Raw genomic sequence first — 288358 nt, forward strand, 5'->3', positions numbered from 1 at the left:
GCACTGCGCTACCGATTTGAATGCACGGGGTCCAATGGCGGACGGAGGGGGGCTGTCAATGGGGCTGGGGGTGGGCAGAGGGGGGACTGCGGTGCTGGCGGCCTGGGAACAGGAGAGGGAGGCGACAGTGGTAGCGATTGGGGGTGGCAGTGGGGGCCCTGGGGGCCCCGGGGGCGGCCTTGCCCCGGGCCCGGCTCTGTCTCTCAGCGGCCCTGCTCATTATGGATAACCTTAGGAGCGGGGTCACTATCTGACATTGCCCTTCAGTAGCCACACCCACAGTAGCCACATGCCTGTTTATATGCACCAAGGCTGGTAAAAGGGATAACTGAAAATATTACACCAGTGTAGGAGAAGAAAAATAACTTGCCATTTTTTCCCATTATAAATTTCTGTAAGCTGGTACAGCTCCAGTATACACAAAATGACACAAACCAAATTAGCACACAGACCAGGAATTAGGAGAACCGTCTTGTCAAATCTGAAACACAATATGTTATCAAAATCTCAGAACCTAACAAACAGATCCCTATTCAGACACTTGGCCTTGTAGTCACACATGCAGAACAGAGATAGCCCCTCTTCAAATACAGGCAAAAATATTAGCCTAAAATCCTAAGAAGCTAGACTCTGCATGCAGCACAATACCAGAAAAACAGAAAGAAACACATTGCTATACATTGCAAAATAAGTCAGCAGATGTAAATTCTCAAGTTGGACATATTCCAAACACTAAAATGAAAATAAAATTATTTTTTCTACCTTTGTTGTCTGGTGACTTTGTTTTTCTGATCATGTTGGTCCCAGTCTCTGATTCTGCTGCTCTCTATCTGTTCTCTTAACTCCATTTCCAGGGCTTCCTAGCCATGTATTTTTTTTAGTTTCCTCCTTTCTTCTTCATTTCTTGCCCTATATCCATAAGTAAAAGCTGGGTCCTCCACAGACTTGACTGGAAGAGGTATAGAGTGGATCCAGCAGCTTTTGCATTTTTCTCCATGTGCAGTTTTTCTCCTCTCTTCCTTTTCCCTTATCTCCATCCATGTGCATCATCTTCTTTTCTCTTCCCTCCCCTCCATCTATGTCCAGAATTTCTCCTCTCCCTTGCTCTCTTCTCCATCCATGTCCAGAAATTCACCTCTCCCCTGCTGTCATCTCCATCCATGCTCAGCAATTCTCCTCTCTCCCTTTCCCTCCCCTCCATCCATCCATCCATGTCCAGCAATTCTCCTCTCTCCCCTGCCCTCCCCTCCATCCATCCATGTCCAGCAATTCTCCTCTCTCCCCTGCCCTCTCCTCCACCCATCCATGTCCAGCAATTCTCCTCTCTCCCCTGCCCTCTCCTCCAGCCATCCATGTCCAGCAATTCTCCTCTCTCCCCTGCCCTCTCCTCCACCCATCCATGTCCAGCAATTCTCCTCTCTCCCCTGCCCTCTCCTCCACCCATCCATGTCCAGCAATTCTCCTCTCTCCCTGCCCTCCCCTCCACCCATCCATGTCCAGCAATTCTCTTCTCTCCCCTGCCCTCCCCTCTACCCATCCATGTCCAGCAATTCTCCTCTCTCCTGCTCTTCTCTCCATCCATGTCCAGGTGAAGATGTGATTCCATGTGCCCCAGTGAGTGGATATGTAAATTCCATTCATTGGGGAGAAAAAGTTCATCTTAACTGTTGTTGTAATCTGCCTTGGGGAAGCTTGGTGTTATAAATATTGGAAGTAAAAATACATTTACACACTGTACCACTTGTGCATGCCCCTTCAGAATAGCTGCTGGCGCTTAGGTGCCTAACTGCTGGTATTCTTTACATTTACCTATGAAGTGGCATGCAAAAGCTAGCGCCCAGTTAGGGAATCAAAGTTCATTGGGGTTTGCATCATTTGGGGTTTGCATCATACTAAGTGGTTAATTACTTTCTTTTTTTTTAAATACTTTATTGATTTTATCATAAGAGAGAAAGCAACAAGTGACACCGCTGATCAAATACACCATACAGCAAATTACAGTATTCAGGTACGTTTACAAGAGGTTATGGAAAAGATAAAAGAGATAAGAAGGGAAAAAAGAGAAAAAAAATGTTCTAAAAAAATACCTGAGGAAGAACTTCTACACATACCCTCTGATTCCCTAACTGGGCGCTAGCTTTTGCATGCCACTGCATAGGTAAATGTAAAGAATACCAGCAGTTAGGCATATAAGTGCCAGCAACTATTCTGCAGGGGCATGCATAAGTGGTAAAGTGCGTAAATGTAATTTTACTTCCAATATTTATAACACCAACCTTCCCAAAGCAGATTACAGCAACAGTTAAGATGAACCCATCAAGAAACAGGATATCCTCAGTGACATTTGGCCATCTGTATTGTGTAGAACAATGTAGAAAAATGAGCACAAAATACACAGTTTATAACTGCTGTTTCTCTACCAGGAACAATAATAAACTGATTTAGTGATATTCAATTGTTGTTTCATGATATTTATATCTACATATGGGAAGCTTTCAAATAAATTAAAAAGCTGTCTAATACATTTTTAAAAAATATATCTTTCTCCTCCACCTTTAGTAGAGAGGTGTGGTAGCTGTGTTAGTCCACTTTTAAAGGTAATCAATAGAAATAAAACAAAATAAAACATGAAAAAGAAAATAAGATGATACCTTTTTTATTGGACATAACTTAATACATTTCCTCCACCTTTGAAGGCACTGCCTATCCAACTGGAACAGCTTTAAACCTTTTACAGATGAACCATGCGTAGGCAGTCCCTTATTTCTAATAATCTTTTTGCTATTGTTTTCAATAGCGTTTGCTATTGTTTTGGGTGAACCAGTGTGATAGGCTCACCCTGTCTCCCGTTTTTTTCTAACCTCCACTCCAGCATGTCTCTCTCCTGTGCCCTCACCCCACGTGCCTGGGTCAGGTAAACATTTCCTCCTCCCCATGTCTCTCTCCTGCGCCCACCCCCACCCCCCTTGCCAGCATCAGGTAAACATTTCCCTATGCATCCTCCATGTATCTTTCAAAGCTATTTTTCCCTTTCTGAGCACTAACAGCAACAGCCTTCCACACTCAGCTGCGTGCCCTGCATCCACGGTTGCCAGGTGGAAAATTTTTTTCCCACCCAAACCAGCCTAAATCCAGCCCAAAACCCACCCAAACTCAAACCCCGCCCCTGACACCCCACCCCCGCATCATCAACCCCGCCCCGCCGACATCGGCCCCGCCTCCCCCGTCACCGGCCCCGCCTCCTCGTCATCAGCCCCGCCTCCTCGTCACCTGCCCCACCTCCCCCATCATCGGCCCCGCCCATAACGTCACTAACCCCGCCCCCCGCGGCCGAAAAAAATGCCTGAAAACCGCCCAAAAGACAAAAAAGAAGCCCAAAAAACCGCAACCCGCCGCGGGCAAAAATTTCCCGCGGCAGGTCACAGAAAACCGCCCAATTGGGCGGTAAAACCGCTCACCTGGCAACACTGCCTGCATCAACCCAGAAGTCTTTCTTTCTCTCTGCCGCCCCCCCTTTGCTGTAACTTCCTGTTTCCACAGGGGGCGTGGCAGAGAGAAAGAAGGACTCTTGGGCCAATGCAGGACAGGCAGTTGAATGTGAAACGCTGCCTCTGTTAGTGCTACTAAGGGAAAAATCATGTTGGAACAGGTATGGGGGGGAGGGTCAGGTGGGAGAGAGAAGCTCAGGACAGCTACTGTTAGTGGCAGAGGCAGCAGCAGTGATGAGAGAGAGTGAGCAGCAGCTCAAAGTCAGGACAGCTGCAGGTGAAAAAAAAGTGCTAGTACGCTGTACCGGCGCATACCAGCACAAAAAAAGCCCTGCTTTTTACCCTTAAGAACAGCCCTTTATAAAAAAATCCTTTATAGTCTTTCAGGCCCACAGATGTAATGTGGAAACATGTGAACAAAAGAAATGGGTTATCCAAGCAAGTGCAATTCCATGATCTGGAAATCAGAGTAAGCATTAGGTTCCAAAACCTGCGTATTTTTGGACAGTGCCAGAACATGTGTACCAGCGAAGCTTCCCTTGAAGAGCATTTTAGACTACAAGATGAATTAGAAATTCCCACTCTGTGGGCTCCATTTAGAGCAATATATATAACCTCCAAACCACTTTATAATTGGTTTCCCATAGCAACATATTTTGGATTCACACCTCAGAAGCACTGATGTATTTCTCCAACTTGAGATCCTGTCAGGGGAATGCCCAAGTCCACTACCCAATGGGCTGCTAGTCTGTTATAGTCCATGGCCGCAATACGAGTTTTTAAATAGGCATGATGAAATTGCAAGGGTACTACATGATGGGAGTCCAAGTTAGATCTTCCACTAGAGCATTTTGTGCATTCAACCCCAGTGCTGTGCGAGGTAAGGAACTTATGTAGTGGTGAATTTGTAGGTAGGCAAAAGAAGCTTTTGGTAAATCAAATTCAGTGCATAAGGTTTCCAACAAGGTCAGAGCACCCTCGTCATTAAGTGTATGGAATAAGTAGACAATCCCCTAGAAGCAGAAGTGGACCAGGGGGAAAAATGGCCATTTTCCTAAAGAGGGAGAAATGGAGTCGTTGCTGCAGGAATGTTGAGTAATATGCAGAGTCATTTCCAGGTGTGGTGAGGTGCCTTAGAGATCAAGGCAGCTGGAAGATGCCTACTGAAGTCTACTTGTGTGATAACGGGAAAAGAGTCTTCTCAACCTCTGAGAAAGAAAATTGAGATGTAGTACAGAACCAGTCATTGATATGGCACATCGAACAGGCATGTGCAAACAATTAAATATTTAATAGACCACGTCCACCCTTAGATTTGGGAAGAGCAACTTTGGTATAAGACAAACAAGGTTTTTTTGTCCTGTCACAGAAAGCTATTTACCAACTTTATCAAGTGTTTGAGTGATTGAGGAGAGTCAGAATGGCAACATCTGAAAGACATAGAGCCACTGTGGCAGGACAAACATATTGTACAAAAAAACATTTCCCATTAGAGATACAAGATTTGCCTTCCATATATGAAGTCTCTGAGCTGTGGAAGATAACAAGGGGGACATATTAAGAGAATATAGATCTGTCAGGTCTCTGGGTAGTCTAATTCCCAAGTATTTGATACTAGTATCCTCCCAAAGAAATGGAAAGGGACCCACCCAGTTCCACTTCATAGTTGCAAGGGCATCACCACAGACTTTTGCTTGTTAAGAACAAAACCTGAATAGTAACTGAATTCTTCCACAGCATGTAGTAAGGATTGTAAGGAGTGCTGAGGCTGTGTTAATACCAACAAAACTCATCCACAAATGCCAGCACTTTGACAATGGCAGAACCCAAGTCCACCCCAATGGTTCCAAGTAGAGCAAAAAAAAAAAGGAGAGGGGACAGGGGGAAACCCTGTCTAGTACCCCAACAGATAGGAAAAGAGGCAGTGGGGGTACCATTCACTAAAAGTTTAGCAGTGGAATTAGTATATAGAGTCTTCAGGGCCTGCAAATACCAGCCATCCAACTCCATATGGTTGGAAAAAAGTACAGTCAATAAACGTAGCTTCTGAGTGAGTGTGGGTATGAATGAGAGTAAGGAATATTGTATCAATCATTGAAACAGTTTTGAATTGAAGTTGTGATATTAACAATAATAAAAATTGGAATATATTATAGTGATTACTGTGAAATTTATCTCATATATCAAGAAGACGAGTCTGACCACAGTGATCCATGCCATAATAAGGTTACAACTGGACTACTGTAATGCACTGTACATTGTTCAAACCAGACAGTGTGCACAAGCTCCACCTAATTCAGATTGCTGTGGCATAACCAATGGAGGTCTGAAAGCAGCATCACACCAGCACACCCTCCCTGCCAGAACTACACAAGCTACCAGTACCTTACAGGGCCAAATTTAAAACTTTGCCTTTGATTTTCAAGGCCCTCAGAAAAAAAATGGGCCAGAGTACCTGAAGAATAAGTTGGCCTTCTCTATGCCTTTGAGGTTTCTAAGGTTCTCTCCAGGAGCATCACTATCTGTACCCTTGTCAAAAGAAATCACACAACATCATTATCCACCATCATATCATACTCTCACTCTGGTACTGTCTCTCAGAAAGGCTAAGCTTAGGGTTACCATATTTGGGGACACAAAAGAAAGAGGACACAAAAAATAAAAATGGTAGCTACCTTTGCTAAAGAAGTATTTGCTCATATCAAATGTGTCAATGGATTTTAGTTCATGAACACACATCACAGTCATTGATTTACAGTAGAGCAGTAGACAATAATCTACTTTTCAAAAGCTTCTTGATTTGAGCATGATTGTGTCTGAGTCCATGCATACTTATCAGAAGAGCGGATATCCCTCAATAACACTGGCTGGTTTATGGGACACATGTGAAAGCCTTTGCATGACATATGCTTACAAATGTGCTGTACAAACAAAATTCCTTTGACAGATTCAGCCAGCAGGGAAACAGAGAGGAGATCAGCAATGCCTTTCTCGCTCTCTTTTTAGCACCCCCCTGTGTTCAGACTGACTAATAGGCCAGAGATGGTTTCTCTCATTATGTGGGTAGATGTATTGGTCAAAGGTACATTTTTAAAAAAAAGAGGATATTTTCCTAAAAATTTAAAAAAAAACCAGGAGGACATAACTGAAGAAGTACAAAAGGAGGACGTGGCCTCTTAAAAGAGATTAGAATTAGATTATCTCTAATTCAGGAAGTAGATGAAAGCCTGGGTCTTCTCCCAAGCCTTTAATACATGTGGTGACTGATCTAATGCCTACCAAGTCACTGTTCTCCACCACCACCACCCCTTTCCCCACAATCTGGCATCTCTCCCTTTCTCTCAACCCCCCCCCCCCCCCCCACCCCCAGCATCTACCGTCAAATTTGTCAAGTAAATGTCAACAGCAGCAGCAGCAGAGTTTTGCACCCGCTACCTACGGCCTGCCCCAGGGTCTTTCCTGTGAAGGCACCTAGCTCTCTCTGATGCAACTTCCTGTTTCCACTACCTTGGGAAAGATGGTGTTTCCACTGCCTTGGGACAGAGTGACCCACCTTAATTTTTCTACCTGGGGCCCATTCAATCCCAGCTACACCACTGAGTGGCACTGACTGTATAGAACATATTTAAATGCTGCAGCCAGCATTTTAAAGAACTCTGACTGTGGCATTTGAATAGTGACCTGTTTATTTTTATTTCATACTCCAAGTTTTACCTATGTGGACCTGCTTTTGACCTGTCTGTATTTGTTGATTATTTGTGTAAACTTCTGCTGTTAGACTTTGTTTAGGATTTAATATTATTTATTGCTCAGCCTCAAGCTAATGAATATTCTGGCCATCAGGACCCTTAATATCTTTTCCTCAGCAAACCAAACTAAACTAAATCAAATGAAAATTACAGAGACCACCAGAGAGTATACAAGCAGAGTGAGATAATAATATGCAGTGCAGAATGTAAGATGCAAAAACTCTCTGCTGCGTTTCCTCTGAACAGATATACCCAATCTGAATCTTTTTTGCTGGGACAAAGAAAGAAATCTTTGAATCTGAGCTAGTTCCTACAACTGAGCTAGGTCAGGCAGTGAAAGCAAGGGGGGGGGGGGTCAATATTCAAAGCCAGTGCTGGACGGATTTCTACAGTCCTTGCCCTGATCCTGGCTGAATAGATTTGGATGGGTTGGAGTGGAGCTTTTCAGGGGCATCAATGACAACTTCTACGGTCTATGCCCTAAAAATGGCAAGGACAAATGGAGATATTCAGTAACATAAAAAATATTTTCCTCTGAAAGACTCAGAAAGACAACCCTGTCTGTTAACAGTGCTACTATTTTAGTATAATTGTTAACAGACAGGGTTGCCGGTCTCAATCTTTTTTATATTACTGAATATCTCAATATTTTTAATATTACTGGATATCTACATTCTTGCTCTTCCATTTTCTATTGTTGTGAAGGACAATTGAAGATCAGGTGTATATATATATATATATATGAAATATCACATCATACCTTATGTAATGAGTTTATTTTGTTGGGCAGACTGGATGGACAACACAGGTATTTACCTGCTGTCATCTACTATGTTACTATCAGGCTTATTTTCGAAAGGACACCCATTTTTCGACACATATCGCAAGATGGGCGTCCTTCTCACAGAGTCGCCCAAATCGGCATAATCAAAAGCCGATTTGGGGCATCCTCAACTGCTTTCTGTCGCAGTCTCACCTGCCTGCCTCCACAGCTCCGGGCCCTCTTCATTCAAAGCGGCAGTCGCAGATCGCATCTCTTCTGGCCTTCCCTCCCTGTGTCCCGCCCTCATCTGATGTAACTTCCGGTCTCCGCGAGGGCGGGACACAGGGAGGGAAGGCCAGAAGAGAGGCGATCTGCGACTGCTGCTTTGAATGAAGGAGGCCCGGAGCTGTGGAGGCAGGCAGGTGAGACCGGGGACTGCAGCGCCGGTGGCCTGACCCTGGCGCCAGGCCCTCCTTGGAGGCCCGGGCCCAGGGAATTTTGCCCCCCCGTCCCCCCCCTCTTGGCGGCACTGCAGCTAAAAGGCAGCACCACATAAAATTGCTCCCATAGTGCTGTAAGTATGAATCCACTATCCCCCAGATTCTATATATGGCACCTAACGTTAGGTACTACTTCCGTGCAGTACTCTAACAGATGTAAGGCACCAAAACAGGGCAGAAATGACAGATCTGTGTGAAAACACACTTATGCGCCCATTTATCAAATAGAGAGCCTAAGTGTTTCCGCGCAAATCTGCAAAGTGGGCATAACAATGGGAGGGACATGGGCGGGTCATGGCATTCCGTTAAGATGTGCACAGTGTAATAGAATAGTGCAGATCTGCAGCCAAGTTGCGCACCGGGATTTACACCTGCCCAAAGTTAAACACAGATCCTGGTGTTGCACGCTGTTCTATAAAGGATGCCCATCCCATTATGTATCTATAGTTATATGTATAATTTATACTTACATAATTAACATCACTGACTATACATGTGCAGGGAATTCTATAAATGATGCTTAAAACTGCGTGTGCAAATTCAGGTACGTGCCCAATTTACGTGTGCAATTTAATTAACGAGCCTGTTAGCTCCAATAATTGGATGCTAAAAATTCTTGGTGCTAATTGGCAACAATTTGGATTTACGCACGTATCCTGCTACGCACTATTCTATAAAGATGAATGCGTATGGCCTTTAACGTGCAACTAAAAGGGAGTATGTCCATGAAAGGGGCATGGGCAGGTCAGGGGCGTTCACTTAAGATGCACACCCTATTATAGAATTTGGAGGATCCGTGGCTAATTTAGGCACTTGGATTTAAGCCAGAGTTCAATCGGTCTAAATCCTTGCACCTAAAAGTTAAGCGTGGATCCTGGTGCTATTCTATAAACACTGTCCAACTCGGAGCACTCCTCCTCCACCACTAACTCCAGACTCCGTTCCTTTTATCTTGCTGCACCATATGCCTGGTACGTCAAGCTTCATCTCTGGCCGTCTTGAAATCTAAGCTAAAAGCCCAACTTTTTGATGCTGCTTTTAACTCCTAACCCTTATTCACTTGTTCAGAACCCTTATTTTATCATCCTCACTTTAATATTCCCTCATCTCTTGTTGTCCTGTTTGTCTGTCCTAATTAGATTGTAAGCTCTGTCGAGCAGGGACTGTCTCTTCATGTTCAAGTGTACAGTGCTGAGTAAGTAGCGCTATAGAAATGATAAGTAGCAGTAGTAGTATTTCAATTTAATGTATTCCAATTTATATTCTGTCCTTATCCAGGGCAGATTACAAACACACATATACTATCAGAACCCTCATCCACACTCTTATCACCTCTCGCTTAGACTATTGCAACTTGCTTCTCACAGGTCTCCCACTTAGCCATCTCTCTCCTCTTCAATCTGTTCAAAATTCTGCTGCACGGCTAATATTCCGCCAGTGTCGTTATGCTCATATTAGCCCTCTCCTCAAGTCACTTCACAGGCTTCCTATCTGCTTCCGCATACACTACTGCCAACTCCAGACTTCGCGCCTTCTGTCTCACTGCACCCTACGCCTGGAATAAACTTCCTGAGCCCCTACGTCTTGCCCCATCCTTGGCCACCTTTAAATCTAGACTGAAAGCCCACCTCTTTAACATTGCTTTTGACTCGTAACCACTTGTAACCACTCGCCTCCACCTACCCTCCTCTCTTCCTTCCCGTTCACATTAATTGATTTGATTTGCTTACTTTATTTATTTTTTGTCTATTAGATTGTAAGCTCTTTGAGCAGGGACTGTCTTTCTTCTATGTTTGTGCAGCGCTGCGTATGCCTTGTAGCGCTATAGAAATGCTAAATAGTAGTAGTAGTAGTAGTAGTAGTTCAAACTCCTCTTATTGACCTATAAGTGCATTCACTCTGCAGCTCCTCAGTACCTCTCCACTCTCATCTCTCCCTACATCTCGCCCTACATTCCTCCCCGGGAACTCCGTGCACTGGGTAAATCTCTCTTACCTGCACCCTTCTCCTCCACTGCTAACTTCAGACTCCGTTCCTTTTATCTTGCTGCACCATATGCCTGGAATAGACTTCCTGAGCCGGTACGTCAAGCTCCATCTCTGGCCATCTTCAAATCAAAGCTAAAAGCCCACCTTTTTGATGCTGCTTTTAACTCCTAACCCTTATTCACATGTTCAGAACCCTTATTTTATCATCCTCACTTTAATATTCCCTTATCTCTTGTTTGTCCGTCCTAATTAGATTGTAAGCTCTGTCGAGCAGGGACTGTCTCTTCATGTTCAAGTGTACAGCACTGCGTACGTCTAGTAGCGCTATAGAAATGATAAGTAGTAGTAGCACCATTTGTAGACTAGTGCTTAGTGCACTTTTTTTTTGGTGCCCAAATTTATTTTATTTAGTCCATAGTGCTGCTAACCATAATTCTATTCTATTTTATTGGAGTCATATATACTGCCTGTTTAAAAAAAAAAAGTACATTCCCAATTATTCCCCAAGAAGTTTTACAGATAATTGACCTAATTCCTGTTTACTACCTATGTATACTTGTGTATTCAGTGGCACTTGCTATATTTCTAAACATTTCTGCTAAAAAAAATTACCTCAGTGTGCCTGCTTCAGGCAAAGACTGTCTCTAAATAAAACATGTACTTTTAACTAATAGCTTAAGTACAATTAGCCAAGTCTGGAAATGTGTGTAGAAGGAGTAAGGTGTGCATGGCAATGTTGGATTCTCCTAGTGTGTTGTGATTTCAGAACCACTCCTCTAATCACTTTCCAGCTGCTAAAAATGTACATTCCCAGCTCCCCTCCATAAAAAGGAGGACACATTGATCCAGTCCAAGTTTTGCTTCCATTGAAAGCAATGGAAGTAAAACCCAGACTGGCTCAATCTGTCCTCCTTTTTCTGGAGCCATATGGTAACCCTATCCAAAGACTATCCTACTCCTCTGTCAATCTCCTTCCCTATTTGTGTTCACCCTTTGTAATCAGAAGGTAGCATCTCGAATAGGAAGGTTGACCGCTTTGCTGTGCCCTTGTGCCCAGCTCCCAGCCTTTCTCTCTACTATGGTGCCAACTATGTGTGTGCCCTGGGAGGGATAATTTGTGTTGAAGTTTATTTATTTATTTATTACATTTGTATCCCACGCTTTCCCGCTCATCACAGGCTCAATGCGGCTTACATAGTAACAAGAAAATACAATCTGTAGTATCTGAATCAACAAAGGAGGTATGTGGTAGGACAAATGAACAAGGGTAAATGGGATAAAAGAGGTAGGAGAGAAAGGATAGGGATAGGTAAGGAAGTGGAGCAATGAAGAAGAGGTAGGGGAAGAGCATGGAGGGTAAGAAGATTGGTAGGAGGTTATTTCTGAGCCATTGTTGTTAATGATTAGATGAACCGGTAAATGGATGGGTTGCTTATGTTTGCTTAGGGTAGGTCAAGTCATTTGGGTAAATCTGTTTGAGGGAAGGTATTCAATAGTTGATTGAATGTATCTGGGTAGAGCATTCCAGAGTTGGGATCCCAGGTAGGGGAAGTTAGATGCATGATATGTTTTATACTTTAGTCCTTTGCAATTGGGAAGGTGCAGGTTAAGGTATGTCTGTGAAGATGTTGACCTGTTTCTGGATGGAAGATCTAATAGATTGACCATGTAACTTGGTGATACTCCATGGATGATCTTGTGTATTAGTGTGATGGCCTTAAAGTTGACTCGTTCTCTAATAGGGAGCCAACTAGGGATATGCAACCTGAAAATTGTTTCCTGTTGTTTCTTGTATCACTTCTGGGAATATTCATTTTGATCATTTTTGTTGCCATTTTTTTTGTCTCGAGACAAAGTCATTGAGTGTGCACTGTTTCTGAAGCAGTGCACAGTCCTTTCCCGATAGCATGTGCACATGCAGTTTCCACACGTGCAATGGCTCATGCATGCACAACAGTGCACTATTGGGGAAAAGAGTGTGCACTTTGGCAGAAACAGTGCTCTGTTTTTCCAAAGTGGCGCTGGGAACGGCACTAGGGAGCAGCTCCAGATTATGCAGGTGTTGGCAATATTCAGTGCCGGCACCTGCATAACTAAGCGGCTTCATTTAGGACAGCTCAAGAGCTTTCCTAAATAAGGCTGCTTAGCTCTGTGCCAGCTCTGAATGTCGAGCTAATACCCTCATAACTTTTTGTTTTCTTTAAAAAAAAAAAAAAGCAGCCTCTGAGCCTCGTCTCACCCCCTCATCAATGTTCCCTCCTCCCCTCCCCAGCTCACATCAAGAAGACCCCCCCAGTCCGCAAGACTCCCCACCTCACCCTCTCCCCAGCAACTGTGCAGGTAAACCCCTGGGCTTACCTATATCCCTGGTGGTCCAGTGGGGTCATTGGGGGTAGGAGCACAGTCCTCTTGCTCCTACCCCTTGCATTGCCTCTGTAAAATGGCTGCTGTGACCTCTTGTGGCAGCTCACAGCAGCCATTTTATACAGGCACCACAAGGGGCAGGAGCGAGGGGGCTGCGCTCCTGCCCCCCATGACCCCATTGGATCACCAGGGATGTAGTTAATCCCTATGGCTTACCTTCATGGTTGGAGAGGCAGAGGCTCTTGTGAGGGGGTCTTCTTGATGCGGGCTAAGGGGAGGGTAGGATGGGACATTGATGCAGAGGGGGGGGGGGGGTGAGACAGGACTCTGGAGTTGCTTTTTTATTTAAAAAAAACACAACAAGGTCATGCAGGTTCTGGCCCGACATTCAGCTGGGGCTGCATAAGTCTGTACCCCCGACTGAATATTGGCCAGACCCGCATAAGCTTCAGGTGGCCAGGCCTCCCAAAATTATCCCCCATATTCAATGCCAGTGCCCGGACATGGCTAGCACTGAATATCAGAAGATAATTTAGCCGACAATGATCAGCGTTTTGAAAACCCTGACTGCCACTGGCTGAATATCGGGAGGATTTTTCTTATTTTTGGCTTTTAACAACATGCATTGACATGGGCTATTTTGTTGATGTCAAGGGCTGCCCAAAGCAATCTGTCATCTGAGGCAGGGATGAGATGCCGCTGACCCCCGTGCCCAGTCTAGCATCACCCCCCTTCCTGCGTTTACCTTATTTTTTTTCCAAAAGTGGTAGCAATTCCCATAGGCTGCCCTTCCACCAGCACCAGCCCCTTCGTTACTGTGTCCCATCTCTGAGGAAACAGGAAGTTACGTCAAGGCAGGCCACAGTGGGAGAAGAGGCCAGTGCCGGCAGCAGGGCAGCCTATGGGGATCACTGCCGCTGCTGCCTTTTGGAAAAGAAAGAAATAAGGTAAAGGGTTGAAGAGGGGAGAATGCTGCTCCTGTGGTGTGCCACCTGAGGCCCCCGCCTCAGGTGGCCTAATGGTAGGGCCTCCACTGGTTGACACTTCCCATGTCATAGCCAACTACAGCCCATCCCTAGTTAACACCCCCATTCATTTTGAAAGTTGTCTGCTATGCAGCATCCCTTTTTCCACATCTAGACCATTCTTTACTTCTGTCATCCCTGATTGCTCTTGGCTTTCCTCTGTCCCTAGATTTCCTAATGCAGACCTTGAAATTCAGAGACAGCATGCTTGCCCTACCTTCATTACCAATCCAAGCAGGCAGTGAGTAAATAAAAGATTTGACATCTTTATTTGTAGATTTCAAGGTAACTGAATTACGAATGCTTTGCAAAAGATTATGAATGGTGCTGCTAGTTTTAATATTTCTACATGGGTGTTACTTTGTGTCCAACATGTGTACTCATAATTCTTCTATTGAAGTCTTGAAGGCAATGAGTTGGCAGCCCCTGAACCCCACCCCTGCCCTCTTCATTTTCTTTGTCTCTTCCCCTCGCTCTTTCCTCAACTAGTTCAGAGCACGTATTACTCGAGTGCAGATTGCCAGAATGAATCTAATTGTGTGGCATGGAGTGATATCAGCCCTGAGCTGAATTCATAATTCTTATCAGCCCAATGCAATTAGGAGGAAGCTGGCATCACATTAATCTCGCCTGTAGCAGGGTTCAGCAAATTTCTTGTACTTGGGATACACCCCTAGTTGGCAGCCAGCAATGCACATTACTTGGAAGGTGGGGGAAATGTGTTTGAGGATGTGTGCAGGGAGACTACACCTCTCTCTAAATTCAATCATCAGGCTGCCCATCAACCTGGAAAACATCTGTGTAGGATGGGAGAGGTTGTCCTCAGTGTCACACTTCATGCCCTGCAACATATATGTGCTCAACAACTTATCCCTCATGACCTGGGTTCGCTCTATTGCAGATTTCATGCATACTACTTTCACTGTTGTTTCTTGGCTGGTACTCAGCAGTGATTTCCCAGTACTTGTAAGTTAATGTCAGTAAGAAAGGCCAGGCAAAAGAACATAAGCATTGCAATTCTGGGACACACCGAAGGTCCATCAAGTCCAGTATCCTTTTTCCAACAGTACCTGGCAAGATCCCAAATCCCTGTGATCTGCAATGGCCACAGTTGGAAACAGGATACAGGGCTTAGATGTAACTTCACTCTGTCCCAGTATGGCGATGCTTATGTTCTTATGCCAGGCTTTGGCTATGCTGCAAAATTCAGCAGCATAACTAAGTGATGAAATGGGTAAGCTAGGCCATAGCAGGAGAAGTGTTTCTTTGTGGAATTTAACGAAATTATCTATCATATTTGTCATAGTCGGAAGACTTTTTAAAGAAAATGTTTCCTGTGATGTTTTAGATTATAGATTTTCTTCTTTGTGCTATTGTAGCAAATGGCTTTTTAAGTCTTTGGTGAGCAGTGTGAGGCGTTTTTCACTAAAGTGTGTTAAGCACTTAACAACACCTGGAAACAGGCTACCACACCACCACGATAAGGGGTTTTGCGGTAATTTGCCTGTTCAGAGTGTTACTGATTTTTCAAAAGGTTTCTGTTAGAGAGTGGGGCATGGACAGAGAGTGAGCATGGAAGTGTTAACCTGCTAATGCATTACACTTACCTCACGCAAACTGGCTAACATAGAGTTAACACAGGACCACTTACCATATACTAATGGGAACATTTACACATAACCTGCAATAAAAAAAAATAGCTGAGATGTCTCTTCATGATGCAGCATTAGTTTTGGGTTTGCTGTGTGTTATTATCCTGCATTATAACACATTAAGGGCTAGATTAAATGGCACCGAAAAATCAGCACAAAATAAAATTGGTGCTGAGCGGTATTCTGTAAAGAGCCATCCAGGATCAGCATCCTTTATAGAATAGTGCCCAAATCCACAGTGTAAATCCCAGCATGCAAGTTGGGCATGGAGCCCTGAATTCTATAACACTGCACATATTTTAAGGGAATGCCATTCTCCCTGTCTCCTCAGCTTGAAACCTTGGGGTCATCATCTTTGACTCTTCTCTCTCCTTCTCTGCTCATATCCAGCAGACCGCCAAGACCTGTCGTTTCCTTCTTTACAACATCCGTAAAATCCGCCCCTTTCTTTCCGAGCACTCTACCAAAACCCTCATCCACACCCTTGTCACCTCTCGTTTAGACTACTGCAATCTGCTTCTTGCTGGCCTCCCACTTAGTCACCTCTCCCCTCTCCAGTCGGTTCAAAACTCTGCTGTCTGTCTCATCTTCCGCCAGGGTCGCTTTACTCATACTACCCCTCTCCTCAAGACCCTTCACTGGCTCCCTATCCGTTTTCACATCCTGTTCAAACTTCTTCTACTAACCTATAAATGTATTCACTCTGCTGCTCCCCAGTATCTCTCCACACTCGTCCTTCCCTACACCCCTTCCCGTGCACTCCGCTCCATGGATAAATCCTTCTTATCTGTTCCCTTCTCCACTACTGCCAACTCCAGACTTCGCGCCTTCTGTCTCGCTGCACCCTACGCCTGGAATAAACTTCCTGAGCCCCTACGTCTTGCCCCATCCTTGGCCACCTTTAAATCTAGACTGAAAGCCCACCTCTTTAACATTGCTTTTGACTCGTAACCACTTGTAACCACTCGCCTCCACCTACCCTCCTCTCTTCCTTCCCGTTCACATTAATTGATTTGATTTGCTTACTTTATTTATTTTTTGTCTATTAGATTGTAAGCTCTTTGAGCAGGGACTGTCTTTCTTCTATATTTGTGCAGCACTGCGTATGCCTTGTAGCACTATAGAAATGCTAAATAGTAGTAGTAGTAGTAGTAGTAGTAACCTACCCCTATCCTACTCATCATTACACCCCCTTTTCAGATCTGCACAGAAATACTTAGGTGCTTTTCTATAACTGGGCACGTAAGTGTAGTTCCATGCGGATCTGCTGTTTTGAGGCTGTTTCGGAGCCTTGCACGCAAAAAAAAAATTGGCGTTGAACTGTCTCATAACACTAGGCAGAAGCAACAACAGCAAAGGTGATAAGAGAGTCCCAAAGCAAGCACTGTGGTGCAGAAATGTTATTGGTGGCTAACAAAGACTCGACATGAGCCGTGTTTTGGCCGCAAGGCCTGCATCAGGAGTCTGTACCAACACTCTCTCAGGTATCCTTTTACTAAGCCATGGCAAAAAGTGGCCCGCGGTAGTGCGGGCACCTGTTTTTGGTGCACACTGGGCCAGTTTATACCGTATCTGGGAAAAAGGGCTTTTTTCCCAATGGGCTGGGAAAAGGGCCTGTGGTAAAACTGAAATCAGCGCACGCCTATTTACGGCCTGAGACCTTAACGCCACCCATTGATCTAGTGGTAAGGGCTTATGCACTACACACGCGGTGACTGGTGGGCGTGCGCCAACTACCGATTAATGCCGGAAATGCTGCATGCAGTAGTAAATTTTAAAAAATTGTCCCGGTGGTATGGGCACATGCCAAATCTGAAATTACTGTCAGGGGGCACGCTAGCATGGTGGTAGTCACGTTTTGGCGCATGTCGCACGTGCATACAGCCTACTGCGCCTTTGTAAAAGAGCCCCTGTGATTAAAAGGAATATTGAGATTAAAGTCAATACTGCACATGGTAAACACTCATCCAAATTATGCACTAAACATGCAATTTTCTTCCATTTGTATAGTGCTGTAAGACAGCTTGTTTAGTGCATAATTTGGATAAATGTTTCCCCTTGTGCAGTTTTGACTTTAATCTCACTCTTCCTTTTAATCACTGAGAGATTGTCGGTACAGGCTCCTGATGCAGTCCTTAGGGTCAAAACACAGCTCATGTCGAATCTTTGTTACCCACCAATAACATTTCTGCATCATACCGCTTCCTTTGGGACACTTTTGTCACCTTTGCTGTTGTTGCTTCTTCTTGTTTTGTGCAAAGGTTTAATTCTTCCCTTTACCTGTACATAACACTAGGTGCCATATATAGGTCAGTGTTTCCCAAGTCCAGTTAGGTTTTCAGGATATCCACAACGAATATACATGAACTTGATTTGTATGCACTGCCTCTATTATATGCAGATCTCTTTCATGCATATTCATTGTGGATATCCTGAAAACCTGACTGGGCAAGGGGTACTCCAGGACCAGACTTGGGAAACACTGCCCTAGATAGCCCATAACTTAATGTACTTTACTAAAAGAGCCCCTGTATTAGTATTAGATCTGTGTGGTTGTCTGATGTGCAGCTATACCATTCCAGTCTACAGAAAGGCTGCCAACTGGATCTAGATTCACAGGACAGGGTTGATCCAGTCCTGGGTTTACCTCAGTGCATGCTAGGACTTGTAGTCTTGCTTTTCTTAGGGAATACATTGCGGAAATCAGCAGGGCCACCAAGAGACTGAGCCGGGCCCGGAGCAGGGCTGCCACACCCTAGGATCACCACTACCACCCTCCACCCCACCCCACCGCAACTCTAAATTACCTTGGCTGGCGGGGATCCCCAGGCCCTGCCAGCAGAAGTTTTCCTCCAGCACTGTTCTTCACTCCGTCGCATGGCCTGCCCTGCCCCTGCTTTTTCTCTCACATCGCGCATGCTCGGTTTCAAAACCAAGCATGCGCGACCTGAGGGGAGAAGCAGCCACTTGGCAGACAATGCGGCAGAGTGAAGAACAGCGCTGGAGGAAGACATCTTCTGCTGGTGGCCCTTAGGACCCCCACCAGCCAAACCAGAGGCCCCGGCCCGAAGCCCTGTGTCTGCTCCTCCCCAGCCTCCAATGGTGGCCTGGCACCAGAGTTTTCTCTCTCCTGCTCCTGTCAGGACGCAATCACCCAGGTCCCGTCAGGAGCAGGAAAGAGACCCCGGTGCCAGACCACCTTGGCGGCTGGACCAGGAGGAATTTTGTCCCTTCTGCAGCCCTCCCCCCCCCCCCCCCAGCGGTCCTGGAAATCAGAACTACAAGTCTCTGCATGCAATGGAGTAAACCCAGTACTGGATCAACCCTGTCCTGTGAATCTGAATCCAGTTGGCAGCTTTAGTCTACAGCAGGGGTTCTCACCCCAGGACACACTTAGGCAGTAAGGTTTTCAGGATACTCACAATCTATATGCATGAGAAAGATTTGCATGTCCTACCTCCATGCAAATTTATCTTACGCATATTCATTGTGGCTATCCTGAAAACCTGACTGCCTAGGTGTGTCCCAAGAACTAGGTTGAGAATTCTTGGTCTACAGCAAGGTGCTACAAGGAAGTGCCACTCACTTCTCCAGCAACCCTAGGGCTCCTTTTAGTACTCTTACAAAATGGACAAGAATTAGGGACCTCTCAGGAGCATGGAGGGAAAACACTTGGCAAAGTCCTGCGGAGGTTTGCCTCCAGCATTAAGGTTTTTGCATGCTACATTCTCCTAGTGTGTCTCCCTCACTTTCAGAATAACCTGCTTGTAATTATACTTCCTCCCTTCTCACTCTAACTCAAGGCTCAGTGTGATTCAGCTGTTGCTTTGGAAGGAAGAAGGGATGGCAAAACAGAAGGATTTTGAATGTCATTTCTTCCTATTCCTAAGGCAGTAACAAGAAGTGTCTTGCCAAGAATCCAGTCTTCTCTGTACAAAATTCTTCCAGGTTTATGAGCTACTGAGGGGCCCTGTGCAAAGCAGTAATGATTAGATTTCTGAAAACTGGGACTCATCATTCCATTCTGTTTGCCTCTTTAAAGCATTCATGGACTTATAAACCAATTTGGCCGTGTTGAAATTATTTGACAGTCTACTATGGTTCTGTTGGGAGTATTGGTTGCAGATTTTTAGTTACTGTGCTTTAATTTGTATGTGTAATATTGTTTGGAGATATTTTTACTGTCTGAGAGCAGATCTTACTTCGAGTCACTGTGATGGTGAGACATTTATTTATTGTTTTTTTCTTATTTGTGATTGTATTTAGTATGGATGTGTCATTATAATTATGTAAGTGGTGTGTTTGTATGCTGCTATAAATTTTCAATGCAACAGGATAGAAGCATTACAAATAAATACATAAAACCTCAGAGCATTCTCATTTCCTGCCTCCCAATAGCATCTTGATAAGTTCAGTGATTCCCAAACCTGAACTTGGAGACTCCCCAGCAGGGGCGTAGCCAGACACCCAATTTTGGGTGGGCCTGGGCCCAAGATGGGTGGGCAGAAGAACTCCACCTTGTCCCACAAATGATTTGGTCTCTCCCTCTCTTGCCTGCATGCCATATGGTATCTCAAACATCCCCCCTCCCCCATATACTTTTTAAATAGCAGATTTTCACTTTCAGCAAGCAGCAACTAATACACACTGCTCATGTTGGACCCACAGCCTTCCCTCCGATACAACTTTCTGTTTCCGCATAGGCAGGAATACATCAGAGGGAAGGCTATGGGGCCGGTGCGAGCAGTATGTAACAGTTGCTGCTCGCTGCAGGCAAAGATCTGCTATTTACAATGTATGCAGGAGGAACAGTTGTTGGGAGTTTTCGGCTGATGGAGCTTGGGAATCCCTGCCAGCCACATCATAGGTATGCTGCTACTGGGTGGGCCTGAGCCCAAAGTGGGTGGGCCTGGGCCCACCCAGGCCCACCCTTGGCTACGCCACTGCTCCCCAGCCAGTCAGGTTTTCAGGGTATCCACAATGAATTTTCATGAGATAGACTTGCATGCAATGGAAGCAGTGCATGCAAATCTCTGTCATAAATATTCATTGCGGATATCCTGAAAACCTGACTGGCTGGGGTACCTCCAGTACCAGGTTTGGAACCACTGGATAAGGTGATCAGAGCTGCCAAGATAGAAGGTGCTGGGTGCCTCTAAGCTTAAGATTATGCCCTAGAAGACATATGTAATATAATGATGACAAATGGGAACAGCTAGAAGCTCTCCCTCACCTTGAGATCATCAAGGAACACACCACTCTACAGACCCCAAGGGCAAGGGTCGGACAGAGATATAAAAATCAAGAGTCTGCAGAGAGAGTAATGTATCCTGTAATTTGACTGTATATGACTCAGATCAACAACATCCAGATAACGAGGGTTGAACTATGCTGCATTGTAAGATGTTGGACAGAAGCATATGGCGGAAGGGGCCATGCATAGACTAAGGTTGCCAAATGGGTCCAGATTTGCCCAACAGGGCTGATCCAGTCCTGGGTTTACCCCATTGCACAGAGGGTCTTGTAGTCTTGCTCTTCTTAGGGGATGTGATGGAGAAATCAGAATTTCAAGTCCCTGCATGCAATGGAGTCCATCCAGGACTAGATCAACCCTGTCTGATGAATCTGGATCCAGTTGGAACCGTAGCATTGAATGAGTCATCTCTTCCCAACTGGGGTTACCAACTCTATAAGGAGAGGTTGAAACAGTCCTGAAGAAATTACACAATGCAACAGGTAGAAAACTAGGACTGACTCTGCTTCTCCTTGCTGATATGAAGCTCTAGAAATCCTACCCCCATTTCTCACCAGAAACCCTCTTTCCAAACCTCTTCCAGAATTATTGGTACCCTCTCACAAGAACGAGAGCCCAGGAAGATGGCCTTTCAAAGTCGCAGAGCAGAGCCCTCGACAAGGATCAAAGAGCCACAGGGACTGCAGGGGATCATAGAGGTATAGCGATCACAGAGCCAGGGGGTGACAACACCACAAGAAGCAGGGATCCATGGAGATTCACAAAGTCAAGGGATGACAGAGCTGAGGGGATCAGAAAGCCACAGGAATCGGTGAGCCAGGGGATCATGGCACCGCAGGAATCAAGAAGTCCAAGGAGATTTGCAAAGCCAAGGGATGAGAGCTGAGGGGATCAGAGAGCTGTCAGGGACTCAATTCTCTTTCCTTTTATTAATCCTTCTCTAGAACAGCACGGAGCAGCTTGTGGACAAGGAATCACCATCTCAGGGTATTTCTTCTACTTAGAAACATTATTTAAAAAAAATAAACTTTACAGTAATACATTTTCTTTCTGTTTTGTTAAAAATAGAAATGAAAAAAAAAACCAGACAGTATATGTATGAGTAAACACATGTGCGTGTTTGTGTGTGTGCACATATACACACAGACATGCAAACATGCACACACATGTATAATATCAAAGGAAGCACGGAGAGAGAAAGGGGAAAGGTTCTGAGAGACATATGGAACGAAGGGAAAACAGAGAGAGAAAAAAAGCAGAGTGAGGAGAGAGAAGAGTCAGGGAGAGATGGGTGAAGAGGAAGAGAGACCAAGATGGATGGGTAAGTGTGAAAGGAAGAGAGAAAAATGAAGAGAGATGGGTGAGAGTGAAGGGAAATCAGAGAAAGACAAGGATGGGTGAGTGACGGGGAAGAGACTAGCAGGGAGATGTGAGAGTGAGGGGGAAGAGATAGACAAGGAGAGATAGATGAGCGGGAAGAGACGGCCAGGAAGGAATGACTGAGAACAGAGACAGAGAGATGGAAGTAATGGATGTGTGTGTGAGAGGGGAGAGACTGACATGAAGGGTGGGGTGAGAGTGAGGGGAAAGAGACAGGGAGGGACTTATGAAAGTGAGGGGAAAGAGAGAGACAAGGAGAAGTGAGTGACAGAAAAAGAAGGATGGGTGAGGGCAGAAGAAGATTGAGGGGGAAGAAAATGGCAGGGATGAATGAGAGTGAAGAGAGAAACAGAGATGAATAAGTGAAAGGTGAAAAAGAACAAGGCCAAATGGCTGAAGATAAGGGAGAAGGAGAGACCAGGGCAGATGGGGAAGGGGGAAAGTGAGAATGAGGGTGGAACAGGAAAGGACAGGTGAAAGTGAGAGGATAGGAAGATGAGGTAGTGATAGATGGGAGAGAGATATAGGGATAGATGGAGAGCATGGGTGATGAAATGAAAGGAAAGATGAAGCAGAAAGTGAGAGACAGGGACAGACCAGTGAAAGTGTGACAGGAGGCACAGGAAAGGACTGGGTAACAGACACATGGGGATGGATGGATGTATAGGAGTGAAGAAGCAACAGAAAGAGACGGGGAGAAAAAGAGGAAGGGAAAGACAGGGACAGGTTAGATGAGAGGGAAACAGAATGACTTCTAAGGGAGAGGAAGCAACAGGCGCAGATCCTTCTATGTTAAATTGTACAGCGCTGCGTAACCCTAGTAGCGCTTTAGAAATGTCAAGTAGTAGTAGTAAGTAGTATGGAAGAGACTGAGGGGAAAGTGAGAGAAGAGAGTAGACATAAGAAAAATGGGAAGGAAAATGCAAGGATGGATAGGTGAGAGTAAGAGGCAAGGAAGAAACAGGCAGATGAGTAAGGGGGAAAGGGATGACAGATAGGGACAGACAGGTAAGAGAGGGGTAAGGGTGAGGAAGCGGGTGAGAGAGATAGGAACCAATGGGTGAAGATGTGAAGAGGCAAAGAGAAAATCATAGCTTTTCACAGGAAAGCAGCCGCTCCACAGGAACAAAGGGTGCAGGAAAATAACATGAAATCAGCGTTTCCAAGGACAATCAGAAATGTGGGGACAGTTTTACACTTTATATTTCTTAAACATTGTGAAGGACAAGGAGTTAGTGAGAGAAACAGAGAGTCCCGGGGTGGTGAACTCCCAGCTGGCTCTTTCTCTTTCCTCCCTCATCTCAGACCTAGGGGGAGGGTATTACTGTTCTCCTCAGATCCCCCACTTTCACTTAGTCTCTGCTTTCCAGAGACTGACCCTCACTGAGTCTCGCTGTGGGTCTCAAGATACAACCCAGGGAAAAAAAATATTTTCCAGCCAACATTTTTTGCAAGGATTGTGTTTGTGTTTTGTTTTGTTTTTTTTCTTGGCTGAATGTTGTCCGAGTTTATAAAGCCAGCTTCAGAGGGAAGAGCAGGATGACTGGGAGCAGCCGGGAGCTGCAGTGTCGAATGCTAAAAGACTTCTCATCCACATGATTCCTCAGGTCAGGCATGATATCTGTGCTCAGCTGAGTCTGGAACAGAGAGACAAAGAGACACCTGTCTACTACCAGCTTATCAAACCTGGGACAGATGCACTCACACGCACACATGTTATTAAGCTGTATACTACCAGCTTATCACGGGACAGTCACACTCACACATACGCACACACACGCAAAGTTGTAAATTTAATATGAATTGGAGAAAATGTATCTTCACTCAGCATGTAATTAACCTCTGGAATTCGTTGTCAGAGAATGTGGTAAAGGTGGTTAGTTTAGCAGGGTTTAAAAAGGGTCTGGACGACTTCCTAAAGGAAAAGTCCATAGACCATTATTAAATTGAATTGGAAAAATCCACTGCTTATTTCTGGGATAAGCATCATTAAATGTATTGAGCTTTTCTGGGATCTTGCCAGGTATTTGTGACCTGGATTGGCCACTGTTGGAAACAGGATACTGGGCTTGATGGACCTTTGGTCTGTCCCAGTGTGGCAATACTTATGTACTTATGGTACCAGGGCTGTGCCAACACGGTAAGCGAGGTAAGCATGGCAGGAGGGTGCCATCCTCTGGGGGGGGCGCCCCGCCGCACCATGCTTACCTCACCCTCTTCTCCCCAGATCCTTTTCCTTTTTTTTTTTTTGTTTAAATTTACCTCTGTCCAGCGGCAGCGTAGCGTTAGTGAGGAGGCAGCGCTCCCCCACCCCGACGTGTCAGTCTTCCCTTCGCTCAGTTCCGCCTTCTTCTGACATCAGAAATGACGTCAGAAGAAGGCGGGACACTGAGCGAAGGGAAGACTGACACGTCGGGGCGGGGGAGCGCCGCCTCCTTCTCACTAACGCTACGCTGCCGCCGGACAGAGGTAAATTTAAACAAAAAAAAAAGGAAAAGGATCTGGGGAGAAGAGGATGGGTAGTGTAGCGATCGTTTTCGGGGGGGGGGGGGGGGGTCGCAGCCAACTGCAGGGGGGCGCCGGAGACCCTAGGCACAGCCCTGTATGGTACCAGCTTATCAAGCCTGGAACAAGCACACACACACAGACATGTTGTTAAACTATCTACTCCCAGCTTATCATGGGACAGATACACTCATATGTATACGCACACGTACACACACACACACTGTCTACTCTCAGGTTATCACACCTGGGACAGACACACTCACATGTAGACACACATTATTAAACTGTCTGGTACCATCTTGTCATGCCCAGGACAGGCACACACACAGACATGTTGAAGTGGAGGATTGGCCTAATGGTTAGTGCAGCGGGCTTTGATCCTGGTGATCTGGGTTTTATTCCCACTGCAGCTCCTTTGACCTTGGACAAGTCACTTATTAAATTGAATTGGAAAAATCCACTGCTTATTTCTGGGATAAGCATCATTAAATGTATTGAGCTTTTCTGGGATCTTGCCAGGTATTTGTGACCTGGATTGGCCACTGTTGGAAACAGGATACTGGGCTTGATGGACCTTTGGTCTGTCCCAGTGTGGCAATACTTATGTACTTATGGTACCAGGGCTGTGCCAACACGGTAAGCGAGGTAAGCATGGCAGGAGGGCGCCATCCTCTGGGAGGCGCCCCGCCGCACCATGCTTACCTCGCCCTCTTCTCCCCAGATCCTTTTCCTTTTTTTTTTTTGTTTAAATTTACCTCTGTCCGGCGGCAGCGTAGCGTTAGTGAGGAGGCAGTGCTCCCCCACCCCGACGTGTCAGTCTTCCCTTCACTCAGTTCCGCCTTCTTCTGACATCAGAAATGACGTCAGAAGAAGGCGGCACACTGAGCGAAGGGAAGACTGACACGTCGGGGCGGGGGAGCGCCGCCTCCTTCTCACTAACGCTACGCTGCCGCCGGACAGAGGTAAATTTAAACAAAAAAAAAAGGAAAAGGATCTGGGGAGAAGAGGGCGGGTATTGTAGCGATCGTTTTCGGGGGGGGGGCGGGTCGGAGCCAACTGCAGGGGGGCGCCGGAGACCCTAGGCACGGCCCTGTATGGTACCAGCTTATCAAGCCTGGAACAAGCACACACACACAGACATGTTGTTAAACTATCTACTCCCAGCTTATCATGGGACAGATACACTCATATGTATACGCACACGTACACACACACACACTGTCTACTCTCAGGTTATCACACCTGGGACAGACACACTCACATGTACACACACATTATTAAACTGTCTGGTACCATCTTGTCATGCCCAGGACAGGCATACACACAGACATGTTGAAGTGGAGGATTGGCCTAATGGTTAGTGCAGCGGGCTTTGATCCTGGTGACCTGGGTTTTATTCGCACTGCAGCTCCTTTGACCTTGGACAAGTCACTTAAGCCTTCATTGCCCCAGGTTCAAAATCTTAAGATTGTGAACTCACTAGGGACAGAGAAAGTACCAGCATATAATGTATACAGCCCTGCATAGGTCTAATAGCGCCATAGAAATGATTAGTAGTAGTAGTAAACTGTCTACTCCCAGCTTATCACACCTGGGACAAATACACTTGTGTGTGTGCACACACACTCGGCAATATTCAAAGCCATTTCCATGAATAAAATAGTGTTTCACTAAATGTGATAAATAAATATACAGCCCTGCATATGTCTAATAGCGCCATAGAAATGACTAGTAGTAGTAGTAAACTGTCTACTCCCAGCTTATCACACCTGGGACAAATACACTTGTGTGTGTGCACACACATTCGGTAATATTCAAAGCCATTTCCATGAATAAAATAGTGTTTCACTAAATGTGATAAATAAAGAACTAATTACATTTCTGATTAAACATTTCCTCAGGCAGTACTCGAAGCAAAGCTTCCTACATGGCTTTGTAATCCATGGAGTCTGCATTGGGGGGGGGGGGGGGGGGGGAACAGAGAGTTGTTCCAGGGGTTGTCCCCATTTAATTAACCTCTCTGCATATTCTGAAGGTCTTTGATCTGACAAAAGATTAGAGTTACTTCATTTGCATGCAAATTATTCCAAGAAGTCCATTCTAAAAGGCTAAAGGTCAAGATATCTACCTCTCTAGTTATCAGCCTCCTAATGTCTCCTACACAGTCACACTCACTAGGAGGAGAGTCTCGCTCACACTCAGACATCCACACCAAGACAGGGCATACCTCCAGGTAGCACAGGTTCTGGTTCTGATCTTTGGACTTGTTTAGCTTCGATCCATTTTCCTACAGCACAAAAAAAGAAACATCAGAAATTAGAGTCCATGGGTGACATTTCTCATGAGGCCCTAGGATGGCTTAGAAGACCAGAGTCCCACGTGGAACATAAGAAATGTCACAGATCCATCCTGTATCTGGCAATATCAAACTGCAGGTGTTCAGAGAGTGTGCAAAAGTCACAGGGCGTGCGAATCGTGGCTGGCGATGTCCAGCAGTTGTACCTGGCCAAATGAAAAAAGCACAACAGGCCTCCAGGGATGGGTTGGCATCTGAGGTTTAATAAAGTACCCTACACAGGCCATGTTTCAGCAAAATGCCCCCATCAGGGGTTGTTAATGTCAGTGTTACAATCGTGATGTGATCCTATGTTCTTTCAAAGATCAGTAAGTATTACCAACACATACAGTGGTTAAGACAACATAGCTAATTTGTACAGCTAAAAAACGCTACCAAAACTCTCCAATAGCGAACCGTTCATCTGTCTTGCTGGATAGTGGAAAAAAATGTTGTACCTGAACTGGGAGTGATGCCCCCATAGCTTTGGCAGGGTGACAACTGAGACAGACAAAACTAAACCCCAAACATTGTGTCAGCCCCTCAAGTAGATAGCACTAAATTGCTTAACTACATTCTGTGGGGCATTGTAGGCATGTGTTTGATTCAGCCTGGACCCTTTTTCTGGGGAATGGGAAATTCTACATTTTGTTGTTGTTATTATTATTATTATTAACATTTGAATAGCCCTACCAGACGCACGCAGCGCTGAACATAGAGAGACAGTCCCTGCTCAATAGAGCTTACAATCTAATAAGTCTTTAGTAATCCACTCTAGCAGGGACTCTCACAGGCAGCCTTGTGTGTCATCGGGGGGGGGGGGGGGGGGGGGGGGGGAGAGAGAGGTTCCTCCTCTGAAGCATACACAAGAAGTTATATCAGAGAAGGAAAGGCCTCCAATGATGCCCAAGACAGTCAGTGAGAGTCCCTGCTGGAAGAGATTACTAAAGCATGTCAGGAGGACTGTGGGAAGGGAAAAGAGAGGACAACAGGAAGCCCAACAGCAGCCGAGGGGAGGAGAAGAAGTTAGCAAATAGAGGACTCCAAGGAGGGGGAAGCTCAAAGATAGCAGCTATGTAAAAAACCTTTCATATAGCACGCTTCCGCGTTTATGCACAGCAACTGTTGCAGTCTGTAAAAACAAATATAAAGCACTCTTCTATAAAGAGCGTTCAACCTTGAGTGCCCGTTATACAATAACGTTTAATGTGGATTTTTTCCCGGTGCCTAACTTTGAGCATCATTTATAGAATTTCCCCCAATGCGTGCATAGTTGTAAGTGCCCAGTTACAGAATTGCCTCTCAACTGCAGAGGTCTACGCCATGTGCAGTGACAAAGCTATTTTTCTGTACGGTAATAAGCATCAGATGATTTACATTCTGATTCTCCATGGTGCATCATTATTTTTATGTGGACTGATTGGTTTATTTATTCTTTATATCTGTGCTGCTCTTTGTTGTGTCAAAGAACTCTCGGATGTTCTTAGAGAAAGTTTACCATGTGTTGGACTAACACGGCTACCGCATTACTTTATCTGAGGTTTTCCTTGTAATCTCCTTTCAAAGACCTAATTAGTTTCTCTAATGACACGATTTCTCTAGCTTTGCTTATCCTTTCTATGCATTCTGGTCCTTTCTGTGACTTCCTCTCCTCCTTCTAACTGCTAGAAGTAGACGTCAAATGAGTTGTTTGAAAGTACCTAGTGTTGCTTTATGCTCTATGTAATTTAGTAGGTTAGAGCTCTGGGTCTATGACCATCTGTACTTTCTTGATGTCTCTTAATGAACCTCTTCCCAGTATTTTAATTGGATGCTCTGACCACATGGAGTAAACATTTTCATTATCTCCACAGCCTCTTCAATATGGTGGAGGGTCTATTTTCTCATGTTATACATTTTCTTTCTGGCGTTAAGTAAACTGAAGACTGTTATCTTCTATTGTGACTCTGGCTGCATACAGAGAAAATGAGCATTTGGTGCCAACCCTCTGCAATTCACTGCCAGAAAAGATGAGATTGGAGACCTGCTATATTTCCTTTAGAAAAAATGAAGAGTTACTGTAGTTATTTCTTGCATGTTGAATGATCCGTGCGGCTGCTGGGGGAGAGGGGTGGTGAGGTGGAAGATAGGTTTGTTTGTTGTGTGTGTGTGTGTGGTTTTTTTTTTGTTTGTTTTTTGCAAGACCTCTGTTTTGGGGGCAAGTACATGGGTAATTAATGGAAATGCTGGCCCTTTGTATTTGATTTTTACTGGTGCTGGTGTAGTAATTTTATGACGTATTTGTGGCTTTTGTTTTTTATATATTTATCTTATGGGTAAACTGCTTTGGATGATTTGTATAAGGTCAGGGAAGTGATGTGCAAAAACATAACTAAATAAAGAAGTTTGTAATTAAGCCTGTCAGTAGTTTTCTAATGGAAATATTCTAAGGGTCTGTTTAACTATCGGTTCCAAGCATTCACATTTGGTGGGGTTTTATTGCTCCATTTCTCTAATTGGATTTTGTATTTTGGATAATAATCCTTGGTAGACTGTTTTTTAAATAAACAGCTTTTTCATGCATGTATGTGTGTGAGGAGGTTGTCTTGATATGTTTCCTGCATGGTCTGTTTACATATCAAAAAATTTGGGCTGTTTTTAAGCTGCTATTGTAATGTAAATATTCCTTTCTGAAACAGGCATGCCATTTATACCGTCTCCTTGTGTTTCAGCTTTCCAGTCCCTTTTCTGAACTTGACTGACTGTAATGTTCTATTTGATTGCGTGGGAACATATTCTTTGAATTACTGAGCTTTTTCCATGCTGCCTTCCATGTACTAATCACAGTTTGGATTGGGGGTGACTTTCCTTTCAGCATTTTCCACTAAGCTTAAAAATTGTCTCAGTGTTAGCTGTGGGCCTTATAGGACTTAAAGGACAATATTCATCCAGCAGTGCCTAAATTAGACCTGGAATATTCCATGCTGACCCCTTAACTGGTAAAGGTATTGACTATCTGAGTACTCAGCGGACTGCACCCGGGCTCCTTCAGTACTTAGTGGCAATACGCAAATAGCTTATTCGGTTAATGTAGTCCAGCCTTTTTGAGCCTAATAATTTGTGCCGTGAGCTGAGAACCTGGGGAACTAGATTCAATTCCCACTGCAGCTCCATGTGACCCTGGGCAAGTCACCTAACCTTCCATTTCCTGGGTTCAAAACTTAAGATTGTGAGCCCAGGCCAGAGAAAGTAACTGCACAAAATCATCTATGGAGAAGCCCCCACTTATATGGACACTCTCATTAACCTGCCCCTCAGGAACTCCCTCAAGTCAGCTTGTTCGTACCTCAATCTCCACTACCCAGCTTTTAGTGGCCTCAAATATAAGACCATCTATGCTTCCTCTTTCTCCTATCTCAGCACTCAATTGTGGAACGGCCTGCCTCAAGAGGTCAAATTCACTCCAGATCATCAGACCTTTAAGAGACGACTTAAGACCTTCCTTTTTGGTAGAGCATACGCCGCGAGCCCGCCTGGCGCCACATCCTTCTGAACCACGGCTATCTCAGCGACAAATTATTACCTCTCCTGTCTCCCTTTCCCCCCTCAGTTGTTTCTCTTTCCCTCTTATGACTTTGATTATTGTATTTTGTACTATTGTTTGCTTAATAGACTATTGTACGCCACATTGAGCCTGCCTGTGGGCGGGAATATTGTGGGATATAAATGCCATAAATAAATAAATAAATATGTAAACCGCTTTGGTTGTACCCACAGAAAGGCGGTATATCAAATCCATGACCCTAAGTTAACTGAATAGTTAACTGATACAGACACTGAATATAGGCAACACCTGGATACCTCTTGGTTCTGCCATAACTCCGGGGCCACCGAGAGGGAGGCGGGGGGGGGGGGGGGAATTCCCCAACTCCGGCCTCCAAGGGGTCTGTCTCTCTTCTGCTCCTGTCGGACCTTGGTGATTGTGTTAATGTGATAACCCGGTCCTGGCACAAGGAGCAGGAGAGAGACAGACCCCAGCACTGGGCCCCCCTTGGAGGCTGGGGAGGAGCAGATGCACTGATGCATGAAGATAGGGGGGGGGACGGTGGCAGCCTGAGCAGCAGCTGCATCCCAAGTGCAGGGGCAGTGGCTACGTCCCGAGTCGGGGGGGGGGGGGTGACGGCCCTGCCCTGGGCCCAGCTCCTGTCTCTCAGCGGTCCTGCCTAACTCTACCTTGACTCCACCCCTAGACTGCCCTGGCAGTAACTGGACAGTGCTGTAGCTGTCTGCTCAATTTTGTTTCACTAACCCGGTATGTGCTGCTGAATATCTGGGTTTGGCCCAGTCAACATGATTTAATCGAGCAGGAGCTTCTGCTGCCCAATTAAATCACTTTGAATATTGATCCTTGAGAACCTAAGACCTGACATTTCTCTGGCAACCTGTCAGCATATTTGGTTGCAAGCAGCTTTATAGTAGATTTTAAAATTTGGGCAGGTTAGGTCCTATTTTTATTGGCCATTTGCAGTCTTGCTTTCTACCCTTCCCAGATGTATTGATGTATCAGTTTGTTACGCTTATTAAAGAAGCTATTGAAAATTTTGATTTGTTTCTTTGAAAATAAATCTATTATCTTTGGAAAAATGATCAATTTGATTGTTACTAAGCAGCCTGAGTGATAGACATTGTGCTCCATCTGTTTATTTCTGTCTTGACTTTCTATGATAGAGACATAATTGACATTATATTTTTATTAGGATTTATTTACCACCTTTTTGAAGGAATTCACTCAAGGCGTTATACTGCAAGAATAATTTATACAGGCAATAGATAATTACAGCAGTAAAAATGTTCATATAGCAAGGTATGGCACAGTAAGCTACATTACAATGTCAACACAATACACAATAAAATATTTTAATAGACATTATGGGCTGGATTCAGTAAATGGCATTCAAAATTGAGAGCCAAAAAAGTGACAAGGAATGGTATTCTATAACATGAGGTCTGGGATCAGCACCCTTCATAGAACAGCGCGTAGTGCCGGGATCCGCGCTCATGTTTGGGTGTGAGGAGTTGCACCAACTCAAACCAGGGGTAGATCCCAGCATGCAAGTTGGGCACAGATCCACACTATTCTATAACACTGCATGCATTTTAAGGAAACGCCCCTGACCTGCTCATGTCCCTCCCATGGCCACGCCCCATATGCAGATCCACGCACAAACACATAGATGCTAGTCTATAAATGAGTGTGTAAGTGTGTTTTTGTGTGGATCTGCTGTTTCTGCCCTGTTTTGGCGCACGTTAGAACGCTTTTGTGACCCAAAACTTTGGTGCAGTAGTACCTAATATATTCAACCTCATATATAGAATTCCCCTGTATATAACTGTTTCAGGCCAGTGAGAAGTGGGCAGTCTTCTCGTCAACAATAATTTTATAGAGAAACAGAGAAATATAAAAAGAAAGCTGGTAAAGACTATGCAGTCTATTCAGACTTTTTGGCGTTTCACGTTCTGATTGCAGAATCTTAAGAATCTATTTGTAATCTGTGGATTTTTCAGCCATAGGGACTTTGTGCCACCTTTTTTCTCTCTTGAGAGAACAATGTTTTTGGTTTATACAGAGACTTTGACCCCTGAAACAGTCATATTACTGCCAAAACATGGGATCATGCCAAGTCTATTAAACCTTTTTGTGGCAATAAACAACTTTTACTTTATTAACCTCTGGAGTTCTGTTTGGATTGGTTGCCTAACGTCCCTACCCTACATCTTGAATAGTCTATCAAGACTGCCCATCTATGCCCAACTACACACTACAAAGCTCTACAATCTCTTCCCCTCCCACAGAGTCCTCTGTACTTGTCCCATGCTTTCTCCAATTCAGATATAATCTTCATGTCCACCACCTCCACTAGCACCCACACAGCTGGCTCCTATGCTGAGACTAGCCCCTATTGCCCTCATCTATAACCCCTCATTCCAGAGCTTCCTTTCAACTGAAAAAGCCCTGTCTATTTTTTTAACTTCAATTTTCCTTATCAGGATTTTTTAAATGAGATTTGTAAGAACTTTTTGTTATGTTTCAGTTTGTCTCTGAGTCCAGAGACATGTATAACAATCAGACTGAAGTGATGTTATTTGTATGTATTACCGTTTGGTTATTGGAAATTATTATTTTTATTAAAAGAGCATTTCATGACACTTGTAGTTCTCATTTATTTGTAATACAATGTTGAATATGTTTGGGGAATTTTTCTGAAATGCTACCAATAACACACTTGATGCAGGCTTTCGGTGCTGGAACATGGCCATGCAGGGCTAAAAATTTAGAGCGCTATTTAATAAAGTAAGGTTTATTTATTAGGATTTATTTACTGCCTTTTTGAAGGAATTCACTCAAGGCACCATACAGTAAGAATAAATCAAACATGAGCAATAGACAATTACAGCAGTAAAAATATTCAAATAACAATGCAAAGTATGGCATAGTATACTACTTACAATGTCAACACAACACGTAATAGAACATTTTAACTGACAGTGTAGGGTATAAGCAAAGATGGAACATATAGATAGGTAAGAGAGTAAGAGGAGTTAGAAAATAGGGGGGCCCTTTGTCTTTTCCAGTTGGATTGGACCTGCTTTCTTTTTTCCACTTCCTCTAGTCGATTTTCTCTTAAGTCCTATTCTATGATCTCATCTACATTTTGGTTTTTTTTTTTTCTTGCTTCTTTTCTTCTTCCTATTCTCCCTTACATCTCTGCATTAGTTCATTTGTTTTCTTCATTTCTCTTATCTACTTTTTTATGTTTTGTGAAGATTCCAGGATAATAGGTGAGGAAGTTGACAGGGAAAGGAGCTGGAAGGGACGATTTCCCCCTGAAAACTTAAACTACAAGTCCCAGGTTCCTGGGGGTAGATGGCCCACCCCTTCTCAGAGATACAAGCATCTTATTTCCTCTGAGATGGAGGAAGACTACAGTTCCCAAGAGCCTCTGCATAAAACTCCAGATCCTATTAAGGAGGAGAGTAAGAACTACAGGTCCCAGGCTCCAGGTGAGGAGGGTGTGGACTGGTTCAGAGAGGCTAATCAGGATGATTTGGAACAGCTGGGGAATATACAAGGAGAAGAGCTGATGGACTGGCAGCCAGATGCAGGAGTTGAGGAGTTGTCCCAAGGGGTAGAAGCAGCTGGGATTGAACCCATGTAATTAAACTCTGGAATTCGTTGCCACAGAATGTGGTAAAGGCGGTTAGCTTAGCGGAGTTTTAAAAAGGTTTGGATGGCTTCCTAAAGGAAAAGTCCATAGACCGGTATTAAATCGATTTGGGGAAAATCCACTATTTCTGGGATAAGCAGTATAAAATGTTTTGTACATTTTTGGGATCTTGCTGGGTATTTGTGACCTGGATTGGCCACTGTTGGAAACGGGATGCTGGGCTCGATGGACCTTTGGTTTTTCCCAGTATGGCAATACTTATGTACTTACTCTGCACTGGCCCAGGTACAAGAGGAAAGGCTAAAAGGGGTTATAACAGCCCTATTTTCTAGCCTGGGTGGATGAGTGCTTGATAGCAGAAACTCTGGACATCTGAACAGGGGAGTCTGGGTGAAGCTCACTACAGAAGCGGTGCCTGAAGCTGGTATTTGTGCTGTGCGGCTCAAACCTGACCCAGGTGGGTGGAATCCAGGTGTTAGAGGCTGGTAGAGGGAGGGAGTCCCTTCAACCTCTGTGTGTGTGACAGGTGAAGGAAAAGAGGTTGAGCTTCAAACAGTGAACTGCAATATTAAAAGAACTTAATTGCCAGAAGAACTGTATTCTGGGGGAATTCATGAGCTTTGGGCCTGTGGGTGGGGGAGGTTTACTTCAAGTACTAAAAAACTGAAAAAGCAAGTTAGACACAGGAGACTGTGGGGAAGGGGGGTTTAGTTACTTGCGGGGTGCTGCCCTAGGCAGCGCCTAGAGAGAGTCAGTGTCTTTTGGCTCCAGATCCAGAGAGACTGTACGGAGCTATAAAGGAGAAGCTGTAATTATTTGAAACCCCATTTTAAAGGAACTTGAAGAATTACGGCGCCTATAAACTGTTTGTGTTGGGAAATGGACCATATTTTGGAGCTATTAAAGAAAATCTCACCAAGCCAGGAGTGTTGAATTTGATTGCAAAGTCATACAGGGCAGGAGGCGACCTTGGTTCGGGAGAGAAGCGTGGTGACAGTATGTATAGCTAGATTTTATTTCTCCTTCTGCCCCTCCAGTCCTCAGTCTCCCTCTGTTTCCCCAAGTTTAACTCTCTAGTTCTCCCATCAGGGCCGTGCCGATGCGGTAAGCGAGGTAAGCGCCGCAGGGGGGCGCCCACCTCTGGAGGGCGCCACCACGGTGCTTACCCTCGCCCCGGCGCCCCAGCCCAATCGTGGATGTCGGACGTCCCTGCTGCCCTCACAAGCGTAGCACTTTTGCGAGGCAGCTCGGGCTCTCCCTCCTTCCTTCCTTAGTTCCCGCTCTGGCTCCCCGATCAGCAGCAGGGTTGCCAGGTGGAAAATTTTTTTCCAGCCCGATGGAGCCCAAAAAACAGCCCAAAACCCGCCCAAACACAAACCCCGCCCCTGACACCCCCACCCCCGCGTCATCACCCCCGCCCCCGCCGTCATCAACCCCGCCCCCGCCGTCACCGGCCCCGCCTCCCACGTCACCGGCCCCGCCTCCCCGTCATCGCCCCCGCCTCCCACGTCATCGGCCCCGCCTCCCCGTCATCAGCCCCGCCTCCCCATCATCGGCCCCGCCTCCCACGTCATCGGCCCCGCCTCCCACGTCACTAACCCCGCCCAAAACGTCATTAACCCCACCCAAAAACGTCACTAACCCCGCCCCCCCGCGGCCGAAAAAACCGCCCTGAAGGCCAAAAACAGCCCAAAAAACCGCAACCCGCCGCGGGCAAAAATTTCCCGCGGCGGGTCGCGGAAAACCGCCCAATTGGGCGGTAAAACCGCCCACCTGGCAACACTGATCAGCAGCCCCCCCCCGCGTGTTTTAACCTTTACTCTCCGACGTGGCAGCGATGTCAATCAATGAAGAACGCACAACAGACTCGTTTCCAGCTTCTCTCTTCACACAGTGTCCCGCCTTCAGCGTCAGCGATGATGCATTTCCTGTTCCCGTGAGGGCGGGACACTGTGTGAAGAGAGAAGCTGGAAACGAGTCTGTTGTGCGTTCTTCATTGATTGACATCGCTGCCACGTCGGAGAGTAAAGGTTAAAACACGCGGGCGGGGGGGGGGGGGGCTGCTGATCGGGGAGCCAGAGCGGGAACCAAGGAAGGAAGGAGGGAGAGCCAGAGCTGCCTCGCAAAATGCTGCAGCCTGCCACATATAGGGGGGAGGGCAGGGGAGAGGAGAATTGTTGGCCATGTATGGATGCAGGGCAGGGAGAGAGAAGAAATCACTGGACAGGAGGGGAGAGAGCAGAGCAGGGGAGAGAATTGCTGACAGGCATGGATGGGAGGGCATGGATGGGAGGGCAGAGAGGCATGGATGGGAGGGCAGCAGCAGGGCCCAGGGAGAGGACAAATTGCTGGAAGGGGAGGGGAGAGAGGAGGATTGCTAGCTATGGATGCAGCAGGGAAGGGCAGAGAGGAACAAGGATGGACATGGGGGCCCAGGGAGAGTACAATTTGCTGGAAATGGAGGGGAGGGGAGGGGAGAGAGGAGGATTGCTGGCTATGGATGGAGGAGGGAAGGGCAGAGAGGGACAAGGATGGACATGGGGGCCCAGGGAGAGGACAAATTGCTGGAAATGGAGGGGAGGGGAGAGAGGAGGATTGCTGGCTATGGATGGAGGAGGGAAGGGCAGAGAGGGACAAGAATGGACATGGATGGGAGGGCAGGACCCAGGGAGAGAGAAGAAATTGCTGGAAATGGATATAGAGCAAGAAATGAAGAAGAAAGGAGGAAAGTAAAGAAATAAATGGAAAGGAAGCCCTGGAAATGGAGTTAAGAGGACAGATAGCAGCAGACTCAGATACTGGGCCAGCATGATCGGAAAAAGAAAGTCACCAGACAACAAAGGTAAAAAAAAATCATTTTATTTTCATTTTAGCGTTTGGAATATGTCCACTTTGAGAATTTACATCTGCTATCTTATTTTGCAATGTATAGCAATTTGTTTCTAAGAATATTGCTGACAGTTCCTGTCAGTGTGGCAAGTGGTGAGCGATCATTTTCACGGGGGGGGGGGTGGGGGGGGGGGGGGGGGGGGGGGAGGGGGCGCCAACTGATAGTCTGCAGGGGGGCGCCAGAGACCCTAGGCACGGCCCTGTCTCCCATTTACATCTGTGTCTCTTCCGAAGGCATCCATTGACCCTGCCTCTCCCTATCCTTGGCATCCATTCTCTGCCTCTTCCCCTACACCTCCTTCCCCAGCATCTGCCTGCCTTTCCTCTTCTCCAACATTCATTTACCATGCCTATTCTTCATGCCACCAGCATCCATTCTCCTGATCCTCTATGTCTATCTTCTACTGCATATGCCCTTGCTTCCCCCACCACCACACACACATAGTTATTTTCTTCCTCTTCATTCTCACTCTTCCTGCATCAGCTCCCTTCTTCTACTACCACCTGTTAGCATTTTTCTTCTTTCAGCCCCAGCCCCTGTGTCAGGTCCCAGCCCCCTTCTCCCAGCCACTTCAGACCCTTCTTCCAAAATCATTCCGTTTTCCCCAACTTAAACCCTAGCCCCTGCATCTGCCAGTCAGAGTTATCCCTCTTCTCCCATTCCCCCATCTGCCATCAGCCTCCTCTCACACCTTAGCCCCATGTCAACCTCAGCCTCCTTATTCCAGCTGTAGCATCAGACCCTTCTTTTAACATCATACCCCCTTCTCCCACCCAACCATAGGCCAGTATCAAACCCCTTGTTTCTCTCCCCACCTAATCCAATATCCCCCTGTCTCCCTATTAACTCCTCTCCATGTCCAGCATCTCTCCTCTCTCTTTCCTCTTCCCCACAAGCAAAATGGTTCAGCATCTTTCCTATCCAACACCTCCCTGTCTTTTTCCTCTCCACTACCCCACTCCAACATCTACCCTTCTTGCCTCCCCCCACCAGGCCCATCACCTCCCCCAGTCCCCCTTCTCCCAGTCCACATTCTCCTATCAAACCTCCTTTATTCATGGGGTGGCTCCTTACCATCGTGGAGTGTGTGGAATTAAGTGGACATCTATATCAGGTTGTGAATTGCAAATTGGGAGGCCCAGTCTGCTTCTTAACCTTCTGTGGGATCTCTAGGTGGCTCCTTGCCAGTGTGGAGTGTGTAGGATCAAGTGCAAGCACTGCCGTGGATATCTACATGGTCTGTGAGCTGCAGATTGGGAGGCCCAATCTGCATAAGTGACTGCCCTTTTACAGTACGCTGTCATGGGTACATGGCCATGAACACATGCCCCTTCAGAGCCACTGACGAGTGGGTTACACTGGCCTTTTCATATTTTTAATGGGGAAGTGGAAGACCAAAGGTAGTAGTCCAAGGACTGCTCCTCCACAAGGACCCATGGATCAACGTGTGTGCCTTCTGAATTTGGAAGGCAAAGAAGGTCATGTGAGTATTGCTTCCCCATAGAGGCTTCTGTCACTGGGTGAACAAACCTCACTCCTACAACCTGCTTCTTTATTGGATATGAATAGGTCAGTGGTAGGAACAGCCTTATCTCCTCTGTTGTAGAGAACTCAGCAAGGGATAGCTTTTCTAATCCTTTAATCTCTATGACTGATGGCATTTTGCCTTTGCCTGTTCCTGTGAAGAATTCAGTTGGAGCAGATGCTCGGTGTTTTTATATTAGTGCAGATGTTACTTTAAAATATGTGTTAGCAGATGTGATAAGGATAGAAAATAGTTTTCAAGGTACTATGTCTCAGCTTTGCAAATTTACGAGGTATCCTTAGAGAAGATGGCAGAGCAGAAGAAAAACCCTAAAGCAACAGACCAGTGTCTAGCAAACACTAAATCTCAAATTTCAAAACAGCAGCCAGTACTGGTGTCATCTGCAGTTTGATTATTCATGCAAAATTAGAAGAATTGGAAAATAAGTCCCAAGCCCGAAATTTTGACTTCCTCTTTTACTCGCTACTTAGCACCCTTGGAATTATCAAAAATGTATTTTTAACATATACTACAGTTTCCTCACCCTGATTCTCTGGGTGTGGTAAATTCTTTTTCTATATGCAAGGGAGTTAAAGTCATAAGTGATGAGGGTGCTTTGGACTTCATTCCATCTCCAGACATTTTGGATTTGTCGAAACTCCTGGAATCATCTCATGATCTGATAAATGTGCTACAATGATTGCAGTTTTCCAGACTAAAGCACAAAAACTGGCTGTATTGAAAGCATATTTTCCAAAAAAGTTAATTCCTATTTCGTGGTCAGACTATTACTTTGTTTCCAGATGTGGATAGAGCAACTCAATTAAAAAGAGCTTTTCTGACACTGAAGCCAAAGGTTCTGACTGTGGAAACTTTTTTTTTTTTCTTCCTGTGGATGTCTGATCACATATGGAAATACTAGATATGTTTTCTTTGATTCCAGTCAATTAGAGCATTTTCTCATTAATATAATTAGTTTGAATACAATTTCTTCGGAAAATGTTTCTTAGGTTTTCAAACGGGTGTGGATAGTTAAACATGGGTTCTAATATTATTAATGCACTTAAATTGTAATTATCTGTACTTCAACTGGCATTTTAGCTACTTTGTAACGTGAACTGTATGTTGGAATTTCATATTTTTCCCCCTTACTTACTTTCTTGGACATGTTCCTGATACTTTTACAGCAATGTTACGTGAATGTTCTAATTGTGTGCCTGTTAGACATTCCATCACTATTATGTTTGCATCGTATTATATCTCTGTTATTTGAATTTCAGTGCTGTTAAATGTGTATATGTTTGATCCTGTTTCATGGTAGTCTTATTATCAGGTTTCAATTTTCTGTTTTCAAGTTTTCCTCTTTCATTGTATTTATGTTTATACTTGTACATTTTACTATTGTTATGCTGTTAAAATTGTAAGTTTGATGTTAAACTGTACCTACTGGTACACCACCTTGGGTAAATCTCTTCATAAAGGCAGTTAATAAATCCCAATAAATAAAATATGTATGATTATTTTGAAAACACAATAAAATAAAACATTATTTTGAAAAAAGAAACCCCTCCTTTATTTATATTGTACCCACAAGTGTCAGCAGTAACATGAGAGCGAGAATGAGCCGTAGAGCCTCATGTTCTGCAAGACTCCGCTGATCCTGCCTCTTTGATGTGCACTTTCTGCTGCCGTGAGGACAGGACCAGCATTGTGTTTCAGCACAAGATTCTGTGGTCCTTTCCTTACAATTTTACTGCTGACACTTGTGGCCACAACAAGAACAAAGGAGGTTTGACGTGAGGAGGCAGACTGGGGGAAGAAGGGACTAGGAGGTGGTGGTGGACCATGGGGTGGAGATGCTTGGCAAGGAGCGGCAAGACAGAGGGATGTTGGACCATGCAGGGAGAGAGGGAAGCACTCCTTTCCATGCCTATCTATATCCCCTCATCCACTCCACCTCAAAACCATATCCATGCTGCCACAGTATCATAGTGAATGATGGAAGATAAAGACCAAAATGGTCCGTTCAGTCTGCCTAGTTGTGTACATAAGTATATGAATTCCTACACGCAAACTACCTAATTTCTCCCCACAGCTTTTACCCAACTTTTCAACCTCTAACCTCTCCATATCCTCCCTAGCATGCCAAAAATGTGTTTCCATGATGATCTCTACCACCCTTGCTAATAGATCAGTTCAGGACTGACAGTCTTCAATTTTGCTTCTAACAAGATCAACTTTTAAGTTTAACACCCAGGCCTGCTTCCATGTTAAAACTCACCCTCATCTCATAAGTTTTAGGTTTACCCACGTCCCAGGTTTTCTTGGCGATCCAATGCAACCATGCCACTAATGCCCAACTCTGTGCCAGTGCTGTTTGGGGTTGATTCACGGTCTATGCAGATTACCCCGGTGGCTTCTTTATTTGTAAATGCTGACCACCTTGGGCAAAATTAGCCCCAGATATTCATTTGCTGGGCTATATCCAGACACCGGCATTGATTATCTGCAGCTAACTGAACCTGCACTGGCTACTGGAGCTTATGCGGATATCTAACCAGGTCCCGCCCCCCCCCCCCCCCCCCCCTCAAGTTTCCAATCCCACCCCCCAACATCATGAAAGCCCTCGTTCCATAGAAGTTGTGGCAGCTATCTTGAAGAGGTAGGTGCGAGTAGACATCGTTCCTGCCCGTTCCCCCACTAGACCAGTTGAGCATGAGGATTTACACCAGCTTTTGTCAGGCATTAACCTCCTGATTCTATAAAAGTCACCAAAAATTGCACACACAATTTTTAATTGAATAGTGAGCTAATTAGCAATTATTGTCACTAATTGAAATCAATTAACATGTATGCATGTAAATTTAGGTGTCTGATCTGCACCTAAATTTTACACACATCCTGGAAAAAGGGGTGTAGAAATGGGAGGGTCATGGGCATTTTGGGGTGGAGCATGGGCGTGGATTCAAGTTACACACACAATCATAGAATAAAGCGGTTCCGTGCATAAAGTTAGGCGGGGGGGTATTTGCACCACATTTTCGTTGGTGCAAATGGACACATCTACATTTACGCGTGACCCCTGAGCTTAAGCACTATTCTGTTAACAGCACCTAACAATAGCGCTTAAATGTTTTAGGCACGATTTATACAATTCACCCCTAAGTCCTCATGCCCTAAGTTAGGCTCAGGAAGCGCACTAAGCTAGTATTCTGTACTTTGTGCAAATTATTAGCGTACCGCAGATTTTAACAGCACCTAACTTTGGGTGTCATTTACTGAATCTGACCCTTAGCGCTTATTCTCAGCATTAGACTCATAAATTAGGCTCATAATTCTAGGCAAATGAATGGCAGGTCTAAATTTATCAGCATAACTTTTAAGCTCCTAAATTAAGATGAATTTTCAGCAGAAAACTTAGAATCCTAAGTTGGGTTGAAAATAGCACATAAATTTAGGAACTCAGAGACCAATTTTCAGACCGCGGACTGTGGTGGGAAGAAGGGGACAGGATGCCTGGTCTGTGGGACCCCCTGGAGCTGTGGGACCCAAGGCAGCTGCCCTGTTTACCCCCCCCCCCCCCTCCACCAACGCCGGCCCTGCCCTGCCCATGGACAGCGCTGAAAGCTGATATTCAGTGCCGGGGCATTTCTGCTGACCAGTATTGAATATCTGGTTTAACTTTGGCTGATCAGACTTTAACCAGCCAGGCCAATATTCAGCCAGCCTGTCACGATTGTGGTCGTGACCCCTCTCAGACTCACCTTATTTCCAGTGGTCAGCTTCTGAGCTGGCTTCTGTCGGTTCTTCCTGAGTTAGTTCTGTCTCTGTCCCTGTGTGCTGGCTGCTGCCAGCATGGCTCTGATTACTCCACTATACTGCACCTGTGTGTGTTAAGCCTCTCTGTGCTTCAGTATGCTTTCTGCCTGTGACTTGGTTTGTGAACCTCTTGCCCTCTGGTGGCCAGAACCGGTGGCTGCCATAAACTTTCCAGACTTTCTTTCTGGTCCGGTCCAGTCCAGATATTCCAGCCCTCCAGACTTGGTTTGAAGTTTGGCAGCTAGCCTCACCCGTAGCTGCCTCATGATTCCTGCAGCTGAGTTCAGCTGCTGATGGGTTTATTACCACCTGGAACCTTCTGAGTTTGCCTTTGCATCGTCTAAGGTCCCTGGTTTGTTGGTGCTTTGTTGCACTTCTGCCTAGTCTGGTTTCTTGTTTAGTTCCTTGTCTGTTTCTAGTTATCTGTGTGTGTTTAGCTTAGGTTTATTTGCTTACTTCCCTAGTCTTGTTTCTGGTCTGTATTCCTTGTCTAGTTTCTGTCTGTCTGTCTCTTGCTTAGTGGCTGCTCTGCAGCTTTCAGTCCTGTCTCTTGTCTGTCAGTATTTGTACCCTGTTTCAGTGGCTGCGTGGCAGCTTTCAGTTCCTGTCCTTTAGCTTGACCATTTCCTGCTTTGTGTAGTATTGTCTGTCTGTGAGTCCTAGCCCAGTTTCCTGCCTTGCTGCCTATGTATATTCCTTTCCCCTCTGACCCTCAGTCCCTGTTCAGCCTAGTTGGTATCCAGTGCCTGCCCTGTCCGGTAAGTCCTGCCGGCCGCCTGCACCCAGGGGCTCAACTCCTGGGGAAGGGTGGTCAAGCGCAGGTGAAGTCTAGCTGTTTCTGTAAGAGTTCTGCCTTGTCTCTGGTGTGGGGTGGTTTTGCCTGCCACTGCTGCTCCATGGCAGTGGCCCAAGGGCTCACGAACCTAGTTTCTGCCTTGAAAGCCTGACACAGCCAAAGATAATCCAGGGTTTCACACAGCCACATATGGCCGCAAACTTGGCCAGTCTGACTTTACATATTGGCAGATAACCGGTTATATTGTTCGATATAACCAGCCACCTGCTAGCCAAAAATATACAGCGGTATATGGCCAGCCATGTATCACTGAATATCAGCAGACAGTTGGTTATCCACATTTAACCGGTCTTGTGCTGATTCTGACTGGTCAAATGCGGCTGAATATCGGGGGGGGGGGGGGGGGGGGAGGGGGATCTGCTTTTTTTTAATATCGGGCACTATATTTTTCAAGCTCTATCCTCTGTAAAGAAGAAGCTTTTCACAAGATAAACCCCAGTTTTCATCAGCTTTCTTCAGCAGCAACTCTTTCATCTGTATGCCAACAGATCTTCCAAAGGCCATTGTTGATTCACACTTCAGCTGCTTACTTCAAATAAACCCTTCTCAGCTTTGCAGCTTTATTACCACACTCTTACTCTAAAAATACTTACAGTTAACAGCCTTTTAAGCAAAGCAACAGCAATCAAACAGGAAACAGCTCCAACACAATACAATAGCAAACAATATAAAGTGCCATCACACTACCCTCAACAAGCAAAATAATGTTTTGCAACTTAGATATACCCAAGTTTTTACTCAGTACAAAATCCTCTCTGTATCAGTTACTGCTTCAATAGCCAGGACTAGTGCAAGGGGGTAAGGAATCCTAGGCCCCTGTGCCCCGAGATTTTGATAATTAAGCTCAACAATCATGATTACCCCAGAATGGGGCATAACTGAACATCTTAAATATTAAACTTTGTTTCATATATTACACGGTGTCTGGGAAAAAAGGGACACCCCCCCCCCCCCCCCCCAATTTTTCCAAATAACCCAACGTCCAACTGCAGCAGAAACTTCTGCCTGAAATTCGAGAAATTTCTGAGTACTTTATTTTTCAACAGGATGGAACGCCAGAACATCGAACTCGCAAAAGTGTTGAGTTCTTACCTGATTTATTTGGAAGTGCTTCATATCTATCCAGAACTAAAAATTTTTCAAAAAGCAAGACTCCTGAGGCAGGCCTTGTGGCCGAAACACAGCGTTGTGTTGAGTCTTTTATCATAAATGTATACAACCCAAGATTGTCTCTCTTGTCTCTGGAATCCGTGGTCCATCACCCACTATTTCCTGTTGCCCGAATATTCAATGCCGGGCCATTTCCAGCAACTGGCATCGAATATCCAGTTTCAGTTCTGGCCGCGGCAATTTAACCAAGTAAGTGAACATTCATCGTTAAGACGGCTAATAGCGGTTACAGATAGGCCTGCTATTTAAGTGGCATATCTTAACTGCTCAGTTTACCCAGTTTAGTTCTGAATATCACAACATAGCCAGTTAGCGGCTAGCCGCTAACCCCCAAATTCTATATATGGCGTCTTATGCTGTACGCACTAACTTGGCCATGTGGTCAAATTGTGTGCACAACTTAATTAACAAGCCAATCACCTCCAATAATTGGTACTTAACCATACTCTCCTAGTCTTCCCTTCCCCATCCTTCCTACGCCATACTCATCCCTATCTCTTTATCTTATCTTCATTACTCCTTCCCATGTTAACTCACACATTCTCAAAGCCTTCTATTACTATGTTACATTACAGTTGTAATATTCTCCTGACTCTAACAATTGTAATTCTGTTTATTATGTAACCCACATTGTACCTGCTTTTGTGGGAAAGTGCGGGGTATAAATGTAATAAATAATAATTAGCGGTGCTAATTAGCTTCAATTAGAATTTATGCGCACAACCTTATAGATGTATAACATGGTGTGCATAAATTCTAATGCGTACAGCCAAAAGGGGAGGTGTGACCATGGGCGGGTTGTGGGCGATCCAACAAACTATGCGCACTGTTATGGAATACACCCGATCTGCACCTAAGGGCCCTGTTTACAAAGCCATACTGTAGGCGCGCTAACTTTTTAGCGCGAGCTAAAAATTAGCACTTGTTAACGATAGAGGCACCCATTATATTCCATCAGTCATATGTTTTATCCAGAGTAGCGTTTCTCGAGTCATAATTTTAGAGGTTTGTCCTTTTCCCACCAAAAGACAGTATTTTATATACGAATCTACTATAGCAGTCTGTATACTGACTTTCATCTCTTTCGAGCGATTTTGTCCTTTTCATCAAAGACATCTCTGAGAGATTTTATAGACTCCTGAGGCAGGCCAGTTAGCCGAAACACGGCCGTGTCAAGTCTTTACAGTGACATAATAAACTTGGATTTACCAAGCAGTGTCAAGAGACTTATTCTTGAGTCATCTTCCTCGTTTCCAGTGTGCTTTCAAGTGTGTGAAGATTTGTGTTCTTCTGTGTCTACATCATAAGGCTTATGGTGCCAGATCCTAGCCCTGGTTCTAACTGAATTGGACATATAGAGGAGCATAAAGGAAACTGCTGGGTCAAAAAAAAGGAGCCAAAAGAGGGACATGTGCAGTGCATTGGAATACACACGACAGATGGGATCAACTGATACCAATATTAATGTGAAGGAGAACCTCTCTCCCTCTGCATCTCTTTCTGATCCACCCAGGAAGAAACACCATTGTGGCCTGCAAAGGATTGAGTTTATAGCAAGAACTGTCAAGGACTTACTTTATTGTCCTGAGCTAGGGTTGTCTGGTCAGACATCATCCCACGGAGAATATGGAGAAAGTTAAGAGCTTGAAAGAGATGAATTTCAGAAGAAAATGGGTAACTTGGAAAGTACCTAAACCTGCTTAGGGAAATGAGCAGGGCTTAATCTCTGGGGGAACAGCCTGGAATGCAGTTCTGGAACTCCTTTTCAGACTCCAGAGCAGTAGAGCTGTTCTGGTCCAGCCTCTCTCTCACTCTTCCAGGCAGCCTGCGGAGAAGAGGAGGGGATAGGCAGGGCCACCGAGAGGGGGGGCAAAATTCCCTGGGCAAGGCACCGGCAAGCTTCCTCCTGCCCGCCTGCTTCTGGGTCTGTCCTCTCCCCTGCTCCTACGTGCTGTTCAGGACCCAGATGATTGCATTAGTACAATATTGTGTTATCATCTGCATCCCAACCCAACACGGACAGGAGCAGGAGAAGACAGACCGTGGGAACTGGCAGGCAGAAAGAGGCTTGCTGGGCCCGGGCCTCCCCACCCCCCCACCCCCCCTTGGAGGCAGAGGTAGAAAGGTAAGGGGCAGGTGGGCGGGAGAGAATGGCGGCATGTGGAGGTCCGGTTCTGCCCCGGGCCCGGCTGTATTTCTCTGCAGCCCAGGGGATGGGGTGAGCCTGCAGCAGAGTAAGGAACAGTCACTTTGCTCTATAGGCTGACCAAATTTTGGTTTTGGTGCAGAAATTGGCCTGAAATTCGGATTTGGCCATGTTTCAATTTCAGATAAAACTGTGAGTGCATTTTCAGCAGAAAACAAAAAAGCAGTGACCCCTCTCTGCCCCCACCTAACCAAAAGTGCCGCCTCCCACCACCTGTAGGCCTCCTCAGGCCTAACTTTTAAATGTTGGTAGTCTACTGGCTTAGTTGAGGCAGAAGCGATCCCCAGTCGCTCCTGTCCGTGCCGGCGCTACATTCAAAATGGCTGCCTCATCCTCTTGCGGCAGTCAAATGAGACTGCTGCTGGAATACCCAGCAGCCATTTTGAGATTGCTCTTGTCCCACCTAGGCCACTAGACCATCAGGGCTTCTAAGGTAGGGGGATCAGGGTGGACGTTCAGCTCCCTTTTGGTCGAAGGGCTGTGCCATACTGATTTTGGTTTCGGCTTTGATTTCAGCTGAAACTGTGCAGTGAATTTTAGCCACAGATTGTTTCGTCTGAAAACAGGAAACCCAGTTTTAATCACCCTCCACTCTGCTCCCTAATCTAGTCCCCATTCTGCTATTGCTCCTGCCCCTGGCCTACCCAGCTCTACCCCTGGCTCCATAGTTCCACTTCCTTTTTGCATACAACTTAAAGCCCTGGAAACTAGCATGGGACATAGACATAGGTTGCAACAATCAACATAACGAGGAGCTGGGTCTCTCTGGCAAACTGCATGTATAGTAATAACGAGAAGTTCTGGTGGAAATCCAGGTGCTCACAGAGCTAAATTTGTCTGGCGGGTTATGCAGAGAACCTAAAAGGCCAGATTTCAGCAGCAGCTTTGTGGTTTTGACATGGAAAGGGAGGTGTACTGGGTATAAACTAAACAGGGGATCTTGTGAGCTCCGTTCCCCCAGATGATGGAGTGCTATGGGGGACGATAGCAAAAACTGTCCTGGATACAGAGTGATTTCTTCCAGTGGTCACACTCTGCTGCACCATGTGGATGGGAAAAACTTAGTGAGCAGACTGGATGAGTCAATTGGCCTTTTTCTGTCATCATCTACTATGTTGCTGTGTTATCTATTACTATGTGTAGTGCATGATCGAATGGCACGACGTGACTGTGTACCACGTACCTGGACAGAGGCGCATGTGGTAATGTTGTCATAGACACTGCTGCCGTCATTAACATCATCTGTCGACACGGAGCTCTTCTCTGTTTTGGCTGAGATGGTGGCCAGGGGCAAGGAGGTTTTTGGAATGATGGTGACATCAGTACCATTGCCAAAGGCCTGTATCGCATTTCCTGCAGCGAGAGAAAAATTAAAAAGCATAACTGGGATGAAACCTTACAACAGTTCATTCCATTTCAGCACCTTGGAGTCGCATCCCACTCTCAATCACAAGAGAACATTACAGTATTTGATGGCTTAACCAGGGGCATAGCCAGGCTTCGGCAGGAGGGGGGTCCAGAGCCCGAGGTGAGGGGGCACATTTTAGCCCCCCCCCCCCGCCATTGCCAACGCCAACTTTAACGACCCCTGCCGACAACCCTCTCGACCCCCCCCCTGCCGCCAACCCTCTCGATCCCCCCCTCCCGCCGCCGTGGGCTACCTTTGCTGGCGGGGGACCGCAATCCCCGCCAGCCGAGGTCCTCTTCTTCCCGCGAGGGCTTCGTTCTGTTTCTGGCATCCTGCACGTTGTACGTGCAGGACGTCAGACGTCAGACTCACAGAAACAAAATGAAGCCTTGCAAGATGGCTTCGTTCTGTTTCTGTGAGTCTGACATCCTGCACGTACGTCAGTCTCACAGAAACAGAACGAAGCCTTCGCGGGAAGAAGAGGACCTCGGCTGGCGGGGATTGGAAGCCCCACCAGCAAAGGTAGCCCACGGCAGCGACGGCGGGGGAGGGTTGGCGGCGGGAGGGGGTCGAGAGGGTCATCGGCAGGGGGGGGTCCAGGGCCAAATCTAGGGGGACCGAGGCCCCCGTGTCCCCATATAGCTACACCACTGGGCTTAACAAGTAGGGAAAGCATGCAAAGAATGGCTCATGGAATTCTTTCCAACCCCTCTCCACGTAAATGCATGTGTACATGTGTTGGGGGAGTTAGTGTGCGTGTGTGTGTGTGTGTGCGTGCATGCTTGCACGTGTGTGTGTATACCTATGTGTGCTTGTGTGAGGAGTGTACATGTTTGTGTGTAGCTGTACATGTGTGTTTGTATGTTGGCATACGTGCACGCTTTCTGTGTGCCTGTGATCAGGAGGGGAGATGAGAAGGAAAGGCAGTGAGAAAGGTGCAATTCTTTAATGGCATGTTACAGTGAATTAGTGTATATATACTGCAGCTGTTGAAGCTGCTTCTCCCACAGAAATACATTGTGGCATTTTTGGAGGGGGGTTCATTTATCTGCTTCTCCCACCACTAGATGCAGAACTTCACTAGTATACAATCAAGCCGATATTCAAAGCAATTTAAGTGGCAGGAGAGGCTCCTGTCCACTTAAATCGCCTGTCACGGCCTACACCGATATTCAGCAGTACTGAAACGGGCAGTGCCAATGAATATCACCCTGGACCGCCACCAAAAAAAAGTGGGTAGGCCAGGGGCGGTACAGGGGGTGATGTTAGGATGAGCCTGGGGTTGTACAGATGCCAGCGAATGCTGGCACTGAATATCAGGCTGGCACCTGCATAACTTTTCTTTTTTAAAGTTTTCACCCCTCTCCTTCCTGGCATCATCACCTCTCCCCATCCCACGCCACTAGCACCACCCCTCCAGAACACTCCACACCCAATTCCCAAGGGCTCCATAGGCCTCCCCACCTCCCAGCCTACCTCCTGTCATTGGTGGTCTAGTGGGGGGGGGGGGGGGGGCGATGGAGGCAGGAGTGAATGTTACTCGTTCCATAGCTGCTGCAATCTGTCGGTATACTGCAGGGCCACTGAGAAACGCACCCCGCTGCTGCCCCCGCCATGCCCTGCCACCCCCATTCAGACCACTGCTGCCCCTGCCCCCTTACCTTCTTGTGTTTGCTCCTCCCTTGTTCTGTCACTCTCCGGCTCCTGTGTGCTGAGACCTGGGTTATCGCATTAAGTCAATCACCTGGGTCCCGACATACAGAAGCAGGAAAGAGATGGGAGCAGGAAAGAGGCACTGGGCCTCCCTTGGAGGCTGGGCCCAGGGACTCTTGCCCCCCCCCCCCCCCCCCCCCCCCCCTCAGTAGCCCTGTTGTACTGTGAGCTGCCACGAAAAGGTTACAGCAGCCACATTGAAGAAGCTACCGTTAGGGGCAGGAAAAAGTGGCATTCATTCCTGCCTCCATCACCCTCCCCCCCCCCCCCCCCCCCCCCCACTGGACTACCAATGACAGAAGGTAGACCTGAGGGGCCTATGGAGCTTTTGGGAGCTGGGAGGTGTTCTGGGGGGGGGGGGGGTAGGAGTAATGGTGTGGGATGGTGGGAAGGGGAATGATGCCAGGAAGGAAAGGGGGGAGTGCGAAGGGGTTTGGGGGAGACAAAAATGTTTTAAAGTTATATGAATGCCAGCGAAATATTCAGAGCCAGTACTTGCATAACTGTCTTATGCAGGCCCCAGCTGAATATTGTCCAGGACCCGCATAAGCTTTGGCAGAATGAGCAGTGCAAATTAACCCCAGATATTCAGTGCCTGTGCCCGGACATGGTCTGGTACTGATGATCTGAGGCTAATCTAGCTGGAAACACTCAGTCACCAGCTGAATAATGGCCAGATAGAAACTTTCTCCAGATCACTTCCTCCCTTTCCTGAACTAGAGCTGCCTTCCAGTCCTCAGTCCACACTGCATGTCTGTGGGCTGGATTATATCTATATTCTCTGCTGCTAGTTACAATAGAAGCAGGTAGGGCAGGTTCATTTATATGAGGCAGAAGAGGCGGGGGGGGGGGGGGGGTATATAGAACTGCAAAAAGAGGTTTTAAACTCTGAAAAATGTCCAGATATGTTACCCATCCTTCTATCCTGTGGACATTAATGAACAATCCTGCTGACTTCTGAGAAAAACTAGAATTGACAATCCTAATCTCGTTTTATAGGGACCCCCTTCACATATGGGCACAAAGTATGTGCAAAGTTTGCCAATGACTTAATCTGACCCTGCCCACGTTACCTGAATGTATAAGAAACCTGAAAACCTAAAGGCTATTGAAGCAGTGTTCATTCAGGTGCAGTAGGTATTATTCTGTCTCTGGAGGGATCACAATTTAAAAGATTCAAACTTGGGTCTCCCGGTTCTCAGCCCCCACTGCTCTAACAATTAGGCTACCTCTCTGCTCTGTATTAATGTCTATTTGGCCATTTTATAATATCGATGTTCCTATGCTGCCAAAAAGACATCTATGTCTCTTTATGACAAATTCAAAAATTTGGACATTTCAGTTTGTAAAATGGATGTTCAAACTGGATGTCACCAGCACATAGTCTTCCATCAAACATATAAACGGCGAGTGATCGTACTCACTCGCAAATGCGCAGTAGAGACCTTCTCTGCCCCGCCCCCACGTCAATACGTGATGACGGGGGGCGGAACACAGAGGGTCTGTACTGCGCATTGCTGAGGGAGGGACACCGCCGTCTAACGCTCCCCCCACCCGAGTCGCCGCCGCCACCCACCTTCTACCCGGTCGGGCCCTCGCTCTACTATTGAAACAGCGAGGGTCCGGGAACGCAGCACTGAGCTCTGCTGAGCTGCCGACATCACCCTTCCTTCTTCTTCTCTGCCTCTGTCCCGCCCTCGACGACGTTACGTCACACGAGGGCGGGACAGGCAGAGAAGAAGAACGAAGGCCGACGTCGGCAGCTCAGCAGAGCTCAGTGCTGCGTTCCCGGACCCTCGCTGTTTCAATAGCGGAGCGAGGGCCCGGCCGGGTGGAAGGTGGGTGGTGACGGCTCGGTGGGGGGGCGCGAACTCGGAGGGGGAGGGGCAGCGGCGAACTCGGCGGTGGGGGCGGGCCTTTCAACCCCCCCTTCCTATAATAGCCCGTTTTTACGGGCTCAAAGTCTAGTTTTTCATATATTTGAGAACAGGCTGTATGTTGGCAGATCCTGCTCTAAAATACATAAAAAATGGAGGTCCATATATGACGTATAGACTTGGATGTTGATGCTACAATGCTGCTCATAGCCTGTAAGATAGAGCCAGATGCTGTTCAAGTCTACCACTGCAGCCTGTCAGACAACCTAGCTACATTAATGCAGCGGCATACTGAGGGCAGGGCGGTGGGGACGGGAGCACGCTGCAGGAGGGGTGCTGGGAGCAGATGCGCGGCTGTCGGCTCTGCCGGTTCCCTGCTCCCTCTGATGATACTTCCTGTTCCAGGGCAGAGGGAGCAGGGAACCTGCAGAGCCGACAGCCTCGCAGCTGCTCCCAGGACCCCAGGAGGTAAGAACAATGCACCCGGGCTTGGAGGTGTTGCATGGGGAGGGGCTTGGAGGCATTGCGCAGGGGGGACGATGCTGCACCGGGGGGGGGGGGGTGCAGCAGCGATCCACCTTGGGTGGCAGCTGACCAAGGAACACCACTGCATGAAAGCCTGTGTTATCACTATGATATCTAACATTTCATATTAACCTCTTTGCAATACATGTCAGCATCCCTAACTCCCGTCAACAAATCAGATGAGTACAGTGCTGTTTACACTGAAACACACATTCTCTGCTCTCTTCACTTTCAGCAACTATGAATCTTGTGCTTATGGGATGGGATAGGATTTGATATACCACCTTTCTGTGGTTACAACCAAAGCGGTTTACATATTACATGCAAGTACTTATTTTGTACCTGGGGCAATGAAGGGTTAAGTGACATGCCCAGAGTGACAAGGAGCTGCAGTGGGAACTGAACCCAGTTCCCCTGGTTTGCAGGCCATTACATTAACCATTAGGCTACTCCTCCACTCCTACGCCATCTTAATTAACTATTTTAGCTAGGCAACGTATTAAGGATCATGCCAGTTGCCAATTTGATACAGCGTACATTTTAAATTGCTTTGTTTGACTTTTAAAGGCATATATGGCTTACAGCCAGGATATTTACAGCATAAATTGAAGAGGAATACTCCAGGGTGCTGCCTTTGCTCAAAGGATGAATTCCTATTATGTAGTCCAGCTATTAACGATTGTAAGTTAGCCAGCACCAGAGCTCAGGCCTTTCCTGGTGCAGACCTCACCTACTGGAACTCCCTTCTAAACAGTTAAGGTTGGAGACAAACTTCATTTGGCTTAAATAACTCTGCCCCCACAATCATTGGTGCCATCAAACCACACACATTAAGTTGGGAAAGAGGTTGAAAACCCACTTTTTTAGTCAGGCCTGACTATTTTTTTCAACAGCTATAAGATAGGATCATCGTTGAATATTTATCTAATACAGACCTACCGGGTCTCCCACTTTCAGCGGGAGACTCCCGCAGTCCCGCCGAGAAGCCAGGATGTCCAATTGAGTGGCCTCCCCATACAGCAGCAGCAGGAAATGCCTTCATAAAGCACCATCTCATGCTGCCCTAAATCTCCTGCTGAGTGGGTCGGCCCCCTTGGCAGCTCTGCTGATACGACGCTGTTAAGTAATGACTTCAATTGGATTTTTAGGGTCTAATATTCAGCAGTCCAGTATCTGACTAACTTTTTAATGGATATTCAGCGAGACTTACAGCAAGAATTTGTGACTGTGTTAGTAAGCGCTAATGACGTTAATGCACATTATTTCTAGTAGGTCCCACTACAAAAAATGAGACCCGTTATAAAATAATGACCATTAACTGCATTGACACATGCGAATGGCAAAGTGTCCTGCTGAATACAACCGAATAAAGTTATTCAGGTAAAGCTAACTAGAAAAAGTTAGGCCTGCTCTTCATCTATGACCAAATTCACCCTTGTTTAGCGAAACAGCACTAATAATCCCTCAGAGTCAGTCTTTCATGATAGTCTCCCAAAAGATAGCCCTCATCCACCATTCCCTACATCTCCCTTCACTCAGCAAGCACTCTTCCACCATTTTCCCATGGTCAATGTTCCTCCACCATTCTCTACAACTTCCCCCATAGCTGGTCTTCCCCAGCCATGTCATTCTTAGTGTGGCATATGTACAGCCATTTTTTTTCCTTACTGAGACATGAGTTCTCTGTGAAGTCCCGTAAAAATCTCTCACATTCCTCCTCCATGTTGCCACTGCCTTTGCATGTGCACCAGGGCGATACGGTGATGCTGCTGGTGCTCGAGTCAACGTAGTTTGGAGAGATATCAAATCCTGAGGAATGGAAAAACATTTAACAATCAGGACCCTTAATCAGCGTTCCATCTGTTGTGCTGGGATGGTTATAGGGAGGGAGTAAAGTGATTGATGAGCACATATTGCAAATAATGATTCAGACACAGTGAAAGTTACAGTGTGTTTATTGTTTTATGTCATCTGGATAATGGTGTTATAACAAATTCAATAAAATGAAGCTAAATCTAATAATGTTAAAATAAAGAATCAGGACCCAGGGAAGGAAAGCCAAGGACAGTCAGAGGCAGTGAAAGGAGCCAAAAATGGAGCAACCTGGGATTCACTAAAGAGAACATTTCACTGCATTACCCACCCATCAACCCCTCTCCACTGTAGGACAGTGCCACAACACCTACCAATCAACCCCTCCCCACAGTGGCACAGTGCCACACCACCCACCGTGACCTATCAACCCCTCATCACCGTGGGGCAGTGTCACATCACTCACCCATCAACCCCTCCCCATCTATGGGACAGTGCCACCCCATCCACCCATCAACCCCTCCCTACTGTGGGACAGAGCCACATCACCCACCTGTCAACCCTTTCCCACCATCAGACAGAGCCACATCACCTACCTGTCAACCCCTTTCTACTGTGAGACAGTGCCACATTAACCATCCTTCAACTCCATCCCACCATAGGACAGGGACACATCACCCACCCAAAGACCCTTCCCCACCATGGGACACAGCCACATCACTCACCCATCAACCCCTCACCATCTATGATACAGTTCCACACCACCCACCCATTAACCCTTCTCCATCGTGGGATAGTGCCACACTACCCACCCATTAACCCATCCTCACCATGGGACAAAGCTGCATCACCCACCTATCAACTCCTTCCCTCTGTGGAACTGTGCCACCCCCCCCCCCCCAACCATCAACCCCCTCCCCACCACAAGACACGGCCACATTACTCACCCATCAACTCCTCCCCATCTATGAGACAGTGCCAGACCACCTACCCATCAACCCTTCTCCATCGTGGGCTAGTGCCACACCACCTACCCAGTAACCATCTCCACCATGGAACAGAGCTGCATCACCCACCCATCAAGCCCTCCCCACTGTGGGACAAGGCCATATCACTCACCCATGAACCCCTCCCCCAAATCTATGGGACAGAGGCACATAACCCATCTATCAGCCCCTCTTCACTTAGGGGACAGCACAACATCACCCACCCACCAGCCCCTCCCTGTCCACAGACAGCACCTAATCACTCACCAATCAGCCCGGAATAGGAAGACAGACAGGCCCTGTAGTTATCCAATGGACAGGTGGTAACAGACAGGAAGGACACCTGACAGTTTGTGTGGTAGTCTGCAAGTCTGGCCCTGTAACAAACACAAGAAGAGAATATAGAAGTTGGAATCCCAGGAGGTGGTATCTGAGGGAAGGTCATCTGTCCACCCATCCAGGAGTCTCTCTCTCTGTGGCACAGGACTTTAATTACCTATTGGAGACAATTCTATAAAGGGTGCTAAAAGTAGGGTTACCATATTTTGTCCCCCAAAAAGGAGGACACATGCCCCGCCCCCTTTCACACCCGCCCCCTGTCACATTTCCCCTCCCCCCTGTCACACACCCCATCACTCCCCCTCCCCGTCACCCCCCTCCCCTTACCTTACTACTGCCCTGGTGGTCTAGTGACCTGTTCGGGGCAGGAAAGAGCCCCCTCTTTTCTGCCCGGAGCACTGCCCTGCATGCATCCTTCCTGTTCGTGATCTCCAAGAGTTGAAGTGACCTTGCGAGGTCACTTCAACTCTCAGCGGCCATTTTGAATCAGCGCCGAGATCATGAACAGGAAGGATGCATGCCCCGAAGGTGGAAGAGGTCACTAGACCACCAGGGCACTAGTAAGTAAGTGGAGGGGAGGCTAGCAATCTGCCCGTTTGTCTGGATTTCTGGACAAATGGGCAAGCTGGCAAAACCCGCCCGGTTGCCCAGACATGTCCTCAAAAAGAGGACATGTCCGGGTAAATCCGGACATATGGTAACCCTAGCTATAAATTAAGCACCAAAACTCTGTGCGCCAAGCTAACATCTGGGCATCCAGATTCCATTACAGAATAGAGTGCAAGTCAACATTTGCACGCCAATATCTAGACACTATCAGTTACATCATGTAAAATACAGGTGTGAAGGTAGCACAAACACACAACTTACAGTATTCTATGCTGTACTTTGTAAAATAGTTCCTAAGTGCAGGTAAGCGTGTAACTACCATTTACCATTTTGACGCTTAACTTTTTTTTCAGCGCCAAAAGCTAATCATTGAATTGGCACCTAATTTGTGACAGATTATATAGAATTAGGGGGATTGTGCAGGGCCGCCGAGTGTGAGGGGCAAGATTCCCCAGGCCTGGCCTCCAAGGAGGGCCCGGCGCCGGCAAGGCTTCTGGTGGCAGGGAAGCAGACAGAAGAAGACTGGACTGGTCTCCTGCTCCTGTGTGCCGGGCCTGGGACCCGGCTTCTCAGGATAACATGTTAACTCTGCTGTGCTGCCTCAGGTCCTTCTTCCTGCCTCGTCTCACCTCCTCCTTTGTGAAGTATTTCCTGTTTCTGCATAGGCAGGAGGGGAGAAGGATCTACAGCGGCAGAACAGAGTACACGTTAATGCAATAACCCAGGTCTCGGCACACAGGAGAAAGAGAGAAGACAGATCGAAGGAGCAGACGCAGTAAGTGACGATCAAACTGGGGTTAAGGTTGGGGCATGGGGGGCTGCAGGAAGCATTGGGGGGGGCCCCTTAAGATTGTTTATCCTGGGCCATATTCCTTCTCTTGGCAGCCATGGGATTATGCCCTTGAGGCTCCTATTGTAGATTCCTGAGTCTCCTGTAATGGTAGAGATACCATTGAGCTACTCATGTACTCATGCAGTGTGTCTGAGAAACCACGGCTGTATGAGCAGTCTTCACTCAAGGATCTTATACTCAAGGATCTTAGCACTGAATCCCACTCACACACACACACACTATACCTGCTTTCTCATATGCTCTCACAAGCTCACTCACACTCAGTTACACATACAGTCACACTCACTATAGCCCTATGTTTTCAAAACCTGGCTGGTGCCACAGTCAAGTAGGTGCTATCTGGAAGCAGGCAAATAAAATGCACGAGAAAGAACAGGAAATAAATGGGTTTTCTACTATAAGACAAGGGGACATCTAATATTGTAACATAGTAGATGATGGCAGATAAAGACCTGTATGGTGTATCCAGTCTGCCCAAGAAGACTAACTCATAGCATAAGATATGATGTGATACTTCATATGTATACTTGATCTTGACTTGTCCTTGACATTTTTTGTAGAAGTCTGCCTAGCACTGGCCTTGTTTCCCAACTACTGAAGATGTTATCAAAGCTTCCCACTCCAGCCCATCCAAATCTGTCCAGCCATGATCAGGGCACAGTCCGTAAAAGTCTAGAAGCTACAAGGGAGTCTATGATCAGGACGCAGAAGTCCTGATATAAATATTCCTGGGGCTCAAGATACTCTAGTTCCAACAATTAATTTAATACAGTGGTAAACAGATTTTTTTTTTAAAAGGCAAAATTAATTTGCTTTCCTTTAGTCCCTCCGGACCGGCCCAGAAAGATACTGATGGGTTGTGCACTCATTCCAGCAGGTGGAGACTGAGAATTCTGACTCTCATGAGAGCCAATAAAAGCTCTGGCTAGCTATAGTAAGATCCAGTATTAACATAACAAAACTAGAAAGAAGCAAAGTAACTTTTGTGCTAATAGGCAACAGGTGAAGCCTTACAAACGTGAAACAAAATAAATATATATATATATATATATATATATATATACTGTATATATATATATATATATATATATATATATATATATATATATATATATATACGGCCCTTGTAAAGACCGAGGGTAAGACAAGTATGTAGGTCTCTATTTCTTTTTTAATAACTGACTACAAATGTTTAAAAAAGCTCAATACCTATGAAACTAATATACAATACTAAATTACATCGGTGTTAAGACATCAGACAGAAATTAATGGCCAAGAAATCACAGCACAGGGAAGGTTCTGGGTCGGTCCAGAGGGACTAAAGGAAACCAAATTAGCAGATATGATCTCATTTCTCCTTCCTTAGCGTCCCTCCAGACCAGCCCAGAAAGATACTGATGGGAAGTAACAAAGCAGTACCACTAAGGGAGGGGCACTAGTAATTCCACCATAAGGACTCGCATCCTGAGAACATTGTACATCCAATCTGTAATGCTTAGAAAAAGAATGCAAGGAACCACATTGCTGCCTTACATATGTTCAAAGGCGGCACTAAGAAGCAGCCCACAATGCTGCTTGTCCTGTAGTAGAGTGAGCTTTTACCCTTTCTGGAATAGGTTTTCCAGATAGAAGGTAAGCGGAAGCAATCATTTCTTTTAGCCATCTTGAAATGGTAGGCTTAGATGCTGCTAAACCCTTGTGGGCACCTCCAATGAGCAGGAAAAGATGATCTGATTGTCTGAAATCCTTCGCAAATAATGCTTAAGGATTCTCTTGACATCGAGTTTCCACAAACTCCGCTGTTCTTCTGACCCAGAAGACGAACCTAGTACCGGTAAAACTACTGAATGGTTCAAATGAAACCTGGACAAAACAATAAGAAGAAAAGAAGGAACAGGGCGCAAAATTACTCATTCCTTAGAAAACTCCATAAAAGAGACCTACAGGAAAATGCCTATAACTCTGACACTCGCCTAGCCAATGCAATGGCAACTAAAAACACCACTTTAAGCGTCAAATCTTTCAGAGAGCAGGCTGCCAAACGTTCAAAAGGTGGCCTAGTAAGGGCTGAGAGAACTATATTGAGGTCCCAAGCAGGAAAAATCGCTCTAGACAGAGGACGAAGTAACCCGACACCTCGAAGGAAACAAACAACATCTATTTGATTAGCCAAAGACCAGTGGTGTTCCTTGGTCGGCTGCCACCCGGGGCCACTGTGCACCCAACCCCTGGGTGCAGTGTTATCCATCCCTCCCCCCCCCCCCCCCCCGGGTGTAGCACGACCCCCCCCCCCCCCCCCCCCCGGGCACATCAGGGTCCCCCCGGTGCATAACCTCCAAGCCCCACCCCCCGGGTGCATTCTTCTTGCCTCCTGGGGTGCTGGGAGCAGCCACGCAGCTGTTCCCTGCTCCCTCTTCCCCGGAACAGGAAGTAACAGCAGAGGGAGCAGGGAACCAGCAGAGTCGACAGCCACTGCACCCCTCCTGCAGCATGCACCCGGAGCAGACCGCCCCCTCCGTCCCACCATTGGTATGCCACTGCCACAGACTTTCCTTTAATTCTAACTCGAAAACAAGACAATGCCGCAGTCTGCACCTTAAGGAAAGCAATTGCCAAGCCTTTGCCAAATTCTTCCTGTACAAAATCTAAGATTTGGACCACCGATGCATGAAACAGAGAAGAAGATCGATCGGCACACCAAGCCTCAAAAATACACCAAGTGCGAATATAATTCAGAGAAGTTGACCGACGTCGTAAACAAAGCATTGTAACTATGCCTTTAGAGGAATAACCTCTCTTAGTTAACTGCATCCTTTCAAGAACCAAGCCGAAAGACAAAATCAAGCCAGATATGGATGAACTATCAGCCCTTGAACTGGAAGGTCCAGAGATTGGGAGCTTGAAAGGGGAGTCGACTGTGAGACATACGAGATCGGCATACCAAGGTCTGCAAGGCCAATTGGGCACTATCAGGCTTTTTTTGAAAGAGAGGGGCGCCCATCTTCCGGCACAAATCGGGAGATGGGCGTCCTTCTATCAGGGGCGCCCAAATCGGCATAATCGAAAGCCGATTTGGGGCGCCCTCAACTGCTTTCTGTCGCGGGGATGACCAAAGTTCCCAGGGGCGTGTCGGCAGTGTAGCAAAAGCGGGACTGGGACATGCCTAACACATGGGCATCCTCGGCCGATAATGGAAAAAAGAAGGGTGTCCCTGACAAGCACTTGGCCAACTTTACTTGGTCCATTTTTTCTTGCGACCAAGCCTCAAAAAGGTGCCCGAACTGACCAGATGACCACCAGAGGGAATCAAGGATGACCTCCGCTTATTCCCCCAGTGGTCACCAACCCCCTCCCACCCTAAAAAAAATCTTTAAAAAATTTTTTTTGCCAGCCTCAAATGTTAGACTCAGCTCCATGACAGCAGTATGCAGGTCCCTGGAGCAGTTTTAGTGGGTGCAGTGCACTTCAGGCAGGCGGATCCAGGCCCATCCCCCCCTACCTGTTACACTTGTGGAGGTAAATGTGAGCCCTTCAAAACCCACCAGAAACCCACTGTACCCACATCCAGGTGCCCCCCTTCACCCCTTATGGCTATGGTAGTGGTGTACAGTTGTGTGGAGTGGGGCTTTTTGGGGGGGGTTGGGGAGCTCAGCACACAAGGGAGCTATGCACCTGGGAGCATTTTCTGAAGTCCACTGCAGTGCCCCCTAGGGTGCCCGGTTGGTGTCCTGGCATATGAGGGGGACCAATGCACTACAAATGCTGGTTCCCCCCACGACCAAATGGCTTGGATTTGGTCGTTTCTGAGATGGGCGTCCTCGGTTTCCATTATCACCGAAAATCAGGGACGACTATCTCTAGGGACGCCCATCTCTAAGGTCGACCTAAATGTGGAGATTTGGGCGTCCCCGGCCGTATTATCAAAACGAAAGATGGCCGCCCATCTTGTTTCGATAATACAGGTTTCCCCGCCCCTTTGCAGGGGCGTCCTGCGAGGACGGCCCCAGGAAAACTTGGGTGCCCCATTCAATTATGCCCCTCTATGAGAATTACTAGACCTGCATGCCTCTCAATCCTTTAAATAAGTCACCCTAATAGGGGCCAAGGAGGAAACACATAAAGAAGGTCTGATGGCCACGTCTGAAGAAAAGCATCTATTCCCTCCACTCAGATCTTTCCGACAACTGAAGAATGTGATTGAAGTTGTGTGCTGTAGCCATCAGATCCATGACTGGTAATCTCCATGTGTAACTTACAAGATACGTGCGAATCAATGGCATTTAGGCGCTAATACTTATACGGAGCATGGGAGGCCTGAAATTTTCACATGTAATTTTGTAAGTTACATGCAAATCAGTGGCATTTAGTCGCTAACACTTATACGGAGCATGGGAGACCTGAAATATTCATGTGTAACTTACAAGTTATGTGCGAATCGGTAACATTTAGGTGCTAACAATTATAAGGAGCATGTGAGGGCCTGAAATTTTCATGTCAAATTTATGTCACACGCAAATCAGTAGCATTTAGACACTAACACTTACAGCAGATCTACAGACAATATAACCGCCTATGCCCTATCTTTTAAGCACATGTATATCAGTTAGGCTAGTATTCTACAAAAGAACGTAGGCACCAACGATCCTTTACAGAGTATGTTCCTACCCTCACTATGTATGCAAACTGCAGTTTGCTGTGAAAGCAGCTCCTTGGGGCCATTTTGATTCTGAAAGACCTCTGCAGTTCTTCAGTGCACAGGGCTCTCAGCATTACCCTGCGACTCTAGATCCCTTTTTACCTTGTGCTCAGTCCTGCTAGAGTCAAGCCTGTCTTGTGCTGGCTTTACATGGTGACCACCAGCTGTGAGATGCTTCTTTCGTCAGCTGGTGCTTAGTAACTGCAGGAGCACACACAGCAGGTGGGAGTCTGCCCTTGCCTGCACTTGTGTAATGCTGACACATCACTGGTTCAGCCCCTGGAGCCCTCCCAACCCCTTCTCAGACATCGGAAGAGGAGTCAGGAAAAGGCAGATATGCTGCCAAGACTCTGTTTTAGCTGAGACAGCCTTGAGCAAAGCTGCTGCACCTGTTCCTTTTTGAGGGAAGGTCTAGCCCAGTGGTCTTCACTCGCAGTCCTCAAGGGCTGCCAACAGGTCAGGTTTTCAGGATATCTCTAATGAATCTATTTAAGAGATTTTCATACAATGGTACTAATAGGCAAGCAAATCTGTCTCATGCATATTCATTAAGGATATCCTGAAAAACCTGGCCATTGGCAGCCCTGGAGGACTGGGAGTGAAGATTAGTGTGATAAAGGGGTGTGTCCTGCCCCTGCGGTTTAGAAGGATGCAGGAGAGGAAGTATTATTTCACAGAGAGGATGGTGGAGGCTGGAATGGCCTCCCGGTGGAGGTGGTGGAGTCAAGGACTGTTCCAGAATTTTTAAATTTTGTTATTTATAGAAAATTTCCAAACACATTTCTCAAGAAAAAAGTCTTGACAGAAATCAAGGGCAACAGCCAATAACCCCTATACCAAATATGAAATAAGAAACTACAAATAAGAAACAATCCAAACTCAGATCCTCCACAATGAGGAAGTGGGCATAAGAAAATCAAATAAACCTAAAGAAAAAGGACAGCACAATCAGTATGATAGACTGTTTAACTACGTATAGACAAAATTACAGCCAAAGATTCAATAGTGTATAGCCGGTGTCTCAGTCGGCAGCATATCGCTGATGTTTAACCCGAGTCCCTGAGGAAAGTATTGAAACCCGCGGTGTCGGGCGTCATCAGGGGAAACTTTGTGGACTGTTTATCAAGACTGGGCATTGAGAGAATTATTGGACTATCATAATAAGAGTGAAGAAAAGATAAAAGAAATAACAAGTCACCACAATGGATTCTAGTGGAAACGTTTTAAGATAAGTTTCAGTTTTATTTTGGGCACTTGCAATTTTTTTGAGCACTTTTTTGCAACAATAGCACGTTTACTTACATATATATAAAAAAAGAGATAGCCCTATGAAAGATGTGCTATGCCACCAGGCAAGAAATGATGATATTGCCTTGAAAGTGGTGGTGGTTTCTGAGGGCTCTCTTTCAATTAATTAAACATTAAATACAACGTTTTAGTAAAGGGTGGACATTGAACAGTTTTTTACATATTAATAGCATGCTATGATAAGTCCTCCGATACGATGTTATTTGTTTGCAGTATACAATCTTTGGCTGTGTAATTTTGGATATTTACTTATACTAAGGATTATTGGGGAACGTTGGTGTGTATTAACTACGTATAGACAGCATTTCTCCCTAGGAGTAAAAGGTAGAATAGGAGTAGAATCTCCCAGGCATGGGATAAGCATGTGGGATCACTTAGGAACAGGTAGAATTGGGGGTTACAGAGGATGGGCAGACTGGATGGGTCATATGGCCTTTATCTGCCTTCATGTTTCTATGTTTCTAGGAGAGGACACATATCTATTATCCTACCTTTACTCCAGAGGCCATGGGAGGAGGGGCCAGTAGTTAGTGCAGCGGACCTTGATCCTGGGGAACTGGGATTGATTCCTACTTCAGCTCCTTGTGATTCTGGGCAAGTCACCTAAACCTCCATTACCCCAGGTACAAATAAGTACCTGTATATACTATGTACACCACTTCGAATGTAGTTGCAAAAACTACAGAAAGGTGGTACATCAAGTCCCATTTCCCCTTTCCCTTGATTATAGGAATAAAGAGGGTGCAGAAGGGGATGTTTATTATCCTACCCTTGCTGTGCAGAGATGTAGCGGGAGAGAATAGGCAGAAGACAGTCTGTTATCCTGTCTTTGCTCTAGAGGAATTCTGGGGCGTATGTCCTGCTCCAGAAAGAGATCAGGGGTTCTTATCCCGCCTCTGCTCCACAGGGTTCTTCCATGACACTCATATAGGCAACTCAAGGAATAAAAAGAGAGACAACACAGCCAAGTGCAGGCCCGTATTTCACTTGCTTGTAATATGCTGATCATAAACAGAAAGAAAGAGAGAGACAAGCAAAGAGAGGGAGAAAAGCTTCTCTGTGCATCAAAGCTCATTTCCGCTGCTTTCTCTGAAATTACATAATTTGTTTTCCCTTGGGGTGAAATATGGTATCACAACTTAAAAAGAATATGATTGGTATCAATTTCTGAGCTGAATTTTCATCTCTTTCAGCTTATAGGGCTCTGTGGGAGATTTACTCAGGATCAGTTCCACAAATATACAGGAACTTAGAAAAATTGTATTCACACTTCCACTGCCAATTGGGAGGGGAAAGGCTGAGAGCCCAGGACTGGTAACAGCAGCAGATTGACAAAGAAGGAATTGGAACAAGGCCGATTTCTGTGTATTGTGGCCCCTAAGCTGTAACATTTACGAGCCTCCCTAAATTAAATAGGAAGTATATTTTAGGTTTAATAGATTGTAAATAAAAAATATAAATCAACCAGCAACAGACAATAAATAAAAAATAATTATGAATATTTTATATGGTAATTTTCATTATTTGCAAGCGCATTATTTTTTTCTGAAACTTGCGGCCTCTTGTAATATGAGGGTTTGTCTGGCTTATAAGTACATTTGGCTCCGGATGGCAGCCCTAGGCTGGTGGCACAGGAAGACCCTGAGGGCATCAGCTAAGAGACCAGAGGGCAGATGATCAAAAGCCCTGTGCTGTTCCAAACAGCGCTCTAAAAATAGCACTGGAACAGCGCGGGGCATTATTGGACCTATGATCAGAGATAATTACATGCAAATTTAAGCAAGGGGTAGAAGTGCAGGAGGATTGTGCCTGAGCGCAATCCTCCTGCACTTGTTCGACAGGCCTGTCAAACACAGGGGCTGAAGGTCCATGGGATCACCAGACCCCCAACTACCCCTGCCCCGACCAAGGAAAAACGGGGGCTGGAGGTCCGGCGGACATCCGGTCCCCCCCAACCCCTCCCCGACACAGGTTCAGGGAGGGCTGGAGATCCAGTGGGTCTCCAGCCCCCTTAACCCCCCTCCCCACCAGCATTGTATGAAGTCCCTGGTGGTCCAGTCGGTGACCGATGACCCACCCCCAGTGACAGGGGGCTGGAGGTCCAGCGGACCTCCAGTCCCCCCTCCCCGACACAGGTTTGGAGGGGGGCTGGTGATCCGGCGGGTCTCCAGCCCCCCCCCCCCAGCATTGTAAGAAGTCCCTGGTGGCCCAGTGGGCCACGGTCAATCCCCCCACCCCCTACCTTGAGTTGGAGGAGGGAGGTGGCCTCTTTCCTCATTCTTTGGCGCCACCTGCAAAATGGTGGCGCCCTGCCCAGTGTATCCTGGGATGTGCTGGGCGGGACTTCACACAGCTTAATGATTAGTTCATGTGCTCGCAGTTTTTGCGAGCAGCTCATTTGCATCTGATTTTTAGGGGGCACTGCCTACTATTTCCACCTCGGTAATTTTTACTGAGGTGGAAATAGTGATCGGTGCTTTACAGGGACTTTTGTGCATTGGGCCCTGAGTGTTATAGTTGGTGTGAAGTTGGAAGGTAATTAAGGTGATGGGATTAGTGAGGACATGGTCTTTGGTTGCCTTCACCCCCGCCAGGGCCTATTAGGAGAGGGGGTATCCTAGTCAGGCCCAATAACCTAAGGCTGAATAAAGAGGAAGTTTTGCCAATAAAAGCATTAACTGTGTGGAGTGCTCCGGGTAGGTAGAAAGGGTTAACCTAGCCCAGGAGCGGAGCAAAAAGAACTTATTGGGTACCACAGGTAGCAGCTCATGGAAGTGCCCCTCTGATGGGGAAGGACAGACAGGGTGGTTTGGTCCTGAGTGGGTCCGGAGAAAGCAAGGCAATCATAATCTTGGATTGTTCTGCCAGAACGGATATTGGAGAACTGGTGATGCTGTAAATATGTAAATATCTTAGGATCTATAAAGAGACTATTAAATTAGTATTTGGACCTTTTACACCAGAAGCCTTGGATTGGCACAAGAACCTCTTTCAGCAAACTTTGATATAAAGTGAGCTGTTTTGTTATAAGAAAAGTATGAATTGATATCTGCCTATTGCAGCATTCCAGTAAAGTTCTGTTTTGCATAAATACAAATCCTGGAGTGGAGAGTTTCTTTGCAGTGAGAATGAAGGTATTTTGCTCCCAGACTGAGAAACCTACGGCCTAACGGAACCAAGCTCAGCCCAGGCCTGCGCTTAGCTCAGTGAAATAAAACTTTCAGTTGTGGCCCTGGTTCGGGTACTGACCCGAAAATCTGGCTGGTGCCCAGAATTTTGTGGTGATACCAAGGTTATATAACAGAGAATACACAGAACCCTAGAATGGCACACTTAGAAACACCCATTTTCCATCTGTCACTGACTTGGCATAAATGGTCATACCTATTGTTAGAAATGCCAGTGTGGGTGTATGCAGGGCCAGCTAAAGGGACTGTGGTGGTGCCCTCAGCCAACTTTTGCATCGGCGCCCCTCCCCTCCCCCCCCCCCCCCCCCCATTCCACTCGTGATCTAGTAGCTTCTCCTCTCAAGTACTCTCTCCTAATGCTGGTGAAAAAGGATGCCAAAATCTAAAATCTGACTCTGGCATCTCTTCCTCCCCTCCCCTCTACCTGCAAGGGGAAGGGATGAGATTCTGGTCTATCTCCAGTGCCTTGAGCCAGTGCCTCATCTGGTCCATAGGCTGAACCAGCCCTAGATTTACGCTAGTCTAATATAATAATAATTTGTACCTCAAAGTTCTATGGCTGGCTGGCTGGGTTCATAACATCCTGACGTCAGCAAGCCTCCAGCGTTCCCTCCCCTCTCACTGTCCCACCCTCGCGTAGACGAAATGACGTTAGAGGAGGGCGGAACTGTGAGAGGGAAGGGAACGCTGGAGGCGAGCTGACGTCAGGATGTTACGAGCGCAAACAAGTGAAGGCAACGGAAGGCTGAAGAGGACACGAGCCCAACGGAGGGGAGGCCAGTGCAGAGAACAATCGCTGGACATGGAAGGGAGGCCAGAATCCTGGGATACAGAGGGGAGGGCAGGGCAGAGGAGAATTGCTGGACATGGAGGGGATGGGAGGCGAGGGAAGAATCGCGGCACACGGAGGGGACGGCAGGGCAGAGGAGAATCGCTACACATAGAGGGGCGGTCAGAATTGTGGGACACGGAGGGGATGGGAGGGGAGGGAAGAATCGCGGGACATGGAGGGGAGAGCAGGGGAAAGAGGAGAAATCGCTTAGACGAAAGCCTTCCTAGGGTCTGTTTCATTTTTGATGAAATGGGTTTGGTTGCACTAGAATTCTATAATAGAATCTCAGTGCCCTGATACCATTATTATACAGGCTCTCCCTGCATTTCACTAGGGTACCTAACTGGAGGCACCCTGTTGTACAACTGCCCCTCTAGCAACATATTTTTGGCACTTGACTCCACAAGTGCATCCAAAGGGAAGCAACTTTCAATGTTCTTATTAAACCCTGGCTCTTCTCTAATTCTCCCTGTGCTCCTGAGCAACTCACTTCACTTCCCCTGAGCCTCAGTTCTAATCCCCAGTTCTGTCCCTAATTCTCTCTGGGGCCAATGCAGAAAGCTACGCAGTGGAGCTACGAGCAGATATCTGAGTGCCTGACATAATACCATGCTGCGCAGAAAGCTAAGTATATGCAAATTTTATGCACACAGAACTTGCATGTTAATCAAGGGGAGCCTGCCAGACTCATGCACACAAAGGTTTCACTGCAAACATGGCTTGTTGTGCACGTGGAATGAAAATGGAACATCAGCGCCTGTTTCTTGTTCTTGCACTTAAAAGTTTTGCAAGGCTGATATTTCTGAGCAGAACAAGCGTCCATGCTGATACTTTGATTTTTGTGCCAGCATGTGCACAAGCTCTGTTACCTCCCATCAGTCTTTTATTATTAATGATTCTTTTTATCGGTAATATGCATCAACCAAATACAGAATGCAAAAAGATGAAATCTCATAGTATATACAATAACCAGCGCAACTGTAAGCAAAGCTTCCCTCCTACCCACCCACCCCAAAAAGAGAAACCCATATATAAAAAACCATGTAGAAAACAAGCAAATACAGGTCCGAAGCCTGGACTCTTATGACCTCAAAACTTCCTCCCCTCGGTAGTCCCAAACCTAACCCCCTTCCCACCCACTTAGCTATGAAGGTTGTCAGGGAAGGCCCCTAAATTGTTAAGAACTTGGTCACAAGCAGTTGGTGAAATGGAAGCCAAGTAGGGGTCCCAAACTTGGAGAAAACCTCTCTGCCTCTTAGGGTGGTGACAAGCTGTCCAAGATTCCCAAATCATTAGAGCATGTAATTTGTAGCACCAGTACAAAAACGTAGGAGGCATGTCGTGCAGCCAGTGATTTAGGATACATTTCTTCCCCCATATATAAGCTTTCCCCAAAAATAAACGCTCCCCTTCCCTTGAGAGCCCAAAAGTGAAATCCTATGAAACAAGATACTCTCCATAGATAAAACCAAGGGATGTCCCAAAACACGTTGCAGGTATATGAGGAAAGTCACTCTGAAAGCTTTAATTTTCTGACAGTACCACAGCCCATGCAAAAACCTATTTTCCTGTTCTCCACATTTCAAACAACAGGGGGACTCCGCACATCCTACCTTAAAAGCCCTACTCTGCGAGAAATAAACCCAATGAATCACCCGATAATGAAATTTTTGTATGGATGCAAACAGGGAAAGGGTGATCAACCTCCATAAAGGTCAGCCCAGCTCTCTCTACCAAGCCTCCTGCACGGAGGCATGCAAAAGGCCAGGGAGTCATTGCCTCAGTAGCTTAGAGAACCAAGAAATAGACACCTGACCTAGAACATCCCCTTCCAGAAATTCACAAAGTTGGGAACAGAAACGAAAAGTGTAAGCTAGTAGACGGCAAACTATGAACATAGTTGACCAACTGCACATAAACAAAAGAGTCCATCATGGTGAACGAAATTCTCTGTTGTAGCTCAGCAAAAGCAAGAAGGGCCCCATCCTCTCTGAAAAAGTGTTCCAAATATTCCAGACCCTTTGCTCTACACCTCCAAAATGCCACATGATCATGGCCAGGGAGAAACTCCACATTCCCACTAACGGCAAAAACAGTTGTAGAAAAAAACTGGCACTAAATCCTCTCCGCTAACCCTTCTATGCTGCCCCAGAGCTGGCAAAAGCCACTGCTCCCTTCTCTACATTGCCACATAATGTTTAACAGCCTCGTTACCGTTCAAAGCGTGGCCATGTTTTCCGCAGGAGTTAAAACCTGTGTTCAACCCCTCTCTTCAGTGTTCGAGACTTTTCTTTTTCAACAGGCTTACTTACCAAACATCTTGATACGTTTTAAGATGCTTGATGATTTTAGTTTCAGCTGCATTTTTATTGTTTTATGATTATATGTTGTTATGGTGTGTTTTTATTGTAATGTTGTATTGTTACTGCCATTATGAATGTTTACTTTGTTCTCCACCTAGAATACTGTGGATAGCGCAGAATATACATTTTTGTAAATAAATAAACATGCACTTACAACACTTACAGGCTCATTTTCAAAGCACTTAGCCTCCCAAAGTTCCATAGAAACCTATGGAACTTAGCCTCCCAAAGTGCTTTGAAAATATGCATCTTAGTAACCCTGTGGTTAGACTCGTGGTAATTTTCTGCATCGGACTCGCTCATCTCTTTATTCACTTCCCTTAATTCTGCTGTGTACGCTACATTTGTCTCATTCTCCAGAACCCCAGACACACCAAGGAGCCAATGCAGAAAGCAACCGTGGGCTTAGCTGCTGGGTTCCCATGGGCTGAACATGGGTTGTATATAGTGAGCAATGCACGGAGGAATGGTGAAAGGGTGTTGTTAGCTCATGCGGAAAGACAGCACAGGTTGCATTAAAATCTATGTTAATGAGCAAATTAAAGTATTCTGCGTAATGTAGATTACGCCATCCACTTTTGACGTGTGCAGAACATGGGAATTTTTCCATGAGGATCTGTGGAGCATAGAAGCTTTTGGGGAGAGGATTTCTTGTCAATCCTTCACATTTAAGTGCTGGGTTTGTCAAGCTATGCAAGCGGAAGGAAGCCCATGCAAGTGAAAACACACAGCCTGTTCTGATTGTAGCCAGAGAAAGGCGGTACATCAAATCACATCCCCTTTCCTTTCCTTGCCTAAATAGGAGGCTCTCAAAAATTTCAAGTGCACACAGTTTGTGCAAGACTCATATTTAGGCGCAGAAAAACAAGCACCAATGTGCGCTGACACTTTTGGTTTGGACATGAGCACAAGAAGCCGCACTTACCACAAAAACTTGTATGCATGTGTCTAGGGTTACCATATGTCCGGATTTACCCGGACATGTCCTCTTTTTGAGGACATGTCCGGGCAACCGGGCGGGTTTTGCCAATCTGTCCGTTTGTCCAGATTTCTGGACAAACGAGCAGATTGCTAGCCTCCCCTCCCCTCCCCTTACTTACTACTGCCCTAGTGGTCTAGTGACCTCTTCCGCCTTCGGGGCAGGAAATAGCCCCCTCTTTCCTGCCCGGAGCGCTGCCCTGCATGCATCCTTCCTGTTCATGATCTCGGCGCCAATTCAAAATGGCCGCAGAGAGTTGAAGTGACTTCACGAGACTTCAACTCTCGGTGGCCATTTTGACTCAGCGCCAAGGATCAGCAACAGGAAGGATGCATGCAGGGCAGTGCTCCGGCCAGGAAAGAGGGGGCTCTTTCCTGCCCTGAAGATGTCACTAGACCACCAGGGCAGCAGTAAGGTAAGGGAGGGGGGTGATGGGGTGTGTGACAGGGGGAAGGGAAAATGTGACAGGGGCGGAGCGAGGGCGTGAAAGGGGGCAGGTGAGTGTGAAAGGGGCGGGTGGGCGTGAAAGGGGGCAGGGCATGTGTCCTCCTTTTGGGGGGACAAAATATGGTAACCCTACATGTGTCTAACATACTACCCCTGCCCCTCCCCCTCCCCTCTCCCCCATGTGCCACAGGTTTTCTGCCAAGTGACAAATCAGCGCTAGCCACAGAGGCACCGATCAGGAGGGACCCAGGTTGTGGATTTAAACTGACAATAATCAGGGAGAGTAAGTGCCCCCCTCCACCTGTTTGTAGCATAGCCCAGTGGTTCCCAAACCTGGTCCTGGAGGCACCCCAGCCAGTTGGGTTTTCAGGATATCCGCAATGAATATTCATGAGAGAGATCTGCATGCACTGCCTCCACTGCCTGCAAATCTCTCTCATGAATATTCATTCTGCATATCCTGAAAACCTGACTGGCTGGAGTACCTCCAGGACCAGGTTTGGGAACCACTGGCATAGCCCAAAGGAAAGGAGCTCTTGCAGCTACAATTTGCATTTAATTGGAAGACTGTTCTGTTTCACTGAACTGCTAACTAAGCCGAACAGGAGATTGTGTTTACACAAGCAAACCCTGAGTCACTATAGACTTCCTGTCACACTAAAGTCAATACTTATGAAAGGGATCTATTTAATTATTCAGCAAGAATTGACTTCTTATTGTGTTAAGAGTGTGGTTAGCCTTGAGGGAGAAGGGAAACCAGCTGAGAATTTCTTCCTGCTTTCTCAGAATAATGACTGGATTTCTGGAAAAGACCTTTCTCACACAGGGGTATGCAGTGATTCCAGCTGAGCAGTCCTGGTTTTGGCCCTGCACCTATAACCTTCTACGTTTTTTTCAAACTATGCTACAGGGAAAACCAGAGCTGGCTCAGCCACCCTCAGTGACCTGGATCCCCTGTCACTGCGTGTGCTACCTGCTTTAGAAATTATTCTCTGCTTCAAAGAGGTGATCTTCTTCGGCATCTTATTATACAAGATGAAAGATGGCCACACTGTCACAAGCGGTTTGCAAATATTCTTTGTAAGTGACATCCGTCCTGTCTGTTCCAGCTTAGAAACTGCACCCTGAGCTACTATGGCATATTTTTCAGCTTCAAGAACTAACTGTAAATTAAAAGCTTTTCCACTTCACTGCTTCTCCATCTCTGCTTCTCTCTCTCTCTCTCTCTCTCTCTCTCTCTCTCTCTCTCCCCATGTCCTATTTCTTCTCTTTTGGTTCCTCCATCTTTTCTCTCCATCTCTCCCACTATCCTGCGGTTAGCTACCAGAGACGAAGGCAGCCCCCCCACCCCCACCCCTGACACTAGCACATCTTGAAGGATCCCCTCTCCCTGTCCCTAATAAAGGTGGGCAGGACAAAAGTGTGCACGCTGTTTATAGGATTTGTCATTTTGTTTATTGTTTTTTTTTTAATTTCAGGGCAATGTCATCAAAAGTGCACATCATTTTGAAATAGTGCACTCTTTTTCAAAACAGTGTTCACTATAGTGTGTACCATCGTGAAATAGCGTGCAATACTGCCAACACACCAAAAACCCCAAAATTGTGGGAGTTTTTCCTACTGTTTCAGGTTTAAAATTATATGAAATAACATGGGAAATGCCATTTCAAATGGATACACATCTGGTGCCTAAAACTTTTAATAAGGGAGCCCCTCTCCCTGTGTCTAGTACTAGCACAGAGAATGACACAGCCCCTCTCCCTGTGTCCAGTACTAGCACAGAGACTGACGCAGCCCCTCTCCCTGTACCTGACACTAGAATGGACTGAGGGCGTCCCTCTCTCTATATCTGATAATAAATTGAACTGAGGGAGCACCGCTCCCTGTACCTGATACTAGCATGGACTGAGGGAGCCCCTCTCACTGTATCTGACACGAGTGTAAACCCCCTAGTGGTGAGCAGGTAATTACAATAAGTAAAGAAATAAATATATAGGAATGTCACAGTTTCAAATAGGGTTCCCAAATAAACTCCAAGCAACCAAGGGATTTGACAAGAAAAATATTAAATATTTTATTAAATGGTAAAGTAAATAGAAACGCATGGTTATGTTCCTTAAAGCTGGTACCAATTGTTAAAGTTTGATAGTATTAAATAAAACTAGTGCAAGGTATTAAATCCTTTGCGATTACAAAGGCAATAAAGGCAATAAGATGTTCAAAACTGCAATTACAGTTATCAAGACCCCAACCCCACTTCTGCAATAAAATAAAGCATCCCAAACAGATGTACACAACCCCAATTTGTGTACTCAGATCTTTATATATATATATATATATATATATTTTTTTTTTTTTAAATTTGTGTGACACAATAATGTTACCGGTGTATCAAATCTTCACTAGCATTGCTGCTCTCTTGCGTTGGGTACCTTGGTCTTCTCCACATCTCCTCGGTTGACGAGGTCAGATCACTGGCTCAGGAACTCCAGGATACCTACTTCTCAGACTCAAAGAACTCAAAAAATGAAAATCCTGACTCCCTGTGCTCGATGTGGGTGCTAACCTCAATCAGTATTTCTTTGGCAAGGGTCCTTGTGAGCTAACTAACTTCAAACAAAAAGCTAAGCAAGGGAAATTCCTATCTAGCCCTCCCAAAACATGACCCCTTTTCTTTTCTTTTATTTTGTTCTACACCCACTACTCAAACTGATGGATGGCTAAACTAAACCCCATAAAGTCAGGCCCTTCATTGCTGCCACTCACAAGGCTCGAGGCTTAGGCTGGGGAGCTCCTTCCCCAGGTCAAGCTCGCTTAGGTGCGGACACTTGAACCAGCAGGCTTCTGTGCTGGATCCTCCTAAGGCAGACACTCATGCTGGCAGACACTCTAAAAACAGTTCCTTTGGAGTCTGGGCACTCAGTGTGGGGGGGGGGGGGGGGGGTCTTTCTCTGTGGGGCTTCTTCCCTTTCCGGATAGGCCTCTTCTTTACAGGACAGGCAACCACACAGCTGGCTTTCTCCTCTCTGGACAGGCAAGCAGACACACGGAGGGATGCGCTGGGTGGACTTCTCTGGGATTCAGGGTCCTTGCTATGCTGCTCTCTCTTCAGCTATGTGCTGCTCCCAACGCATCCCAGCTCCCCAGTGCAGTCCCTCTTCCTCCTCTGCTTCTCTCTCTGCCTGAGAAATGGCTTCTGTGGCTACTGATACAGCTTCTCTTCTTGGCCCCAGCTCTCCTGTTCTCCTGCAGCTCGGCTCCTCTTCTGCCCCCGGTTCGCTCTAGACCCCCTTCTCCTCTTCCTCTGTTCCTGTCTGCTTTGGTGCCCTGCCCCTGACAGGACTCACCAGTTCTCTCTCTTCATCTGGGGATCATCAGTGGGTCCTTCTCTTCCTGCCTGCAGCTCACTCCTGCTTGGACTTGATCTTCTTCTCCTCTAACCTGTTGCTGCCTCTCTTGCCTGAGCTTGCCCTTCTCTGCCCCTGCTTGCAGCATACTCCTGCCTGGATCTGATCTTCTCCTTTCAGAGCATGCTTGCAGCCTCCTCTCTTTGCCTGGGCTTACCTTTCTCCTTCCCTGGTTGCCTCTGGGCTTGCTATCTTTTTCTTGCTGTTCCACCCCTCCTGTCCCCTGGATTGACTTGAAATTTGCGCCAATCTATGGGTCAGGCAGCCTCCTGCTACCTCATTGGTCCAAATTCATGCCTTTTACCAGATCCTGGCTCCAATTGGCCATCTTCCAAACTGCCCCTCAGGCTTGCCTCACATGCCCCTCAGGCTCCCAGCTCTCCCTGGGGCCTCAGACAGCCAATCAGGAGCCTTGTAACGGACTTCCTCTTGCACATCCCCCCACAGTTACTACTACTACTACTACTACTACTTATCATTTCTATAGCACTACTAGACGTACAAACTCAAAATTTGAGCACACCTCTCTGGCATCTATGGGCACCTGAGCTCTTAGTTTTATAACAGTGCTGGAGCATTTTAAACACAACATTTTAACTAAAAGGTGTCAGTGCTGTTTCTGGGCTGCCCTGAGCCCTCTGTACCTCCCTGTCCTCTGCAAGATGCCCCCCTCTCAGGAAAAGGGGGGCAAGGTAAAGGCTTCTTTTTCCTATATTTACACTAGCATGAATTGAGGGAGCCTCTCTCCCTGTACCCAGTACTAGAAAAGAGACTGACACAGTCCCTCTCCTTGTATCTGCCAGTAATACTGACTGAGGGAGCCCCTGTACCTGACACTAAGGCAGACTGAGGGAACCCCTCTCCCTGTACCTGATACTAACACGGACTATAGGATAACCTCTCCCTGTACTTGACACTAACACAGACTGAGGAAACCCCTCTCCCTGCATCTGATACTAGCATGGACTGAGGGAGCCCCTCTCCCTGTACCTGACACTAGCGCAGACTGAGGGAGCCCCTCTCTCTCTCTCTCTATGTCTGTGTAACCCGGTGGGTTATATTTATTTCTGACACCATTTCCTCCAAGCTCCTTTTATGGTGAGTAGGATTTTGCAGGGCTGAAGAGGGAGCCTAGCCTGACCCCACACTAATCATTTCTTCACAGCCCTGGAAAATTCATTAAAAAGATATAACATTTTCAAAGGCTGCTTATTTTCATTTTAGTGAACAAATTTGACAATACTGGCCCGCAAAGGGACTGCAATTAATTTTGATACTGTGAGCATAAAGAAAGATGAGAAAAAGAGGGGGGCAGAGAGGGGGAAAGAATGAAAGGGAGAGGGACATACATAGGGAGAGACAGAGGGAAGAGGGAGAGAAAAATGCAGGGGACATGTGAAGGCTACCTGGACCAACAAAAAAAGAATGGAGCTGGCTGGGACGGAGTCGGAATTAATCCTAATTCTTTTCCCCTTACATCTCTTCCAGCGCTGGGATGCAGAGGCTGAGCTGGGAAAATCGAGTTGTGCTGAATCAGAAAGAGGAGCGTTTGCATGTATTGTGAAGCAGAGAGACAGAGGGTAAGTTGCCTCTGTGCCACCTTCAAAGTTTCATTTCCCACTACACTGGCTCTTTAATCGCTGTGTGTATCACTTGCAGTGTGCAGGAATAGGCTGTATGAATTCCCTCAAAACAGCAACTCTATATATATATTTTTGCAGAGTTACATATTTAATCCAGGGGAACATAACAGTGGCATAAATGTGCCAGGTGCAGACTGCCAGGCATGTTTTATTGCTCTCTTAAAATTTCTCTCTGACGGAAAGACACAACTCCGGAAGAAAGGCATCTTTTCTCTCCCTCCAGGGCCTGATGCATAAAATAATTTTTCCCCTTCTATATCTACGGAACATATGCCCAGTACAAGTGGCCTGATAAAAGACTCCTGTACTGGTTCAGTGTTATAGTGAGGTTCAGTCTTCAAAAAGCTGGAGGCGTTGAGTAGAAGATGGATGGTACCCATCCAGCTTCTAACAGACTTAATATCTACTGAGAAAGTGCATGAAATATGCTCAAGCCATCTGATGCACAGGTTCTCCAGGCACACTCTGGCAGCGCAGAACCCTGGGGAACCAGTATGTTGCACTCTAGAGAGGACATGATAGCAGATAGAGAACACCTGGTTTATGTTTTTTTTTTAATATTCTTAATATACTGCCTTTCTGTGGTACAAAAAAACTGGTTGCATATTAGATGCAGGTACTTTTTCTGTCCCTAGTGGGTGTACAATCTGTTTTGTACATTGCTCTAACCTGCCAAGTGGTAGAGGCAGCAGGCAGCTTCATGTCAGTCTGCAACAGACAAGCACAGAGGACCCTGCTGGAGTGGGGAGTAGAGGCAGACTAGATTTCGGTTTCAGTTTCAGTGCCAATAATCCAGATTTGACCATGCTGTGGTTTTGGCTGAAAATGCAAGTGCGTTTTCAGCTGAAACCAAAACTCCACACCCCCACAACTACTTTATGATGTCCTCCCACCAACCATAGGCCCTCCTCGGGCCTACCTTCAAAGCACTAGTATTCTGTTCAGTGGCGTTCCTAGGGCGGCTGACACCAGGAAGTAACCTGTTCCGGGGCAGAGGGAGCAAGGAACGAGCGGCGCCGACAGGCGCGTGGCACCCCCCCCCCCAGCGGCGTGCACCCGGGGCAGACCGCACCCACCGCCCCCCCCCCCCTAGGAACGCCACTGATTCTGTTGGCCTCTTTGAAACAGGAGCGATCCCAAGTCACTCTTTCCCCCACTGGCATTGCAGTCAAAATGGCTACCATGACTTCCCACAGCAACCTTGCATGTCTGCTGTAGGAGGTTGCGGCAGCCATTTTGAGACTGGAACTGGCATGGGCAAGAGTAATCTCCAGTCACTCCTGCCATGCCAGTTCCAATCTCAAAATGGCTGCCATAATCTCTGCAACAATCTCACATTTTACCGTGCAGCCGGAAGGCAGGAGCAACTCAGGATTGTCCTTGCCCTAAAGAGACCACTAGATGACCAGGGCTTTGAAAGGGGAGGAGTTTGTGGGCAGGAGGGTGGGTGGCCCAGAGGGACAGTTTTCTGCCAGAAAGGAGGCTGGCCTGGGGGGATGGGCTTTCTGCAAGAGGGGGAGCAGGTTGACGGTTTTAGTTTTGGCTTCAGTTCCAGACAAAATTGAGCGGCAATTTTCAGACACAGATTCAGTTTCATCTGAAACCAAAAGCCCCAGTTTTTCGCCCTCTAGTGGGGAGGCAAGAATACAAAATTGGTTCTATTGCAGGGGTTCTCAATCCAGTCTTCGGGACATACCTAGCCAGTCAGGTCTTCAGGATACCCACAATGAATATGAATGTGATACCGCAATGAATATGTATAAGATAAGAACATAAGAATAGCCATATTGAGTCAGACCAATGGTCCATCTAGCCCAGTATCTTGTTTCTAATAGTGGCCAAGCCAGGTCATAAGTACCTGGCAGAAACCCAAATAGTGGCAACATTCCATGCTACCAATGCCAGGGCAAGCTGTAGCTTCCCCATGTTTGTCCCAATAGCATACTATGGACTTTGCCTCCAGGAACTTGTCCAAACCTTTTTTAAGCCCAGATATTCTAACCACTGTTACTACATCCTCCAACAAAGAGTTCCAGAGCTTAACTATTCATTGAGTGAAAAAATATTCACACCTATTTGTTTTAAAAGTACTTCAATGTAACTTCATTGCGTGTCCCCTAGTCTTTATACTATAGGAACAAGTAAAAAACTGATTCACTTCTACTCGTTCTAAACCACTCAAGATTTTGTAGATCTCAATCATATCTCCCCTTATCCATCTCTTTTCCAAGCTGAAGAGCCCTAACCTCTTTTAGTCTTTCCTCATATAAAAAGAGCTCCATCTTCTTTATCATGTTGGTTGCTCTTCTGCTATATCTTTTTTGAGATATGGTGACCAGAACTGAACACAATACTGAAGGTGAGGTCACACCGTGGAGCGATACAGAGGCATTACAGTATTTTCGGTCTTATTCAACATCCCTTTCCTAATTCCTAACATCCTGTTTGCTTTTTTGGCCACCACCGCACACTGAACAGTAGATTTCAATGCATTCTCTACAATGACATCTAGATCTTTTTCTTGGGTGCTGACCCCAAGGTGGACCCTAGCATCAGGTAACTATGATTCTGATTATCTTTCCAATGTACATCACTTTGCATTTGGCCACATTAAATTTCATAAACTGGAGAAGAGCTTCCAAGTATGAAGTTCCAGGAGGGAAAGTTTAAGTCAGGTCTGGATTTATGCCAACCTAATCCTGATGCATTATAGGATCTGCAACACTGATTTTAATGGACAGAAAGCAGAGGGTAGGGTTAAATGGCCATTTCTCTCAATGGAGGAGGGTGCTTAGTGGAGTTCCACAGGGATGATTACTGGGACCGGTGAAATTTAACATGTTTATAAATGGTCTGGATATTGGAACAAGTTAGGTGATTAAATATGCAGCTGACACAAAGTTATTCAAGGTTGTTGAAACACATGCGGACTGTGAAAAATTGCAGGAAGACCTTAGGAAATTGGAAGACTGGGATCCAAATAGCTGATGCAATTTAATGTGGAGAAATGCAAAGTGATGCACATTGGGAAGAATAATCTTAATCATAGTTACTTGATGCTAGGATCCACCTTGCGGGTCAGCACCCAAGAAAAAGATCTAGGTGTTGCCGTAGAAAATAGGCTGAAATCTTCTGCCCAATGACACCTAAATGCTTTTCTTGAGTGCTGACTCCTAAGGTAGACCCCAGCATCAGGTAACTATGATTCAAATTATTCTTCCCAATGTGCATTTGTTCACATTAAATATCATCTGCCATTTAGATGCCCAGTCTGCCTTTCTGCAATTTTTCACAATCCGCATGTGTTAGCACATAAGCACCTAAGCACCGCCACGTTGGGAAAAGACCAAAGGTCCATCAAGCCCAGCACTCTGTCTCCAACAGCGGCCAAGCCAGGCCCCAAGAACCTGGCAAAAACCCAAAATTTAATAACAATCAATGGACTTTTCCTTCAGCAATCTATCCAGACCCCCTTTAAACTCAGCAAGGCCAGCTGCCATCACTACCTTCTCCGGCAATGAGTTAGTTCCAGAGTCTAACTACACACTGAGTAAAGAAAAACTTTCTCCGATTTGTTTTAAACCTACCACATTCTAATTTCATATTGTGTCCCCTGGTTCTATTATTGCTAGAAAGCGTAAACAAACGCTTCACATCTGTCCACTCTATCCCACTCATTATTTTGTAGACCTCTATCATATCACCCCTCAGCCGCCTTTTCTCCAGGCTAAAGAGTCCTAGCCGTCTTAACCTCTCCTCATAGGGTAGTCGTCCCATCCCTTTTATCATTTTTGTCGCCCTTCTCTGCACCTTCTCCAATTCCTTTATATCTTTTTTGAGATGTGGCAACCAGAACTGAACACAATACTCCAGGTGCAGTCGCACCATGGAGCGATATAATCGCATTATAACATCCTCATGTTTGTTTTCCATCCCTTTTCTAATAATATTCAACATTCTGTTCACCTTCTTAGCCGCCACAGCACATTGAGCTGAAGATTTCAACGTCCTATCCACAATGACTCCCAGATCCCTTTCTTGGTCCGTAACTCCTAAAGCGGAACCTTGCATAACATAGCTGTAATTCGGGTTCCTCCTTCCCATATGCATCACTTTGCACTTGTCAGCGTTGAACTTCATCTGCCATTTGGCCACCCAATCCTCCAGTCTCACAAGGTCTTCTTGTAATCTTTCACACTCCTCCTGCGATGAGACGACCCTGGATAACTTTGTGTCATCTGCGAATTTAATTACCTCACTAGTTACTCCCATCTCAATGTCATTTATAAATATGTTAAAAAGCAGCGGTCCCAGCACAGACCCCTGAGGGACCCCACTAACTACCCTTCTCCATCAAGAATAATGACCATTCAATCCTACTCTCTGCTTCCTATCCCTTAACCACCTCTTAATCCACAATAATACACTGCCTCCGATCCCATGACTCTCCAGTTTCCTCTGGAGTCTTTCATGAGGCACTTTGTCAAACGCCTTCTGAAAATCCAGATATACAATATCAACCGGCTCCCCTTTGTCCACATGTTTGTTCACCCCATCGAAAAAATGCAGTAGATTTGTGAGGCAAGACTTCCCTTCACTAAATCCGTGTTGACTTTGTCTCAGTAGCCCTTGCTTTTGTATGTGCTCTGTAATTTTATTCTTAATAATAGCCTCCACCATTTTTCCCGGCACCGACGTCAGGCTTACCGGTCTATAATTTTGACAACATTGAACAGTTTTATATCATCTGCAAATGTAATCACCTCACTTTTCAATTTCCAGATCATTTATAAATATGTTAAATAGCACCAATCCCAGTACAGATCCATGCGGCACTTGTAGGAATATTTACCTGAGATCTCACCTTTGCTGGTCTTGGCCTCTACAGTCATTGTTATAACAATATGGATTTTATAGCTTGTGGCCTGTATGCATCAGTAACCATCAGAAACCAGCTTGGTTACAAAGGAAATTACTGCTGAGTATACCATGATGACTTCATCTAAGGACATATTCTTTGTTGCAAACTAGCCCAATTATCTCCTGGGAAGATTGGAGGAGAGAGACACACATGGCTCCAGGAGTATGGGGTCAGACAGGGAGGTTTGCATGCCATCGATAACAGTTTCATGGCTACAGCAAAGGCTCTCTTCATGACCATGAAGCTGGCTGGACATTATTACACCTTCCGTGATTGGTCCACAGGTATCATCTGACCCATTGATGCCAAAAAGTTGGACTGAAGAAGAGGAAAAGAAGAGAGAGGACCAGAAGACTGGCAGGAGGATAGAAGGCTCGGAAAGAGCAAGAGACTAATTTCCTAAACACCAGTGAACTGCATACCTTGTAACAAACTCACAAGGTAAGCTCAGCTACAATACATGGCCTTACCCAATGACTGTGTCATCTGCATCCAGAATACAGATCTCGGACTTATTCCTGGACTGAGAGACTCACTGAGGCTTCAGATTGAGTCTCAGAGGAGGAATCCGCTTTACCATTAGAAGTCTGCCACAGACGGCAAGGTGAGATAACAGGATATACTACCTATGGTCATGGGGATAATTAGTCCTTGGCTTTTGTCTGAGACAGATGGGTTTTATGTCATGACTTAAGGTCTGTGAATTTAGCTGCTAACTGTGTATTTTGCATAAGACGTGTGGTGTAAGTTCTCATAATAATCATTAGGATATCAGTATTGTGATTGGTTGTTTAATCACTCAATTAGTTAGTCCATTAGGATAATCATATTTCATTATCTATATTTTGGTGATAATCTATTTTTATAGCAAGTTATTTTGTATTTTGCTTGCCATTTTGCTTCAGAACTATAATATATATATATATATATATTCCATCTGTGGCATTGTTCCTTTTTCCAGCACAGCTAGCCAGCCATTGGCCCAAAGAGGTACGCTTCCCCTAGACACGAGTCCAGAATAATTGCTATTTAGTAGTGTTCTGTCAGCTAAGTGCCTCAGGATATATATATTAGGAGTTGTCCTCCTGGATATATACCCCATACACACTCCACTATTCACCCTCCTCTATTGAGAAAAATGGCCATCTAACCCTACCTTCTATTTTTTGTCCAATAACCAATTCCTTATCTCCAGAAGGACATTGCCTCTTATCACATGAAAAACTGACATTTTTAAATGAGGTTGCATTATCCCATAACTTAAACCTTGCCATTATTTATTTTATTTTTTGTTACATTTGTACCCCGTGCTTTCCCACTCATGGCAGGCTCAATGCGGCTTACATATTGTATACAGGTACTTATTTGTACCTGGGGCAATGGAGGGTTAAGTGACTTGCCCAGAGTCACAAGGAGCTGCCTGTGCCTGAAGTGGGAATTGAACTCAGTAGATTTGAGTCTGGTCAACCTCTCAACACACATCACAGTATACTGGAAAATAATTACTGCATTGGCACATATCCCACAACTATGCTTTATAACAAATATAAAATGCCTTATTAAGCTGTATTAATAAAATAAGTCTTCATGTCTCTTCCTCTGGTTCTACTGCTTTCTCTCCTTTCTGAAGCTGACATTAACCAGTTCAAGTCCCTGGAGTTCCTGACAGTGTTCCTTCCACCCCTTCTCCTTACAAAAGAGCAGACAAATAAAGGATTGTCTACCAAATTACTTTGTGAAATAACATTAAATCCTGCAAAAAAAGCTTCTTAGAGCCTATCAGGCTTATTTTTGAAAGAGAAGGATGCCCATCTTTCGACACAAATCGCAAGATGGGAGTCCTTCTCACAAGGTTGCCCAAATTGGTATAATGGAAAGCCGATTTTGGGCGTCCCCAACTGCTTTCCGTTGCGGGGACGACCAGAGTTCCCGGGGAAGTGTCGGAGGCATATCGAAGGCGGGACTTGGGCGTGCCTAACACATGGGCATCCTCAACCCATAATGGAAAAAAAAGGGACTTGGGCATGCCTAACACTAGGACGTTCTCGACCCATAATCGAAAGAAACAAGGACGTCCCTGACGAACACTTGGACGACTTTACCTGGTCATGTTTTTCTTACGACCAAGCCACAAAAAGGTGCCCAAACTGACCAGATGACCACCGGAGGGAATCGAGGATGACCTCCCCTTACTCCCCCAGTGGTCACTAGCCCACTCCCAGCCTCAAAAAAAAATTTTATAAATATTTTTTGCCAGCCTCTATGCCAGCCTGAAATATCATACCCAGCTCCATGACAGCAGTATGCAGGTCCCTGGAGCAGTTTTAGTGGGTGCAGTGCACTTCAGGCAGGCGGACCCAGGCCCATCTCCCCCTACCTGTTACACTTGTGGTGGTAAATGTGAGCCCTTCAAAACCCACCAAAAACCCACTGTATCCACATTTAGTTGCCCCCCTTCACCCATAAGGGCTATGGTAGTGTTGTACAGTTGTGGGGAGTGGGTTTTGGGGTTTTTTGGGGGGGCTCAGCACCCAAGGTAAAGGAGCTATGTACCTGGGAGCTTTTTTTGAAGTCCACTGCAGTGCCCCCTAGGGTGCCCAGTTGGTGTCCTGGCATTTCAGGGGGACCAGTGCACTACGAATGCTGGCTCCTCCCATGACCAAAGGGCTTGCATTTGGTCGTTTCTGAGATGGGCGTCCTTAGTTTCCATTATCGCCGAAAATCCAAAACGACCAAGTCTAAGGACGACCATCTCTAGGGACGACCTAAATGTCAAGATTTGGACATCCACGACCATATTATCGAAACGAAAGATGGGCGCCCATCTTGTTTCGATAATACGACTTACCCCTCCCCTTCACCAGGACGTCCTGCGAGGACGTCCTCAGGAAAACTTGGGTGCCCCTTTCGATTATGCCCCTCTATATAACAAGCTTAACAACACCAGTTCTGATCACACAAATATCAGTAACTGTACCTTTAAAAAGGCAGCAGTGAATATACAGAACCACAATATACTTCCTATTGGAAAAGCCAGAAAAGTCAGATACCCATAGATCCACACATTTTCAATATGGTAATAGTAGAGCCCAGTTAGGAACAAGTTATTTTGAGTAAGTCTTCACTGGACCAAACTTGCTTTCCTTGTGCCATCACCATCCAGCTGGATAGGCAGTGTCTTAAAGGGATAGAAGTTTTTTTTTTAACATTTATATACCACATTATCCTACGCAAACTTGGGTTCAATGTGGCTTACATTTGAAAATACAGTGAGACAGAATAATAAAATTCAATTATATCATGGAAGCAAGTAGATGAATATATCTGAAACATTTAACAAAGTTGAGATTAGCTATGTATATATACCCAACTGGGCATTTAAAAGTCTGTCCTTCAATGATGCCGCATGTTCAGAAATCATAGCCATATGTGTAGACATGTACACACCAGAAGAAGCATCCATACACACACTGCAAAAGTAAACAACAACTTCTATAGAGTACATCCAAAACTTAGGGTCTGTTTACTAAGCTGCGCAGCATTGCTGACACAGCCCATTCAAGTGAATGGGCTGTGTAAAGCACACAGCCAGCCGCACTAGCAGCTTAGTAAATCCCAGCGTTAATTTTTATTTTCTCATTTCCATCTTCCAAAATTCTAGGTAGCAGATTTACAGATCAGTAGAACCCAAAGCAGTCTAAAACAAGTAAAGTCAAGAAACAACATAGTTTATACCAAATTGTTCAACCACCCTTAGGAGTCACCTTTGGTTTAAAAAGCAAAAACATGTGCATGTAAATGAATTAAAACAAAGTTTAAAGTGAATGCCCTTAATATGTAATACTTTGTAGCAATAATGAAACAGTGATGGAATATTCACATAGCAAGTAGCCTGAGCCAACAGATTTATTTTCCACTGAACATAATTAATTTTGTATGAACTAAGCGGCTAACAGTATGTTTAACTGGACAATGTTGCCACATTTAGACTGACTTTGGATAGAACTTCTGCATGAAGGAAGCCCTTCCCACATTATTCAATACCTCTCTGTGAAATAGTAGTAATTAAAAAAAAAAGCCAGTGCATTTTTTATAATATACCACTGCATTCCTCAAAACAAAAGGAGCAAGTTTCCACATGCCATCTTTTTCTTTTGATGTAGGAACAGGAAAAAAAAAAAGATGTTAAATGCTCCCAGGTCTCAACCTAATTAATGATTTTTTTTTAATTGTACTTATAAATAGTAAGTCTGATTGTTAAGCACCTGATATTCATAACATTGTGTCTGTTTTGGTGGCCCTTTACTAGGTGAAAACATCTCTACATGAATACATGGAGTCCCTATAACCAGCCCCTCCAAATGACACAATGATTTACAATTTAGAACTAATTACTACTCTAATGGATAAAAACAATGCTTCCTCTTAGTACATCCGTATGCTGCACAAGCCCGCATCCTTGAAAATATAAGATCAAATAAAAATGCTACCAACGATATAGAACAATAACGTGGATAGAACAGCTCAAAGGTTTGCTTACTTTGTTTTGGGTAAACGGGGATGACGGCTGCAGCACACCGAGTAGAGGGAAAGGGAGACTAACCTCATGGGCTTCAGCCATCATGCCGCCTCTTGTTCTCAATCTAACCTTGTACTCGCTCCCTTCCGCCTCCCTGCACCACTGCCCTATTTTCCGGGCCGCCAGCAGCATCAGTGAAGTAAGCACACTGCCTTCAGCAGCCCCAGAAGCTCTCTGTCAGTTGCAGAGTTCTGCCTATGCAGGACAGGAAATTGCAGGGATTTAGGCACTTTAGGGTTCTCCACATATATGACAGAATCCTCCAGCAGGAAAATCTCCAGGAAAGATTTCTCTCTCAGTTACTCTGGTGAGGCGTTTAGCTGTGAAATTGGGATGGTTTAGATCCAGCAACTAGATAAGGGAACCAAGGTACCACTGCAACTTCCAATATGACTTGTCCCACTTGCGTCTTCATTGTTACTTGGGCAAGTTTACCAGAGAACCCCAGGCCTAGCTTCAGCCTGGACACACAGTATAAGAATTGTCAGAGGGATTAAAAGAAAAACTTCCTACCTTAAAACTTCCTACCTTGGCATTCTTTACTCATACATCACAGAGGCATAAGATGGAGGGTGTTTGGGTTTCCCTGACTTTTTTCTAGACTGCTTGAACCCTGCCCCTCTCTACTGTATACTAGGGAATCTGGCTCCTTAAGGTGGCCCAGGTAAGGAGTTTCCTTAAGGAGGATCAGCAGTTTCCTATACACTCCCTAACAGAGATTTAAAAAAAAGAAACCAAGCCTCTCCTCTAGACCAATGGTTCCCAACCCTGTTCTGGATGTTACTAATGAAGGCAATCCCACAAACCTCCCCATGCTGAGTCACTGATAAGAGATCCCTCAACTCTCTCCATGAGTCCCTAATGAATGAAATCTGACACTGTTCCAACTGCTGATTCACTAGTGGAGAAGATTCCACTTCCCCCTGCTGAGTCACTAATGAAAGGAGATGCCACACGTCTCTCCCTACTGTGACATTAAGGAAGTTCCCACACCTTTGCCCAAGCTGAGTTACTGAGAGACCTACACCGCTTCCTATGCTGTCACTATGAGATCTAGTCCTTTTGCCCTGCTGAGTCACTAACAAAAGGGATCTATACCTCTCCCCCATGCTGAATCATTGATGAGAGATCTCATAACTCTCTCCCTGATGAAAGAAATCAAACACCTCTTCACCTGCTGAGCCAAATGTCAACAAATGGAGAATATTCTACCTCACTTGAAGGACACCACATCCTTCTCCCCTTGCTGAGTCACTAGTAAAAGAGGTCTACACCTCTTCCACTGCTGAGTCATTAGTCGAGAAGATTTCACCTCCAGGCTCCAACCCCTGTCAATTTTGCACCCTCCCCTTACTGAGTCATCTCTCCCCCTGTTGAGTTACTGATGAAAGAGATCTAACACCTCTTCCCTGTTGAGTCACTAATGAAAGAGAATTAATACATCTTTCCCTGCTGAGTATGGTGGAGAAAGTCCCACAGCTCTCTCCCTGCTGAGTCACCAATGAGAAAAATCCCACAGCTCTTTCTCTAGTGACTCATTAAGGGAGAGACCCTACACCTGCTTAATCATTAATGAAAAAGATCCAACACCTTTTCTCCTAATGAGTCATTAATGATGGAATTCCCACACCTCTTTCCTTGAACTGCTAGCAGAGAAGCTACTATACCCTCCCCCTGCTGAGTCACTTGGAGATCCCACACCTAACCACCGACTGAATCATCAATAGGGAAAATCTCACTGCTTTCCCCTTGTGAACCTGAGGGAGAGACCCCCACACCTCTCCCTCCTGCTGAGTCACTAATGAAAGAGATCTAACACCTGTTCCCTAGCTGAATCAATAATGGGTTAATCACACATCTCTCCCACTGCTGAGTCACTGAGAGCCCCCACATACTTTACTCTGCTAAATCACTAATGTAGAGGAATGGAATACAATCCTGAACTGTCCTATAGTTAATCTTTGTAGCTCTCTTAAACACTACTACAAGTTTACTGTACCACTCCAAAGAATCCCTGTTAATTGTAGTTTTTTCTTAGAAATGTGAAGAGCCAGGGTGGGGTTTATGGGTTCAGGGATTCACTAAGACATTCCTATCCATATTATCCCCGGGATTCTATATGTGGTGACTAATGTTGAGCGTGGAAATAAGCACACACAGCCGATTTGCATGTGCAACGTAATTCTTTAACAAGCTAATCAGTGCTGATAACTGGCCGCTAACAAGCAATTATTGGCATTAATTGGCACTAATTAGAATTTACGTGCACAACTTTCTAAATACATTCTGTGCGCATAAATTCTAACGTGAGGGTCATAAAAGGGGACATGGCCATGGGTGGAGATGGGTGGGTCATGAGCGTTCATGAAAATTACATGCACTGTTACAGAATATGCCCGATCCACACCTAATACATGGGCATTTACACTAGGTTTTAGTTGGCATAAATGGCTGCGCCCATTGTAACTTGTTTAAAATCAAACGCAATAAAAGTTTCTGAACTAAATTTTAGTTATGGTGACGGCTGCTACGTGTATTCTATAAACCGTGCCTAATGTTAGACGAGGTTTATAGAATAGCACTAAGTGTATTTTTTTCAGCACCATATATAGAATTCCCTCCTATGCACACCAAAATTTCACTGTTAAGTTCAATGCCCTTTTTTCCTAAGCCCTAATTATGAATCTGCTTCACAGAGCTATAGAGATGTCAGTCTGAACCTCAAAGAAATTCTGAACCATTGTGTCAAGAACAGTTTGTGACCAGCCTAGTCAATCCCAGTCAGACCATACCCTTAATATCAACCATACCCAGACAGCAGGAGAGAGAGAAGAATAATGTGACAATATTACACTACGGAGTGAGGTGAAGATACAGAACACATGAAAGAGAGAAAGAAAAGGGAAAGAGAGACATCCTTTGACATCATATATGACAGAGAAAGAGGGAAAGAGGCATTCAAGTGCCACAGTGCAGTTGGAAAGAGATAACCAGGAACTACTAAAACACAGTGGGAAGAAGGAGAAGAAGGGAGCAGAGGAAGAGATCCCTGAAGAATGAGGCAGAGAGAAGAAAGCATGGGAGAGGGAGAGAGTCCCAGAGCATAAGGTGGAAAGACAATCTCACTCTGGTCCCCAGTAATAGGAAGATGAAACAGATGTAGTATTACCGGCACAGTTGGTCCGTCCTGCACATGCTACGCAAGTCCAGGCAGTTGGGTTTCTCCTTGTCCTCATACGAGCAAGCAGGCACAATGGTCTGCCGGCGCCGCTCAGCACATGCCTGGTCCTTGCAGGAGCAGAACAGCAGCCGGTATGTGTACTCGTGCGATACACGGTCGAAGAACTGGCGCAGGGCCTTGTGGCACTTTCTGCGGTTGCAAGGCTCGGAGTTGGTGGGGCCTTTGTTGCAGAGAGAGATGTATCCAGATCTCAGCTTTTTGCAGTTATCATTTAGGTTACAAGCCTTGGCTGCATTCAGGCACTGATTGCTTTTGGAGGACGTGGGTTCCATTCCTGTCCAGGAAACAGAGTAAAATAAGTAAGGGATACAAGAAAAAAGAATAGAGGAACAGTTCTGATGGTTATTCATCACACACATTATGAATTAAGCCTCCTTCTAATCAATTATATTATTTAAGTATCTGAGTTTTTTTTTTTTTTTTTTTTTTTGCAATATTGTTAATTGTTTTATATTGCAGTGATTCTGTGTTTGTATGTTTATGCATGATGTATTTTATAATTATGTATGTTTTTTATACTCCAACTTGGAAAAAAGGAGGAATGTAAATAATAAACCATATATTATGCATATACGTTCTGCTCAACACATCAGATCAAGGAAGATTAAAGAGCCAAAAAAGAGGAGGTATTGCCAATAAACATATAGGGCAACGCACTCTACCTCTAAGTGCAACACACTTTGGAAAACCAGTTGGAGAGAATAGGGGCAGAACATGTTCCCATTTCCAAAGTTAACCTGGCTGCGAAGAGTAGATAATTCTCTAAACACCTTTTATTTTTTTCCAGAATGAGGTTTGCTTTTTTGAAGCTACACCCTGCTCTCTCCAATTTGCTTAATCTCCAATACTTTTGTATTACTTCACAGCTTCACTAAGTTCATAGCTCATCTTTATTTGATATACTGTCCATCAATGATACATTTGAACAGTTTGCAATCAGAAGAAGAGTGGGAAGGAAGTAGAAGAAAACACATCAAGCAGCCTAGGTTACGGCCTAGAATCAATTATAATAAAAGAATAAACAACAGAAGGCTAAAAAGGTAAATATTACAATTAACCTTCAAGAGGTCAAGGCACAAAAAGTGGGGGGGAGGGTGTTAAGGACAAATGAGACACAAAGTCAGAGATAATGGGAGTACAAAGAGGAAACAATCCCAGTTTAAGGAACAAAGCTAGAATGGGGGGAATGCTTTGCTATAGTAATAAGTTTAAAGGGATAATTGGTTTGCAGCGCCATTTTAGAGAGGTCACAGAAGTAGAAATTGAGACGTGCAGGCCAGGATATCTCAAGTTTCACTGGTATTTTCAAACAGAATCTGCTGAAGTAGAGCCTGTTCTAAAATACAGGTTGTTTTTTTTTTTATAACTCTTTATAAGTTTCAATATATGTAATCACAAGACAGGACCGCCAAGAGGGGGACAGCAAGATTTCCTGGGCCCAGCCTCCAAGAGGGGCCCAGTGCTACTGCCACGTCGGCAAGACTTCACGGTAGTGGTGCTGACGAAGGCAGCTGAGAAGACAGAAGAAAGCTGCTGTCATTGGTCTCCTGCTCGCAGGTTATCGTGTTAATGCGTTGTCTTCTCTGCCACTGCAGGTCCTTCTTCCTGCCTCACTCATCCTGCCTCCTCCTCCTGAGTGTGACTACTTCTTGTTTTCACTGGCACCGCAGCAGGAAGGGTCTGCAGCGGCAGGGAAGACTCAGAGTTAACGCATTAACCCGGACCCAGCCTGGCCCACAGCGCAAGCACAGCAGGAGAGAAGACAGACAACTGGTCCAAGGGGGAGCACTGCAAATGCTGAGGTAGGGTCATGTTTGATAGATAAAATTATTTTGGTTGGTGCAGGGTGGGGCCCTTAAGACTCTTTGCCCTGGACCTGGCTTTGTCTCTCGGCGGCCCTGTCACAAGATTAAACTCTTGTTTATTCAACACAGAACAAAAATGTCATGAGGAATACAACAAAAATAACAAGAAACAAAGGAAAGATCTTCCTTAGATCAATATTAAAAGGGAAGTGGACTCAAAAAAGACCAGAGATAGCAGGGAGGATATATATATATATATATATATATATATATATATATATATATATATATATATATATATATATATATATGCCCCGCCCTCGCGGATGTTACATCAGGCAAGGGTGGGACACGGAAGGAAGGAGTGGCCTGCCCTGCTGCTGCTTGCTGCAAAGGTGAAAGGAGGCATTTAAGGTTAGTTCCGGGAGCGACGGAGGGCGGGCAGGCCAACCCCGATGCTTCCCTGAAAAATAAGACAGCCCCTGAAAATAAGACCTAGCGCATTTTGGGGGGCAAAAATTAATATAAGACAGTGTCTTATTTTCGGGGAAACACGGTATATATATATATATATATATATATATATATATATATGTAACAGTCTGAAAAGAAAACAGAAAGAAAGGATTAGTAGGATAAATCCCCTTGTAATTTCTCAATAAGTCCCAATAGCACAAACACTCAAAGAATTTTCTTCACATTTAGAAAAGCCCTTAATTGCTCTGGGGTAAAAAAGACATATTTAGTTCCTCCAAATTTAATCATACATTTACATGGCTATGCTAATAAAAATGTGGCACCAAGGTCTCTACTCTCTTTTCTCATAGTCAAAAACTGTTTCCTTCTCTCCTGAGTAGATTTTGTAACATCAGGATGAATCCAAATATGTTTATTATGAAATACATCCAACGCATGCCTAAAGTACATTCTCAAAATGGTGTTTAAAACTTGCTCAAAAAACAGAGATACTAATAAAGTAGCTCTTTCTGAGGATTCAGACAAAGATTCTTCTAGAATGACAGAGATATTATTCATGTCCAGCTGAATCCCCTGGCCCGCCTATCCTCCAGCTCTCCCTGGGATTTCCATGTAGATACAGGAACATAACATATTTTGTTCACTGGGGGAATAGCTTCTGGGGAAAATTTCAAAATAGTAACATGATAACTCTTGAATAAATCAAGTGGAGGTATTCAAGGGGATCTTGGAAAGTTTAAGAACATTATGTTCAGCCTATGATTATAATTTTCAATATTTTCAAGTTTCCTATGAATCACAAGGATACCCTTCACAGCAGGGTTTTTTAAATCATTAAAAATTTTTAAGTCACCTTGAATCCGATTAATCTGAGTTGAAACATCTTGTTTAACTTGTTCCACTGCCTTAGTTATATCCTTCATCTTCTGCCCCAAAACCTTTACCTCAGTAGATGTATTTCCAGTCAGCAAGTCCAGTTTTTGTAGCATTTTCCAGATATGGTCAAGTGTTACCTCCATGGGAGATGATGAACAAGTACCTTCTCCTAATGTCTTGCTTTCTGGTCTTTCTGCACCTTCACCAACTCCCTCCTTAGCGGCACTTCCCACAGCAACTTTGGCATCAGGTGGCAACATCTGTTGGGCTGATGCAGATGTAGATGCTGGACATAGAGGCACTAAGGACGCTGGGGGCAATAGAGATGTTTCCAGCTCCAGCGAGGTTGATTCTCCTTCCTCGTACCTCACAGCAGAGTACGCCTACCCAGATAACAAGGGGGCCTTGAATACAAAGCAGTCTATGAGATGCTGACCTGGGGTTGGTCCCCGAGACACGGAGGGAGTGGTCTTGACCACTCCTTTCCTCTTAGTGTACAACACAAAGGGAAAAAATGTATAAGCAGCATGAACAGCGATCCACTCACACAAAATACAGGTTTATGCACCAGGTGCATGCAGCATAACCATCCATTTTAGAAAAATAAACATATAAAAAAATCAATGGGTTCAAAGCTAGCACATAATTTGTAATGTTATATAATAAGAGCATAACTGGTTATCTTTGCGACTTTGGAAACAGGACTTTTCTGAGAAGTTCTGAGAGAAGAGGACATTTCTCTGGGTAAGTGACATTATTTTGTTCTGTGCTTGGTAACTGAAAGATTGGGTTTAAAAGAGTAATTGTAGGATATTGATAAACACAGTTAGACTTAAAAAAAAAAAAAAAAAGAAAAAGCAAACTTTCATAGATACTCTCCATAGCCTTTCCCCATAGTTTTAAAACTTGAATTTTCTGCTACAGCATTAACAGATAGACTCTAGAAGGCACAGTACAGCCTAGTTCAGTCTTAGAAAAAATATAAATAAAAGAGAGAGAAGCAAACATTATTAACTAGTTTCCATAGTGTATAACCCTTTTCCCCATAGTTTAAACTGAAACTTTCTCTTGAGGTAGAAACTTAACAGCTATGAGTATTAAAAAGGATAATAGCAAGGTACAAACTGTCCTAAAAGAAAGCTATTTTCTGTTCTTTGCCTGCTGGAGAGATAGCATTGCTACTGACCTGAATTAGGTGTTAATTAAGGTGTGAGGATGTAGAATATTTAGAAAGGTTACTAAGGGCAATCTGATTACTGGGCTAGCTTCAAAGGGTTTGTTTGAAGTAGTCTCCTTAGAATCCAAACTATATAGAGAGGAAAAGTCACACTTAATTTTCTTTCTAAGAAGTTCTGAGAGAAGAGGACATTTCTCTGGGTAAGTGACATTATTTTGTTCTATGCTTCATAACTTAAAGATTGGGTTTAAAAGAGGAATTGGAGGATACTGATAAACATAGTTAGACAAAAAAAAAAAGAAGAAGAAGCAAACTTTATTAGCTATTCTCCATACCCTTTCCCCATAGTTTTAAAACTATTAACAGATAGACTCTAGAAGGCACAGTAGGGCCTAATTCAGTCTTCATTCTCACCTACCCTCTCCAACTTCCACCCACCCCTAGCTCAAGTCTTCATTTATAGTCAATTATTCTAATTAGGACAACAAGAGGAGAGTTTTCATTAGAGTTTTAATTACATTTAATTAGTTTCTGATAAGCAATCACTAAATAAATTACAAATTACACCATAAGGCTCTTTATATTCATCTGATATCCCTAGTACCTTAAGAAGTTTTAATTAAACAACTCTATAATACTAAGATGCAGACAGCAGTCCAGCAGTGAGAGGAGTATTCTCCAGTCTTTTGCTCTGAGTGTCACATGTATGATTATCTCCCAGTTGGTGAGAGGTTATACGTGTGCTTTCAATGCAAAGAACTCCTAGCTCTCAGAGAACGAGTCTGTTCTCCTGAGGCTAGAGTAGCAGACTTGGAGGAGCTGAGGGAGACAGAGAGGAAAATAGAGAAGGCCTATAGGGACGTTGTAGAGAAGTCCCACCTCCAGTCTGGCAGTCCTTCTGCTGCCTTGGAGGAGGGAGGACTTCTAAAAGGACAGCATCACCCTGGTGCATCTGGAAGTAATCCTGTAGCCAGGACCAGCCCACCAGGGAATGCAATATCCTATCACACACAGGATGTGTCTTCAGGAGCTTCTGCCCAGGAGGGAAGGGTTAGGATGGCTGTTGTAGGATGGCTGGTGGACGTGAGGATTGCCTGGTCACTTGCCTGCCTGGTGCAAAGGTGGTGTACCTCACATGTCACCTAGATAGGATTTTAGATAGTGCTGGGGAGGAGCCGGCTGTCTTGGTACATGTGGTTACCAATGACATAGGAAAATGTGGGAGAGAGGTTCTGGAAGCCAAATTTAGGCTCTTTGGTAGAAATCTCAAATCCAGAACCTGTAGGGTAGCATTTTCTGAAGTGCTCCCCATTCCACACGCAGGTCCAAAGAGACAGGCAGAGCTCCAGAGTCTCAATGCATGGATGAGGCGATGGTGCAGGGAGTAGTAGGAGGGTTTTAGATTTGTAAGGAACTGGGCACATTCTGGGGAAAGGGGCGCCTATTCCGGAATAATGGGCTCCACCTTAACCAGGGTGGGACCAGGCTACTGGCATCGGCCCTTGTCCTGCCCAACACATGCCCCGAACACACTCCCTTGCCATTTGTATACACCTGTGTTTGAGATGTGTATATTCCATCTTTGTAAAATGAGGACTTAGATATTTATGCAAAGTAAACTTTTAAGTGCCGGTTTATGTATGTATCAAATGCGAATATGTTTTGTAAAATGAGGGCCTTATCTAAGCATGTTTCTTCGGAAGTGCACTCTGAAAATATTTGTGCAGTTGTGCCATGTGACCTAATGGATAAGGCATCTGACTTTAGATCAGAAGATTATGGGATCAAGTCCCTTCATGGTCAGCATGTTTTAGTCGGTTAGTGAGATAGCCATGGGGGAAGCCACTGCTTGCCCTAGGATCAGTACCATGGAATGTTGCTACTCTTTGGGCTTCTGCCAGGTACTTATGACCTGGATTGGCCACTGTTGGAATCAGGAATGCTGGGCTAGATGGACCACTGGTCTGACCCAGTATGGCTGTTCTTATGGTCTTAAGTTCTAAATAAGGCCTTACTATGTCTTGTTACTGAGACATGATCACAACATGAATGCAAGAATTCTTGTAATGATGACAGGATGTCCGTCCACCAGAAAGAGCTGCCATAATAAAACCAATAAGTCAACCAAAACATTATTACCAAGCTGGCAGACATAGAAGGCTCTGTGGTGATTATGGACACATAAACATACACAGAAGAATGGCACAGGCAGCACTCATATAACTCATTCTACAGGAATACTCTAAAGAACTGAAAGTTTGTATTAACTTATTTCCAAAGCAAGTACTGTCTTGTCTCCAAAACCTTATATCAACCCATCCTTCCATTGGCACCTTTACTTGCTAGCTAAAATCTGGCAAACCAATCATATCTGATACTGGCACACTCAAGGAGGAAACATCTAAACCTATAGAGGGGATTCTTAAATGCCTAGTACACATAACAAACAACTTCCTATCAGAGATGCCAAGTTACCCAGTTCTAGGAGGGAGAATTTTTGACCACTTCAGGTTTTGAAATTATATCTCAAAGCAGTATTGGATTTATAGTCCCTGATTCTACCCACAGAGATCCATGCTGTAGGTCCCATAATGCATCATGACAGGCTTATCAGAAATGAACCCCCCAATATTCAAAAGCATTTAACTGGTCAAGATTGGCACCTGGCCTGTTAAATTCCCCATAACCGGCTATCCAGCAGCATTCAGCATGGGATAGCTGGCTATCTCCTACTGAATACAACCGGTTAGCGGATAACAGATAGCCAGTTATATTGGCTGACATAACTGGTTATTTGCCGATTTATGGCCCCACTTTAGTGGCTATATTTGGCCATGTGAATATGTGGGATATCTTTGACTGGTTAGACAATAACCGGCTAAGTCTGAATATCTTCTAACCGCCCAAAAATAAACTGGATATTCAATGCCAGTCACTGGAAACAGCTAACTCCCCCAGTCTGAATATCGCCCCCAAAGGTTTTTCTGAGGTACCAAAATAGAGACCTGACATGGTCCTGTGTTTCGGCGGACCACCCGCCTGCTTCAGGGGTCTCAGGACTGCACATAAAATATACAAACACTTTGTTAAAAATGTATCTTAAAATCATAAACACATTAAAAAAAACCATAATCATCAATATCCATGTAAAGCATACAAAGAAATAAAATAATGCAAGGAATAAAACGTATTGTACAAAGTACAGTAAACAAATGAACTTTATTGCTGGTAAAGGATCAACATGTGAACTTATAATGCATGACAGACATGGATTAAATATAAAAGGAATATGCTTGAGAGTATGGTAGCCTGATGTGAGGCTCACAATGTCATTGAAAACAGAAGCATAAAGTGTGGAACATGAACTAATAATTTGTATTAAACTAGGTGTACTGATATTGTAGTGGTGTATCACATGACAATTAAAGAAAGAACCCACCTTTATAAAGTCACTTGTCTGCTGTGGTACTTATTGAAGGTATGTATTGCTCAATATGCAACACTGCCAGGCTGGAAAAACAAATCAAGGGATGGAAAAAAGAATTCCTTCAATCCTGTGAACAGTCACTCTAAATTTAAAAACAGAAAACTCTTTAGGCTAAAAAAAACGGGTAAAATTAGACAATAAAAATGGTTAAAATTAGAAACCGGGTATCTGACGACCGGTTAGGATTAACTGGTTAAACAAAGCAAAAGTCAGCTGCATATACTCAGCTATTAATCCACCAGGAAGACCCATTGTTTCTGGCAAGGGATCAGTATTAGAGCCCTTATCCATCTTTGTGGATCAATTTTTACATCTGCTCATTCCAAAAATTCAGTCATATATACATGACGCAGGACACATGATTAACCTCCTGGCCTGAAGGATTTTGATGGGAACTTAGATGATGTCATTATGGTGACTTTAGACATTGATTCCCTCTACACTAACATCCCGCAACTGCAAGCACTCAACATCATTGAAGGAGGTTTCCAAGATTGCACTACCCACCGCAGGATTCCCACCTGGTTCATTCTCACTTTGGCCACTATAGCATTAACCAAAAACTACTTCATGGGGGAAAGAGGTCTTGTCTTCCATGAACCAAGCAAGAGGAGTTTTGGAGGAAGGAGGCTTCAGAGGGAGGTAGGTGGCTTTTTGAAGGTGCAGGAGAGAAAGTGAGACTTATCCGGGGCTGGGGGAGCGGGTGGTGGTGGTAGGGAGAGTAACTATTTAGGCCATGGGCTGGGGGAGTGGAAACTGTGACTGCAGGAGCAGGGGTAGAGAGAGTGATTGTAGAGGTGGGGAAAGTGTCACTGCAGGGAAAGGGGGAAGGATGAGAGAGTGACTGCAGAAGCAGGGGGATTGAAAAGTGTGACAGCAGGGGTGGGGATGGAGTGACTGCAGATGCAGGGGGAGTGGAAAGTGTGAATGCAGGGGCAGGGGGTTGGACTTGGAGAGGGTAACAATCAAATGTATTTAACGCATTGCTCCATTACTATTTAGACCTGGGATGAAGGGAGTGTAAAGTGTGACTGCAGGGGCAGAGAAGGATGATGGAGAGAAGTGAAATACCTAGCATATGTGACACCAAGGACCGATCCATTTTTTAAAAAGAATTTTTATTTATAGATTTTATACTTTTACATTTATGTAATATGACATAAATTCCAATATCAGAAAGCATGTCAAAAGATAAATCAGTCAAACAGGAAATAATTCCAATTATTTAGTCCACTAATAATGGATCCAAGATCTAGGAAATAAAAAGTCGTTATATATAATAAGAAAAACATTTTTAAACTAGAGCAGAAGGATCTGGAGAAATCACAGCCTGGTAATAAGCGCCTTGCAATCCTAGCCTAATTACAGCATTATTCTTTAGAGGAAATAAATGAGGGCCGATCCATTTTTTAACACCCGCCTCCTCTGTATGAAAAGGGTGTACCTAGGAAAAGGCAGCATCTTAAACACTGCAGTGAGCACTAGGGCATCAATATATCCATTGTAAAACTAAACAAGCCAGATTAGTACAGATCAGTCCTGCAGAGTCAATGCCTTTTTCACACACACAGAACACAGATACAGCCTCACCCAGTATAGAATAAGTAACCAGAAACTAAGAACAGAAATATGTAGACAAAAATTAAACTGAACCCCCAAGAAGTCAGACTCTGCATACAATACGGTACCACAGAAACAGTAATGCATGTCCCCTAGTACCATGCAAAATATAAATATAAAGATTGCAGCAGTGACGATCCTAGGTCGGCTGCTACCCGGGGCAGATCGCCGATGCACGCCCCCCCCCCCCCCCCCCACCGTGTGCAGCACGACCGACACATGCACACACACACCCCGCGCGGCTCTCGGCTCCCTGCTCCCTCTGCCCCGGAACAGGAAGTAACCTGTTCCGGGGCAGAGGGAGCAGGGAACCAGCGAAGCAGACAGGTGCACGGCTGCTCTCTGCACCCCTCCAGCGGCCTGCACCCGGGGTGGACCGCCCACACCGCCCTGCCCTTGGTACGCCGCTGGACAGCAGATGTAAAATTGAAAAAACTGAAAAATACCAATCACCACTTTACAAATTAAAAATAGAAATAGAACAAAAAATGGAAAATAAGATAATACCCATTTTATTGGACTAATACATTTTCAATTAGCTTTCAGAGGCCAAAACCTCCTTCCTCAGTGCTGTTCAGTATCCTGCCCTGACCTGAGGAAGGGAGTTTTGGTCTCCAAAAGTTAGTCAAAAATGTATTAAAATTAGTCCAAAGAAAATCACCTTATTTCCTTTTTCTATTTATAGAAATGAAAAAAAAGCACCAAGGGCCCTTCAAGTATGGGAAAGTCAAGTCCTTTATTGCTAGACCCAACACGGGCTATGTTTCGGCGTCAATTGCCTCAGTCAGGGGACAGTAGGAATCAGTTTATCTAAAATAATGAGCTAATTTGGAGATGCCAGATTGTGATTCTGCACTTTCATTTTGTATTGAAAACACATTTTCTTTTTTTTTCTTTTTTTTTTTTTTGTGTGTGGCTTCAAAACTTTATTGCAAAAATAAAACAGAATACAAAATAAAAAGATTTAGTAACAGCAAAAGATAACATAATCTGCATACAACAAAGTACCCTCCCATCCCCTCCACCCCTACCTCAATAACAAGTCTTATGGTGTCTCCCCTTTGAGGCCCAAGTGACGGGCAATTTCCCAATATGCCGCAAATTAACTAGAGTAGCCACCAGCGAGTGCCCAATCATTAGTCAGTTATCACCAGATCTCTAAGTTTGGTAACGATCCCAGATGCAATGAAACTTAGTAAGATCTCTGCTTTCAGGGCCATCAGTTTTGACAGTAAACAAAAGTAATCCAATTTGTGCAGAACCACTGTCAAGGCAGGGGCCGTTGGTCTCTTCCATGCTGCTGCCAACGCCAAACGGGCAGCAGTAAACAGGTGGATGGCCAATTTGTGTTGTGGAGGTTTAATCCCCACATGTTTGTGATGAAGGAGGCAATATCCTGCCTTCAGGGGGTATGTGATCTTCAATATCTACTGTACCAAGGTCAATAACAGCCCCCCAATGGGTTTAGATAATAGGACAGGTCCAACAAATATGAAACATCCCCGTTCATACTACAATTACACCAACACAGGCCAGTACCAGATTTCAATGTCTTTAGGAGGTATTGCAGAGTGTACATTTTATACACATTTTCAATCAACATATTGCTCACTGATACTTGAACAAGTATTTTAAACTAATTACCCATTTCCACCACTCAGACATCACCCCCAGATCCCTTTCTCATCGCTGAATATAATGGTCCAGTGGGATATAGGCCAAAACCAGTGAATGATATATTTGGGAAATACAATCTCTGACCCTCCCCCCAATAGCTCGCTCTAATAGCATCTCTTCTAAACTAATGTCTTTTTGTGCTATGCGAGAGATATAATTTCTAAGCTGCCAATACTGGAAAACCTGAGAGGAGGGTAAGCCATAGTCCTTCATCAGGTCTTGATAAAAGAGAAATTCCCTTCCCTCCTATATTTGCCCCAAGACCAAAAGTCCCTTAGCCTCCCATTGGTGGAATGTCCCGTTAAGGAGCCCAGGCCCAAATCCCAGGGCATATCTGATGGCTGTTTGCAGAAAACATTCTGGAAAGAATTTCCTCCTAATATCATACCAGGTCCTGAGAGGGCCCTCCACACTAGCTGACACCCTCTTAATACAGGTCAAAATCTCTGGAAATGAGAGCCAAGGAACCACCCACACTGGAAGGGAACCCACACAAGACTGTTCCATTCGCAATTGTTATCACCAGATCTCCAAGTTTGGTAATGATTCTAAATGCGATGAAACTTAGTAAGATCTTTGTTTTGAGGACCATCAGTTTTGACATTAAACAGAAGTAATCCAATTTGTGCAGAACCACTGTCAAGGCAGGGGCCGTTGGTCTCGTTCACGCTGCTTTCAATGCCAAACAGGAACGCCAGAGGAATGGGAAAGCCACTCCATCAAAATACGGAGGTGCGCTGCTTGATAGTAGAGGAAAACGCCAGGCCCAGTTATTCCTCCTTGCTTTTTAGGATGGTACAAGGCCCGAACCCTAACTCTGGGAGGACGTTTGTGCTAGATATAGCTATACACCTTTCTTTTTAGTCTTACAAAAAAAGGTTTTGGGGATCATGAGGGGCAAAGCCATAAATAGATAAAGCAGCTTAGGTAGCAACAGCATCTTGACTGCATTTATTCTGCCCACTCAGGATATATTTAACCCTTGCCACCTATCCAAATCCAGTTTAGAGGTGAGATTGAAAACACATTTCCAATTAACTTTGACTTGCTGAGCTTTTAGCTCATTATTTTCAATAAACTGATTCCTACTGATCCCTGACGCATGCGCTTGACGCTGAAACATAGCCCATGTTGGGTCTAGTAATAGTAAGTCTAGTAAGGACTCCTGACTTTCCCATGCTTGAAAGGCCCTTGGTGCTTTTTTCATTTGTATCATTGTATGTACTTTGACCCTCTGTTTTTCTGTTACATTTTCTACAGCTACAATACTACTTTATCCTAAAGCAAAAAAAAGAGAAAAGAAAAAATTAATGTTTCTACCTTTGTTATCTCTAATTTCTGCTTTCCTCATCTTCTCTTCACTCTCCATGCAGCGTCTGTCCTCTTTCTCTGCCTCTTCCATCCACTGTCTGAACTCTCTCTCCCTTCCATCCACTGTGTGCCCTCTCTCCCTTCTATTCAGCGTCTGCCCTCTCTCTCTCTCTCTCTCTCTCTCTCTCTATCTATCTCTCTTCCCCTTTCATCCTCTGTCTGTCCTTTCTCTCCCTTCCATCCAACCTGTGCCCCTCCTCTCCTTTTTACATAATGGATTTCATTATCCCCCCCCCCCCCTCCATCTTTATGTCTGCTCTCTTTGTTCCCAATCTTTTCTGCTTTACAGTGTCAGTCTTCTCCTAAATTCTTTTCTAGGTTGGCTTTTCCATTTCATTTCTCATCTCATCTTCTTCCTTCCATTTCTACATCTGTCCAGCACTGATCTTTCGTTTTATGTTTTTTTTCCCCACTTTTCTCTTCTCTGCATATCTCTCTTTCTCTCACCCTCTAGTCCTTTGTCTCTGTTTCATTTCTCATCTACCTACTGGCTCCCATCAATATACCCCCACTCATACCTAAAACTGACAAGTATTCACTATTCTTTCAAAATTCCCACTCCATCTCTCCTATCCATAATTCCCTGCTCTGCTCCCCAGTCAGTAAGTCCCAGTCATCTTCTGCTATGTTCCCCTTTTCCCCACCACACTCTAGTCATATCCATCTTCTGATCTGCCCCTCCTTAGCCATCTGCTCTATGCCCCTTCAACCCCTCACCCCTAGTCCCATCCAGTTTCTACTCTGTTCCCCCTCCCCTCCCCTCCCCTCCACCTACACCCCTATCCCTATCTTCTATTCCGTTCCCTTCCTCCCCACCCACACCTCTTAGCCCCATCCATCTTCTGCTCCTTCCTCCTCTCACCCACCCATACCCCTAGCCTCATCCATCTTCTTCTCCTTCCCCCTCCCATCAACCCACACCCTCTAGCTCCATTCCCCTCTCCTCCCCTCTACCCACACCCCATCCATCTTCTGCTCCATTCCCCTCCCCTCCACCCATACCCTCTCCATCTTCTGCTCCTTCCCCCCTCCTACCCATACACACACACCCTAGTCCCATCCATCTTCTGCTTTCCAGTATCTCCTGTCTATTTGACTTTTTTCTCCATGTCCACCATCATTCCCTCTGTCTCTTTAACTCAACTGTCCTTCACCTCCCCTCTGTGGCTCTGTCCCTATTTCCCCCATTTCAGTATCTGCCCTCTGTATCCCAATCCCTCCCCCTGTCCCCATGTTCCTCCACCTTCTTTCCCCCTCTCTCCTGCACTCCCACCCCAGGGTCAGCATCTCTCCCTCTTATCTCCCCTGCCCTATCCCTATGGTACTGCATCTTCCTCTCCCCCTCCATAGACCCAGCATTATTCCCTATTCCCCCCCATTTTCAATATCTGCCCTCTGTATCCCAATCCCTTCCCCTGTTCACATGTTCCTCCACCTTCTTTCCCCCTCTCTCCTGCACTCACACCCCAGGGTCAGCATCTCTCCCTCATCTCCCCTGCCCTATCCCTATGGTACTCCATCTTCCTCTCCCCCTCCATAGACCCAGCATTATTCTCTATTCCCCCCATTTTCAATATCTACCCTCTGTATCCCAATCCCTCCCCCTGTCCCCATGTTCCTCCACCTTCTTTCCCCCTCTCTCCTATCCCTATGGTACTGCATCTTCCTCTCCCCCGGCATAGACCCAGCATTATTCCCAATCTATCCTCCCCCGTGTGTCCCATCTTTCTCCTCTGTGGGTCCAGCTTCTTTCCCCTTCTTATCCCCAACTCCTCATCCTTGCTTTCCCTTCTCCCTTCTCACCACAGACGAAGAGCCAGACGCCGCTTCAGCAGACGGCACGGAAAGTGCAAGCAACCCCGATGTGGTCTGGCATCTCTCCTGATGTGGCATATGGCATCTTTTTTTTTTTTTAAGCTTTTTCTCCTCCCCATCCGTGGGCGTGACATCTCGCTCTCTCTCTGTCCTTCCATACCCCCATGAGGACCACCCCCCCCCCCCCCCCCCACACACACACACACACAATGCAGGCCTCCAAAGTTACGGCCTGCCCCAGAAGCTTTCCCTATACAGGCACTTCTTGTTCCCACATAGAAGGGATGCTGTAAAGAGAAGGCTTCCAGGGCAGGCTGAAGGCAGCGCTTACATCACTGATGCTGCCAGCAGCCTGGAAGTTTGCAGTCCTGCAGCTTGGGGAGGGGGGTGGGAGGAGAGAGAGAGAGAGCAATACCGGACCTATGGGGGAGTGGAATGAGAGAGAGAGAGAGAGAGAGAGAGATGCTGCACCAGTTGGAAGGGGATGCTGGAAGAAAATGAGGTGAAAAGCCATTGCCTCCCCCCCAAAACTACGCCCAAGGCAACACTCCCTTATAATCTGCACCCAGGGCGGATTGCACCCAATGCCCTGAACCATTGGAGCCGACTCTGTGGGTGCTTGAGCACCCCCAATATTGAGAAAATTCCTTGTATGTGTCCAGGGAGGGGTTATTTCCATTGGGCTTAGCACCCCCAATAATTTTAAAAAGTTGGCTCCTATGCCCTGAACTTAGTACACCACTGATGGAGAGAGTGACTGCAGAGGCAGGGGGAGTTAAAGTGTGACTGCAGCAGCAGAGAAGGATGATGAAGAAAGTGACTGCAGAGACAGGGGAGAATGGAAAGTGTGACTGCAGGGTGGGTTGAGAGAATAACTATCAAATGCATTAACCATTACTCCGTTACTATTTAGGCGATGGGTTGGGGGGAGGAGTGGATAGTGTGACTGCAGGGGCAGAGAAGGACGATAGAGAGTGACAAGGCATGGGGGGGGGGGGTTGATGGAAAGAGGTGATTTGCTGGAGTCCATTCAAGTGGACTAATATGACAACCACGCACACAAGGTGACCTCTAATGATTTTAAGAGCAGCCTCTTATTTTCACAGACAGAAAGTGTGGGACTGTGCTGTGTAACACTTCTCTGGTGGGGAAAAGGAGCGAGCTGACTAGTGAAATACTGTGTTCAGGTTTATAGTAATGCAGACAGACGGCTGGATGCCAAATGCAGGCTCCAAAAAACCTTGACAATCTCAGAAATCAATGTCAGAACTCTTCCAGCATTTATATTTCAGAGATTCCCTCAGTGGCAGCTGAACTATAACTGTTCCAGCCCTCAGGAGTTCTTTTAGTGCATGAAAAAGGCCACCTCTCCTGAGTTACAGAGTTATCACATTGAAGCCATAGGATCAGAGATGATGGTCCAATTCAAACCAGGAGAGTGCTGAGTACATAACCCTAGCTAAGACCTGCATCCCAGTCCCAGAAGAACAAGGACCACAGTGCAGTCTCATGACTTCACACCCAGGTGCCTGTATGAAGAATAACAGTATCTGCTCCTTCACCAATCTGCAATTAAAAAAGGAGACATTTTATCCTCCTGTTTAGGATGGGGTCTAATGTGAGTGGCAGCATCTGTTCCCAATTCCCATAATCAGCAAAACAAACAGAAAAAAAAAGGCCAGAAATGTTGTCAGAATGATGAATTGCTCCATAAGATTCAGGTGCGATTATAAAGTCAAACTGGGTCGCCTGACTGCAACAGTATTTTCTGCCTTATAAGAAGCTTGGTAAGAATTCTCCTGTAGCATTTCCCACAGTTCCCCCTCCCCCTATCCTAGAGCATTCCTGTAGCACTCCCTACAATTCTCCTTTCGCCCTCCAACCAGTGTTCCTCCATCATTACCTAGAGCAGGGGTTCTCAACCAAGTTCTCAGGACACATCCAGCCAGTCAGGTTTTCAGGATATCCACATATCTCTTGCATATTTATTGTGGATATCCTGAAAATCTGACTGGCTGGGTGTATCCCAAGAATTTGGTTGACAGCCCTTGCCCTAGCGTCTTCTTCCTCCCCTCTAGGGCTGACCTTACCATTAGACAGGACTAAGCAATCAACTAGGGCAGCAGTTTAGGTGGGGGGGGGGGGGTATACAACAGCTGCCATTAAAGCAAAACAATAGATTCTGGCAACCACACAAACTGAAAGAAATAACAGGAATTACTTTTACCAGCCCATTTGCCCACATTAAGCTAGGGAAGTGGTGATGGTGTGATCATGATTGTCTGGGGGGGGGGGGGGAGCAAGCCCAACAGGCTAAAGGTTAATCGAGGGGGAGGGGTGCAAGACTGAAAGTTTGCCTAAGAGGACTAATACCCTTGCACTATTTCTGCTCCCCATTCCCCCACACCCTACCTCCTGTACATCCCAGCTTCCCCTCCCATCCCTAACTAGCTCTCCACCACTCCCTTCAGGTTCCCCACCAGTTCCAGAAGCTCCATACTAACAACAAGCCCTCCTTCACAACTATCTCTCCCCCCCCCCCCCCCCCCCAGCCCGGCCAGTATAACCACATAAGTGCTTTTTTTTTTTTTTAAACTCAGGCTACGTTTATGTACATCTTTGGCTGGTTTACTTAAAAACTGGCCAAAGTTATACGTTTAGAAAAACTAACAAATTTAGTGGTGAAATTCAGCTGCCAAGTGAGTAAGTTAAACGTATATGTTCCAACAGGTTAGGTATATCTTTAAAACGATAAGGAATTTATTTAACGTTGTAAGTAAATTTTCAGCAGACGCAGCACTTAACACATTTTAGCCTGCGGAAATTATGCATAAACATACAAAAAGCCACAACAATATGAAAAGAAGGCAGGGGAAAAAAAGTACTTTATTTCAGAAGAGCTCAGCACAGTAAAGTTTCAGCTTGCATTTGCATCAGGGGCATAAAGAGATTCAGCCAATCTCCAATAATAATTCACTTGGTAGAAAGCAATTCACAGGATAATGACACTCCTTGTCACTGAAGCCTTGCATTGGGCTCTTCTGAAATAAAGAGACTTTCACCATACTGTGCAGGACATTTTTTTCCCCAACTTCTTTTCATACTGCTGCCACTTACACATTCAACTTACAGAATACCATAAGTTTCATGTGCACTTGCTGCATTTAGCTGAGCACCGTTACGTAAGGTCCATGGCTGGCATAACTGTGGGCATGTAAATGTAAGGCATGCTGATGCTGGGCTATACTAATCCTACTATATAAATGAGCGCTGACCGACGTGCCGCGCATGCGCAGAGGGTGAAGTACTAAGTGTAGACAGTCTCCCCGGTTCACCCCCCCCCCCCCAGCGGTGATTAGTTAGAACTGAGATCGGCCATTACCTAACTGGCGCCCCTGAGCGCGTGAGGAGATCAGCCGGTCCCGACACCGGCTTTGCCTTCTCTCCACCGCAAACAGTGTCTTTGGAAGTAAATGAAGCGCTGACCGAGGGGTCACCCCCTCCTGTAGTTGGCGTGGCGGGTGGGCAGATAATTGTGCCGCTGCCTAGAGAGAGAGAAAGGCCACGGCAGGACCCGACTGTGCTGCTGGGGGAGAGCAGAGGGTTCAGGCTGAGATGTGGGTGGGGGGGGGATCCGAATGGCACAGGTGGACGAATAAAGTGCGAGTCTGTCAAAGGGGCAGGACAGCTACGGCGGCAATGACGTCTGGAGAGATCTTTGATGCGCGGCACGTCGATCACTCTTCATTTATATAGTAGGATATATATATATATATATACCACCATACACCATCACCTCTGACAGCATCAATCCAGGGCCTCATTGCCTCCATTTGTACCCCTCCTCTGGTAGTATCAGATCATGCCCTGATGACTCCATATGTACCCCCCCCCCCTTCTAAAAGCATCACTCTATCATGCTCTCTATGTGTAACCTGTCTCTCACAGCCTGTAACCTCTCTGTGTAGCTGTTTATCCCTTTCTCCTACCATTACTATTACCATCACCACCACCACTTCACACAGGTACAGATGCTGGAGCTAACCACTTCTCTTAACATACTGAGGGGTCCTTTTCTCTGCTGCAAAAAGATGAACATTGAGCTGATAGTGTGGAGAAATGATTACAGCACAAAGACTCGAGATTATTTTCCCTTTCCAGTCCTGCTGTGTGTGTGTGACCTTCGGCGACTCACTTACCCTTTCTGCACACAGAAAGACTAAGCTAGCTGTTATATGTTATGATATGTTATGTTATACATAGCTTCTAGTCCGCAAATACCTACACAGTTCTATGCAGATTACAGTAAGAAACTGGGGGGAAATTCCAGGAATTTACATTATTCAAAACTACTATAATCAATTCTTAAGACAGGAACTTCATGCCAAATAACCAAGTTTTTAAATCCTTTCAAAATGACAAATAATTAGAATTGACTTGGATCTACAGTGGTGGAAATAAGTATTTGATCCCTTGCTGATTTTGTAAGTTTGCCCACTGACAAAGACATGAGCAGCCCATAATTGAAGGGTAGGTTATTGGTAACAGTGAGAGATAGCACATCACAAATTAAATCCGGAAAATCACATTGTGGAAAGTATATGAATTTATTTGCATTCTGCAGAGGGAAATAAGTATTTAATCCCTCTGGCAAACAAGACCTAATACTTGGTGGCAAAACCCTTGTTGGCAAGCACAGCGGTCAGACGTCTTCTGTAGTTGATGATGAGGTTTGCACACATGTCAGGAGGAATTTTGGTCCACTCCTCTTTGCAGATCATCTCTAAATCATTAAGAGTTCTGGGCTGTCGCTTGGCAACTCGCAGCTTCAGCTCCCTCCATAAGTTTTCAATGGGATTAAGGTCTGGTGACTGGCTAGGCCACTCCATGACCCTAATGTGCTTCTTCCTGAGCCACTCCTTTGTTGCCTTGGCTGTATGTTTTGGGTCATTGTCGTGCTGGAAGACCCAGCCACGACCCATTTTTAAGGCCCTGGCGGAGGGAAGGAGGTTGTCACTCAGAATTGTACGGTACATGGCCCCATCCATTCTCCCATTGATGCGGTGAAGTAGTCCTGTGCCCTTAGCAGAGAAACACCCCCAAAACATAACATTTCCACCTCCATGCTTGACAGTGGGGACGGTGTTCTTTGGGTCATAGGCAGCATTTCTCTTCCTCCAAACACGGCGAGTTGAGTTCATGCCAAAGAGCTCAATTTTTGTCTCATCTGACCACAGCACCTTCTCCCAATCACTCTCGGCATCATCCAGGTGTTCACTGGCAAACTTCAGACGGGCCGTCACATGTGCCTTCCGGAGCAGGGGGACCTTGCGGGCACTGCAGGATTGCAATCCGTTATGTCGTAATGTGTTACCAATGGTTTTCGTGGTGACAGTGGTCCCAGCTGCCTTGAGATCATTGACAAGTTCCCCCCTTGTAGTTGTAGGCTGATTTCTAACCTTCCTCATGATCAAGGATACCCCACGAGGTGAGATTTTGCGTGGAGCCCCAGATCTTTGTCGATTGACAGTCATTTTGTACTTCTTCCATTTTCTTACTATGGCACCAACAGTTGTCTCCTTCTCGCCCAGCGTCTTACTGATGGTTTTGTAGCCCATTCCAGCCTTGTGCAGGTGTATGATCTTGTCCCTGACATCCTTAGACAGCTCCTTGCTCTTGGCCATTTTGTAGAGGTTAGAGTCTGACTGATTCACTGAGTCTGTGGACAGGTGTCTTTCATACAGGTGACCATTGCCGACAGCTGTCTGTCATGCAGGTAACGAGTTGATTTGGAGCATCTACCTGGTCTGTAGGGGCCAGATCTCTTACTGGTTGGTGGGGGGATCAAATACTTATTTCCCTCTGCAGAATGCAAATAAATTCATATACTTTCCACAATGTGATTTTCCGGATTTAATTTGTGATGTGCTATCTCTCACTGTTACCAATAACCTACCCTTCAATTATGGGCTGCTCATGTCTTTGTCAGTGGGCAAACTTACAAAATCAGCAAGGGATCAAATACTTATTTCCACCACTGTATAAGGGCAAGGAGTTCCATATCAAAGCAGCTTGATAATAAAGAGAAGAGTTGAACGTTGTCCTTAATTTAAGTTGTCTTACTGATGGAAAGCGTTAAAGCAACACATTTCGGGTATTATCATGAAAAATTAACATGAAGATGATTAACCCAGTCACAGAGATAAAGATGCGCAAGGCCATTCAAACCTTTATGGAGAATGGTACAGAGCTTAAATTGAGCCCTGGCCTCCACAGGGAGCCAGTGTAAATTTCAGGGCTTTTGTTTGAGAGGGTATTTTTGGGAGTACTGAGTTCCTGCACCTTTTTCCATTGTCTGCTAAAATTGACCCGTGGACCCCAAGTTTTAATGAACGAGCTCAGACTCTACACACCAATTCAGTCTTGTCATAGATTCTGTGACTGGTTGCAGGAGGCCTGGCTATTATGGGTTGGGTCCCTCAGTGATCATCCCACTCCTGAAGGGTGGCCTAGCAGGGCCGTGCCAAGGGTCTGTGGCGCCCCCCTGCAGGAGATCAGTTGGCGCCCCCCCCCCCCCCGGCAGATGAACAGTTGGCGCGCGCAAGCCCCCCCCCCCCCCGTGAAAATGATCGCTGCCCTCCCATCCACGCTCCTCTCTCCCCTGCCCTCCCGCTCCCATGTCCCAACTGCCCGCCCTCTTCTTCCCCCCCAAGATCCCTTTTAAATTTACCTCCGTCCGGCAGCGAAGGCACAGCGTCAGTGAAGGAGGTGGCGCTCCCGACATCTCTACTAGCCTTCCCTTCGCTCAATGTCCCGCCTTCTTCTGATGTCATTTCCTTGACGTCAGAAGAAGGCGGAACACTGAGCGAAGGGAAGACTAGTAGAGACGTCGGGAGCGCCGCCTCCTTCACTGACGCTGCGCCTTCGCTGCCGGATGGAGGTAAATTTCAAAGGGATCTTGTTGGGGGGGAGAAGAGGGCGGGCAGTTGGGACGCGGGAGCAGGAGGGCGAGGTAAGCATGGCGCGGCAGGGCGCCCCCCAGAGGACAGCGCCCTCCTGCCCTGCTTACCTCGCTTACCTTGTTGGCACGGCCCTGTGGCCTAGCATTTCAGTACCAGCACCTTTTTTGCTAGAAAAAAACACACTGGTAATTTTATCAGCAACGGAGTAACCGATTGATATTTAGAAACTGAATGTATCAACCGAGCCACTGTATTCTGTAACGTTTGTACTCTGTTTATTAAAGTTCTAGAGCAGGCTATAAATATGATGTTACAGTAATCTATTCTTGATAGGACCAGCACTTGAACTAACAATCTAAATTCACCAAATCTAAAATATATACCGATTTTCTTCAATTTCTTCATCATATAAAAAATTTCTGTATTAAAAGTTTAATGTGACTAGAAAAGGTCATTAAACTATCAATCTCCATTCCAAGAATCCTAGAAGCTCCTAAGGAAGGGGCATTGTAACCTATAGCTCCACTTTTAAGCTGGACGTTAGTATGTAAACAGTAAACATTATTTCAAATCTAGTAGGAATAAAGGTCGTCACACAAGTTGTGAACTAAATTAATACAATTCCGATGAGGTTTTGAGTGATTCCCTTCATCGACTCTGTGCTTACCTATCACTCATTCTACACAGACCTGATGAAGGAAGCAGGGCTCTTGAAAACCTGCCAAAAATTGATTAAATTAGTCCAATAAAGAAGTCTCAGTACAGCTTATTTATTGACCCTTATTTCTCTGTATCAAAGCAGACCAGCACTGCGGCTATACCAAGGGCATAGCCAGACTTCGGCGGGAGGGGGGTCCAGAGCCCGAGGTGAGGGGGCACATTTTAGCCCCTCCAGGTGCTGCCGACCCCCCCCCCTGCCATTTTAAGCCCCCCCCCCGCCATTTTGACCCCTCCCACCGCCACCACCCGACCCCCCCCCGCCAGTGCCAACCCTTTCAACCCCCTCTTCCCGCTGCCGCCAACCCTCCCCCGCGATCAGGTACCTTTGCTGGTGGGGGTCCCCAATCCCCGCCAGCCAAAGTCCTCTTCTCCGGTGCAGCTGTGTTGCTGATCTGCAAGGGCAGGCTTCTGTTTCGGTGAGTCTGACGTCCTGCACATACAACGTGCAATGTGCAGGACATCAGACTCACGGAAACAGAAGCCTGCCCTTGCAGATCAGCAACACGGCTGCACCGGAGAAGAGGACTTTGGCTGGCAAGGATTGGGGACCCCCACCAGCAAAGGTAACCAACGGCGACGGCGGCAGGGGAGGGTTAGCGGTGGGAGGAGGTCAAAGGGGCTGCAGCAGGGGGTCCAGGGCCAAATCTACGGGGGCCTGTGCCCTCGCAGCCCCACATAGCTACGCCCCTGGGCTATACAAATGTATTCAAAACCAGTAGGATAAATCTAGAGCATCACCACATCCCAGCATGTCAAATTCTGGAGGTGCTACCTCTAAAACAAGGGTGAGCAGCAACCTGTGGCACGCCATTGAATTTTATGTGGGCTGCAATACCACGGGAAAATACACAGAAAACGTCATTAACCGAAGTTTTAGCATTTTAAATACTGTATTTCACAAATACTTTCAGAATAGCCACTCTAGCGGTTTGTTTCCATTATTTTCAGTTAAATTGTTACTTTTTTTTTTTTTTTAATCACAGAAGGTCTATGGAGCTCTGTGCATTTCTGGTTCCGACATTATGTAATTTTGGGACCTGCTAGGGATAGTACTGATATTTATGCAGCCCTCTGTGTATAAAGGTTGCCTACTCCTGTTCTAAAATATATATCGACCGATATTCAAAACCATTTCACCAGCCAGGAACGGCACCTGGCTGGTTAAATGGTACTTAGCTAGCTAGCTATCTGCTGATATTAATTGGGAGATAGACAGCTATCTCCCACTGAGTATTCCCAGTTAGCACTTAGCGAACAGCTGGTTATATCGCGCGATATAACTCGCTTTCTGTCGATTCTCAGAGCATTGCCGGCTAAGTGTGGCGGACAAATCTGGCTGCATCAAACGCAGGTCTATCTTTAGCCACTATGAACATAGAGGCCAGCGCTGAATATTGGCTTGACTGGCTATGTTCATAGTGGTCAAAAATATACCACATATTCAATGCCAGTCACCGGAAACAGTTCAGTATTGAATATCCAGGCTCTGCACTGACTGCAGGAGGCAGTCTGGCTACCTCCAGCGGTCTGAATATTGGGCCCATAGGGTAACGGCAGTCCAGAGAAGGACTATCAAAATAGTGCACCAGAAGCACTATGAGATGAAACACAACGACCTACAGCCTAGAAGAGCAGATACACAAGGAGGAAACCTCCCAGGTATACTAATGCATAAGAAACAAACCTAAACGAGACCATGATATGAGGCTTCATGAGGAGAGGCTCAGAAGTAGGGATGGACTGACAGTGCTCTGGGCCCCTGGGCAGTAAGGTCATTGGGCCCCCTGGGCACTGCCTACACCCCTCCATCCACACACCGCTGCCCTGCCTCCCCTCTCCCCCTCCGCACACAAATGCACCCTCCCCAATCCTACCCTGAAGGGCTTTGGTGGTCTACTGGCCTTTTCAGGGGCAGGAAAGAACCCTACTCTCCTGCCTGTTGCCGCTGCTTGGAAGAGTCTGCCTGACATTGCTGTGTTTTCAAAATGGCTGCCAGGCAGAGTAGAAGCAGCAGGCAGGAAAGAGTAGGGTTCTTTCCTGCCCCTCAAAGAGGCTGGTAGACCACCAAGGTAGGGTTACCATATGTCCGGATTTACCCGGACATCATAGGCGGTCGGTGGCCCAATTGTTTGGGGAGGCTAAAGGGGGCGGGGTTAGGGGTGGGGCCAAGGGTGGAGCTTAAATCCATAATTGTCTGATAACACACAGAAAAAATAAATAAATAAAAATAAAAGTCACAATTAATACCTTTTATTAAATTTAGATATTAGATATGTATCATATGTCAAAGAATAAAGTGGTTGTTCAAAGCATATTCTAAGCACAATCGCTCAACTGCAAAACACTATGCACAACTTTGTGCAAAAACACACTCAGAACCTTACTGTACCATAAATATTACACTGGGCAGAACCTAATTCACCAATATACCACCCATACGGAAAATGCAGACCGTCAACAATATGAAACAAGGGATCATATCATCACAATTCTCATGTAGAGCCACAAAACACCCTAATTCATGTTTAATGTGTGATAAAATGCCATAAATAAGTAAATAAATATAAACTTTTAATGTTGAGCACCTGATTCTCAAAGTGGACATATTCCAAACACTATAATGAAAATAAAATGATCTTTTCTACCTTTGTTGTCTGGTGACTTTTTCTGATCATGCTGGCCCAGTATCTGTTCTGCTGCTATCTGTCCTCAGTACATAAGTGCAGGTCAGAAAGTCATCCTCGTTAAATATCTCCCTGGCAACCCAGGACACCTCCAGCCAACCCCCCCTGCTTTCCCAGCAGTAAGGTAAACAAACCATGAACCAATTTCTACAACTGCTAGAGGGCTTTCACTGCAGCTCCTGCTGTGAGGATGGAGGTAAATCAACAATTTAATCCCCTCAGAGCAGCTGGACTCCACAGCTGATCCATTCTGCTGCAGCAGGGGGGAGGCTTAGCCTCTCCAAGCCTCTTATACCGGGCGCCTATGCCGGGTAAATCCGGATGGGTTTTGCCAGTCCGCCCATTTGTCTGGATTTCTGGATAAACGGGCGGGCGGCGGGCCTACCCTAGCCTCCCCTTCCCTTACTTACTATCTACTGCCCTGGTAGTCTAGTGACCTCTTCGGGGCAGGAAAGAGCCCCCTCTTTCCTGCCCGGAGCGCTGCCCTTGCCCTGTATCCTGTTGCTGTGACGGTCTCGGGATTCAAAATGGCCGCCAAGAGTTGAAGCGGCCTCGCGAGACTTCAACTCTCGGCGGCCATTTTGAATCCCGAGACCATCACAGCAACAGGATGCAGGGCAAGGACAGCGCTCCGGGCAGGAAAGAGGGGGCTCTTTCCTGCCCCAAAGAGGTCACTAGACCACCAGGTTATTAGATAGTAAGTAAGGGGAGGGGAGGTGACGGGGGGCAGGGGAGGGGAGGTGACGGGGGCAGGGGAGGGGAATATGTGACCCAGGGGAGGGGAATATGTGACCCGGGGGGAGGGGAATATGTGACAGGGGGCGGAGTAAGGAAGTGAAAGGGGCAGGGATGAGGCAGGGGGTGGGACATGTGTCCTCTTTTTGAGAGGACAAAATATGGTAACCCTACACCAAGGCCCTTCAAGGTGGGACCAGGAGGCTGTAGTTTGCAGGGGGGAGAGAGCCCCTGAGCCCCCAGAACCTCTGGAACTCAGGCACTGCCCGGTTGCCCGTATGGTCAGTCGCCCCTGACTCAGAAGTAATATTAACAAACATTTTCTTCATAGAAAAAGTAATGAATGCATGGAACAGCCACCTAAAGGAAGTGTGGAGACAAAAACAGTAGTAGGATTCAAGAAAGCCTAGGATAAGCACAAAACTTCCTAGCTGCAAATACATGAAAGAAAAGCCAGTGGTCAGCAGGGCTTATGACATTGTAATAAGAGGCAAATTGAACAGACTGAATGGGTCTTACAGTCCTTGCCTATCATCTGATTTTGTTTGTGCAAGTTTTAAATCCACAGTTTTTCCAAACTAGTTGGATCCAGAGCTCTGTGACCCCAGATTTGTTGTCATTGTTCACTAAGCTCTTCTTTGTCTCTCTGTGATGAAATTGTAGTTTCCATACTGCTGGACTGATATGAGCCCTATCGGGCAGACATTTCAGTATTAAAGGGCTGGGGTATCAGTACATCCCCTTGCTGGGGACGTCCTTGGCTGTTATAAAAGCTATTGCTTGTTTCTCATGCCTGGTCCTCCATGACCACGATAGTAACATAGTAAATGATGGCAGATAAAGACCTGTACAGTCCATCCAGTCTGCTCAACAAGATAAACTCATTTTACATGGTATGCGATACTTTATATGTATACCCGAGTTCGATTTGTCCTTGCCATTTTCAGGGCACAGACCGTAGAAGTCTGCCCAGCATGCTCTTATACTAAAAGTTCTGAAGCTAACGTCGAAGCCCCTTAAAATTTACACTCCAGCCCATCCATATCTATTCAGTCATGATCAGGGCACAGACCGTAGAAGTCTGCCCTGTACTGGTTTTGCTTCCCAATTACCGGTGTTGCCACCCAATCTCCGCTAAGATTCTGTGGATCCATTCCTTCTAAACAGGATTCCTTTGTGTTTATCCCACGCATGTTTGAATTCCTGCCCTGGCAGGGTGCTTATGGGGTACAGCAGAGGCCAGAAGTCTGCTTCTACCCCCAAAGAACATCTCAACAGCTGTAACATGGAGGAGTGTAGCACTGGCTTTGAAGTTTAAGCTGCTATCTTCGTCCCCATTCTTTCTAACATTCAGGAGAATAAATTGCTCCTTCTGCTTTTGAAGATTTCACTGGCTGATAACTTCTCCTTCAGGTTAATATAAAAACTCTTATCTGTTAAATATCCCAGCTGGAATATAAGAGAAATACTTTCACCCACTCATCAAGCTGTTTTATTTGCTTGGATTTCCTGAACCAGCGGAGAGCATAGGAGCTCCCTAAGGACTTAACATCACAGAGGAAGAACTGACATTGCTGCATGACTTTGAGGCATCCATCCATTCATGCAACTGGATTAGGGCATTCCGCCCCCCCCCCCCTTTCATTTTTAGGCACATTAATTCATGGAACATCAGTCTAGCTTTGTTGAAACTAGCCTCTATGCAGTCCTCTCAGGATATGGAGACCTCCACTACCTATTACTGGTCTTTAATAGCTTAGAGAGCGCTGGCTGCGAGCCTGAGACTATTTTATATTCATTATAAAGTTAATAAGAAAAGAGTTATGCCCAGCATTTGAAACAAAAGTCTGTGATGTTCTATTATTTCCGACATTGAATTGTTCCCCGCTTAGAAGGTTCAGTCGGTGGGATGTAAATAATAAGACAAAGCAATTCTCATTCTCAGTCAGGACTAGGACTGCAAATGTTAGATGGGTAAAATCCTTGTCTTAAGGATTCTGGGAGCTGCAGAAGAGACGGAAGGTTACAGGAGCATGACTGGAACCTTCTATGCCGTCCTTGCACCATCTCGCAGAGCCCAGGTCCAAGACAGGTTGTCTCCTCCGTTACTTGCCGAGCTCCCTCCTGACAGCATTGGCTCTCTGCCTCAAAACAGCCTCATTGGCATTTCCACATCAGCACAACCCCAGCCCCTCTGCTTCCACCTCCCTTCCAAGAGTAGCACAGTACTGCACTTATCACCCACTGACCCAGCCAAATAACCCACAAATATGGAGTTGCTCATTGCATGTAGTCATTTGAATTTCTGCTCAGCAGGTAGCTCCTGTGGTCACTTTCCCTTCACTTTCCAACCCCTGCCTCATTACAGAGATTGTTGTGTATGAAGAGGGGGAGCCAGACACACCAACTGTCACAGCTGCTCTAAGCAAATAGAAACTGAAAATTGCTTTAACACAAGAACTCTGCCTCAGGATGGAATCGGGTGTTGATTTTCCTGGTTTATTTGCCACATCTGGCCCCTGAACCTGAACCCTCTGGCTTCTGCAGACCTGTGCCCTATAGAGAAGTGAGGGGAGTGAGGAATATGGAAGGGAAGAAGCCACCAGTTGTAGCTGATGTGTTGGCAGAGAGTGACACAAGGCAAAAAGGTTCAAGGCCGGACCTGTATCTTTGTTTGCTATCGCTGCTCAGCCCCACAGGAAGATCACTGGCCCCACCTACCAATGACATCATCGGTAGCGCATGGGTGAAGAGCAGGAGGCTGATGCTGGAGGGAGGAAATTTGCAGCTGGTGTGCTTGGCAGACAGTGACACAAGGCACAAGGCTCTTATCGTTCAAGACTGGACCTGCACCTTTGTTTTGCCCTCTTGTTGATATTGCTGTTCAGCCCCTCTGGAAAGTCACTGGCCCTGCCTACCGGTGATGTCATTGGTAGCAGGTGGGTGAACAGCGGGAGGCTAATGCAGGAGGGAGCGCACCGACAAAGGAGCATAACTAAGGAGAACGCTGCTCCTTAGGGCGTTCCTTTGGGTGGACTTTCAGCACTTTGGGTGCATCATTGCAGTTTCTTTTAATTCAGAATGTGTCAGATTTCAGTCATTGTTGGACATGGACGTTATGGGTCCCTACCGCTGAGATGCTCTGACAGTAACAGACATTAAGGTTTTGAGAGCGAAACCCCTCTAGCCCACTGACATTTGTTATAAATTTATTGTTAAAGTGAGACTGCTGAATGCCTGTTCTGTGTGAAATAGTGCATGATCTTTTACTGGAATATGGAGTGGATGTTTTAGGAATTACAGAATCCTGGTTGCAGGAGTCTGATATATTTTTAGTAAAAAAAAAATTCTGTCCAGCAGGATTTGTTTGCAATGGGTATTTGCAGGAAATATTAATGTTGTAGATGTTTTAGTGATGGGAAATGTACACTTTTCTATCTGTTTGGTATATTATCCACCCACTATGCTACAACGAGGTTGTTCTTCATTGTTGAATTTGTTAGTTGTTCTTCCTACTGATCCAACAGGACTGATAGTGCAAAAGGGTTTTAGTTTACATCTTGTGCCAAATGCTACCTTCTCTCATGTATTATTTGATGCTTTATCAGCTATTAAACTTGTGTCAGGTTGTAACTGAGTCCACACATCTGGCGAGCCATATTCTAGATTTAGTGTTTGTGCCTGCTGTTTGGCTTGCTATGATTATGATAAAGATTTTGCCTGTTGTACTGCTACTACTACTTATCATTTCTATAGCGCTACTAGACGTACGCAGCGCTGTACACTGAACATGTAAGAGACAGACCCTGATCAACAGAGTTCACAATCTAATCAGGACAGACAAATAGGACAAATAAGGGATAAGGACAAAGAGTAGCAAGATTCCAGAATCCCAAAGTGTAGCAAGATTCCGGAATCCCAAAGAGTAGCAAGATTCTGTGCAGACTCCGAAAAAGTAGCAAGATTCCGGAATCCAAAAGAGTAGCAAGATTCCAGAATCCAAAGACTAATACTACTACTACTTAGCATTTCTATAGCCCTAATAGATGTATGCAGTACTGTACACTAAACAAGCTCAACAGAGCTTACAATCTAATCAAGATAGACAAACAGGATAGATCATGCTTTATTGATATTGAGCTCAATGTTGCAAAAGCCACTTAATAACCAGGCTCAGTCTGTACCTCCTAGGAAAGTTAGACCTAAAGTGAATTCCATCACACTTATGGCAGCATGGTCCCTGTTATTAAGTGACAGGACATTTACGGTTGAGGAGGAGGTGGTGGATCATTGGAATCATTCCTTATTAACAGCTTTGGATAGTGTTGTACCGAAGAAGGAAGTTGCTGGGGGTGGGAGTTTTAGGCCTTTGCCGTGGTTCACTCCTGCTTTACATCAACCGAGGCATGAGCTGTGGCAGATGGAAAGAACATAGAGGAGAACTCAGGATATTGATGTAAGGGATTCCTATCTTTTGAAGTTGAATGAAAACAAATTAACAGTAACTAGAGAGCAGGGCAGCTTTTATTGTAAAAGGATACAGAATTCCTTAAATCGCCCTATGGATCTTTTTTCAATGATATGTTCATTGACTGAGGAGAAGCGACCTGTAGAGTTATGTACTATTTTCCCCCCAGACGATTTTAGTACGTTTTTTTAATGCTTTTCCTAGTGTACAACTGTCAGAGGCTATCTTGGTGGAAGCTACCCATATTGGGTGGAATTTGATGAGGTTGGTGAAGTTAAGGTGCATTCTTATTCAACAGCATGCTGTTCAATGGCTGCACTTCAGTATGTGATGTGTGCAGTCCTTTCTTGTTAGGGGAAATGGATAGGTTGGCTGTACCTTTTTTGACTAAGATTGTGAACCAAAGTCTGAAGGATGGGAAATTACCGGGTGGTTTGAAGTTGGCTATAGTGTGACCTGTTTTAAAAAATTTATCATTGGGATATAATGAGCTTTCCAATTTTTGTCCTGTTTCTTCACTGCCAGTGTTAGATGAGGTCATTGAAAAAGGCAGCGTATTTACAGACAGTTATTTGTCACGGGCTTCCATGTTGGATCCCTTTCAGTATGGTTTTCACAGGGCTCATAGCACTGAAGCTTAGGTAGGAGCAACTGTTGATGAATTTCACCATGGACTAGATTGTCATATGAGTTATCTAGGAGTGTTTTGGACATTTCTCCGGCATTTGATACAATGAACCATGAGATTCTGTTGACCAGACTGCATGACTGTGGCTTTGCGGGGACTGTGCTGCAATGGTTCAAATCTTCTCTTAATGATAGGTTTCAGCAGGTTTGCATGGGGGATAGGCTTTCTGTTGCACTTGCATTGCATACAGGGGTGCCCCAGAATTCCTCATTATCAGCTATGCTGTTTAATGGATACTTGCACCCGTTTAGTCAAATGTTACAGTCTTTTGAGATCTCCTTTCAGATTTATGCAGATGATATTCAATTTTTTGTCCCTTTGATACCATCCATGTCTGCTGTTTTTGGTAAATTTAAGACAGATCTTTTTAAGCAAACTGGACTGGATGACTGGTAAGATTAAATATTTCTAAAACAGAAATTATGCTGATCGCATCTGATCCTGTTTCATCACACCCGGCAGAGGTCAGACTTTCAGGCACTATTATTAACATTTCAAGCAAGGTTCGTAATTTGGGTATTGTTTGGATTATACTTTGTCATTTAGACCGTCAAATTCAGCAAATGATAAATTGGACTTGGGGAAAATCCACTATTTCTGGGATAAGCAGTATAAAATGTTTAGTACTTTTTTGGGATCTTGCCAGGTATTTGTGACCTGGATTGGCCACTGTTGAAAACAGGATGCTGGGCTTGATGGACCTTTGGTCTGTCCCAGTATGGCAATACCTATGTACTTATGTACTAAGCTCATATTTTAAATTGCAGTTGTTGAGTAAATTGTGTTCCTTGCTGCAACATACTGATCATCATAAAATGTTGCAAACTATGATGTTGAGTACTCTGGACTACTGCAATATTGTTTACTTGGGTCTACCAGTCTTTTGTTTACAGGTATTGCAAGTGGTGCAAAATTCTGCAGTTAGGTTACTTTGTGGACTGTCTTCATCTGAAAATGTGACTTCTTTCTTGAAAAAATTGTTTTGGTTGCCTGTGGTCCGGTGAATTACTACTGCTTGTTCATCTCGGATTGTATCAGGATTTGTTTTTTTACTTGTGGAACAATCTATATTGGTATGCACCATCGAGACCACTGTGGTCTCTGCATGCTTGTACACTTGAAGCGCCTAACCACTAGCGTTTATGACTTGGTCAAACAAGAAATGGCACATTTTCAATCATCGGTCCCCAGGAATGGAATAAGCAAAGAAATGTCAACTCTTTCAAGTTGATACTGAAGTACCATTTACTTGGGGAAGCTGTGTTGCAACTGGAGATGTCACCCAGTTCCAAGAGTTTCTGGTACCATCAACCTGGGCTCTATCTGCTGAGATAGCACCGGCAGTCCAGTCCCAATGAATCTGCCGTGACCTTGTTATAATTCATTGGTACATTAAACCATTTGTGGTGTTCGACTATTGAAATTCTGCTGGTTTCCACATTGTTTGGTGAGGAAAGTGATATAAAACAGAAATGCCCATTCATACCATTCCTTTCTAGATTCTTCACAGGGGCAAGAGACAAGGGGAAGAGCACCGACTTTTCTTATTTGATTTCTTACCTGAGAAGATTGAAGCCAGCCTGAAGATGTCAGAAAGACGAGTGGTGAGAGGCTCGTAGGGCGAAGCTTCATAAAACTCCTCCCCTGTGACATAAAATTAGAAAAAGCCATCAGCACCGTGCTAACATGAACAGCAAACAAGCAGCACCGTACTGACACACAGATCGACAGAGCAGCTACAGGCTAACGTGCACAGAGAAAAATTAGCAGAGTACAGAGGTGGACACAGAGCAGCAGACCACAGAGATGGACACAAACAGCAGCAGAGCACAGTGATGCACACAGTCAGAGCAACAAAGCACAGTGATGCACACAGTCAGAGCAACAAAGCACAGATGTGCACACAAACACCAGCAGAACTGCTTTTAGAGGACGGAATAGGGATAAGGCGGTGTTACTTCGCAAGCTGTGTTTGGTAGCACGTTAAGTCTATATTACAATATTGGACTTCACCTGACCCGCCAACCTATTGGCATTGGAGGAATCAAGTGCATTTAATGGTGACCTGGGAGGCCAAAGAATCTAAAATTTCACCCAAATGTAAGAAGAGATTCTTAGCAATAAGGGATTCATACTTGCAAATCTTGCACCCCCGAGGTCGAAGTTTGCTCCTAAACAATAGCTGAGTAGGGATCTCAGAGTTTGTCAATACCTGTGGATTTATATGTGGGATGGGAGGGAGGGGGGTTGGTAGGATCTGTTAGCTTGGTGTTCTGTTTTGGGAAGGTCCCATAGGTCCAAACCTTGTGGGACAATTTTGCTTTTGTTAATAGGAGGAAGGTCTCTGATGGGAGGTACTCGGGGAGGGCATTGTTACTGCAATGTTCTACAAGGTCCAACTGTTACTATGTTTGTATTGCTACAGGGCATATTTGTTTAATAAACATTATTTCCAAGTTAAATATATTGACAATAAAGCAGAAGACAAAGGGGGGGGGGGGTGTAAGATGGGTAGGAGTTGAGGGGATAAATATGTGAAAAGATTGATGACATATTTCAGCCTGCTGTCTCTACATATGTATGTCTGGATCTTGGACACTTTGTGCATAATTTTATAGTGTGTTCTGTTTTTGCTGCACTGTCATCAATAAAAATTGTTAAAGCTAAAAAAAAAAACAGCAGCAGAGCACAGACATGCACAGAGATACACACAGTCAGAGCAGCACCATCCTAATGCACAGATAGAGAACAACCACATGCTATCATATACAGAGAAAGAATAGCACTGTATTAACCTGCATACAGACAGTGAAGCACCATACCATAAAATGCACATGAACAGAGCCATACAACACAAACAGGTACAGAAAGAAAAAGCAACAAAGCATTAACATATACAGAGGGCATGTGGAACTATGCTAATGTGCACACAGAGCAGCAGGCTGCTAAAGTACAGAGAAACAGAAAAGCACATACGGAGACCTTGAAAGAACTGCACAGGGCTATATAACAAGAACTTTATAGGAAAAGGAGTATATCCAGTGTGTTTTCTCTAGCAAAAAAAGGTGCCGGTACTCAAATGCTAGGCCACCCTTCAGGAGTGGGGTGATCACTGAGGGACTCACCCCACAATAGCCAGGCCCCCTGCAACCAGTCATGGAATCTATGACAAGGCAGAATTGGTGTGTAGAGCCTGAGCTCTTTCGTTAAAACTTGGGTTCCATGTTTCAGTTTTAGCAGACAATGGAAAAGGCGCCGGTACTCAGTACCTCCAAGTACCCCCTCAAAAAAAGCCCTGAATATATCTAAATGTCCATTACTCTTTCTCTCCGCAAAACAAAATGAAGTAGTGGCAGTTAAAACCAGGGCTTAATTTCTGGGGGACTGTTCTGCTCCAGCCCCTCCCCTTCCAGGCAGCCTGCAGGAAAGAGGAGAAGGAATCTTTCCCAGTCCTCAAGGGCTAGCAGCAGGTCAGATTTTCAGGATATCCCTCATGAATATGTACGAGAGAGATTCACACACCCACCACCTCCATTATGTAAAAATCTCTCTCATGCATATTTATAATCACTATATCAATAAACATAACTATGAAGAACAATTTATCATTACTTTATTACATCAAATTATCCATCAAAAACATTTTTAAACCATTAAAACATAACCACATAGTCTGCAGCACTACCTGAAAAGCATAAATGTGGAATTAACTTATATTTATTTATTTTTATTTATTTGCATTTGTATCCCACATTTTCCCACCTATTTGCGGGCTCAGTATGGCTTACAATACATTATGAGTGATGGTAATACAACTAGTTGCAGTAAGATTATGGGTTACATTGTGAAGAGTTATGGGAAGACAGAGTAAATTCAGGATGTCATATGGGGATAGAACAGCGGAAAGTAACGGTGGGGGAATTGAGCGGGGGAAAGACAATATCAAGGGAATATAAAGGTCTAATAATTTTATCTGTGGATAGAGTTTTAAGAGTGGTGATGATGCGGGGGAAGAGAGTTCAGAAGATATTGTATTGATGCGTATCTGTAATTGTGTATAGACTTCATGTGTTTTGATCCTTGCAGTAGATTTTCTCAAATAGATAAGTCTTCAGTAGTTTGCGGAAGTTGGTCAGCTCGTAGATCGTTTTCAGGTTGCGTGGCAGTGAATTCCAGAATTGTGTGCTCATGTAAGCGAAGGTTGATCCATGCAGTGCTTTGTATTTTATGCCTTATATGTTATAAAAGTCCTCCTAACCACTAAAAGTCCTCAAGGCTGTGGAGATGTCAATCACAATCAGTCAGTTGCTAAACTCCCAATCATTCAATGAAACTTGGTGATTCCAATGTCTCAATATTCAAGTTATTTTCAATATTCAAACTGTTCACTGAAACTTAAATAAATCCAAATCACCAGCGCAAGCGGAAGATTGATGTAATCTGTGAAATCTTGATGAAATTCTTCCACACCTTGCAACAAAAGAATCCAACGGATCGGTTAAACCCACATAGCATATAACATCCACATCTTTAAGACTCCAGAATGTAGCAACGACCTGACATGGGGCCATGTTTTGCTACTCAATGTTGTCAGGGTCATAACTTACAACAAAATTCAAAACCTATTAGCATCCACAAGTGCACTGGATAATTCCAAGACTGCACTTTCACACTGCTGCAGTGTAAGTAGTTACATTTTTAAAAGATATTGTTTAGAAAAATGCTTTTGATGGATACTTTGATGTAATAAAGTAATGATAAATTGTTCTTCAAAGTTATGTTTATTGATATAGTGATTATATTGTAACTATAGTGAAATATAATTTACCTCAGAGTGTATGTGTGATGCATATTTATAAGGGATATTCTGAAAACCCGATTGTAGTGGCCTTTGAGGACTGGGAGTGAAGACCAAGGCTCTACTCCCTAATCCAGCCCCTCATATTTTGCCCCTGCCCTTGGTCTGCATGTTCCTTCCCCAGTTCCACAGTGTTGCTTCCTTTTTGTCTACAAATTAAGCCCTGGTTAAAACTCAACACTCCTGAGTTCAAATCCCCACTCTGACCTTAAGTTGTAATTTTTATCTCCCTGTTCCTCAGTTTACACCAGAGATTCTCAATCCACTACTACTACTACTTATCATTTCTATAGCGCTACTAGACGTACGCAGCGCTGTACACTTGAACATGAAGAGACAGTCCCTGCTCGACAGAGCTTACAATCTAATTAGGACAGACAAACAGGACAAACAAGAGATAAGGGAATATTAAAGTGAGGATGATAAAATAAGGGTTCTGAACAAGTGAACAAGGGTTAGGAGTTAAAAGCAGCATCAAAAATGTGGGCTTTTAGCTTAGATTTGAAGACGGTCAGAGATGGAGCTTGACGTACCAGCTCAGGAAGTCTATTCCAGGCATATGGTGCAGCAAGATAAAAGGAACGGAGTCTGGAGTTAGTGGTGGAGGAGAAGGGTGCAGATAAGAGAGATTTACCCAGTGAACGGAGTTCCCGGGGAGGAATGTAGGGAGAGATGAGAGTGGAAAGGTACTGAGGAGCTGCAGAGTGAATGCACTTATAGGTCAATAAGAGGAGTTTGAACTGTATGCGGAAACGGATAGGAAGCCAGTGAAGTGACTTGAGGAGAGGGCTAATATGAGCATAACGACCCTGGCGGAATATTAGTCGTGCAGCAGAATTTTGATCAGATTGAAGAGGAGAGAGATGGCTAAGTGGGAGACCTGTGAGAAGCAAGTTGCAATAGTCTAAGCAAGAGGTGATAAGAGCATGGATGAGGGTTCTGGTAGTGTGCTCAGAAAGGAAAGGGCGAATTTTGCTGATATTATAGAGAAAGAAAGTCCTCAGGACACACCTAGCCAGTCAGATTTTAAGATATTCACAATGAATATGCATGAGGGAAGGCCCGATGCGGATCCACGCTTCTTTTACATGCAGGCGTGAGGTGCTGCGCCTCGCCTCTCCACGGCTTCCGAAATTTCTTTAAAGGTAGGGTGCGGGAGCTGGTTGGAGGGAGCTGAGGAGGGTAGGCACTGGGGGGGGTTGTTGATGCGCCAAGGGGGGGGTGTCATCGTGCTGCACCCGGGGGGCGGGGTGCAACGGCGAACCACCCCGGGTGGCAGCCCTCCTTGCTACGCCACTGGCTGTCAGATTTATGTCCCCAAACAGTTGTGCTAGGAAAGTGAATAATGAAGACCCAGCCTATCATTTGCAAAGTTTCAGGAAAATCCAGAGCATCCCCTTTGTGGCTGGGGTGAAGATAGCCCAGCCCTACTGTAGCAAATAGGCAACAGAGCGGATGGAAACTCCCTTCATTCCCCTATGTCAGGGAGCAGCTGGGATGGGCCTGGGTCCTGGAGATCAGCACAGCAAAAATTTCCCCAAGTTTCTGAATTCTGGCAATAAAACACATGGACTCCCAAATGCTCATGCTCAAAACTGATTACATACTCTGGGAGAAAGCAAGAGGTCACAGGATGCATCTTTGTCACAAATATCAGTCTTGGGCCATTCCCTTGTCACTAACTTAACTGATCACGTCTCAGCATTTTGGCTAAGATCAAGGTACAGTCCAAGTCATGAGCTCAGGACTGATCTTTCTTGGCCTTTTTGGCTGAGACTGAGAACCTGTATAATACAGGAGGTTAACGCTCTGCTACCTGACTCCATCAGGCAGATAGTAAGGCTAGAGTTCAGCCCAGCAAACATAGTCTCTGGCCTATATGATGATACGGAATAGAAGAAAAGTATTCTGTATCTCACAATGATATCTGGGCAGAAAGACCTGTGACAGCAGAAGAACGGCACCTCTATGCTAATATTCAAGCTGCAATCAATCAGGCTCATTTCCCCACTATCTGGTCTGCCTAAAAGGGGTTTCAGCTGGCCAGCAAAATGCTGCAACTGAAAGACTCCTCCAGTGCCTTGCTGGCGGCAACGCAGTGAAGTCTGCAGGTGCAACACTGAAAGTAGCAGCTATACAGGAAAGCAGTGATAATAAGCAGGTGAGGCCCACTAATCCAATGCACATAGAGCTGGCATCCTTCTGACACAGCCTTAGGCATGAAAGGTCTCCTATTCTCAGCCCCAGGACACTGTAGGAAAGGTTTTATCTACCCTATCTCAGGCCCAGATACATTGAGATCCCCGTTAAGAACCCATCTGTATTTTCAAATCTGTAAAAATTACCGATTTGGAAAAAACAGATGGATTCCCAAAGAGAATCGCATGCAAATGAACTGCTCGCTGCTTTTGCAAATAAGGCTCATTTGCATGCGATGGGGGGAAGTCAGTTGGCAAGCTGAGTATGCGTAGAGCAGCCAATAGCTAAGCGTGGCTGCTCTGCGCATGCCACAGATGGCTTTCATACACGAGGACAAAAAAGCCTTTTTTTTGTTTGTTTCCCGCTCGGGCGCCTGAACGCTGGTGCCTGCTGTTGACCCGTGCCCCATCAAGAGAAAGTGATCTGGGCAGCTGCCACCTTGCAAAAACATTTGGCTGTTCTTTAAAGTTTCCCCTGCTTCTGCCAAACATTTTCCTGCTGAGTGCACACAGATCTCACCCACCCCCATGTCCTCTTGTCCCATTGCAGCAGGACGGACCCCGTTTTCTTTCCAGTACCTTCAGGTCTCGGGGAGACTGCGGTTTTTCTCTTTAGAGTTCTGTTATGCTGAATTACTGAAGGATTACTTGAAGGTTTTGTGTCTTGCTGTGGCTCAGCTGGGGTTAAAGGCTTTTTTTTTTTCAGTGCTTGTCTGTAGTAGGCAGGCTGAGGAAATGAAAAAAAAAGAAGAGCTGCTCTGTGAGGGTCCAGATGATTCTAGAGGGCTGAAATTTTTCTTTCCACCCTATCTGTCCACTGTTCAGCTGTCATTCTAGGCAGTACTGACAGCTCCTGACCACCCGTTAAAAGTTTGACAGTAAAGGTAGGGGCTGCTTCTTGCATCGGGTTGGAAAACGGCTGTGCATCACCTTGCATGCACATTTGTATAGTAACTAGCTCATTATAATAGCTTTGCATTCCATTTTCTTTAGCTGTTACCATGATAGGAAAAGAGCTCGGAGAACCCTTTTGTGCATGTCTCGTTTTACTCCTTGCTCGCTAAACTGGCTAGAACTGATATAAAAACCACATTGCTGGCTCATTAGGTTTTGTACATCTGGGCCTCACTGTCTTTCTCTCCATGTTTTCTTTCTCTAGGTCTCTCTTCCTCTGTTCACTAACAAAAGGGAAGCAAGATCTCAATAGATCTCAATCCCTAGAGGCAATCTTTGTTTATTTTTTCATTTCCAAGCTGTGTGTGTAACTACAGCTTACCCTAGTGATAAGATCTAGAGCAGGGCGCAGAGCCCTGATATGATTTATTATCCAGTGTGTTTTCTTTTATCTATCACTTTGCATAGGGTGAGAATTCATGTGATTCATGACAGCTCAACTTTTTTTCAACCACAGATAACCTACAGCGGACCCAAGGCACCTCCAGGGAACTTCATCATCACTTGCTAGCTGCACTTTTAGCCCGATGTGCAGTATATTTAATGCTTATGTACAATTAAAAATTAAACAAGTCTATTATCACCATGAGTACTAGTTTCTGCCTCAAGCCCCACCATTGCCAGTGTTTCCACTGTCAATGGCACCAACATCCCTATTCGATACTAGTACTTCCTTGTAGCACAGAAAACAGTGGAGATTACCAAGGAGAAATGTATGAACAGTGCAAGGTTGTGCTCTATTGATGCATTTGTTGTTCTTGGTCATCTCCACTGTCTCCTGTGCTGCATCGTGTTGTGTGGAGTTTTGTTCTTCTGTTTTGTTCTACTAGTACCTCCTTAGCAGTGCTTCACAACTATCATTGCAAACATTACCACCAGTAGTATCAACACCCCTAGCAGTATCACAACAAGTACCAGTACTATGTTCACAACCATCATTACTAGCACTACCATCAGTAACATCAACATTCCTAACAATGTTACTAGTACCTTCCATCATTACCAGGGTTACCAACATCCCTAGCAATATTAATACAATTAGCAGTGCCTCCTTCACTGCCACCATTAACAATGTTACCAACAACAGCATCACCATTACTAGCAGTATCACAAGTACCAGTACCTTGTTCATCACCACCATTATCAACATTACCATCCATCAGTAGCATCAATATCCCTATCAATATCTCTACTAGTAACAGTATCTCCTTCGCCATCACACTACCATTAATATCCCCAGTAATATCGCTACAAGCACTAGTACCTCCTTGACCACCACCACTACCAATGTTATCACCAATAGCGTCAACATCCCTAGTAGTGTCACTACAAGTACTAGTACCTCACCACCACCACTACCAGTGTTACCACCATCACCAGTATAGACATCACCAGCAAAATCACCATGACGGCAATATTCTCAAGTTGAGGGCTTTGAAGGGGATCTTATGTCAAGGAGTATGTTATTGAACCCTTCACAGCCTGGGTAGTGCTATCATAGGATGAAGCTGCATTAAGGAGATCAAGGCAAAGGCACAATGGACCACAACGTCCCCTTGGAGAGGTGATCATCTGGGAGGAAGGGAGGGCTAAGATCAAATCCAGGCAGGATAAAGTGGCAAGGCCTGCATCTCAATGCACCTGAGACTAGAGGGACTGTGTCAAGCTTGCAAGGTCCCTAGGTTGGTGGAGGAATGGAGGGTGGTGAAGGGGCATCTGTATGGAACCATAATCGGAAGCAATTGAGAATGGGAGAAGGTATAGCGCCTAGTCCTAAGGGTGTGGGGTGGGCCAAGGGGAAGATAGTATACAAGGGCCTGACAGTCAATCCACTGTAGACTATAGAAAGCTGGTGTGTATAGCAATCGAAAGCAACATGGATATAGAGGACAAATGGGTGGGACAAGTTGGAGGAATAACCCAGTCAGAAACTCACAGTTTCTGGGTAGGTGTTCCAGACCTCAGGAAAGGTAAAGGTAGTTCCCGATAGGTAAAAACCAAGTTGTGGATGACATAAGGTAGCCACTTGTATGATGGATTATTGGCAGACTACTGATGCTATAGTTTGCCCTTGCTTTCCCCAGTGATCCTTACAACCCAGCTAAGGCTGCATACCTATTTACCAATTGAAAGTGGGTAGACAGCTGGGAACATAAGAACATAAGAATAGCCATACTGGGGCAGACCAGTGGTCCATCTAACCCAGTATCCTTTTTCCAACATTGGTTTTCTTCTTTCGGTTTGGACAACAGTGGCCAAGCCAGGCCACAAGTACCTGGCAGAAACACAAATAGTGACAACATTTCATGCTACCATCCCAGGGCAAGAAGTAGCTCCCCCATGTCTGTCTCAATAGCAGACTATAGACTTTTCCTCCAGGAACTTGTCCAAACCTTTTTTAAACCCAGATACACTAGCCACTGTTACTACTCTGTTTTAAAAGTATTTCCATGTAACTTCCTTGAGTGTTCCCTAGTCTTTATATTTTTGGACCTAGTAAAAAAATCAATTCACTTCTACTCGTTCTACACCACCCAGGATTTTGTAGACCTCAATCATATCACCCCTCAGCCATTTCTTTTCCAAGATGAAGAGCCCTAACTTCTTTAACCTTTCCTCATATGAGAGGAGTTCCATCCCCTTTATCATTTTGGTCACTCTTCTTTGAACCTTTTCTAATTCCACTATATCTTTTTTGAGATACGGTGACCAGAACTGAATGCAATACTCAAGGTGAGATCGCACCATGGATCAATAAAGAGGCATTATAGTATTTTCAGTCTTAGTTACCATTCCTTTCCTAATAATTCCTAGCATCCTGTTAGCTTTTTTGGCCGCCGCCACACACTGGGCAGATTTCAGTTTATCTACAATGCGACCTAGATATTTTTCTTGGGTGTTCATCCCCAAGGTGAATCCTAGCATCAGGTAACTATGATTTGGATTGTTCTTCCCAATCTGCATCACTTTGCATTTGTCTACATTAAATTTCATCAGTCATTTCGATTCCCAATCTTCCAATTTCCTAAAGTCTTCCTGCAATTATTCATAGTCCGCATGTGTTTTAACAACCTTGAATAGTTTTGTATCAACTGCAAATTTAATCACCTCACTCATCGTTCCAATTTCCTTATCATTTATAAATATGTTCAATAGCACCGGTTCCAGTACTCATCCCTGCGGCACTCCACTATTCACCCTCCTCCATTGGGCAACATGGCCATTTAATCCTACCCTCTGTTTTCTGTCAAATAACCAATTCCTAATCCACAACAGAACATTGCCTCCTATCCCATGACTCTTTCATTTTCTCAGGAGTCTCTTGTGTGTAACCTTGTCAAAAGCTTTGTGAAAATCGAGATACCCTACATCAACTGGCTCACCTTTATCCACGTTAATTCACGCCTTCAAAGAAATGAAGTAAATTGGTGAGGCAAGACTTCCCTTGGCTGAACCCATGCTGACTCTGTCCCATTAAACCATGTTTATTTATGTGTTCCATAATTTTATTTGTTATAATAGATTCCACTATTTTAGCTGGCACTGATGTCAGGCTTAACGGTCTGTAATTTCCCGGATCAGTCCTGGAAGCCTTTTTAAAAATTGAGATTACATCAGGCACCTTCCAATCTTTAGGTACTATGGACTATTTTAATGGCAGGTTAAATATTACTAACAGCAGATCAGCAATTTCATTCTTGAGTTCTTTCAGTACCCTTGGATGTATGCCATTTGGTCCAGGTGACTACCTGACAGAAATCCATGTAGGCTTTAAACTCAGGTCATGGATGCCACAGGCACTTACTGACTGCACCATAAAGCATCTTGAGATGATATGTAAGAGCTGTTGTGAAGTGCATGTGATCTGAAGAGGGCTGTCTAAGGGTAGAGCATGCGGATTCCGCTAAGAATGTTTAAATCTGGTGGACATGAGCTACTTGCCTGCCTGCGAACGCTTCCTGTGCACCAAACCAAGTGCAGTAGAGGGAATGTGACTTCTTGTAGCTATGCACTGGACATTTTGCTGTGAGCGTGCTGCCAGCACCTGATCATGATCACTGGGAGATTTGTTGGAGGTTCATCGCAACCAAGCTTGAGGCATAGGCAGAGGTGGTGAAAGAATTTTGTCTCTTTGGTGGAAAAGGGCTCCCTTGTATTTACTGATGACATTGGACTGGCTTTTTCTGTCTTTTGGTGATATGTCTGAGGCTGGTCCCTGAGAGATGGATGGAGGAGCCAATGTCTTGTCAATGTGGAGGGTATCCTTACTGTACACAGATGCAGAAAAAGGCACACCTACATGGTGCGTGAGTTTGGCTCCCAGGTACCAACTATATATATAGTTGCCATCCCCCAAATGAAATGTGGGGAAAATCTTGATCAGCAATGCATCACAAGTTGAGCAAGATGGTTAATGGGGTTCAATGCAGGAAGTGGGCAGCAAGTGGGAAAACCATGCTATCTGGTGGAGGGAGCATAGAAACTGGCCAAAGATCTTCAACTGGAATGAAGAGCAATGTGCGTGAAGCTTAAAGGGACACCAGCTGACCTAACAAAAGGGACCACATGTCCTCATCTGTAAGGGGTGACCAATAAGGCCTAAAGGAGACAGAGATTAGAAGATCAGAGAGGATGGGCTTTGGAACTGAAGATGTACATGATTGATGAACATGTACATGACCAGGGTAGTTCCCTGGAGATATCTCCTGAGAATATGAGAATTATCAAAGTGGGCCAGCTAAGCCCATTAAGCCCAGTAACCTCTTTCCTATAGTGCCTACCTGGTGGGTTCCCCAGCAGTAGCAGGAGAATCTTATGCTGATAATTCCTTGGGAAGGATTGTAGCTTATTTGTATATCTACCTCATTTGCGTGTGAAACATGAGGTATGCCTTCCAGGGTATCCCCTGTATTTCACCTTTGGTAAGCCTGAGGCCTGGTTAGGCCATGAACCATCTTTTGTGAACAGAAAATATTCTGCTATATGGATAAAATTAAAAACTGGGCAAATACTAATACGTTTAAGTTAAATGCTAACAAGACCAAAGTTCTTTGGTTTCGGAATCCAAATTCTAATCCCTTCCAAAATTACAATGCCTCTGGGCAAAACTCTATATATTAATGACAAGTCAAAGGTTCTTGGTGTTATTTTGTATTCTTTTCTCACTTTCAAACCTCAGAGGTTGCTAATCTATGGAAGAAAACTATCTTTTGATTAAGATAATTGTGCTTAATTAGATCGTATTTTCATGAGCACCATTTGGCCTACTGGTCCAAATGTTGGATTTGTCCCATTTGAACTATTGCAACTCGCTGTATATGGGACTAAACTCTGTATTGTAAAGAAAACTCTAGCTGATACAGAATACAGTGGCTCGACTAATTTTCCAGATTAAGAAATACAATATCTCTGGATATCTCCATAAACTCCATTGGCTCCCTTTAAAAGCTTGAAATATTTTAAAAATTGCTTGTATTGTTTTTCATATAGTACATACTTCTTCTCCAGATTTATTAATTCAACTTTTGTCTCAATCATCTTTTTCTTCATCTTGGGCCATACAATACATTTCTATTAAGACATTACAACTGTCAACTAGATTTTATGTTTTCTTACCATGCCATTGTTACATGGAATGATCTATCCGAATGTATTAGAACTGAGCCAAACTACCTTCAGTTTTGAAGGAAACTGAAATTTTTTTTATTTGATAAGTTTTAAGAATTTTTTCTTTGATAATTTTGGTGTTATTTTTTAATAAGTTTTAATGTATCATTGTTGATGTAATTCCCCTTATGAGCTTCTTATGATGTAAGCCTCTTAGAACTACCAGTTGGGATTTGCATGGTAAATAAATTCCATATTAGATTAGATTAGATTAGATTAGATTAGATTAGATTAGGATGAGAGTGTAGGAACACTTCTAGCAGGAAGGTCAGCTCCTTCTTGCTAGAAGGTCCTGCTCGAAGGACCCACTTTCCTCTGGAATCAGGTTCTCTTTGGAATTTGAGCCAGTGTTGCTCAGCTAGGCAGAGAAAAATCTTTTTCTTGTACTCTGGTCCCTCTGTGAACCCCACGAGTGTTTCAAGTGGGGATTCACAAAGGCTCACTGTTTAAGGCAGGGGGACTATCTGTACTACGAGAGTGTTGCCTGCTCTTTCCTTAAGACCTGGCCGCATCACAGGTCCATAGGCCTCGCAGAAGGTCAGCAGTTCAAGCAGCCTTAATGTGTGCTCACAGAAGACAGACCTCTAGAGATCAGGGTCATGTCTCCGTCATCCCTAGGGGATGGGGGATAGTCCCAAGAGGATCGTGTTCTAAACCCCTATAGTCCAGGTTCTTGATTTTCTTGCATTGGGGGTAAAAGAGAAAGAAGTACTTTAAAAGGAGAAAAGAAACTAAATATAGGAGAGCAGGAAGATCCATCTGCATGACCAGGCAATTAGAACAAACTGGAGAGGAACTGGGTAGGGGAGGTATTGTGGGGGTGGCCTGCACATGCTCAGAGGGGTCTGGAAAGAAAAGGCTCTTCTGGTCTTTAGAGAGCTAATCTATCCATGGCATCATCGGATGACATCACCCATGTGTGGCTGACTGATCCTGCTTGTCCATGGAGAACCTTCTTTATCACCATCACCATTGCCAACATGTTACCCTATTACTATGTATGAAACTATCAGCACCATCAGAAATATTTTTGTATCAATATAATAACCACCATTATCACCAAGAAGCTAATTAACATCATTATCCGTTCTGTAATCTCCATTATAATCATTCTTACTTTGCTCTAGGACAGTGTCTTCAAGGAAAAAATGTGTGTTAATATTGGCTTATGAGAATATTATAGCAAGAGACATAAATGGTGAGAATAATGTAGACTTTCCTGGTTGTTCCTAAATATTTGCTTGCAGGCTAATTGGGCTGACTTTAAGTAAGAACGATGACGCAGAGCAGAAACAAGCAGCACAAAGGCCTGGTGACTGCCCCATCTCAGATGCTCCACCAATGGAACGAGAATGAGAAAGCAAAAATATGGATGTCAAAGAATAGATTGTGGATAAAGAAAGTAGGAGGAGAAATAAGATTATGTGAGAAAGAGAACATATGAATTGAGGTGAGAAAGATGAGGAGGAGGCAAATTCATGGAAGAAAAAAAAGAGTATGTTTAAGTTTATATCTGGAAGAGAAGCAGGAGAGAGTGGGATACCTCAGTGGCATTAATGTACAGGAGATGAGCCTTTTTCAAATGAAGGAAACTCTAGAATATGAGGGTATAGGATGAAGTTATGACGAAATAGGTTAGGAGGAATCTATAAAAATACTCTTTCACGGAAAGTGTGGTGGTTGTGTGGAATGGCCTCCCGATGGAGGTTGTGGAGACAAGGACTGTTTCACAATTTAAGAAAGTGTGGACAGGCATGTGGGATCTCAAAGGAAAAGGATGAGTTAGTGGTTACTGAGGATGGGCAGGCAGGCAGACTAGATGGGCCATTTGGCCTTTATCGGCCGTCATGTTTGTATGTTTCTATCCTTCTATCCATTCAAGAGCAAACCATCACTCGTGAAGACAGATGATACCAAACAAAAAAATTCCCAGGCCAACCCCCCAACAGGGAACTCAATTAAAGACTAACATGAAAAGACTGCAAGAAATAGTGAGAGACAGAGTGAGTAGAGAGAGTAAAGGCATAGAAGAGAAATACTATGAAAGGAGAGAGAGAGAGAGAGAGGAAAGAGTCAGTATAAAGTGGGTTAGAAATTAGCAAATTAGATTGAGCTCATGCACAAAACAGAATCTCCAGCCTGAGGTTGTCTCTCCGAGACTCTTCCTCTTCCATACTACTAATGAGCTGCTGGTAAACCTTGTTCAAATCCTCTGTGTCTGCAAGCACCCCATTTTGTCTGCCCGTGATCCATCCAGCCACTTCTCATCTACAGCTGATGACGTCCAGCACTGCAATCAAACTCATCCCGTGGAAAGAGAAGGGTCAGTTTAGATGGAGCTGAACAAATAAATGAAGAGCATATTTCTCTGTTTATGCCCTACCTTCACCTCCAATTCATTTCTGTTTAAAGTGTAGGATTTCATGAATAACAATAAGCTATTTAGCATGAGCACAGGCAACAACAATACCAGCACCTCTGCATAACAATCAGAATACACCTAGCAAGGAAAGCAGAACTACAGAACCCCTGTGTGAGAGCACCGCATGCAAGCTGCAACCCTATGACAGAGGCACCAGATACAACCCCACTGTGAGAGCCACTGGATACAGCCCTACTGCACACAGCTCCAGTGTGAGAAGCACTACACACAACCCTATGACAGAGGTACTAGTTACAACCACACTGTGAAAGACACTGCATATTACCCTGTTTGGGGCCACTGGATACAGCTCTACTGTGCACAGCCTTATGACAGAGACATCAGGTACAACCAAACTGAAAAACACTGCATATTACCCTGCTGAGAGGTACCGGATACAGCATGACTGCACATAACACTATGACAGAGATACCAGATACAACCACACTGAAAAACACTGCATATTACCCTGCTGAGAGACACTGAATACAGTTCTACTGCACACAGCCCCAGTGTGAGATGCACTGCACACAATATGACAGAAATGCCAGCTCCAACCCCACTGTGAGAGACACTGCATATTACCCTGCTGAGGGGCACTGAATATAGTCCTACTGCACACAGCCCTATGACAGCGATACCAGATACAACCAAACTGAAAAACACTGCATATTATTACCCTGTGTACTGGATACAGCACTACTGTGCATAGCCCCACATAACACTATGACAGAGATAACAATTAATGTGCATACAACCACATTGTGAAAGACACTGCATATTACCCTGCTGAGAGACACTGGATACAGTGTAGCCTAGTGGTTAGTGCAGTGAACTTTGATCCTGGGGAACTGAGTTCGATTCCCACTGCAGCTCCCTGTGACTCTGGGCAAGTCACTTAACCCTCCATTGCCCCATTACAAAATAAGTACCTGAATATATGTAAACCGCTTTGAATGTAGTTGCAAAAACCTCAGAAAGGCGGTATATCAAGTCCCATTTCCCTTTCCCTCTACTGCACACAGCCCCAGTGTGAGGGTCTCTGCACACAACCATATACAACCATACTCTGAAAGATACTGCATGTTACCCTGCTGAGGGGCACTGCTAGTCTCCTGATGATCTATGAGATTGGCCCCATCGCAGCAGATGATAATATGCAGTCAAACACCTCTCTTGATGTCTTCTGGAAGGGCGTTTCTAATGTGGCCAGCTGCACTGAGGGCTGGATGCTCAGAAGTAAATGTGGGCACTAGAGGCCATTAGCGCCAGACTAGCGCCTGCGTTTACCGGTGCAGTATGCTGGAGCACCCCTACCACAGCAAATAAATGCAGCCACGATCTGTACAAGTAGCATGTAAATGCATGCAAACAGGGGACATTACCTATTCGCACCGATGCTCGTACGGCCACCGACTCCACTTGCGAACCCGTACTGCTGCAAATCCTATGCCAGCTCAAAGCTGGTGTAAAGGCAGGAGAAGGTCAGATTTTGTGCTGCAATATAGGGAGCCGGGAGAATCTCTACCAGAGCTGCAGTGCTCAAAGACAAGCACACCGCTGCCACAATTTTTTAAACGGCGGCATGAGCAGAGTGTGTGAGTGTTGCTCTGTGTGGTGCCGTTTCCTGGTCCTGATGCCGCATACAAAGCGCAAAGGAGTGGTTCGGATGTTTCCCCCAAAAGCCAAAACCTTTTCTCCGGCACAGCAGAGCATTTTTACATTTTGCTACTCGGAATCCCCAGAATGCCGGTGTGGGTTCTCCTGCTGACCGCGTGCTTGGAGGAGCAGCCATGGTCTTGGGAATGGAAACATGTCTTTCTCCTCCGGAACCTGTTCCACCACCATGTCCAGCAGAGCTCTCCACTTCATGTGCAAGCTCTCTCTACGTTCAAAGAGGCAGCAGAAGAGTTTTGTGAGGGGCCCGTTATGGATTCTAGGCCTGATGATGAAGAGGTCAGCTTGAGAGCTGATAAAGCTCCACAGACGGTGACTCTTGGTGAGATCTGGGAGGTAGGCTACTGAAAACTGACCTGTTCAAGAAGGCATACCATAATGGTTCATCCTAAATACTAAATATTTAGACCTACATGAACTAGACAATACCGAACTCTTATCACTTGACTGTTTAACCTCATTGCTATTAATGAAAGTTCCGCAATACGCACTACCACCTTATTTCTTATGACGAAAATGATCTTTCTATAGTCGATGACCTAACTTATGTTACAATTCACTCTATTACTCAGTAACCTCTATGCAATACCATAATGTATTCTTCTTCACCATGCATGTATACACCTAATGCAATACCATTTGTAATTCTGTACCCGAAAATGGTGATCGCCATTACGGCATAATGTAAGCCACACTGAGCCTGCAAATCGGTGGGAAAATGTGGGATACAAATGCTACAAATAAATAAATAAATAAAAATAAGCTGCAAGGTTAGGTTTGGTGGCCAAATCTTCATCAGAAGTTTCATCACTTGTGAGTAGAATGGACTTATTAACAAACTGTTTCTGATATAAAGCAAAATAATTTAAGTCAGCTTTCTGAACTGCAGGAAGAAATTGGGGCTTTGAAATCTGAATCAGCCTCTTTGGTTAAAGCAGTGGTTGCCAAGCCTGATCCTGGAGGCACCCCAGCCAATCAGGTTTTCAGCATATCCACGATGACTATTCATGAGAGAAATTTGCATGCACTGCCTCCACTGCATGCAAATCCCACTCATGAATATTCATTGTGGATATCCTGAAAACCTGACTGACTGGAGTGCCTACAGGACCAGGTTTGGGAACTACTGAGTTAAAGATAATGTGCTGATTCATAATAGGCTTGGACAATTTGAAAATTATAATAGAAGATTAAATCTTCGCTTTCTGAATTTTCCAAAACCACTTGGGGATGAACTACTACTACTACTACTACTATTTAGCATTTCTATAGCGCTACAAGGCATACGCAGCGCTGCACAATCATAGAAGAAAGACAGTCCCTGCTCAAAGAGCTTACAATCTAATAGACAAAAAATAAATAAAGTAAGCAAATCAAATCAATTAATGTGAACGGGAAGGAAGAGAGGAGGGTAGGTGGAGGCGAGTGGTTACAAGTGGTTACGAGTCAAAAGCAATGTTAAAGAGGTGGGCTTTCAGTCTAGATTTAAAGGTGGCCAAGGATGGGGCAAGACGTAGGGGCTCAGGAAGTTTATTCCAGGCGTAGAGTGCAGCGAGACAAAAGGCGCAAAGTCTGGAGTTGGCAGTAGTGGAGAAGGGAACACATAAGAAGGATTTATCCATGGAGTGGAGTGCACGGGAAGGGGTGTAGGGAAGGACGAGTGTGGAGAGATACTGGGGAGCAGCAGAGTGAATACATTTATAGGTTAGTAGAAGAAGTTTGAACAGGATGCGAAAATGGATAGGGAGCCAGTGAAGGGTCTTGAGGAGAGGGGTAGTATGAGTAAAGCGACCCTGGCAGAAGATGAGACGGGCAGCAGAGTTTTGAACGGACTGGAGAGGGGAGAGGTGAGTATGTATGCTGTGGAAATCTTGAAGCTATCCTCTGAAGCTATTTCTCCTTTAAATAAAGCTTACTTTCTACCTGCTTCGCAAAAAATATCTGGTGAATTACAAGGGGTTCAACCACAAGTGGAGAAGATTAATCTTAACAACATCTCAGCTATTCTGGAGGATTCCATGTCTGATATAACTGAAAGAGCTACTCTATTGGCATCATTTGTATTTGAGCAAGACCTAAATGCTGTCATTAGATTACATTTTAAGAAATGCGGATGCTTTGTTTTGTGGGCAGCGTATTTGGGTTTACCCTGACATACATAAGAGTACGCAGGAGAAAAGGAAAGATTTTTTGGCATAGAGAAAGGCAATGAAGGACCTTGGGGCTACTTTTCTCTTGGTTTATCCCTGTAAATGCTTAGTTTGTTTTGCCGGGTAAAATATGTTTTCTTTATACGTGATCAGCTGAAAACTGTCCTAGATCTAAAGAAGATCAGTACTGGGACAACAGGTGTTAAAGATTGAAGGGGGGTTTGTGACTTTACACTAAGCCTTTTATATATCTATATCGATAGATCTATATCTATCTATCTATCTATCTATCTATCTATCTATCTATCTATATCTCTCTCTATATATATATATATAGAGAGAGAGAGAGAGAGAGAGAGAGAGAGAGAGAGAGAGAGTGAGAGTCAAGTTTCTTCTTTTTTGCCCTCGTCGTCATCCCCCTTCCCACGGTTTAGTGGTCCAAGGAGAATAATATTTTTACTTGTTATTGTGATGTTTTTCACTATATCTTGATTATTTGTTACTATTTGTGTTACGTTAAACAAGTGTATGCTTGTGATTGTAGTTTTCAAATTATAAATAAACAAATAAATAAATAAAAAGAGAGATTTGCATTATCATGGAAGAGTCTGATCATGAGTTATGAAATGTGGCAATTTGTATAAAAGCGTGGACTATCAAATTGCATGCAGTTGTTTATTAGAAGTATGACCATCAACCTGTATTCACAGACCTTTGGTGCTGGTCAGCTGTCCTCCCTCTTCCTCCTCTCCCCCCACCCCCCAGGCATTCTGGTACATGCACAGGAGAGCTGTGCTTATCATACAGTTCTTCAGCACATGTGCCAGACACTGTCCTCCTGCTGAACTCCCTCATGCTCAACGCTATGAGCACGCCTAAATTTGCATCTCATTAGCATTGAGCATGAGGGATTTGTTTTCCTGCACTGATCCCACAGTAAGACTCCAGCGCTGTTTGGAACAGCGCCCGAGTTTGAGCATCGGGCTGCTAGTGGATAAAAGAGAGTGATGTGGTCAATAGCCTCTAGAAGAAGGAAAAGGGTCAGAAGGTGCTCAGATTAGACTGAGGAAGGGGTGAGAAGAAAGAAACAGTAGACTGGATTAAAGGGAAGGGATGAGAAGAGATCAGAGTTGAGGGAGGGGATGAGAAGAGGGAAAACGTATGGATGGAGGGGAAGAGAGGGAAGAAATGAGGAAGAGAGTAAGAATTGGAAGGAGGGAGAGAAGTGGTGAGAAGCGGTCAGAGTATCTAGAGAATGAGGAAGAGTGAAGGGAAGAAGGAAAGCAGGAGATGAGAAAGGGGAAGTGTGGAGGGAGGGAAGGGATTAGAAGAGGAAGAGTGTCTGGAGGGAGAGAGAGTGAGAAAGGAGAAAGTGGCTGTAGGGAGAAAAGAGGTGAGAAGGCAGAACTGGGGGGTTGAGAAGGTGGTGAAAGGAAGGAGGAGGTGATAAGTGGGAAATGTGGAGGGAGGGAAGGGATTAGAGGAGGAAGAGTGTGAAGGGTGGGGGGAAAGTGGTTGGAAAGAGAGGTTGAGAAGGGGAATATGGAGGGAAGGAAGTGGTGAGAGGGGAATCAGAGTGCATGAAAGAGAGAAGGGGGAAATCTGGAGAGAGGGATAGGATCAGAGCTGGTGCTAGGGTCTCTAGTATCAGTTGGCACCCCCGTCACCCCAAGTCCAGCATCTCCTTTCTCTCTTCTCCCACCCCACCCCCTTTTTCAGCTCAGTGCCTTAAAAGGTGAAGAACAAAAGGGTTTTATTTTTACTCGACAGCTTTTTAATTTATTTGAAAGCTTCCCATATGTAGATATAAATATCATGAAATAAAATGGAATATCACTAAAACTGCTTAACAATTATTATAGCTGGTGGAAACAGCAGTAATAAAGGATGTATTTTGTGCTCCTTTTTCTACACTGTTCTATACAACACAGTAATACATGGCCAAATTTCAGTGAGGATATCCTGTGTACTGATGGGTTCATCTTAACTGTTGTTGTAATCTGCCTTGGGAAGCCTGGTATTATAAAGATTGGAAATAAAATTAAACTCTCCTTTCATTGGGGCCCATGGAATCACATCTTCACCTCATCTGTTTTGTACAAATGGATTATTCTGTTTTGAACATGTTTCAGGAACAAGTGGTTTTCAGAAGTCAGCATAATAAAATAAATATTTTCTTTCATGTAGATCTCTCATTTGCTTAAATATAACAAAATGGGCTCTAAGTCCCTAAAGCAGTCCATTGTTTTTCTAATATTTTGACCTTGTGATGACTTATACTGTGCCAAAACCTGCCCCCCTCACCACCACAGTAATGCCACCATCTGTCTCTGGCATTCTACAACCCCTCTCTCCCACACACTACAGTCCTACCTTGAAAGGCCCGCCTGTCCTGGTGGTGTAGTAGCCTCTGCGGCTGCGGGAGCAAGAAATAATCTCACCCTTTCCTGTCCACTGCTGCTACTCCATCTCCACTTTGCTCTTCTGTGCTGTGGATGGCGCCACCATGTTTTCAAAATGGCTGCTGAGATTTTTGCGGCAGTTTCGTGAGGCTGCCGCTGGAAGCCTCAGCAGCCATTTTCAAAATACGGCGGCACTGTCCGCGTTACAGAACAGCATAGCAGAGACAGAGTAGCGGCAGAGGGCAGGAAAGAGTGGGATTCTTTCCTGCCCCTGTAGCCACAGAGGCCACTACATCACCAGAGCAGCCTTCAAGGATCAAGGTAGGTCTTGGGAGGGCTGTAGTGTGCGACAGCAGTGGCCAGTGGGGTGTAGCATACAGGTAAGTATGGCAGTTTCTGGCGCCCCTCGAATTTTGGTGTCCCCCTGCCGGGCATACCCTGCTTAACGCATTCCACCAGCCCTGGATAGGATTAAAAGAGTGTCTGGATCAGGGGCGTAGCTACGTGGGGCCACAGGTAGGGTTACCATATGTCCGGATTTACCTCTTTTTGAGGATATGTCCGGGCAACCGGGCGGGTTTTGCCAATCTGCCCATTTGTCCGGATTTCTGGACAAACGGGCAGGCTGGTGGGCGAGCCGTCCTATAGGCTGAAATTGCCTATTGCTCATGTTTGATCTATTCTTACTGTACACCGCCTTGAGTGAATTCCTTCAAAAAGGCGGTAAATAAATCCTAATACATTTTTTTTTTAATGGGAGGTCAGGAGCAGTTATAGCATGACGGTGGCCTCTCTCTGCTGTGATACTTCCATGAGAATTGCGACCTTCAAGAAGAATCCTGTGCATGCCGGATTTCTTTCTGCCAGAGCATGGCGAGTTACTCCACAAGGTCTCAGCAGTATTGGTAGACTGCATTCATCAGTACTAGTGTCGGAACCCCTGCACTGTGGAGGAGCTGTGGAGCATTTGGGTAGTGGGTGTTGCTACAGAAGTGAGAGGAGCAGGGAGCCTGTGAAGAGGTGGAAAGGAAGCTAGGTGGGGGTAGAGAAAAAACGGGCAATGATGGAGCCTGAACTTCGGGAAGGAAATTGAAGGGAGCAGATTCTGGAAGGGTATGAGGATCAGAAAAAGTAGCAGAAATAAGCCTAAGGGAGGTAACAGCCAGCAACAGGACGTTCGACTTTTTTTTTTTCTTCTATTTGTGTGCGGGGTTGGGGAATGGGGTAGGGCGGAAGATTGGGCCTCCTTACGACCCATGCAAGAACTCGAAGCAGCAATGCGCTGAGGCTGGCAGCGCAGGATGCCCCATTGTCTGTTCTCCTCTACCCACCACTTTCAACCCTGGCTTGTTGTGGAGCTCACCGGAGGGCAGTGATGTTCAAAGTACTAGGCAAAAGTACTTAAGTAAAAGTACAAATACATGTATACTTTAATACTTATGTAAAAGTTAAAAGTACAGTGAAGAACACATTTAAAAATTTACTTAACCCATTAGTCCCCAATGTTCCCATAATTAGCCATATGGGAACAAATTGATTTGTACATTGGGTATTAATGGGTTAAGTCAAAGTAAAAAAAAAAAGTTATTGCCTAATATAATACTTTTTGAGTAAAATGTACCCGCAACTACAATGAATGCAACTATTATTAACATTTTTACCCAATAACTTTATTGCTCTACAATCCACTTTACTTTTAGTAAAACTTAGTTATTGAAAATGACTGTCACTCATGCGAGTATGCTTGTGAGTCATTCATCCAGCACAGCTAAAAAAAAAAGTTCAACCACTACATAGTTCAGTCTGATAAAAAGTTCATTCAAATCAGGACAGGCTGCAATATTACTGATGTCTTCTGACTGGGTCTGCAGGTTTTGATCATGGGAATATCTGAAACACTCGACTTCTGTATAGCCAAAAAATACTTTATCATCATTATTGTCATTATAATCTGCATTAGAAGTAGTGCTGTCTAATTCATCACTTGCATCTTCATCTTTATCTTCATTATCATCATCATGCTGTCCAATTACAAAGCAGGCTTTTCGCAAACTTGAAATCATTGTCTGTTGTTGTTCCAACAGTTTTTCATCTGATGGCAAACTCTATTTGAATATCTTCGAGAACTGATGCAAGAATGTCAAATGTGTGGGAACTCTTTAGTCTTAAGGTCAGATAAGCAGTTACCCCAATGAAAAATGTCCCATGGGATGACGTGCAGTCTGTTGTGGTACAGACATATGTCTGTTCACCAATTGCAACCAGCTTCAGCTTCACCTCCGCTTCAAAGTGACCCAACTCATCACTGTTCTGTTTGGCTAGAGACCACTAACCAGTTCAAAAAACACAGGCAACTCCACTGTTCTTATAGGTTATATTCACTGAAAAGCAAAACTTATGATGAGATGATCCACTGTTTGCGTGACAAGGTTTGCAATAGCAAAATCCTGTTCCCACTTTTGCTGTTTCAATTGGTTTACTGAGGAATTGTCATTTACATCTTGTTTCCATTTTTACTTCTAACTGCAAGCAGGGCCGGTCTTAGCAAGTGCGGGGCCATGTGCAGACCAATTTGGTGGGGCCCCATCCTAGCCCCGCCCCACCCCAGCTCCACCCCAGCTCCACCCCATTGATAAGATTATTCAATTTTTAGAAAAATTTTTATTTATGAAATTTCAAATAAAGACAAATGAAGCTAAACTTGTACAGAAAAACTGATTGAAATAATAAGCACAATGCTATCATGACCCCCCTCCCCCCCCAGAAATTATTCAGTTTAAGTCCACTACAATTAGTAGTTCCAATTCTCATAACCCCGGGGGGTCAGAAGTGCGGACACACAATCTCTCCACTGCAAAACACTATACACAAACTTGTGCAAAAACACACTCATAACCTTACCAAACCATAACAGCACTAATTCCAAGGACAGGACGAGCTACAACCTTATGCATGGAAAGACAGCACTGTAATTACACCAGGCTCTAAAACACCAATACACTACCTCGTGAAAAAAAAAAAAGGGCTGCAAATACTACACGCTAGCAGGATACTGCACCTTGATCACACATGAAAAACACATGACACAGATAAGAAGGCAAAATACTGAACTGGAAAGTTAACTCAAGAAGTCAGACTCAGCATGCAGCAATACTAGAAAAATTGAAACTTACATGCAAAATATCACAGATGCACATTTCCAAAAGCTGACATATTCCAATTAATAAATTCTGAATAAAATACTTTTTTTCTACCTTTGTTGTTTGATCATTTAGTTTTTCTATTCGCTTTGGCCCCAGTGTCTTCTGTTTTATGCAGTGTCTTCTTTCCATTTGATATTTTTTCTCTCACCATGTCCACTATCCTCCTGTGTCCTTATGTGTCCTGTCTACCATCTGTAGCCCTGTCCCTATCCTTTCTCCAGTTTCAGCATCTGCCTTCAAAGTGTTCTGATCCAGCCCTTAAATTCAGCAATTTGCCCTCCATCCATATCCAGCATTTCTCCTCACTCCCCTCCATCCCTGTGCATCTACGTTCCTCCCCTCCCCTACATCCATGTCCAGCATTTCTCCTCTCTCCCTTCCTCTCCATCCATGTACATCTCCTTCCTTTGTCTTTCCTTCCCTCCATTCCTGCCCAACATTTCTCCTCTCTCCCCTCTCCCCTGCCCTCCCCTCCATGTCCAGCAATTTCTCCTCTCTCTCCCTGGGCCCTGTCCTCCCATCCATGTCCATCCTTGTCCATCGATGCTCCTCTCTCCCCTTCCCTCCTCCATCCATCCATATCCAGCAATTCTCCTCTCTCCCCTGCCCTCCCCGCCATGTCCAGCAATTTCGCCTCTCTCCCTGGGTCCTGTCCTCCATCCATGTCCATCGATGCTCGTCTCTCCCCTGCCACCCCCATCTATCCATATCCAGCAATTCTCCTCCATGTCCAGCAATTAATCCTCTCTCCCTGGGCCCTGCCCTCCCATCTAAGTCCATCTCTCTCCCTGGGCCCTGCCCTCCCATCCATGTCCATCCTTGTCAATGCTCCTCTCTCCCCATCCCTCCCGCTCCCATGTCCACCTGCCCGCCCTCTTCTCTCTTCTAGTTCAACTATTTAAATTTGCCTCGCTCTGCCTCCGACGTCTGCGCAGCGTCAGTGAAAGCGCTGCCTGTCTGACACCTCTCCACCAGCCTTCCCTTCTCTCGTTCGTTCCCTCAGAGCCCCGCCTTCTTCTGACGTCATTTCCTCGAAGACAGGACACAGAGGGAACGAACGAGAGAAGGGAAGGCTGGTGGAGAGACGTCAGACAGGCAGCGCTTTCACTGACGCTGCGCAGACGTTGGAGGCGGAGCAAGGTAAATTTAAAGCGCCGGGGATGGAGCGGAGGAAGCTCAAGCTGACTGAGGTGCGCCGCGCGGGCCCCCTTAAGCGCGAGGCCCTATGCGGCCGCCTCGGTCTCCTCGGCCTAAGACCGGCCCTGACTGCAAGCATCAGATGTAACTGACTGAAAGTAGTAAAAATTGGCAAAATTGTTACTTCAGTAAAAGTAAAAGTAGCAAATGTTATCCTGTACTTCTTTACAAGTAAAAGTAACAAAACTTTTACTTAAGTACAGGGCTTTTTTTGAGGGGGTACTTGGGGGTACTGAGTACCAGCACCTTTTCCATTGTCTGCTAAAATTGACCCATGGACCCCAAGTTTTAATGAGAGCTCAGGCTCTACAAATCAACTCTGCCTTGTCATAGATTCTGTGACTAGTTGCAGGGGGCCTGGCTATTGTGGGATGGGTCCCTCAGTGATCACCCCACCCCTGAAGAGTGGCCTAGCATTTGAGTACCGGCACCTTTTTTGCTAGAAAAAATGCACTGCTTAAGTACATAAGTATTGCCACACTGGGACAGACCAAAGGTCCATCAAGCCCAGCATCCTGTTTCCAACAGTGGCCAATCCAGGTCACAAATACCTGGCAAGATCCCGAAAAAGTTCAATTCATTTTATGCTGCTTATTCCAGAATTAAGCAGTGGATTTTCCCCAAGTCAATTTAATAATGGTCTATGGATTTTTCCTTTAGGAAGCCGTCCAGACCTTTTTTAAACCTCGCTAAGCTAACTGCATTTACCACATTCTCTGGCAATGAATTCCAGAGTTTAATTACACGCTGAGTGAAGAAAAATGTTCTCCGATTCATATTAAATTCATTACTTTGTAGCTTCATCGCATGCCCCCTAGTCCTAGTAGTTTTGGAAAGAGTAAACAAATGATTCACGTCTACCCATTCCACTCCACTCATTATTTTATAGACCTCTATCATCTCTCCCCTCAGCCATCTTACATTTACTTAAGTTACTATACAACACTGCTGAAGGGTGGGCGGGCACGGACTCGCCCGGCAAAGGCAGCATTAACTGATGTAGCCCCAGCACCAACTAAATGATGTGCAGCAACTGTCTGCCTGGTGTCTGATCTTAAATGCTTCGAGTGCTTAAAGTGGGAAGAGGCCTTTGGGAAATGCAATCTGGGGTAAGCTGATGGTCACTGAGCCGTCCTGTATTTGAATACATGTTGAAGATTCTGCCTCTGCTCTGAATGGCTCTGGAACCATTTGATAGCCAAAAAAGTTTAGAAAAAAAAAAGGCTACACAAGGCTTTCAAACACACAGCTTGTATTCAACGGAGGCTTGACAGATGAAGGGATTTGTTTTGCGGCTGTCTGTTTAATGGGTGGTCCCTACTACGCATGCACTAGCTTTTTCCCTAACATGCAAATAATCTGCAATTGTGATCAGCTCATTGCATGAGATTTCCTCTCTGCATTGCTCACTATTAGGGAATCATTCATCTTTTACGGGGAACCTCAAAACAACAGTTTTTTTATGGAGACTTTGTGCATCAGGGCCTAAGTCCAGATTCAAAGCAGCACTTTTTTAAAGCATTTTTCTTTTTAATAAGGCTATGTGTTAATGTTTCCATTAGTGTACAGTACCTGCAGAAAGTTAACATGGAAGCAATCACTGCCTCCAATTTAGGAGGCACTAAGTACTCCTGTATTAACCCTGTGTTATCGAGTTAGCACACACTAATCAGAATACGCTAGCTGAATAACTCTTCTACATCCATTCCCCGCCCATAACATGCTCCCTCCAAAAATATTTTGGAAAAAAAAAATACGCAGTTAGAGCCCTGTTTACTAAGGTGTGCTAGAGTTTTTAGCGCGTGCTAAATGCTGGAGTTGCCCATATTGGGCAACTTTAGCATTTAGTGCATGCTAATCATTAGCGTGAGCTACAAACACTAGCACGCCCTTAGCGCTGCTTAGTAAACAGGGCCCTTAGTGTGTGGAAAATGGAAAATTACCGCAAATTTCTTTATTGCGTATAGAGGTAGATGAAACACTTCCAAATTCTATAAAATGGTGCTCATAAATGTGCGTGCAAATTTGGGCACACACCCAATTTGTACGCCCAATTTAATTGAATAACAAGCCAATTAGCACCAATAATTGGACATTAACAATTGATTATTGGTGCTAAATGGCAATAATTTGAATTTATGTGCTCACTAGTAAAAAAGGCCCGTTTCTGACACAAATGAAACGGGCGCTAGCAAGGTTTTCCTCGGAGTGTGTATGTTTGGGAGAGTGTATGTGAGAGTGACTGTGTGAGAGACAGAGTGAAAGTGTGAGTGTGTGTGTATGAGAGAGAGAGAGAGTGAGTCTGGGTGTGAGGGTGTTTGTGAGAGAGAGCGTGTGTGTGAGAATGAGAGTGTGTGCAAGTGTGTATGTGAGACACAGTGTGAGAGAGAGTGTGCGTGTGTGGGCGAGAGAGAGAGTGTGTGTGAGACACAGATTCTCTGTGAGAGTGAGTGTATGAGACCAAGCGAGTGTGTGAGTGACTGTGTGGCACATAGAGAGTGATTGTGATACAGTGCGAGACAGAGTGTGTGAGAGTGAGAGTCAGAAAGACATTGTATATGAGAGAGAGAGTGTGAGCCGTGCCCTCCCAATCCATGGCCATCTGTCCCCTGCCCCCTCCATTCATCCTTTTCCAGCAATTCCCCTCTCTCCCTGAGCCCTGCCCTCCCAATCCATGGCCATCCATGTTTCTCTGTCACCTGCCCCCTCCATTCATCCCTATCCAGCATTTCCCCTCTCTGCCTGAGGCCTGCCCTGCAATCCATATCCATCCATGCCCATCTGTCCTCTCCATTCATCCCTATCCAGCAATTCCCCTCTCCCTGAGTCCTGCCCTTCCAATCCATGCCCATCCATGCTCCTCTGTCACCTGGCCCCTCCATTTTTCCCTATCCAGCATTTCCCCTCTCTGCCTGAGGCCTGCCCTGCAATCCATATCCATCCATGCCCATCTGTCCCCTCCATTCATCCCTATCCATCAATTCCCCTCTCCCTGAGTCCTGCCCTTCCAATCCATGCCCATCCATGCTCCTCTGTCACCTGGCCCCTCCATTTTTCCCTTTCCAGCATTTCCCCTCTCTGCCTGAGGCCTGCCCTGCAATCCATATCCATCCATGCCCATCTGTCCCCTCCATTCATCCCTATCCATCAATTCCCCTCTTCCCGAGTCCTGCCCTTCCAATCCATGCTCCTCTGTCACCTGGCCCCTCCATTTTTCCCTTTCCAGCATTTCCCCTCTCTGCCTGAGGCCTGCCCTGCAATCCATATCCATCCATGCCCATCTGTCCCCTCCATTCATCCCTATCCATCAATTCCCCTCTTCCTGAGTCCTGCCCTTCCAATCCATGCTCCTCTGTCACCTGGCCCCTCCATTTTTCCCTTTCCAGCATTTCCCCTCTCTGCCTGAGGCCTGCCCTGCAATCCATATCCATCCATGCCCATCTGTCCCCTCCATTCATCCCTATCCATCAATTCCCCTCTTCCTGAGTCCTGCCCTTCCAATCCATGCTCCTCTGTCACCTGGCCCCTCCATTTTCCCTTTCCAGCATTTCCCCTCTGTGCCTGAGGCCTGTCCTGCAATCCATATCCATCCATGCCCATCTGTCCCCTCCATTCATCCCTATCCATCAATTCCCCTCTTCCTGAGTCCTGCCCTTCCAATCCATGCTCCTCTGTCACCTGGCCCCTCCATTTTTCCCTATCCAGCATTTCCCCTCTCTGCCTGAGGCCTGCCCTGCAATCCATATCCATCCATGCCCATCTGTCCCCTCCATTCATCCCTATCCAGCAATTCCCCTCTTCCTGAGTCCTGCCCTTCCAATCCATGCTCCTCTGTCACCTGGCCCCTCCATTTTTCCCTATCCAGCATTTCCCCTCTCTGCCTGAGGCCTGCCCTGCAATCCATATCCATCCATGCCCATCTGTCCCCTCCATTCATCCCTATCCAGCAATTCCCCTCTCCCTGAGTCCTGCCCTTCCAATCCATGCCCATCCATGCTCCTCTGTCACCTGGCCCCTCCATTTTTCCCTTTCCAGCATTTCCCCTCTCTGCCTGAGGCCTGTCCTGCAATCCATATCCATCCATGCCCATCTGTCCCCTCCATTCATCCCTATCCATCAATTCCCCTCTTCCCGAGTCCTGCCCTTCCAATCCATGCTCCTCTGTCACCTGGCCCCTCCATTTTTCCCTTTCCAGCATTTCCCCTCTCTGCCTGAGGCCTGCCCTGCAATCCATATCCATCCATGCCCATCTGTCCCCTCCATTCATCCCTATCCATCAATTCCCCTCTTCCTGAGTCCTGCCCTTCCAATCCATGCTCCTCTGTCACCTGGCCCCTCCATTCTTCCCTTTCCAGCATTTCCCCTCTCTGCCTGAGGCCTGCCCTGCAATCCATATCCATCCATGCCCATCTGTCCCCTCCATTCATCCCTATCCATCAATTCCCCTCTTCCTGAGTCCTGCCCTTCCAATCCATGCTCCTCTGTCACCTGGCCCCTCCATTTTCCCTTTCCAGCATTTCCCCTCTGTGCCTGAGGCCTGTCCTGCAATCCATATCCATCCATGCCCATCTGTCCCCTCCATTCATCCCTATCCATCAATTCCCCTCTTCCTGAGTCCTGCCCTTCCAATCCATGCTCCTCTGTCACCTGGCCCCTCCATTTTTCCCTTTCCAGCATTTCCCCTCTCTGCCTGAGGCCAGGCCTGCCCTGCAATCCATATCCATCCATGCCCATCTGTCCCCTCCATTCATCCCTATCCATCAATTCCCCTCTTCCTGAGTCCTGCCCTTCCAATCCATGCTCCTCTGTCACCTGGCCCCTCCATTCATCCGTATCCAGCAATTCCCCTCTCTGCCTGAGGCCTGCCCTCTCAATCCATGGGCATCCATGCTCCTCTGTCCCCTGCCCCCTCCATTCTTCCTTTTCCTGCAATTCCCCTCTCTTCCTTCCATGACCCCCCCTCGCATCCATGCTCCTCTCTCTCCCATGTCCCAGCCTGGCCCGCCCTCTTGTTCCCCCCCCCCCCCCTTCGCATTCATGCTGTTGTTTTTCTCCTACCCTCCTGCTCCCATTGTTCAACTTTGCTGCCCACCCTCTTCTATCCCTCCAACATCCCTTTTTTTTTTTTTTTTTTAATTTACCTCCGTGGTAGCGGTTTCGGCAGCGCAGCATCAGGGAAGGGGGCGGCGTTTCCGACGTCTAGCCTTCCCTTCGCTGTGTTCCGCCTTCTTCTGACGTCATCATTGACGTCAGAAGAAGGCGGAACACAGCGAAGGGAAGGCTACAGACGTCGGGAGCGCCGCCTCCTTCCGTGACGCTGCGCTGCCGGAACCGCCACCACGGAGGTAACTCTAATATACTGAAACGCACCGTGCGTGGGTGCGATCAGTTTGTTTGTTTTTTTTTCTGCCCTCGCGATCCGTTTATTTTTCCCCGCCCTCGACGTCATGATGTTTGACGCGAGGGCGGGGCAGCGAGTCTTGGTCAGTGGCTTCACCACCACGAACTTACGAACCGTCTGGGAGTCTGAGTGACTTCAGAACGTTGTCCTCAGAACGTTGAGGGTGCCTTTTATTATATTAGATCTTGCTAGGTGCTATTCTATAAAGATGCTAGTGTAGATTTTTCCACATGGAACTGAAAAGGGGGCATGGCTATGGGAGGGGCATTCACTAATGATATGTGCACTATTATAGAATTTGAGGAATCTGCGCCTAATTTTAGTTGGTGTAAAGCCTAGTGCCCAAAATTGGGTACATATCCTGGCGCTAAGCACTATTCTATAAACAGTGCCCAACTCGGATCGCCGTTTATAGAACAGCATTCAGCACTCATTTTTTCCAGCACCCAAATTCAGGTGCCATTTACCGAATCTAGTCCTCAGTGTTTCATGGAATGTTTATTTCAGCTCTTTGACACCTTTAGAGAAAGCAAAAAAAAAGAATTAAAGCGGAAGGGCTATCTGAAAAAAATAAAAGGCGGCCCACCCACAGACGTTTGCCCAGGCCCCAGGGTTAGCATTAGGGAATGGCAAACAGGGTAATTGCACTGGGCTCCCATACCATATGAGGTCCCAAACCTGCCTCAAGCTAAAGAGGTATAGGTTGAATGTAAGTTTTTGGGCCCCTCCCTGGTTTCTGTCCTGGGCCCCTGAATGTCTAACATCAGCACAGCAGCCCTGACTGCACTAGCGGAAAGCAGAAAAGCGGCAGACATCAAGAGAGGGCATGAATGTCGGGGGTTCGGCTCCTAATGAAGCGATAGCGAAATAGGAGCTTGCTGTAGAGCAAACCTACTAGAAAATGCCCAAAGAAAACGCCCAAATGAAATAAGTGCTAATTTCTACATAAAATACATAAAAATTATAAAGTAAAAGAATTAGCATTTAATTGAGGAATAAGGACTCATGAGGATTCCTGCCTGTTACCGCACTGGGAATACAGAGATCCAGCGGCAGAGCAGAGCGGTGCTATTCAATAAAGAGTGAATTTGCACCGGGAATCTGAAGTCCCTCACCCCTTAAACATTAAACTGTGTGATATATAGCGGTCTGCAACAGCATTGTTAGATTTTGAATATTATATATGTAAATTTTGTTATCCACATAGGATTTATGAGATATGTGGGCTATAAGAGTTTTTACAATAAACAAGTAGAGGAGTGTGGTAGCCGTGTTAGTCCACTCTTAAGGTTATCAATAGAAATCAAACAAAATAAAACATGGAAAAGAAAATAAGATGATACCTTTTTTATTGGACATAACTTAATACATTTCTTGATTAGCTTTCGAAGGTTGCCCTTCTTCCTCAGCTCGGAAACAATAAACAATAAACTAGAGACAGAAAGGGACAGCAAAACCTAGACAATCTTGCTTCTCTATTAACGAGTTTGAAGTAAGAGGTGTCAGAAGGGAAAAGAGACTTTTAAGAATCCTTAATTTTGTTCAAAAGTTCAAGGAGCAGCTAATGTGGAAAGTCCTTAAAAATACCAGGAATCCACAGTGTGTTCCCTTCACCAAGGAGGCCTCATGATTTCTGCTGGGTTAGCCCTGATCTGGTCTCTGGAAAAACTCACATTTTCATATGTTCCTTGTGTAGACACTGCTAGACTGAAAACCTGGTAAATTTGGTGAACAGCTATGGCTTTGATTGATTAGTACAAAACATTGTCCTCATCATTATCAATGAACCCCTATGTATTCAGCCTTAAACAGTGGCCTCTGACAATGAGCCTATCCTTCTCCCCCCCCCCCCCCCCCCCCCCCAATTTTCTGGCATCCTCTTACCTTCAGTCAGTCCTAGGTGAATGCTCCAGTAGATCTGAAGACACAGGAGCTCTTTCTTCATGCCTCGTTTGCACCGGCAGTCATACAGGGGGCTTTCCTGCAGCACCTCCAGCGCTGCCTGGCACTCCTTGTTGGTGAGCATGGTGTTCCGGTCCCGGCCCACCAGGCACTGGCGCAAGGTACGATAACGGGAGATGCAGTTGGGTTCTGCAATACACAGTTCATTGGCTCGGACACAGTCCACTGGGGTGCGCCATCCTTGAGAGCTGCTGGCTGTCTGAGAGGAGAGGCCAGCCCAAGAGTGTAGGACCTCATCTAGACAAACAAACAAAAAAGGGAACAGTGATAGTGCAGGAATGTAGCCAGTTGCACCTCCCACTGACAAGTTACCCAGTTCCAGGAGGGAGCTTTAAGGGCCTGTCCTGTATTTACGACAATTCTACCTTGTTGTATTATGGAACCTGCAGCACTGATTTCAATGGGTAGGAGCAGGGATTATAAATCCTGCAATGTTTTGTGATGTGAGTTCAAAACCAAGACTGGCCAAAAAGTCTCCCTCCATGAAGGAGAGAGGTGCATTAATACACAGCCAAATATATATATATATATATATATATATATATATATATATATATCTCAAAAAGCTGCATAACAATACCATAGCTTGTAACACTTATAATAACGTTAGCCCAGCATACTTTAACGTTAATTTTATTTATTTACTTATATCCCATATTTTCCCACCTATTTTCAGGCTCAATGTGGCTTACAAACACCTGTTGTGGCATCGCCATACCAGGATGAAATATACATTTGGTGTTACAAAGAGGTATATAATGAAATTGTTGGACTATAATAACACAATCATGTAATATGTATAATATGTAATCATGTATGAAGCACATTACAGAGCTACCAAGTTACCCATTCCAGAAGGGAAAATTTTTTGGTCCGTCGTGGTTTTAAACTTACATCCCAAAGCAGTGTAATATTTGTAGTCCTTGACTCTATCCATTGAAATCAATGCATGTCCCATAATGCACCAAGATGAGGTTGACAGAAATTCAGGACTGGCCAAAAAGTCTCCCTCCTGGAATAGGTAACTTGGCAGCTCTGACATTATATAGCCATAACAATAATTATGGGATTCTTTTACTAAGTTGCATTACCAGCTCGTGCTTACTGTGGGGTGCTCTCAGGTACCCCACAATAATTTTGCACTCTACACATGCTTCCCATGCGCTAAAAAGTAAACTTTATTTTTTAGCACTGGGGCGGGGCAGGGGCAGAGGGTAGGCGTGTTCTGCGCTAATCGGTTAGCACAGCTACATTACCATGTACTAACTGATTAGCGCATGGTTACCACATGAGCTCTTACTGCCTACAAAATAGGTGGCGTTAGGGGCTCACGCATTAAGGGGAAAATTAGCGTGTGGCCATTAATACAGAAACTAGGATTTTCAGCCATTTTACTACTGCAGTACAAATAACCTCAGTGCGCAGGAAAGACTCACGTAAGGGCACACTGAGAACCACCTTTTACTGCAGTTTGGTAACAGGGCCCCTATATTTAATCTGTCAATATTTAAAACCATTTAACTGGCCAGGAATGGCTCCTGGCCGGTTAAATGGTACTTTACCGGCTATCCAGTGAACAGGAGATAGCCGGCTATTTCTCGCTGAATATTGCCGGTTTGCGCTTAGCTGATATTCAGCGCATCGCTGACTAATTTTGGCTGCCAATATTAGGCCACCAAAATAGCAGGTCTATCTTTGGCCGATTTCAATTTAACCGGCCAGTGCTGAATATCGGCTTGGCCAGTTAAGTTGAAACCAGCCAAAAAAGACCTGGATATTCAATGTCAGTCACCAGAAGCAGCCCGGCACTGACCGCCGACCACTCTCTTTGTACATAGCACTGTACAAGATCATGCTGTTAGGCCACAGTTTGAAGGAGGCTTCTGCTCCCTCATCTGCTTCAGATTGACTTAGGAACTTCAAAGTGTAAGTTTGTTTCCACAGAGGACAGGTCATCTCTTCTTAAATATTCCCCCAGAATCTGTATCCTATATTTTCCCAGGGTCCTGATTACAAAGTCTTTTTAGAGACACAAGCAAAACCCATGAAGCGCTCAGCTCTTGTCCTTCCTACCAGGGCCTATCAGGTGGGAGGCCAGCAGGGACATTTGGCCCAGACCGCAGCCTCCATCTGGAAAATATGTTTGTTTCTTTGTTTTTTAATTGGGCATGAAATTAATTCTGCTACTGGATTTTTCCTTAATTATAAACAAGTTTGCACATCTCTACAGCTAAAAATCTGCTTCTATCTCTGGTTTGTTTTGGGTTTTTTTTTAATTATTATTATGAGTTCCAAGACTCTGAGGCCTTCTAATTTGTCCTGGCCCGGCTCTGTGGTTCTTGGAAAAGTCCTGTTTACTTCTGCTCAGTGAAGCAAAATCATCAGCCAAATCCCCTCACAAAACAAGTCTTGCGTGTTATGCATAACTTATCCTCAAAAATGGATGACAACATAAAATGGAAATGTGCTTGTCCTAGACAGGATATTGAAGGGGTTACTAAAGGTCTGAGATAGAAAAGATGACTGAGAGCTCCAAACGCAGAAACAGGAACAGAGAGCCTCCCAGCCAAAAGTGTGCTCCAGTGAGCTGAGTGGGGAAGGCCCCAAACTCTAACCAGCCTGCTGAAACATCTCTGCTGGCTGGGGCATGTGACCCGCATGACAAGGGCCCAACTCTGACTTTCAGGAAGAGTGGAAGGAAAAAATCAGAAATACTGGTATTCAAGAAGTCAAAACATTTGAAATGAATTTCAGACATTTCAAAATGTAACTCAAAACATTAATAGGGAATGGTATTTCTAACACATCACTCCCTTCCTCCATGCCTTATCACCCATCTTTGTAACATAGTGAGGCAACATTAGTCTTTACTTGCTCATTCTGTTTTGACCCGAAAAAAGGGGTGTTAACTCTCAAAGTTACTGGTATCACTTTAACAGAGCCCAATATTCAATGGGAGCTAACTGAGCAGGAAAGTCTCCTAGCCAGATATCTCCTGCTGAACGAATGATCCCGGATTTTCAGCAGCACAAAGAGGTTCCACCCTTCCGGGTCACTCTCTCTTTAGCTTAGCTTGTACCTCTCCCTAGGCTTGATTCCCCCTACACCCCATCAGGTTCAATGCCCTTCCTATGCCCCAGTGATGTACTGGAGCCAGCTTGGACCAGTTTGCGAGAGCCAGTTGTTAAGTTTCTACAAATTTTGTGAGCCAGTTGTTATGCCGCAGCGAGCCATTGCACGAGAACGAGGTTTGCAGGGGTCTGCAAGAACCCCCTGCAGGTCCACGGGGTTTGGGAGTATATGAGCCTCTCAGTGACCACCTACCTACCCAGAGTCCTCCAAGATGCCCAAGCTTCCTCCTCCCTTCAATAGTTCAGCGCAGCCATACTTGATCTCTGTCCTGGCTAATGCGGCAAGGCCTACACTGACCCATGCAGAGGCCAGCAGCGTCAGAGGTCACCTGATCTACTAACGCATGCGTGTGGTGTCCTCCACATGCAGCTGGCCCGTGCTGAGTCAGTGTGAGGCTTGCTGCATCAGCCCAGGAACATCAAGTGTGAAGGCGCTGAATTATTGAAGGTAGGAGGAGGCGGTACGTGGACATCTTGGAGGATTCTGGGCAGGTAGGTGGTCACTGAGAGGCTCGTAGTCATACACTTACTGCTGTGTTCTTAGCCCAAAATGTTGGTCTTCTTTGTATGTACGGATGAAATCCTTCTCAACTTCCCTAAGCTCATCCTTACTTTGGGAACAATTTTTCTCTGTGTCCACTTGGACCCACCAGCATCCCAGAACCTTCCCCAAGACTCTCCCTTCCCTGTGATCTTGTCCCTTTTCAAGACTCATCTCTTCTCCCTGATTTGCAGGTCTAATATGTCACATTTAATGTCAATAAATTTTTGGGAAAAGAGTTAGCAGACTGGGATGCAACTCCATTTGTTAAATCTTGGATGAATAGCAAACATAGGTTGCATACAGATATATGAGTGAGGCAAAAATCAACCAAAGCATTCTGAGAAAATCAACTGGCCATATGGAATATAAAGAATATTGTATATTTTTATAATATTTGTAAATTGTTTCCTACACATATCCTTTGTACCAATAAAATGTAAAATAAAGTTACGTATGGTACATTCATATATACAGGTTGTTTTTGGGGGGGGAGAGGGAGCCCTTTGTTAAACATCTACCAGCACACCAGTGCTCTGTCAGGTCACCAGGATGGACACCTCCCAGTTTTCTGTACACTAGTTCTTTCTCCACACTGCCCCCACCCTTTTCTCTCTGAGCCACTGGAAATCCAGGCAGGCTGAAGTGGCCCTATCTGGTTAGTGCCAGGGTAGATTGGGCGGTGGAGTCTGGGTGGAGCTGGAATTTACCTAGTTAATGGTAATTTTCATTCTGCTAAACAGTTAAGTGCCCAGATGAAGTTAAGACAGCACAAAGTCTGTCCTATCTGGGTATCAGTCAGAATGTTGGCAGTACCTGAATATTCAATGCTGGTATCAGGATTAGGCCTGGCATTGAATATCCAGGTCAAGTTTTGCCCATAGCAGTCAGTGCCTTCAAATTCACTGTCCACTTACTGGCTAAATATCAGGCCCTATATTTTTTGCTAACCTTTGTTTCCATGTAGAAGATATAAATGATAATAGGGTAAACCCAGTCTCAGGAAGAAGCATCTCCCTCCCCCTCACCAGCCCTATCCTGACCTGGGCACCCCAGCCTGTGCAAGCAGGAAAGAAGAAACTAACCACCCCTGCCATCCACCCCAAGCTGTCTGCAGGAAGCAGGGGCCTGCCTATTCACTGCTCACCATACCCAGGTTACAGGGGTTTCTGGGCCCCTGTTCCAACCCTGCCTTAGGCCTTCCCTTGCAGAAAGCACTCATCAGCAAACTGCAGTCACTAGACAGAAGTGTTTGAAATATATCCTAGTTTCAAAAGTTAAAGCTGAACATTTTACAGTAACTGCTCATATCATTGTTTTTGGTTTGAGCCTGCACTTTGGAGGCTTGCACTGCACAGGATGACGTAGCTTCTGTCCCAGGCCCCAAATATCGCTGCACATACTTCCCTCATAAGGTTGCACCTGTGATGATAGGATATATAGGAATTAAAACAAACCCCATAATGATTAACATATTCTGTAATCTAACTGTAAAGGTTTTGCTGTTGGCCATGTGCTGATAAATTTTATACACTTGCCATATCAGAAAGTATAGTATAATGAAGGTCAACCCCCCCTCCCCCAAACAAAAATACTCCACTCATTTACTGAGCCTGCCCAGGAAGTGATTAATGAAAGAATTTATTCAGGACGCATTGTTAATTCCTTCCTCCTTATAGGTGTGATCACAGAAGAAAAGGCCCTGATGCCCTCTTCCCTCCCAAGCTCTGAGCTTCTGCGGGCAGAACCCTAGCCATTTGGTGCAAGGGGCAGGCAAGCCTGTACTTTGGGGCTAATTCTGCTAAAATAATACACATTTTGAAAATTCAGTGCACAGTATTTTTAAAATGCTGCATACTTTCCAGTCCATATTTAAATTGTGCAGTTGTTGAATTTTTTTTTTTTTTATGCCGGCCACAGTGTTTAAATACAATCCAGATACTCAGCACTGGATCCAGATAGTAGCCAGCGCTGATTATTCAGATTCTGTGATGACTGGTGCCACTACTGCTCTCCGGACAGCTAACTGGATACAATTAGGTCAAGAAAAAGGCTCTTATCTGGAGAGTGATCCGGTTAGTGGACTGAGTATTTCCCCTACTTGTATAACTGCTAACTCTGCCCCAGTTCCAACCATAGACCACCCCAGAACTCTCCGGACAGTGTCACTGAATATCCCTGGATAGCCACAGCTAGGGGAACTACACAGATAACTGCCGCAGTTATCTGGGTATTTCCCTCTGAATATCAGGCCTATTACTTGTAATTTTTATACAGAATTCCCCAATCATAAGGCCTGGCTCATCCCTGTCCCAGGGCCAGCACTGATACCATCCCCCACCCCACCGGTTTTTCTCTCTCTCCTCAAGCTCAACCATCTCCAGCATTATCACTCTCCAGGTTCCACCCTCCCACAGCTCACTCTCTCTTCATTTTAGCGTGAACCTTTCCCTAGGCCCTGCCTCCCACTCCCCATCAGGTTCAATGCCCTTTCTCTGCCCCTTCTCCAGAGTGGTCACCTCCCAGCTTTCTTTCTCTGTACACTAGTTCTTTCTCCACCTTGCCCCACTCCTCTCACAATTCCCTGCCCTGTTCCCTCTCTCCCTACTCCCAACAAGACTCCTAGCTGTCTCTTCATCTCTCCCTCTCATACCCTTTCTGCCCCCTTCTGTCTAACTCCCAGAATAGCTCCCAGTTCTCTCTCTCTCTGACCCCAAACTCTGTCTCCCTCTCTTTGCTTCCCTCTAAATTCTCTCTTCCCTTCCAGGCACACACCCCAGGCCATGCACCTCCCCTAGTGCGCATCCCTCTCAGCACAGGTCTCTGTCTCTCTCTTTGTTCCACCTTTCTGCAGCACACCTACAACTTGCTCTCCATATCCACCTTCCCCTCCCACCCACCCCTCCAGCCATCAATCAGGCAGCTAGAGGAGGAGGAAGCAGCCACACATCAAGCCATGTCCTCTGCTGTTCAGTGATTTGAACCATGTGGCTGTGCAGTTCCTTGTGTGGTTCAAATCAGTAGTTTGGCCCAGGTCGGCAGAGAATGAAGACACAGCCTGGCCTACAGCCGACCTCCTCCTTCTTTTATTGCCATGATCAGTGTGGGGGAGGACGGGGAGCTGCCAATGGGGCCCAGTTTTTAAGAGGGGAAATTTTAGGACACACCCCAGCCATGTCCCCCAGCCCCCACTTCCGGCACCAAGCTGCCACCCACTCCAGCAGTAGGAGATGCCTTAATAAAACTCCAACTTCTGCTGTCGCTGGAACAGGCTCATTATAAGAGCTGTGAGATTTTGCAGTTCTTATTGAGAGACTGATCCCACAGCAACAGGAGGAGACTCTTAGTAATGCATTTCATGCTGCCGATGGAGGGGAAAGATGCTGAGCAGGGGGTTTTGGCTCCCCAGACTGAATGTGGGAGACTTAGTAGGTCTGTCTGAGGAGGGGAAAGAGTCATGTGAGTTGCTGATCCTGCCTCCTATTCCCGTGCAGAATTTGGCAAAGGTAGGGGAATTATGTGCAAATTTTGCCTTGAAAAGCTGTGCTGAATTCCCTGCTCCTCTTTTCACCCACCACTTTTCCCTTCTCTTCTTCCCTCACCCACAAACTGGATGAAAGGAGGGGAGTAGGACTCTTTCTGGGTTTTCATCTGCTGCTAGCGCATGCATGCATGTCAGTCATTTTCCCAGGGGCGTAACCAGACAACAGATTTTGGGCGGGCCTAGGCAAGAAGTGGGTGGGCACCAAGTGTTCTGCCCCACCCACCCTAACCACCATCAAAAACATATCTCAGCTGGCGGGAAAACGCTTCTTTCCACCTTGGCAGTCTGCAGCAGGCATGCGCTGAAAACTGAGCATGCTCAGATGCCGGTATCGTGGCGAGCAGCCTTTTCGTTACCATCAGGGGGAAGACTTCAGCTGGCGGAGCTTGGGATCCCCACTAGCTACCGCTAAATGTGTGCTACTGTTGGGTGGGCCTGAGCCCTAAGTGGGTGGGCTCCGGCATTTTCCCACCCATAGGGGCTTTCTGCTCTAGCCAGTGGCCCCTCTCACCCACCCCTGGTTAAAGCAGAATCCAAATTTTAGTAATGCTCAAGAGGAAGCTGACTTCTGCATTTGGGACCAGCTAGTGTGTAGCACTGAGATAAAAGATAGATACCAGAGGCCCATAATACCAGAACTGGCAAGGTATCTGGAAGGGGCTTTTTTGGCTATTACTGAGCTCTCAAGTTACATCCCAGTGTACTTACATACCAAATTTTACAAGAGACATAGCAGTGAATCCCGCCTTCATTCTCTTCTAATGTATCTGCCCTTCTGTGGGCGCCATCTCTTACTTTTGTAACACCTAATATCAAACATATAAACGGCAAGTGACCGACTCACCTGCAAATGCACAGTAGAGACTTCCCTTTCTGTCCCGCCCTCGTGTCAAGACGTGATGACCTTAGAGGGTGGAACAGAGAGGGAAACTGAGTCGGAGTCACTGTCGGACGCTACCACCTGCAAACAAGCACCGCGCGCACCAACCTTCACCCTCCCCCCCATCCCCGCCGCCACTCCCGCCCTCCTCCATATCGGGCCCCTGCTGACCTGACAGCGCCTCTCACCTCCGTGTGGAAGCGCTGCAGGCAGCAGCAGAGCGATCAGCTGCTGCCTGCAGCGCTTTCACACGGAGGTGAGAGGCGCTATCAGGTCAGTGCAGGGGGCCCGGCACAGAGGGGGGAGGGAGCGGTGGCGAGGAGGGTAGCTAGAAATCTCGCCCGTTTTAATGGGCTTAACAGCTAGTACAAACATAAAAGAGTCTACTACTCCTCACCTCCTGCTCAGCATTACTCTCTCTTTCCCTCCCTCAGAGAAGCCTTTCGATGGTCCCATGCCTTCTTGAAATCTGACTTTGTTCTAAACACAGGGGCATAGCCACAGGTGGGCATGGGCCCATCCATACACAGTTCAGGCCCACCCAGAAGCAGTGCACACCATTGGCAAGAACTGAGCATGCCTAGGATGCTGGCGTTGGCAGTTGGGAGCACGATCAATGTTCTGAGGACCAGAACCACTGAGAGGTGGGGCAGGGGGGACAAGATCTCCCCAGGCCCGGCCTTCAAGGGGGGCCCTGGCCATAAGCCTTGCTAATGCAAACCAGCATTAAATTCTCCCCCCGCCCACTCCTGGTTCAGTGTCTCTCTTGCCTTTTCCTCCTCCCCTCGGCAGTGTTCCTGCAGGCTACCCTCCCGCTACCCTCCTGCCTCCACTGACACAACTTCCTATGTCTGCACAAGTGGGGGACACAGCAGAGGAAATACTTCGGAGCCCGGCCAGAGGTAAGTTGCTTCTTTTTTTATGCTGCCAGCAGCTCACAGGAACACTGGGTGAGGCGGCGGCGCTGGTGGCAGGCAGGGTGCGGTGGCAGTGAGCAGGTGGAGGGGAGCGCATTGTTTGCCCCAGGCCCAGCTTTGTCTCAGTAGGTGGCCCTGCTGAGGATGTCTTCAGCTGACAGGGCTTAGGGATCCCTGCCAGCCAAGGTATTTCTTTTTTTTAGTTTGATGGTGGTGGTTGGGGGGGATGGGGGTTGGAGAGGAAATGCCTTCTGTCCACCCATTCCACCCACTGGCCCATCCAAAAATCAACTTCTGACTATGGCATTGGCTCCTTTATCTCTACTGGGAGGTCATTCATTGTATGCATCCACCATCTTTTCTGTGAAGAAATACTTCCTAAGATTACTCCTGAGTCTTCTCTCCTACATCCTCATTCTAGAGCTTCCTTGCCATTGAAAGAGGACTGTTCTATGTACAATGACTGCTGTAAAGAGTGAAGCTCAGATATCTTTTACTTGATATTCTGCATTTCTCCTAGAAGACCCACAGAAGATTACATTAAAAAGCCACCATCAATACAAACCAAAATCAACACAAACAATGAATAAACCCCATAAACAAAAAACATAATAATTCCCTACTCTCTTACTAGACATCTGAAACTCCCAAGTCATATTGAAAGATCGACAAAATTCAGGGAAGGCAGGAATGACATAAGAATCCCTACAATTTTCAATCCTAGAACTTACTGTAGCCCATCATCCTCAACAGCCCTGAATGGCACAAACTTCCAAACCCGCATATCTTCACATGTATTTCATTTAGGTGAAATAGAAAACTTATCAAAACTTCTTTAATTCTTTGCCTGGTCTAAAGCCAAAGAAAAAATATCCAGGCCCCTTTCTGGTCAGGGGGTAGACAGTGTGTGCATTGTGCCTCACTAGAGTGGTAGAACCATCAAGAAAATACCAGGGCCTGGGGAAGAGGATGTTCTCACAGCATAGGTTGCCTCCTGAGAGAGGTTTACAGGAACATCTGAGGCTGGCAATAAATAAGCATCAGTCAGACATCTGCAGATAATAAAGCTCTAATCCAAGGAGGGGGTCTGCAGTCTGCACTAACTTCAACAGATTCACTGTGGACTATCCAGTGTACACATGGCTAGATTCCCAGGCAGAGCAAGGCTCCAGCCTCAGACACTCAGTCAGCAGACAGAGCTGGCCACATTTATACACCATCTCTTTAGCCGTGCTGTGGCAAGGATTTAACCATAGCTGGTGCTACTGAATCCAAGTCAGGTCTATGGATGTCACACATGTGACTATCCAGGGCTTCTATTCACAGAGAGAGGGCACCGTGTGACGTCTTTGTCATCTCTCTTTAAAATAAAACAAAAATGTGTACCTTATTTCTAAACTAGAAATCTGAAACAGTAAGAAAATAAATGTAAGTAAAGGGAGAATATGTACAATAATGGTAGGTTGTGCCCTCTGCTTTGTACAAGGGGAAGGTGAAATGCAACCCTTTCACAAGCAGAGTCACTCAGGTTTACACTTTTGACTAAAATGGTTCAACACACACCTGCATATCCCTAAGTCTTTGAGAGGGGGTTCTGGCTGCCTGGAGACCCTTACCCATTGCCTTCCATTTCTGTGCTGACAGAGCCAAGGGCTGCAGTTGGTAAAGCCCCATACTCCTTTTCTGGATGTCTAATTGTGATTTAAATTAAGTAGCACTTATAGTCTCACTGGAAAAGGTAGTGCCAGCCTTTGGATAGGCAAACTGAGTGGTCATCCAGGGTGCCATGGGATAAATAGCACTCTGAGCAACCCCCAGCAACATCTGTTGAACTGCTCTTGGGCACCGCAGAAAATGAATATCCAGCAAAATAACTACTCCCCATCAGCCACCAAAGAGAAGCCCCGGGAAGGATCTGAAAGAACCGTCACTTTCCATGCTGCTGTCACTCTCTGCCCTGGAGCCTCCCTCCATTCCCCAGCTGTGCAGTCAACAGTGAACCTAGGGGAAGATGAGAGGAAGAGAGAGAATGGCGAACAGGGATGACCCATTCGGAATGTGGAGGGATGCAGAACTGTGTGATAGGCTCATTGCAGGGCCTTATTTAAATACATCAGGAAGAGTTGTAAAGTAAGGCTATGTGCAAAAACACAGTTGTTCAATGGTAGGGACATGCCATGACTAAGGGCGAGAGAACGTTTGTGGAGGGGTTGAGTGGAGGAGTCCATGGAGGTGAGAGGGGGAGTGGAAGAGCATGAAGGGTGGGTGAGTGAGCGGGGGGGGGGGGAAGAGAGAGAGCATTGGGGTTAGACTGCTGGACAAGGGGGAGGGGATGAAAGTAGGTGGAGGATAAACAAATGGGGGAATGTGAAGTAGGGATGGAGATTATGTAGGAGAATGGGATAGTGTTGAAGCGTAGAAGGGAATTGGCTTAAAGAGCTAGGGAGGGATGGTGGAAGGGATGGGGAAGTGGGAGGTTGGCAGAAAGATCATAGGATAGAGGTGGTGTGGAAAAGATGTAAGAGAGTGTGGGATGTTCTACAATGACTCCCTCCCCAAAAAAAACCTCCACACCCACACAAAACATCCTTTTGCACTCCCTCCACTCCTCCCAGAGTTCTCCTACACATTTCCCATTCACATCTCGCCCACCCCACTGTCTCCTCATTATATCTATGAACAACTGCAAGACATCCACTTATGGGTCACAGAGTCATGAAATGCATTTGTTGAAACCACCATGCAATCCTGGATTCTATTGTACGGTGCGTTGTAAGGGGAAAAGTTCTAGCTTCATCGCTGGGGGAATGTGGAGTGTATGTTACAGAACTAGAGGTGCAGGACTTATACTGAGGTTCTCTCCCATCCTTTATAAACTCCATAGAGAAGAGTGGGTTGAACAATGTTATCGAACAATTCTAATGGTGTTTTCACTGGGAGACTGAAACTGGCCAGGTCTGTCGTTTTGCATGGAAGGTTCTTGGGACATTTTTGTGAAGTGTATTTTATAGCTGTGCTGTGGGGTGAAAGTGATGTGTGAAAATGTCACTTTCGCTTGTCCCTACCCCCCTCCCAGACTTCTGTCTAGCAGCACCACCACTAAGAACATGAAACCAATACTCAGATTCAGAACCAGACTTAGGAATATGCAGTCTCTGGGCAGGGAGGAGGAAAAGAGAGTGAATGAGTGTGTGAGCTAGGAGGAGAAGCTTTGCCCCAACACCCCACCCCACTAACCCATACCACTGACCAGGGGAGAAGGGGCACTATTTACCCAAAGGCAAGCTGGCCCTTGGAAAAGCATGCAGGGAGCCTAAGCAAGTAACAAGATGGCATGGGGATGAAGAGGGGATAGAGTGAAGTAGCCTAGTGGTTAGGTTAGTGCAGCAGACTTTGATTCTATGTTACTAGGTTCAATTCACACTGCAGTTCCTTATGACCCTGGGCAACTCACCTAACCCTCTATTGCCCCAGGTACAAAATAAGTACCTACATGTAACCCACCTTGATTGTAAACACAGCAAGGCAGCATATCTAGTCCCATTCCCTTTCCCCCTTAGCAGCCCTCCCATTCACTTTAAAGAGGTACCACTTTTTAGGAAAATAAACAAGGATTAAAGATCCAAGAATAACCATAGTGGGTCAGAGTGATTCCCCTTTAATAAAGCTATTCTTGGGTATATGTAAAGAACAGACAAGGTAGGCAGGGCTGGTCCAACCAATAGGCAAGACTAGGTGGTCACCTAATGCAGAGGGTTGAGGTGGGGGGGGGGGAAGTATGGCAAAGAGCAGCTGTAGCGAAAGCAAAATAACAGATCTCGGCAGCCACAAAAGAGCCATCATGAATACTTTACCTGAAGGAAGGTCAGCCAATTTTCAAATATCCTATTTACCCGGGTAATGACTTTTTTGGAAACTGCCCTCATTATTTGTGTGTGTGTGAGATCATGCAGGGGGGAATTCTGTACAGGGTGCCCAAAGCTGGGTTGTCAATTTTGCAGATGGATCCAGGATCCACATGCAAAGTACTTGGCTTAATTGGTGATAACAATCAATAATTGATGTTAACTAACATTTAATTGGCAGTCATTAGGAGTTACACATGGATCAGTACCCTTCTCCACCACCGCCAACTCCAGGCTCCGCCCTTTCTGCCTCGCCTCACCCCATGCTTGGAATAAACTCCCTGAGCCCATAGGCCAAGCCCCCTCCCTGCCCATCTTCAAATCCTTGCTCAAAGCCCACCTCTTCAATGTCGCCTTCGGCACCTAACCACTACACCTCTATTCAGGAAATCTTGACTGCCCCAACTTGATATTTCGTCCTTTAGATTGTAAGCTCCTTCGAGCAGGGACTGTCCTTCTTTGTTAAACTGTACAGTGCTGCGTAACCTTAGTAGCGCTCTAGAAATGTTAAGAAGTAGTAGTAGTAGTAGTATCTGCTCTATACCCTATGCTATGCCTAAATTTTTATAGTGCACAATTCCAAAGGGGGTGGGGTGGGTCAGAGGCAGTCTCAGAATTTAAGTGTGGTGTTCTAGAACACCTGCATTTGCGTGCCTAACTGCCATTAATTGAACGCAAGCCTTTGTCAGGCGTAAACGCTCGTGTCCAAAGTTAGACATGAAATGCTGCGAAGCTCCATGTGGAACAATCTTTATAAAATATTAGCTTAGCACTGATTAACCCGGCTCCTAACTTTGGGTGATCTATACAGAATTTCCCCCCATGATGTCTTAGTGGGAGTGGATTAGGGGTCTGAAAGTTAATTAAGAAGGCGGCATAAGGCTGAATATTCACCCAGGGCTCCCTGTACTTCTGCACCAGCCCTGAAACTAAGGTATTAGAACCTCTGAACTCTCCTCACATCACACACAGTAAGTGTATCGTAAGCTGGCAAACAAAAACGTGTATTAATTTACAAAGAAAGAAACATAAAATACACCAGCAGGTATGGACTGTAAGGCCTTTCCAATCTGCCGATCCTCACCTCCCACTCAACATTATTATTCCTTACCCTCCCTCTGAGAATCTTTGCCCGCTTATCCCATGCTTTCTTCATATCTGACTTTGTTCTGGTCTCCACTATCTCTATTGGCAAGTCATTTATTCCAAGCATCCATCATCCTTGCTGTGAAAAAAAAAATATTTCCTTAGATCACTCCTGAGTCAATCCTCCTTTCACCCTTATCCCATGACTCCTCCTTCTAGAACCTCCTGTGCATTTATACCTTAAAGGTAGTTGAAGATCTCTATCCTATTTCTTCCTTCCCTGCTCACATCAAGGGTATTTCTATTTAGATCTTTAAGTCTGTATGTTCCCAGAATAGTTTTCCCCTTTTTCTATTGTCCAGCGGTGAAAAGAAATCATTTTCTTCCTTCCTTTTAGGGGATTGAAAATTTAAACTCCCTCTACCAGGCCAGTGGCAACAGTGACCCCTAGTGGCCTACTTTTACCTTTTACAACTGCAACAGCAAACATTTCACAAATACTCTACGTTGTGCTCTGCACTCTGTCAACTGTCTCGCTTCAATTTTGCATGCAGAAGTCTGGGGAAGGAAGGAATTCACCCCCACCATGTCCCGCCCCAGGCAAAAAAAACCCCAGGTTCTTGCCCAGCTCTGCGATCTACACCTGCCTTTACAGCAGCCTCCCTCGAGTCTAAGTCTGCTTCATCCCCGCTGCTCCTTAGGCCAGGGGTTAAGTGCTGTATTAATAGCCCCCACCTCGCCAAGGTAACAGCGACCGGGAAGTGTGCGGCTTCCTCGCCAGGCTTGGCCGCAAATTAGACCGGGAAATGATCGATTCGTCTTTCTCTGCATCGAACGCTCTCCCTCTCGGAGCCACCCGCTTGCTCCAGTGCCCCCAGCAGAGGGTAGCTACTATTCCTGTTCTCTCTATATATTTTTGATCCATTGTATTCGGGAATATTATAATACTTAATTGTTTTTTAAAAGCCTCCCCTGAGGAGCAGAGGGGGGATATATGTGATTCCCAATGAAAGGTTAAGCCTGGTCCTGGCTACTGAGGAGATGAAAAAATTCTATCAGCACTTCTCTTTGTTAATAATGCAGCAATTACACCACAGTCCTTCCCCTCCTCTCCCACCTCAATCATTAGCTAAACTTTCTAGGGCAATTCTCCAGTTTCACTATTTGAGAAAAGTCAAAAAGAAAACCTTCTTTTTAACAACAGAATCCGACTTCATTTCTCCCAGTACAATCTGAAACAGAAATCTCACACTGTGAAGTATTTAAATGATCAGCGCTTAAAAAAAATGTCAAATGAATCACAGCTGAAGATATTGTTGTAACTTGAAGAAATCAATAAAATATATTTGAAAATAAAAAAAAGAATCACAGCTCTCTGATTCTGGCTGGTCTTTGCAGAACTGGTATCAGAACCTTTCCAATCTGCAGAAAGCAAATTCCAGGGCTGACAGGAAACAGCAGGGATACTGGACCTCTGATTTCACTCCAGAATATGTATCCCGATCGTGCAAACTCCTGAAGGACTGTTTCCATCCTCAGCCCTTCTAAAAAAAATTATCTGAAACTTTCAAGTAGACGTGGTAAAGGAAAAAAAAAACCCAATAATATAATCCTTGCAACCTTTTAATTTTAGGGGACGGGTCTCAGCACCACCAGACATGTCCCAGCCCTGGTACACACAGATCAAGTTTTTTTTTTCTTTTTCATTGCCCGACTCTAAACCCGTTCAGCATCTCTCCAACCTGGCAGACTCCGAGATTATATTTTGTCTCCTCTATTCTGTAAAGCCCCCGAGAATCCAAGAGATCCCGAAAAGCCACGAGCTGCCCTGATTTACTCACCCAGCAAGAGACAGACACTGAGCACGTTTGTAAAGATCATGTTAAAAATCCAGCGAACTCCCAAAATCCAGGACAGAGAAATCCCGCGTCCACCCGAGAGTGGCACCTTCAGCTCTCGCACAGAGGCAGGGCTGGGGTCCCTCTGCCCCTCCCCGGCATCCTTCACCCGGAGGAGAGAAGCGGCGAAATCCACCGAGGGCTGGCGAGCTGCTCCCTGCGCGATGCTGGCCAGCTGCAGCACGGTATATCCGGACAGAGGGAAGGGAGGGGGCAGGGGCTGGACTTCCCCGGACTGCAACGTGCAACCTGCCCCTTCCCACTGAAGGCAACTTTCCTCTCTCTCTCTGCCTCTCTCCCCTTTCTGTCTCTTTTTCTCTTCAGATTGTGTTGTCTCTGCCGCTTTCCTCCTCCTCCTCCTCCTTCCCGGGGGATCTCGAGGCAGATCGCCCGCCTCTAGAATGGGTGGGGAGAGAGAGGACCAGTACGGGTCGGGGGCACTCTCCTGGCAGTGAGGGGAAAGAGGACATTCTCCAGGCAGGAGCATGTGGGAGTGGGGAGGGGTAAGACTGAGACCATCTCTGGACGGTGTGGAATCGGGGGCTTTCTTCGGGCGAGAAAGAGGGGTCGCAGGGCACAGTCAGGCGATGGGGTCGGTGTCAGTCTCTGGAGAGAGATTGAAGCTGTCTTTAGAAGGGATGCAGAACAGTCACGCTCTCTGGAGGAGGGAAAGGCGTTGGGAACACTCTCTGGAGAGGGGATCAACGCTTCTCTTTGAAAATAATGCAGCAATTACACCAGTGTCCTTCCCCTCCACTCCCACCTCAATCATTAGCTAAACTTTCTAGGGCAATTCTCCAGTTTCACTATTTGAGAAAGAAAGAAAAGAAAAAAACCTTCTTTTTAACAACAGAACCCGACTTCATTTCTCCCAGTACAATCTGAAACAGAAATCTCACACTGTGAAGTATTTAAATGTTCAGCGCTTTAAAAAAAAATGTCAAATGAATCACAGCTGAAGATATTGTTGTAACTTGAAGAAATCAATAAAATATATTTGAAAATAAAAAAAAAGAATCACAGCTCTCTGATTCTGGCTGGTCTTTGCAGAACTGGTATCAGATCAGAACCTTTCCAATCTGCAGAAAGCAAATTCCAGGGCTGTCAGTAAGCAGCAGGGATACTGGACCTCTGATTTCACTCCAGAATATGTATCCCGATCGTGCAAACTCCTGAAGGACTGTTTCCATCCTCAGCCCTTCTAAAAAAAATTATCTGAAACATTCAAGTAGACGTGGTAAAGGAAAAGAAAAAAAAACAATAATATAATCCTTGCAACCTTTTAATTTTAGGGGACGGGTCTCAGCACCACCAGACATGTCCCAGCCCTGGTACACACAGATCAAGTTTTTTTGTTTTTTTGCATTGCCCGACTCTAAACCCGTTCAGCATCTCTCCAGCCTGGCAGACTCCAAGATTATATTTTGTCTCCTCTATTCTGTAAAGCCCCCGAGAATCCACGAGCTGCCCTGATTTACTCACCCAGCAAGAGACAGACACTGAGCACGTTTGTAAAGAGCATGTTAAAAATCCAGCGAAGTCCCAAAATCCAGGACAGAGAAATCCCGTGACCACCCGAGAGTGGCACCTTCAGCTCTCGCACAGAGGCAGGGCTGGGGTCCCGTTGCCCCTCCCCGGCATCCTTCACCCCGAGGAGAGAAGCGGCCACTCCTCCTCAGAGGTCCAGGCATCCAAAGATCCCGGGTGGGGAGAAGGACTACAGTTCCCAGAAGTCCCCGCAGCAACCCGGGGAGGGGGGAAGCAGGGAGGGGGGGAGGAGGAGAACTACAAGTCCCAGGATGCTGTGGGGGGGAGGAGGACTGGGTAATGGAGACTAATGAGGCTGATGGGGAACAGCTGGGGGACAAAAAGGGAGACGAGCTAATAGAATGGAAGGCAGAGCAGGAGTGGGAAATGAGTCCATGGATATTTCTGCTCTGGTCCAGGTACAGGGGAGGAAATTAAAAGGCTTTATAGCCACTTGAGGGGGGCTTGGGGAAGAGGTTGGTAGCAGCACAAGACTGCCGTGCAAAGCAAGTGGTTGGGGAAAGACGGATGATAAGCAGTTTAATCTGCCCCAGATGCCAGAGGCTGGTGACTGGCATAGTAAGGAAGGGGGGCACTTCTTCCTATGAACTGAGAGGGGAGAAATGCTGATTTGAACTGAAAAGGAGAACTTTGAAGGGTAAAGGAACTGTTTTCCCTGGAGTGCTGAGTGGAAAAGATAAAGGGAGCTGTGAAGGGGGGAAAATCCAAGTTCTGGCTGACTAATTATAAAGATTGCGGGGACTGGCTGAGGCTGGAACTGGAAGACAGCTTTCTAGCCAGGAGTGCACATGGCTGGTGCTAAGCTCTAGACCAGAGAAAGTAACCTGAATTGTGGGACGCTGCCTGTAATGTGATTCGGGAGTGATTCAAGGACTGCATTCGGGAATGGTGTGGAGGATCTGCCGGGGTCCAGATAGGAGGCTTGATGACAAGCGGCACTGGAAGGGTCGGGGGGGGGGGGGCACTCTCCTGGCAGTGAGGGGAAAGAGGACATCATACTCCAGGCAGGAGCATGTGGGAGTGGGGGAGGGGTAAGACTGAGACCATCTCTGGACGGTGTGGAATCGGGGGCTTTCTTCGGGGGGAGAGAGGGAGGTAAGGGGAGTGTAAGGGCACTCGCCAGGGAAAGGAATTAAAGATACCCTCTTAAACCTTGGAGCTGGGACCCGTTCTACCAGGCATGTCCCCACATCCCCCCCCCCCCCCCCCCCCCGTACACTTTCACTCAATAACTCTCTGCACACAATTGTGGAATAACCATAGGCCGCAGCTTGATTTATTAACATTTAAACTTCCAATTAACATCCGTATAGGATAACCCCCACCCCCGAGCTACAGTTGTCATAACAAAAGCACCCACAGTTGCCCCCTCCGCCGCTCGCCATGATAGCAAAGCAGCAACTTCCACTTCCGGCTGTCACCGCAACTCTTCACCCTTTCGACTCCGCCTTCACAGCAAGAGGCCTGGCCCGTGTGGACCTCCACACATTATTCCGGGTCACCTGACCCATCTTAATGACCTGGCTCAGCCCCCCCATGAGCCATTGCTTCTGTAGCTCGGGTTTTTTGCTGCTGCGACAAACTCCGATGCCATTCCTGAAAAACATCTACAACACCACACAGATAAGCCTCCTCACATCCAGTACATGAGAGGGTGGGAGGGAGGGAAAACTGCCTCCGAGGATCAGACAACACCCTGAGCCTCGGAGGAAGCAGAGCCCCTCTTCCCTTCCCACAGCCCCGCCCCCCAGCAACCTATCCTCCAATCAGCTGCCTGTGTTGCTTCTGTGCTGTCAGCTTCTGTTGATCTGACCAATCCCAGCTGCCCACGTGCTCATCAGCCGAACACAACCCCCCACCCCCCCCATAACCACATGCTCTTCACCCCACTGCCCTCAGAGCCTTCTCGAACGGGCCCAGCCCTCGTTTAACTGGGCCCGTCGAGACAAGCTCTCGGGCCTTTCATAAACCTTGGAGCTGGGACCCGTTCTACCAGGCATGTCCCCACATCCCCCCCCCCCCCCCCCCCGTACACTTTCACTCAATAACTCTCTGCACACAATTGTGGAATAACCATAGGCCGCAGCTTGATTTATTAACATTTAAACTTCCAATTAACATCCGTATAGGATAACCCCCACCCCCGAGCTACAGTTGTCATAACAAAAGCACCCACAGTTGCCCCCTCCGCCGCTCGCCATGATAGCAAAGCAGCAACTTCCACTTCCGGCTGTCACCGCAACTCTTCACCCTTTCGACTCCGCCTTCACAGCAAGAGGCCTGGCCCGTGTGGACCTCCACACATTATTCCGGGTCACCTGACCCATCTTAATGACCTGGCTCAGCCCCCCCATGAGCCATTGCTTCTGTAGCTCGGGTTTTTTGCCACGGGGGGGAGGGGTCCGTGCACCTGCAAAGGCCCCCTCCCACCCCCCACCCCCAAAGCAAGCTGCGGCCTACTGAGACCCTGCAATACCATGCTGCTCCAAGAACACCTGCACATCATTTTAGAATAGATCCAGACCCCCATCAGACAGGTGTACCCTGTCCCGTGCAAAAGCCCCGCTCACTGAGCAGCCACCCAGTTGTGTTGAAGTTGGAAACCTCCCATCGTTCTTACCCATACTGTGACCTGCCGATTGACCTTGCGCAACCCCTGTGCCCCTTGCGCGCCAGTAGGCGGGCAGGTCTGGGTATAATATCCGACCACCAATTTTGTACCAGGAAACCAGGCCAATACCAATCGTGAGTCTCCCCCTTTTTAGTGTCACTGAGTCTCTTACCCGTCCAACCATCCACCTCGTTCCCCCACCCCGAACCAGTAACCCCTGAAGGTGTCGCGGTCTGTTGCGCAGCCGATACAACAGTGGCCCTCGTTGACTCCTCAGCATGCCCCACTCTCCAAGCCAGGCTATCTAGGCCCCGCGCCACGCCAATCCCCGGTGAATCCCCCCAGGATGTCTCGCTGCTCTGCTACCAGCCCAATGAATGAAGGCGTGTCCAACCATCCAGACTGAGTAGATCGAACCAACAGCATCTCAAAGGGGAAGGGGCAACCACACACGGGGAAAGCGAGCACCCACACCGGCAGCCCCTTCAATAAACTAAACCGCCGGCATATCAGGCCACCGGCTAAAGCGTAGAAATAACCACGACAGAGCACACCCCACCATTATGTACCGGCCCTGTACTAGGCTCCCTCAGGAGGGCCTAATATACCCACGGTACGCCCCGGAAGACCACCTGCTGGCGCCATTCGCATGTACTAATAAGGAAAGAGGGCCATGTGGGCGGACCACCCAGGTAGGCCTCCAACAAGGACACTGGGTATGAGATCCTGCCCGGAACTCCGTTTTTTGTGCGCAAGATCTTACTGCGCCATACTCCAGTCTGGATACCAACAGTCTCCCGTAACAACCCAGATAACACAGCAACCGACCTGCGGCTCGCTACAAGCTCGCCTACCCAAAAGGTCCCATAAGATGCCAATGTGGAGGCCACTCGGAAGAGGCGTATCTCGAATGTTGGATAAGTCGCGCACTCAACAGCCCGCAAAAAGCACACCCAAAGTCGTGAGTAATCCGCCAGCGCGCGTCCAGCACCAAGGAAGATGAGCGGCTCTGACCATTCAAGGCACTGCTCACCCGAAAACTAAAGCTCAGCAGGCCTCACCCACACATGTTGCTGGAAAAGGAGAACCCAGCCAGATGATGCGCGGCTGCATTTCGAGAAATACCCCATGCCTGTGTGAGAACAATGTAGGCCGCTAACAGCTCACCTGATGCCTGACTCGCTGGCCAGCCTTAGTCCCGAAACTAACTAGTCACTCTGTCCTATCCACAGGTATACGCTGACCGTGTGGCAGGTGCAATCGAGATTCTCGGACGCTCCCACACCTCAGGTCTCCTAGCCGCCAAAAATGCCCTGGTATTGGCTGCCCTTCCGCCTCTGCCGCTTGTGCCAAAGCCCGGAAAGTCTGAAATTGAAACGAGAAAGTGCATCATCCATACGCTTGGATATTCCCCGGCATGTGCCTAGCCCGTACGTGCACATTTAGTTGCACACAACGCAGGACCAATTCCCTGATCACGGAGCTCACCAGCAAGCACGTGCAACCTCCTTATTCACCACCTCTACCACCGCCTGATTGTCGCACCACACCAGGATGCTTGTACTTTGCCACTTCCCTGGCTGCCGCTCGCATGCCCCTACAAACGGGAACAGCTCCCTGAAGGTAATGGTCTTTGTAACTCCCGCCGCTATCCAGCTGTCCGGCCACGGTTCAGTGCACCACGCGCCCTCACAGTACACCCCGAACCCAAGCCTTCTGCTGCATCCGTACAGAAGTCGAGATCCGCATTAGACACCACCGTGCTCTGCCACGCTAATGTACCTTTACACGCACACAAAACTCCAACCACATCGCAACGAACTCCCGCTGACAAGCACACATGATGAAAAGGCTCCGTGACCCCTGACGTCGCAAATGCCAGCCGCCAAGACAAGGCCCGACCCATCGGGATGACGTGACATGCCAAATTAAGGCTCCGCACCCGGGACTGAAATGGTACACAATGTAGCTTTACGGGCCTGTAACACTGCCGGAATCTGCTCTTCCGACTGAATCACCTTCTCCCGCAGCAAATGGGTAAACTGTCCGTATTGTGTCAATTTCAGTGCCGAGGTCTGTGAGGACCGCGGCTGGGCCCTCCATTTTGTCGGTAGCCCAGGGGATGCCAAAGTCCTCCGCAACCGCCCTAAAGACTCTCAGCATATGCCCACGGTCCCCGACCTCAACTGCCCCAATAGAGAGAAATTGTCTAAATAGCGCACTATACTTTTGAGCCTGGACCCCTGCCCATCACCCAGTGTACGTATGAGCTGACTGTTCCCCGTACGTACAGGCAACTGAACCACCCATCGGCATTCCAGCCCCCGTAAAAAAGACCCTTCAAAGTGGAAGCCCAGCAACAGCAACGCAGAAGGGTGAACAGGTAACAGCCTGAACGTCGCCTCAATATCGACCTCAGCCATCTGCGCCCCTACCCCCCAGGCATATCAACCGTACCACACCGTCAAATGACGTGTACTGCACTGAGCAGAAGTCTCTGGGAATGCTCTCATTTACGTACCCACCCGCTGGGTCTGAGAGGTTGCGCCTGAGCTGGAATTACCCCAGCGCTGTCTTTTAGGTATAACCGCACCAGGAGATATCGCAACGGACGGAAATGGACCGGCAATCCTGCCGAACGCAATCCCCTCCGTCAACTTATTCTTCACCACCTCCCGCAGCCACTCGGTGGACCCAAGTTCTGCCCCCAATTACTGCCCAGCCGACCTTGAAACAGAATGACAACCCCCTCCATGAGATCCCACCCTAATGCCTCTGCAGCGTCCCTGACCGGATATCGATGGAGCCATGGCAGCATCGCATCGACCCTCACCGGTATAAGGGCACGGCTAATCAATTATGGCTTCGCTGTGGACGGTCCCCCCGGTCCCTTCCTGACATTCTGCCGCTACATGCCTCTGGCTGCAGGCGGAACGGATGCGTCGCAACTTGCAGTCCATAAATGGACAGGAAGCTCTACTGAACCACCAATAGACCTCGGAGTATGGCCCAGATCCGGCTCCCGGGACACCGCCCCCCCCCCCCCCCCGCACTCATGGCCCGAAGGACCGACCCAGAGCCGCCTGGGCCAACCCCCATTTACCCATCCCCCAACCTCTACCAGTGCTGCCCTGGGAGCCATGTGAACCACCATAAATTGATCCTGTGTCAGCAACGCCCCCATTCACTGTCATGCGCAGACAAGACCGAACCGAATTACCACCGGTTTGGCACTCTCACGCTCCCTCGTACCCTCTGCCTATGTCTTCTCCTTCGCAACCTTCCGGCGCCCCCCAGCCTCCCACTACTAACATATAGCTATGCACTTTCTCCGCCTGATCTTCCTACGTAACGAGCGCAGGACCCACTCCCAGACAGGGGTACCCTGGCAGGCGGGCCCCTCGTCCTCTCTCCAGCACCCTTTGCCAATTCTGCCGCCCTGGAGACGCCCACTGACCGAGAAGAGGAGGATGCGGAAGAGGAATAAGAGGAAGCCCTAATCCACTTCCCCCCTGCCCCTCCCTTTTCGTCACCCACTCCCCCCTGTGCTCGCTTAGAGGACGACCCATTACCCGATCCAGAAGCTCCAGCACCTGCCATGGATGATCCCGAGACTGCAGCAGGGCTGTGTCCTGACGCCCAGTCCAGCTGCTCCGCCGTGTCCTGGATGAACGGGGTCCTCTCCTGCCCTGTCTCACCACTGGTTCCTCCTGCTGCACTGTAGAAGGGCATTCCGCCGTCCCCTGCTCGATCTGGCTGGACCCGCCAGTCGCCGGCTCCACTCCCTCCGTTGCACTCTGCACCTGTAATGACAAAAGGAAGCGGCAGCAAAACCAGCCCCCTCGGACTCCCACACTTGCCCCAGCCCCCCCCCCCAGGACGCTTCCGGCAAGACCCCATGGAACCCCGGAAATGCCCAATGCATATCCGCCCTCGGAGGTATCCCAGCCCATGTGACCACCTGGGGAAGAGCCATGGCCACTGCCCATAGGGGCATAGCGCAGGGAGACCCAAAACCCATGGGTATGGACCCCAGCCTGTCGAAGAGTCGCCTATGTTTGTAGGAAACCCTCCCCCATAGCTCCTCGATACAGGACCAGAAGGCTGTGCGTGCCCACCAACCGCCGCTGCTCTCTCCACCCGCCGTCTACCCGCAGGCAGCAGACCCCCCCTCCATAAGCACTCTGCCCAGGCCATGTGTGCTCCCCTTAAAACCCCAGCCGTTGCCACCTCTGCCATGCAAGCAGCAGGGAGGGGGTAGGAATCCCTCACTGATTCCCTGCACCAGCCCCCCTACTCTGACCCTTTCTCACTCACCGCCAGCTCCAGCCTGTTAGTGAAGGTCGATGCCTCCACTGGCAACTCCCCTGCCCCTTTTTCTGTGACCCCCGCTGAGCTCCTTAGATCTGCCTCCCCCCCCCCCCCCGCGGTATAGGCCAGCAAGACACGCGGAATACAGAGAACAGCACCGCATAACGCGCGATATACGTGAGGAAACTGCAGTACAGACTAGCAGGACACGCGCTATGAATAGCGCTCTAGAAACTGTGGTATAATAGGGTAGGACACCCATAAACGGAATAGCGTTGTTGGACGAGCGCTATACAGAAGCTAGGGTTTCTTATTACTTGTTAGGTACTCAGGGTCTCCCTACTTAATACCCGAGAAGAGGAAAAAGCATTTTTGATCCCGAAGATTAATGCCTGTGAGTCAGGTGTTCAACGAAATACCATCCGAGCTGGACCCTTAGCGGTTAGGCTGCTGCAGTGGTTTTGTTGAAGGCTGTGTTTCGATTTAAGGCGCTCTCCTTCGACTTGACTCCGGCTCTCATCGGGACACAACAGGGTTTCAAAGTTCAAGGTACTTACAGATGGGCCTCAAGACTAGGCAAAGGTAGGACTGGAACCCCCGCAGGCATGAGTCCCAGTCCCCACGACCCTATTAAAAAAAAAGTCACCCCAGGGTGAGTCATCTCTTCCGATCACTGTCCTCTCTGGCCTCATGTTAGTTACTGTGCAGCGAAATCAGGAGGATTTAGCAGCCACTTTAGCAAAGGTCAGAGACGTTGAACTTGTCATCTTCTCGCATTATTTCAGCACTTTCTCGCTAGGTTTTCATCATCTTCCTTCATCAACGTGAAGACTGAGAACTCACACACACGCTCTCAGGGCTTATTTCAAAGGTCTTGGTAAATTTGCTAATAAAGTCGATTTACTGATGAGCTCGGATGGCAGGTTCATCGAGTCTTATCCTCCTGTGATTGCCTTAGGACCAAAAGACGAGGAGGGAAAAGGAAGCCGATCCCGGGGAGCTGCTCTTTCTGCTGTCACTCCTGCCTCTCTCCCCGGCTCCCCCTGATTGATGTCTCTGTAAAGCTGTAATTGTTACTCTGCCCGTCTAGTGGAGCAGAGAGACGCGCAGGTAAATCTCCAGCCTCCCGCGTGCTCTGATCCCAGAGCAGATTCACTTCTATTTGTCAAGCGATGAAGCTGCGGCCCCTGAAGGTGACAGAAAGGAAAGGGCCTCCTAGCTCACGTCTGACTAGCCTGAGCTGGTACTGAAGAATCCTACACAAGAATGTCTCTCGGAATGCTAGTAATGAGAAGAAAATGCAGTAATAGGGATCTGGTCCCCCTCCAAAATCAGCCTGCAGAATCGTACTTGTATTTGCAGGGGCGTAGCCAGACCACGCATTGGGAGGGGGCCAGAGCCTGAGGTGGGGGGGGGCACATTTTGGTCTGCCGTCCGGCCACTCCCCACCCACTGCCGCTAAATATTCTTTAGCGCTGCGGACGGTTCTGGGGCAGAGAGTAGGTGTGCCCAGAGCTAATTGGTTAGCCCCAACTACATTGCTGCACAGTTACTGATTAGAGCTTGGTTAGCATGGGAGCCCTTACCGCCTAGAAAATAGGTATCATAACAGCTAATGGAGAAATAAGCATGTGACCATTAATAGAGTAAATGGAAAATGCGGCCATTTTACAGCTGTGCTAAAAGTGACCTCATGGGAAAGTCCCACATTACTGATAGCAAGGGCCACTTTTTAACGCAGCTTAGTAAAAGGGCCCCTGTGAAGAAACAGTGTTTTTTAAGCCTGTAAAATGGATATTTTCCTGCCTTAATTCCTAACAAATATTTCTTCTAGTGGCCAACAAGCGGTGCATGTTTTATGTTAAAGCTGTTATAGAAAGTGAATGCTCCCTCTTTTAGTTTCACTTAGTGAAGAAGTGATCTACAGTACTGTGAGCAGTATACTTTTAAAACTTGTTGACTGGGCTCTGATTGGCCCAGGAGCTCATTTTCATTTGGAGAGTACTGGCTTTTGCTCCAGTCTTAGCCAACAAGAAGAAAGAGACAGATCTCTTTGCTAAGGCCCTATAAAACAGTTATATTTGATAACTTGTGAGCAGCTGTATGTCCTGATCTTCCCAGGTACTGTTTAGACAGTATACAAATGTTTAGTTAGTTTTCCAATTGATCCATTTCTTCAGTTACTGTTTGCAGATTGCTCATTTTCTGTCCATTGTTCAATTTCTGAAAATAAACATATTTGTTCGCCCTGCTTGTCTGGACTGATAAAGAATTCTGGTGGTTTGTGTGTTGGGTCTGTAAGTGCTTTCTGGGAACTGTGGGACCACTGGGAGTGTGGCCTCCAGTAACCTAGCAATCAGTGGGGGTAAGTTGAGAGTGGGAGACTCGCCCAGAGGCAGTGGTGACCTTGTCGGTGGGAGGAGGGTGCTAGTCTAGAGCACAAGCGGCAGGTGCAGCATCCACAGCCTGGAGCCCGATCCAGGCTGTGGATGCTGCCTCTGGCCTTGGCACAGGGATTGGGCAGGAGCTTTGGATATGAGCATCTTCCATCTTCAGCTTCATTTTCTCAGCTGGAATTCCCGCTGCTGTCGCTCTTCCCGTTCCTCTTGCCGCAGTTGCTGTTCCTCTCACAGCAGCTGGTCGCTCTGGCATGTAGATCTGCCAGATCTCAGCTGGTGTGGCATCTGGCCCTGCCAACTCATGGGCCTCTGCCCATAAGGAGTCTGCTCGCCCCTCAGGAGAACTCTGCGCAGGCCAGTCCTGCAGCTCCTCCCCGCTGACCTTATCCGGCTATTCTTGTGTTAGGTCAGGCATCTTCAGTGTCTGCTGGCTGCTGCCAGTTGCCATCAGCATGCTGATAATCTCCTAACACTACCAAAAAAAAAACTGAACAGGAAAGGGACCCTGTTACTGATGCACTTGTTCACTGTGCTTTGTGTCAGGAGGTTACAGATAAAAAAAGACTCTGAACCACTCAGTGGATGGTGACCCTCACTCCAAGCACTGAGTCTGACAATCCTACCACACTGCCACCAAAAAAGGACAGGTCTGTCACGAAACACCTAGCTACCCACCTGGGGTAACCCCACAGACACTTAGTAGGTATATCCCCAGTACTGTTCAGGTCTTTTTGTGTGGGTATACAGGACATTTCAAAGCGGATTGTCCAGATTACCCCAAGAGCATTACTAAAGAGCATTCCAGTTCCTGCACCCAAGACTGGTGGCTTTCTTGGGTGGCTCCAGTTCCACGAAGGAGGCCCACACAGTTGCCATAGCACAGAAAGTTACTGGCCATTCATCAAGCAAGGAAGCAGATGGGTTTCCACAACACTACAGCACCCCAGTAACTGTGAATCAGACCCAGGTAGCTGGGCTTGTGGACACTGACTCTAGCATGACTTTGTTAAGACCAGAGCTGGTGCCAGAAGATGCTATTCTACCAGGGCGCACTGTAGAGGTAGTGTTAGCCAATGGATCCAGAGAGACTGTACCCATTGCTCAAGTATTCCTGGATTGGGGTACCAAGCCTGGATACGAAGTAGGCATAATAAAAAACATGCCGGTACCAATGCTGTGTGGGACCAACATGGATCCAATGAACATTACCCTTGATAGCGGAGTCATCATTTCCACTATGGTGACCTGTAGTCAGGCCCAGGTGGCCCAACAAGCAGAAGAAGCAGAGATCACCTCTCCAGTTCCAGATCCTGAGTCAGAACAGGTGGAACCAGCTGACCAAGCAGTAGGAAGAGGCTCTCCAGTGCTTCCAGCAGCAGCACCAGTTCCAGAGGTGACCGAGGCCATGAGTATGGAACAGCCTGACTTAACTATTGATCAGACTGTTGACCCTGATTTGTCAGTCACCAGCAGAGACCCTTCCAGATATGGATACTGATATAGGACAGAGACATGCTTTTCAGGAAGCACAGCACTCTGACCCTGACCTGAAAGCCCTGACACAGAGGGCTGGTCAGCCAACCAATGAGACTGGTAAAGATCGTATCCTATGGAAAGGGGGCTTGTTGTACAGAGAGACTGTTGATCCTAACAGGCCCTGGACAGCAGGCAAACAGCTTATAGTGCCCAGGGCATATAGAGAAACACATCTACAGATTGCACATGATATTCCACTAGCAGGATCTCAGGGGGGTGACACGCACACGCACTAGAATGACCCAGAACTTCTATTGGCCGGGAGTTTCTCAAGCCGTAGCTGAATATTGTCGAAGCTGTGATGCGTACAAAGAATGGGTAAGATCCAAGATCACTCCCAAACTCCTCTGAAACCTTTACCCATTATCAATGAGCCCTTTGAGAGAATAGCTGTGGATAGAGTGGGGCTTCTAGCTATTCCTAGCCAGACTGGGGAAACACATATATTGACAGTGGTGGACTTTGCTATCCTGAAGTGGTAGCCTTATCCTCCATAGAATCAGAGAAAATTGCCACTGCCCTTTTAGAAGTATTTTCTCGGGAAGGATATCCACAAGAAATACTCTCAGACCAAGGGACACACTTTATGTCTGAGCTGATCCAGAATCTATGGGCACACTGTGGAGTGAAATATGTACATAGTACCCCATATCACCCTGAAACTAATGGGTTGGTGGAGAGATTTAATGGGACATTAAAGCATATGTTAAAGACTTTTGTAGAAACGGGAGACCACGCCTGGTAAAAAACACTTACCCTACCTACTGTTTGCATACAGAGAAGTACCTCAACAATCTACAGGGTTCTCCTCATTTGAGCTGCTTTATGGCCAGAGGGTGAGAGGGCCCCTTGACCTAATAAGAGAATATTGGGAGGGGACTGTTGACACCTCTGACACTCCTGTAATTGAATATGTAGTTAATATGCGGCAGAGATTAGAAGAACTTGTGGGCTTTGTCAGAAATAACTTGCAAGCAGCCCGGACTAAGCAAAACTGAGCTGGCGTAGGGTTTACAGCGCTATTTTGGCATGCTGCCTGTTGTCCATTGGGAAGGAATACCAATGTCCCTGTTTAACATGCATTTGCATGCTATTAGCGTTCAGAGCTGGTGAGCGCATTGTTACACGCGCTCGCTGGCTCTGATCCTGGGACTTAAGCAAACGTGGGCGCTACTCCAGCGCTAATGGCATCTGCGTTTGCTTTTGATCGTTTGCACACAGATTTGGGAACCACTGGGTTAAAGTGTGTGATGATGGTTCTTTGAGTTTGTGTGGCTGTCAGAACCCACTGTTTTGCTTTGACAGCAGCTGCTCTTTGCTGCCCCTAAGAAACTGCTACCCTAGGTGACCTCCTAGTCTTGCCTAATGGTTAGACCAGCCCTACCTAGATGGGAATTTTCAACTGGGAATAGAAAATATCAGGGCAAGATTAATCTCCCTCTCTAGCTTCCCAAAGCACGCAAACAACAGAGGTAGCAGAATGGAGTGGACCACAGGGGGCCAAGGTCCCACCAATATTTTGCCCAGCACAGCATTAACAATTAGAGAGCTTGGGGATGGGGTTGGACCACAAAGGTATTCCATTGCCTCTAACAACCACTTGTGTTCTAGAGATCTATTTTCTGTTGCCCACACTCTGAAAAACAAAGTAGTGATTTGCTCATTTACCTTGGGGCCTGTTAGGTTTATGGCAACCATATGAATTGACAGGAGAAAAGGGTGGGCCACTGGATCCATGGCTTGACCAACTTTTACCCCATGCAGCATTTGAAACGAGGAAGCTTGGAGGGTCAAAGATTTAAGTTGTTTTCTATGGCCCCCCATCAGCTTCAGAGGAGCCCTGCTGTCCCTGGCCATATGCATTCTGATAATAGAATCAGTATTCTAGAGTAGCAGAATGGGTTCTGTGCAGGCTGGTACCTCTTATCGGACAAACAGAAGAAATATCCAAAGAGTGGATAGTGGTTAGGAGTGGAGGAGTGGCCTAGTGGTTAGGGTGGTGGACTTTGGTCCTGAGGAACTGAGTTCAATTCCCGGCACAGGCAGCTCCTTGTGACTCTGGGCAAGTCACTTAACCCTCCATTGCCTGCCGCATAGAGCCTGCCATGAGTGGGAAAGCGTGGTGTACAAATGTAATAAAAAAATAAAATATTTGTAGGTGAGCTTTCGAGACCACAAAATCCTTCTTCATCAGTGCTGACTTTCAAAGAAGAAGCCTCTTTGGTCTAGAAAGTTCTTGTACACCACTCAATGAAAGCTAGCAGAGATTCCAGAATTATCAAGGGATGAAATTATAAACTCTGCCATCCCTTCACAATATTAGGTCTGTCATGGAATGATTCAGGCTTGTAAAAAAAAACAAAAAAATCCACCTAACAACCTGCAGTTTGGATTACTGCCACAATTTACACATTTCCAAGGAGTGAAAGTCTGAAGAATGTGGGAACATTGTTAAGGAAGAGCTCACTATGAAATCAAATCGCAAACCCACTACCATCCATATTACTTTCATAAGGGGTTTCAAGAGGATGTTGGTTTACAGTTTCTTTTATAAATAGACAGACAGGCACGCGCGCACACACACACTTTCTTACTAAGGTGGTTTTCTCATTCCATGTCTAAGGTAAAGCTAGTTTAAAAATCAGGCCTCTAATGTACCAGTACACAGCCAGCAGTCTCATGGGCCGATACTCAGAACATAACACGAGCACTAGAACTGATTAGCGCTGCACTAGCGCTGGCGTTAATCTGCGCAGAGTGTTCAGAGGGCTCAAGCGTGAAAAACAATGTGTGCGCCAAAGATTAGTACAAATAGTATTTGAAAGTAGCCCAATAGGTATTAATGAGGTCATTTCCTATTCCCTCCCCAATGCTCAAAAAACAGCACACGAAACAAAGCCGCCCTTACCGCTGGAAACTTAACACCAGCTCAAAGCTGGCATGGTTAAGGTGTTCAAAGAGAGGATTACTCATGATTTTCTCCTTAAAATCTGCCAGTTTTGATTGAATTTGGAAGCGTAAGGAAGCCTCTGAGCCCTGGGAATGAGAAACATACGTGGAAGAGTCTGAGCAAAGACGAAAATGAAAGCGAATGGCACCTGTTTTCTGTTCTTAAATATAAGCCTTCAGTGAAAAATAAAAATGAAATGCACAGAGGAATGGCACCAATGTATTCTTCACTTCCATGTTTGCCTGCCGCATATACAGTACACAAGAGCCACGCTTATCGCAAAACTCTTGTACGCATGCGGCCAGGCATGCTCCTCCCCCTTACTTTCAGTCTCACAGTATGCATATTATTTGCACAATGGCGTTCCTGGGGGGGGTGGTGGGTGCGGTCCGCCCCGGGTGCACGCCGCTGGGGGGGTGCCACGCGCCTGTCAGCTCCGCTCGTTCCGTGCTCCCTCTGCCCCGGAACAGGTTACTTCCTTTTCCGGGGCAGAGGGAGCATGGAACGAGCGAAGCCGACAGGCGCGCGGCACCCACCTCCCCAGCAGGTAAAAATGCACCTGGGTGGTGTCCTTTCGCCAGGGGGAGGGCGCATCGGCGATCCGCCCCAGGTGTCAGCCACCCTAGGAACGTCACTGTATTTGCATGCAATTAGTGTTGAGCATTGGGGAGCTATTTATCTGCTCTTGTACTGTTCCTGTGCACTACTCACTACAGTGCAAGAGTTCTGAGCATCAGCCCATCAGTCTTTTTCTCTCTCTACCCTCCAACTTGTCACCCAGTTGCACTTTCTCTTTCCCCTCCCTGTTTGTCAACCAGTTTTACTCTTTTACCCTTCCATCCTGTTGTTATCAGTCTTGCTCTCTCTCCCTCCATTATGTTGTCACCCAGTCTCTGTCCCCGTTTCACCCTAGTGCAGTGGCGTAGGAAGGGGGGCAGGGGGGCGGTCTGACCCGGGTGCACGCCGCTGGGGGGTGTTGGCTCCGCGCTGGTGCACTGCCCTCTCTGTCCCGGAACAGGTTACTTCCTGTTCCGGGACAGAGAGAGCAGTGAATCAGCGCGGAGCCGACACACCCCAGCAACGTGCAGTCGGGGCGGATCGGCTCTCCCGCCCGTCCCACGCCGCAGGTATGCACTCCGGGGGGGGGGGGGGAGGTATGCATTCCAGGGGGTGCGCTCCAGTGGGAAGGTGCGCTGTGCTGCACTCGAGGGGGGGTGCGCAGCGGCGACCCGCCCCGGGTGTCAGCTCCCCTCCCTACGGCTCTGCCCTAGTGCCCCCTCTTCACCCAATCTCACTCTTTCTCCCATGCCCCACTCTGTAGCCACCCATTGTTGCTCGCTTATTCCTTTCTTCCCCATTAGTTTCCCTCCCCTACCTCACCAGCTCCATCTTCACCCAAATTGGTCACCCGCCAGCTAGTCCTAAGCTTCAAGGATGCCATTCTTCTACCTACGAACATAAGAACATAAGTATTGCCATACTGGGACAGACCGAAAGTCCATCAAGCCCAGCATCCTGGTCACAAGTGACTGGCAAGATCCCAAAACAGTACAATACATTTTATGTTGCTTATCCTAGAAATAAGCAGTGGATTTTCCCCAAGTCATTTTAATAATGGCTTATGGACTTTTCTTTTAGGAAGCTAGCCAAACCTTTTTTAAACCTTGCTAAGCTAACTGCTTTTACTACATTCTCTGGCAATGAATTCCAGAGTTTAATTACAAGTTGAGTGAAGAAACATTTTATCTGCTTCATTTTAAATTTACTACTTTGTAGCTTCAATGCGTGCCCCCTAGTATTTTTGGAAAGAGTAAACAAGCGATTCACGCCTACCCATTCCATTCCATGCATTATTTTATAGATCTCTATCATATCGCCCCTCAGCCTTCTTTTCTCCAAGCTGAAGAGCCCTAGCCACTTTAGCCTTTCCTCATAGGAAAGTCGTCTCATCCCCTTTATCCTATTCATCGCCCTTCTCTGTACCTTTTCTAATTCCACTATATCTTTTTTTAAGATGCGGTGACCAGAATTACACACAATATTCAAGGTATGGTTGCCCCACGGAGCAATACAAAGGCATTATAACATCTTCATTTTTGTTTTCCATTCCTTTCCTTTTCAACTCACATCCCTCTCACCATGTACTCAACTATAAATATCCCTCACCACCCAGGAAAAGAGTTAGCCACCCATCTAGTCCTAACCCCACCCTATGTAGGCAGCTATATCCCCCACCACCCATCTAGCTAGCCAGTCACCCTCCAGCCTTCCTATTAAGCCAGCAACTTGCCTTGATGCCACCCTGATCTGCCACCACTTCCGGTACAGGAGCTAATTTCTGTGTTCAGCAGGTGGCACTCTGTGAGTTTGGATCACATGGTGCAGGAACTCATGTGTTGATTTCGATGACTCAAGTCTCCTGAGGCCAGTGTGAGAGTTCCTGCAGTGCATGGTTCTAACTCCCAGAACTAGAAAAAACAAGCAGTGCAACGACGCGATTCCTAAACTCAGTTGACGCACGCCTATGAGATCACAGGCGAAATAGCCACGCCTATATCATACGTTTTCCGAATAGATCTGTGCGCATGCGTTTCATAGTCCGATACCGGAGACTAGCGAAACTTTAATGCATCCGGGTTTTGATACCGCACCGAACATTTAGGAGCTGCGTTTTTGGAGCATTCTGCGTTTTTTGAAATTCGGTAAGAACTTTTACGATTTTTATTTTTTAACGTATGGTTGATGCATCTGGGCCTATGTGCTATAAAGAAAAAATCAGGCCCTGTACTGGGAGCAGTGGTTGCAGCAGCAGAAAATGCAGGGCATGAACATCCCGGGAGCCGGAGGAAAATTCCAGGTGTCATGGTGGCCGGAATTTGATGAGCTGAAAGGGCTCTTTGTTGAATTCTTTTATAAGAGCGAAGATTGTGTCAGTAAGTGGATCTGAGCTGGGAAAACACCCTTGATAAGAAACGGACCTCATAGCTCGGCCTGTCTCTTCAGGGCCAGCTTAACAATTAGGCAGACGAGGCAGTCCTTTATAGCGGCAATCTCTGGGAGAGAGGAGCAAAGACCAGTCGCAATGAAAGCAAATCGATAGGTCCTCGCAGTCACACAAACACTAAAAACTGTAAGCATGTACTTATCCCAACAGGGAGGGTGAGCAATTTTCAAACAGCTCATTTATTTAGGTAAATGGCTTTCACAATTTGTTCTCTTTATGTGTATTTATGTACAAAAGAAGGTTTACTAGTTAAATGTATGGGGGTTGATATTCAAAAGGGTTTCACTGAATAGGAAAGATTCCTGCCCACTGAGCTGGCCCACTTGCCCATATGTCTGCTCTCTGGCCATTTCCTAACTGGTTAGGTTAGGGGGCTGTCCAGGAGCAGAGCTTGGGTGGAACCAGCACTTAGGGGTCCTTTTACTAAGCAGTGGTAAAAAATGGGTAAAAGGGTTGTCCATTTTTGGGAAAAAGAAATAGCCAAGGCAGGGGCAGAGCCAGACCTCAACGGGAGGGGGGAGGGCAGAGGCCAAGCTGGGAGGGGCACATTTTGGCCTGCCTCCCCACCACCGCCCTTCCGCCGTCACTTCCATCCCCTCCCCACAGCCGCTACCGTCTCTCCGCCACCACCACCCTCCTGCTGCCGCTTCCGTCCCCCTCCCCCACATGCTCAGTTTCATTAAAACGAGCATGCACAGCGACTGAAAACAGGACAAGGCACCAGGCAATATGAGACCAATGTGGGACAAATGCTTTAGCTGGTGGGAGTTGGGGACCCCCACCAGCCAAACTGGGGGCCCCTGAGCCAAGTTGGGGGGCCCAGGCCCCCGTGGCCCCTCGTAGCTACGCCACTGATCCAAGGTCTCCCGTGCTAACCCGACGGTAACCGATTATCGCCTGTTAAGTTCCGGCACTAGAAAAATAGAACATATTTCTGTAGTGCCAGATATGGCGCACACTAGGGTTGGGAACTACTGCCGGGCTCCCGTGGTATCCCAGTGGTAGTTCCGGTTTGGCGCGAGGTAAGCTCGCAGTGGGCTTACCGCTGCTTCATAAAAGGGTGCCTTAGCTGCTTAGTGGTGACATTTATGATCCAATGCTCAGAATTCCTGTGGTAAACCAACAGTGCAGAAACTATACCGCTGAAACAGCGCAGAAAATTAGCTCGCCAATGCTCAAAGGAAATGGTATGCAAATCATAGGCATGCTGATAAAGCGAAAGCAAGGAGAGGGACGTGCTTGGCGCAGGCACGGAAGAGTTTTGCAGTAAGTCCGGCTCCTGTGTGCATGCGCCAGGCAAACCCGAATATGAAGCACACATTGGCATCTGTTTCCTGTGCCTTTAAATATAAGCTTCCCTATTTATTTTTTGCTTGGCAGGTTTATATTTAAATGCTGGAAACAGGCACCAATGTGTGCTTTCACTTTCGGGTTTGCTCGGACTCACACACACACATTAGTTTCTCACTACTGGGGCTTAGGGGGCTTGCACGGGCTTCATTCTGCTTTGAAATTAAAGAAAAAACCTGCAGATTTTAAAGAAAGAATCTTGAGAAATCCTCTCTTCAGACACCCTAACACCTGCTCTGAGCTGGTGTTATTTTTTCAGCAGTAAAGGTAGCATTGTTTTGTGCATTGTTCTCTGAGCACTGGGAGGGAATAGGAAATGACCTCATTAATATCCATTTGACTACATTAGCGTGCTATTTGCGCTAATCTTTGGCATGCTCTTTAGTTCCTATACTAGAGCCTTTGAGCATTCTGTGCTCACTAATGTGAGTGTTAGTCTGGCACTAATTGGCTCTAGCACCCAGGGGCATAAATAGCCAGACTTCGGTGGGAGGGGGGTCCAGAGCCCCAGGTGAGGGGGCACATTTTAGCCCCCCCCAGCGCCACCGACCCCCCACCACCACTTTTGACCCCCTCCCCCCGCGCCACCAACAAGTTCCAACCCTCCCCCGCCACCGCCAGGTACCTTTGCTGGCGAGGATCCCCAACCCCCACCAGCCGAAGTTCCCTTCAGCGCCGGTCTCCGAGTCTGGCACGTTTGCTGATCTGGATTCTGTTTCTGTGAGTCCTGATGTCCTGCACATTCGTGCAGGATGTCAAGACTCACAGAAACAGAATCCAGATCAGCAACGCGCTGGAGACCGGCGCTGAAGAGGACTTCGGCTGGCGGGAGTTGGGGACCCCTGCCAGCAAAGGTACCTAACGATGGCAGGAGGGGAGATGAATTTGGCAGGGGAGGGGCGGTGGTGGGGGGTGAAAGCAGGGGGTCCAGGGATAAATCTGCGGGCATCCATGCCCCCACCTAGCTACGCCCCTGCTAGCACCGTTTGCTTCTGAGCATTGGGGCTTTAGTCCACTACCCAGCTAAGTAAGCATATCAAGTTAGGACCATAAATGGCTGTCCTAACTCTATGTGCCAAGTTAACTAACCACTGGTCTGAATATCGGCTAATGTTTAGTTAATTAATGGATAAACTGCAAAAGCCTAGTCTGATGAATGGTTAAAGCCAGTTCTGAATTTATTTTTGTTACATTTGTACCCTGCGCTTTCCCACTCATGGCAGGCTCAATGCAGCTTACATGGGGCAATGGAGGGTTAAGTGACTTGCCCTGAGTCACAAGGAGCTGCCTGTGCCTGAAGTGGGAATCAAACTCAGTTCCTCAGTTCCCCAGGACCAAAGTCCACCACCCTAACCACTAGGCCACTTCTCCACTCAATCTAATCTAATTAAGATACAGACATGACAAGTAAAAATATAATGACATGACAGTAAACACAGTTATAGTAAAGAAGACTGGGATCAGAAAGAGCCAGTGTTTACAAATTAAAAGCAGCCTGAAAAGGTGGTTATTGGACTCATTTTCAAAACAGAACAACATCTAAAAAGTGGCATAAAGCAGCATTTGACCATTTTTCTCACAAAAATGTCCAAATCAGTATTTTTGAAACTTATTTTTAGACATTTTTCTATGAAGTCCATCAGAAGTGTGTCCAAATCTCATGGCGGCGAGTCAGAGGCATGTTCAGGGCAGGACTTGGGCATTCCTAAGACTTACACGTTTTTCAGCCATAATGGAACAAAACAAAACCGTCCAGGACTAAAACTAATACATTTTGAGCTAGACCTGTTTTTATAACGAATAAGGCACAAAAAGGTACCCTAAATAACCAGATGACCACTGGAGGGAATCAGGAATGACCTCCCCTTATTCCCTCAATGGTCACTAACCCCCTCCCACTCCCCCAAAATGTGATTCAAAACATTACTTGCCAGCCTCTATGCCAACCTCAGATGTTATATTCGGGTCCATTAGAACAGCGTGCAGGTCCCTAGAATAGTCTAGTGGTGGGTGCAGTGCACTGCAGACAGGTGGACCCAGGCCCATACCTCTCCCTACCTGTTACACTTGTGGAGGAAACTGTGAGCCCTCCAAAACTCACCAGAAACCCACTGTACCCACATATAGGTGCCCCCTTCACCTGTAAGAGCTATGGTAGTGGTGTACAGTGGAGGGTAGTGGGTTTTGGGGGCCTCAGCATACACGATAAGGGAGCAATGGTGAGATGTGTACCTGGGTACATTTTATGAATTCCACTGCAAAACGTCCAAAATCGTACTTAGACGTCATATCAAAAATGCCCCTCCACGTCTACCTAACTTCTGGCCAGGTCCAGCCCCGATCCCTGAGTCATTTCAAAAATCTCCTAGGATAAGGCAGCAAGGTGCCAGTCTAGAAAAAAAATAAGAACAAGCCTGGATATCTCTGATATTTGGGACTGTCCCATTCACCCAGGAAAAGCTCTGTCTATGGAACTGTAAAGAGTGTATGTAGGAGGGGATACGTCAATTAAATGCTATATAGAATTTAATAAAGCATAATGAATCTTTAATTAATGTTAACGTCTATCCATGAAACAATGCAATGGAGAGATATTAATATTAGAAAGTTTATCTCCCATGTGCCGTGCTGACATCAGGGAAGAGTGCATACAGCTCACATAATGGGGAGATTACAGAGAGGGGACCAGCTAGCTGCCCTCCTAGAGGGATCTCCAGCTGCGGCTTGCTTTACTGTTTATGTGCATAATGCCATCATCAAAGGAGGAGACACTGCCAAGGAGAAGATGGGAAATACCAGAAGCCAATCAGAATGGATCCCTAGTGAGTCTCCATTGGAAATGAATAAGAATTGCTGTGTGATGGTTCCCTGAAAAGAACCAGAAGAGAGGCTTGTGCTCGACTCCCAGATGAGAGCTGGAGGGAAAAGAGTTAGAACAGATGTTCTATATCATGGGAAATACAGAGTATGGGACATCTACAAACATGTGAAACAAATCTCAGGAGGGAACAAATATGTGTGAAATATTTTATTTATTTATTATTAGGATTTATTAGCCACCTTTACAAACAGATTCATCCAAGGTGTTATACTGCAGATATAGCTCAACATAAACCACTTACATGGTATTAACAACACAACAACAGTAACATGACCAAATGCAAGCATAAAGTACAATTAATGCAGTTAACTTGGAGACAGGCAAATTAAATCCTGATAATAGCAAATGCACGATGCAGTATCAGAAATATACATTTTAAAAGAGTACAGTAGAACATGATAAATGTTAGTAAAATACAAATGATACACCATTATAAGAAGCATGGAAGGTCATTCCCATAACATAGATAAGATACAGAATGTCAGCACAATACGAATGAAACACCATAACAGGCAATGCATTAGAACGTTCAGATAACATAGATACAATGTCATTACTGAACAATATAATGAAACATCTTAATAAGCAGTAAAGGAAGTGCAGTTGGGATATATGGACAGAAAAAATGCATTCACACAATTAAGTAGGTGGCTAGATAGAAGGGAAATTATATTTACAGTTTGAATAAGGTATGTGAAACTGGCTTGAGTCACAAGGTATGAGGCAAGTTAATCTAGATGTGGAATGAATAGATAGACAGTGGCCACATGTATTAAAGGTTTGAGATAAGAGCCAGGCTTTCACCTGCTTCCTGAAGTGGAGGTAGTCTTTTCTTAGGCGTATGTCCTTTGGGAGTGAGTTCCAGAGTGTGAGGGCAATTCCTGAGAAGGCTTACTGGTCCATATCACATCCTTCTATTTCCTTTGATGAGAGTACATGTATTGATGCTCCTTGAGAGGACGTTAGAGGCTTCAAAAGGTATGTAGAGGACTAATTTATTTTTGAGGTACTCTCGCCCATTTTGTCTGAGAACCCTGAAAATCACAGAGAGAGTTTTAAATTTGTCCTGTAGGGTACAAGTAGGCAGTGCTGATTTCAGGGAGGGTGTTATGCGATATTCCCTCTAAGGACTGGCTGGTTGGGAGCCAACATTTTAAATTGTGAGTAGAAATCTCTTTATGACATCTTCTCAATCAACCTTTATCAACATTTATCAACACTGTAGATATCTATCAAAGTACAAATGCTGTTTTCAAATGCATGTGCTTATTTAGATCATAAAAGATTTTCCCTTCTTCCTTTTCCAGTTTCCCAACTGTCATAAACATTGTAAAAATTTACAGTATTTCCAGTGTCCAAACATAGTGATCTATAACTCTCCTTCCACAGCATCTGCAAGTATAACGTCCTCTTTCCCTTCCCTACTCATGCCAGCATCTCCTCTTTCCCTCCTTATCTCCCCCGTGGTCTACCCCTCTCTAGATACAGCAGCTGCATGTATAGAACCTGATGAATGGTTAAGTCCAGCCCTGAATCTAGTTAAGATACAGACATGACAAGTAAAAATATATATGACATGACAGTAAACACGATTATAGTAAAGAATGTTGGGATCAGGGTTCCAGAGGTGATCTGGGAAATTGTAGACCAGTGAACCTGACGTCGATGCCGGTCAAAATGGTAGAGATTGTAAGCTCTTTGAGCAGGGACTGTCTTTCTTCTATGTTTGTGCAGCGCTGCGTATGCCTTGTAGCGCTATAGAAATGCTAAATAGTAGTAGTAGTAGTAGTAGTAGTATAAAGAACAAAAATTACAGAGCATATTCAAAAGCATGGATTAATGAGACAAAGAGGGGCATAATCGAACGTCACCGGTGATCTATTTTGGCGGCAGCGGCGCAACAGCTGGCCGGAATCATATTATCAAAAAAGATGGCCCGTCATCTTTTTTTTCGATAATACGGTTTAGCCCGGCCAAATGCCAGAGTTCACCGGGTTTGAGATGGCCGGTTTTGTTTTTCAGCAATTATGGAAAAGAATGCCGGTGATCTCAAACCTGGCAAAATCCAAGGCATTTGGTCATGGGAGAAGTCAGCATTTGTAGTGCACTGGTCCCCCTGACATGCCAGGACAGCAACCGGGCACCCTAGGGGGCACTTCTAAAATTTTTTTACAAATATACAAATACCTCCCAGGTGCATAGCTCCCTTACCTTGGGAGCTGAGCCCCCCCCCCCCCCCCAAACCCACTCCCCACAACTCTACACCACCTTATGGGTGAAGGGGGCATCTACATGTGAGTACAGTGGGTTTTGGGGGTTTGGAGGGCTCAACACTTACCACCACAAGTGTAACAGGTAGGGGGGGATGGGCCTGGGTCTGCCTGCCTGAAGTGCATGGCACCCATTAAAAATTGCTCCAGGGACTTGCATACTGCTGTCAGGGAGCTGGGTATGACATTTGAGGCTGGCATACAAGCTGGTAAAAAAGGTTTTTATTTTTATTTTTTTAGTGTGGGAGGGGGTTGATGACCACTGGGGGAGTATGGGGAGGTCATTCCCAATTCCCTCCGGTGGTTATCTGGTGAGTTGGGGCACCTTTTTGAGGCTTGATCGTGAAAATAAAAGGGCCAAGTAAACCCAGCGAAATACTGCTTAATGACGCTTTTTTTCCATTATCCGCGAAAGTCAGCCATCTGGTAGCCACGCCCATGCCCGCCCATGTCCTGCCTTCGCTACACCGCCGACACGCCCCCTTGAACTTTCGCCGGCGTGGCGACAGGAAAGCGGTGATGGTGTCAAAAAAGCCACTTTTGATTATACGGATTTCGCCGCTTTTGAGAGATCACCGGCCATCTCCCGATTTATGTCGGAAGATCGCCGGCGATCACTTTCGAAAATAAGCCTGAAAGCCAACAAGAATTTAGTTAAGGGAAATCTTGCCTCACCAATCTACATTTCTTTGAAGGGGTGAATAAGCATGTAGATAAAGGTGAGTCGGTCGATATAGTGTATCTGAATTTTCAAAAGGCATTTGACAAAGTACCTCATGAAAGACTCCCTTCCCCCACTCATTCTGGTTCCAGCATCTCTCCTTCTCCTTCCAATGATGCACTTCGCGTCTGGCAGAGGGAACAACCCACCGGCGCACCTGAGCGTGGGCCTGTAGAAGTGCCTATTGTTGGAATGTAATTGTATTTTTACATGCATTGCCTGTCACCTATTATTTCTCTGTGATTACTCTGTGACCTCTGATGTGAATTACTTAGAGAGGTCACACAGCTATGCAACTTCCTGTGGGGGTTAGATGCAGCAGATGCAGCACATGGAGCACATGGAGCTCATGATCTCTCCTAACCTGAGAGGATCTATGGTGGTGTGAGCATCCATTACCATCTAAGCACATGGAAGGAGCTGATAATACAAATGTATAGTAATATGTATATATAAGCCTGTCTGATTATAATCTAACTACAAACTGTGAGTAAACAGATGTTTTGTTACTTCAACTTTAAAGTGACTCAGCAGTGAATTATTCAGGGGTGAATGAGAGAGAGATGAAGAAAGAAATTAACATTTCTAAAGCTGAAGCTGTGTGTACTAAAATCTGCTAATTATTTACTATAAATAATCCAACAAAAGGGTTATGGGCCCAGGGCCAGGAATTGAAAAAGAAGAGAAATATTACCAGGCAGAAAAAAAGGCCACATTTTTCTCTTAAGTTTTAAAGGAAAGATTCAGTCTGTCTCTCTCTCCCCCCCACACAGCAGACAGAAGGCTAAGAAAATGGCTGAGGGAAGAAATTCACCATTGTTCTATTCTCTCAAGGTGCCTAAATTAACTGAGTTTAATTATCAGCAGTGGGAACTAAGATTCATATGTCTCCTTCGAGCAAAAAGATTAGATATATGCTTAGACCAAGACAGAACAGCTGAAAATATGGCTGAATGGGACAATGCAAACTATTATGTGAAGTGCATGCTTTTGGAAGCTCTCTCAGAGAAACAAGCCATATTAGTGGAGGGAAAAGATACACCAAAGGACATTTTATATAAACTGAGAACTATGTATGCAACTACATATGCAAAGCAGCAACCAATTTGGCTGGCAGAGTTGAATGAAACCAAATTAAGGGATAAAAGTAAATGTAATGATCACATTATGCATCTTATGTCTTCATTTCAAAAGCTAGAACTTTCTGGAATTCCCATGTGTGATGCATTGAAAAGAGCATTTCTTTTTACCTCACTATCAAAGAAGTTTGATGTTTTTAGGTCTGTAAATGAGGCCATTGAAGGGCAATCTTTTGAACAGGCAACATCAAAACTAAGGCAGGAATGCATAGTAAATGATTCTGAGGAGATGTGTTCTCAAAGCAAGTCAGAGAGAAATGAAACAAATTTCTTGGCAAAGAACAGAGGAAGGCGGAGCTATGGGAAAACTCCACCCAAGGGCAAGCTGATTTGCTACTCAAGTGGAAAGGAGGGACATGTATCTAAATGGTGTAAGGAAACACAAAACACTCCCTCTAGCTCACCTAAGCCAATGGAACTAAAGAATTTTCAAACCAGGAAATGTATGAAGGACAAAGATAAACACAAGGGCTTTCTAATGGCAGAAAAATCTTTGACTATGGTAAATAATAATTCAAATGAAAGTACTTGGATTTTGGATTCGGGGAGCACATGCCATTTAACCAATTGTAAGAATTTCTTTCAGGAAATGTGTCCAGAGGAAGGTATTCTTAAAACTGCAAACGCAGGGACTGCTAAGATCCAAGCAAAAGGTATTGGATTCTTAAAATGCAAAGTGTCTAATGAAGTTAAAGAAATTCCTGTAAGTGATGTCTTGTATATTCCCCAAGCAGTTTGCAATATGCTTAGTGTATCTACATTAGATAAGAAGGGATTTGTGATTCATTTTGAAAACAGTAAGTGCACAATCTCTAAAAATGATGAAGTGTATGCTGAAGCTTTTATGCATAATGATGTTTATAAACTGAGCATTTCAGGTGAAGCCTCACATATGGCGCAAGTAAGGAAGAATGATGGTAAATGTAGTCTGGAAATCTGGCATCGCCGCCTGGGACATCGTGATTCTAAGGTGATCCAGGATCTTTACAGTAAGCAACTAGCCACTGGCATTCAGATAAGTGCAGATGCTGGTAATATGGAGAAATGCATAGACTGTGTTACTCAAAAAGGTGTGAGACCCTCATTTCCTGCATACACAGGAAATAGGAGTAATAAAGTACTGGACTTAATACACAGTGACTTATGTGGACCGTTTAATATCCCATCATTGGGAAATAACAGATTTGTGCTGATATTCTTGGATGATTTCTCTAGATATTGTGTGGCCTATTTGCTGAAAGAGAAAAGTCAAGTCACAGACATGCTGAAGAAATACGTAGCCATGGTGAGCAATAAATTTGAAAGAAAACCAAAGGTTCTTCAGACCGACAATGGTGGTGAGTTCACTTCACAAAGCATGCGCACATTTCTAGAACAGGAAGGCATTCAACATATCACAACAGTAGCTTATACACCAGAGCAAAATTCTGTTGCAGAGAGAAAATTTAGGTCACTTGTGGAAATGACCAGATGTATGCTGTCAGATAGCAATCTCCCTAAAAGACTATGGGGGGAAGCCATTCTCACAGCAGTGTACCTACAAAACAGAATGCCAACTAAAGGCGCTGAGCGCACACCACATGAGACATGGCAGGGTAGGAAGCCAAACCTGTCACACATAAGAACATTTGGAAGTACAGCATATGCTCATGTACCAAAGCAAAGAAGGCATAAGCTGGATTCAACAACAGAAAGGGGCATTTTAGTTGGCTATGCTCCAGGACACAAAGGATATAGAATTTTGAATCTGAAAACTGGCATTGTTGGCATAAGACATGTTACATATTTTGATGAAAACAAAAGGGTTGATAAAGGCTGGATTATCCCAGATGAGCCTTATCATCCAGAATATGAAACTAGAACCATAATAGACATGCCAGTGTATATAAATGCCATACCAAGGCAGATGTCTGAAAGCAACTCATCTGTATCTAACGAGGAACAGGCAGAGGAAACAGACACAGAAAGGATCATTGAAGAAGACAGTACAGTTGGAGAAGGGGAATCAATTGGAGAAGAACTCTCAGATATAGAGGATGCAGAAAGGTCGGACCAACCTGTAGTCAGACGCTCATCCAGGGAAAACAAAGGTGTTCCACCCCCAAGACTGTCTTACTTAACAAAGTCAGCAGAAGCTCAAGAGCCCTTAACATGGGATGAGATTGAGAAAATGCCAGCAGAAGAAGCTGCTGAATGGCATAAAGCTGCACAAGAAGAAATTGATGCATTGGATAAAAATAATACTTGGATTCTTACAAAATTACCTCCTGGCAAGAAAGCTATAGGATGCAAATGGGTATTCAAGTTAAAAAGGAATGCACAAGGAAAAGTGGAAAGGTATAAAGCCAGATTAGTGGCAAAGGGATATCTTCAAAAATATGGAGAAGATTTTGATGAAGTGTTTGCACCTGTAGTGAAACACACGACAATCAGAACACTTCTGAGCATTGCAGTCTCAAAAGGCATGCAAGTCAACCACATTGATGTGAAAACAGCATTTCTTCACGGAGATATAACTGAAGACTTGTACATGGAACAGCCAACAGGTTTCATAAATACAAAACAAAGACAGCTAGTGTGTAAATTAAACAAAGGTCTTTATGGATTAAAGCAAAGTGCAAAATGTTGGAATGAAAAATTGCATGAAATATTGACAAATTTAGGATTTAAGCAAGGTGAAGCAGATAAATGCTTGTACACTAGGTGCAGAAATGGACAATATGCATACATTTTAGCTTTTGTTGATGATCTGCTCATTGCAAGCAAAAGTGAGCAAGAGTACAAGGACATTGTAAAGTGTTTAAACCTCAATGTTGAGATAAAAGAACTTGGTAATGTGTCATACTATCTTGGTATAGAAATTGAGAAACAAAATGATGGTTCTTATCTTCTAAGCCAGAAGCAGAAAATAAATGAGCTTATTGAAAGTTTAGGTATGCAAGATGCCCAAGTTGTAAGCACTCCCATGATCACTGATTTTCTGAAGGATGAAACAGTAAGAGAACCTTTACCAGATAACATCCAATATAGATCAGCCATAGGTAAGCTTTTATATCTAGCTACCACATACAGGGCTGATATAGCAAATGCAGTAGGAATTTTGAGCAGAAGGGTCAGCTCACCTACCAAATCAGATTGGACTGCAGTTAAAAGGATGGTAAGGTATTTAAAGGGTACCATTGATTGTAAATTAAAGATTTCAGCCAATAGTAATCCAAAACTAATATGTTACTGTGATTCAGATTGGGCAGGGGATCATTCTAATTATAAATCCACAAGTGGATATGTGTTTATGTATGGAAATGTACAAATTTCATGGGCCAGTCATAAACAAAGTATTGTGAGTTTGTCTTCTACAGAAGCTGAATATGTGGCTGTATCGGAAGCGTGCAGAGAACTGATGTGGATTGAAAAACTTATGCTGGATTTTGGAATAGCTGAACAGAGACCAATCCAGATAATGGAAGATAATCAGAGCTGCATCCGACTGTCACAGAATGACAAGGTTCAGTCACGCACCAAGCACATCGCAACGAAATACCACAACGTGCGAGAGTTGGCGAAAGAAGGGGTCATCAGTCTACACTATTGTCACACCAGTGAGATGACAGCTGACATCATGACCAAACCGTTGCCCAGAGAACATTTTGTGAATCTGCGTATAAAGCTTGGACTTTGTATGAATAAATAATTGCATGACAGTTATGCATGAGAAGGGGTTTGTTGGAATGTAATTGTATTTTTACATGCATTGCCTGTCACCTATTATTTCTCTGTGATTACTCTGTGACCTCTGATGTGAATTACTTAGAGAGGTCACACAGCTATGCAACTTCCTGTGGGGGTTAGATGCAGCAGATGCAGCACATGGAGCACATGGAGCTCATGATCTCTCCTAACCTGAGAGGATCTATGGTGGTGTGAGCATCCATTACCATCTAAGCACATGGAAGGAGCTGATAATACAAATGTATAGTAATATGTATATATAAGCCTGTCTGATTATAATCTAACTACAAACTGTGAGTAAACAGATGTTTTGTTACTTCAACTTTAAAGTGACTCAGCAGTGAATTATTCAGGGGTGAATGAGAGAGAGATGAAGAAAGAAATTAACATTTCTAAAGCTGAAGCTGTGTGTACTAAAATCTGCTAATTATTTACTATAAATAATCCAACACCTATGCTGGCACTGAAAAGGCTGTATAGCTTTGGGAATAGGTATCGTAGAAAGTGCCAGCATGAGGAAGGGAGGGGGGGTGTGCTTTTCAAAAATTTCTGCCCCAACGCCTTAAAGTTTGTGCGCTAGCACACACCAGCACAACTTAGCAGGATCATTGGTGTGATGTGGTCACACCACTTGCAACCCTCTATCAGTTGCGCTGCAGTGTTCTGGATTAGTTGGACTGGTGCAGACTCTTTTTGGTTTGACCAATATATAGAGTGTTGCAGTAGTCTAGTCACATGACCACAACGTGAATCATCATATATGGAGAGAGATTTCATAGTTACTGCAGGTGACAGAAGCAGTTTCTAAATTTTATTTGAATTTACAGGACCAAAGCAAGTGATGAGTCTAGCAGTATCCCAAGATTCCTGACCTGGTCTCTAGTCCCTCTCCCCCAAGATTTAGATAATTAAACTCAACTATCATGATAACCCCAACATCATCCTTTCCAGAGAACCATCCTGAGCAAAATGGACCTCATACTTTGCTTTGCATATATTTGAATAATAAGGGCAATTTCCAAAAGCCATTTATCCAGGTATATGGGCTATTTCAAAATTAATGGGGGAGGGGGTAAAAGTACACTTAGATGGTTGTTTGCATTTGGGAGGCTATCAGGATCTGTTGCTTTGCCTTGACTGCTCCTTGCCTCCTTTCACCCCCAAGAAGCAGCCACCCTAGATGACTGCCCAGTTGGCCTAATGGTTAGGAAGTTAAGGTGGCTTTAGTGCAGCAGTTTGCTCCTGATTAAGTAACATTTTTTAGTGTGGGAAAATCAGTAGTAAAAGGAGGCATGCAAAAGGCAACATTTTAAATTACTCCTGATATGAGAAGTAAAAAAAAAGTGGTTTTTACATCACTTAATCTTTATTCCTGCTTAAGCCTAGGATAAAAATAAAGTATGGGAGAAAAAGGATCATCTGAGGAGAAATGCATACCTTACCTCAGACGACCCTGTTTAGCAATGATCCTTAGTGGCCCAGGTGGGCCCTGGACACCCCACCCTTGACCCCAAAAAGATATCCTTGGTAGCCCAAGTCGGCCCACAGGCATCCTATCCCCCAAATCCACAACCAGTTCCCTAGGGATCCAAGTGGACCCTGGAGCTCCCACCCCCAGTCCCATGACCGTACAAATTTATTTATTTTATTTATTTGTTACATTTGTATCCCACATTTTCCCACATATTTGTAGACTCAACGTCGCTTACATAGTACTGGAGAGGCATTTTCCGGCTCCGGTGAGAACAAATACAAAGTGATGTTGTGGTAGGATAAAGTTCATGTGGCACAGCCACAATCAGGGAATTGCACAACGGAAGAGTCCCTGGAGGCCCAAATGGGCTTCAGGATCTCACTCCCTCCCCTGACCCCTGACAAAGCAAACCCTGGTGGTTCAAGTGGGTCCTAGCACCTCCCACCAAGCCCCTTCCTTGACTCCCCCTACCTCAAAGTCAGGAGGCAGGAACAATATCCTCTCACTCCTGCTTCTGGAGCTGCCATTTTCCAGAAAGTCAGCATCTGACTTCTAGTGGCACTTCGAGACACATAATAATGGTGTACTTACCAAGAGGAGAAGCAATCCTTTATTTGGCATACTGACCCCTAGCAGTGTTTCTTTATGGGGCACTGCCATTTTGGAAGGTGGTTGCAGGTGGAAAGGGACACTGCTGTATACCTTCCTGGACATGTACATATTATTAGTCCAGATAGGTCCAGAAGAACCATGGAGACTGTCTGGTCCAGGGCCTCCCTGTGTCAGGTTCTCAGTTCCGGGGTGCCATGGCTCAGGGTGCCCTGCACCAAATATTCCTGGAAAGATTAGAGGTGGGGTTGGGGGGTCAGCAGAATTGAGGGCCCAGATTCCCTATCAGGCTACCAGAAAATGTTTTGGTGGGAGGAGGATTGGAGGCTGAGGGAGTCAGTCCAACATTTGCTTTAAAATGTTTCCTTTCCTGTCAGTGTGTGAGCCAATCCCTAATCACACAATAGTAAGGGAGATATTTTACTCACAACACTCGCAAAGCAGCAAAACCTCCGCTCACAGGACAAAGCCCTTCTCTCAGTACCCTTCTCCACCACTGCCAACTCCAGGCTCCGCTCATTCTGCCTTGCCTCACCCTATGCCTGGAACAATCTTCCTTTACCCATACGCCATGCCCCCTCCCTACCCATCTTCAAATCGCTGCTTAAAACTCACCTCTTCAATGCTGCCTTCAGGCGCCTAACCGCTCGAGATATATAGAATGCCCCAACCTATCCACCCTATGCCTGGGTCCACCCTATCAGATTAACTGTTCACTCGTCCTCTAGATTGTTCACTTGTCTTTAGATTGTTCTCTTGTCTTTTAGATTGTAAGCTCTTTGAGCAGGGACTGTCCTTCTATGTTTAAATTGTACAGCGCTGCGTAACCCTAGTAGCGCTTTAGAAATGCTATTTAGTAGTAGTAGTAGTAAGTTACCAACGGGCACTGTTTTTGCTGACAGCACATTTTTTAATACTATAATTTATATGTCATTCGTTTACTGCATTGGGAGTAAAAGATTTTTTTTTTTTAGTGCATGTGTTAGAACACTGTGCACTTTCTAGCACTGAGGCCTTTCTCTCAAAAATCTCCTCTCCCTTCCCCCACTCCTTGTCTTACAATCCTTCTTTCTCCCCATTCCTTCCATGTCCTATATTCACCTCTTTCTCACCCCCTCACAGCCTTGCATACCTTTCTTTTGCCTCCCCCACTTCTTGTCTTGCTTCCTTCTCTGTTAACCCACCCTCTCCTTACCCTGCATCTTCCTCTTTTGTGCCCTCATGCTTTGCCCTGCATCCCCCTCTTTCCCCCACCCCTGCCAAGCTCTGCCCAGAGGCAGCTACCTCCTGTCTCCCCCTTTCTTAGGCTTCCTGAAGTAGAGGAGTGTGGTAGCCGTGTTAGTCCACTCTTAAGGTTATCAATAGAAATCAAACAAAATAAAACATGGATAAGATGATACCTTTTTTATTGGACATAACTTAATACATTTCTTGATTAGCTTTCGAAGGTTGCCCTTCTTCCTCAGATCGGAAATAAGCAAATGTGCTAGCTGACAGTGTATATAAGTGAAAACATTCAAGCATTACTATGACAGTCTGACAGGGTGGGAGGATGGGGGTGGGTCGGAGGTATGCATGGGGACATCAAAGCATATCATTGATATTCTAACAGGATGGGTGTGGATAGGTGAGGGGTGGAGTGATCAACAGAGACATACAGCTTTATGGTTTATAATGGGCTAGGAACCCCAGGTCCTTGTTAAGTCCTTTCTGTTGGGTGTTAAAATATTCAATCATTCTGACTTCAAAGGTCTTACGTTCTTGTATGGTTTTAAAGTTACCTTTCAGTATTCTCACTGTGAAATCACTGGTACAGTGTCCTGGTTCTGTGAAGTGCTGTCCCACCGGGGTGGGGGTCCTACTGGCTGTATTGTTCATGTGATGTCTATGTAAATTAGGCTTCCTGGAATGTAACCCTGAAGATCTTTCTGTGGCAGCAACTTACATAAAATCTGATCAGGGCCAGTAATCTGGCGTGTGGTCACAGGCCCTGCAGTGGTGCTGCTTTTTCTTCCCACAGGTTTTCTCCTGGTACCTAGAGGTGCAGGGGCTGCTAAAAGAGCTGTGGGCATGTGCAAGATAGACCCTGGGCTGATTTTCTTTCAATTTTCTGCTGCTACCGTGTTTCCCCGAAAATAAGACACTGTCTTATATTAATTTTTGCCCCCCAAAATGCGCTAGGTCTTATTTTCAGGGGCTGTCTTATTTTTCGCTCCCGGAACTAACCTTAAACGCCTCCTTTCACCTTCGCAGCAGCAGGGCAGGCCACTCATTCCTTCCGTGTCCCGCCCTCGCCTGATGTAACGTCCGCGAGGGCGGGGCACGGAAGGAAGGAGAGGTCTGCCCTGCTGCTGCTTGCTGTGAAGGTGAAAGAAGGCATTTAAGGTTAGTTCCGGGAGCAACGGAGGATGGGTGGAGGGGGGGCCCGGCAACCTCGGGTGAGGGGGCGGCCCGGGGGCAGCCTTGTCCGGCTCTCGGCGGCCCTGTTTTCTAACAAAAATTTGCTAGGTCTTACTTTCGGGGGAGGCCTTATATCTACCAATTCAGGAAAACCTCTACTAGTTCTTACTTTCGGGGAAACAGGGTATTACTGTAGCTAGTGGGACATATGAGTGATGCTCAAGGGATAACATAGAGGGGCATAATCGAACGGGGTGCCCAAGTTTTCCTGAGGGCGTCCCGCAGGATGGCCCCGTGAAGGGGCGGGGAAACCGCTATTATCGAAACAAGATGGGCGTCCATCTTTCATTTCGATAATACGGTCGGGGACGCCCAAATCTCAACATTTAGGTCGACCTTAGAGATGGTCGACCTAAATGCTGAGATGGTCGACCTTAGAGATGGTTGTCCCCGGTTTTTGGCGATAATGAAAACCGAGGACGCCCATCTCAAAAACGACCACATCCAAGCCATGTGGTCGTGGGAGGAGCCAGCATTCGTAGTGCATTGGTCCCCCTGACATGCCAGGACACTAACCGGGCACCCTAGGAGGCACTGTAGTAGACTTCACAAATTGCTCTCAGGTGCATAGCTCTCTTACCTTCGGTGCAGAGCCCCCCAACCCCCCCCTCCCCCCCACAAAACCACATTCCCCACAACTGTACACCACTACCATAGCCCTAAGGGGTGAAGGGGGGCACCTACATGTGGGTACAGTGGGTTTTGAAGGCTCACATTTACCAGCACAAGTGTAACAGGTAGGGGGGATGGGCCTGGGTCCGCCTGCCTGAAGTGCACTGCAACCACTAAAACTGCTCCAGGGACCTGCATACTGCTGTCTTGGAGCTGGGTATGACATTTGAGGCTGGCAAAAATAAGTTTTAATTTTTTTTTTAGGGTGGGAGGGGGTTAGTGACCACTGGGGGAGTAAGGGGAGGTCATTCCCGATTCCCTCCGATGGTCATCTGGTCAGTTTGGGCACCTTTTTGAGGCTTGGTCGTGAAAAAAAAATGGACCAAGTAAAGTCGACCAAATGCTCATCAGGGACACCCTTCTTTTTTCCATTATCGCCCATCTCTTAAGCAAGCCCCAGTCCCGCCTTTGCTATGCCTCCGACACCCCCCCCCCCCCCCCCCCCCCGCGAACTTTGGTCATCCCCGCGACGGACTGCAGTTGAGGCCACCCAAAATCGTCTTTTGATTATGCCAATTTGGGCGACCCTGAGAGAAGGACGCCCATCTCCTGATTTGTGTCGGAAGATGGGCGCCCTTCTCTTTTGAAAATGCCCCTGATAGTAACATAGTAGATGACGGCATAAGCTCCTTTTGTGGTTTCACCCCTCCCACCCCCCAGTTCTGCTGCCTGAGAAATGCCACATGCTGCTCTTGAGTCTCTGAAGAAGAAATAGGGGTCATATCTATAATTTTGACCATTTTACCTGGTGTCAGGCATTAACTCAGGCATATTCTGGCTTCCACTGCACCAGTGTCTGGACCCTACTAATGTTCTGCAGCAATGAAAATGTATATTTTCATTAAATTATGTCAAATTCACTAAAGTACATCCTACAGTGATACCAGCCATTAGAGATCCTTAGCACTTTGAGTGACTAATGGATGGGAACATCAGAGCAGATGAGCCATAACACTGACTGAGCACCAGAGACTACAGCTGCTTCTGCCCTACCTGTTCTGAGGCGGGGTACAGAGTGTGAGAGTGACAGTGTGTGTGTAGGTGGGACACTGTGTCTGTGTGAGGTTGGGGGGGGGGGGGAGGACTTGCACAAGTTCTACTTGTGTCGTACCTATTCTGTAATGGGGCAATGTATGTGTGTGGCAGTGAAGCTTGCACAAGTGCTGCTTGTGTTGTAGCTGTCCTGTGGTGGGGCAGTGTGTGTCTGTGTACGTGGAGGGCAGAGGGGAAGTTTGCACAGCTGCTGTCTGTGGTGGGACAGTGTGTACACATGTGCTTTCTTTTATTAATCATTTTTCTATCACCGGATTTTTCTAGGTTTAAACATTTTTATTGAACATATAGGAAAATACAGTCCATCAGAAAAACACTGGCGTTCAATATTTTTTACAATAACATTTCCTACCCCAAACTCCAGGCCCCCTCCCCTTTATTGTTCTCAATAAAACTTGTTATTGAATTATAGAAATAAAATGATAGTAGCAGTGTGAATGTGTACTGTTCACTCTTGGCTTCCTAACTACCAGATACCAATTAAAAAAAAAAAAACCTGGCACAGGATTTTTAAAAAATATGGACCTCTAAATTTTCCGCCTGGCTATTTTTGGAGTTACAGTAAGGTAATAGATTCCAGCAGAAAAAGACCAGTCCATCTAGTCTGCCAGGTTGTTAGAGGTTATTATTTGCCTGTTGACTACTCACATAGACATGAATCCTCACACGCGTGCTGTCAAAAATAGCCCTGCTTAAGGCATGAAGTAATATTATGTTATCTTCCTTCCATTCCTAAGACTCATTTTCTACTTTGGTGTAGTTTCAGGTGGCTGGAGGAGGACATGGAAAAAAAAACAGTTCTCTTTGTTAAACAGGTCTTGAGTAAAGTGATATGGTAGCCGTGTCAGTCCACTTTTAAAGGTAATCAATAGAAATGTGGAGGGGTATTTTCGAAAGGGATGTCCAAGTTGTGATTTGGACATCCTTGCAAAACGATGAAATCCAGGGGCGGGGAAACCCGTATTTTCGAAACAAGATGGACGTCCATCTTTCGTTTCAAAAATACTGTCAGAGACGTCCAAATCCTTAAATTTGGACATCCTAGACATGTCCAAAGATGTCCATGTCAAAAACGTCCAAATGCAAGCCATTTGGGCGTGGAAGGAGTCAGCATTTGTTGTGCACTGGTCCCCCTGACATGCCAAGAAACCAACTGGGCACCCTAGGGGACACTGCAGTGGACTTCATAAATTGCTCCCAGGAACATAGCTCCCTTACCTTGTGTGCTGAGCCCCCCAAAACCCACTACCCACAACTGTACACCACTACCATAGCCGTTACGGATGAAGGGGGACACCTATATATGGGTACAGTGGGTTTGTGGTGGGTTTTGGAGAGCTCGCTGTTTCCTCCACAAACGTAACAGGTAGGGCGGGTATTGGCCTGGGTCTGCATGTCTGAAGTGCACTGCAGTACCCACTAAGTACATAAGTACATAAGTAATGCCACACTGGGAAAGACCAAGGGTCCATCGAGCCCAACAGCGGCCAATCCAGGCCAAGGGCACCTGGCAAGCTTCCCAAACGTACAAACATTCTAAAACTGTTCCATGGACCTGCATGCGCTGTCATGGACCTGAGTGTGACATCTGAGGCTGGCATAGAGGCTGGCACAACATATTTTTAAAGATGTTTTTTGAGGGTGGGAGGGGGTTAGTGACCACTGGGGAAGTAACGGGAGGTCATCCCTGATTCTCTCTAGTGGTCATCTGGTCATTTCGGGCACCTTTTTGTGCCTTACTCGCAAAAAAAAAAAAAACTCGTCTGGGTGATAACGTCCAAGTGTTTGTCAGGGACATCCTTGCTTTTTTTTAATTACGGGCAGTGCATTTTTTCTAGTGAAAAAGGTGCCAGTACTCAAATGCCAGGCCACCCCTTCAGGGGTGGGGTGATCACTGAGGGACCTACCCCACAATAGCCAGGCCCCCTGCAACCAGTCACAGAATCTATGACAAGGCAGAATTGGTGTGTAGAGCCTGAACTCTTTCATTAAAACTTGGGGACCATGGGTCAATTTTAGCAGACAATAGAAAAGGTGCCGGTACTCAGTACCCCCAAGTACCCCCTCAAAAAAAGCCCTGATTATGGGTCAAAGACGTCCAAGTGTTAGGCACACCCAAGTCCCGCCTTCACTATGCCTCCAACACACCCCCTTGAACTTTGGACATCCTTGCGACGGACTGCAGTTGGAGACGTCCTAAATCGGGTTTCGATTATACTGATTTGGACGTCCCTGGGAGATGGACGTCCATCTTCCGATTTATGTCGAAAGATGGACGTCCTTCTCTTTCGAAAATGAGCCCGAAAATAAACTAAGAAAAAGAAAAGATGATACCTTTTTTTATTGGACTAACTTAGGGCCTCTTTTACTAAATTGCAGGGCAAATGAGAGGAAGCCCATTCAATTCCTATTGCCTCATTTGTCACACCGGGAATCATTAGCGTGGTTTAGTAAAAGAGGCCCTAAATTAGTCCAATAAAAAAGGTATCGTCTTATTTTCTTTTATTTCTATTTATTACCTTAAACAGGTCTGAAATTTAAATTAAACTCAGCACTGAACCCCCTTTTCAGCTACCCGTAGTTTATGAAAATCAAAAATCTGATTACAGAATCTGACTCACTTTCAAAAACATACTCTGTACCCCCTCCCCCCCCCCAAAAAAAAAAACCTGGTTGGGAAAATCAAATAAATATTTTGGGGGGTCTTTTCCACTACCCCTGTTAAAGTTAAAGCAGTCCTTGTTTTCTGATCTTTCTTCTTAGTTTCAGATTTTTGACTGGATCTGCTCTAGACCTGTGATCTAATTCATGTGTATACAACCATTATCCCTGTTCTTAAAAATAAGCAGTAGCTGTTTACATTAAATAGTTAATATCTGCCCAGCTTGCTCTGTATTTTTCCCTTACACTTGCCCATGGGAGTCTGCTGATAGCCCAGGACATTATCCCTGATGCCAGGACTCCTTGCCTCCTCCAACTCCCTCCCTCCCTCCCAGAGCCCTGAGAGAGTTAAATGTGGATTTGGTTACATGTGATACTGGGAAACTCAACAGGCCCTGTGGAAGCCACAGTCAAGTCTGCAGTGCCTGAAGGCAAGAAATGCTGAGTCAGCACTGGGAAATGTCAAGTTTCCTAGCTTTATTTCCAAGGTCTTGTTGCCTTTGAAGAGAATTGGTTGTGTCAGTGATAATAAACATGCTACAATAAGCCTCTAACAACAGGATTGCAGTCAAATGTTTCCTTCCTACAAGGAAATTTGAGATGTTATCTGATGGAGACACTGTTGATTTTAACACTTTCTTTGTTCTGATTCCTTCTTGTATACCAGGGCCCAGAGTTCCCTTTACTGGCTTCTGGTTCAAGAGCTACCCTGCATGTCCCAAAACCAGTCCATGGTTAAAAAACAAAAGGAAGAAAAAGAAGAAACCAAAAAAATGGACCAGACATGCCAATCAACTTGAATATTGCTGTGAAGAAGTAATAATACAGCATTATGAGACGGGCCTCTACCCTGACGAAGCATTCGAAACCTAACCATGTTGGCAAAGGGTCTGATTTGCAGTACCGAAAGAAATGCGTTGCAAGCTAAAGTTATATACTTTATTTTAACAATATTATATGAAAAATGAGTTATTAAACATTTCCTTTGGATTTGTGAAATTGAGAAGATGTAGCAAAAGATAAAAGGGACCTGTGAGGAATGGGCAGCACTGCATTTGAGGTCATTGATATGCATGTAGATAGCCAAAGAACTAAGGCTCCGTAAAAATATCTAAAAAAAAAAAATCTAAATAGTTGGTGATGTTTGTTGATGCAGATAAAATAGGTGCCAGCATTTACACACTGATTACACATATAAACATTTAGAATAATGTCTAATATATTTATAAATGATTTAGAGATGGGAGTAACTAGCAAGGTAATTAAATTTGCTGATGACACAAAGTTATTCAAAGTTGTTAAATCGCGACAGGATTATGAAAAATTACAAGAGGACCTTACGAGACTGGGAGACTGGGCGGCTAAATGGCAGATGACGTTTAATGTGAGCAAGTGCAAGGTGATGCATGTGGGAAAAAAGAACCCGAATTATAGCTACGTCATGCAAGGTTCCACATTAGGAGTTACGGACCAAGAAAGGGATCTGGGTGTCGTCATCGATATTATGCTGAAACCTTCTGCTCAGTGTGCTGCTGCGACTAGGAAAGCGAATAGAATGTTGGGTATTATTAGGAAAATATGGAAAACAGGTGTGAGGATGTTATAATGCCGTTGTATCGTTCCATGGTGCGACCGCACCTTGAGTATTGTGTTCAATTCTGGTCGCCGCATCTCAAGAAAGATATAGTAGAATTGGAAAAGGTGCAGCGAAGGGCGACTAAAATGATAGCGGGGATGGGACGACTTCCCTATGAAGAAAGATTAAGGAGGCTAGGGCTATTCAGCTTGGAGAAGAGACGGCTGAGGGGAGACATGATAGAGGTATATAAAATAATGAGTGGAGTGGAACAGGTGGATGTGAAGCGTCTGTCACGCTTTCCAAAAATACTAGGACTAGGGGGCATGCGATGAAACTACAGTGTAGTAAATTTAAAACAAATCGGAGAAAATTTTTCTTCACCCAACGTATAATTAAACTCTGGAATTCGTTGCCGGAGAAAGTGGTGAAGGTGGTTAGCTTAGCAGAGTTTAAAAAGGGGTTGGACGGTTTCCTAAAGGACAAATCCATAAACCACTACTAAATGGACTTGGGAAAAATCTGCAATTCCAGGAATAACATGTATAGAATGTTTGTACATTTGGGAAGCTTGCCAGGTGCCCTTGGCCTGGATTGGCCGCTGTCGTGGACAGGATGCTGGGCTCGATGGACCCTTGGTCTTTTCCCAGTATGGCATTACTTAATTTCATTAATGCATTTGTGTGTTGTCAGCCGCGTAATTGTCTCTCTCCCTTATCCGTGCTGTCTGCTTCCGACTCCACACTCGTCCGTGCAGTTCGCTCTCACTGCCACACAGTTCCGCTAGCAAGGCGGGGCAACACAGTTCAGCTTGCCAGTCTTTTAAACAAAGTTCAGCTAGTCAGGCTTTAAACACAGTTCTGCTAGCCGGGCTTCAAACACAGTTCTGCTAGCCAGGCTTCCAACACAGTTCTGCTAGCCAGGCTTCCAACACAGTTCGGCTAGCCAGGCTTTCCCCCCACCGCCCTCTTCAGCAAGGCCTCAAAACAGTTCAGCTTAGCCAGGCTTTCTCTCCAAAGTTCAGCTAGCCCAGCTTTCAAACACCGCCCTCTTCAGCAGGGCCTCAAACAGTTCAGCTTAGCTAGGCTTTTTACACAGCACGGCTTAGCCAAGCTTTAAAGATCCACCACCCTCATTTGTCAACTCTTTACCTCTTGACATCCACCCGCTGGACTATTATTCTTTTCTTGATACTTTTGGGCTCCTCTAGAAGTCACTCTTCTTCTCCAGCCACTTCCTCTCCCACCTCCATTTCCTCTTCCACACCTTCTCCTCCTACCTGCTCCAACTCCTCCCATTCCATCCCCTCATTCTCCACCCCCTCCCTCAGGTGTTCCACCCTCTCCTCAGCTGATTCCATCTCCCAGTCAGCCCCCTCTCCTTTCCTCTCCTGCAGCTCAGGTACTCGTTTGTCCACCTCTCTCCTATTCTTCCAGGCAGTCTGAAATCTGTGTTCTCTACGCTCCTGCCTCCTCCCCTCCCGCAATGCATTCTGGGATCTGTAGTTTTTCCACTCTGGCTTTTCTCTCTTCCCCCCTGCATTCTGGGCTCTGTGGCTTCTCTGATTCTCACAGTGTACATAACTGCAAAAATTGTAAGCACTATTTTGTAACTATGCACTAAATATATATAGGTGGCTATTTCATAAATTCTATAATAGCTTCTTGGTGCCATATTTTCATCATAAAATAATAGTATTAGTCCTCTCTGATGCACCTAAAGTTAGACTCTGTCTAATTGTGCCCTGAAGGTCACGTAACTTATAGTCAGGGTTACAGAGAGACAGAACCGGGACAGGGCTGCCGCAGCTGCTGCCACCCCTGCCCCCCACTTGGGCCACCACCGCCCCTACCCCTCTACCTCGGCGGCCCTGCTTATTGTATAAGTTATGGGCTAGATTCTACAACTGGCACTGAAAAAAACCCACTTAAACACTATTGTATAATCCACGCCTAAAGTTAGGCATGATTTATAGAATAGCACTTAAGCGCAGGGGTCACATGTAAATTAAAGCATGTCCATTTGCACCAAGGAAAACATGGTGCAAATGCCTCTGCCAAAATCTATGCATAGAAACCCCTTACTCTATGATTGTGCACATAAATCCATGCCCACATTCTGCCCTGAAATGCCCATGACACTCCCATTTCTGCATCCCATTTTAGGGGTGGATCACGTGCCTTAATTTACACGTGTAAATGTTAATCAATTTCAATTAGTGCCAATAATTGCTTGTTAAAAAGCCAATTATTGGTGCTAGTTGGCTTGTTATTCAATTAAATTGTATGTGCAAATTTTGAACCCACCCAAATTTATATGTGCAATTTTTGGTGACTTTTATAGAATCAGGGGGTATGTGTGTACTCCAGGGACACACCCATGACCCACCCATACTCTGCCCAAAATTATGCCTCTTGCACTTATGCACTAAGCAGTTTTGATGCATATATTACAGAATAGCTCCTAGCACTTACTGCGTAATTGCTAATTAGGAGGGAACTCTATAAACGACACTTAAAGTTAGGTGCCAAAACATTTGAAGGGCCAAAACACATACCGTCATATTTTGCCGCATGTTTTGTCAACTAGCGTCAAAATACAATGGTGCATTGTTTCTTTCCCAGCCTTCATCTGGTCTCTCTCACTCGCTTGCTGTCTCTCGCTCTGTCTCTTTCTCTCTCTCATGTACCCCTCCTTCCCCAGTTTTCATCCAGTTTCTTTACCTTCACCTGGATTAAGCTGCAGAAGAAACAGTGGGATTCCTGCTTCCCCACTGTGACACAGCTCTCTGCAAGCTTGAGCCATGTGGTGCTGGAAGTTCGGGTTGGTCTCACAATACTTGAAACCACAAAACCAACCCAAACTTCCAGCACCACGTGGCTCAATCTTATAGAGAGTTGCGTTGTGGCAGGCAAGCAGGAATCCAGCTGTATGCATCACAAGAATTGCCAAGTTTCTGAGGGCCAGAAAAAAGCACTTGGTGAGCCAGATTCAGGCCTGCAGGTCTTAGGTTGGACAAGCTTGCTTTATAGAATAGCGCTGGGCGCTATTTCCTGAATCGAGCCCACAATGGCACCAATCAAATGCATAAATGCTAATATCCTATAAAACTTACATGCATAATTGTTGCCTATCTTTAGGTACAAACTTAAAGAATTGCCCTTATAGTCCCGCATGGATGTTCTGCGCTGTTTAACCGGCCAGGAATGGCTCATGGCCAGTTAAATAGCACTTAACCGGCAATCCACGAATATTCAGCAGGGGTTAGCCACCTATCTTCCGCTGAATATTCACAGTCAGCGCATAGCAGCTAACCAGTTATTTGGCACAACAGAGCCAGTTAGCCACAAATATTCAGCACATTGCTGGCTACGTTTGGTGGCCAAATCAGGCCACCCAAAAAGCAGGCCTATCATTGGCCACTATAAACTTAACCAGCCAGTGCCAAAAATAAACCAGATATTCAATGCCAGTCACCGGAAATGGACCAGCATTGACTATCCAGGCTCACCGCTGACCGCAGGAATTAGCTTGGCTCCCTCCGGCGGTCTGAATATCGTTCTCCTTATATGCAACAGGGGTGCACATTGCACACATGAGTAAAGCTTAGACAAAGCATGGGCAAGTCTCACTCTTGTGCATATAACTTATTGGATATCATACATTACATGTGTATCTCTGGCAGTGAGGCCCTAACACACCAACTCTATGGCTGACATAGGTGCCGGGGACTAACTTTTGAGCGCGTATTTAAGCAATTATGCTAGTATTCTAGAAAGTAAAGTAGGCACCTCCATTCCTTTATGGAATTGACTCCTACCAGGTACCCAGTTATATCAAATTATGCTCCTGACATGCCCTTCAGTATGTCTGACCCAGGTAGTAATGGAGCTTGACAAGGTATAGGTCAGCTCAGCAAGCTGCTAAATCCACTGCGTCCTGTGAGGCTGCTGCTCAGAAAGGCACATCACTTCTGTGGGTCTAGAATAGTCTCTCTCTGACAGGAGCCAAGCCAGGCATATCAGGAGTCTTGCCCTACCCCTGGAGTCCTGCAATGATTTCACAACACCCAAACTGACTAATTAAGATTGCCTTCCATTTGTTTACTGTCTTTCAGATGCTGTCTGGCAGACCTAATTGTTTCTATATTAGAAACAAATTGGATAAGCCCAGCATTGGCAAAGAGGGCCCAGCCTCTTTCACTTGGCATGCAAGGCTTCCTCATTTATTAAGTTATGTGACAATTAACTCAGGGACACTCGTTAGCAGCTGGCATTGATCTGTCCTTTGGTCTTTGGTCATCCATGCATGGAAAACTCCAAGATCAGGGATTCATGCTCAGCTCTGATGCTCCTGTAAGAATATGGGATTCTGCATCAGAAGGACCTGGAAGAGGCTTGCCCTGAATACCTGACTGTAGCCCAGAGGCATGCACTAGCCAGAAGTAGAGAGAGCATTACAATAGCCATGTCCTGTCTTATTGGAAAGGACAGACTAGGTACTGGTGACTACTTGGAGGACCTTCCTTTGGCTGTTGTTTGTGGCCTGAGTTCTAATCCCAGCTGGGAGCCCTCTAGCCAGAACTGAGACAAATATGCAGCCACAGCATCTCTGGTCCCAAGCCCTGACAGCACAGGATTTCCAACAGAATCATGATAGTACATAGACTGATTGCAAACACAGGTCATTTCAGTAGCACAACCTTCCTCTTCACTCTGATATTAGAGGCTGTTGGTGGCCAATAAACAGTCGAACATATGCATATACACAGACATGGGAGGCACCTGCAAAGATACACAAAGATACAAATACACATGTATGCATACAGACATCTATAAATATACATAGAGATATAAACCTACATATATGTGCACATAGACATGCAGACCCATATAGATACTTACAGACACAGATATGGACACTTACACAAATATACAAATACAAACATATACAGTAATACCTCGGTTTTCGTTGACTTCGGATATCGTCAGTTTCGGTTTTCGTGATTTTTTTCTGCAAAAATTGTCTCGGTTTTCATCTGTTACCTCAGATTTCATCGGCACGCCCACGTGACCTTGATGCTAATTTTGCAAAAACAAAGGGCGACCCACGCGTTCTCCTGCTCAGTGTGGCATTGTTTCTCATTGTGTGAGCATATAGAAATAATTGCCTCGGTTTTCGTTGGTTTCGGATTTCGCCGATTGTTTTCGTATGGATTATTGACGAAAACTGAGGTATCACTATATATGCAAAGATACTTGCAGACACATACAATATACATGTAGAAAGCCACACACTAATACATACAAATGTACACGCACACAGACACATTAAATACACATGGTTTTCAAGCAAACAAATATTTGGTTACAGAGATGACTCCTCCCAGATACACAAGTAGAAGCTTTGAAACAAAGATAGGAAAGCTAAATTGCTGACCTCTAATAAGGGTTCTCCATGAAAATCAGGGGAATGGAATCGTAGGTCTGGGTGATATCATCCAAAGAACTCATTCGGATCACTGCTAGGACTAAAGCCAACACCTATGGGAATCAGAGCTGGTGAGTAGTGCTGTCCGATTTGCGATTTGAATCGATTCGCCAATTCATTTGTGGCTAATCGATTCAAATCAATTCATTTTTGTAAAAGTCAAAGGCTATTTGGTACCTTTTAAATCCTTCTGTTCTTTGCTGGCAGCATGCAGAAACTCCTACCCACTGCTCGAATCAGCCCCAAGCCTTCCCTCTGACGTAGCTTCCTGGTCTCCTCAAGTTATCTACATCTTCTATAGTGTCCACTCTTGCAGATTTTGGTATCATCTCTAGTTGTCTTGTATATCTAGTTTACAATTTTATACAGTAGGCCAATACACATGATATTCAGATCACGACTTCACATAAATATAACACACCTAATCTATTCATTTCCATTGTAGCCTTAAAGAACTGAATTGAATCAAATTGAAAAATCAATTCATATGAGTGAATCAAATTGAAAACTTTGACTGAATCAGGCAGTATTTCTGGCAAGACCAGAAGGAGGCAACAAGGATAACTTTGTTCAGCCTTGTAGGATTCTCTGGATAACCCTCGACAGACGAGGGATTGGTGGAACTGCATAGAGGAGACTTTAGTTCCATGGGATGCTAAAGGCATTGTGAGGAAATCTGTGCTTGGCTGAATGTCTAGAAGAGAATGCATTTGTTGTTGAACTCAGAAGTGAATAGATCGATTGAAGAGGTGCATCACCATCTGAAGATGCTGGGTATCATGCTGACGTCTAAGGTCCACTCCTGTGAGTCTAGATGGAAAATGAATTTGTCTGCCAATTGGTTTCTCTCTTGATAGGGTTACCATATGGATCTAGAAAAAGGAGGACACATTGATCCAGTCCGGGTTTTGCTTCCATTGAAAGAAATGGAAGTAAAACCCAGACTGCCTCAATCTGTCCTTATCTGGAGCCATATTGTAACACTATCTCTCCAGGCAAGTATGCTGCCTTTAGGACTGCATCTGTGGAGCCAGTGAGGTCCTATACTTTGAAGACCTCCCAACAAACAGCCAGAGATCCCAAGCCTCCGTTTTGCACTCATGGAGTCTGCTCTGTCTGAAGGCCTACTAGCATGGTTTGTGGTGGTGTGTCTACAATTGTATGGTGCTTTGATGGTGATGCTGGAACAGCCCCCTGTTTCTCAGGTTTGCACTTGGGGTTACAGAGTTGCCAAGTTACCCACTCCAGGAGGGAGACTTTTTGGCCGGTCCTGGATTTTTGCCAACCTCAACCCGGTGCATTATGGGACCTGCAGCACTGATTTCAATGGATAGAATCATGGACTACAAATAGTACACAGGACCGGCCAAAAAGTCTCCCTTCTGGAATGCATAACTTGGCAGCTATGGCCGGTTAACCAGTCAGAATAGAGGGTACTGTGTCTTTAAAGCAATGCTTGGCCTTTTGAGCCTTTTTCTTATGCTGTATTTTGGAGGCTTTTTCTGTTTCTGGCCTGATAGGTGCCTTGGAGGTAAGGTGGCCAACTGGATCCAGATTCACCCAACAGCGTTGATCCAGTCCTGGGTTTACTCCATTGCATGCAGGAACATATGGTCTTGCTTAGGGTTATCATATGGCTCCAGAAAAAAGGAGGACACATTGATCCAGTCCGGTGTTTGCTTCCATTGAAATATATATTTGTTTTGATGTATGGCAAGTGAGAAATCTGGGGTTGATGTGTTGCATGCAGCTTTTAGATATGGGATAGACAAATTCATACTAAACTTATAATTATTTATTTAGATTGTGCTCACAACTTTTTCATTAGTAGTTCAAAGTGAGTTACATTCAGGTACATTGACTATTTCCCTGTACCTGGAGGGCTCACAATCTAACACTGGGGTTTACTAAGCCACTAGCATGCCAACGCAGCCCACTCACTTTGAATGGGCTGTGTCTGCAATGCCGCACAGAAGCTGCTATCGTGGCTTAGTAAACAGACTCCTAAGTTTGTACCTGAGGCAATGGAGGTTTACGTGACTTGCCCAAGATCACAAGGAGCAACAGTGAGATTTGAATTGGGCACCTACATAAGTATTTCCATACTGGGACAAGCTGAAGGTCCATCAAGCCCAACATCCTGTTTCCAACAGTGGCCAATCCAGGTTACAAGTACCAGGCAAGTGCAAATATCTGGTAAGATCCCAAAAGAGTACACCTCTGGATGTCTAGACCAGTACTGTAACCATTAGGCCACTCCTGCAGAATTAAATATTTAGGTGTGCTTTGTTCAGCTGTGAATTTTAGTGTTTGGAGTGTGGCATACATGAATATTGTCTGTCAGGTGTGTTACAACAGAGGAAAGGCTGAGAATCAGTGCTGTACGCTGTGCAGGAGTCCTCCACCTACATTCCTGGCAGTGGTGGCGCTGTTTCAATATCACATTTTCAATAGCAAGGGACAGGCAAGTTCTGCAGGACTCCAGAGGACCTGCCTGTCCTTAGTGATTGAAATCCCCCCCCCCCCCCCCCCCCCACTGCACTGGCAGGAACTAGGCTGGAGGACTCCACACAGCATAGAGTGAACATTGATTAGGCACACTTTATAGAATTGCTTTTTATATCCTCCATGCAAAACAAGGAGACACACACACAGAAGCACACGAACAAGGCAATAAATAGGCCTGGAAGTCCAAGTGCTAGCTGTAAGACCTGTTTTTTTCCCCCTGTAATAAGGAAGCTCTTCATTCAGGCTTTGCCCTCATACCATTATAGCCACAGCCTGCTGGAAGAAGGAAAACATTAAGCTCTCCTATACGGATGTAACAGTGAGAGGAATGCAGCTACACCTCATAAGCTGCAGGCTTCCACTCTGTCCTGGCACAGCTGGCAGCGGGCCTCCTAGCCTTGTCTTGGCCAATTTGTAAGGTTTTCAAGGCCTCCTGATGGGTGCAGGCTCTCAAAAGGCCTCCTATGGCTGTTATCCTAATCATATAAAGAAACTACAACCAAGACTGGAAAATGCTGCTCCACTAACAAGGCTAACAGCACTACAAACACATATATATATATAATATCTTTTTAAATCCTTTTTCAATGTTTTTTTATTTCACTTTTTTCTTTTTCTTTTACTTCTTATTAAAGAGTGCCCTCAGCAAAACCCACTTTTTTTAGGCAATACATTTCTTTGCCAAGTGGCATAGCCACCGAGGGGGGAGGGCAGGGGGGACAAAATTCCCCGGGCCCGGGCCTCCAAGGGGGGCCTGGCGCCGCAGTCCCACCCACCCTCCGTCGTCGACCGTCTGCCCCCTGCATTGAAATCGCAGTCTCACCTCCGTGAAAGCAGCGCTGCAGGCAGCAGAACGCCTCCCTTCGGGCCTCCTTCCCTTCATGTGTCCCGCCCTTGTCTGACGTAACTTCCACGAGGGCGGGACACAAGGAGGGAAGGAGGGCCAAAGAGAGGCGTTCTGCTGCCTGCAGCGCTGCTTTCAGAGTGGTGAGACTGCGATTTCAATGCAGTGGGCCCGGCCCAGTGGCAGACGGAGGGGGGGAGTGGCGGCGGCGACCTCGGGGGGGGGGGGGGGGGGTGGTAAGGGTGGCAGGGGCCCAGTCTCGGCGGCCCTGCCAAGTGGTATAGCACTTCTTTAATCGGGCTTCTCTTTGTTTCTATATATATGCTATTGCCTATCTGAATGGTGCTGCTCCTTAAATAAATAAATCAAATCAAAACGTGAACTTATCTCTGAACGTGTTCTACGACGTGCACAGTGTTTTCTCGCTTGTCGCATATCACTTCACTCTCCTCAGCCACTGCCTCTGACCAATTGACTGGCTTCCCCTGAAAACGCCCGACTCCGCGGGTTTCAACAGTCTTTCATCAGGGTCTTGGGTTAAAGCCACACAGGAACTCGGTGTGAAGCCATCTTTTCTTAAGCAATGTGTGTTAATCAGACATCTCATTAATCCTAACTCTAAAGACTGTCTGCCGAACAAGCCTGTTATTGGATATTATGCAGACCATTTGCAACAGTCTCATCTCCAGGTCACTGGCATCACTTTAAGCTACTTACAGGCCCATTTTCTTTCCCATAATATTTGCCTAATTTGATTACCCACAAAGCCTCGCTCTCTTCTTCCAAATTAATCAGATGAGATGGAATGACATGAGCAAGCTGTAGCCAACTGCAGGGCCACTTTGAATTCCCTTGTAAAGATCCTAAGGCCAGTGTAAACTGCAGAAAGGGGCTTCCTACCAGGACAAGTGAGACACTTTTTAAATATAGATTCTGCTGTCTGTATCTCTCTTCCCAGAAATATGTGGTTGGACTATACTAGAAACTCTGAAATAACGCAGGCCATAAGGGCTGAGTAATGTAGGAACTATATAGTATGAACTCATGCCCCCCCTCACTCCTACATGGAAGGGTCTGTTCCACTCAGCATACTCTAGTACTCCCATCTCACCAGGAAATTATACCATGGGATAGGAAGCAGTGTCCTATTCTGGGCTGGTGACTGGTTAAAGCATAAGAAACCCAAGGCCTTGATGTAGTAAGCATGAGCTAAGCTCCAGCACACAACATTCTAACACGCACTAAATCAAATTTTTACTTCTGGTGTAGTAAACTAATGGCAACCAAAATTACAGCTGCATTAAAAATAGTGGCTAGAGTCACATGACGATGTAAACACAGAAGAGCACCGGTCTTCGCACACTCAAAATCACAAAGAACACAGCGAAGATGGCACAAGAATATGGTCTTTAGACGATGTTTAAAAAGTCCAAATTTATTGTGGAGCTCAAAAGACTCAAAAAGTACCAATTGTGTAGCTCAAAGGAGTCAACGCGGCCATATTTTGGCCAACCGGCCTGCCTCAGGAGTCTTTGCAATCTTTTAAGATTGTCTATGGAAAATCTCAAAAGACTGCAAAGACTCCTGAACAGAAGCGGCAGCTGAAAAACTGAGCTCCTCCGAACCCCCACCAAATGGCTCAATTATTTGTTTTCTCAACGACTTTGTTGAAGTTGAAGTTAATACCTGAATTGTAGGGAGTCTGGCAAATGTCAGTGCGGACCTGTTAGTCAACTGATCAAGCAGGAATGACCTCTAAACCACAATGCCAAAACAAGGAGAAACAGACCCTAAAATGGTGGACACTCACATCCCTCCCAGCCCATCTGTCAGCTCTACGTGGACCGCAGAGATAACATCGGAGGTAACTGCTGCACTGGAAGCAGTGTTAGAGAAAAATTGCAGCAGTTATGATTGAATGGAGGAGACCCACAAAAGAATCGATAGCCTTGACCCCTCAGCAGCATATCGGGACATAAAGCTCCATCTCTGGCCATATTCAAATCTAGGCTAAAAGCCCACTTTTTTGAGGCTGCTTTTAACTCTTGACTCTTATTCACCTGTTCAGTACCCATATCTGTTTTAATCATTCCCATGATAACACCCCAATCCCTTATTGGTCCTGTGTGTGCGATCTGTTGAGCAGGGACTGTCTCCTACATGTTTTATGTACAGTGTTGTGTATGTCTAGTAGTGCTATAGAAATAGCTAGTAGTACTGGACCAATAGTTCTGGGATCCCTGATCCCACCCTGATGCTCCAGATCCCTACCTCTGACACTCCCGACCCCCTTCCTTCTGAGCCCATAAAAAATAAACAGAAAATCCCCGATGGCCCAAGTGTTCCATGGATCTACAACCCATCTATTTCCGAAGATCTCCCTCGTGACCCCCTTTGTACATTCCAACCCTCTTCCCTAGACCCCACAAGTTGACACCTCTCAATATCCCTCTCTCCAAGAACTTCCAAGACACCTCTAGAATTGGAAGGCAGGAAAATGCCCACTTTCTCTTGCCTCTGCACTGCCATCTTGGGAAATGGTAGCACCTGACCTTGCTTGATGCATCAGGACAAACCACATGAGGGTCAATCTATTAAATAAGGGAATGACTCCCTTATTAGGCAGATTGGCCTTGCACCACCATTTTCAAAGATGGCAGCATGAACACAGGAACAAGTGGCCATTGCTCCTGCCTCCAAACTCTGGAGGTGGTCTTAGAAGGGGGTTCTGAGAGTTATTAGGGGGTCCACTTGGGGCTAGGGGATGGGAGGTACAAAGGGGCCATGTGAGCCATCAAGAAGAACTTTATAGAGTGAGAAGTTGGGACTTCAGGGGCCACTGAAAAGTGGGTGGGTGGGTGGAGATCCAGAGGCCACTGTGCATCTACAAATCCTGGGTCATCTGAGGTGAAGTTTTTTTACTAGAGGTGTGCATGGGGATGGGAACAATGAGAAACCCACAGAAATCTGCAGGAATAGGAACAAAAAAGGGATGGGAGGGAATGGATCAAAAGTAAATGGGAACCGGGGTGAGGGAAGGATTGGAAATTGATGGCAACGGGAAGGTATGGAGATCAGATTATGTCCCTGTGCACACCTCGACACAATAACTTGACACCAACACAAAAAAATCAAAAGAGGAGCTCACCTTCCAAGTTTTCCAAGTTTTATTTTTATTTACTACCCCCTTTGGGAGTCTTCAGGGCAGTTTACAATCTAAATAAAATTGGTGCGTGTGTTCAGCGATTTTGACAACGAGGAAGACCACTGATAAACAAACTAGTGAAAAAATATTTGTTTTGAGCATTTTGGTAGAGTATAATGTCTACCGAGCTACTTTCATCTATGTGACCAGGGGTGGCCCAAGACAATCTGCTGCCCAGCTTCTCCTCCACTGCCTCCCCACCCCCTTGCCACAATCTGACATCTTCTCCCTTCCTTCCCCAACCCTCTTCCCCAAATTTACCTTTTCTTTTCTTTCAAAAGGCGGAGGTGACAGCGGCAACAGTGATTCCTATGGGCTGCCGTGCCACCAGTCCTGGCCCTTCTCTCTACTGCGGCCTGCCTCTGAGGAAACAGGAAGTTACATCAGAGAGGCAGGTCACAGAAGAGAGAAGGGGCCAGGACCGGCGGCTAGACAACCCATGAGAATCGCTACTGCCGCTGTCGCCACCACCTTTTACAAACCAAGAATAGACATGTTTGAGGAGGGGGGTTGGGGAAGGAAGGGCGGGGGTGAGGCCACCTCAGAAGAGTGCCACCTGAGGCCCCCATCTCAGGTGACCTAATGATAGGGCCACCATTGTGTGTGACTAATAATGCATGCAGCTAATATGAAAACATCATTTCAAGATGAGGTCTGGATAGATTGCGCAAGTCAATCTCAACCTCATAGATTCAAGCCATCAAAAACTGAAGTTTACCTGAATGACCTTAGAGAGGAAAGCAAGCTTATAATATTCTGCAAAGAGGTGGCTACATTCACTAAGCAAACAAAAGTCAACTCTTCACTGCAGAAAGCATTCAAGCAGTGCGCATCCAACTCGATGGAACAATATTCTACTGTCATTGAAATCTGTGGCAGACAATATGGAGGAACTGCATGCAAGTGCCACTGAACCAGGTGCAAACAAGCAGTTTCTGACCAAATTATGCACAATTGATGACTTCTTGCTGGCAGAAGTTGTTATGCTGTTGGAACCATTTGGCAGGGCTACAAAAGAACTGTCAACAGATACTAAGACTTCAGTACATCTAGTGGTCCCAACAAACTATCAGTTGAAATGGCATCTGAAAATTTCAAGCTCCTGACAACCATGTGACAGCATCCCTGAAGAATCATCTTGCAGATCACCTGGATTGCTATTTTAGTTACAGAGACACACTTGGCAGCAACCTTGTTGGATCCAAGGCTGAAGGGTCATTTAGATTTGATGATAGGGCAGAACAGTGCCATAAACAGGCTACTTACACTGACAGCAGATCAAGCTGTAGTCAAGGTGCAGTCAATTGCCAAACTTCCAAAATGAGAAGAATCAGAGGCAGATTTTTTTTTCCTTTGGAGACTTCAAGAGCCTGGGAACTGCTTCAGTGATTGACAAAGTGGATGCATACATATCCAGCTTAAACAAGGAATTCTTACTACCTATTGGCAAAAGAGGTCCCAAGTGTGGCCAAAACTAACATGGGGTCAATATTCAAAATGATTTAAACAGTGAGAAATGGCTACTGAGCTGTTAACTTGCTTGTTCAGGGCTATCCACTAATTTTCAGCTACACTTAATCAGTTATCGCTGCTGAAAATTAGCAGTCAGTGCCTAAGTAAAAATCAGCTATTTTGGGGGTGTTCCAGGAGTGGAGTCAGCACTGAGCCAGGGATGGAGTCAGCTCTTAACTAGCTAGGATAACTGCATAGATGGGACCACATAAAACACAGTCCTATCTTTATGCAGTAAACCCATAGTGGGTTAAGTGCTGAGTATCGACTTAACTAGTTATGTGTTAGTTGGCTCTGCACACTTTTTTGGCCGCCACCACCACACATTGAGCAGTAGATATGTTGAAATCTTCTGCTCAGTGTGCGGGTGCGGCCAAAAAAGCAAACAGAATGCTAGGATTTATTAGAAAAGGGATGGTGAATAAGACCAAAAATACTACAATGCCTTTGTATCGCTCCATGGTGTGTCCGCACCTTGAGTATTGCATTCAGTTCTGGTCGCCGTATTCCAAAAAAGAGACAGTGGAATTAGAAAAGGTTCAAAGAAGAGCGACCAAAATGATAAAGGGGATGGAACTCCTCTCATATGAGGAAAAGCTAACGAGGTTAGGGCTCTTCAGCTTGGAAAAGAGGCAGATGAAGGGAGATATGATTGAGGTCTACAAAATCCTGATTAGTGTAGAACGAGTAGAAGTATATTGATTTTTTACTCGTTCCAAAAGTACAAAGACTAGGGGACACTTGAGGAAGTTACATGGAAATACTTTTAAAACAAACAGGAGGAAATATTTTCTCACTTAACGAATAGTTAAGCTCTGGAACTCTTTGCCGGAGGATGTGGTAACAGCAGTTAGCATATCTGGATTTTAAAAAGGTTTGGACAAATTCCTGGAGTAAAAGTCCATAGTCTGCTATTGAGACAGACATGGGAAACAACTGCTTGCCCTGGGATTTGTAGTATGGAGTGTTGCCATGATTTTCGGTTTCTGCCAAGTACTTGTGACCTGGCTTGGCCACTGTTTGTAAAACAAGATACTGGGCTAGATGGACCATTGGTCCGCCCCAGTATGGCTTCTCTTATGTTCTTCTGTTCACAATCGGATATTCAGTGCCGAAGCCTAGACATGGCCCAACTTTGAATATCCAGGAATAACACAGATGGCGGTCAGCAAAACATTCACTGCCCCCAGCTGAATATTGAACCTCTAATGTTTTTCTTGTATATTTGATAAAGTAATGCTTATTGTTTTGTGTTCAATTTTGACAAGTTATAGGACGCATTTTGTTTGATCTTACATGATCTTTTAAATGTGGGTTGGGTACAGGAATGGGGAAAAAAAACTGTGAGGATGGTGAGGGGATGGAAAAGAACTGACTGGGGACAGGTGGTGATGGGGACCAGATTAAGTCCCTGGGCACACCTCTATACTACACATACCTTTGTCCATATAATGATTGCAGTGTGTTGGCTGAACACACTCTCTGAAGACAGGCTACCAAGACAACATCCACCCTCATTTTACCAGCTTAGTAGTATAGACGCCAACTGATTTAGTGGCTGTTAAACCAGTTTAAATAAAAATGTAAACGACAGTGTGAATAAGGCCCTAGTCCTCCATGAATGAATGAAGGCGGTCTAAGCATGAGGAAAGCATACTCCGCCAAGCCCTGCTTTCAGAAGCTGCATCTGGCACAGGGTTTACAAAGGATGCCTTTTTGAAATCCCAGTAGATTTATATCTTGTATAAGGAAACTGATGAAACTGCACAAGCTTCACTCACATTATAAGGCCTAATGTGTGCTGAGCCTGCAATAGTTGGTGTGTCACTGCCCCCTGCTGTACATGGCCTGCCATTGCATATTCACGTACCAAGAAACATTACAGGAAAACTGGTCAAACAAAATGCACATAACCTGGCTTGTGCAATGCTTTTATAAGAAACAAATTCTATTATGTATGGAAATGTAATATATAGACTGCCATCAGGTAGATCTAAACATGATAGAAGCTACCGAACGGATAGCATGCAAAGATGTGCATTTAAGTGGAGCATAAAATCTTCTAGCTATAGACTGTAAAGTGCCATTGTACAGTAGGATCAACTACAAGTAGGTGAAACTAGAATCATTACCAGAGGTATTTCTCAAATATCTAGTTGCACTTGCCACTCGCTCACTGTGAGGTGGCATTGGCGCTAGTATGGACAAATGGGGCAGAGGAGGCTGACAGTCAGGGAATCCTGATTCGAATCCCGCTACTGCTTTGTGTGACCTTGGGAAAGGCACTTAACCCTCCATTGCCTCAGGTACAAATTTAGGGCCTCTTATCAAGCCACATTAGCGGTTCCCAGTGCGGCAAAATGCCAACAAAGCCCATTCACTTTGAATGGGCTCCGTCAGCATTGCCGCATGGGAACCAAAAGCGTAGCCAGGTTGACGGCGCAGGGGGAGCGAGAGCGGACTTCCACCAGCACACATTTTCAGTGCTACACAATGAAAAAACTAGGCGCCAGCAGAACTCCATTTGGGCCGCTCCCTTGGCGCCCCACCTAGCTACGCCACTGATGGGAACCACTAGCATGGCTTGATAAAAGAGACCCTTAGATTGCAAGTCCTCCGGGGACAGGCAAATGCTTAATGTACCTAAATGTAACTCACCTCGAGCTAAAGGCTGAACATCAGCATTTATCTGGTTAACTGCCGACTCCACCCCTTGATCGCCCACAAAATAGCTGGTTTCCATTTTCACAGTTAGAAGGAATATTTAGCAACATTTTCCAGGTAAGTGCCATTGAGTATTCCCTGATGGCCAGTTGAAGGCAATTTAACTGGTTAGTAGCTTCTCCTACGCAGCGCAGGTAAATGGTTTTGAATATTAGCCCCAAAACTATTAAGATCCTAAATGAAGATGAATTTTCAGTTAAAAATGTATGCTCCTATGTTTGGCTGAAAATAGGTCACAAATTTAGGAGCATAATGAGTTGAGCCTTTTTTTGAATATTGTGCTAGTATATCTAATACTCTGGCTTCACTACAGGAGATATTCCTTTTGGGTTTGGGTGTGGAAGGAGGACTGATAGAACTTGGCCAAACTCATTCATCAAAAACAGGTAAATGTGTTTACATTCAAACAACAAATGCATTAGAGTGTTCTGTTCTATGCTATAGTGTCAACAATGATTTGAGCTTAACAATTAACTCTAAATAGTCTGCAAAGAGTTCAAACTGCTTTGTGGGCCACAAAAGCAGCGATTGCATGAAATTCGCCAATGGTGTTGGACAACTGGAAAATCTTTAATATCTGCTCTTGGAATTTATGTTTTTATATTCTTTGCTCAAATTTCCTGTAATCCAACAAGAGGATGATACATTTAATCATGGAGTGGCTTATAACTCACTGTTCTGTATGACCTCTCAGCTCTGTTGGCATGACTGGCCTAATTTCAAGTATCTGGACAACCTGTCAAGGCAGAGAAATTTACTGTTGAAGTCTGCAAGCACCAGTACAGGCATCGCAGGAAAAATAGGGGCTCGTCCCTAGTAAATGAACGGTCAGAGGCAGATGACCAAAGAAAATTTTGGCAGGCAAAACAGGAGCTTAAATTACTTGGGGGGGGGGGGGTTCACTGCTGTCAGGACATTTCTCAAGGTTTGCTATGTCTCACTTTAAACTTAAACTCCCTGTCAGATGGGACCAGATGCAACAGGCCTTGAGTGTAGGGTGCCAACTTTTTGACAAAGGAAACTTCTGCAACTGCTCCCCCATACTCTTCCCTTGCCCCACCCATGCCCCCTTTGCCTTTCCCATATGCCACATCTACTCTTTCACCCCACCCTCTATAACCAAACTTTTCATAACACCAACAGAATGGAATAAACTCCCAGGTGCCCTTAGAAGCCAGAAGAACTCTTACCATGTGGCCATGCGACGGGGAGCCCTTACTGCCACCCATTGAGGTGGTGATAAGGGCTTTCGCGGTAGCCTGGCAGTAACCGGGCAGCACACGGCATTGCCCAGATACTGCTGGGTTACCACCCCAGAAATGGCATGTGCTCATGGCAGGACTACCGCCAGCGGCTGCATTGGGCCAGTGGTAGTCACTGAAGAGCAAGTAGTAAGCCCAAGTTCGGCTTACCACCGCTCTGTAAAAGGGCCCCTCAATCTTGTACATCAATGACCCAACACGGGCCGTGTTTCGGCACACAGTGCCTGCATCAGGGGTCATTTAACATCAAAAGTCCAATGTGAACATGCCAAGCAGTCAAATTAAGGGCAAGAAATAGGACCTTGTCAGTTATGATGGCTGTCTGCTCACCAGCTCTTGCTGTTCTGTGTACAATTTTGGTCACCATTACTGAATCTGGTCCTATGTAACAGTAAGTAAGAGCAGATAAAGACCTGAATGGTCCATCCAGTCTGCCCAACAGTCATATTCATTATCAATTCATGATTAAATCAACAATAAATGTAATATTATATACTTGATCATGGTCTTTCTTCCTTTGGTGTTTCTGAGACATAGAAGTCCGCCCAGCCCTGTCCTTATATTCCAACTACTGGAGTTGCCATCAAAGCCCACTCCAGTCTCCATCTTGTCATTTGCAGGACCCAGACCATAAAATTTGCTTGGCACTGTCCTCGATTCCAGCTACTGAAGTTGAATTTTATAAGCACTCATATGCACCAAAACTCTGCCTCACCTCTGCTCAAAGTGTGCAGATTGCATACAAGTAGGTGCTCTCTTTTGGTACATCTTCTTTTTAAAGAAGATGCACTTTTATCATAGCCATTTTCTGTGTCTAAAACATGCTGGACCAATACTCAGCATCTCTGCTGCTCACTTGAAGTGGCAATGTCAGCACTGTGCCACTGAAGGCAGAAAGAGCAGAGAGTAACGGGAAACACAGCCGTGTGCACTGGCCTACCAATCAAAGAACGTATCACTTTCAAAATCTGCATGACTGTTCATAAAATTATTTACGGCGAGGCTTCGGGATACATGACAGCAGGGGCGTAGCCAGACACCCAATTTTGGGTGGGCCTGGGTCCAAGATGGGTGGGCAGAAGAACTCCGCCTTGTCCCACAAGTGATTTGGTCTCTCCCTCTCTCACCTGCATGTCATATTATCTCTCAAACATCCCCCCTCCACTGTATACCTTTTAAATATCAGATTTTCACTGGCAGCGAGCAGCAACTAATATACACTGCTCATGTTGGCCCCACAGCCTTCCCTCTGATGCAACTTCCTGTTTCCGCATAGGCGGGAATATATCAGAGGAAAGGCTGTGGGGCCGGTGCGAGCAGTATGTATGAGTCGCTGCTCACTGCAGGCAAAGATCTGCTATTTACAAGGTATGCAGGAGGGACAGTTGTTAGGAGTTTTCAGCTGGTGGGGCTTGGAGATCCCTGCCAACCACATCATAGGTGTACTGCTACTGGGTGGGCCTGAGCCTGCCTACCAGAAACACCACAAAATCTACACGATCATACCTAAACCTCCACTACCCAAGCAGCAAAAGACTCAAATCCACCTATGCAATCAGCTTTTCCTATCTAAGCGTACAACTATGGAACGCATTGCCAAAAGCAGTAAAAATTACGCTTGACCAACTAAATTTTCGGAAAGCACTAAAGACTGTCCTGTTCAGAAGAGCATACCCCACCGACCCGACATAAAAATACCTGGTCACATGCGACAGACACAATGTAACCAAAGACCATAATTGACATTATCTGACTCTTCTTCCCCCTTTCCCTCTCTAACGTCCCCCAACGCACCGACCATACATGTAACCACCTTAAATCTACCTCATTCTAATACAATATCACTTTGTATTCATTCATACCCTGTATTTGTTCAGACCGTAATCGGCTAACACCATTAACAGTTATATGTAAGCCACATTGAGCCTGCAAAAGGTGGGAAAATGTGGGATACAAATGTAACAAATAATAATGCCCTATCATTATTTCATCCCTGACTTACACTTGATTTCGCCTTACAATCTTGCTGCTACAGAGGTTAATCTATGGAAAACAAACTGTGCTCCCAGGCAGACTGAAAAAAAGCTCTTTTCTGTAGGTCATGTGCAAACCAAAGAAATCTTAAATCTCTGTAACAGAAAACACGTAACAAGTGTATATATTTCAGGAGGTATGTTGTGTAATCCTGCTTCTTGATGGGCAAATACAGCCTTCTCTGGACCTATAATACCCATCTGCATAGGCTGCACAAACTTCACCAAAATGTCTGCTGTAATTCTCGGCCTTGCGGTCAGTTCTGCAGACATGACTAGCCTCAACTTCCCCAGGGCTCTACAGTAAAAGAACCTGCACAATGTAGGTGCCATAGCTATGGCCGAGGTTTGGTTCTGTAACCTACCTTTTCCCCTTCCCAACCTTAAAGCTCCTTTTTATACCTCCCGTATAATATGAATCAAGAAGCAGGCCTTGGTGAAGAAACGTTGGCCACAGCTTTGCTGAAGTAAAATGCTTTATATCAACATAATCCTGACTAGCTTACCAAAGTTCAGATTTATACAGGGCTTTTTTGAGGGGGTACTTGGGGGAACTGAGTACTGGCACCTTTTCCATTGTCTGCTAAAACTGAACCATGGACCCCAAGTTTTAATGAAAAAGCTCAGGCTCTACACACCAATTCTGCCTTGCCATAGATTCTTTGACTGGTTGCAGGGGGCCTGGCTATTGTGGGGTGGGTCCCTTCAGTGATCACCCCACCCCTGAAGGGTGGCCTGGCATTTGAGTACCGGCACCTTTTTTGCTAGAAAAAATGCACTTGGTTTATACAAAACAATACTAATGTGCAGTCTGTCCATAACATCAGTCCTGAATTTCTCACTTTCAATCTAGCCCATCTGTCTGCCAGACTAAGCTGGCCAATGAAGGAAATGCATAGCCTGCCAGACGGACCCAGCTATATCATTCTTCCAATCACTGCTAAGACTTCAGATAGGACATGAGAGGAGTCTACAAAACAGAACTGGCTGCTTCCAAGTTTTTGATTTACCCAGTGGATGATTTTTTTGTGACGTATGGTGCAAACAGCCTGTGTTATCACTTGCACTAAGTAGGAACTGCAAAGCTTAAGGCTTTGCATGCACACTACCTCTAAAGTATCTTGATACGTGCTTGGTAATATGCCAATGCCTATAGCAGATAAGTGTACTCCATCCTACTCTGTAAAGTCCTCGGCAACATGTCAAAATGAGTTCAGTTCTTATGGGAAACAAAATTAGAAACCTCCCAAGTGACCCTCTGTCCATGGCTTCTTTTCCTTCATGTCCAACCTCTACCTTCTCCTTAGGTTGATTTAAGTTGCTTTTAAAGCATTGCGTGATAACACCCCTAGCTCTCTGGTCTGACAATCCTTACCTACCTTCACAAACATTATGCCTTTTAACGATCACTACCTGGTTCTTCCCTCTCCAGCCTTGGCACAGAGAGTGCATTTTTCTTCTTGGCTCCATGGTTATGGAACAACCTCCCATGAGTTTCATGTAAAGAGGAATCTCTTAGTAGATTTAAATCTTTATTGAAGAAGCACTTCTTTTCATTCATCCTTTGAGCAGTTGGGGGTCAGGGACCAGACAGTGGTTGCGAGTATCTTTCCTATGATATATTGTATTTCCTTTCTTACTCTTTTTTGTTTGATTTTGTAAACTGCTTCGGCAAGTCAGTTAAAGGCGGTATATTAAGAATAAATCACCTAACCTTCGTTATTAAGCCCAGCCTATACCAATTCTAGGGTTAGGGCTCTGCATACCATTTGAAATCTTTCCCTTTCAAGAAATCTGAAGAGAACTTGAGATCGCTGCCTGAAGTTTCCAGTACTTGCCACAGTGGTGGAGAAAATAACACCAAACTTTCAAATCCTCTTTCAACCCACTTTGCCAAACAGATAAAATGATTCTTAGATTTGACCCCAGGCATTGCCACTGCTGATCTCCTAATGAATGTCCTGAATGCACGTACAACTGAGCTGACTGATGAAGACTTGGTTGGCTTACCATCTTGAGTCTCATTGCCTGCTGCACTGTTCAGTTGATTTCAGATTGGGGTTTTTTTTTCTCTCTGAATGGCAGCCAACACACCATTTCTAGTAAATCTAACTCAATTTCCACAAAAGTTAACCTCTGCCTTGGACCTTCAGTCTTCTCTTCTGCAGGAGGATACGGTAATCTTGAGCTACAGCTCTAAGTTCATCTAATAAACCCTGAAAGATTACTGAGTGGCAGAGGCCAAAGAACAAGCAATTGTCCAAGTAATGTATGTTTCATAGAATTGAAAGGCAGATTAAGACCTGAAATTAAATTAAATATGCTCCATCCCTGCCCTCTGCTATGTTACCCCATAGATGAAAATACTGAAAATCTTGAAATTTGCTCAAGAGACTGAGCACCCCATAGGCATACACATACTGAAGTAGTATGTGCCTCGGTACTTAAAACCTAGTAGCTTTCAAGGCTTTCTGAACCAGCACACCCTCTTACCTAAGATCCAGTGGCATAGCTACAGGTAGGCCTGGGGGGACCCTGGGGGCACCTAAATGTAAGGCATTCCATTCCGTTGCTTAAATACCACTTAAGTCAGCCAAGGAATCAAAGCAGTTTACAAAAGAATGTACTAAATTAATAACAAAACATTATTCAATACCTATCAAATAAATAAGACTTCAAAGCCTTCCTAAATTTTAAATAATTTGGGTTTGTTCAAAGAGAGACAGGAATAATATTCCTGATCTTGCAAGATTGGTAAACAACTTTTATATCGCACATTTTTAACAGAAGGAAAGCCCAATCTTAAAAAAGAACGAACTGACAGTCTACTGGAAGGATAAGTTAATAACTGACTGTGGGAAAGTGGACAATTGCCTGTGAAAATCTTGTAAACTAATCAAGCTGATTCTAGATTACACTGGTCCTCTATATTGGTGTCTGGCCACCCAGATGCCATCATCTAATAAGCTCACACTGTGCAGCATCAGGATGTTTAAAAAGAGGAGTCCGCTTACAGAATTGCCTCATAGGGCACAATTTATACTCAAAACACGATTAGATTCAAATCTAAATCCTGGTAAGAGAAAGGTAGTTCCACTGGACAAATAACTGAGGTAAAAGACTATATTTTGATCATTCATTCAATTGAATTTGAAGAACCTTTCATTCAGTAACTGGTGAATCTCCTTGAGTGGCAATGACTCCAACTAAGAATTTTCAGTAACTTGATCAGTCCCTCATATCACCCTTGAGGAATTTTGGCTCATTCTACCACACGGAACTTTTTCAGCTGAGATATTAGAAGGCTTTCTTGCATGAACAGTATCAGTTTATTTTGCTAACATTTTTCTTTTACAGTGTCAGTTCCTCTCTCCTACCTCCAGGGAAACCATTCATGATAGTTTCTAGACATGGATGGGGGAAGTGCCCTACTCAGTGGGAGGATTAGTACCCAGAGATCCCGGCTCAACACTCATAATGCAAAGGGAGCCTGGGTGACTGTCCCTACCCACATAAGTACAGGGTTTGCAAGTGGCATCATTAACAGAATAGAATCTTAGCCAATCAAATTAATTCATGTCTCAAAATTCAGTACAAGAAAATGTTGTGCACCTGTTGTACAATTTTTGAATGTCTTTTCTTTGAAAGGGTATCATCTGAGAGTAGTCTACTTATAAGCACATAAGTATTGCCACACTGTGACAGACCAAAGGTCCATCAAGCCCAGCATCCTGTTTCCAACAGTGGCCAATCCAGGTCACAAATACCTGGCAAGCTCCCAAAAAGTTCAATAAGAAATAAACAGTGGAGTTTCCCCTCGCCCTTGTTCAGTTTTACATACTCATCATCAGATATGGAAGACTGGAAAGCCCAGTTCAAAGCACGATAAAGGAAATTTGATAACCGGGAGGTCAGGTTCAATGAATAGGCCCAAGCCCTGTGATTGGCAAGGGAGGAACTGTCGAGAAACCTTCATAAATTTTACTGCCGTTATAGTCTTCTGGAACAAATAAAATACCATATTTCAGAGGAACATCTGATGACCTGCTTGTAGAAAAATTGATTCCGCAAGCTTTGAAGGTTCTGAAAATTCCAGAAGAGGACCAACTGGTGATGGTCAAGGATCACTTGAAGGTACCAGCCAAGAATACCTTGAAGTATGTACCTACCATCCTACCTCAGAACATAATTTAATATAACCTGCTCTCAACATTTATAACCTGCTTGATCCCAAAATCAGTTCAAGGTGCTTCACAATTAAAAATCAACAGTGAATATACTGTAAGGAACAATCTGCTATACAATAAAGTTACAAAATACAACCTGAGATATGTTTTTAAATTGTTTTGAAACATAAAATAAAAAGAACTTTGTTTAATAATTAAAATTTTCCAGATTAGGACCATTTGAAAGGAGAAAGAATCCTCCACTGATTTCTTATATCAAACATCCTTAAATGAAGAGAAATTCAATAAATGTCGATCCAAGATGAAATATGTATCAAATGAATTAAATGATATCTATTTCTAGATATCAAATGAATTAAATGAACTGGAACTAAACCATGGAGAATCTTGAAAGTGAAACAGGACAAAATCTTCCATACCTGAACCACAAAAAATCAGTCCAGCAACTGTATTCTGAAGAAGTTGAAACCTCTTCTGGATCTTAATGGAGACACCAGAATAAACCGAGTTACGATAATGTAATTGAGATAATATCAGACTCTGTACTAATAGCGCAAAATGATCTTCATAAACATATGAACGAATTGTCCTGAGATGGTTATGCTTTAAAAAAATGTCTTTAATAATTATTTACCTGAGGCTCTGGTGACAGTGAGGAAAATGAATAAAAAACTCCAGATTTGGCTCAAGGGACTGTGGTCCCCTAAGCCAATTTGCTTCAGTGCCCCCCCCCCCCCCCCCCCCATACACACACACATACACACATTGGAGTTCCCTCCCAGAAAAAAGAAACTGAGACCAGTATGATAGAAAAATTAAATGCCTAGGCAACAAAGGTAGAAAAAAACCTTTTCCGGAGATGAGAGAGAGGTAGAACGAGAGGACATGATATGAGAGTGAAGGGGGGAAGACTCAAGAAAAATGTCAGGAAGTATTTTTTCACGGAGAGAGTGGTAGATACTTGGAATGCCCTCCCGTAGGAGGTGGTGGAGATGAAAACTGTAGCGGAATTCAAGCATGCGTGGGATAAGCATAGAATAAATGGATCCTCAGAAGCTTAGCCGAGATTGGGAGGCGGGGCTGGTGTTTGGGTGGTGGGGCTAGTTCTGGGCAAGACTTCTACGGTCTGTGTCCTGAAAATGGCAGATACAAATCAAGGTAAGGTATACACAAGAAGTAGCACATATGAGTTTATCTTTTTGGGCAGACTAGATGGACCGTGCAGGTCTTTTTCTGCCGTCATCTACTATGTTACTATGTTACTATGGAATATGTTAGCTCTGAGAAATGTGCATCACTGGTGATTTTCTACTGTTTTCAAATGCATTTCTATTTTTATTTGTCCAGTGTTATAGTACATGCTGAGTTTGACTTCTTGGAATTCCCAGTTCAATTTTTTTCTTCATATTTCTACGTATAATTTGTGATTCCTTGTTCTGTATTTGGTGAGGGTCTGTCTTTTGCCTGTGACTGAGATATGGTATTCTGTTTGCATGTAGTTTCTGTATAGAGATTTGTGGCTGTTCCACTTGTTCTGTTTTACCTGTAGTAGATTTATTACTGTTTAGCACCCAATGTAATATTTGTAGTGCTGCCTATTCATAGGTAGAGTTCATGGTGTTTGAATCATAGCATTAGTGCTACTGTAATATGACGTTTGCCACATGTATGTTGAGTTAGGATTTTTTTTTTCAGATTTTGTACCATTACACAATGTGCCAGGTAGTGAAGAGACTTAGCTGCTTTTACTCAAATGACATGAGAATCAGAATATTTTTTGTATAGTGACATTCATGGAGAAATGTCCTAGTTCTGCCCTGTATCTTTTGTTGGTGGAAGTTGAATTTTTGTGGATACAGTGCATGCTTACATTTAACTCATAAGAACTGCTATATTGTGTTAGACCAAAGGTTCATGAGATTCATGTGTTCAGGGTGTCACGTATGTGAGCATTGTCCATCTAGTATGTCCCAACTGAAGAAAGGTTGAGAACCACTGCTCTAGAGACTCATCAGGATTTATGTTTAAATCATCTTTATTAATCACAGAACATGCAATGAGCGAAGAAACAATACAAAAGGTAATATGGTAGCACTTTACAATTGCCCAAAGTACTATAACAGACATGTAAATTCCAAAACTAAACCCGTTTCCCAAAACCAACAAGCCTCCCCTCCCACCCTCTCCACCCCTACATACTGCATGGAGGCTGGGGCCTATAGATTTAGGATTCTACTAGAGGCGGCTGGCTGCAACGTTGCCTGGAATTGCTCCCATATACATTGAAACTTCTTACTCCTGAGGGGGAAGAAATATTGTAGATATCTAACCGTTTCAAAGCCAGCAATGAGATCATCTGTCCTCCACATCACTAGCGTGGGCACAGCAAAGTCTAACTAACAAAGTAAAATGGATTTCTTCCCCATGAGTATTGTCTAATGCAGAAATCCCCCTAATCCTGGGGGGTCAGGAGCAACAATAGTAAAAATATCAAAGAGCACCAGGGGAATCATTGTCAATTGATGGGACCAAGAGTGCAGAGCAGGGTGAATTACCTGTGACTAAAAGGTTTTAATCAAAGGGCATTGCCAAAACATATGACTCAAAGTAGCTGAAGAAGCAGAACATTTGGCACAACTGCCGGATGGACAAATTGTCACTTTGTAGGCTCAAGAGGGAGAGATGTACAATCGAAGAATAAATTTGTACTGTATTTTCCATAACACTACGTCCCTCAGCCAGTGCTATATTCCCAGAACCCCATCTTGAAGTTGTGTTGCAATAAGTTCTACTGCTAATGCATCTAACCAGCGAGATGCCAATTGTGTGTAGTCCAGATCTTCTGTTGTGTCTTTCAAAAAAATGATGATAGAAGGCCAAAGGTACTGGATTCTGTGATCCAAGCATTAAGCCTTCATTGAAAGTATCCTGGACATCCTCACTGAGATTCTCCCATCCTAAGCTCTCCACGTAATGTCTCATTTGGAAGTAAGAAAAGTGGTCTATAGGTGGAAGCAAAAAGGTCATTTGGAGCTCTGGAAATAATTTTAGCTTTCCATCACCAGTCAATAATTGATAAGTAATACATTCCCTTTGAGCACCACTGAGCAAACACTGAAGAGTCAGATTTTTATTTTATTTTTCTTACATTTGTACCCCGCGCTTTCCCACTCATAGCAGGTTCAATGTGGCTTACATATTATATACAAGTACTTATTTGTACCTAGGGCAATGGAGGGTTAAGTGACTTGCCCAGAGTCACAAGGAGCTGCCTGTGCCTGCAGTAGGAATTGAACCCAGTTCCCCAGAACCAAAGTCCACCACTCTAACCACTAGGCCACTCCTCCACTCTGGGGAAAAGTCTGGATTGCGATGTATGGCAATGTAAGACATTGCTGCCACTAAAAAGTAATGTTGTTTACAGAGCCACCGCCATGTTGCTCACGCTGTGTGAAGAAAAGGGGTCTGATGAAGTGCTCTCAGGGAGCGGCCAGATAACGTATGACACAGCCAGCTAAAATGGTCAGGTCCAAAAACTCTAATTCTAAAGAAGTGGCAGACAAAGAACTAGTATCCCGATACCAGTCATTAATGTGGCACATAGAACAGGCCTCAGTGAAATAACGTATGTTTATCAGGCCCAGGCCTCCATGAACTCTCAGTTTCTGGAGAATAGAAATAGGTAGTCTAGCTCATCTTCCACGCCACAGAAAATCTTAGAGAGCTGTATATATTATTTGCTCGTCCCGAACCCTTAAATTCAGGGGGAGCATCTGAAAAACAGTGAGGTGCTACCATCATATTAAATAGATTAATCCTGCCCAATAGAGATAGTGAGAAGGCGCATCAGAACTGCAACAACTGGATAGAATCTTGTAAAAGTGGACAGATGCTGCATTTGTACAGCTGAGATCATTCTGCTGGAATATGTATACCCAAATATTTAATAGACCCCTCTGCCCAACTAAGTGGGAAGTCCCTCCTCCATCCCACACAGATCGCTGGAGTGAGCGAGAGAGTCTGCACCAGGATTTAAAAAGCAGAACATGCAGATCTGTCCAAATTTATACCCAGGATGCACCACTAGAAAACCTCACTCATTGGCCTTCAGTCTGACTCATTGTGGTGGCAAATCTCACTCTTGGGGATGGGCCACCCTTAGCTCTTTTGAGTTCTGGTTCACTTCCAGTTCCTGCTCCAGTTGTGGGGCCCTGTTTCTGTGAACCCAGAGTGAAAGCATCATTTAATACTTCCTGTGCATCTTCATTGAAATTTTCCCAACCAAAGCCCACCGCACAATGTTGTAGCTGGAGAAATGCAAAGTGGTCTGTGTGCGGGAGCAAATATATTGCTTGAAGATCTTGAAGGGACTGCAATTTGCCTTCATCTGTCAACAGTTGATATAAGCAATGAATGCCCTTGGAGCACCAGCAGACAAACACTGATGAATCTGTACCTACAGGAAAATTGGGGTTATTGTGTAGGACTATGTAGGGAGTTGCCACTGCTGCAAAAATGATGTCTTTTACAGATCTATCTCCATGTCACTCGTGCTGATTGCAGTATTGAATTTCCACAGATAGACACATGGGGGAGTGACCAGGCAACGAGTGTAGCAACCAGCTGAAGTGAGTGGCATCTAAAAATTCCAATTCTAAACGGGTGGCAGAAAAAGAAAAGGTACCCCAATACCAATCATTTATGTGGTGCAAGGCACATGCCACAGTAAAGAAATGGATGCTGATCAGGCCTTGGCCTCCATGCGTCCTTGGTTTCTGCAATATAGATATAGACAACCTGGTGGAACGGGAGTGCCTGAGATTTCCTTAAATTGAGCGAAAAACTTGCTATGCTACCATATTGCTCAATAAGCTGAAGCATCACTGGGAGGGAATGATGCGGGTCACTCAAGGTTAGCAGCAAACCATCAGCGAAAGCTAGAAGCTTTATGGTGTCCCCCCGCATGTCAGCTCGCAATATACATAGCAGTGGCTCCAATGTTAACAAGGACAAGGGGCAACTCTGTCAGGAGCCATGGCCTACTTTGAAGGCGGAGGTGTGTAAGCCCTGGGGATCTGTGTACAGTGAAGTAATTGCATTATAGAACCAACCTTGTATTCTCAAGTGTCTAAGTGTTTGAAATAAAAATGGCCAGTGTACTTGGTCGAATGCACACTCTGCATCAAGGCTAGTGGCATCTTCACTCGCTCACAAAGTGGAATGGCTAGTATGAGCTTGCGTATGTTCACCACAGAATGACGGCCACGTACAAAGCCTACTAGGTCCTTTGCATCAAGATAAGGTAAACAGTCTGCCAGACGATCTGCCAGGATGCGTGAGAGAATCTATGTATCAACATTGATTAAAGAAATAGGGTGATAAGCCTCCGGCAGTATGCTATCTCTGCCAGGCTTGGGGATCAAGGAAATAAGTGCCGAGTTAATGCGTGAGGGAAAATGTCCCACTGTGACTGCCGAGTCAAAATAATCTACGAGCAGCCCTATCAGTTAAAATTGCAATCACTTGTACAATTCTCCTGTAAACCTGTCCGGGCCCGGGGCTGAGAACTGTTTGTTTAAGGGCCTTGATGGCTCCTTGTACCTGTTTTGCGGTCAATGGTTTGTTTAGCAAATCAATCTGTGCACTGGTCAATTTCGGCATGTTTGCCACATAAAACTTCTCAAATTGTTGAAAATACATATCTGCAATTTCTCCTGGTTTGGTTGTGAGGCATTGAGAGCTCCCACAAATTTGATGAATATAACGCAATGACTGTTTAGGCCTAGTTAATTGAGCTAGGAATTTGTTGCCAATGAGTAAATAATTTGTATTTCATGTAACTAGGAGCGTAGCCAGACCTGACATTTTGGGGGGGGGACCCAGATTTGACTTGAGGGGGCACTAGGTATATAGGTGTGAGTAGTGCTTGGTATACTTCTAAATAATGCCTTAGAATGCACTTGATAATGGAAAGGAGAAGGTATTTGTAGAGAGCATGTCTCAAGCCCTACACTTTACCACTACTACTACTATTTAGCATTTCTATAGCGCTACAAAGCGTACGCAGCGCTGCACAAACATAGAAGAAAGACAGTCCCTACTCAAAGAGCTTACAATCTAATAGACAAAAATAAAGCAAGCAAATCAATTAATGTGTAGAGGAAAGAGGAGAGGAGGGTAGGTGGGGGCGAGTGGTTACAAGACAAAAGCAATGTTAAAGAGGTGGGCTTTCAATCTAGATTTAAAGATGGTCAAGGATGGGGCAAGACGTAGGGGCTCAGGAAGTCTATTCCAGGCGTAGGGTGCAGCGAGACAGAATATTTAAGGAGGATGAGATCAAAGGGCTGCCAGAAGATTTTAGTGTTTGAGAGGTACTTAACTGATTTCTTTGCCAATTTTTTGGCATCATCTATAGAATCTCCCCCTAAGGGCCTTATTCTATAAAGGTTATGCTCCTAAATTTACGCTCCTAAATTATGAGCACTGTAATATACCTTTTGGGGAGTTCATACTTCCCAAAAGGTATTTTGAAGTCGGGTATTTGTCTGCTTGTATTAAGTACCCAAAGAATCTCTGTTTCTTCTACGATGCAACTGCTGCAGAAGGATGAACTAACCCTTCAAATCTTCCTCAGACCTGGTGTTCTACAGCAGTTCTCTGCATTTGGGCAGAATAGCTAATAGCCTTGTTACCGTTCATTATAAAATTCTATGCACCGATGTCTTACCACGCAAGTTAACTTCTGAGCTAAACCCCCTTCTGCATTGTGCGGCCAGTAACATGTGTGTGGACCTCTTGATAACTGTGCACTTCTGTCCATGGTAGCTTTCTGCAGTGTGTGTTGACGTTGCTTGGCAAATAACAGTAACCAATAATTCCATTCCGTAAAGAGGGTTACAAGTGCTTCGAGGAGCATGTGGATGTAGAAACTATATCTGCTGGAGGCAGAACTGCTGATGTTCTTGTGGTTAGATTTGAGGTTTTGAGGGAGGAATGAATATATGAAAAATATCAAACTTTCAAAGTGAAAAAGGCATGAAGCCCTCAACACACCTTACAGATATATTTAGAAGCGAAACATCTTATTAGATGTTTTCAATCACTGGTTTTCTGGAGCAAAAGGTAAATTACTTCAACTCTTGAGTGATGCCAGACCTCTGGATGGAATATTATTATGGGCTGCTTCTGCTTCATCACTAAGAACATTATAGAGCAGGGAGGAAAGAGGACCAAGATACACAAACTATAGAGCAGAGATCAGCACATTATAGAGCAAGGAGGTGAGGGAGCAGAGATCAGCAAACTCTGGAGAAGGGTGCAAAGGAAGCAGAGACAGACACACTATAGAGCAGGGAGGAACGTAAACACAGAAAATGATGGCAGATAAAGACCAGCACCCCGACATAATAGCCTAGACAAAATAAACCTGACAAAATAGCCTTGTAAGAAAATAGCCCATGACAAATGGCCCCTAACAAAATAGCCCTTGACAAAATAGCCTGTAGCCCTTCAGAAAAATAAGCACAGTAAAAACTCTTTCTCTCTGTTGTATCCTGCCAACGTGGACATAGGAAGTTGCATCAGATGAGGCGGGACACAACAGAGGGAACACATAAAGGGCTGGCCGAAGCAGCTTGTTTTCCTTGTTGATGCTGCTAGCGGCCCACAGGAATGTTGGAGGAATACTGAGGGGAGGGGAAGGGCAAGAGAGATACTGGATTGCACAGGGTAGGCAAGAGGAAGAGAAAGACATTCTGGACAATGAGCACTGAAACTGGAGTGGCAAAGGGGAGACATACCTTGGCTCAAAGCAGCAGCAGGACTCAGAAAGACACACAGTTGCAGCAGCAGAGACAGGTAAAATACTTTGGGCAGGTCCTTTTGTCAGGGGGGGCTCATTTGTCAGGGGCCAAATTGTGGGTAGGCCCTTTTGTTGGGGGCTGATTTGATGGGGACTATTTTATTGAGGGCTTTTTTGTCTGGCGTTTTTTGGGGGGGGGGCGGGGCTATTTTGTGTTTGGGCCTTTTTGTTGGGGCTTTTTTGTCGGAGATATTTTGACCAGGTACCATAAAGGGGTTAGGAGGGGAGTTTGGGGAGGGTAGGAGGAGATATTGGATTTGGGATGGGAGATAAGAAAGGGTTGTTTGATAAGCTATGTGATGGAACTGTTCCTTGATGATTTGCTACTACTAATACTTATCATTTCTAGAGCACTACTGGACATACATAGCGCTGTACACATTATATGCTGGTATTTTTTAATTATACAAAGTCGGCCCCTATGCCTGGAGCAATGAAGGGTTAAGTGATTTGCCCAGGGTCACAAGGAGCATTGCATACCCTTGCTTTTGCAAGTTCTTTCCCAGTGTGGTGTTGTGACTCAAGGAGAATGATAATGTTTTATTTATCCAGTCTTACGTATTTCTGTAACTAATGCTTGATACTTTCTTGTACCTCACATATTTTCTGGCGCGCAGGCGGTAATCGGCATTTTATATGCATACACCATTACTGCCTGGTTACCGCATGAGACCTTACTGCTAGATCTATGGCTGGCGGTAGGATCTCAGACCCAAAATGGACGCACGGCAATTTTCATGTTGCCACACATCCATTTTTGGTGAAAATTTTAAAAAGGCATTTTTTTACAGGTGCGCTGAAAAATGATTCTGCGCACACCCAAAACACGCGTCTACACTACTGCAGGTCATTATTCAGCGCACCTTTGTAAAAGGGCCCCATAGTTTCCACCTGCCATTTTATGTGGTAGCTGAGGGACGGGTGAGGGGGTGAAATAACACACGGACCTGTGAAAAAGTTATGGGTGCACATTATCCTCTTGGCCTCCCATTCAGTGCATCACCAGAAACCCACTGTACCCACATATAGGTGCCCCCTTCACCTGTAAGGGTATGGTAGTGGTGTACATTTGGGGGTAGTGGGTTTTGGGGGGCTTAGCACAGAAGGTAAGGGAGCAGTGGTGAGAAGTGTACCTGGGAGCATTTTATGAAGTCTACTGCAGTGCCCCCTAGGGTGCCCTATTGCTGTCCTGGGATGTCAGGGGGACCAGTCTACTAAAAATGCTGGCTCCTACAACATCCCAATGGCTTGATTTTTTGCATTTTGCACTTGGACTTTTTTTTGGGGGGGGGTTCGAAAATGGACCAAAAAAAACATCTAAATCACAAAAGTTTGTTCAAAACAGTATTTTCGAAAACAAAAGATAGACGTTTTTCTTCTTTGAAAATGACCTTCTTTCCTATTCAGATTTTGGACGTTTTTTGTAAAACGTCCAAAGTTGGACTTAGACGTCATATCAAAAATGCCCATCCACGTAACTTAGTAAGTCTGAGTGCTTTAAAATACATCTCCACATCGTTTTTGAGATACACTGACCAAAATTGCACACAATATTTGAGGTGTGGTCACACCATGGAGCAGATTGGGTGTATTCTATAATAGTGCGCATAGTTTTTTTTGAAATGCACATAACCCACCCATTCCATGCCTATTGCCATAACCCCCTTTTCAGTTGCATGCATTAGAATTTACACGCACCATGTTGTAGAATATGCCTAGAAAGATGTGCGTGTAAATTCAAATTAAAGCCAATTAGTATTGCTAAGTCTCATTTATCAGCGTTGATTGCCTTGTTAATCAATTAAATTGTGCACACAATTTGGCCATGCAGCCAAATTAGTGCACACAACTTAAGGCGCTATTTAAAGAATTTGGGTGTTTCTCTCTCCCCAGTACCTTATTGTCCCCAAAGACACTCTCTCTCACACCCTTCCCCCTGCCATATTACATCTCTTTCTTCTTTCTTCTCTCTCCAAGGCTCTCTCATCCTTCCCCACTCTCAAAAGCAATCTCTCATCCCCCTCCTGAAGGAACCCTCTGTCTTCCTTCCGTCCTCTTTTCTCACTCCTGGAGAAGACACTACGTGTTCTCCTTTCCTCGAGCGAACGCTGCTTTCCCCTATAGCTCAGGATCTCTGCCTCTTCCTATACATAGACACATGCACACACAGATAAATCCAGAGATCTGGATCTATCTTTATTTGTATCTAAAAATGTGCTTGTGTATGTGTGTCTGTGTATACACAGACACAAACATATATAGATACATATAAATGTGTGTGTCTCTGTATGGTTTATGGTTTACCCCATCATGTATTTTCATGTGTATTGCTGCCCACACTGGGAAGTCTCTTCAGAAAACTCCCTGTCCACTATTACCAGAGTCTGGCTTTTAGCTCTTGAAAATTAATGGCTAAGTGAAGGTGGAGGGAGGCGGTGAAAGGTCAGCTGTAATTAGATCTAAGCAGAGGAGAGCACAACAAATAATGGCTTCCAATATCAATAAAACCTAAAATGTTTTTAATATGCTTAAGTGCTGAGACCCGCAGAATCCTTCTTCTGTATTGGATTTCGTCCCTCTTGTATTTCCTTAAATATTTGGCTTCTGCCCTTTGTATTTTGATTACACAGTTCATCATTTTTATGGCCTCCTATGACCTCATGGTCATGTATAGGGGAGGAGGGGAGTGGGGTCCCATTTTCTGGCTCATGAGATGCTGAGACCAGAGTGAACCACAGGGAGGTATCAGCCCAAAGCCTTACTCCACACAGGATACAGATCATTAGGTGTTGGTTTTGTTCCCTCTGGGTTTCTCTGGTGTATTTGATGAATTTTCAAGACCTCAATGCTGTGATGCCAATCCCCCAAAAGCCTAAAAATCCATGCATAGACCACACGCAGGGAAAGCCACAGGGTGGGGCTTTATGTATCAAGGGATTGCTCGACTGTCAGCAGTTATCTTTCCTATGGGTGCTTCCTCTCTTTCTTATTTCAGTTCCCAAAGGGTCCAGAGCAAGACTTCATACAGGGTGGGAGTTAACTGAAAGTTCTACATGAGAAATGTCAGCTTCCTGCCAGCCACAGCAACCTATGGCAAACTTCAAGTGGGAAGGGGTGGTAAGACACAGCTGGTTCTTTGCAATGGAGAGAGCAAACTGAGAGGTGAGGCAGGCACCTGACTGGTTCAGTAGGGAGAGGGATAGAAGTCCTAAGAATATAAAAAGAGGGAGCAGGGGACTGCATGAGGAAGGGAGAGTACTAGAAAAAGGTAGAGGAAGACCGCATGAAGAGGGGGAAGTCAGAGTCAGTGACCTAGGTGAATTCAATTAACTTCAAGGCCCCTAGGCACCCCCCTGAGATTTTGATAAACTCAACAGTAATGATCACCTCAATGTCACGCCTGCCAGAACAATCACACATTTAAATATTAAGCTTTATTCAATATATTCCTAATGAGGGCGATTTCCAAAAGCCATTTATCTGGGTAAATTTGCTCTTTGGAAATCTCCAGGCTGGTGGTTCTTTTGAGTTTGTGTGGTTGTCAGGAGTAGGACTTCTTGCCAACACCTTTAAAGCAGCTGCCCTAGGCAATCACCTAGTCTTGCCTATGGGTTGGGCCAGCCCTCGGGGAAGGCAAGAAGATAAACAGAATTGCTGAGCATTACCAGAGGCAGGGGATATGGAAAAAGGAAACAGCAGCACTGTACTAGGAGTGAGATAAAAGAGGAAAAAAAGCACGGGAGGTGGTGGAGATGAAAACGGTAACGGAATTCAAACATGCGTGGGATATGCATAAAGGAATCCTGTGCAGAAGGAATGGATCCTCAGAAGCTTAGCCAAAATTGGGTGGCGGAGCAGGTGGGGGAAGAGGGGTTGGTGGTTGGGAGGCGAGGATAGTGGAGGGCAGACTTATACGGTCTGTGCCAGAGCCGGTGATAGGAGGCGGGACTGGTGGTTGGGAGGCGGGAAGTACTGCTGAGCAGACTTGTACGGTCTGTGCCCTGAATAAGGCAGGTACAAATCAAGGTAAGGTATACACATATGTTTGTCTTGTTGGGCAGACTGGATGGACCATGCAGGTCTTTTTCTGCCGTCATCTACTATGTTACTATGTATGAAGGAAAAGGCAGGAACAGAAGTACTACATGAGGGAGGGGAAATCAGAAAGAGAGTAACAGGAGCACTGTGTGAGGAGAGTAATAGCAGAAAGGGGGAACAGGAGCAATGCATGAAGAGAGGGATAGCAGGAAGGAGGAGCAAGAACACTACAAGGGGGCCCAGGGGAGGCAGGAAGAGGGTGTAGGAATACTGAACGAGGAAGGGAAAGGCAGGAAGGGGGAACAGGAGGACTGTTTGAAGAGAAGGGAAGGCAGTAAGGAGGAGTAGAAATAATGAGAAGGCGGATATACAGAAAGAGGGAACCAAAGTTGGGAGTCCTGCAAGAAGAGAGGAAGAAAAGAAGAGGGAACCAGGGCATTTCATGAGGCGAGGGATAGTAAGAGGATCAGGGGCACTGCATGAGGAGAGGGATAAGATTGGGAACTGAAACGCTGTGTGAGGAGGGGAAGAAAGGAAAAGGGGGCCAGAGCACTGCATGAGGAGAGGGATAGAAAGGGGAACAGGAACACTGAATGAAGAGGAAAATATAGCAAGAGGTAACAGGAACATTGCAAGAGGAGTGGGAGGAAAGAAAGGGAGAGCAGGACTAAAGCACTGAACGAGAGGGGGCAAACAGAAAGAAGGAGCAGGAGCTCTGCAAGAGGAAGGAGATGCAGGAGCAAGACACAGGAGCACTGTGTGAGGAAAGGGCAGAGCACTGGAGCACTGTAGGAGGAGGCAGGAAGTGTAACCTATCATGCTGGCTGTTGTATAAAGAGTAGTTACTCACCTGTAACAGGTGTTCTCCGAAGACAGCAGGCAATATATTCTCACTGATGGGTGACGTCACGTCGGCCCGGAGGACTTTCCAGCAAAGTCCATGACAAAGTCTAAAATGTCCCCCGTCGCGCGGGCGGATGCAGTGCGCATGCGCGCGTCCACTTTCCCGCCCGCCGCGCGGGCACATTCCTCAGTTAATTACAAGAATTAGAGGAATACAACTCCAAAGGGGAGGTGGGAGGGTTGTGAGAATATATTGCCTGCTGTCTTCGGAGAACACCTGTTACAGGTGAGTAACTACTCTTTCTCCAAAGACAAGCATGCCAATATTCTCACTGATGGGGTATCCCTAGCCCCCAGGCTCACTCAACACAACAAAGAATGGTCAATTGGGTCCCGCAACGGCGAGGACAAAAAACAAAATTGACCTGAAACCAAATTCAACTAACTGAGAGTGCAGCCTGGAACAGAATAAACATGGGCCTAGGGGGGTGGAGTTGGATTCTAAACCCCAAACAGACTCTGCAGCACCGACTGCCCAAACCGACTGTCGCGTCGGCTATGCTGCTGAAGGCAGTAATATGATGTGAATGTGTGGATCGAAGCCCACGTCGCAGCTTTGCAAATCTCTTCTATGGTGGCTGACTTTAGATGAGCCACCGACGCAGCCATGGCTCTAACATTATGAGCCGTGACATGACCGTCCAAAGTCAGCCCGGCTTGGGTGTAAGAGAAGGAAATGCAATCTGCTAGCCAATTAGAGATGGTGCGTTTTCCGACAGCAACTCCCCTCTTGTTGGGATTAAAAGAAACAAACAGATGGGCGGACTTTCTGAAGGGGCGCGTCCGCTCCACGTAACAGGCCAGTGCTCTTTTACAGTCCAAAGTGTGCAACTTGCTTTCGCCCGGGCTCAAGTGAGGAGGGGGAAAGAATGTTGGCAAGACAATTGACTGGTTCAGATGGAACTCCGACACCACCTTCGGTAGAAACTTTGGGTGGGTGCGGAGGACTACTCTGTCATGATGAAAGACAAGGAATGGTGCATGAACTACCAGGGCTTGAAGCTCACTGACCCTACGAGCTGAAGTAACAGCCACCAAGAAAATGACCTTCAAGGTCAAGTACTTCAGATGGCAGGAATCCAGTGGCTCAAAAGGAGTTGTCATCAGCTGGGTGAGAACGACATTGAGATCCCATGGCACTGGAGGAGGTTTGATAGGGGGCTTTGACAAAAACAAACCTCTCATGAAACGCATGACTAAAGGCTGTCCAGAAATCGGCAAGCCATCAACATGTGAATGGTAAGCACTGATAGCGCTAAGGTGAACCTTGACCGAGTTAGTCTTAAGACCGGACTCGGATAAATGCAGAAGGTACTCAAGCAAGGTCTGTGCAGGACAAGAGAAAGGATCTAGACCGTTACTGTCACAGCAGACGGCAAACCTCCTCCATTTAAAAGAGTAACACTTATGTGTGGAATCTTTCCTGGAAGCAAACAGAACTCTGGAGACACCCTCAGAGAGACCAAAGGAGGCAACCTCTATGCTCGCAACATCCAGGCCGTGAGAGCTAGAGACCGGAGGTTGGGATGTAGAAGCGCCCCCTCGTTCTGAGTAATGAGGGTCGGAAAACAATCCAATCTCCATGGCTCTTCTGACGAAAGTTCCAGAAGAAGAGGAAACCATATCTGACGGGGCCAAAAAGGCGCTATCAGAATCATGGTTCCCTGGTCCTGCTTGAGTTTCAGGAGAGTCTTCCCCACTAAAGGGATGGGAGGATAAGCGTACAGGAGTCCTGTCCCCCAAAAAAGGAGGAAGGCATCCGACGCTAGTCTGCCGTGGGCCTGGAGTCTGGAACAGAATTGAGGAACCTTGTGAGTGTCCTGGGAAGCAAAAAGATCTATCGACGGAGTTCCCCAAACTCGAAAGATCTTTTTGGCAATAGTCATGTTCAAGGACCACTCGTGAGGCCGCATAACTCTGCTCAGTCTGTCGGCCAGACCATTGTTTACACCGGCTAGATAAGTGGCTTGGAGAAACATTCCGTTTTGATAGGCCCATAGCCACATCTGCACGGCCTCCTGGCACAGAGGACGGGATCCGGTACCCCCTTGCTTGTTGGTGTAATACATTGCCACTTGATTGTCTGTCTGAATGAGAACAATTTTGTTGGCTAGCCGATCTCTGAATGCCTTCAGAGCGTTCCAGATCGCTCGCAATTCCAGGAGGTTGATCTGGAGATGCTTCTCCTGAAGAGACCAAGCTCCTTGAGTGTGAAGCCCATCTACATGCGCTCCCCACCCGAGGAGGGATGCATCCGTCGTCAGCACTTTTTGAGGCTGAGGAATTTGGAATGGGCATCCCAAGACCAGATTGGATCGAATGGTCCACCAACTGAGGGAATTTCGAAAATTGGTGGACAGCCGGACAACATCCTCTAGATTCCCTGTGGCTTGAAACCACTGAGAAGCTAGGGTCCATTGAGCCGATCTCATGTGTAGACGTGCCATGGGTGTCACATGAACTGTGGAGGCCATGTGGCCAAGCAATCTCAACATCTGCCGAGCTGTGACCTGCTGAGATGCTTGCACTTTGGACACCAGAGACAGAAGTCTGTCTGCCCTGGGTCCTGGGAGATAAGCACAAGCTGTCTGTGTGCACAACAGAGCTCCTATGAATTCCAATTTTTGCACAGGGACGAGATGGGACTTGGGGTAATTGATGACAAAGCCCAGCATCTCTAGCACCTGAATAGTCATCCGCATAGACTGCAAAGTTTCTTGCGGGGAGGTGTTCTTCACCAGCCAATCGTCCAGATAAGGGAACACATGCACTCCCAGTCTGCGTAGCGACGCTGCCACAACGGCCAGGCACTTTGTAAAAACCCTGGGTGCAGACGCCAAGCCAAAAGGCAAAACACAGTACTGAAAGTGCTGTGTTCCCAGCCGAAACCGAAGATACTTCCTGTGGGCTGGAAGTATCGGTATGTGAGTGTAAGCATCCTTCAAGTCCAGAGAGCATAGCCAATCGTTTTTCTGAATCATGGGAAGAAGAGTGCCCAGGGAAAGCATCCTGAACTTTTCTTTGACCAGATATTTGTTCAGGGCCCTTAGGTCTAGGATGGGACGCATCCCCCCTGTTTTCTTTTCCACAAGGAAATACCTGGAATAGAATCCCAGCCCTTCCTGCCCTGGTGGTACGGGCTCGACCGCATTGGCGCTGAGAAGGGCGGAGAGTTCCTCTGCAAGTATCTGCTTGTGGTAGGAGCTGAAAGACTGAGCTCCTGGTGGGCAATTTGGAGGTTTGGAAATCAAATTGAGGGTGTACCCGCACCGGACTATTTGAAGAACCCACTGGTCGGAGGTTACGAGAGGCCACCTTTGGTGAAAAAATTTTAACCTCCCCCCGACCGGCAGATCGTTCGGCACAGGTACTTTGATTTCGGCTATGCTCTGCTGGAGCCAGTCAAAAACCCGTCCCTGGTTTTTGCTGGGGAGCTGCAGGGGGCTGCTTCGGTGCCCGCTGCTGACGAGAGCGAGCGGGCTGGGGTCGAGCCTGAACCGGCTGACGGGAATAAGGAGTGTACCTACGATTTCTAGAAGCGAAGGGAGCACTCCTCTTTCCCTTAAAAAACTTCCTAGCAGTGGAAGTGGTTGCAGAAGGCGCCCGGCGGGAGAGAGAGTCCATAGCGTTATCACGCTGGTAGAGATGATCAATCATCTCTTCAACCTTCTCTCCAAAAAGGTGATCCCCCCGGCATGGGATATCTGCTATTTTCCGCTGAGTTCTTTCCTCCAGGTTAGAGGCACGCAGCCATGAGAGCCTGCGCATCGCTATACCTTGAGCGGAAAAGCGAGATGTCACATCGCAAGTGTCAAAAATGCCCCTGGACAGGAACTTGCGACACGCCTTCTGCTGCCTGATCACTTGGCGAAAGGGTTCAGCTTTCTCCTCAGGGAGTGTATCTACTAAACTCTCAAGTTGCCTCACAGAGTTCCGTAAATGCACGCTCGTGAAGAGCTGGTAAGACTGGATTTTGGAAGCGAGCAGACCAGCCTGATACGCCTTCCTCCCAAAAGAGTCCAGAGTTGCATATTCTCGCCCCGGGGGCGCCGAGGAGAAATTTCTGGAACTCTTGGCTCTTCTGAGGGCAGAATCCACCACCGCTGAATCATGAGGCAATTGGGTCTGCATGAGACTGGGTTCCCCGTGGATCCTATATTGGGACTCAGCTTTCTTAGGGACGGTTGGACTTGAAAAAGGCTTCTCCCAGTTCCTTAGCATAAGTTCCTTAAGAGTCTCATGAAAAGGAACTGTGGCAGAAGATGAAGGTGGAGATGGATAGTCCAGAACCTCAAGCATTTTGGCTCTGGGCTCGTCCACAATTTCCACGGGGAAGGGGATGGCCTCAGACATCTCCCGAACAAAAGATGAAAAAGACAAGCTCTCGGGAGGAGATAGCTGCCTTTGTGGCGAGGGAGTGGAGTCAGATGGAATGCCTTGAGAATCCTCGCCAGAGAACTCCCCATGCATTCCTTCATCATCCTCGGATGAGGTACCATCAGATGGGGCTAAAAGCTCAGACAGAGCCGCCCGAATCTGAGCCCGTCTCGACAAAGAGGCATGATGGCCTCTATGATGGTGCCGAGAAGTTGATGGTCCCTGAGGCTCCGGGGAAGCTTCCTGCTCCGATGTCTCGGGAGAGTCAACTTGGGAGGTCAAAGGCACCGGCACCGGAGACGGCACCGGTGAGACAGACCTCACCACAGGCTGAAGGCCTGATGCAGGAACATCCGGCATCGGCAATGTCGACACCTTCGACGCCGTCGGCACCGGTGCCTCTGAAAGCATCGACACCGGCCCCGTCGACGCCGTCGGCACCGACAACCTCGATGCCGACTGCCACTGCTGCATCATGTTCAAGAAAAAAGGGAACATGGCCTGCATACTCTCATCCACAGCTGGAGTCGGAAAAGGCTGCGGGGTCGGTTGAGGTGCCAGAGGCAAAGTCTGCTGAGGTTGGGGAGTGGGGACTCGGCTGCCAGCGACCCCACGCGTCGGAACCTCAGTAATAGAGGGAGAGCGATCCTCTCGGCACCGACGCTTCTCGGGTATCGAGTGCATCGATGACCCGGAGCTCCCGGTGCCGTGTCTCGAAGGAGATCGACGACGATGCTTCTTGGCCTTCGCCCGACGCATGTCATCGAGACTCCTCGGCACCGGAGAGGAGGACGTGGAATCCACACGTCTCCTCGGGGCCGGGTCCGACGCAGGACGGTCCCGGGGGGCCTGCACAGCAGGAGGCGCCGAGGCGGGTGGAGACCCACTCGATGCATCACTGCTCCCAGCGTGCATGGGTCTAAAGGCAGCCTGTCCCCTGTCTCCCGGTGCCGACGCCTCCTTCGACGTCGACTTCGACGACGTCGGCCTCGAAGACATCATCCTCGACGGCACCGACTTCACCGGCACCGACTTGCCCGGCGCCGGTTTGGAGGGCGCCGACTTAGACGACGTCGACGGCGCCGACGCCGAAGCACCGGGCCCAAAAATCTTCTCTCTCTGGGCGTCTCGAGAGAGCAGTGTCCGCTTCTTCATGGCGAGACACAATTTACAATTCTCCGAGCGGTGGTCCGGCCCAAGGCACTGAATACACCACGAGTGTGTATCAGTGCCAGAGATGGCCCGATGGCAGCGGGCACAAGGCTTGAAGCCGCTGGGCGTCTTCGTTGACATCTCGGGAAAAATTGTCCCTGCCAAATCAAAAGACGCGATTGTGTCTAGAAAAATAATGACACAGAAAAAGAAAAGAAAAAGACGGGAAAAAAATACCCGACCGAGCGATTTAAATAAAATCGCAGACTAAAATAAAGGAAACTTAATAAACGAAAACAATCTAAGATAACAAAAAAAGGATACTTCGCTTTTTTCTTTCTTCACCTCCGGGCACAGGAGGAACACGAAGACGAGATCGTCGAGCTCCGTGTCACCTCAGACGCGGAGAAGAAAAAACTGAGGAATATGCCCGCGCGGCGGGCGGGAAAGTGGACGCGCGCATGCGCACTGCATCCGCCCGCGCGACGGGGGACATTTTAGACTTTGTCATGGACTTTGCTGGAAAGTCCTCCGGGCCGACGTGACGTCACCCATCAGTGAGAATATTGGCCTGCTTGTCTTTGGAGAAGTCTCTGTGATCCCTCTAGGAAGTAGAGGGAGGGTGCACCTGGACAGAATATATCACTTCCTGTTGGTGTTGTGAGTTATAATAAAGCAAATAGTTGAGACAGTTTATCTGGCCTGAAAATTTCTAAATTCTTTACATGGAGTCAGAAGTAAATTAACCATGGAAAGTCGCATATCAGTTCCACTACCACTGAGATGGCAGGGGATTGCTAGGGTTGCCATATTTGCTGTAAGAAAGAAAAGGACACAAAATATCACCCCACACTGCCCACTGTCACACCCTCGCCCCACCCCGTCACTCTAACCCCCCCCCCCCCAAGAAAGTCAAATTCCCTCTCTCTCCCCCCATGTATATCCCCTCTCCAATTTTCCAGCCTCCCTCCACCTACATGACTCCAGGACCATTGACTACCCCTCCCCTCCTGTACCTTATTGTAGTGCCCTGGTGGTCTAGTGGCCTATTCGGGGCAGGAAAGAGCCCCCTGTCTTGCACTCTGTGTCACTTCAAAATGATTGCCGAGAGTTCAAGCAGTGACCTTGCAAGATGGGTGCAAGACCTTGCAAGACAGGTGCAAGACAGGTCTACAGCTGCGCCGGGCAGGAAAGAGGGGGGCTCTTTCCTGCCCCGAATAGGCCACAAAGTCTTGCCAGGTCACTGCTTGAAATCTTGGCAGCCATTTTGAAGTGACACTGGGTGTAAGACAGGTCTGCAGCTGTGCTGGGCAGGAAAGAGGGGGCTCTTTCCTGCCCCGAATAGGCCACTAGACCACCAGGGTGCTACAATAAGGTACATGAGGGGAGGGGAGGATAGGACACCCCCCCTGGCTGACGCTACCCGGTGCACTGGCAACTTAGAGAATAGCCTGAGTGTCGGATGTTGAGTATAAGGTCCTCACAACGGATGCACATGTGGAGCACCTGGAGGCGCAGTTGAAGGAATAAGTTTCCGCAAGGGCGGGACCAGAGGCAGAGCTGAGAGCAATGAGAAGGGAAGACAGGCTGAAGCGCCAACTCGCCGAGCCTGCTCGTGCTCGCCTTTCACTACTGCTGCCGCCGGGACCCCGGTAAGGTGACTTTTAAGTTATGGGCGGCATGCAGGAAGGCGAGGGGCAGGCGAAGGACTGTTGTGGGAGTGGGAGAAGAGGTCGGGCTGGAACTCGAGTCGGAGGGAGGGAGGGAGGGGCTGGAACTCAGAGGGAGGGGGGTCTGGAACTCGGAGGGAGGGAGGGAAGGGAGGGGAGGGAGGGAGGGGGGTGTGGAACTCGGAGGGAGGGAGGGGAGGGGGGCCTGGAACTCTGAGGAGAGGGGGGGCAAGGGGAGGAGGGAAATGCACCACCTGTATAAAAAAAAAATTAAGCACCCCCAATCATTTTGAAAAGTTGGCTCCTATGATTGTAGAGACACATAAATGTGTGTGTTTTCTCATACAGAAACACAGATGCACATTGTCTCCTATAGAATACATATGTACCTGCTGTCTAGTGTGTACACATGCTGAAATATGCACATGCTCTCTCATACACATACATAATCTGAAATTCATCTTCCGATTCCAAACGCATGAAGGGACTGAGCTGCTGACAAGGGCATCTGCTTTTCCTTTAACTGAATTTGCTGCTGAATATTATGTTAGGTGAAATCAATTAGAGCCCTGAGAGTTTCTAAATCTAATCCAAAGCCCCAAACAGGCACGAGCAGTCATCACTCTCCCTCTCCCCCGCCTCTCCGTCTCCTCTCTGGCCTCACTGCCTTTCTTCCTCCCTCTCCCACCTGTCTCCCTATCTCTCCTTCTCATTCTCTATCTCTTCCCCTTCCCCTGGCTTTTGTCGCCTACCAGCGCTTTTTCCCATGTGACTGCTCAGGTGACCTGCAGGTGAATTCTTAGAAAATGAATTTATCTTGTGAAGGGATATAAGGGCAATTATAGAAAGGGCACCACAAGTCAGGTGCCAAAAATCTGAACACTAAGCTAATTTTCTATAGCAGCAAATTTGCAGGTCAAATCTATTAGCGACTACTAGAAATAAGGTGCCTCAATCTACCTGCTCTATGGCAGACATAAATGTTTATGACTAAATATGACACCATCTGTGCACAACCGACAGTATTCTATGAAGTGGACAGGAATGGTTTCAACTACCCCGATATTGACTGGGTAAATGTAACATCGGGGCACGCTAGGGAGGTAAAATCCCTTGATCAAATCAAGGACAGCTTTATGGAGCTGACAAGAGAAGGAAAAATTCTACACCTAGTCCATAGTGGAGCACGTGATCTGGTGCGTGAGGTAATGGTGCTGGGGCCGCTTGATAACAGTGATCATAATATGATCGAATTTGATATTAGCTTTGAAGTAAATATACATAGGAAATCAAATATGTTAGCGTTTAACTTTAAAAAAGGAGACTATCATAAAATGAGAAGAACGGTGAAAAAAATTTACAACAGGCGTGGATGCTGTTCAAAAACACCATCCTGGAAGCCCAGGCCAAATATATTCCGCATATTAAAAAAGGAGGACGGAAGACCAAACGACAGCCAGTGTTGTTAAAAAGTGATGAGAAGGAAGCTATTAGAGCTAAAAGAAAATCCTTCAGAAAATGGAAGAAGGAACCGACTGAAAATAATAAGAAACAGCATAAGGAATGGCGGGACTATGAAAAAAAGATTGCGTTAGATGCAAAAACACATAGTAAAAATTTTTTTAGGTATATTAAAAGCAGGAAGCTGGCAAAAAAATCAGTTAAACCGCTAGATGACTGAGGAGTAAAAGGGGCGATCAGGGAAGACAAAGCCATAGCGGAGAGATTAAATGAATTTTTTGCATCGGTGTTCACCAAGGAAGATTTGGGTGGGATACTGGTGCCAGAAATGGTATTCGAAGCTGAGTCGGAGAAACGTAATGAATTCTATGTAAACCTGGAGGATGTAATGGGGCAGTTCTACAAACTGAACAGTAGCAAATCTCCTGGACCGGATGGTATTCATTCCAGAGTACTGATAGAACTGAAAAATGAGCTTGCGGAGCTATTGTTAGTAATATGTAATTTATCCTTAAAATCGAGTGTGGTACCGGAAGATTGGAGGGTGGCCAATGTAACACCGATTTTTAAAAAAGGTTCCAGAGGAGATCGGTTGGCTGGTCTTTTGCTCTCTCTATGGATTAACTTGTTTTTTATAACCATGTGCATACATAAAGGAATTATTCAAGCCAATCAGCTTCTTCTCAGAGAAAGTTGTTTGTGACCCCTGAGGCAGGCGCTTTGGTGCCGAAACACGGACCTTGTCGGGTCCTTGATATGAATATTCTGAATAAACTGTTTTTTTATATTATCTCCCTATTGGTTTGCACATTTGTCAGCCTCTACTTTTGCTGTTTTGCTTTGACTCTCCCTGTTGCTCTAGGTGGAGGAGATCCTGAAGACTTGGGGCTGGATGTTACTCTTTCTCCCCCAGTTCTCAACCCACCACCTCTCCCTGAAGGACGCTTATCCCAGCAGAGCTCCCCCGAATTGGAAAACGCTAAGGGAAGGCCTCTGGTTCGAGGTAGAAGGCGGGACCCGACGGAGGTTTGAGGCCTGTTGGTGTCTCAATTGAGCGTGTAGCTCCAACACAGAAGCCAGAGACTTTAACTTTGGAGAGCATAAGGGAAGCTCTCCAACAATTGGATATTACAGTGGCCAAATCCACGGCAGAAGTCTCTGCCTTAGTGAGTACTGTTGATACTTTATCTAACTCCTTAGAAGGCATTAAAACAGAATTTAATACTCAAATGGTTATAATTAAAGAAGATGTTAAGAAGCTGCAAGATTTTTCAGCTACAATGATAAAAGATAAAATGTTATTACATCGAGAAATTGAACAGATTGAGAACTATAATCGTACATTAAATCTTCGTTTTTTGAATTTTCCAAAGTCTCCGGGTGTTACCCCTTTGGAAGCATTTAAGAAATACTTGCTTGAAATCTTGAACTATACCCCGGAAACTATTCCCCTGATAAAGCGGATATTTTATATACCAAATAAAAGGGTCCCGGAGGAGTCTTTTGAAATGATCCCTCAAGAAAATAAGAAAGATCTATTGAAGGTATCTGAATTATTAGAAGCATCTTTATCTGAAGATTCTGAAAGAGTGACTTTATTGGTCTCATTTGTATTCGAGCAAGATCTAGAGGCGGTAAAGCATCTATCCTTTCAGAAATTACAAACTTTGTTTTATGGTAAGAAAATTTGGATATTTCCCGATGTTACAAAGCAAACTCAAGAAAGGAGAAAGGCTTTTCTAGCCCTGAGAATGGAAACTTTGGCAATGGGGGCGTCTTTCTATCTTAGCTATCCATGTAAATGTGTAGTTAAATATATGTATTTTTTCTTCCAGAACAATTGTGAGCCTTTATAGATTTAAAGAGGGTGACCACAGGTAATATCCAATAAATTGAGATTATGATATGGTATTGGGCGGGGTTATAGCATGTTAGGCATTCCTGAATTTATTCCTCTATGCTTGTCTCATGAGTTTATTCTTCAAACATGCCGTCCAAGAGTGGTCTAAAGAGGAATGAGATTATTTTTTGATTTATGCTGACATGTCATTTACTTGTCTGTTTTTCCTGTTCAAGTGTTTAACTTGTAAAGAATTTGTCTGAATAATAATAAAAAATAAAACAATTTACAGTTCTGTTGACGACTCATTTTTTGAACAGACCTTAGGGCATATGCTCTAGAGCAGTGTTTCCGAAGTCTGGAGTACCCCTTGCCAGTCAGGTTTTCGGGATATCCACAATGAATATGCATGAAAGAGATTTGAACAAACTGCCTCCATTATGTGCAAATCTCTTTCATGCATATTCCCTGAAATAAATATAATGCTCCCTTTAAGCTCCCTGAACACCAGACTGTGTTTCACCATGAAGGTTTCTTCAGGAGAGAGCAACATAAATCATCTCGAAATGGGCAGCGCACAGGACTTGCACCAGTAGGTGAGGTAGGCATATATAGGCAGAGCTGCCAAGTTACCCATTCCAGGAACATACTTTTTGACTGGTCCTCCTGGTTTTAAACTTACATTCCAAAGTAGTGTAGTATTTGTAGTCCATGATGCTGTCCATTGAAATCAATGCTGCAGGTCTCATAATACATCAGGATGAGGTTGACAAAAATCCAGAACTGGCCAAAATGTCTCCCTCCTGGAAAGGGTAACTTGGCAGCTCTGCGGGTGTATCTTTCACCTAATATGTTAGTAATCTAAAAAGGCAGAGATGACAAGTTACCCAGTTCCAGGCTGGAGACTTTGGGACAGTCTTGGATTTCTGAGCACCCAATCCTGGTATATTATGGGACTTACAGCACTGATTTCAATGGGCAGGATCAGGTACTATAAATCCCATACTGCTCTGGGATGTCAGTTCAAAACCAGTGGTGTCCCAAAATCTCCAGCCTGGAACTGGATAACTTGGCATTTCTGTAAAGAACAGTAGATGCCTACTGTTCATTATAGAACAAGCTCCCTCTGGGGGTGCACTGTGATAGGATTACCCCCATAATGCCTGATTTGTTAAACTTTGTTTCCATACACACAGAATGAGAGAAAATCTTTTTGATTCCTGCCCCAGGTATACTTAAGAGCATTTGCAGATCCAAATGCTCAAAGCACCATGAATTATGAAAGCAAATAGCCCTGTTGCTCCCTAGTAGCCAAGTCTTGCAGAAGGATAGAGGGGAAGTCCTGCTGCTCTTACTTTTGACTTGTTAATTGTGCTACTCCTGCCTCAGAAGGGAGGGATAGAACAGACCAGACTCTTTTTGCTTCTTCCACTGACCAGCCAAATGATGAAATCTAATTGTTTCAACCATAGGTGGGGGAAGGGGTGTAGTATCCTTTCGCTGTTGACCAGTCTTGCAGCTCCTGCTCTTCAGGTGATGAGAACCCTTTAGTTCCTGCTGCTGACTGACCATTGCTGATATGTTTACCCCACTGCTGCCTTGCCTTTCTGATTCCTCCCCAACAGGGATTGAGATGGTCAAGGATCCTGCTGCTCTGGCCCAGAGCTGCCATGTTGCCCAGTTCCAGGAAGGAGACTTTTTGTCTGATCCTGGTTTTAGACTTAAATCACAAAGTGGAGTGGCCTAGTGGTTAGGGTGGTGGACTTTGGTCCTGGGGAACTGAGGAACTGAGTTCAATTCCCACTTCAGGCACAGGCAGCTCCTTGTGACTCTGGGCAAGTCACTTAACCCTCCATTGCCCCATGTAAGCCGCATTGAGCCTGCCATGAGTGGGAAAGCGCGGGGTACAAATGTAACCAAAAAAAAGTGTTGTAGTATATGTAGTCCATGATTCAATCCATTGAAATCAGTGCTGCAGGTCCCATAATGCACAGGATGAGGTTGACAGAAACCCAGGACCAGCCAAAAAGTCTCCCTCCTAGAATGGGTAACTTGACAGCTCTGATCCTTGACATCCTCTCCTCCTGCCCTGAAAACATAGAGGGGGAAACTGGCTATCTTCTCTCTCCTTCTCCAAGCTCACTACCTGTTACTCTGATCCTATACCTACCCAGCGGCTCAGATCTATTTTCCCTACAGTCATCACTTCCATCTATCTTATTCTCAGTCTGTCACTTTCTACTGTAACTGTTCCTTGTGCCTTCAAGCATGCTGTGATCACATCACTCCTCAAAAAACCCTTACTGAACCTCCCTGTCATTCACTCCAGCTGAATTGACTTTCTCTTAGCTGAAGCCATTCCTCCATTCCAATGTACTTTTTAATCTCTGTGTTCCACTGAAGCAATGCTTCTGAAAGTCTGCTTGTCTGACATTGCTTCCTGGATGCCCCACCAATATAGAATTCCCCCTAAACCCACTTCTGTTTCTCCTTTTTCTGTTTCTATAGATAGCACTGTCATCTTCCAATAGTCTCCAATGTCCAGGTCATGGATGAAATGCAACAATAGGCTAATGGTCAGTTCAGTAGCCTGAGATCTAGGGAAACAGGATTCTCTTCCCACTGCTGCTCCTTGTGACTCTGGGCAAGTTGTTTAACCCTCCATTGCCCCAGCTGTAAAATAATTATCAACAGATATCCCCACACAGGAACCTCTCCTGGCCAGTTAAATTGTTTTGAATATCGACCCTATAATTTCACTATACCAGAAAAACCCTTGGATCGTGGACCTGAAGGAAGTGCAGAGGTTGACATGAAAACAAGGGCATTGTCAGGGCTTTTTTTGAGGGGGTACTTGGGGGTACTGAGTACCGGCATCTTTTCCATTGTCTGCTAAAATTGACCCATGGACCCCAAGTTTTAATGAAAGAGACACACCAATTCTGCCTTGTCATAGATTCTCTGACTGGTTGCAGGGGGCCTGACTATTATGGGGTGGGTCCCTCAGTGATCACCCCACCTCTGAAGGGCGACCTAGCATTTGAGCACCGGCACCTTTTTTGCTAGAAAAAACACACTGGGCATTGTTAACATTTGGCACACAAAGCCTATTCCCTGAACTGTGCTACAATGTACCTGTTAGCTGCTCCAGGCAGGAGACAGAGGAAGAGCCACTGGAGTTTGTCCTGCCACCACCACTGTCTTCTGCTGACTCAGCCAGGTTCTTTAAAACATTCAGGTGACACTATCTGTTTGCCAATCTCACAACATACATTTAGTGTAGAGGAAGTGTCTCGCATTATTAAAGTGGATTTTTTAGCCCTTTAACTAGTGATATTTTTATTTATTTAATTTATTGCCATGATATTTGAGTATCTTTGGCTCACTTGTTGCTGTTGTCATTTTCCCTCACTGTTCTGCTCCTTTAATTTTCCATGAGCTTGGTAACCTTCTTTGTTTTTTGCTTGGTTGGTTGGGTCATCTCACTGGTTTCTCTACATGATTATTTTTGTGAGAGCAGTGTTATGCTCCCTGTCATTGTCCTTGAGGGAGGGAGGGGTAGGACATGCAATGAGATCTCAACAGCTGTGTCTACCCTCTCCAAAATCATACCATTATCTAGAGACAAAATCACGAGCTTTTTCTTTTGCTGGCCCATCACTATGGAACGCTTTGCCAGGTTACCTAAAAACTTGTAAAAACATTCAACAATTTCAACGGTATATGAAGACCCATCATTTTGTAAAGGCTTATCCTGAAGAATGATTTGAACTGTGCTGAATCTGAGCTTGTGATTGTCTATGTCTCCATGTAAGTTTTTATGTATGTTAACCTGTTACCTGCTTTGGATAAAGGCGAGCTATAAATAAGATAAATAAATAAATAAATAATGTTGAAGCTGCTGAGCTTTGTAGGATGATAGGTGGTTGACAAGTCAGCCTGTCAGTTCCTTTTTTTTTTTCCTGACCTTTGTATTATTATGATTTTCTGCAACTTTTAAGTATTACTAAAAGAAGGATGGAGGGAGAGGCATTCTAATGAAGCTTTTTTACTGGGTGGGGCTGGGTCGCAGAAGCTGGAGGCAAGTGTAGGGATCTATAGCAGCCTGACTTATTTCGATTTTCTAGAGGTGGTGTGCTGGTGCTCTTAAGGACCAGTTGTAATATTGCAGTGTTGACTGTTGGGTGCCGTGCTGTTTCGGTCTGGCAGGTTTAGTCTGCTGATTTGTGTTATAGGTTCTGATTGTCTTATTTGTAAGCTTTCATATTAGTTCATTGGGGTTGATGTAATAAAATGTGGCTTTTAAAATGTCTTTATTGCCAAAATAAAATTCACAGCCGCATTGGGTAATCTCTTCTTGGTTATTTAAGAAAAATCTGAATTTGTGTTGAAGAACAATTTGTCTGTTAAACCATAATCTGTCTTTTTCCAGATTCTGTTGTCAGTCCCACGATTTACAGCAGGACTCTAGCAGGTTTACATTTTCTTACAGACATTCTGCTGTATGGAATAAAAGATGTCTAATGTGTTTTGTTTTATTTTATTTTTTACAGGATTGCGTGTGATGGGAGGAGACAAGTGTGATTTTTTTTTTCAATTTTCGAAATCATGGGGGGGGGGGCAGGGAGGAAGAGAAAGGGACAAGCTGAGGAAGAAAAGGTGACAATCTGCTCATGGATGGGAAGGAAAAGAAAGGGGGACATGCTGTTCATGGATTTAACTTTTTTGGAAATGTACATCTTTTCTAATTTTGTATTTAAACTACAGAAGAAAATGTGTCTCTGTTACTTTTACCTGTATTTTCACTGCTTATAGAATCTGGCATTCTTAGGGCTGTGCAGTGGGGGCAGGCCAAGGGTGGGGCTGGTGCAGCATTTTATTTTGTGTGTCCTCTTTTTTCTCTATAAATATGGTAACCCTAGGTGTGGGGGGGGGGGGGGGGGGGAAGAAGGAACAAGAAGATCTATGAGTCTGTGCACCAGATCTTTTGATGTATCTAGCAGCAACACCTCTGACAATAAGTATTGTTTACCTAATACTTCAGTTTTATTTCTATACCTTAGCATATTTTGCTCAGATTTGCCTCATTGTTTAAACATTGCTTTCCTGAATTTCCTGTGATGAACTGCAATGTTCTTCTCCAGACACAAGAACTGAGGTGACCAGCCTAGGCAATCACTGGAAATATAATGAGGTCCAAAAAGGAGAACCAAAGAGTCCAAAAGCTGGATGTTCCAAATAAGAAGCACAAAGTTCATCAGTCATGATAAAACCTCACAGCTAAAGAAACAGGACTCGACATGGCCGTGTTTCGGCATATGTGCCTGCGTCAGGAGTCCATTATTCTACTGTGTTGTTAATGTCAGCATGAGTAGAAGTTGTCAGATGAGAATGCCTAGTTTGATCATTGATACCAAAGAACAAAGATATGCAAGCCACTGAAGTTGAGCCAGCAAACGTGACTTCAGCCTTATCTTAACAATCACCATAAACACTGTCCAGAATCAAAAGGGCAAACGAGAGTCCTCTCATCATGAGGGTGTCATTACTTGCATCTCTGAGAAGCGGCCTCTGGGTCCCTCATAGCCTGATATATTAATAATCATCGCCTAGCATACATAGCCCTCCCACTTTTTATTGCTACAGAGAATTAACACAAACCATATGCTTTACCTGAAATTAGTAATAATTTTTGGCTCTTGACAGCTGCTGGTAACTGGCTCTCATTTCGCTTAGATAACTCAAAGCAGCAGGGTGCATACTGAGGCCTTCTCTCAGGCTCCATTTAATGAGGTGAGGCTGCATCTCCAGGAGTACCACAGCTCATCTGTGGAGGCAGCTTAATAGAGGCAGTGTAATAGGTTTTTAATAAGTGGATAGACGTGTCCGCTAGGACTCTGGCACTGAATGAGAACAGGAGTGATTGAATTAAATAGAAGGAACATGGCGTGCATGTGAATTTTAATGCAGAAATTATGGGTTTCTTTCAGGCCTGTTTGTAGATACAGTAACTTGGGAAGAAAGAATCAGTGAGAGGGATGCGTCTGGCCCCTTATCTCTGAAGTATTCTTATATCAGTAAGATGAGGGTCTTTGACTATTGTGTTTACAGACATGTGGCCCCCAGCACCCTGGAAGTCTAAAGAAGACTTGGGAGTGGAGCAAGGACCTGATTTAGAAAAAAACGTGTTGTTGGTTTTTTGTTTTGTTTTTTAAATATTATGAGAAATAGGAACAAAATCTTTCACAGAGCAGCTCCACAGTATTCGTTCCAAATATGTGGAACCTGACCTGGTACTGGTCTCCTGTTGGTGCAGAGAATGAGGACACATTTCAAGTGATAACTTTTTTTGAGAACCCACTTTGAGAATTAGTTGTACCACTGTCTGGAGATTTCATGGACCGGAGAAAGGTAGCTCTAGGTGGTGATTTTAAGATAATTCTGTAAGACAGGGGTTGACAAAATCTGTAAAAGAATAGTAAAGGAGTCTTAACCCACACCTTAGCACATCTTGTCTGTGAAAAGAGAAGAAATGTTTGTTTTTTTGGAAATTTCTTTATTAACGAATGGCACATGTAACAACAATATCCACAAATCCTGGAATGCACAACCCAGGACTTGTTTGTTTTAGCCTGCATAGAACCATAGACATTTGCAACCCCTGGGAGCCTGTCAGGCTGAGAGGCCATTGGGAAAATCAAGGCTTCCTCTCAAGGATTTGATTCTAAAGAATGTGGAATCCTGTTCTTGCAAGTAGAAGGCTGGGTACCTGCCAGAGGGACTTTACACATATTTGTAAAAATTTAGCTAAAACTCTTTAGAAAAAAACCCTCTTAAAACAAGAAGGTCTCTTGGCCTAGGCCTCAGGATATGGGGAAAGCATGGCTAGCTGCCTAATACTACACCTCACTCCCTATGGCTAGCTTCCTAGTACTCCTTTCTATTCCCCCATGGCTAGTGCCCTGATTTCATAAAGGTTGTGAGCTCTGGCCTCACTCTCTCAGTGATTTCTAAGAGCTGATTGTATACATTGCTCTTCACAGCTTAGATCAGTGTAAGGGTATGGAGGTCACTGTATGTAAACCACTTTAATTTTCATGTCCTGAAAGGCAATATATCAAGTGCCAATAGCATAAACAGAAAACATGTTTCTCATCAAGTCAGACCTCTCTTGCCACTCCCTCCCCTTCACTACTTGTAGTCAGGGGATAGAGACAGAAGCAGACAGACATATAGATTAGAGACAATACAGACTATTACAAGAATCTTGGAACTGTAGTTATTATTTTATTATTTTTTAATCATTATATGGCCCATTTTAGATGGGTCGTGAAGAGAGGAATAAAGATGTCCAGGTTGGGACATGCTCATTCCCCATGTATTTGACAAAAGGCTCGGCCAGACACAGAACCTTTTTTAAAATTCCTATATAGATGCCAGCAAATATGTGTATATTTGCTAGCACGAACAGGACAACAGCAATTTTAGAACTAGGTATACACAAAAATAGTATACTAACCCCCTGCTCCTATAAAAGTTGCCAAAATTTAGAAGCCCTGATTTGCACATGCAATTTAATAACATAATGAGTCAATTAGTGCCGATCATTGGCTTTGTAACAAGCAATCACTGGCACAAATTAGATTTAATTGGGACTAATGTGCGTAAATTTAGGCACGGGATCTGTGCCTAAAATGTATGTGCAGACCAAAAAATGGGGAATGGAAATGGGAGGGTCATGGGCATTTCAGGGTAGATTGGGGGCATGGTTTTGAGTTACGTTACACGCGTAAGCACAGAATATGGGTGCTCTGCGTGTAAAAATTTAGATGCAGGCATTTGCACCACATTTTCATTGGTACAAATGGTGGCACCTAAATTTATGTGTGACCTCTCCGCTTAAGTGTTAATTCACTAAACCGCGCTGAACTTTAGGAGCAGCTTATATAATATCGCTTAAGTGGGGTGATTTCGGCACCAAAGTTTAGGTGCCATTTATAGAATCTAGCCCTATATGTGCAGATAACAATTTTGCAATCTACACTATAGGTGGCAGCACTTAAACCACCCTGCACAGACAGCACTCCATAACTCTACCTCCCAGATCCACTCTCGACACAATCCATTCCAAAATCACTGGCGAGGGGAAGGGGTCCCCGAATCCCACCAATCCCCCCCCCCCCCCCCCACACACACACACACACACTCCCTTGTCATAATCCTTCTTTCTCTTATTTTGCCCTTTACTTCCACCATTGTGCTGAAAGCCAATCCCACAGCAGCAATTCTTCTTAAGTAATTAACTTCAGCATGAGGCCCTCCAGTTTTTTTTTTTTTGCATGCTTTCCTCTCCCACAGGCTTTCCGTCACCATGGAAACCAAGGAGGTGAGATTGAGACAGGAGGTGGCATGATGTCAAAAAGCTAAAGCCAATGGGTTCAAATCCTACTGCTGCTCCTTGTGATTTTGGGCAAGCCACTTAACCCTCCATTGCCTCAGGTACAAACTTAGATTGTGAGCCCTCCTGGGACAGAGAATTATCCAGTGTACCTGAATGTAACTCACCTTGAGCTACTACTGAAAAAGGTGTGAGCAAAATCTAAATAAATAAATAAATAAATAAAATAAATAAATTAGGTTAGTCTCTCTTCCCTCTCCCTCATGCAGCTGTCATCCCCACACACCCAAAAGAAAGTAAACAAACCTATGAGCTTCTGCATCCACGTTGTTGTTCCTTATTGTTGGTAGCATTTTTATTTGATCTCACTTATATTTTCAAACATGCCAGCTTGTGCAGCATATGGGTGTACACAGATAAAGTATCAGCTTCATCGGTTAGAGTAGTAATTAGTTCTAAATCGTAATCATTGTGTCATTTGGAGGAGCTGGTTATAGGGACTCCTTGTATTTGTGCAGATATGTTTCACCTAGTAAAAAGGCACCAAAACAGACATGTTATGAGAATCAGGTGCTCAACAATCAGAGTTACTATTTATATGTACAATTTACTTTTTACATTGATTAGGTTGAAACCTGGGAGCATTTAACATCTTTTTTTTTCCTGTGCATACATCACTGCATTCCTTTTGGTTTGTGGAATGCAGTAATATATTATAAAAGTGCATTTGCTTTTCTTTTTCTTACTATTTACAGAAAGGTATTAAATAATGAGGGAAAAGCTTCCTTCAAGCAGAGGTTCTGTCCAGAGTCAGTCTAAATGTGCCAACATTGTCCAGTTTGGCACACTATTAGCCACCAAGTTCATAGTTAATTATGTTCAGTGGAAAATAAATCTGTTGGCTGCCGGCTATGTGAAAATTCCTCACTGTTTCATTGTTGCTACCAAATATTACATATTATGGGCATTTGCTTTAAACCTTGATTGTTTTAATTTGTTTATCCAGACCTTACATGCACATGATATTGCTTTTTAAACCCAAAGGCGAATCCTAAGGGTGACTGAACAATTAGATATAAAGGATTAGATTCTATATATCATGCCTAAAAAAATTGGCACCAACAAAAATGCATCCAGGTGTATTCTGTAAAGTATGCCTAAATTTAGGCATACTTTATAGAATATGCCTTAATTTCCACGTATGCCTTAATTTCCACATTTACACTGAATGTCCGTCTGCGTGACATTTACTTGGTGTAAATGCCGACATCTAAATTAAGCATGGACCAAGTGTATTCTGTAACAATGTGCATAAGTTTTAGAAATGCCCATGACCCAGCCATTGCATGCCCATGGCCATGCCCCCTTTCCAACTATGCAACTTAGAATTTACGCACATCACGTTACAGAATATGCTTAAACAGTTGTGTGTGTAAAATTTAATTAATGCCAATTAGTGTCAATAATTGCCTATTAATATACAATTATCAGCACTGATTGTCTTGTTAGCTAATTAAGGTATGCACACAAAATCCAGAATATGACCAGATTTGTGTGCACAACTTAAGTTGTGCTTTATAGAATCCACGGGAAACTGTGTTGTTTCTGACTTTACTTATTTTGGACTGCTTTGGGCCCTACTGATCTGTACATCTGCTGTCTAGAATTTTGAAAGATGGAAATTAGGAAATAAGAATTAAGTTTTGGATGTACTCTGTATAAGTTGTTTACTTTTGCAATGTGTGTATAGATGCCTGTGTGTATGTAATAATGTTTGTATAACTGTCTCTACTTATGGCTATAATTTCTGAACATGCAGCATCTTTAAAGGACAGACTTTTAAATCTCAACTTTGGTAAATGTTTCAGACATATCCATCTACTTGCTCCTATGATGCTAATGAATTCTATTATTCTGTCTCACCGTATTTTCAAATGTAAGCCACACTGAACCCGAATTTGCTTTGGATAATGTGGGATATAAATGTAAAAAAACAAAATCCTTTATCCTCCACATTTTAAGGCACTGCCTATCCAGCTGGATGGTATGGCACAAGGAAAACAAAACTTTGGCCCAGTGAAGACTAACTCAAAACAACCCGTTCCTTAGCTGGGCTCTAGTATTACCATATTGAAAATGTGACCATACCATGTCATTATCGTTATGTTCCACTAATAAGTTAAATGATTAACTGGCTTTCTTGAAAGGATTATATAGCCTTTGGATGCATGACTAGGGATACAAACGCACACTTATTTATTCAATATCACAATTCCTCATGTACAGCCACAAAACAACCTTTTAGGGTGGACATTACTAACTGTATCCGATATCCTGTTATGACATTGTTATCAAATCTATGTAAGCCACATTGAGCCTGCAAATAGGTGGGGGAATGTGGGATACAAATGCAATAAATAATAAGAATAAATAATAGTGTTCACAATGAGCTCCATTTATTATCAACCAGATAGAATAGATAAGAGTTTTCAGTTTTGGCACCGTATAAATCAGCAGAAACAAATAATATAAGAAAGCCAGTGGACTGCATTAGGGGCTTATAGCCCATTTAGTTATGTTTAAACAAATGAGAGATCTGCATGAAACAAAATATGTATTTTTATTATTTTGTCTAGTAAAACCACTTGTCCCTGAAACAGGCTCAAAACAGAATAATCCATTCGTGTATCTAAAATGTAAACTTCTATAAAACAGATGAGGTGAAGATGTGATTCCATATGCCCCAATGAATGGAGAGTTTAATTTTACTTCCATTTAATTACAATATATTCCATCTTTATAACACTAGGCTTCCCAAGGCAGATTACAACAACAGCTAAGATGAACCTATCAGGAAACAGGATATCCTCAAGTAAATTTGCTGTATTCCATAGAACATCCTCATCCTCCTCGATCTAACCGCCGCTTTTGACACTGTCAATCATGACTTACTTCTTGCCACACTGTCCTCATTTGGGTTCCAGGGCTCTGTCCTCTCCTGGTTCTCCTCCTATCTCTCCCACCGCACCTTCAAAGTTCACTCTCATGGATCTTCCTCCACCCCCATCCCCTTATCTGTTGGTGTTCCCCAGGGATCTGTCCTTGGACCCCTTCTCTTCTCAATCTACACCTCTTCCCTGGGCTCCCTGATCTCATCTCATGGTTTCCAGTATCATCTCTATGCTGATGACACCCAACTGTATCTCTCCACACCAGACATCACCGCGGAGACCCAGGCAAAGGTATCGGCCTGCTTATCTGACATTGCTGCCTGGATGTCCAACCGCCACCTGAAACTGAACATGTCCAAGACCGAACTTATCGTCTTTCCACCAAAACCCACATCTCCTCTTCCTCCACTTTCTATCTCAGTTGATAACACCCTCATCCTCCCCGTCTCATCTGCCCGCAACCTCGGAGTCATCTTTGACTCCTCTCTCTCCTTCTCTGCGCATATCCAGCAGATAGCCAAGACCTGTCACTTCTTCCTCTTTAACATCAGCAAAATTCACCCTTTCCTCTCTGAACACACCACCCAAACTCTCATCCACACTCTCATTACCTCTCGCCTGGACTACTGCAACTTACTCCTCACCGGCCTCCCACTTAGCCATCTATCCCCCCTTCAATCTGTTCAGAACTCTGCTGCACATCTCATATTCCGCCAGAACCGATATACTCATATCACCCCTCTCCTCAGGTCACTTCACTGGCTTCCGATCAGATACCGCATTCAATTCAAGCTTCTCCTTCTTACCTACAAATGCACTCAGTCTGCTGCCCCTCACTATCTTTCTACCCTCATCTCCCCTTACGTTCCTGCCCGTAACCTCCGTTCACAGGATAAATCCCTCCTCTCAGTACCCTTCTCCACCACCGCCAACTCCAGGCTCCGCTCATTCTGCCTCGCCTCACCCTATGCTTGGAACAACCTTCCTGAGCCCTTACGCCAAGCCCCCTCCTTGCCCGTCTTCAAGTCTTTGCTTAAAGCCCACCTCTTCAATGCTGCGTTCGGCACCTAACCTTACCGTTCAGTGAATCCAGACTGCCACAATTTGACTGCCCCTATCGGACCGACCGTTCACTTGTCTATTAGATTGTAAGCTCTTTGAGCAGGGACTGTCTCTCTTTGTTAAATTGTACAGCGCTGCATAACCCTAGTAGCGCTCTAGAAATGTTAAGTAGTAGTAGTAGTAGTAGAAAAATGTGCACAAAATACAGAGTTTATTACTGCTGTTTCTACGAACTACAATAAATTTTAAGCTGTTTTAGTGATATTCAATTTTATTTCATGATATATATCTAGATATGGGAAGCTTTCAAATAAATAAAAAAGCTGTCAAATAAGTTTTTAAAAAAATTTTTATCCTCTACCTTTTAAAACACTGCCTATCCAACTGGAACAAGACTTTTTACAAATGGACCACGTGGCAGTCTGTTATTTCTTTTGCTATTCTTTTCAATAGTGTTTGCTATTGCTTTGGGTGAACTAAAATGGTGGCAAGCTCTGCCTACTGGCTTCAGCCCACATAATGGGCCAAATAGGCTCATGCTGTCTCTCATCTCAATCTGACCTCCTTGATGGAAACCCTTATCAGGGGTGGGACATCACAACACTTGTCAGCACACAAAGACAATGAAGTTACTAACTGAAGAAAAGTTGCTGCTGTGGGCAAAACAGTGGTGCCAGTCCCAGGTCAAGGCTTGCACATGGCAAAATAGTCTGATACCTATCAAACTTTCACACCAGAGGAAGTTTCCTACATCACCAAGGCCTAATCCAGACCCAAAGGGAGGAGATTCTGGCCTGATGAGAGTTGGACTCTAAGGGAGTCTTTTACTAAAACTTAGCTCAAGTTATCTGCAGCAGGCCCCATTTTATTCCTATGGACCCTGCTGCAGATAACTCAAGCAAAGCTTTAGTACAAGACCCCCTATGGATTTAAAAAAAAAAAAAAAAGATTAGCATTCCCTTCTCTATCCCTGAGAGGGATGGAGTTGAGCTAGAGCTGCTGGGCTCTGAGTGAAGTCCAGGGTCGAGGAAACGTGAAGTTTGAAGAAGAAGTTCATGGTACTTGGAAGGTATTTACACACTGAAAACCTTCCTGGTAATGGTCAGGCATCACTCAGGGAGTACTATACTAGTATACAATTTCTATCAGTACACTTATACTGCTTATCCTAGAAATAAACAGTGGATTTTCCCAAGTCCATCTTAATAATGGCTTATGAACTTTTCTTTTAGGAAAGTATCCAAACCTTTTATTTAAATACTACTAAGCTGCTTTTTACCATGTTCTCTGGCAATGAATTCCAGAGTTTAATTACACATTGAGTGAAGAAATATGTTCTCCTATTTGTTTTAAATTTACTACTTAGTACCTTCATTGTGTGCCCCCTAGTCCTAGTACTTTTGGAAAGCGTAAATAAGCGATTCGCATCCACTCCACTCAGTATTTTATAGACCTCTATCTCTCCTCAACCGTCTCTTCTCCAAGCTGAAAGTCCCTTCCCCTTTAACATTTTCATCATCCTTCTCTATACCTTTTCTAATTCTGCTGTATCTTTTTTGAGATGCGGTGACCAGAAGATAGCAGCAATATTGAGCACTGCTATCCTGTTATCTAAATTGTCTGATTAGTTGTCCGGATAGAAGCTCTGAATATCCTCATTACCTGGATAGCTCCAGTGGTTGGAAGCATGCCTGGATATTCAATGCTGCTGTCCATAAAGTGACTGGTGCTGAATATCCAGGAATATTGCTCACTGCCAACAGTTATTCTCGGATATTCAAAGCCGGGCCCTGTCCAGGATTCAACTTTGCGTAGCTGGTTATTTTTGAGCTGGCTAACACATAGCCGCTAAGATAGGATAGACTTTTATGCGGTCCCATTTATGCGCTAAATATGGACGTTTAAAGGTTGAATATCAATGCTGACTCCGCTCCTGGAACGCCCCCAACATAGCTGGCTTTGAGTTAGGCACTAACTGCGAATTTCAGCTACACTCTGCAAGTTAAGTGCTGCTGAAAATTAGCTGCTAGCCCTGACCAAACAATGTAACCGGTCAGCAACCGGCTAAATCGCTTTTAATATCAGCTGGGGTGTTTAAAGAGAGGGTCAATACTGTGGTCAGATGAAGGAAATGACTGTTTCCTGGTAGGTATATCCTAGTACAGTGATGAGCAATCTTTTGAGCTTGGTGTGTCAAAATTCACCAAAAAACCAAGCATAACTCGGGTGGTGTGTCACTTCAAGAAAAATCACTGCTACTAGGACCGCCCCCGGGCCCCCCCCCCCTACCCGAGATCGCTGCCCACCCGAGGTCACCGGGCCCCCCCCCTCCACCCGCTACCGGGCCCGGAACTAACCTTAAAGCCTCCTTTCACGTGGCAGCAAGCAGCAGCAGGGCAGACCTCTCCTCCTTCCTTCTGTGCTCCGCCCTCGCGGACGTTACGTCAGGCAAGGTCAGGACACGGAAGGAAGGAGTGGCCTGCCCTGCTGCTGCTTGCTGCGACGTGAAAGGAGGCTTTAAGGTTAGTTTCTGGGAGCGAGGAGGGAGGGCGGACCACACTGCGGCGGCGCCACGTGTCATCGAAAATGGCTACGCGTGTCAGTGCTGACACGTGTGTCATAGGTTCGCCATCAGGGTCCTAGTAGTTTGGGGTCTATTTACAGCTTTGTATAAGTAGGAGTTTATGGAGATAAATAGTCTTTAATATTTTTTGGATGGGTGAATATAATTGTACATTGCTTCCATAGTTTTTATTAACTTGTAAGCTGTATATAGAAATGCTAAATAAATAAATGCATGCATGCAGCAGCCATTGTTTTTGTTTTTGTTTTTTTATTTTGCAGATTTACAATAAATTCAAGAACACATCTTGATACAGAAAAGATGAATAATTCTATTCAAATATCCTTATTCTCAAAATGGTTAACATAAAATTCCAAAGAAAGGCAAGAGGAACATATAGTATAAATTTCCATATTAATTTTCATAATATTCATCTTTAGCCCACTATTACTTGGAGGCATATCACTATATCTGTGGAATAACAAAAGAATAATTCTTCCTATAAAGAAACAGGAGGCTGGAAAGGCGCTCCAGGAATTTTCTTCTTAAATTACGGAGTAGATGTAATTGTTGTTCTTGGTTGTACAGAGGAGGTCAAGGCTATTTTAGAATCTATGAAAGAACTAAATTGTTTAGGATCAAAAAGCACATATTTAACAGAATTTAATTTTATCACACATTTTCAGGGGAAATTCAACCAGAAGAGACCACCCAATTGTATAATTTTTGGGCATAATTTAAGAAACTCTTGACGCCTCTTTTGGGTCATAGCAGCCAGTGTTTAAAAGAAATGCTGACTGTGGAGTTTAAAATTCGACCCATTTACTTTATATTCATACTTGACTGGATGATGTTTTGTTTCGGTGAGAGGGCTGTAGTCCGTTTTGTAAGAATGGAAGTGATGTCCCCCAACCCTCTGTCTAACCAGTGGCATTGCAATGGGGAGGGCTTGGGATGGGTCCTTAGCCCCTGTTCTGAGGGGGACACTAGAGGAGAAGCTGGAAGGTGTGCATGGGGGAAGGGAGGAGAACACAAATGTGAGCACTAGAGATACATTGTATCTGGGCACTGGAGATATATGGGTGTCTCACATGGTCCCAGAAGGAAAGGTAAGAGCCTGCGGTCTCCAGCCCCACCAAACCTTGGATCCTAGTGAGAAGAGTTACCCAATGCATTTCCTGAATCTGAATTTTCAGAACGAGATCAGGGCAGTCACAAGGAGTGGACAAGCGGTGCACTGTATGCACCAAAATGTGTTTGGGGGGGGGGGGGGGGGAACAGTGCCATACTGCCCTTCTGAGTTAGTCTATGACAGAGATTCTCAACCCAGTCCTTGGGACACCTCCGGCCACTCAGGTTTTCAGAATATCCACCTCCACTTTATGCAAATTTATCTCATGCATATTCATTGTAGGTATCCTGAAAACCTGACAGACAAGGTATGTCCCAAGGACTGGGTTGAGAACCCCTGGTCTATGAACATACGAGCGTAAAAGGGAAAGGGCATTGAAAGAAACTTTTGTCCTGGATGTTGTTTCATCTAGCAACTGCCTGAGAGAGACCAGCAGCCGCAACGAAGGAGAAAACAGACTGGAAAGATGGAGAGCCCGGGAGGCCTAGAGATCTGTACAGACATCCAGGTTTCTGTTCTAACAGTGTCCAGACTCTTTTTTCTTGCTTACATTTTCATTTTCCTTTCCAGGTACATATGGATCAAGGACAGAATGTATCTTCCGCTTCTTCATCTTTCCAGGATGTAAGCATTTCAATCCAGAGGAGACAGTGTACCAGCCTAGTCTGGATGCCGTAAATCTCCACCTGCCCATCTCCCTGACCTCAGCATGGAGCTTTTTTTAAACCCACTTAAGGGGATGGATTGATTTTACTCTGCTCCTGCATCTGCTAGTATCTTCTATCCTGTGTAATACTGGGGAGCTGAGCCTGGGACAGCAGGAGCAGATCTCATCCACATGTCAAAACCCTGGGAAACAGGTACATCATTGGTCACTGAACAACTCTGTGATTCTGCAGACTTACAGAACACTGCCCAAGGAGTGAGGAACTCCCCCTCACCCTGGGCTACAGTCTAAAGTGACAATTTGAGATAAATCCTGCCTTCTAACCTGAGACTGATCCTAATAACTGTACAGTCTGCTAGTGTCACCCAATCACCCTTGACCTACTGTATATAGACCCCCCTCGTTTTACAACTTGGAGCCTAAATTTATACCAGCCAATATTCAAAGTAGGATGAGAAGGAGAGAGAGAAAAAGGTTGAGGTGGAAGACAAACTAGTGAGGTGGGGGACTGAGCTGGGTGGAGGGAAAATTGAAAACAGTGATGGATGATAGAAAACAAGGAAAGAGGACTGACAGAGGTGGGGACTCTCTCTCTCTCTGTTTTTAACTGCGGTCCTCTCCTGTCATGAATTGTAGTTCTTTTCTAATACTTCTTTTGTTCTGGTTGTAAACTGCTTTTTATTAGCTTTTGAAAGGTGGTATGTCAAGAGCTTGATAAACATAAATGTGGCGGGGGGGGGGGGGGGGAGTCAGTGAAAGACTAGTGGGTGGGTAGGAAAGAGAAAGAGACTGTAGGAGAGAGAAAAATACAGCTGGGGTGGAGAGAGAGAAACTGGTGGGAGTGTAGTGAGTCTGCCTCTCTTGTCTGCTATATTTGTGCTTCCCTGTCTCTCTCTGGACCTAGTCCGTGTACCTTTCTGTATTTGGAGAGAACCTAGTTGAAAACGTGCACAGACGGAAGTTAATTTTATAACAGGACACCTATAAAAATCCTCAAAAAGTCTTCTAGCATTGTAAAATAATCCCCAATAGTGCGCAAATTGACATCTGCTCTACGTCAGATATAATGTGTGTGTGCATTGTGTGTGAGAAAGTTACATGCAAATACTTAAATATTGTTTCACTTAACGAACAGTTAAGCTCTGCAACTCTTTGCCGGAGGATGTGGTAACAGAGGTTAGCATATCTGGGTTTTAAAAAGGTTTGGACAAATTCCTGGAGGAAAAATTAATACTCTGCTATTGAGACAGACATGGGAAGCAAATGCTTGCCCTGGGATTTGTATTATTGAGTGTTGCCACAATTTGGGTTTCTGCAAGGTACTTGTGACCTGGCTTGGCCACTATTTGGAAAACAGGATACTGGGCTAGATGGACCACTGATCTGACCCAGTATGGCTACTCTTATGTTCTTATGTTTATACATTGAAAGGAATGGAAAACAAAAATGAGGATGTTATAATGCCTTTGTATCGCTCCATGGTGCGACTGCACCTCGAATATTGTGTTCAATTCTGGTCGCCACATCTCAAAAAAGATATAGTGGAATTAGAAAAGCTGCAGAGAAGGGCGACGTAAATGATAAAAGGGATGGGACGACTTCCTTATGAGGAAAGGCTAAAGCAGCTAGGGCTCTTCAGCTTGGAGAAAAGGTGGCTGAGGGGAGATACGATAGAGGTCTATAAAATAATGAGTAGAGTTGAACAGGTAGATGTGAAGCGTCTGTTCACGTTTTCCAAAAATACTAGGACTAGGGAGCATGCGGTGAAGCTACAATGTAGTAAATTTAAAACGAATCGGAGAAAAATTTTCTTCACTCAATGTGTAATTAAAATCTGGAATTCATTTCAAGAGAATGTGGTAAAGGTGGTTAGCTTAGCGGAGTTTTAAAAAGGTTTGGATGGCTTCCTAAAGGAAAAGTCCATAGACCGTTATTAAATGGACTTGGGGAAAATCCACTATTTCTGGGATAAGCAGTATAAAATGTTTTGTACATTTTTGGGATCTTGCCGAGTATTTGTGACCTGGATTGGCCACTGTTGGAACCAGGATGCTGGGCTCGATGGACCTTTGGTCTTTCCCAGTATGGCAATACTTATGTACTTATGAAACTCTGCTCCTCAAATGCCTTTAAAAATATGAGCTCCTTTGCATTCACATTGATACCAGCATAATTATCTAGGAGCAATTTTGCAGATGTGAAATATGCTTCACCTGCAGAAAATATGCTATAAAAGTACCCCCTTCTAGGAAGCCACAAAGATGCAATTCCCCTTCCTTTGCTGACAGACTCAGGCATGTCTTTGTGGGGACTGGGTGAGGAGAGAGGCCAAGATAAAGTATATCTTGGTAGTGCAATGTGGAGAATATATTTGGATCTATAAGGAGGGTGTAGGTGTGTGTCTGTGGGGAAATGTGAATTTGAGGGCTATGCAGGAGAGTTGTTTGTGTGGGATGGGGGAGGCATCTGTTAGTATGGAAGCCAGGTGGCCAGTTTTACCATCAGGCAAACTAAGAGGATGTATAAGTCACCATCCTCTGGGGGAGGGGTGGCAACAGTCTACTCCAATCAAACCAAAGTAGATCCCAATAACTGCAGGAACTCAGATGCATTAACCCATGCTCTTACCTGTTAATATTTATGAGCATGAGGTCCAATTGTGTATTGTTACAGTATCATTGTGGGAGCAATGAGAAGGAGGTAATCAGGATAGTTTAATTATTAAAATCTGGGGGGGGGGGGGGGGGGGAGGCTAGGATCCTGAAATGACATTGGGGATGCAAGGTTGAAGGTTTGCCTGTGATATTGGTATTTAATGCCCTGGGACCAGTAATGCTGGAGGATGTGTTCCCAGAGTGATATGCATAGTGAGGGCAGATATAAGGTCCACCGTCTTCTCCCCTTTTCCCTACTTCTTGCACTCTCCCTTTCTCTTTTTCCTCTACTCCCTCCACATCTAAACATCCTAGCACCTGCTCCACTTCCACAGGCTTCTCCAGATTTCATGTTGATGCTGTTGATGCCCTCCAGATCTCCAGGTTTTTTCACTACACGTTTGTGCATGTGCAAATGCCTGCATATGGACAGACCGATCCAACAAGTGCTCTCACTGTTTTGCAAGACACCTAACCAAGCTGGCTGGCAACTGGTTCAGCAATTGATTGCTGATGAGACTTTGACACCAGGCCAGGAACACGTGTGTGCTGAAGGGGAAAAGGGGGCTATGGACTGATAAGTTTGATCTCCCCTGAGAAATGGAGACAGAGAAAGAAAAAGACAGAGCCCTAGAGAGGGTGAAGGAACGATAAAGAAGGCTGTTCATCCATCAACTGACCAGAGAACCAACAAATCACTGGTCAGTTGATGGATGAACAGCTTAGCACCAAAAGAGGCAAGTCAGCACTGCTCCAGGAGGCTAAGTTAAAGGAAGGGGAGGGACTAGGAGCCCCATCCCATCAATCAGGAGAGAAATGCAGTCAGTGTGGTTCTCAGCCCACCATTTCCGGTTTGAATCCATAAAATAGCATTGAAATTTTCACAAACCATTGCAGGTACTATGCTAGTAGCTATATTACAAGATGTATTATACCCACCCTATCCCAGTAAGAAAATCAGCACTAATTTTTCTGCAACCATCTCTAGGGCAGAAAGTCTAGCACCTGATCTGAAGACGAATGGTGGCAGAGTGACTGCACTCCAAACTCCCTGTCCAACCTGGCCCCCTCCACAATCACCCAGGGAAGCAGTGCCTTTCTTACCTGCAATTTAGTCTTGAATGCCTGAACAGAAATGGAAAGCTTTCTCCAGTTTCATAATTGGTTATTTAAAGTGCTCATTTTCAGTCCCTGTGTCTTGCAAGAATCTCTGGTATTCTCCGCTCCTGTGCTCTGCTCTTTGGTGAGGGCAGTGGAGCATCAAGTCCCTCATAATCTCTGCAGTTTGCTGAATTCTTAATACATAATTGGACAGGTCTTGCACATCTATTGGACCCCCCCCCCCCCCCCACACACACACAACTTCCACCTCTTCACCTCTCCCTCCCATCAGTGTCAGAATATCCCAGGCAGACACACAGTACAGTACAGTCTCAGTTATCCGACCTTCGCTAACCCAGCCATCTGGTATATCCAACAAACCTCCCGGTGACGTCATTGGGTCTCTTCCGTTTTCCAGCATAGCACAGAGGGAAATTTGGCATTTTTTTATGCACCTGAGACAATTTGTTTCAGACCTGTGACCCTGCTATTATGGCAAAAACAGCACCATTGTGACCCTGCTTTTACAGCATTTGTTTAAGCATTGTTTGAGGGGTTTAAATTGTTTTCCGTATTATCCGATTTTTCACTTATTTGACAACGGCTCAGTCCCGTTTACGTCGGTTAATCGAGACTTTACTGTACTTGGGAAGATACTTCACAACTCTGTTTTAAATAATACCAATAAAAAAGGTATCATCTTATTTTCTTTTCCATGTTTTATTTTGTTTGATTTCTATTGATAACCTTTAAGAGTGGACTAACACGGCTACCACACCTCTCTAAATAATACCATGAAATGGATGAGCTAGCATGTGCACCCCCTGGTAGGCTATGATAGGTGACATTGAGGCATATTTTCAAAGCACTTAGCCTTCCAAAGTTCCATAGGTTTCTATGGAACTTATTGTATCAGATTGTGCTGCACTGAGTCACTCCCTTAGTTGAGAGGAAGAGGTTATTAGAAGGATACTGTAGCAGCAGTTTGGAGACAGCTGTACTAAGCAGAATTAAGGAGGGGCCAAGGCATTCCATGGTGCAGTTAATAAATGTAAAGACCTGAGCAAAGCTTATTTTTTTAGCTGTGCACTGGGAGTGAAGCCACATCAATATTTATTAAACACAAGCAGATTTAATTGCCTATCGCATCTTCAAGAGCTTGCTGGGGACATCTGCTTAATGACAGTGCAATCTGCATGCAGATGGAGATGTGGCAGGTTTCCTGCGAGAGTACTGTACCATAGTGGTCAAGAAATTGACCATTGCTAGGTTAGAAAAGGGTTTGGACAAGTTCCTCGAAGAGAAGTCCATAAACCGTTACTAACCTTGGGAAGGCCACTGCCTATCACTGGCAGTAAACATGAAGGAATAGATCTATTCTTTGAGATCTGCTAGGTACTTCCTAGAGGCCTAGATTAGCCACTGCTGGGCTCAATGGACCTTTGATCTGACCCACCATGGAATATCTTTTTACCAGTGAGCCGTTTAACCAGTGAGGCTGATCTGGGATCAATACAAGTGATCAGTCACCAGAAAGACTACTGACTGTTTCTTATTCTTCAACTGTAACCCCCCCCCCCCCCCCCAAAAAAAAAAAAAAAAAAAAAACATTTGCTCAAAGAGCCAGGCCATGACTAACCTCATCCCTCAACTTCAGAAGTAATGCATTCCAAAAACTAAAAGCTGCCTGCTATGTATTTAGAAAAAAGGGCATCCCCTGCATCTACACCATCCCTATTTGTATCCCTGTCAATCATCACCAGTTTTGTTTCCGTAAATGTCAAACAGAAGTCCTTTATAAGCAATTCTATTTTCCCCTTATCTCTGTCTACACACTGTCTTTCAGTATCTTTGAATCTCATAATTCCAGTCCTGGCTTTCCTCTTTTCACCAATATAGCAAAAAAAAAAAAAAAGTCTTGCCACCTAACGTCACATCTTTTGCTATTTCATCTTCTGCCTGTGCTTTTGCTATCCTGATTCTTTTCTTCATCTCTCTTTTGAGTGCTTCTCCATTAAGCTGAACTATGTCAGGCTAATATTTTGATGGATGTCCATCTCCCAGGGACATCCAAATCGGTATAATCAAAACCTGATTTTGGACGTCTCCGACTGCAGTCCGTCAGAAGGATGTCCAAATCTCAAGAGGGCATGTTCAAGGCGGTACTTGGGCATTCCTAAGACATGGACGTCTTTCAGCAATAATAAAACAAAACAAAGATGGCCAAGATTAATGTTTTGAGCTAGACCTGTTTTTATAGCAAATAGTTGTAGTGGGAATTGAACCCACTTCCCCAGGATCAAAGTCCGCTGCACTAACCACAGGGCTACTCCTCTACTCTGACCAAGAAGTACCCCAAATGACCAGATGACCACTGGAGGGACTTGGGGATCACCTCCCCTTACTCCCCCAAATCACTTTTCCAAACAGCACTTTTGTAGAAAATGACCTTTCCTGTTCTGATTTTGGACGTTTTATAAAAATGTCCAAATTCAGGCTCAGATGTCATATCCAAAAATGCCCTTTGTGTATTTGACTTGCCCAAAGCCTCAAAGAGCAGCAGTGGGAATTGAACCCATGTTGCCAGGATCAATGCCCAATGCACTAGCCATTAAGCCACTCCTCCTCTGTTTGGACATCTTGCATTTGGACATTTTTTGTTCGAAAATGGACCAAACACAAAGATTTCCAAATCACAGTTTTTGATAATACCGTCTTTTCAAAAAAAAGATGGACGTCTATCTTTCATTTCGAAAATACCAAGGATGTCCAAATCACAGAATGTTGATACAATAGAGCCACGACAGCTCATCACGCACTGGATCTATGAATTTCTCACCAACGTTCTTTTTAAAGACCATTATCCCATTGTATCAACTTCTATCCCATTGTATTAACTTCTGTGACCAATTGATGGTTTTATGTATTTTACATAAAGACTTCTGAAGCAGGCTTATAGCTGAAACGTGGTACTGTGTCAAGTCTTCACCACTAAATTACTTATCAACGTTTGAAGTCTCCTCGTTCAATTCTGGTTTGCCTGGTCTATTTCCCACTCCCTTTTGGGCTGGCTATTTTTCAGAACACACCTCCTACATTTCTACATTGATTGACACAGTGGTGGACCTGGATGGGCAGGGGTCCACCCACTTTGGGTTCAGGCCCTCCCAGCAGCAGCACACATCCTCAGCGTAACTGGAGGGGAATCCCCAAGCCCTGTCAGCTGAAGATGTCCTCTGCCAGAAGCCCCAGGTATGCACAGGACCAGTGTTAAACATACTGGGGTTAAGGTTGCCAACTAGACCCAGATTTGTTCGACAGTCCAGATTCACTCAATGGGATTGAACCAGTCCTGGGTTTACCGCATTGCATGCAGGAACCTGTAGTTTTGATTTCTGCGTTGTGTTCTCTAAGAAAAGCAAGACTACAAGTCTCTGCAGGCAATGGGGTAAACCCTGGACTGGATCAACTTCATCAAGCGAATCTGGATTGAGTTGGCAACCCTAACTGGTGCCCAGAGCAGAAATTTGGAAGGGGCCACCATCCAACAGGTTGTATGTCCTACAACTTCAAGCAGGTTTGGGTCCCCCTATGGTATAGGGGCCTAGGGTAACTTCCCTGTTTGCACACCCTAACACTGGTCCTAGGTATACATACTATTCTGCTCTGCCCCCACCACCTGCATAATAGCAGCTGCAAAGTACACCAACACATTTAATGTACACATTTTTCACTTGTTAATTAAAAAAAAAAAGACACAACTGGTGCTTGCTCTTTGAAAGGTTTCCTAAAGGACATATATTAAACTTCCCACATAGTTTGCAACAATGTGGGCTCTGCGAAAATTGCTCCCCAATGAGACTATATGTTGAACAGGGAAGAAAATGGGTCAATGACACGTCAGTGGCTCATGTCCCAGGCTAGCTCTCAAACCCCAGAGCCTAGGAGGGACACAGAACACAAGTCCTGCACTAATGCCAGCTCTTTCGATCTATTTAAATCTATCAATAATTTACTGCAGAGCATGTAACGAGCTCTATAAATTATGGATGAATCCCCATCCAGAGAAAGTTTCCAGTACAAAAATCAGAGAACTGATCACTGGTGATAAATCACAGACCTTTATATGATCTTTTGCTACCCCAGTCCCCATCTCCACCGCGGAGGAGAAAGAGTGATTTCAACTGCCACGAATCACAGTTTGATTAAATATTAAGAAAAAGGTTTCCTGATTATAGCAGTACTGGAAGGATTCATTTAAAGCCATCTTCTAAAGCGTTATTAAAGTTTTATGTTTCTTTCTGAGTGGATATTACTTCACAGCTGGGGCAGAGGAAAAGGTGCAGGAGAGGTCATTTCTGTTTGTAAAGTGACAAAAGAGGACTTCACGGAATCTACAAAATGCAGAAAAACAGAGAAAATCTTTTGGAAACTATAAACTAGTAGTGATTGTAAAAGAAGATCACCAATGCATCTCACTCCTGCCCTGCAGCAGCCCTTGCTATTTCAGTACCAAGACGCCATACACAGTTCTACCAATGCACCTCACTCCTGCCCTACAGCACCCTTTCTATTTCAGTAAAAGGACCCAGACAGACACAGCTCTGCCAATGCACCTCACTCCTTCCCTGCAGCAGCCCTTGCTATTACAGTACCGAGACGCCATACACAGTTCTACCAATGCACCTCACTCCTGCCCTACAGCACCCTTTCTATTTCAGTAAAAGGACCCAGACAGACACAGCTCTACCAATGCACCTCACTCCTTCCCTGCAGCAGCCCTTGCTATTTCAGTACCGAGACGCCATACACAATGCACCTCACTCTTGCCCTGTAGCGGCCCCTGCTATTCTGGTACTGAGACCCCTCTTCCACATACACAGCTCTATCAATGCAGCTCACTCCTGTCTTGCAGCCTTCTCTCTTATGTTCCAGTACTGAGACCCCCTCACACACAGCTCTGCCAATGCACTCACTTGTTTTGAAGCCTTCACTACCATTCCAATCCTGAGATCCCCCCCCCCCTCCCCCAAACACTCGCACAGTTTCTGTCAAGATACCTGAATCTTTCCCTGCAGGGCCCCTTTCTATTCCAGTAGTAAGACTTCCCATGCCTACCCTACTGCAGCCACTACTATTTTTTTTTCCAAAGTATCTTTATTGAAAATTTGCATAGAAAAATACAACATAAAAATGGAACACAAACATTATAACAATAACATAGAAGGAAAAGTGTTAACATGGACCATCAAGATTTGTTATCAATAAAAGATGACAATAAAGATCATTTATCCTTAAATTGAAATATGTATTGAGATTTTTTTGGCAATGTAAGCCTCAAACCTATATGTAGTACAAACAGTATTCCACCAAGCAATAAAAGAAACATTGGCCATGAACCTATCATTAATTTCAAGGCAATAGCCAGAAGAATATCCAAAAGGTAGCACTGGTCAGAGGATAGAGCCTCATGAAACAAACAGAACGTAGGTAGAATAGTAAATTTAAATTGTATAGTAGGAGGTACTGGCAAAAATTTGCAAATATGAGACCATACATTAATCCAGAAAGGATAAATGCAAGAATAGTTATACAGCATATGTTTGAAAGATCCAAGATTATTCTGACATGACCATCATAAAAGAGAATAAATGGAATTGATGCAATATGCTTTAATGAGTGTCCAATAAGATCTAAGTGTCAGCATAAATAAACATTGGGTTACACTTGCAGATCTGCAAGAGGAGAAAATATTGGCCCAAAATAATTCCCATTCTTTCTCTTGGAACTCATCAGCAGCATTTTCCTGCCGTGCTCTTTTCAACCCTGAGAGGGGTTTCACTTTAATAGATTTTATCAATTTATAAAAGAACGAGGCAGAGTGACCCAATGCGAGAAATTGTCTACAATAGGTAACTAGGGAGGGTTAGACATTTCCATTTTTTTAAATATCATTGGATAGTTAAAGCTATTGATAAAATTGTGTTGTGGGTAAAGTCAGCCTGTAATTCTGCAAAGAGGGAGGGTCAGAAGTGAAAAAAAAAAGAGCATTAAAGTCCCATATACCTGCTTGTTGCAAAATTGGCCAGGAAACGTATTTGAGGATTAAACCAAATGCAAGAATACGGAGACTTTGACCAGGGAATTTCCAATGATTTATCTAGTTCTTTCAGTACAGAAAGGGATGTTTTAATAATGGGATTAGAAAGAAATTTAGGTGGAAGTGAAATATCAGGTGCTTTGCTTAGAGGTATGGACTCCTCAAGAAGAAGCCATTTCGGGGGTGTGGAGGCCTCAGAAAAGGCAACCCAAATTGCACTATGATGTAGCAAAAAAGCTTGATGGTAAGATAGTAGATCTGGGAAATTCACTCCACCATCCTGTTTTAAGGGCTTTCAGTTTTTATAATGATATTCTTGGTGATTTGCCAGCCTGTAAAAACTTAATTAACCTTTTTTTACAAGAGATGAGTAAAACGAATGAGGAAATAATGCAGGAAACATATTCAATATGTATAGAATTTTGGGTATTATCATAATTTTAAAAAAGTTTAATTTCCCCTACCATGAAAGATGGAGTGGAGAGACCAGGGTATAACTGCAAGTGTCACTGTTTCAGATACTTTGGTTATATTAAGTTGAATTTTTGAATGCAAGTCATTGGTAAAAAGAACACCTAAATATTTACCATGAGTAGTGACCGATTTGAACGGGCAATTAGAGATAAAGAAAGAAGTATAATGTTCATTTCGGGGTAGCAATTCAGTTTTGTCCCAATTTACCTTATAACCAGATAGTGATGAAAAAATGAGAAACAACCTGTACAATTCAAAAAGAGATGATTGAGGATTGGAAAGATATATAGTGCAATCCGCTTAAGTGCAAGGGTCTGGGACCAAAGAAATACATGCAGTTAACCAGAGTGTGCACTTAACCGTTGTGACCCAAAAAAGAAGCTTGACATCTGATAAACATATGTACAGTACTGTTTATTATACATACAGTATACAGTCTCCGTTAACTGACATTAGGCTTACTTGAAATAATCAGTCATAGTCCTCTGTACACTCTTGTGTGTCTGTGAGTTCCATAGACTACGTCAGCCAGACGGTAAAAACTGTCAGAGCACTGACATCCAGTGGCCTCCAGATAGGCCCGCACAGTGTTGAGACTCTCCAGCACTCTTGCAAAAGTGATAGGAGGTTGTTGAATTTCGTCAGCATGTGCCTTGCTGCTCATTTCATCATCTGTTTCATCATCAGCCGTTGCCTGCGTGTAGGCGTATATCTGAACATCAGTGCTGTTGTCAGCTGTTTGTAGATCGTAATCAACAGCTACAAAGTGATGAAACTCCTCTTCAGTAACACCGGCTGGGATGTCAATAGCCTGTTCATCTGACGCATTTGCAACAGCTGCAGCTGTTTCGTCCCTCTCCACATCCCTAGCAAAGCTTGCCCACTTGTAGCAGTTCACAATGGTTGCCTGTGTAACATGATTCCAGGCTTCTTTATGCATATGTAGAGAATCCAACAATGATAGATTATGAGCCAGTTCAACAGCACGTTTATCCTTGCCAGTCTGGTCATCCATAACGCTCATCAGACAATGTAGCACAAGAGCCCGATAATGTTGTTTGAAATTGGCTATTAGGCCCTGATCCATAGGTTGGATCAGAGAGGTAGTGTTTGGTGGCAGGAAGACCACCGTGACGTTAGACAGCCTGACATCATCACTGAGTGCAGTACAATTATCACAACGCAACAAAATCTGGTGCTTTTGTGCCCGCATTCTAGTGTCTAACTTCTTTAGCCACTGCTTCCAAATTTCCCCAGTCATCCATGAATTTGCGTTAGCCATGTACGACACAGGAAGTCGCTTAACATTCTTGAAGCAACGGGGCTGTTTGCTCTTTCCAATAACAAGTGGTTCCAACTTCTCACTCCCATCCATATTGCAGCAAAGGAGGATTGTCAGTCGGTCCTTCGACGTTTTACTTACTGTAGTTTCGGCTTGTTTGAATGCAAGTGTTCCATCAGGAATCACTCGCCAGTAGAGTCCGTTTTCGTCAGCATTGAAAATGTCACGGGGTGCAAACTCGTTCAAGATGGTAGGAAGAACTGAAACAACCCAATTTTCAGCACCAAAGTCATCAGCGTCTTGTTTCTCACCATGCTGTTTCTTGAATTTTATGTTATTCCTCTCCTGCGGCAGTTAACCAACGAGATTTCAAATTTACCGCCCCTTTGTCATGCGCTAATCGGCTTCCATATTCCGTGTGCGCACTTATGCAGAGTCTTTCCTGCAGAGGAGCGGTTTTAAACCATGCATATAAGCGAATCTTGTACTTTTCAGTGGTGCACTAAACCAAAGTTTGTCCCCATAGAAACTGATGGTGCCAAAAACAGGACCGAAGTATGGCATGCAGTTAAACAGAGCATGCGCTTATCCGACATGCACTTAAATGGAGTGCACTGTAATAATACATAATCTACATATGAAGAGAGTTTGAACTCTGACCCATTTAAAATTATAATTGAAATGAGTGGACTTTATCTAATTTTACCTAATAAGGGTTCAAGAGCCAATTTGAATAATAATGGGGACATAGAGCATCCCTGATGAGTATCGCACCCCAACACAGAAGAAGGTGATAGGTCATCATTAGCTATAATTCTTGCAGATAGGTTTGAATACAACAGATGTGTCATATGAAGAAAAGAATCAGAGAGATCAAAATGTTTTAAGACATTGCCACTCTACCTGGTCAAAAACCTTTGCTGCATTGACAGAAACTGTGAGAAGAGGGTCAGCACATAACCAGGAAGAGTAGATAAGATGACAGAATAACCTAGTGTTATCTGAATCATATCTACCCTTTAGAAATCCTACCTGATCAGAATGTATTAATGGTGAAATAACTTGTTCCAATCTGTTAACAAGTAGCTTTGTGAATATTTTATAGTCCAAACTGAATAGTGAAATGGGCTGGTAATTTTGAACCAATTGAGAGTCCCAGTTGGGTTTAGGAAGCATTACAACATGAGCTTCAAGGAAGCAACCTGGTTGAGAGACATGAGAGATGAGATTCTTGATAGTATAAATTCAGTTTAGAAATTAGGAGGTTTGAAAAAGATTTTTTATATTTGGTTGGTAGTCTGTCCAGTCCTAGAGCTTAGGAGGAAGCAAGAGATTTTATGGCCATTAAGATTTCATCAGAGATATCTTGATCCAACAATTTATTGGAGGATGAGAAGAGAGTTGGTAGTTGTATAGAGCTGAGGAACTGATTGATGTCAGCTTCAGAAAGATTCAAATCAGAACAGTATAGTTGTTGATAGAACTCCTGAAATGAAGAAAGGATCTCAGCAGATGAAGTGATAATGGAGCCAGTAGAGGTTTTAAACACTGATTAGTTCTCTTTCCCTTGAGATAGGAAGTAAGTGATTTTCTAGCTTTATTTGCTGTTGCATAATATGTGCATAGTATTTTTTTTACTTAGATTCGCTCATACTTTTTCAGTAGTAGCTCAAGGTGAGCAGGGCCTGTCTTAGCAAGTGCGGGGCCCTGTGCAGACCAATTTGGTGGGGCCCCATCCTAGCCCCGCCCCACCCTAGCTCCACCCCATTGATAAGATTATTCCATTTTTAGAAAATGTTTTTATTTATGAAATTTCAAATAAAGACAAATGAAGCTAAACTTGTACAAAAAAACTGATTGAAATAATAAGCACAATGCTATCATGAAACCTCCCCTCCCCAGAAATTAGTAGTTCCAATTCTCATAACAAAGGAGAATAAAGGAAAAAATATTAAGAAGAGGTCCAGTACTTTCAAATTCCCCTATTACAAGAGGTGCAAGGGAATAGGACATAAAAGGGAAACAGTGGGCATGGAGAGGAAAAGAGAGATGGGTGATACTGGACATAGAGGGATAGGGTAGGGAGAGATGCTGGAGGGAGGTGAAGAGGGGAGAGTCACTGGATGTGGAGAGTAGAAGGGAGATAGCTGGGGAGGCAGGATGAGTGAAAGCGGAAGGATGAATGAAATTAGGGGAGCACTGCAGCAAGGATGACTAAGGCTGTAATACAGGCTACTGGGGAGATGAGAGGCTTGGACATAAATATTGGGAAAGGATAACAGGATCTGGAGTGGGATAGCACTAAGGGAGGAAGATGGATGGGAATGTGTGGCAGCACTAATGAGAGAATGAATGATACTGGGAGGGTGGAGGGTGACTGAGGTGTAGTGTGGAGTACAGGTGAGACTTGGGGTGAACCCCGGGGAAGGATGAGGCATATGGGACCACTTAGGGGAGGATGAGTAAGGCTCAGAAGGAAGAATTAATAAAATTAAGGTGCATTGAAGAAGGGAGGTAAAAGATGATTAAAAGGATATCTATGGGTAAAGGTGGGCAGGGACTGAAAAGGGGAAGAAGGGGACTACTGTGGCTCACTGGAAGCAAAGGCCAAAACCTTTGACAAAAATGGACATACTACAGCTGAACATTTCAAACCACAGAGACAGACAGGCAACATGACGAATTATCAGGACAGGTTCCATTCGCAAATCAAGACCACTTTAATTTAAAAAGGTTCCTATAGAAAAAAAGCTATCATACCTTGCTGCCTGCCTTAATGGCACAACTGTAGCCCTGTCTGTTGCTTTGCTCGCTCCATGAGTCTGCACACACTCGCTGTCTCGCTCGCACCACAGCAACGATGGCTCACCTCGGACCAGGCTCCAGCTTTTCCCGCTCAGTGACTCCCGCCCTTGCGGAAACAGGAAATACCTCATTAGAAGGCGGGACATTGAGCGGGAAGTGAAAAGCTGGCGCGGGGGTGAGCTGTTGCTGC

The 288358-nt window shown here is 45.3% G+C and overlaps 2 protein-coding genes across 3 annotated transcripts; both read right to left on the minus strand.

The window, feature by feature from the left end:
• Window positions 1-20845: 20845 nt before the first annotated feature.
• Window positions 20846-23270, minus strand: LOC115469387. The gene is made up of 2 exons (XM_030201975.1): window positions 23025-23270; window positions 20846-22946 (listed from the first exon to the last, which is right to left on the minus strand). The coding sequence occupies exons 1-2, from the start codon at window positions 23253-23255 to the stop codon at window positions 22200-22202; spliced, it is 978 nt and encodes a 325-aa protein (XP_030057835.1). The 5' UTR covers window positions 23256-23270; the 3' UTR covers window positions 20846-22199.
• Window positions 20846-170616, minus strand: GFRA2 (GDNF family receptor alpha 2). Of its 2 annotated transcripts, none has more exons than XM_030201973.1 (9): window positions 170441-170616; window positions 152979-153293; window positions 120526-120609; window positions 88332-88677; window positions 55266-55375; window positions 53869-54009; window positions 47861-48030; window positions 26899-26958; window positions 20846-23800 (listed from the first exon to the last, which is right to left on the minus strand). In XM_030201973.1, the coding sequence occupies exons 1-9, from the start codon at window positions 170478-170480 to the stop codon at window positions 23672-23674; spliced, it is 1395 nt and encodes a 464-aa protein (XP_030057833.1). In that variant the 5' UTR covers window positions 170481-170616; the 3' UTR covers window positions 20846-23671. The 2 variants fall into 2 exon arrangements, with proteins under 2 accessions (XP_030057833.1, XP_030057832.1); XM_030201972.1 differs by lacking the exon at window positions 170441-170616 and adding an exon at window positions 168902-169270.
• Between the last annotated feature and the right edge of the window lie 117742 nt (window positions 170617-288358).

The sequence above is a fragment of the Microcaecilia unicolor genome, chromosome 4 (assembly GCF_901765095.1).
Source record: "Microcaecilia unicolor chromosome 4, aMicUni1.1, whole genome shotgun sequence".
Classification (NCBI taxonomy): domain Eukaryota; kingdom Metazoa; phylum Chordata; class Amphibia; order Gymnophiona; family Siphonopidae; genus Microcaecilia; species Microcaecilia unicolor.

Excerpts from the sequence above, each read along its gene's own strand:
- LOC115469387 (XM_030201975.1), bottom strand. The coding sequence starts at position 23,255 with ATGATTTTCTCTTTGCCTCTTCACATCTTCACCCATTGGTTCCTATCT. Across the intron at positions 22,947-23,024 it reads CTTTCCCCTCAGTCTCTTCC|ATCTGCGCCTGTTGCTTCCT; the intron begins ATACTACTTACT and ends TAACATAGAAGG.
- GFRA2 (XM_030201973.1), bottom strand. The coding sequence starts at position 170,480 with ATGCTCTTTACAAACGTGCTCAGTGTCTGTCTCTTGCTGG. Across the intron at positions 153,294-170,440 it reads CAGTGTCTGTCTCTTGCTGG|ATGAGGTCCTACACTCTTGG; the intron begins GTGAGTAAATCA and ends TTGTTTGTCTAG. Across the intron at positions 120,610-152,978 it reads TCACCTAGGACTGACTGAAG|GGGAGGAGTTTTATGAAGCT; the intron begins GTAAGAGGATGC and ends TTTATGTCACAG.